Consider the following 270627-nt stretch of genomic DNA (forward strand, 5'->3'; position numbering starts at 1 on the left):
TCATTGTTTTATTCATTTTGTTCAATAGTAATGCATGTATCTCCCGTAAAAATGTAAATTTAAATTTTTTCATTTTTTAAACAAATAATTTAAAAATAATTTGATATATGATATAAAACTGACACTGAATTTCTAAAATTAAAACTCATAAGAGATGGTAAAAGAAAAAACAAAATAAAGTGTTTTATTTAATTTAAATGTATATTATGAGACATTTACGTAACTAGACAAATTAAAATGGAATCTAAAACAAGAGAGGAAATTCTGAAGGGAAATTGAAAAAGGTAAAAATAGTTATAAAATATACAAAATTACACATGCAAATGCACGTGTTGTGTGGCTATAAATGAGCATGAGAGCAGCCTGGCTTTACAAGTTTCAAGCGGAAGCAGCTTAGCTTAAAGTTAAGGGTTCTTTCTTTCAAAACAAGAAGAAGTTCAGTTTTCCTTTCATCAATGGCAACTGGTATGTTGCTGTACTCTCATTTACCAATTTGGTTACTTAACGTGCATTCTACATTACATGCATTCCCTTGTTTATTTTCAATTACACATACAAGTTATAATTCTATAATAATAACATCATGTTGGATGGATCCCTGCTTGTTATGGATTGATTTAGAGGGAAAGAAGCTTACCACAATTCTCAGCATTGATGGTGGGGGAGTGAGAGGCATTATCCCAGCGACAATCCTCGCCTTCCTTGAATCCGAACTCCAGGTTGGAGCTGCTTCAATCTACGTACTGTATAAAAATGCCTACTGAGTCAAAATTGTTTATACAATGTTTTTTGTTCCTAAAACAGAAGCTGGATGGTAAGGAGGCAAGGATTGCAGATTACTTTGATTTCATTGCTGGGACTAGCACTGGAGGCCTTGTTACAGCCATGCTCAGCTCTCCAGATCCAGATGATCCATCAAATCGTCCTTTTTCTGCAGGAAAGATCCTTCAATTTTATTTTGCTGAGAGTCCAAATATCTTTCCCCAAAAGCCAAAACAGCCACGACATATAGATGAAATGTAGGTTGCTAAAGACAATTTTAAGCATATGTCCTCCAAAATTTGGGGATAGTAAAAGCTTGGAGGGTAGTGGTTTTTATAATAATTTGATCCATAAATCTCATATGCCTTGATCAGGTCTAGGTTGGAACACGCTGTAAACCAATTCGTTCAGTCAATGGGCTCAATTCCGGAAGACGAATATGGAAGGGAACGTTTGCGTTTTATGTTTCCCGACTGTCGTTCACTGATAGACCTTGTTGTACGTCTCTGGAAATTCGTATTCGATCCCAAATTCAATGGCGAAAAATTGAAGGAAGTGGTTGAAGAAAAGGTTGGAGATAGAAGGCTTAGTGAGACTCTAACCAATGTGATAATCCCCTCTTTCGATATCAAGCTTCTCCAAACTGTGGTTTTCTCCACCTTAAAGGTTCTTCCATGCATTTTGCTTACTTTATACTAAAACTGGTTATTTTCCTGTTGCTTTCGTATAATTTTCGATTCGATTTAATGAATTATTTCAGGCGGCACGTGATGATTTAGAAGATGCTCCACTACAAGATGTTTGTTTGAGCACTTCTGCAGCACCATATTACCTCCCTCTTCATAAATTTGAAATCAACTCAGTAAACCGCAGCAGAAACTTCAACATGGTCGATGGTGGTGTCGCAGCCAACAATCCTGTATAGCATCTTAATTATCTTCAGAAACAATAATGGCTTAATTACATTTGCCAATGACGCATCTACTATATTTCACCTTGATTCTGACTTTACTGCCTCAATTTGGACACATTTATCAGACTTTGCTGGCATTATCAGAGGTGGCTAAGGAGATGTCATTAGATGGAAAAGCTCAATGCTTGGACAACATGGATTGCAGTAAATTTCTTGTTCTCTCCCTTGGAACTGGATCATCAAAGAGGAATAACAAGCTTGAGATCGTAAATGAAAACTGGGGACCCTTGCGGTGGTTGTGGGGGGATAATGGCATCCCCTTCCTTGATGTTCTAATGAATGCAATAGATGCTATGGTTGACATATATTTGTCTGCTTTCTTTCGAGGCGCTAGTTTTGAGGACAATTATCTACGAATTCAGGTATTCCCTTCTAAATATTGACCACTTTTTTTTCCATTCTTAAGTCTTGCACCCAAAGTCGCTTACTGCTGCTCTACATTGAACCAGACTGATTCCTTGAATGATTCCGAAATTGGCATGGACAACTCAAACCTAGAAAACCTTCAAAATCTTGAGAATATTGGGAACGAACTTCTGGAAAAGCCTGTTTCTGCCATGAACCTGGAAACTGGCTTACTTAAACCAATTAGAGGGGCAGGCACAAATAGGGCAGCAATCATCAAGTAAGACCAAGTTTATACGAATTCTTGCCTCTTTATTAGTATGGTACCATCACAATCTGTTCTGATTTTGATCAAAATGCTCTTGATTATCACTGAACAGGTTGGCCAAACGATTGTCAGAAGAAAGGAAGCGTCGCCTAGCTCAAAGCTCTGCCTAGTAGCATTGTGGCAAGATCCATCTAAATAATCTCCCACTGTCGAAATTTCCCTTTGGTCGTCTCCTTATAGAATGGAGGCAAGCAGTTTCAGTATTTCTAATGAAAATAAATTCTCTAGCTAGCTTATTAGCTAGAGATGCAAGCTCCGTTCAATAATTTAGCGTCCTTGTAATACAAGGAGGCATGCTGTTTCCGTAGTTCTTATGACAATAATATCCCCTGCTAGTAGCTAGTGATGCAAGGTCCAGTCAGTAATTTCATCATTGTTCAAATTCCCTGTTGTTTGTCAGCTTGTAAGGTCTGAATTTGGGAGATAGTTAAGGATCTATAGCCCATACCTGCTTGTAAGTTATCAAGTGCATTAAAACGAGAAGGCTTCTTTAATGATCATAATTTTTGTCAAAGTTTAAATCACCACGCCCCGGAGATTTGGAAAATAGGATTTTAACATGACCATAATGATCTCTTAGAGCTCCTTCCTTACCAGAATCCCCCTAGGAGTCGTTAATAGCTCCATCAACATTAAATTTCAAACTGCCACACGGAGGAAGAGTCCAAACAATAGCAGGTTTAATATTTTTTCTAGCATCAGCAGCTTTAATACAAATAAAATCCTGCACCATATCTAAAATTGTGGGATTATCCAAAGGCTATTTACATACATATATATATATATATATATGATCAAAGTACTCCATAGGTCTCTATATTATAGTGTTTTCGTCAATTTAATCATTGTACTGTTATATTTTATGCAATTGATTCTTTTGGCCTAACTTCGTTCAAATTGACCATTAGTGGCGTTAACGTGGTGTTGACATGTCAGACAATACAGACATGGTGCTGAAATGTCAGACCAAAAAACTTTTTTTAAACACATCAATTTTTTTTGTGCCACATCATATGCATCAAATTATATTAAATTATAGAATATAAGGACTAAATTAAACAAAGCTTTATATTTAACTTAAATTAAATTTTTTCTTCATAATTAGCAAGTACAGACATTCTATATTCTATCAGGTTTTTTATATTTATAAAAATTTGATCATAAAATACCTCTTTAGCCATGCCCAACAAGGCAGCTTCCAATTCACACCCAATGTCCGACATTCTATACCTTTTTACTTCATCATAGTTGTCATTCCCATACTTCGAAGCAAGGATCTCCTTTCATACTCAATGACAACACATTTTGCTCTCACTCTGATTTTGTCATTTTTCTTGTTAAAGAATGCAAAATGCTTCTCTATTGAATACTCACAAAAAACAGCTTTGAAATGTGGATAATCTTTATAAGTCTATCCCACAAAGAATAGAATGATAAGGGATTTGCATGACTAACTGACGCTGGGGCGTTGTAAAACAGCTGGGCATTGTGAAAGACACTAATCGTGAGCAAGTTGAAAACCCCACTAAGGTGAATCATCAATTTTGACAAGGTTAAAAATCTATTAAAGTGAAAAATAGTCAAAATGTAACCCCTCCACACTTGTTTAATGATTTAAAAATGAGAGTATAAATGTTTACCAAACCTGTTCGTATATAGGCGTTGGTTTGTATCAGCTCTTTTGATACCTAATGAAATCCAACTTGATTGAGAGAAAAAAAAAGTTAATATGAAAATGAACGTCGATTAGGGTGTGTGGTTTTTTCTTTTTTTCATCTTTTTAATCTTGTTTTTATTTGGCTTTCCCTTTTCTTCTTTTTACACTTCTCCTTGTACATTCGATCTTTTAACAATGAGAGGGAAACAGCTCAATTTCAAGCTGGGACATCAGCTTAACAAAGATAAGAGAAACGTGTGATACATAACTTTGAAAAAGCCATGCTTCTTTAATAATTGGGTTCCCCTACATGCGAAAAAACGTGGTCATACTAAACATTGTACACATGAGAGAGAGAGTAGGTGTAACTGTACACATGCCTCTTAAATGACCCTTTTATTTTTCACAAACATGCATGGACCATCCACTTTTAAATTGCCGTGATTGACAGTCAACAAATTAACAAGGATTTCAAAGATTATAATAAAAATAATAAATGATGGTAAATAAAAAAAAATTCAAGAGCTTGGTATATCCCAAATTATTGACAAAGATCATTCATTGTTTTATTCATTTTGTTCAATAGTAATGCATATATCTCCCGTAAAAAATTTAAATTTAAATTTTTTCATTTTCTAAACAAATAATTTAAAAATAATTCGATATGAGATATAAAACTGACGTTGAATTTTTAAAATTAAAACTCATAAGAGATGGTGAAAAAAAAATATTTTATTTAATTTAAATGTATATTAACTAGACAAATTAAAATGAAATCTAAAGCAAGAGAGAAATTTCTGAAGGGAAATTGAAAAAGGTAAAAATAGTTATAAAACATACAAAATTACACATGCAAATGCACGTGTTGTGTGGCTATAAATGAGCATGAGAGCAGCCCGGCTTTACAAGTTTCAAGCGGAAGCAGCTTAGCTTAAAGTTAAGTGTTCTTTCTTTCAAAACAAGAAGAAGTTCAGTTTTCCTTTCATCAATGGCAACTGGTATGTCGCTGTTCTCTCATTTACCAATTGGTTACTTAACGTGCATTCTGCATTACATGCATTCCCTTGTTTATTTTCAATTACATATACAAGTTATAATTCTATAATAATAACATCATGTTGGATGGATCCCTGCTTGTTATGGATTGATTTAGAGGGAAAGAAGCTCACCACAATTCTCAGCATTGATGGTGGGGGAGTGAGAGGCATTATCCCAGCGACAATCCTCGCCTTCCTTGAATCCGAACTCCAGGTTGGAGCTGCTTCAATCTACATACTGTATAAAAATACCTACTGAGTCAAAATTTTTTATACATTTGTTCTTAGAACAAAAGCTGGATGGTAAGGAGGCAAGGATTGCAGATTACTTTGATTTCATTGCTGGGACTTGCACTGGAGGCCTTGTCACAGCCATGCTCACCTCACCAAATGATGAGAATCGACCTTTGTTTGCTGCAAAAGAGATCATCGAATTTTACCTTGAACACTGCCCGAAAATCTTTCCTCAAACATCAGATTCAGCACAGCCTGGAAGGCTTAGGTAGCTGATTCTTTAGTATTTTATATATAGTATAGAATCTTGGAGAAACCAATTATATTGATGTATATCTTTACTTCGTTCTGTGCATGGTATAGATGAGTATCATTTCGTTCTTCATGGATTACCGCTGTAAAAGAATGGATTCAGTCAGTGTGGGAGAAGGTGGTAGTGCCAGCGTACCATGACGCGGAGTCCTTTATCCATTGGGCCGAACAAGCAATATTTAGGCCAAAATATGATGGCGTCCATTTGAAGGAAACCATCGAAGAAATGCTTGAGGATAGAAAGCTTTGTCAGACTCTGACCAATGTCATCATCCCGTCTTTCGATATCAGACTTCTGCAGCCAACAGTTTTCTCCAACTTGAAGGTTTTTTTCCGCTTTTGCTAAGCCTACTTACTAGCTAGGAAAACTATAAATCAATCTTCTCTTCTAATGAGTTATTGCAGGCGAGACGTGATAATCTAGAGGATGCTCGACTAGCAGATGTTTGTCGCAGCACTTCCGCAGCACCATATTACATCCCTCCTTGTAAATTTGAGATCAACTCATTCAGCTACACCAGGAGATTCAACATGGTCGATGGTGGAGTTGCAGCCAACAATCCTGTATACTAATTTTGTTTATTTCCAGTTTCAATGTTTAATTAATTACATTTTCCCATCAAACATATATATATATATACTACACCTTGATTTTCTCTGAACTTAGCATTTGACAAATTTATCAGACTTTGCTAGCAATGGCAGAGGCGAGCAAGGAGATGTCTTTAAATGAAGAAGATCATTTCTTGAAGAAAATGGATTGCAGCAAACTTCTTGTTCTCTCCCTTGGAACTGGATCGTCGAAAAGGAATAACAAGCTTGAGGTTGACTATCCCAAATTGTGGGGACTCTTCAAATCGTTTCAGGGGCCTGATGATACCGTCCCCTTCTCTGATGTTCTCCTGACCGCAACAGATGATATGGTTGACATATATTTATCTTCTTTCTTCCAAGGCTCTAGTAATTTCAAGACCAATTATCTACGAATTCAGGTATTCCCTTCTCAACATTGATTTTCTTTCGCTACGCATGCAGCCTTGCATCCGAAGATAACTATGCTTTCAATTTGTAGAATATTTATGCCAGAAACTTGTTTGAATGGTGAGAAACATCCGACTCCATTTGATCAATTCCTTTTATAATCTTCGATCTCCAGTTCTTGGCAAAACTTTTATGTAAGGATCCTTTCCTTCCCTTCTATTACACTTATCCAACTGTAAGTGTGTCAATCTATATGGGGACTGTTTGCTAATTGAATAATTGAATTTTCAATGCTAACCAAACATTCTATGATGATTATTTCTCACAATCAAAACGCTTACTGCTGGTTGACATCGAACTAGACTGATAGCTTGAAACATATTGAAGCCAGCTTGGACAACTCAACCAAAGAAATCTTGAAAATCTTGAGAAGATTGGAAATGAGCTTCTGAAAACGACTGCTTCTAAACTGAACTTCGAAACTGGAACAATTGAACCAATTCCAGAGGCTGGAACAAATGAAGAACGACTCATTTGGTAAGACTAAGATTGCATGATATCTTGCCTCTATGTTGGCATGGTACAATCACAGTCTCTATGTCATGGTTTTACTCATACTGCTCTTGATTGGTATTGCGCAGGTTTACCAAACAATTGTCGGACGAAAAGAGGGGTCGCCAAGCTAAAAGCTGCAACTAGTAGCAAGTGATGCAAGCTCCATCAAATAATATCCCAAAGTTTCAATTTCCTTTTGTCTCGTCTCCTTGTAAAAGGAGGAAAGCAGTTTCAGCTGTTGTGATGACAACAACTGCTCTTAGCTAGTAGCTAGTGATGCAAGGTCCATTCAATAGTTTCCCCTCTTTGTACAAAGAGGCAGGTCAGTAGTTCTTATGACAATCATTGCTCTGGCCTGTGGCTAGTGATGCATGGTCTATTCAGTAATTTCGTGTTGTTCAAATTCTCTTCTGTCTGTCAGTCTGTCTACTTATAAAGGTTAAGGAGCTTAGCTGAATTTGGGAGGTAGCCAGGAATAAGTATGTCTAGGTTCTGTTTTACAATTGCGATCAAGTATAAGAAAGTTATCCTATGCACCGGAAATGCAAATGTGATCAGGCACAATAAAGTTATCAAATGTACTGGAATCCGATTGCCATATAGAATCATCTATCATCCGAGTCATATCATTTAAACTATAAACTACTACGTAGATTTGAGATTTCTATCATTACAATACTGCACTAAAACGGATTGCTTACAGATGAAAGCAATTATGAACTCGCTGCCACCGAGTCCAAACAAATATGTCAGCTTCAAAAATACAGCTAAAATTTGAACTTTACAATAAGTGCAAAACTGCAAATCATGTTTTTCCATTAACCATAATTATTCTAGAACAGTAGTTTATGAAAAGCACAACTTCATTTTTCACTGCTTTTCCGTCAATTCTCTTTTAATTGACCACAGTCTTCGATCACAACTGGTTGCAAAGTCCTCCCACTCTCTGAACCAGCTTTTTCCATCTCCTTAACAACGCTATAACCATCCACTACTTTACCAAAGACAACATGCTTTCCATCAAGCCATGAAGTCTTCTCAGTGCATATAAAGAACTGAGAACCATTGGTGTTTGGTCCAGCATTTGCCATTGACAAACACCCAGGCCCTGTATGTTTGAGCTTGAAGTTCTCATCAGCAAATTTCATGCCATAGATTGATTCTCCACCAGTGCCATTCCCCCTTGTGAAATCTCCACCTTGACACATGAAGCTTGGGATGATTCGGTGAAATGTTGAGCCTTTATAGTGCAATGGCTTCCCGGATATCCCAATACCTTTCTCCCCAGTGCAGAGGGCACGAAAATTTTCAGCAGTTTTTGGGACAACATCAGCAAATAGCTCCATTACAATTCGGCCAGATTTGGCTTTTCCAATCAAGATATCAAAGAAAACTTTGGGGTTTGACATTCCGTTAACTCAGTTAAAAACCTGCGGGCAAAAATCAAAATTTTGAGGGTTCTCTTCAATGTTCAAACTCAAAGATTGTACACAAACATAGAAACTAGCAGCAACAATAAAATCCCCCTTATCATTTGCAAAACACATTCTATACTGTAATCAACAAACATTTATTTAAAGCTACCAAACTCTACTTCCTACATAACTAAAGCAAAATTTCAAGAAAATAGCTAACGTACGTGCTAACATTAAAACAAAAAAAAAAAGCAAATAGAACATTTGCATCAAATTGAAAAAGCCCATAACTTTGAAAGGTACAACTTTCACCATAGAAACCTTAAATCGACCAAATATTTCATCATCACTAGGAAACAAAAACTTATACTTTTGCATCTCCAACAACAGATTAACATAAGAAATTCATTGGTCATTCCAATAACTACAGATTATCAAAAGGGTATTTAGAAAATGTCATCATCCACCATTAAAACCCTGAGGAAAAAAATGGGTATTCATCAAAAGGCCAAACTTTTGAAGGGGATGATTGTTATGATATTGCACAGCTTTTGAGCTCACAGGTTTTTCAATCAAAATCACCTGCAAGCCTTCGATATGTGCTAATATAAACATAAAAATGAAGCAAATAGACTAAGGTAGAATAGAGAAATGATGTACCTTTGGCCGAGATTTGGGGCTTGGAGATGCTGGATAAACGAGATTGCAGAGTTTTGGGGGTTTAGGTGAAGTTATATAGGGGAAAGCTTAGGGTTTTAGTTTTTCGAATTGTTACTTTTTCTGCGAAGTATTTCTTTTTCTCCTCACCTTTAGTTGTAAAAATTGCAATTACATCCCTAATGGGTGTTTTATTTGCTTGTTTATTATTTTATTTTTTAAATGCTAGTTCCATTTAACAAATATCGAAAGGTTTTTGCTAATTTTGGAGAGAGAATTGCAAGTATGAATTGTGATTTTTAAATTTTCTAACTTAATTTTGCATGATTTCTTATCTTATTGAAATAAAAAAAAAACTTAAATATTAAAAAATTCTTGAACCATTTCATTTTATACGGAAAAAATAATTATTCTTTTATTATATTTAAAAGGACCACTATTTATTTATTTTATATAAATAAATCCTCAACTTTAATAAAAAGTAATAATCAATCAAATATACTATTATTGGTGTTTTCTATTCAAGTGACATGTGTTGTGATATAGTAATTACGTGACAGCTTATATGAATGGTCACAATTGTTTCATCTTTTCAGCAATTGAACCATAACTTCCATTGTGTTAACATCTTCAAAACCACACACTCAACAAGTTTACCATCAAAGCCATGGTGCTGGCACAGAGTTGTCATAAAAGAACTGAGAACCATTGGTTTCTTTTCCAGCATTTTAGTCCATTGACAGACAACCAAATGCTGCATGTCTTAAGCTTGAAGTTTTCATCTTGAAGTCTCGAGGCTTTATAATGCAATGGTGGCTTATATCATTGATGAACGAAGAGAAAGAAAAAGAGAAATTTCTCATGCAACCTTTCAGTTTGGGAAATGGACTAAGCTAGGCCTAGGATAATTCTGCTATCTGACCTTGAAGCCCGTTGTAGGTTATGGCTTGCCCCTCATGGGTTGAAAACCAAGCCCAAAGTGCCATGGTGGATGAGGGATTGGCTAGGACGAAGCAAACAAACAGAAAGTCAGAAGTTTCATTACATAACAAAAGAGATATTTTGTGAAGATAACGAACTTTAGTTGCAGATGAACTAAGCTATTCACTTCCAAAGTCTCCAATGGAAGCAACCCAAGTCTAAACACCATGGACCTAACAATAGCTACAACAAAGCAGCCTACACTTTCTCGTTCCCTCTTGGCTTCCACAATCAAAATCATCCAAATTCCGAAAAGTGGAACACTTGAATGCCAACGGCAAAGCCCATTTCAAGTCCTCGCTGAACACCCCACCCTTGAACAAACCAGGCAAATCCATGCTCACATGGTCAAAACCCACTTCAACCACACCAAGTTGAGCCCTTCAGCACAATTAAATTTCCTTATAACATCTTATACTAGAAACAGCCAACCCCACAATACTCTTGCTATCTATGCTTATTTGAGAAGAACGGACTATGAAGTTGATAACTTTATGGTCCCTGCCATCCTGAAAGCTTGCAGTTTTGTTTCAATGACCCAATTGGGCAAAGAAATACATGGTTTTGCACTGAAGAATGGATTGATTGAAGATGTTTTTGTAAGTAATGCTTTGATCCAAATGTATAGCGAGTGTCGGAGTGCGGTATCAGCCAGGTTATTATTTGATAATATGGATGAAAGAGATGTTGTTTCTTGGAGTACTATGATTAGAAGCTATGTCAGAAGCAAATTGTACAGGGAAGCATTGGATATTGTAAGAAAGATGCACATTTTACAAGTAAGGCCTAGTGAGGTTGCCATGATTAGCATGGTTAACTTATTTGCAGAGCTCAAGGATATTGAAATGGGAAGGGCAATGCACGCTTATGTTACAAGGAATCTTGAGAAAATGGGTGTTCATTTGACTACTGCTTTTATTGATATGTATGCCAAAAGTGGGAATTTAGCTTCTGCAGGACTGCTTTTCCATGGATTGAACCAGAAAAGTATTGTTTCATGGACTGCTATGATAGCTGGATACATTCATTGCAATAAATTAGAAGAGGGGGGGAAGCTTTTTGCTAGAATGATTGAAGAAAGGATAAAGCCTAATGAGATTACTTTGCTGAGCTTAGTTGTAGAGTGTGGTTTTGTAGGGGCTTTAGAACTGGGAAAACAAATACATGCTTATATTTTGAGAAATGGTATTTGTGTGTCTTTGGCTCTTGCTACTGCTTTGGTTGATATGTACGGGAAATGTGGGCAGATACGGAATGCTAAAGCAGTCTTTGACACAGTTAAGAACAAAGATGTTATGATCTGGAGTGCTATGATTGCAGCTTATGCACAAGCTCATTGCATTGATCAGGCTTTGGATCTTTTTGTCAAAATGAGGGACAGTGGAGTGAGACCTAACCAAGTAACAATGGTGACCGTGCTTTCACTTTGTGCAGAGGCTGGAGCCCTTGACATGGGCAAATGGGTTCATACTTACATAGACAGGCAAGTTGTTGAAATGGATATGATATTACAAACCGCACTAATTGAAATGTATGCGAAGTGTGGAGATATTGATGGGGCTTGGAGACTGTTCAGGGAATCTAAAGATCAAGACATTGGCATGTGGAATACAATGATGGCAGGATTTGGAATGCATGGTTGTGGTAAGGAGGCTTTGGAGCTATTCTCAGAAATGGAAAGAGTGGGTGCGAGGCCTAATGATATCACATTTATAGGTCTTCTTCATGCTTGTAGTCATGCTGGATTGGTGAAAGAAGGAAGGTTGTTTTTTGAGAAAATGGTTCATGACTTTGGCTTGGTCCCAAAGGTCGAACACTATGGGTGTATGGTGGATCTTCTTGGCCGAGCAGGACTGCTTGATGAGGCATATGAGATGATCAAAAGCATGCCAATAAGGCCAAACACCATAACATGGAGTGCTCTTCTTGCTGCATGCAAGCTTCACAAGAATACCGTGTTAGGGGAAATGGCTGCAAGGCAACTTGTGTACCTGGAACCTCAGAACTGCGGTTATAATGTTTCAATGTCAAATATATATGCAGTGGCAAACAGGTGGAATGATGTTGCGGGGGTAAGAAAAGCAATGAAGAACAAGGGAATGAAGAAAGAACCAGGGCTTAGCTCTATCGAAGTAGATGGATACGTTCATGAGTTCATAATGGGAGATAAGGCACACCCACAAATCGAAAAGATAAATGATATGGTATCTGAGATAGGAAAGAAGTTGAAGGAGGCAGGGTACATGGCAGACACATCTGCTGTCCTAAAAAACATAGACAAGGAAGAGAAAGAAACCGCCCTCAACTATCACAGTGAAAAATTGGCAATGGCTTTTGGCCTCATTAGTACAGCTCCAGGCACACCAATCCGGGTTGTTAAAAATCTCCGAGTTTGTAACGACTGTCATGCTGCAACTAAGCTGCTGTCTAAAATCTATGAGAGAGTAATAATCGTACGTGATCGAAAACGCTTTCACCACTTCAGAGACGGAACCTGTTCCTGTGGAGATTACTGGTAGCGACCCACTTTACTCTGTACGTTCCAAGAATACACTGAAAACATGTACAGATCAAAGAAAAAAAGAAAGAAAGGAAATTACAGTTCTCTCTAGTCTCTTCACTTTTAACCTTAATCATATAAGTAGACATTGAATCAGTGGTTTGTTTCCCTCCTTCAAGATGAGATTACTTTCAATATCAGTAACCACCTTGAATGCGGAGGTGATTAGTTTTAGACCGTAGATCCTTCTTTTAGCCCTTTGGAGAGCATTTCTGCCAGTTGTGGAGTATAGTCTGCCAGGAATTTAGAAGCATAACTAAATGACTAGGGTCTTAAACCCATTCTGGTTTCGAATTCCCAGAATCTCCGGTTAAAGCTATGTTTTGAAGAAGGAAACCAAATGAGAAAAACATGTTGAGTGAAACCAGTTATCCATATGAATTGTATCCTTTACAAATGTTTGACACTAAAAGCATATTACATTTAGATTAACAGATGACCAATCAACAATTGCAATTTGTTTTCCGGGTAAGTTAATATCATCAATGCCTTCCAGACGATATTAAAGAAAAACTGTTAACCGAGCCACTGCTGACAACAACGGTCGCCACTAGCCCCAACAGAATGCCGAATGCTGATCTTCTCAGTAGAATACTTTTGCTGAAGCCATTCAAAAGCATTCACGTCAAGTTTCCCAGTCACTGATTTCCCCTGCTTCCTACGTATTTGCTGCTCCCGAACAGAAGCCCATAGTTTCTCAATGGCATCCCTTTGTCGAGATGTAAACCTTGCTACATTGTCAAATGCAAGCTTTACCAAGATGTCTATAACTGTCTGGCACCTAAGAAGAATAACACATGTTTAATCCCCTAAAACAAAAATCAGCATAAACAACCATATGGAAGCAGAGTTTCCTTTTCTTTCAATTATAAGCAGAAAACAATGAACGCTTACCATGGAGTTTTATAACGGCGGGCAGCAATCTCTAAACAAGTAATCAAGGCTTCTCTCTGTGACTTGAGAAATCTCTTAGTCTCTTCCTCATCCTCTTTCCTGCTCTTGGCTGCCACATCTTTCTTTCCCTTTGTTCTATCATCCTTTTTGCCAGATCTAGGAATCAGAGCATCAAGTCCAAAAGGATCAGACTCATCTTTCTTATTTTCTTCAGCTGGAGCAACTATAGCCTCTTTGTTGTTATCATCATCATTGCCAATTTCAGTCTCATCTTTCAGGGTAGCAGCTTCATCTATGTCATCATCCTCAGTTGCAATTGGAAGACTAGATATTGCATCTTTTAATCTACTAGCTGTTTTAGAAAACTATTACGGTTCACAAAACAACATATAAGCACACAGTCAGAAATGAATTTTGGTTTTGTACGACTAAGAAAAGGGAATCAATTCAAAATAGTATTGTCACAAAACATTTTACTTGTGCAAACAACCTTCTCTAAAATTCAGGCACATTTACAAGAACATCTATGTTTCACTGCAATGCTTAAAAAATACACTCTACAACACCACTTAAACTATTCCAAAATCCCCACTTTTGCATGCTACAAAAAGAAAAAAAAGTACAAAAAAAAAAAACCCACATAAACTAACATCGGCCTGTATAATAGTCTCTATGTTGCCTCTCACAAGGAGTACTCATGCGAAATGATTTTCCAAGAAGAACATATCTTGAATAAGAGCTCTTGAAAAAATATATATATATCTTGAATAAGAGTACAAGCAGTCATGACCTCTGCATGCATCTAAAATTCTTGAAAAGCACAACAAATGGAATTTATAGAATTAGTATGGAATGTAAAACCTTTTGCATATCCTAACACAATTTTGTTACCATGATGTACATAGAAAATCAAATAAGTCATGTCTGACAATGTTGTGGTAACAAAACATATTAAAAAAGTAAAGTACATACCACAAAGCTGTCATCAGTTAATAAGTCATTTGCCACCACTGCCCTAAATGTCCATACAGTCAATTGGTTCTTCTGCTTCTTGTTTAGGTACTGCAAGAAAACAGCATATAAGATAATGCTCAAGGGAGGAAAAACAATTTTAGGGTGTCATACAAACTAAAATCATACTTCAGCTGCATCTTGTGCTGCTGAAAACAGTGAATGATAATCGCCTCCCACTGAAGGATCGGTACAAGAAGTTGTTGATGACATTGCAGCCTCTAGTATAGCAAAAAAGTGATCACTAGTTCCAGCCTTCACACTTCCAGCTTTTATCAACTGTATCACAAGCTTTGAAGCCTTAGCAAACTTGGTGGGGTTCTTGATATGTGATGCAATCTTCTGCATTGCCTCAATAACTTGTGTCTCTGAGGCATCTGTTGTGGTCTTAAATCTCAAGCGCTTTTCTGGTGCAGCAGCTGGGAAGTACACTGCATAACAAATCAGATACTTTCAGAAAGATTTTAGCCAAAAAGAAAAAGAAGCTTCTTTGAAAAGTAGAATAATCAAATAAGAGAATTATTTACAAACAAACAAATAAATAATTTCATACAACATAAAAATCCTTTAAAAACTCTAATCCTGCTTTCATTTCTTCCTAGTCTCTCTCATAAACCAAAGAAGAAAATACTCGTCTAAGTGCATGTTCATAAGACTCCAAGGCCACACTAAATTACCATCCCCAAAGTACTTTTGTCCAAAATGCCAAACTTAGTAACCTCATAAACGATAACAAAATTACTTCCAGAATTCATGCCCCAATAAACCATAACCCAGAGTTTATTTTACCCTATCAACGACAAAAATTTACCAAAACAGAAAAAAAAAAAAAAAAAAAAGGAAACTTTGAACTAAATTATGCTGTAAAATCCCAAAATTACCACCTAAAACCAGCTTCCTAGTCTCCAAAAAGCAGAACCCATTTCAATTTCCACTTCAAAGCAAATAAAAAAAATTGCAACACCCAGAATTAAAAATCAACATAAAAACAAAAAATTCATCAACCCTCAACAAGAAAACCAAATGTAAAAATTGTACAATTTATAGGGTTCACCTTCAGGGTTAGATTCTGTAGGCTTATGTCTCTTAAGAGCACTTTTAAGAACTGGATTTGGAGAAGCTTCCTTGTTGTCGTTGCTGCTACTTGTCTTTAAAGACAAAAGATTTTGATCTCTGCCTTGTTCTTCTTCTTTTTTTTCTTCTAGTTGCTGTTGTTGAGAAGGAGGTGGTAACCCTTCAAACAAGTTGTCACCCATTTTTTCTCAACCTATTCACCAATTGTTTTTTTCTTCTTCTTTTTTATCTGAATGGATTATTAAACTCAGAACTTGCAAGATCTTTCTTTTTGAAATTCTATAGAAAATATGCAGGGGAAAGCTCCCTCTTTTAGTGTTCCTCTCTCTCTCTCTCCTTTCTTTATGGGTTGTATGGGCTTTGGGTTGTGATATGAAAATAAAGTCGGACGCTCCTTTACCGTACTTTGTAGCCCATTTATGTCTTGGGCTGTAGGTGTTGATTCATAAGGAAGACATTGATTTGATTTCTTCAAATTGAGGCTTAATGTTCTTGATTTGAATAATTGAGTTTTTTTTTTTTTTTTTGAAATTGAGAGAAAGGAGGTTTGAACATTATTTTTAAGTAGAGAGACCATGCACTAATTAATGAGTCAAATATTCATATATGAATAATTGAATTTAATTGGTCAACAAATCTAATTGTTTTGGTTAGTAGGTTAATTAAAATAATAGTTCCTAGTGAAGGTTCAACTACTCTGCCTATTAAACTGACTAGTGCCTTAACTTGTGATGTAAACATTATATCTTTATTCTATAGTTAATATATTTATTTTTAGCTCCCTTTTGTCATTACCTTGAGCACCCCTTAATAACTTTTTAATTTTTCTTAATATAATCTACTTTTAGCTCCCTTATGGACACCACTTAATCATGTTTCGGGTTGGGATAAATTTTACATTAAATGAGAAAATATGGTATTATATCTACAATTTACAAGATAACATATCATATTGTATTATAACACATATTTGGAAATACTTTTTTTTTTACGGGTTTTCGATAAAATTTCAATGAAAAACTTTGTCGAAAATGAAAAATTATAACAAAAGACAAAAAAATCGACCTCCTCACATGATTTTGAGTTTGATTGATAATGCCAAATATCAAAATTGATTTTCTCAGGTCAGAGGATATAGAATATTAGAAAATTGACCCAAGCATGACATATTCCTAGTTTACATATAAACCAAAAATCCATGCCATTTCTTAATAATTACACCATCATACTTTGACCATTCTCTCTACAAGAAACTTGATGCAAAAAAACAAGAGCAATCAATTAATCAGTATCCAAGAAGGGACGATGAAGCTTTGAATAAGACATACCGGCCTCATTATTAAATTTCAATAAGAGTAAAATACATCTATGTGCCATCCCATAAGTTTGACCATTTCATACTAATGCAGGATTACATTCGAGTGGAAGGAGGGTACATAAAATACTAAATGAGAATTATAATTATAGATCTTTCCGGTATAATGTTACCGGGTAATGTTTTTGTCATGTGGAGAAGCTACAATTTTATGAAGATGCATTAAATTGAGTTCATAAGAAGACATTTTAACAGTTAAAATTCAGAGACTTCATCTTATAAATTTTATGTTGAAATTTAATATAAACGAGGTGGAGTTTATTAATTGGAAAAGGGAGGCGATCACTTCTCATTATATAACTCGAATTTCTTAAAGAACAAAGACAGGAAATGCATTGGCAGGAGAGAAAGAATGGGGATCCATTGGCAAGGGAAGAAAGATTTGAAGGTAGTCAACAAATGCGGGCATGCAAAGGATAATTGTGTTGAGGTACTTGGTAGAGGTACCTTCAAATGGGGCTGGTAAAAAGGATGCACATGGTCATGCAAAGAGGGCTGGCAACTAGATTTTGCTGAGTAAAGTGTATTTCTCAAACATGCAAGTTTAGCACTGACCTCTACCTGTTCTAGTTGTAATATCAATGAAGTTGAAAGACTTGAAGAAAGTTCATGAACTTAATTGACTGATTACATATCAAAAAAGAAGACAAAAAGTACCCAAAGCGTGTCTGAGCCTGCACAAATGAGTATATATCATTTCCAACATGCAATATGCCAATATTTGACAATGAATATATTACAAAATCTTTGCATCAGCTACATATTATGTCGGGACAAAAGCAAAGGAGTAAGACGTGCACCCCACTTTCTCACGCGCACATGAATGACCCCACTCTCTCCAAAAACAAAACCCTAAATATTTCCCATCACCCCCCACCATGAAATTTCTTTCTCATTTCTTTATTGGGTTAATTGTTCAAAGAGAAAAGAGAGAGAAAGAGGGAGAGAGAGAGAGAGAGAGTTTGTATAGTAAAATACAAAGAAACCCCAGCTCCCTAAGACCTTGACACACCCAAAACCAAGGCCAAAACACGCTTTGAAGAAAAAAATCCAACAAATTCTCGGAAATAGAAAAGAAATTTTTATTTTCTCTAGAAAAACAATCTCTGCAATTAAGTACTCTTTTCTTCATTTTTTTTTTTGGTTCATTTGTTTGGACCTCTGTTAGCCCTTTGCCCTTTACAATTCTTTAGCTTTGATCAGTTTCAGTTTCACTTCTTTCCACTAGCTTCTCTCTCTTTCTCTCTCTGCTAACTTTTCTAGAGAGCCGAAAACTTGAAAATTTTTCCTTGCTTCTTCTGCCTTTCTCTTGTTTTCACCCTTTGATCATTCTTAAGCAAGATCATCAGTCAAAACAAGATCCAAAACCTGTTTTCTATTGCTTTGTGATCTTCTGTTGTTAGTTCAAACTTCAAAAAAACCATGGCTAATCGGTGGTGGGCAGGGCAAGTAGGACTACAGGGAATAGAAACATCAGCTACTTCATCATCTCCAATGAAGAAACCAGATCTGGGGATATCCATGACAAACAATGGAGAAACGGGAAGTGGAGGAACTGGGGAAGAAGAAGAAGAAAAAGAGCATAGCGACGAGCACAGGGAAGGTGCTATAGAAGTCTCCACTCGTCGTCCTCGAGGTCGTCCACCAGGCTCCAAAAACAGGCCCAAACCACCTATTTTTGTCACTAGAGATAGCCCTAATGCACTAAGAAGTCATGTTATGGAAATTGCCAATGGTTCTGATGTAGCTGAAACCCTAGCTCACTTTGCTAGAAGAAGGCAAAGAGGGGTTTGTGTTCTTAGTGGAAGTGGAACTGTCACTAACGTGACACTCCGGCAACCTTCTGCTCCTGGTGCAGTCATGGCTCTTCATGGTAGGTTTGAGATTTTGTCTCTGACTGGTGCTTTTTTGCCTGGACCAGCTCCTCCAGGGTCAACCGGGTTAACAATATACCTTGCTGGTGGGCAAGGGCAGGTGGTTGGAGGTATTGTAGTAGGGTCACTGGTGGCATCAGGGCCTGTTATGATAATAGCGGCAACTTTCTCTAATGCTACTTATGAGAGGTTGCCTTTGGAGGAGGAAGAAGAAGGAGTTAGTGGTGCTCAAGGGCAGCTTGGTGGTGGTGGTGGAAGTGGTGGGTCGCCACCAGGGATTGGCAGTGGCAGTGGAGGGCATCAGCAAGGTGGGATAGGTGGTGCTGATGGTTCAGGATTGCCAGTTTATAATAATTTGCCACCAAATTTGGTTCCCAACGGTGGTCAGCTGAGCCACGAGGCTTATGCTTGGGCTCATGGTGGAAGGCCACCTTATCAGTAAAGAGAAGAGGAAGTAAATTAAATAGAAATGCTTGTGAGAGGGAAGGATTCAGGTATTTAATTTCTATTGAATTGTTCTGATGAGAGATATATATTAAAGAAAAGAAACTAGGCCAATATTTTGTAAATTTTACAACAACTCACATATGCTTTCACTTGCATTTGCAGGTCGAATAAGATGTTTTAATTTCTTGATCTTCCACTTTCTCTTTGTTCTTTTCTTAATTTATCCCATTTTCTTTTATCTGATGATGGTAGTGCAAGTTCGGGGCTAAAACAAGATTAATAGCATAATTAGTGCCTTGATCTTTGAAAAAAAGATTTATAACTTTGGGTTAATATATTAGATTCATCATATTTTTAGCCTTTGATAAATCCAAAGTTAACAAATTAAAGACTAACTTCCTAGCTAAAGTATTAATGGTATAACAATAAAGCAAGAAGATATATTGTTGCTACTTAAGAAGCTTCCATGGCCTTTGCAGCTGCTTCCACTGCAATTCAGCTAGCTTTCCATGATCTTAATCTTCTTTTGTACATTTTTGTCACGTTTGGAAAGGTTTGTTTGCAGAGCTATAATTACGTTAGGAAAGAAGATGCTAGTACGTTCTCAGTACTGATGGAAGTTTTCAATCAAAAACTGTACATATTTCGCAGTTCTTTTTTCTTTTCTTGCGTCATGAAAAATGGCTGAATCCCAACTAGTTACTAAGTTGCAGAAAAAGAGGGAAGGTAGGTGATGTCTGTTAGCTATAAATGACATTTTTGTATTTTTCCACTGAATTATGTTGTTTTCCATTTCCTGTACATATCACATACAGGAGGCGCAGCTGCTGCCAATTGATGCTTATGCTTGATCTTTTATATCTGTTCAAGCAAAGATTTTGACTGCAAATACTACTATTTTAATCTTCTAAAGCTGTTTATGAATGTGTCATGCTACAGAATTAATAACTGATAACAAGCTATAGTAAATCAGCAACAGCAATAGCAATAGAATTGTTCATTTGTCAAAAGAGGGTGCGAGTATCATTTCTAATTCGATGAGCATGTTTCGAATCCATAATCACAAGGATTAATTCAGCTTGAGATGGTAAAATGATTGAGTTGGAGGTGAAAAATGAATAAATTAAATGTTTGGAATTCTATTTTCATCAAACAAAATCTAAATTCAAACAATATCCGTGTTTCACGGGATTACAGAGATACTTGTTTTTTATAATATGACTTTATTAACCTTTCTAATCCGTCAAAAAATTAGAAAATACAAAGAGAATTACAGCGATAATAAGTCAGACTAATGTTACTTATTATAAGTTCATTGTTTTCAATTACATTTACAAAGTTTAGAAAGAAAAAAACAAAAGAACTTTATCTTATATTACCTTCCATGTTTGTGGCTTAAACTAATGCTATAAGCCTAATTAACATGATTGATTTCCCTGAATCATCCGAAGAGAAAACTAGTGTCAGAAAAGAATAATTAGTAAATTAGAAAGCCCTCCCCCCCGTTTTCTCTTTCTTCTGCTTCTATTCCTCCATTAATTTCCACACCACTTCAAAGCCCAACATGAAATGCAACGGAAAAAGGGTGGGTTTCAGTTGGAAAGTGGGAAAGCAGGCATGCTTCATGGCATGCGGTGCTATGCAAATTTTTAAGAAGTGAGAAAGTAAGAAAGCAAAGGGCTCCAAGGGTACCGTAATATATACAAGGAAAACTATTATATGAGAAAAGGGAGCATGCACTTCCATTGATGCAGTCACTGTGTAGCTCTGGTGAAGGTAACAACTAACAACCATATTAAATTTTTTTGTGCATCATCCTCGACTTTTGAGCTCTTTAGAAAATGTGACTATGTTCCCCATTGAATTGTCAACGATTTAGGATTTGGGATAATTTTAAGGTTCAAGTTTCTGGTCTGCTTCTTTGGCATTTTTATCTCAGCAAAAAAACATTCTCAATATACAGCAGTGAAATTGTTGGAGAAATCTTGGGGTAAAAACTTTACAACTAGTTGATTGCTTTTGTTCAATTCAGTCTGCAAAAGGAACATAAATGACAGAAGAGAAAACATGGTGCAATGAGCATTTGAATTTTAGGCACACAGTCTATACCTTCAAAGTAATTACTAGTGCATGTGACTACTGTTCTTTCAATATTTGCATTTGCACAAGTGCATGTCGTGGGATCACTTAATACTACTAGACCAGTGAAAACTCGTTTGTTGGTGGCTATTAAAAGTCATGCTTCTTAAGTTCCCAAATACTCATTGCTGGCATGCTGCACAGAACTTAACAATAAGCTAAAAGCATGATTATGACTCGATAGGAGCAAGTAGAACAATTACAGCTTTCTAATTTCATTTTCCTAGTAAGAAAATTAACTGTGCAAAACCTTTATCATCTAAACATGAGCCAATGTCAAAAGTAATGGTGAAGTCCTTAAGAGTTGCATTCACAGAAATCTTAAACAGCATATGAATGTGAATGATTTCACTATGATGGGGGACAATGCAAAAAGATGTTAGCATATAACAGATAATAAAATGGCATTAGAATCTGGTTTCTTGAAATCAGGTTTTTGAATTTGTCCTCCTCTACCTAATGAAACTTAGAAGAGGGTGTTAACCACGGCTGCACAGTCATCATCCTATGACAATTTGTTAAACTAAAGAAAGGTGATGAATGCATCTTAATGGCAAAAGACCAGCATGATGTCCTCAAAAAGGCTGTTTTCTTAACACTCAAAGGACTCTAAGAGTTTTAGCAAACATCAAGGACCCTCTTCACATGGACTCACATGACATTGTTAATGAACCTTAGTAATATTTTTACCTAGTTACTTGCATACAACATTCCAATGGCAAAGCACTGATGGTGATGGAGCCCACCTCGGATTTAATAATCAAATCTTCTTTATTAAAATGACCTTCAACTGCAGCCAAACAACAATTAGCTTCTCCTTTTCCTGCACTAGTTGTCTTTCTGAGTGTAGTTTTACCAATATCTGCAGCCCGAGCTCCCCTTAAAAGTTGAACAAGCTAATTAACTATAATACTTCGAGGAGGAATCCGGAAAATTGGCATTAAGGAAATGTGGACCACCCAAATAAAGCCTAAGCTGTATAATGAAAAGCAACATGATTAATTTATTTAACATTGATAATGGAGAATCATGCATCAGCAATGGCAATTTGAGAGCATGTTCACTTTCCAAGTCTAAAATGGTGAATTTTTTAATTTGCTGGATGTACCTGCCGTGGGGTACACGTTGTCCTCAGCGAATTAGGTGCCATTTGACCTAACTTTCAAAATCCTCTGCGGCAAGATAATCTCAAATTACTTTGAGTTTCCAATCAAAGAACACCACAATCTTGCCATTGACCACATTTTCATCATCTGCCAAAGCAGGAGTACTTTAGTGCACTCACTTGTTTAATTTCTGGTGAACTATTTGTGACACAATCCTTATCCTTAAATTATAGCACCGGTAACCAGCTCCCAACATTCATCTCCTTGAAGGGCACCTATAAACTAGAAAAGCAAGTTAAACTTAAGAAGAGTCTACTAAAAGAACGAGTCAGATTGACAAAACCCTGCCATTATCCGCAAGTTTTCTTGTTTGTTTCATTGTGTTATCTTAAAATTTTTAATGAATTTGACAATCCTGTTCCTTACAATCTCTATTTCATGCTATACTGTTTTTTCTCTCAATAAAGAAGAAAAAAAATTATGACGCCGTTGCCAGGGATCGAACCCGGGTCACCCGCGTGACAGGCGGGAATACTTACCACTATACTACAACGACCTTGTTTGGATATGACCTCTATTTTATTCTGGTTGCTTATAAAAAACTGAGTTTTATCCCATTTTGCTTAGATGTAAATAAAAAATGACCTTCTTCTCATCTGAATAATAAACATACCTTAGAGATCATATATATAGTTCAAGAGAAAGTAATTAACTACTTAAGATACTTACCATTCCAATTGACAACTCAATGTTTCTTCACAATTTTGGTTCATCTATGCAAATATCTATGTCATTTTGCACTTTTAAGTCAAAGCAAAAGGTTTTTGCAAGTAGTAGATGTATATTGCTTCCTTTTTCTTCATCTCTTTTTATAACAAATTCCTTTTGGCATTGTGTCAGGTTTATAGTAATTATATTAGTTTCAGAGCTTGGATTTAAATATGTAGGATAATTACTATTAGGATATTAGAGTAGGCAAACAAATATTTCCATGCTAGGGCTATGTTTCTCATTTTACACGTTTATCCAACACAATAAAGGAAAGGAAGCTAGTCAATTTGACAACTTTTGCCTAGTAAACAACTAAACGATGCTCATTCAATTTTTCCTTCAACTGTCGGTAGAAAAACCTCTAATAAATGATACATCAACTCCCCATGTATGGAGACTAAAGATTGCTGCACAACGAAATAGAAAAATGAAAGGGGACAGCAGGCTGAAGTTATGGTTTTATCCTGAGGTCTTAATCAATGTAACGAAAGGAGGGGACAGCTATAGTTTTTGTAATTACTAGCATTCTCTATGTTCATGACTATATATAATTAAAATATTTCAGTCATTTATGTTTCCCTCCTAAGTTTTAATTGTAGTTTTAATTAAAGTTCCATGGAAAATCAAAATCCTCCATTGATGGGACCCATATATCTGTTATAATTCAATGATGGGATCATATCATGTTGGGGTATGTGATGTGAGGGTACTTTCAAATTTACTTCCTATAAGATTCTGTTCATCTATGTATGATATGCATGTCTATATAGTCCCAGATATCATATATTGAAGTCATTTAACTATGGAAATTGTTTTCTCCCAGCAGGTTATCAATCATTAGATCCTGATACATGGATAATGATGCATCTCGGGGATCTAATGTTGGATAACATTTAAGATGCATGAGAGGTTTATCATGTTTAATACGGAAAACTAATGTTCTGACAGCCAAGATAATTGACTTGAATCATTGACATATCAATGATAAATAACTGATGTCATGGTTTATATCTAGGAAGAAGTGGGTGGAAGCTCTTTTAATTCAGAGACCAACAACAGTATCAGCATTTATGTAAGGGCACAGAAAGTTTCCTCGAATCCTAATATACAACCCAGCAATTAAGCCAGCCTAATACACAACACTAGAGTTGCTTTAATATGATGTGTTTATACTCCATTTGTCTTAGCTTTCTTCATCTTAACATGACCCTTCACGCATGGAAATAAAAACTTAGCAAGCTAGAAAGTTACATGTAGACTTACTCAGAAACCATCATACTGGGGCAGTAATAATGCCATATAAAATCTTACCACTATTTGCACAAAATAAATAAAGGATGGAATTTCAATCTTCTGCTCTTGCATTCTCCAAATTACTGATGTGTAATAAGCTGGATTTGTGGAGCTCTGCCTAACAAAGATAAAAAGAGATTTAACCATATTATTATCCATAAAGGATGCTGGAAAAAAGCGGGTGGAGGGTACCATTGATAAGTATCAAAATATATTGGGGGATAGTGTGATATTTTTCCCATTGTATCTGCAGCCTACAATTAAAATACAGTGCAGATATGGACAAATGTAGGAGGGGACAAAAGATGGGCTGTTGGGGTACCAATTTCAAGGAAAATGGTCCCACTCAAAAAAAACCGGATCTAGTTGATGACTGATAAAGAATTTACCTACGACATGTGGCATGAAGTGAGCATTCTAGTTCCCAGAACCACCTGAAATTCCGCCTGGATTTTAGGTAGCCTGAACACTACCCAATGCTTTCATGGAGTCATTGCACTGCCAATCTAAAACTTCAGAACATTATTTTGATTGCATTCATTGGTGTGTTTCATGCGTTTCCCTTACAAAAAGTTTTAAACAAAAGATATGCAGAAGCATCCATGGTCAAAACTTGAGAAAACGTTATGCACGCAACACTATGATGAATGCATGGGGTTAAGACTATGGTAATTATCCACCTTCTTCCCCACCGAACAATAAATAAATGGGTCGTTTGTTTTAGGGGGGGAGGGGGCTGTTGGGGCATTCATTTCTTGATTTATGCATGAAACTTTGGTCAACTTCGTTACATTCTTTACATGCATGAATGCCCTTAATATGAGTAGCCTGGAGTAGAGAAAGAGATGGTTGGATGCATTTACTATGTTCTTCATTTTTATTTTGTTTTCTGGATTAAAATTATAGATGATAAGAGTATTGATTATAATGTCAACCTAAAGAATAACTAAATGACAGAATTACTAGGAAGTGGCATACCCTGCTAATCCTATATATAGAGGAAGCCAGGAAAGCCACTATAATGTTTTCAATCTCTAGCTTCCAGCACCTGCTTCCACCATTTCGCAAGAATTTATTCCCACTTGCATGCTATGATGATTCATGCTCGCTAACAAGCTCAACATATATTCTCATGATAATTTTCTGAAAGTCGAATACCACAATTCTTTTCCAATTTATTTGCTAGACATGAAGGAGAATTCTATTTGGTGTGCCTGCTCCGAAAAGTACTTGAGGGACCGCCAAAGGTAGCCGTATTTACTAACCTAATTCTCAATGTTGTGCCAGCATGGCCTGAAGATACGAGTAATTGAAAACAGTGAGACCTTGTGGATTATTGGTCAGGCCTCGAACATAGATGATGACTGAGAAATGAGCTAAAATCAATTCTGCATTCACATAGAAATGTATCTGCATAGCGGAATGATAGCATGTGCCTATGCAGTACACTGCATATGAATGGAAGAAATGCATACACAAGAGAAGAGACCAATGTCCAAAAGCTCAATGAACAACTAAACATAGCATTGACACATCTCTCCTGTATTGACAGAGATTCAAGAGGAATTCTCATATGCTAGGTTGCAGTTATTGATATGACACTCCAGATATAAAAATTCAATTAACAAGTGTCCAAGGCCCTAAAATTGATTTTGGCTTGACTGAGGCCTTGTAATATTTGGCATATGAATTAACTGTTAGAAGTAGTATGAGTTCTATGATACTCTGAAGGTTCAAATAACTTCATCTTGTGTTCTCCACGATCTGATTGAATGTCACCATTTGCAGGGTCAGCTGTGACAAAAGAGATTAAGGATGACTTATGGGAAAAGTGACTGTTGAATCTCAATTTTTATTCATTGTACGATGTCCTCTACATGAAATTGGAAGCCGAAACAGGCACACACAGGGATAAGCAAGGTCCCTCAGCAATTTCCTGCAGCTTGTTCCAAGAATCAAAAGGAATGCAAAACTTGCATAGGTAAGTTAGTTTGTCGATATTCTGATAAGCAAAAAATCTGTCACCATAAGCTATATGGAGAGAAGAAACATGCTCATCTATTCATTCATTATGAATAGTAATAAAAAAAAAAGTCTTTGTATTTCTTCAAACAGTACCTCAAGAAGAGCCTGGCCGATAAATGCATGTGGGCTTCTGGAACTTACCATGTACCCATACTCTTTGCATGCTCTTCCCATTTCGGCGATTCACTGACTTGACGCAACAATATTCAATCTCAAGCTGCAAGTGCATAAATAAGTTAACATTCAAAACAAGCCAGGTTTCTATCTTCAGATATGACCAATTAATTATAAAATTATAATTCCATGCCCTATGAAACTCAATCAAGAAAGTGTGATTTGCTTTTAAAATTACAATGAAGTCAGAGAAAAACTGCACACAAATGCACTAGAGAATCATTCTAGATCAAGATGACGAAAACATTTTTCTCAGTTCCAGTCTATGCAGCAAAAATCAAACTGAGGGTGATGAAGCAGATTATCTCATGCACAAGTCCAAGTAACAATAAGTACAAACTTAAATTTACCTAATAGCTAGAATTTTGTACCTCAATGAAGCCAGCACAAATGAAGAGATTTCTGACATTATCCGGACAGAAAAAGTAAGAACGAGTGCCATCTGATCTCATGTATTCCCTGAATCTAACTCTTTGTTCTGGTTTGAAACGCAGCATTGTCATATCATAGACACCTGGATTCCATCAAATTGAACCTTTGGTAAACTGATTCTGGAAAAAACCCTTTATTTTATTATTCTCTAAAAGAATTAAATTTGGCCAGAAAGAATTAAATTTGGCCAGAAAGAACAAGATCAGATGAGAAAATATGCTATGTAAAACATTTTACAATAACTGAAAACCGCAGCCTAGTTATTTGTTGATCCAATACCATAGTCCCTAAATAAGAGCAGGCCACCAGGTTTTAAGACAGAAAAGCACTCTCTGATGGCTGTTGGCATTGTTTGAAGTGGTACTGCTGATAGTGTGAATATCTGCCACATTATGTAACAAATGAAACATATTAAAATCTATATTTCATAATATTGTGTATCTATTTTTCGATAGTAGAGTGAGCTCAGAATACTGGTTTTATAAGGGGGGAAAAAGATGCAGGTTGCAGCATAAAGGACTTGTACATAAAAAGAAATCAGGAAGTCTATGCAAGTAGCAGATATTAGCTATGCAAGAAGAACTCGTAATATAAGTTGCATTCCACCACCATTGCTCAAGCCATGCATGAATTTGCAGACTAACCATGACTCAATTGTGCACCAATTCATGTCATTCTAGCAACAATTTAAACAACATGAGGTGGAGTCCCAGAAATATGCAAAAAAGCATATACTTAAGGGAAAAGGGAAGAAGAATACTAAACTATCTTCTTTATTTCCAAGAAAATTAAGATGTCTATTAGCATTGACTATTAAAACATTGATGAAATTAAAGAGGCATACCAAGGTAATAAAGTCCACACCACCAACACAACATATATCAGTTTCATGGGTTCTTTTTTCTCTAATATCTGGTAGAGAAAAAAACAGAGAATTTAAGTTCATAATATTAGCAAAGCCAATAATCTGAGGAAGGAACAAATGAAAGAAACAGGAGAGGTAGCTACCTGAAAGGTAATTTTGACCCTTGAGTGCAAACATTTCTCTGCAATAATCACATGCCAACCACTTTGGGAATCCAGTTGTCACAAAATCACAATAGAACGGGTGGAAACGATGCTCAACTGAAATTACATTACTGGCAGCTACAAACTCTTTAGCCCTCTCCAGGGTCTCATTGCTACAGTCACATGCGTATAGAATAATTTTCTCATTGCCCCTGAAAATATATATTGAAGGCATAAGTAGAGGAAAAAAGATACTTCGATGATTCAATATTATCATCCAGCCCCAATTTCTCCATACTGCAAAATTCATCTTCACAATGAAAATTCAAAGAACAGTATCTCAACTTTCCACAATGTCCTCTAAAGTGTGAAATTATGAATTTAAACTTAACATTCAACCAATTTCTTATGGTCTTATCCTGAATAATGAAATAAACTTTTGCAGAATACACAGTTCACCTCTAACTGAATTACAGAACCAAACCAAAGTAATCAATTTAGATTAACCGCTACTCAAGACATAACATTAGCCAACATTCAACCTTTCTGACTACACCCATTCCAATTAACTTCACAAAACTTGAAACTCCATACTTTCAACACAAATAGTAAAACATTAAACTTTCTTTCATTACTATATAAACCAATGCTATTGCAAAGCCATCATCAACAAATTAGGAGCTTTCCGCTAAACTAGTAAGTTTAGTATATAATACAAATTTTGTCCAATGTGCAATTGTTCACCGACCAAAAGACCAACAATTATAGCAACATAAAAACACTAATAAAATTATTTTGAGGTTACCGCAATATAGGAAGGGCAGTACTACCATTTCCACACCCAACCTCCAAAACCTTACAACCATCTTCACAAGAAACCAGCTCCGGAAATTCTTTCAACAAGTACCTTCTTTCCTGTATCCAAAGAGTACCCATTTAAGCTTACACATAAAAAAACTAAAAGCACCAAATACCCAGAAAAATAAGAGGAAGAAAGAATTGGGTTTTTCGTTGTTGTAGGCAAACCTTGAAGAACTTGCCAGAAGAGTGTTGAATGTGAAACTTTTGCCATGCTTTAATTGAATCTCTTGAATGGTGTTCTTCTTGTTGTGGAGAAGGGAAAGGGAGAAGATGGTAGTTAAGAGAAGGGTCGTTTTCTATTTCTTGTCTCAGAGTTTCCCAGTTGAAGTCTTTGGAATGGTACTCCGAAGCTTCTGTTTCTGATGCACTCATCTTCTTGTCTTCAGCCGTGTCTGGTCGGTTCAAAGTTTAGAATCCTTTGAGCTTTTATACAACCAAAATGTTCGGATTTTGGGCTTACATTATTTGTTTGCTGCCACCAGCCCAAACTTGGCCCCAAAATTTTAATTTCATTTTCTTACAAAAATTGAAAATGCTATAAGTATTTTGACTGGATGCTCTCAGCCATTAAGTCTTTATATTAATGTAGAGTTCCTTTGAGATAAATGATTGATGGATTGATGGTACTTAGTGAACAAATTTGGTGTACAGTTTGTAGCATTAGTGAGGAATTTGTGGAATCTACGCGTTGATGGGTTCAATCAATGGTTGCTTCCAGCATCCTGTCCCGAGAATTTGTGCTCCAAAGTTGATGCTTCAGCTTAACAGCTCAGCTGGTAAAGGTTTTGAAATTGACAAGCTGTTGCTAAAACTGAATCATCTTGTAAATGTTCGAGGACATCAGGCATAAATGCCAATTTAAGCTGTCCATGCAGTATGCAACAGTGTAGGCACATAAACTCCGGGCTTGAGACCCTGCATAGATTGCAGTCTGATGGCAGAAAATCAGATAGCACATTGGCCACTGAATAACTATCTCGGGAATCCTCCTTTCAGATTTCCACTCTTGTTTCATGAATGAGATTCAACCATTTCTGGATTATATTCCCTAGATGCTACCACAATAGCTTAGATCACATTAACTGTCGGTCACTTGCACAAATGGGAAACGAAAGGTAGAAATTAAGAACGAATGATAGCAACTTGAGATTCCTGACTCCAAAATTCAGCTTAATGCAGTGAAGTTTTTCGATAATCAATCAATTTATTATCCTGGCTTGGTATTCTGCTGATAATAAGTGCTGAGTTGCGCTCATGTATCAGATAGGAAGAAAAAGAACTTGAAGGTATACATTACTCCTTACATTTTCAATTTTGAAAATATCACACTAAATTTGATTTTGGTATTAAATATAAGTGTACAAGTAACTTTACCTCAAGTCATTCCATAAATTCAATGAGCCAAATGGTTAGCAAAATTTAATGACTACATTTTGGTATACCATGGAATTGCAGAATGCAAATGCTGTGTTAAAATCTCTATGCAGTGACTGATTTGGAAAGTGAACTGACTGACGACACCTAAGGAAAGGAGAAAAGTAATCAATGCCAGAAAACCCTGACGACTACCTCCTCATACCTGCAGGCCAATGATCAAATCAGAGGTCCTGCATACAAAGGGGTATACACCCCATTTACCTAAGCATGAGCAGCTCCTCAAATCCCTTCCCCTGCCCGTTGCAGAACTCTTTGAATCTCATCTGCCATCCCTTGCAATACAACTGGTTTCTGAATAACTGCTTTCATTCCCATTTGTAGGCATCTCTCACGCACATTATCCTCAGCACTAGCTGTCAAGGCTATAATCAATGGCCAATTATGGCTGCGATACTTACGGATTCTCATTGCCACTTCAAATCCATCCATTTCAGGCATGTGAAGATCCAAAACAACAATTCTGAACGAATTTTCAGCATGGCTGACTGCACTAAGACATTCAAATCCAGAAGAAACAGAAGTCACTTCACAACCAAGCTTCTCTAACAGCTTCTTGGTCACAGTCCTGTTTATATCATCATCATCAGCTAGTAATACTCGAAGACCTCTGAACCTGGAGTTGAAATTTGGTTGCTCGGTGGAGTTCACAGATGCAAACGTGGTTCTTTGGATATATGGTTGGATTTGAAACCTGAGAAGAAGGGTCATACTCTGTGCAAACCCAAGAGAGTTTGTGGATACCCAGATATTACCTTGCATCATCTGCAAATACCAGACACACAATATATCATTAATACATGTAATGCAATGGTGATGCATCATACTTCAATAGAAGAAATGACCGGTTAAATGACAAAAGGTAGAGAAATCAAACTTTTTATTCCAGCTGGAAGAGAAAATAAAGAGTTAGAACACAGATTTGAGTGCATCAGCAGGGCTCAAAGAACGATGCCCTTCCAAAATTTCTATAAAATCTACAATTGAAACATTGAATTATCTTCAAACCACAATTGTTCCACGCATCCATTTTCTCTATACGTGGTGTCAATATTCTCAAATAGCTTCCATCCAAGGAATGTATGCTTTAATTCTGTATTTATATTAAGAGTCTGAGTTTTGTCATCAAAAAGGGCTTCAATGCTTGAAACATATCCACAATTGCATCACTCAGACTCCTTCATATGAAAATATTTCTCCCCGAAAGCTTAGAGGCATAAGCAACTGTTTTTTCACTTGCTTTTTGTATCCAAACACCAAAATATGTAAAATTGCCCAAACCAGATTAAAGAAGCCCAATGAAACCGGCAGCTTGCTGCAAATGCCCTGGCCAAATGACACCAGACACTTACAATATAAAGCTCGGGAAATCAATTGCACATATGACATTAGTTTTAAGCAATTAAAGCAGTGTCTTCCAATAGTTCATACAGATAATAGTTTTTCTGCGCATCCAGGAAAAGCTGAAACAGGTTTTTGATATAACAATAGCATGTCCAGAAATAATATACCACTAAAAGTTGGGAGTCAACAATAAAAATGCAATAAATAGCTGGAAATTGTTTCACATGCCTCGAAAGTTTCAACGATCATACACAAATAACAAGGTATAGAATTGACAATAAAAAATAGAAACAGAAATGGGATATTCACCTGCACAAGCTTTTTACACATATTGAAATTCAGGTTCTCCTTAATTTCATCATCGTTATGCCTCCCACCAGAAGAATGTTTGGTTGAGACTGATTCATCTGCCTGAGAACTGCCCCCACGAATACCAATTTCAATCCTTAAGTACAGGTAATTATCTTGTGTGTTTGATCTCCATGCATTTATTTTGTCATTCTTATCCTGGCTACTGACATCTGATAAAACCCGAAATAAGACAGTTCCTCCTCCGTTATTGGCGTCCAGTAGATAGCCAACCATATGCAAAATTACTTGAAAAGTCCTTTTCTCATCACCAATCACTTGGTGAGGCAAAGAGCTCTGAACACCAACTTCAAAACCAAATCCTTTATAGACAGACAAACACTTGGCAAGGCAAGAAGCTTCTTTGATCATGGAATGTAAGCTAAAAGGTCTCATATCTAGCCGGAATCTTCCATTATCTTTTGCTGAAATCTCCATCACATCATTTATCAAAGTTGAGAGAACACTGCTTGTTTTAACCAATGTGTCAATAACAATCTTCTGGTTGAAATTCATTTTTTCTTCTTGAAACACTGAAAGTAAGCCCAAAATTGAGTGCATTGGTCTCTTCATACCATGGCTCATCACTTTCTGAAAAGAGTTCCTTGCTTGGCTGGCCATCATTGCATTCTTTCTTGCCTGCTGTAACACACAATTTTGCTGACTCAGTCTTTCTCTCATTAGCTGAGATTCTTCAAGAACTGCAGCGTGGGACAGAGCTACAGCTACCTGATCAGCAACCACTTCAACAATCTCCATTTCCGGCTCGCTCCAACCCTGGTTCGAACTTGGAAGAACCAAGACCAGAATGGCATAGCAAGTCTCTACTGATTCTGGTGTTCCCCCTTTAAAATTAGAACCGTGAAGCATTGGCATCCTAATTGCTGCAACAGCACCTGCCTCATCTGATCCGCTACCACTTGCAAGCCCAAGTGCTGAGTCTGGCCTCAGGATTCTCACTCCTTCACTCTCTTTTATCTCCATCACATCAGGATCATTAGTTGGGATGGAATGAAAGCTCCTCGAAGAACTTGCTTTCAACTCATGAGTCAAATTCATCAGCGATCCATTCTCATTTGGCATCCACACTGCGCAGTTGTACAAATCCAAAGTCTTCGAAAGCTCAACCAAAGTGGTGTACAATATGGTATGCTTATCCAGGGATTTCCTGATTTCCTGTGTTAACATTCGAACATGTGAACTGGCTTCCTTCTTCTTCTTCATCATCCCAACCTCTTGATCTAACTCCAATACATTTTGCCTCAAGAAAAGCTCCCTGACTTTCACTTTGAGTAAGAGAGGGATCAGAGTTAAAAGTGTTATTGCAGTGGCACATGAAACAAGGGCTGTAAGGAATTTGGCAATGGTGACAGATAGCATCAACTGGAATGAGTGGGGACCATAATAAGTCCATCCGTTGAGAAGATGAGTCAACCCACAAAGCACTATAAAGGCTATAAACTGAAGCAGGACCCATTTGAAGGGGACGCTCGAACAACTAATGAAGTAAAGCAGTTCAATAGGTATCGAAAAATATGCCACAGCAATCAAGAAATCACTCACCTTCTGGCACTCCAAAATGCTATGTATACTCCACAAGCCCTCATCATCACAATTACAATTTGGAAACTCATTATCAGTGGCAGAAACCGAGATCACGAATAAAGAAATCAACAAGCCCTGAGCTAATGCTCTTAACATTGCCACTCTGGTGAGTACTGGTTCAATCCATAAGTGTAAAATGTCAAACTTTCCACACCCCCAATACACAGAAATTTTGTATTCAACTCAACAAAGAAAATGCAACTCCCTCAACTATACTCCCATAGCTGAAAGCTTCAAGCATTCATTTCCTCCAGCCAAGTCCTTTGCAAAGACAATAAAATCCCATCTGCAAGAATTCAAGATCTATAACAGTACCCACCTTCTCCTATTGAAGCAAGCAATATCCTTTCCCTAGATTTCAAGATCTAAAACACCCCATCTGCTCTAAACTCCAAAAACTCCAATCTTTCTATTCATTCCCTGCAATCAACTATTGTTTTATCAAGTCCCCCCAGGACTTCACTCTACACCAACAAGGGAAAAGAAGAAAGAAATTCTTAAAAAAAGAAGACTTTTAATAAAACTTGCAACTTTCTTCAACTGAATGACATAACCTTCAAGGAAACCAACATCAAGACACAAACGTCAACCTTTCTTTCCCAATCTAAAACTCAAAAGAGAAACAAGGAATCGAAGAGGAAAGATAAAAAAAAAATGAACCAACCTTTTGGTAGAAAAAGTACCACTAATCTCAATCAACACCAAATGAAAACAAAAAACTAATATCTTTTTCAACTTCTCAAGTGAAAATAACGACTACCCATTTTACCAAATCTCCACTTTCTTTTTGCAAATCCAATCAAACAACACCACACTTTTTCTTTGCCAACAAGATCAATTAAAAAGCTAATACTATTTACATAAAAAAAGAAGTCTGCTTTAAACAAACCCTTCACAAGATGTTTATAAGAAAGGAGCAGAAGAAAGATTGAAGACAGTTTGAGATTGAAACATCTGTCTCTGCCTCTTTAAGATTGAAAACAATGTTTGACAAAACAGACATGAGGGACAGAGAGAGAAAGAGAGAAGGAGAGAGAGTCCGTGTCCTAAAGTTCGTAGAAAATAGTAACTCCCCAGAAGGACACGACCCCAAAAAGGAAGAAAGAGCTTATTGTGGGACCCAAGTTTCTATGTGAAGAGAACTTGGACACTCTCTTTCCCTTTCTTCCTTTCCCAGTCACACAAAACATTATTTTTTGTTTTGCCCACAATAATATAATAAGTATTTTTTCAATAATTATATACAAGTATTAATAATAATAATAATAACTACTCTGTCTACGTTAAATCGACCATTTTTATATTAATTTTCCCTTCCGCCCGATTTGGTATTGTTCAGGCGGTGTGGATACCCGGACGGATTTGCTGACGTGGCAACATTGACCGTTAATGCCTTGACGGCTGCAGTTATGAGGTGGAAGGTAGAACCTTACCCACGTGGGGCACGTGATTCGGATGTGGTTTCCTGATTTTGGGTTTGGATTTGGATTTTCCATATTTTGTAGGGCAGAGAAGAATATTTTTGGATAATTATAAAAAAATATATTATAATTTTGTGGAGTATCTTAATCTTTACAAAGATTTTTTTTTAAAGCTAAAAATATCTACAACAGTCTATCCGCTTTCCCATCCTTTTTCCATCACAGTTATTTAGATTTTTTTTTGTTTTTACAATATTTATAACAAAAAATCATTTTCTTCCGCTTATTTCAAAATTCGAAACTTAAACTTATATAACATAAAATCTTGACATTTTATTAATTTTGTATTTCATTCGAATTATTTAAATGATTATTTTCTCAAAATAATTAACATTATATTATATTATATTCATTGTTGAGGATGAATGATACATCAAAAACCACCAATGTAATAGCGGCAAATAAATGCCAAGCGTGGCTGACCACGAAGGGTTGGGGCATCATAATTGCTTGCTAGGAATGCAGGTACACTCTTGCTAGCATATTTTAATTCAATAATAAAAGAAGGAAGAAATGGGTTATTGAGGTGACCAAAATTAATTTGAGGAGCCGTCTTCCAGGATTGCCTGGCAGCAATATGCAGTTAAGCCTAGCTAAGCAAACCAGGAAACAAGAAAGACAACAGGTTCTCTTCTCACCATGATTTGTGATTTAATGGAATGGAAAGAAGAGTTCAAGGGGTTGAAGACAACTGTTTAATCCAATATCTGCTGTACATTCTTAAGTCAAAATTTTGGGATTTGTTTGTTTACTTGGAAATAATCCTCGTCAAAGTTTCCCACTTTTACAAGAAAGCACAATTGTTCCATCCACGTATACAAAATAAGGCTCACTTCTGAGGGGAGCGATCAAAATGAGTAGACCGGAGGCCATTGTCTAGATGCACAATGCGTAAGAAAAGAGAAAACGATGGAAACATGATTATTCCGTCAACACCTATTGACTTATGTGCAAAATGATGCCAAAAATTAAAAAGGTACTGAACAATTAGTAATTTCAAGACTAAATGCACAATTGTTATCACTTAAGTTGAGCATGATTAGCTTCCCCCACCCCCCACTCCTCTATACTGGTGAGGATTTGGGTAACCCACAGAAAGCTAGAAAAGTTAACAGCAATAATAGGTAGAAAGCATTTCAACAACTAAGCAAAGGACTGGGATTTTTAAAGGCCATCTCCTTAATTTATGGGGCATACTCTAATCAGTATCAACTAACAAAAGAGTAATGGGCCGACCTGTACAGCTATATCATATTACACTCCGGGAAAGGTGCAAGGAGTTGTACATCTATTTGCTCTGTAAAAAAAAAAAAGTTGGGATATAAACATCTACCACAAAACAGAATTTCATCCATAAAAACCAATATCTAATCTGCGATTTGATCATAGTCCCCATTTTCTGGAGATTGATGAGCTCCATGACCTGTTTTTCCTGCAAAAGACACTTAGCTCAATATTCCTTGCTGTGTGTTCATTATGCATATGTGCATATGCAAGACTCTTACCTGTCAACTCAAAACCAGTTCTATCATCTAGACCACTCCTCCATTCTGAGGGCCGAGGTGCCACATGCATGCCCCGTGGTTGCATCATGAAATGACTTCCTCCGAAACTTTGATGATCATCATTTCCCCCGATTGGATTTCTTCCCGAAGTTTCAAAAGCCGAGCGAAAGCCAACATTAGATACTGAAGTCCCACCAACTGGAGATGGCAACTTGCTGCCAGAGGCATCACCTTTTGCACCAGCACTAACATCCTTCTTGTTATCAATCACAAATGTACCAACTATAACCTGTAGATGAAATAAACTGTTTTGCCTTTGACATAAAATAACCGAAAACTAAACCTACTTAAAGAAAAGAATCTGCTAGCTCTCTTTCTTGTTTGCTCTCATGGTGATATCAATGATGAAATCCCAAGTCATATATGGATTGATTAACCAGAGTTTTCTTCATGTCAATTGCATATTTATTAAAAAATAATACACCTGAGTATTTGGCTCATAGGTAGATGCATGTACCCCATGTTCAAAGAGCTGGGTTCAAATCCCCTCTTCCTAAAATAAAATAAAAATAATACTAGTACCTGAACTGGGCCTGCAGCCTTTAGAGGTCCACCAATTCCTCCTCCAATAATCTGGCCATCTGCACTTGATAGACATACACTGAGCCCACCAGTCCTCCCTCCAGTTTCAGTCCGTACATAGGATCCAGAGAGTGAAATGATCTCAAAGCGGCCCTAACATCATATCACCAGGAAAGAAATTACCAAATCAGCATATTTTAGGCAAGTAACTCACAAGTTTCATCAAGTTCTCTCAGAGATGACAACTCTGACAAAGTGAAAATGGAAACTAACATCAAGGCAAGGATATGAGCCTTTTGGGCATATGGGCATAGCAATGGCATCATAATAAATTGTTTTCATATCTCATAGAACCTGGAAAGATTGATTTGATACTAAGAATAACATAATATAGATAGCTGCCTCTCTGTTTTTTCATAATTCAACAGGCACGGAGTAGCTAAGGTATGTCCCACATTTATAATTGTAAACATACTTTTACAATCAGCTCATTTAAACAACAGAATCTAACCATGAATAACTTGGCAATTTGTTTTTTCCCCAATTGGGAAAATTATTTGTAATGAGCAACCCAACATTACCGGACTAGTGTCCTAAGCAAGCAGAGGAATAAGCTTCCCTTTATGCTTGAATTATATAGCTTTCTTTAAGACCTCTTCTTTAATTTGTATCAAGTAACAAACCCCGCCATCCCTGTTTTCCTAGCAGACTTATTATTTGTCTACAAGAAACATCAATTGTCTAACCTTCTTTTTAAGATAAGACCAAATCCTCTCCCAGCTCTTTGAAGTAATGTGGGTTTCTTCTAACAAAACTCTATTCAATTTTTTATATGTATTTTCTATTCCCTTAAAAATGCAGTTCCAATTTGAAGATTGCAGAACATGGAGTTATCTCATTGATATAAAATAATTATAACAAAAGGGGATGGTTACCTCGTATGTGATGTTACCACCTGATGTTGCTGGCTGGCGGAGAGATGCATTGGAGATCGTACCAGATGCAGACAGAATACATATTTCACGCTTGCTTTGTTGCATGAACATCATTATTTTTTGGCCCACGTCCTATTTGGATCCATATATCACGTTAAGAAGGCAGCAAAACATCTTGATTCACATATTAGAAACAATACTGCATCTTGACCTAGAACAGTTGATATGACACTACAAGACTCAAGACCGTTGTAAATAAAATTCATGAATATTAACATAAAGAAACTACTCTCATGAGATTGTTTATGAGGCACAAAAGAGCTAAATTGAACACCTATAATAGCCAAGAGGGCATAAATAAATAAGAGATTCTTTGACAGAATTGGATGATGGAATATGCACCAATGTCCCATTATCCTCAAGATGATCAAGAAAAAGGAAAACAAATATGGCATAATTCATCTTGCCAAAAACTGACAGCCTAGAACTGAATGAAACCAGAATAAACTGTCTCTTCAGCATTAAATCAGAGGAGTGTAGACACCTATAGCTGCTTTGTGTTCAATCATTCCCTTGAGAGAGAGAAAGGACTGAATTCCTTTTACTCTTTTTGAGATATCTAATGCTATGAATTCCAGTTTTATGAAGGCATGTAGATGAAAAGGCTGATATCTTTTCTAAAATAGAGAATTTGTCCTAGAAACCAATGTAAAAAGATTCACGCATCCTTTTCCAAAGGGTAAAGATTCAGTAAATAGACACAAAAAGTGGAAACAGAAAAAAAGAATGCTGCCAAACAATTGCATATGCTAAATGCCTGACCTCCCATCCCTCATAACCACCCTCAACACCAAACAGGAAAATCAAAAAGAAAAAGAAACCAAATGGAAATATCAGAAATATTCTCATGAAACTTTCCACACGACTATCATGGCCTCAAATTGTTTGTAATGGAAATATCCTAACATTGAAAAATTTAAGGATTTTAAATCAGAAACAGAAAGTACACTCTAAAAAGCTTTCTCATTTAGAGTTTTTAACCATTGATGATTTTCTGATTTCTCTTCTAATTTAACAATTTTGTCGCTACTACAGCATTGATATTCCTAATTTAAAATATATTAGTATCTACAAATAAGGCATAATCAATGGGACATTCTATATGACTAAACTATGCCTCAAAAGCTTACTTTAAGATGTAACAAATGTCAAACTATGCCATTTATTCTTATAGAAAATGGGAGAGCACAACTCTTTGAAACTATTGGAACATTTGGAAATCACATTCTAACAGATTATATAAATGTACAAGGACCAGAATTGGAATGCATGAATATCTGTTTCCCAGAGATATGTATAACTGCTGTCAACACATATCTAAAGTATTAATAATAGCTTCCAAAAGTAATGAGCACCATACCTCTCCTGCAACTACATTGATAACATGTGGAGTAAAACCTTGACCTGCGTTACCTGCATCAATTAGATGGAAGCAAGAGAAAGAATTTAAGTATCTAATTAAGAACGCAAACCAAATAGAAGCAAATGACAACTCGACCTACTTCAGAACGGAACAGCAGACAACTGCATGAAACATGCAATGTGTGCAGGGGTAAAGGGGTACTCATACATGTAACAAATAGATGCTTGATTCATATACCTGATATTCTGATGCAACCAATGATAAGAAGATGAACAAAACATATACACCCATTTGTCCTTATCTTAACATTGTATGCTTCAAGAGGACTACTCCAGCATACTCAGTTGAAGTATTGATGAATTTGATATAACAAGTAACTGAGACAAGGTTGTCATTTAAATTGGAAAAACCAAAAAAGAAAAAAAAGGCTTAATCCCGGTTGCCTACCAAACAAAAAAGGAAAGGCAATTTTCTTTCTCTGTTATTCATGTGACGCAAATAGTTTGAATATATGATTTATATTTTCTTTTATCACTAGTCTACTCAGTCTAGAGCACTGTCTGCCACCACTAAATAGCAATCAGCATGTACAACATGCAACTCAACTGTGTTTGGCTTGGATTTTGGTTATGAAATCAAAGCTAAACAGAACCATGTAGTTATACCATCTTCAAGCTAAAAGTAAACCAGTTGAACTTTGAAAATGAACCAATGCAACCTTTCAAGTTTGTATTGCACTTAAAACAATAAAAGCTCCTTGCACAGGTACAGAAAAAGGAATACTGAGGAATGAACTAACAAAAATTAATATAGAAATTTATAAACAGGTTTGCACAGAATGCAACAATGTCCTCCACATAGATTTAAGTTTAACTAATTGTTTTTTCCCCTCTGCAAATGAAGATTTACACAAAGGGAAGCGAAACCATCACAAATTCAATAATTTCACAACCTAAGCCTCTGAATTCAAAGACCTTCAAGAATACAATAAATCAAAAAATTCATAAAGTCCAAAATTTGACAACAAAAGCAGGAAAAAAATTGGCCAAATAAAATACATGCAACAGATCAGACATTGATTGAGTACATAAAGGTAAAACATAAAACAAAAGTTCCATAAAATTACAATTAAACTACCAAAAACAAACCCTCAAAAGGGGGGGGGGGGGGGGGGGGGGGGGGGTGGATTCATTCAAAACAACCAAACAGAGGCAATGAATCATAATATAGAGCATCAAAAACTTTCTCAGGTTCAATAGATTTGCAACAAGCTCGCCAGAAATCATCAAACTCATAAAAGGATACCAAAAGGTAGGTAAATATTTTCAAAAACACCCACATGGAGCAAACAAAGGCAATGGTCCATACACAATGAACCCTAAACACTCTCAATTTAAATATATTTGCAACAAGACCCTCAAAAAACGAACAAATTCACGAATAGGGTACAAGGAAGAAAGATTCTTTTATCAAAAATAGCCACCCAGAGCAAAAAAGGCAATAGTTTTACACGCAAAGCACCAAAAGCCCTCTCAATTCCAACAAATTTGCAACAACCCCACCCCCCCCCCCCCCCCCCCCCCAACCCAAATAATCAAATTCACAGAAAGGGTACCAAAAATAGAATCTTTTTTTTTTTCAAAAAACACTCACACAGAGAAAACAAAAGACAATGCTTTCCTACACAATGCAGCAAAAACCGTCTCAATTTTCGATAAATTTGCGACATAAGCCCTAAAAACCATCAAATTCACAAAAGGGAACCCAAAAGTAATAAACTTTTATAAAAAAAAACACCAACCTAAAGCAACTAACTGAGACTTCTTAGACAACCCAGAAAGCGAAGCACCGCCGCCACCCAGAGCCAACTGGTGCTGCTGCTGTTGCTGTTCTCTCCGTTCCTTGGAGCTCGACGACGCCGTTTTCTTCGCGGCCAAGGCCTGCTCCGGAGTGCCATACTTCCTAGGCCTCCCTCTCTTCCTCCTAGCTGGCTCCAACGGGGACGTCACAGCCGAAGGCATGGGGTGAGGGTACACCATGTGGTGGGACCCCCCGCTCTCGCTAGGTGGCAGCAGCCCATTGGTCGGTGACGGAGTGGTGGTGACAGTGGTGGTGGTGTTGGTGGTGAAGTAGTGTTGTTGGGTTTCATTGGGTTCCATGGGCGTTTTTTTTCTGTTTTTGTGGTTTTAGAGAAAGAGAGAGAGAGAGAGGCGAAAAACTTTGGAGATTTTTTTTATTATTATTATTATTATAAATTTAATTTTTAAAGTTTACAATTTGTTTTTCGGTTTTAGGCCCTTTTTTAGGGATTTTTTTATTTCGGAGTGGTTGAATATGGGCCGTCGGATGAAGATTTGGGGGTTGAGATGATTGACTTTTGACGTTTGACCGTTGCAGGATAGGATTAGTTTATTTGTTTTAGGGTTTTAGATTTTTTTTTTAATTTTGGTTTTTATTTTTTGGGCTCAGGATTTTTGAGGACTGACAATGTTCAGATTCTGGAATCCGTTTGTTTATGGGTATAAAGTGATTCTCTCCTTCAATTGGACAATTTGAACCCTTTACCTCATATAATCCCCTTCCCTACAAAGTTCAGATTTGGTTCATGTGATGAAAATATAATAAAATTTAAATAAAAATCTTAAATTGGATTTTCGTTGTTTCATTAAATCGGCATTCAACTCTATTTAATATTTAATTTCTTTTTTAAATTTTGATAAAACAACTCAAGTTTGAACATTTTATCTATATAATTAAATCGTCTCATTTTCATCTTTACCATAATTTTATAATTGACTTTATCTCGTTTCATATTACTTTTTAGTAAAATTATTTATTGTTGAGTTATTGATATAAAGAAAGAAATATGTGTTATTTAAAATGTTTGAAGATAATTTGTTAAATGTATTTTATAAAAAGAGTATTTAAAATAAAAATTATAATATTTTCAAAACAAAACCAAAAATGATATATGCAAGGTGAGAGGGAGTGGGGCTGGCCATGGATCACAACGGTCTGTCTCGCCAAAACCCATTGGTGGGTGGTCAGGTCAGGTGGATCCCTAGTTGAAAGGTTTTTATATAATGAAGCACTTATCTTTTAATTAAGTTCAATTGAGTCCTTAACAATAACAAATTTTTAGGATTAAATTGGACTTTTGTTTTGACAAAATTGGGCACACAATGCCGATTAACTTGATGCCAGCGTGGACTTTTTTTTGCCATGTGGCATGAATGTAATATAAAAGTTTGTCAGAATGTCAGAATTTAATTTTTCCTTTTTCCTTTCCCATTTCTTCCTTTCTTCCTCTCTTCACCTTCTCCCTGCCCTTACTTCATTCGCACTGGCCAGTGCCTGGCGCTAGATCCTTTTAACAGTAGGCCATCTCATAAATGTCAGTAGAAGAGTTGGAATCAACAAATGTTTTACTTACATCAACAAAAATAAAGGGCCACAGAGTCAATGAGTCATTAGACCTTATAACATTTACTAACATATAAAGTGTACAACACATAGGGGAACTGGTTCCAATCAACACTATGCAAGGTCCTTGTAGCAGAACATGACTTCTGCTCAGCATATGCTCAGACCTCATCCTTATCCTTCAATGCCTCTCCATCGGTAGTCTCTTTTGCAGACGGCGAAGAATGCAGACTCTTAAGTTCCTCTAACTGCACTGCAGAAACAACTCAGGTAACTTGCTTTAAAGGAATTTGATATGGGGTAAACGAATGAACGATGTGAAGCGATGTGAAGAAAGCTAGACCATCAGGACAAGTTGCAATGTTGTAACTGTGAATATGAAGGGTAACAATGCTTTGCTACAATAGTGATCTAATTAGTAGAACCTGCTCCATCAGCATGAAAGTTTGCAGGAGTAAAGATGAAAACAAAAATTGCTCCGAAGTTCGAAATTCTAATCTCCTAGTAAATATAGCTACCTTCTTGCTTCCATTCAAAGAAGAAGAAACACTAAGGGTGAAAAAGTTAGGTATGATATCATTCAGAAGAGCAGGACAGAGGCTTCCTATGAATTTCAAAGTAGAAGCAGTACAACAAGGATCGGTTAACCGGAATTCCCTGGTGTCAAGAGTGAAACTAATCTAGGTATTTTCTTCTTAAAAGAGGTATGTGACCAACAAGAAATAAGTAGAAGAAACATTATCTTCTGGGATTACAAACTTGACAAGCTACTTGTTTGTAAGGATCACTCAAGGCCTCTACTTTTGTGCTAAGACCTGTTAAAACCAAAGAATTCAATAACATTTCACCTAATTAGTTGAAGATGCTTCCTTACAGACCTTACTCAAATAATTCAAATCATACCTCTTTGCAGGTCTCTTCATGCTTGCCCAAGAGCTCATTGTACTTTGCTAGCAAATCTGATAATTCAGTTTGTAGCTTTTCATACTCAGAAGCAGTTGGACCCCCTAATTTTTGTTGAACAAACCTATCCAAAAAAAAAACAGAAAAAAAGAAGATCATAAAGATTGTAATGAATTATTATATTTCTGGGTTACATAAATGGCAAGATTGTAAGATCTGGGTTACAGAAATTGAGTCCAATTGGATAATTCTGTTTCTGCTAAAACTTAAAAAAAAAAAAAGCCTGACATTCTGTTCAAAGTACCCAAATAATAAAATTTCCTTTCTCACTTGTTCTGAAACTGGATTGAGTGAATTAATCAGTAAATTTGGATTATAGATCTGAACATAAGAGCATAGAATTCATTAACTTACTCAAGGGCTGAGGATGGCTTCTCATTCTGTTCATACAATGCAACCAAAACTGCAGATAAAGAAATTGAAATGAATCAAATTCTTCCCATATCAAGAAATGAAGATTCATGTCAAAACAAGGACAGAGAAAAAAAGAAAAAAGAAAAAACCTTTGGTGAGAGCATCAAGAACTCCGCTGGACTCAAGGTACTTCCTGAATGTTTCTTTCTTTGCTTCTTTTTCCTAAATCCAAAAACTGGGTAGTTGGTGTTTCTGACAAAAAATGTTTATACAGCAATGTATTCCATGTGAAAAACAGACATGCAACTGTATTCAACTAGAAGTCTAAGATTATCTTATAGATGACATTAAAATGGACAAACTGTACCTCTTTATATCGCATCATTATCGTCTGCAGCTGCCTCTACTCCCTTTGCCTGGAGCCCCTGGTAGTTGGCTTTGGTTGGTGTTTCCTGGTGGAGTGTATGGGGCATCTAAAGATTTAAATGAATATATGTTAAAGTTTTAAAGCAGTTGAAGGAAGGTATAGGTAAAGATACAGGACGGGCTTCTTCAGTTGCAACTGGCTTAGTTGTGTTCTGTCGGTTTCCAAGTTCGCTCCAACATAGACATTTGACAACCATGGGTGCCCTACAAATTTGGATCCTCTTTTCGAGAATGGTTCGTAGGAGTTTTGGGCTCAGATCAGCCCATCTTCAGTCTAACGAAATTAAACTATTTACATGTTTAACATATGCTGCAAAACCAGGTGAAGCTTCAAAAGATTACCAACCAATCCAGTTGTCATTGTGAAAAAGATATTATATTTGGCAAGTTCACCCGAAATGGTCACAAAAGAAAATATTATACTACTCTCAGGCTCAGTGTTTATTATGTTAAAAGGAAAAGCACTACTACTAATGCTAAACTGCATCCACTTGTAAATAAAAATTGACTTAGACATTTAGGGGTCAATTCATGTCAATCAAACGAAGTCTCTCCGTCCCAATTATTTATCTTTAGAAGTGGTGAAGCACTCTTCTGGTGTGAACTCCATCATCTTCTAAAGCAGAAATCATAGTTTTTTGCCAAGCAATGGCAGTCGCGACGAACGGCAAAGAACCTTCATTGGGCGAGAAACCAGTGGAAGTAAGTTCTTTATTGTAATCTTTTCTTTCCTTCTTTGTTTCTTTAGTTTTCTGTTTGAAGCAAGTAGCAAGTAACAAACGACATATTCATACCATGCCTAGTACACCAGAGAGAATGGTAATGGATCCGAGCAGAGGGTTGAAGGAAAGCTGATTGGGTATAAATGGTTTTTTAATTTAAAAAAAATAATAGAATGAGTTGCCAGTGGGCAGTGACAGAATTTGGTCGCTAGTGTGCCGGTGTTCTTTATCTGGCGTTCACCGGTAGCCAAACATGATCATCGGCTCCTTCATCTAGGCCTCTAACACTACAAGCAACCACATATATTTTGTTATCGAGGGTGCCAAAGATTGTGCCAGTATGTGCCGGTATTCATTTTCTCCCCTGATCCTTAGATTAATGCGTGGTAGAAGGGAGATGGAGAAGGAAAGAACTATTAATTTTATGTTTGATCAAAATGGAGATACATTGTCCATATACATGTATTCTGTAATATTTATTTTCATGAATTGAACTTGCCCCCATTTTAAAAGAGCAGCAATTTCATATTGTGCAGGGTATGGCCGATGAAAAAGACGAGATTTGCATACCCATGGCAATGCTTCATAGGAAATTTTCAAGGTCTCCGGATGCCTTCATTTTCAGAGTCCCTTATCAACTACGCCAGGTAAATGAAAGAGCATATGAGCCTCGAGTAATTTCGATTGGCCCTTACCACCGTGGTAAAGCTCATTTGAGGGCAATGGAAATCCACAAATGGAGTTATTTGAAAATGCTTCTTCAACGAAGAAAAGAAGATAGTCCGGTTAGATATGTAGAGGCCATGAGAAACGAAGAAAAAGCTGCTCGGAGTTGCTATGCAGAAACTGTGTATATGAGCACCCAAGAATTTGTGGAGATGTTGGTCCTTGATGGTTGCTTTATCATTGAGCTAATCCGCAAATTTGCCTGCGATGAACTCAAAGACGAGCACGACGATCTTTTCAAGCGCAATTTTAATCTATCCATCGTAGGACAAGAGTTGCTGCTGGTTGAAAATCAACTACCTTTCTTTGTGCTTGACCAGTTGTTTAAAATGACCAAGACAGAAAATGAAGAAGAAGCTTTCAACCACATGGCTCTTCGTTTCTTCTCTGGAATAGTTCCGGGGCCAGGGATTCGAGTTGGAAATTACCGTCGTTCTGTCCGAAAGAAGAGAAAATGTATCCTGCATCTACTCGGGTTAGTGCAAGCCAATTGGCTTCCCTCACCCGAAGGAATAAAGCGTTCGGAGCAGCCTGTGACAGATCGCAAGTGGAATTTCATACGTTCTGCCAAAGAGCTCCTAGATGTAGGAATCAAGTTCAAAAAGGCTAGCGGAGAGAATAGCTTGTTTGATATCAAGTTTGAAAAGGGTCGATTTCAGATTCCCACCCTGACGATTTACCATGATTCAGAGCGTATCTTCCGGAACTTCATTGCCTATGAACAATTCAACGAAGGTCCTACGTATGTCATGGATTACACAAGATTCATGGACTGCCTCATCAACTATGGCGACGATGTGGCATTGCTATCTCACAGTGGAATCATTGTTAACTGGTTAGGAAGCAATGAAGAGGTTGCCCACATGTTCAACAAACTGAATGACTTTGTATACTTGTCCACCTCCAACTTCTATTACTCGGAGTTATTTAATGATGTAAACAAGTATTGCCGGGGTCGATGGACGCTGTGGAAGATCAAGCTGAGGAATAAATATTTCGACACTCCATGGGATTGGGTCCTTACTTCTATTATAGCCGGAGCTATCTTGCTCCTGCTAACCTTGGTGCAAACTGTTTTTGCAGTTCTTTCTTATTTTAAGCAGGGCAATTGATTGCTCTTCCAGGTAGGAATCCGGTTCAAGAAAGGTAAGGGGAACAGCCTGTTTGATAGCAAGCTTGAAATGGCGAAAATGCAGATGTTGAATGACTGTTCATAACATGGTGTATTGCAATTGATTGTTCTTCATGCACTCGTGTGTTTATGTTGAAAGATTGTCTTTAACATGGTGTATTGCAATTCTTGGGGTTTTTACACCCTTTGCTTCAAATAATTAATTTCCAAATTTTGTTATTTCACTTTAGAATCAAACCAATTAATTATGTGTCAAAGAAAAGGAATCAAAATTACTTATATCTTATACTATGACAAAAAATGAGCAAATATAGTTTAGAGAAACATCCTTTGCTAGAAATGTCTAATGATAGAGATCATTGAAACAGCCAGGAGGAAACCCCCAACAAAGGAAGCATGGCTACCAAGCCGTAGTTCACTAAGGAATCAACATTTTCACCCTTCCGCAGCTTCTCATAGAAACTAGTGAATGGACATGTAGATGCACCCTGTTGATCCTGCAACAGTTGTGTGCTTCCCTATTGTAAGCCATGGTTATCCATAAATCAAAGCAAAAAGATAACTACAGAAGGGAAGGTAAAAACAAACCACCTCTGCTTTTGTGTTGAGAATTTCATCCTGATCATTTACATTTATCAATGTTCTTCTCTCGTGGTGGTGAACTGACTGGTCCAAAGACATTTGGGCTTTAAACCTGCCAGAATCTTTCCTTGAAAGGGCTTTGTAGGCTGCATCAGTATGTATTGTTTCCATGACCGAGCCAAAGAAGTTTGTGACAGGTACCTAGAGAGAAAGAGAGAGAAGGAACTTGGTTACAGGATGCTTCAATGTCAGGTATTACAAATAGCGGTTCATCGTGATAAGAGATACTAAGAAGATCCAATCGTTAGAAAACAATTAATATCAATAATATAGTTAAAAACGCAGACTTGATGCGAGGAAGTTTGAGATTTTGGGCACTGCTCCCACAACTCAACACTAGATCTCATGAACAAAAGCATATAGCTGATAATGAAAAGCTAGTTACCAGCTATAGGCACTTAGAGCCTCTCATTTAAGAGAAGCACAGAGTACAAGCATCTAAAGATATATAGAGCAAGAAGATCAACATTAAAAGCAAAATTGGGGCCTCCATACCTCCTCCAGACGCCGTTGGTATAGATCTCTCCGGCAATATGCAGTTGACATCAACATACTTGGATTGTAAGAACTAAAAAGACTGCAAAATAACCACAAAAGTCCAAGGTTCAGAGCTTAGTTTTAAGAGATAAATTGCTTTGAGGAAGTGGCAAAAATGACAAAGGAATAGCCAACGTAAATGGATGAGGGATGCAAATTTAAATTGACAAAAGAACAATATGATCTGAGAGGATTTTTGTATGATAAATAAAATAAAATAACAAATAATTGACAGGAAAAGCTCAATAAGGATTCAAAGACAATTCACTGCAAAAGCAGAAATAGCCACCTTGTTACCATAAATTCCTATGCTGGCATACCTGCTCAATGAGGCATTGTCATATATATTTAGCCTCTCAAAAAAAGCAAGAGTATAATACGTGAAACGATCAACGACTGATACACCGACCTGAATCAAATGAACAATTTAATAAGACTTAGAACCAGTGTCTACATGTGGTGCCTATAACCAGGAAGCCAACTACTTCCAAAAACCTGATACTGAAATCATAACAACTTAGGTAATAGACATGTACAAGCATGACACTTGCTATTTACAGGGTGCTAAACTGCCCAAAAATGATAAACAATTTCCTGTCATCACTTACATCAGAGTCCAAGTGATGTGAGTATGAGTTCTCTCCTCTCATGCTACTTCCAACAGCCAAAACACCAGGGGATTGCAGCTGCAAATATAAGACAGAAAAAGATTTTCAATTTAGTACCAGAGATCAATTATCAAATAAAGCACATTTTTATGCCAAAGAACATAGTTAGAAGTTTCAGAATGTCACATCTGTAAGTAAACAAAAACAGTCAGAATTGCACCAAAATGCACCAAAACAAGAATATCAGTGACCAGATGAAACAGGAAAAGTGGCATGCTCTCAAGGCATACGTTCGGATAGATTAGACATAATGCTCACAAATTTTAAAGAGATGTGTATTAGCCATGTAAATGCATATGACAGTATTGATCAAGAGGGGGACAAAAATGTGATTCAATCGAGTAAAATGATGATGATAATCAATTGCACCAATGATGTGGCAATAGTGCAGTGAATCTATTTGAAGTTCCCCAGAAAAAAATTAAATCTTTTGACTAATATGCACTGTTTCCACATAAATAAACGTTCAAGGGCAATACTCCTATCAGAAATGTATAAATTTATGGCTAGGAATTGAATATTGTAATATTTGGAGAAGTAAAGCTCTATTTGAAGTAGATTAAAAAACCTGATTGAAGAGAGTGGCTGCTTGACAAGTGTCCACCATTATCAGCAACTCCTTGAATCTACACTTGTAGCATTATCAACAGCACATGAATCAATTGTTACATAACAATTACAACTATAGATCATCAGCAAGGTGCATATAAGCAAAACATGATAAGGTTACTACTTACAAGGAAATGTAAAAAGATAGATCTCACAGGAAAAATCAAATTCTTGTACTTTTCTACCAACCACTTTAAAATTCAAGTTAAGTGAGAATTTGTTACAGAGTTCCAACAAAAATGGGAGGAATACATTTCACCATAACTTCCAAATGCCATACCACTTCCACTTCTATGGCTTTATTCCGAAATAAGTCAAAGGCAGGAGTTATAAGAGTAAAATGTTCTCACCTAAGCTTTTCTTTCATCTGTTTCACAGCATCAGCTAAATCATGACTCTGTAGTTCCTCTGAGTCTTGAAACTTTAAAAATTCATCTCCTCCATGCCCTGTCATGTATAGAAGAATGTGGCTTCCTTCATCACTCAAGAGACGCTTTGATCTTGGAACAGAAGTCTCATGACGTCCAGTTAAAACACGCAAAAAGTTTTCCACTGTTACTTCATAACCTCGGTAATCTACCTGAGAGATGGCAATTCAGATAAATCGACACTTAATGAAAAATCCCTTCAAGCACAATTTAGTGCAAGCAACAGCATGCACCTAAGGAACACCTAACAAGATCAAAGTCGGGTACCATAATTCATGGTTTGTAATTACGACATAAGTAGATATCAAAAAGGCTTCAATCTCCTCATTCAGCACACTAGATGTCAAGCATTGGCATACTACTTAGATGAAATGTTTCAGGTAATATAATATCTCAATTGGGTTAGACCAGACAATTAAGCTTCCCACCACCACCACCACACACCACCCCCCCCCCCCCCAAATAAAAAAAAAACAAAGAAGAGGCAAACTTGTTAGTGGTGACAGAATACTAACCTCAACATTATCTCCATAGAGGTTAAGTCTATGGTTCTCATTGTTAAAAACTTGAGCAGGGTACTTGTTTCTAGTGTTGCAAGCCATGTCATCTGCAAGCATGAGTATTATCCGCTCATCAGGTATTCCTAGCCGCTTAACTGTCCTGGAAATCCAAGTTAAGGAAAAAATCAACCAGAAAAATTGAAAATTATAGCAGAAGAAAAACAAAAATAAGGTGGCTGCTTGGTTACCTGTACAATGATAAGGTGTTGGCCATATGTCGATAATTAAACCTGAAGGAGAAAGTTGAAAAATTTAATTCAATTGACAATGTAACTTTACATTGTGAAGTGGACATACTCAAGTTTGACATCAAATAAAAACAAGATTAGCACATTTCACATTGTGGCAGATGAAGCACAATAACAAAATGGACAGCTAGACTGGTGTTGTGGGACTAAATAATGGTAAGTGACAGTAACTATTGAGATAGCATGTGTCTCATATAAACATCTGCAAAGTTCTTTACTGCAGAAGATCCAAAGCTAAGAAAAGACAAAAATCATGTATGATACCACCATTACCACATTTGGAACTTAAATTTGCATTTCTAAGGCTTGGTTTTAACATTTCAATTATATCAATGAACTAGAAGTAAAAAGCATTCAATGAAGTCTCCGTCATCCCTAAAACTTTTTGCAGATCATCAAATGCGAGATACTTCCCCAGCACACATAAGCAGAACCAAAGAAGAAAGCTGGTACCTGATAGCATCTAATTAAGAAAATCGGAAAGCTGATTGACAGTTGATTCAGCATTACCATCTTGTGAGAGACGTCAAAAGAATAAGCAAAGAAACTAAGCTAATGCCAAAAGACAAAGCAGTTTCTCTATGAGTCAAAGCGAGGCAGAATCTCATAATATCAAACTTATCAATGTCGTAATAAAACTACAAAGCCACTGAGCTCAAATATTCAAATGAATAAATATCCAATTAGCATCTTAAAAAAAAATTCCAGTCTTTCTCTCTAATTCAGAATAATGTCAAACAAATGTAGCAATCAAATCAAACAAAAAATTTAAGAAAAAACAAAATGTGGGTAATCTAAATTATCCCAAAAAACAACATGGGTATTATTCATTTGATCCTAAAGCTCAGTAAAAAAACAAATCAGAGAAATATAGAAAAAAAATAAGTGAGAAAAATGATGTGCTTGTTTGATTCATTACCAGAACCGAGAGGTGCAAACTAAGACAGCCCAGTTGTTAGTATGCATAGTGGCATCGACAGAAGAAGAATTGTGTGCAATCGAACTGTAGAGAAGCAAACATGGTAATACCAGTAACCGGAAAATTGTCTTGGAATTGATGAAAGTTGCCATCTTGAATTCCAAGCGATTTGCTTTCAAGTTTCCCTTTTCCAATTTCAGGAGTTTCGAGCAAAGTTTGGAGAAGCAGCAGAGAAAGAGGACAACCCAAACGACGGCGTAACGACATTGGGAAAGAGAAGTTATTTAGACATCCGACATCGTTTTGTGAAGGTTATTAATTTTCTATTAAATCCAATATTTGCTTTTCTTGGCAACGACATGTCGTTTTTGGCAGCCCATGGTGTAAGTCAAAACCCGTTTATACTATTCTCGGATTCGACTGCACGGTAACAATTTCACCTGTTTGCCTCAAAAATGAAAAATCTTTCTCAAATTCTTTCCCAATTATCTTGAGGAAGCTCTTTCTCTTGGGTCGTCCTCTAATCAAGCCATCTCAGTTACTCTCTCTCTCTCTCTCTCTCTCTCTCTCTCTCTCTAACCAAACAAGATAGACAAGAAAAGCTTGTTTTTTTTTTTTGGTTGGGTTTTTTTTTCTGTCTTGTTAAGTTATGCATTTTTTTGGGTTGTTAATCTCATTTTAACATCTGGGTTGTTCCAGTTTAAGCATTTCATGTTCTGTCGAGTGCTTGTAAGATAACCCCATTTGGTTGCCACTTGAGACTGTGGAAACTGCCTTCTTTTTGTTCTTTTAGTTGCATTCTGATAAAAAATGTTGATCTTTTTGAATGATTTTTATAGTTGTTTCATGAATATGTGATGACTATTAGTAGTTCGATCATGGAAAGTGTACATAAGTCTAGCTCGGAATGTTACCACTTTCTAAGTAAATTTTTCGTTTTCGTGGTGTTAATGAAGGAATATGCGTTAGTTATGAGGAAATTCGCATATTTAGCTCCTTAAGAGCCTAATTCATTGCTTTACCAGATAATCTTCCATCAGCAGAAATTACAAGTATGAAAGGAAATTTTTATGTAATTATAGATAGGTCATTTAACACAATGTTTCATTGATTTGTCTGAAGATTTTTTATGACTTCTTGGTTGAGAAATTTATTTCATTCTTTTTTGTGTTTGTAGGTGTTAGGCTGGTGCCTCTTTCTTTTCATTGGAAGTGAAAAGTTTGCTAGGTTTATTGTCAAGGTAATTTACTTTGGTGTCAATTTAGTAGCCTGTCTTTTTTGAACCATCATTGTGATGCAACTTGAACAAACGATTGATTTCATACTCTACCTACATCTCCAAGGATTTGATTATCTACATGAAGAGTAGAAGGATGAGTCATGACAATTTCGTTCATACTGCATTGAGTTGTGATGACATCATGTGCAATATCCTCCTGCGGTTACCACCAGAATCTATTTCCAAGCTCATTATTGTATCAAAGAGGTGGCTTCACTTGATATGCAGCTCTTCTTTTCATCACAGTTACTTGAGTCGATGGAAAGTGGGTTTTAACCTATTAGGATTTTTCGTTTGCAATTCCTTGTACCTTGGAAGACCTCAAGGTGGTGCTCGTCGCCCTCGTTCAGAACCTGCTCTTCCATTGCTGTCTACTAGTAGAGAGGGTGATGATATAAAGTTTTCTGGGATCCTCAAACAGCTTGGTTACTTCATTGACTCTTCCAATGGCCTTCTTCTTTGTGGTCGCCACCCAAAGGCCTATTATGTATGGGATCCTGTCACCAAGCAACAAAATAAATTACCTCGTCCTCGGGTGTACTTTGAGGAGTTGTGCATGGCCTTAATTGTTGAAGACTCCCCCGACAATGATATCTGCTACAGGGTTATTCGAGCAAAATGTGAAAGCAGATTTGATGAAATCAACATTGTTACTATTGAAACTTTCTCATCAAAGACCAGTACATGGAGTTATTCCAAGCTTACATGTTCTTCAACTATATCCCTATCTCCTTGGACTTCGGCTACTGTGATTGGAGGCGTCATCCATTGGTATGCAGCCCAGGGGAATGTAGCCATTTATGACCCAGATCATGAAGAGAAGCGTATTGCTTTGGTTAAACTCCCAGGGACATATGATTTTGATGAGCAAGTTCTTGGGGAGTCGTCAGATGGGTGTCTACAGTATGGTTGGAGCTGTAAAGCAGGCCTGGAGATATGGGTTCTTGAAAAGGATGTAGGTGGTTATACATCCTTATTCTCAAGTAACAAACAGTCAAATGTTAATTGGACCAAGAGATATAAGTTGAATTTCAAAATAATGTGGAAGAAGAATCCAACAGTTGCAACAAAACTTATTACAAGGTCCAAAGAAACTGAAATATTGTCGTTTCTTCCTCAAAATTCAGAATCAGTCTTCATTAGATCTGGATCAAACATATTTCTCTATCACTTCAAGACTGAAAGGGTGGAAGTGGTTCAGTACCAAGGTCGTGGATCTTCTATCTTATGGGATTTTTCCAAAGTAGTACCCTACTTTAAACGAGCTTGGCCCCATTCTGCCTTGTGTGGCATTGGAAACAGCAGAACATGAATTGTACGCTATGTGCTCTATCCATTGAAGTTTGGAACTATTTGTTACGTGATATTTTGCAGGCATCCTTTTTTGTAGTTGACCTATGGGATTCAAGACGTGTAGTTAGATTATACCAGGATAATTCTCTCTTTTTTACTGTTCATGGTGTATATATTTGATCAATTGAGTGGCAGTGTTTAACCTTTTACTTGTATCTGGAAGCCATATGACAGCATAGGTTGAGAACAGCTCTGTCTTCCATGCCTCTGTCTGTCTATGGCTTTGTGTCTCCTCTGGATAAAACTCTGTTCCTAGTAGTTTTTATGCTGGTCTTTGCTCTGTCTTTTACAGTAACAACTAGAAAAGAAATAGGGATCACTAAACCCAAGTGTTTATTCTGATTTTCATCTGCTAGATTACACATATGCAGATGCAAGAAAATCTTTTCAAAACAACTGCATTTTTGTTTAATTAGATTATAGCGTCTGGAATATTATGACTATATGTCATGCCATGAGTTCTTGATATCCAGTGATGGTATATGGTGTTTACTTGAAGTCCGGCATTGATAACCACTAATACAGTGTTCATACTAAAAAAATTGGAGAAAATGATTACAGAAACTGAGAATTAGATTTGGACGGGAAACACTGCAAAATTTGGAAAATCTTAATTATTTTCCATCGATGAAAAGGTCAGCTAATTGTACAACATAAGCGAAATTTTGAGAGCTATGCTAAGTAGGGAGCAAAGACATTCCTATTTCAATCAATGGCAGCCTATATGTAGAAAGAAAATATTGGACAAATATTTCTAATGTAAAGCAAACTTAATGAACATCATATGGAAATTCACAGTTAACAAGGTTGGAAGGTGAATCTACATCTTGGAGAGAAACCGGAGAGTATCACATAGAGACATAGAGAACCAATCCATTGGCATAAATCATATTCTATTAATCTGAACGTGGCAACAAGAAACTAAAGCCTGAGTTCTCACGAATAAGTGGTGGTGGTTCAATGTCAGCAATGTCAATTTGTTCCATTGACTTTGATAGGTCATCAACTGAAAATGGAATGCTGCAAAAATGACAGAAGTTGTTGGAAGTCAGTGTAAGAACAAGGTCAGATTGTTCCTGGTAATGTTTTCAATTAGCTTTCAGAGCAATGCATCCCAAATTGAAATGCCAAGAAGGAAGACCATGGCAAAAACTTAGAGGGTCAAATTAATCATCACATAGTGGAATGTAACTGCTAACCTTGAATCATCATCCAGCAGGAAGGAATTACTAACTGCATTGTTGGAATCTTCTGTCATTAACACTCTCATATTGGCTATTACCTAGATGGAGATAGAGGAGCAGAGCTCATTAAAAATCAGCTTTTTAATCCAAACTGTTTCAATTGTGGAGATGTCTTTATTCTAGTTTGAGAAACTGCATCTCTTAGAACTTACATCTGTGGACACACTATGCGTGCCATACTTGTCGTCCCAATACATTGTACTGATACGATACAGCTGCTGTATGCTGAGGACCTGCAAATGGAAAATGAAGTTGGTTGAGACTTGAGATCCAGGGAAGATATGAAAAGTAGTAATAATTTTATCTCATTTTATGTTAGGTTTGTATTACTCACAGGGCAGAGATCATGGCTTATTTCATCCAATGTTTTCTTAGGCTTTTGATGTATTACCTAAATCAGAAACAAAGTACCATTGATATTAATTCAACACTTCTTTTATTTCCTGATTGTCATTACAAGTAATGGAAGGACAGATAGAAAGTGTTACAAGAATGGAAACATACTAGAAAACCAATGGCCTGCCTAATATGCTTGAGCTCATCCCAAGCTGAACCTGCATACTGCATTTATATATCTTTTAAATTGTGTAAGTGCAAATCCTAGAACCAGAAAGTGAACTGGGAGGTAGTTAAAGGTACCTCATCGGTTGCCTTGTAACACCAGTGTTCCAGTTCAGCCAATCCAGCTTTAACATATTCACCATTACTGAATGAACAGCATTCTCTCCTCAACAAAAGGCTGCAACAGAATATTCTAATCAAATGCCATATGAAAAATTTTCTTCAGACAGCAGAGAATAGCAGCATGGACTGTTACCTGTTGAATAGTTGAACATTGATGAATGAGAATATTTGTGTGAACACCTTACGGACTAAGAATGGAGGTACCTGTAAAGGAATCAAACAACATTAGTCCTTAATTAAAAGGCATCAAAACATGCATAGAGAATGCTAGCACTGGTACTCATTCCCTCCTTTCTAACTTATGAAACCAAACTTGAAGACGCGGCAGAACTAGAGTTTGATTTGGAACATGAGAGTCAAAACTAGATCCGGGAATTGCTTTCATTTTCATGTAAACCTTATGCAGAAAACATAGAAACTATAGATATGAACAAAAGGGGAAAAGAGAGATGTGCAACTAACATAATTTGCTTTCAACGTGTTCAAGAAGTTTCCAAGGCTCTTCACAATCCCTTGCCAGTGAGCAATCAAAGCCTGCTGCGCCACAGTGTTAGCAACTGACCGTGATCCCTTGACTAAGCTTGCTCTGGATGTTCTTGGTGCCTATATCATTGTATCCATATAAGAGTCATAAAAGTAGCTTAATAATAAAATATAATTAAACAAAAACTCCACTGTTTCTTTTCATAGTTCTAGGATCTGCCTTCACTCTGCTATTGAAGATATATACCTGGATGCACAATCCAAGCAATGGAGAAATTTCTTTTTTCAGATTGTCTCTGATCATTCCATATATCTTCTCCACATATGCTGTAAGCTGCTGCTTGAAAAGCAAAGCCGGGTACTTGGCTTCAACTTGCCGTAAAGTCTCCAGCCCACTATTGATGCCACCATTAATTAAGGAAAGATTGACACCTTGTGGAGTTCCACGGAAACTCTTTAAGAAAATAACAGCAACACATGTATTAAATTACAGAAATGAAATTTTCTGAATGGTATTACTTAACTTTAGTGAGAAAGTTTTACTTGAGTCATTCTCCCAAACAAAGTAGCTGATGATGATCTACGGCGCTGTGGAGTCATTCCAGCTGCACCACTAGCTTTCAATGTGCGCTGGAGTAGCAAGAGAAGTGTGGAGGCATTGGATAACCAATAGGCCAAGATATCATTGTTATCCTGGGTCTGAAATTCATATGGCAACATTCAGTTCAAGAATCTTTGGGGTTTCTGCTAAGAACTTTTAAAAACATCAGTTTGTAAAGTTTGATATTTCAACCTCAATAGCATGGCCTATAGTCTGAATGATCCGATCAAAGACACTAGTTCGCTCAACTTCAAACGATCTCCACTGCAAAAGGCATTTATATATGATACAGGCTGCAATAGGTCTGTTCCCTGCAAAGCCCAAATGTTGTGCAATACATCGAATGAGCAACTCCTGGTTTTCCTGTTGTTTCTCATTTAGTGATTTTTGTGGTTTCTCCTCCACTTCAGAAAGGTCCCTATGGTTTATTGAGGGGCTGTGCAGATCCTGTTGAAAGAAATTGATCAACAAAAGAATTTGGACAACAAAGAACACATGTGTAATGTAGACTGAGGATTTTTTACTTTTTTTTTTGACTCCTTGTCATGGTGATAATAGTGTAAACTTATAAGCACTTTACTCACCAGGGGTGCCCTTACTTCTAGATGACCACTCTCAGTCCCTCTCTGCCCATCATTAGACAGCAGGTTAATCTCCTCAATCCTATGAGACAATAGAAGTTTAAGTACATTTTCACATGTCCATTATTCAAATTACCTGCAAAATTGACCTGGATCGTCCTGAAAGGAACTTATTGGGAGCCATAGATACAGACTGTTGCCGTAGAACTTGATTCTCAGACTCTAGGTTAGTAAGCTTCTCTTCTAAACTGATTTCAATTAACCACATCAGAAAGAGTTTAATGTGGATGTGAACAGTATAAAACTCATGCATTATTGTTCTTGACATAAAACATGACCATCTATAATAAACTAGTAAGGCAAATTATCCTTCATACACTACCCTCTTAATGTTTCCTGGAGTTGTTGAACTTTTTTTTCTGTTTCTTCCAGTTTTTTTCGTCTTTCTTCACTTGACTCTTGGAGTTCATTGTATTTTCCTTCTGCATCATCAGCTCTTTGTTTTTCTGAGTCCAGTGAGGCCTGTGGGAAAAAACAGCAAGGTCAAGTCAAGCTAATCATGTTCAACTGCCAACATATACAAAGATGATAAAAACCATGGATGGTACTAATATGCTTGTGATTGGCTAGTAGATGATTTACAAACTTAAGGCGGTTCAACCACATCTTAGATTTTTTTCTGACAATTTCATTCATAAAGCAAAGTACATTTCTGACGTGACCCCTTTCACTTAGATATTTTCTGAAGACATTGATGATCAGTCTAAGTATCTCTTTACTATCCAACTGTTGTTTTAAACTGTTGTCTTTTTAACCATAAAGCAATATCAAGAATGCTGAGGAGGACTCTTGCAGTGTTATGTAAAGATATATTCTGTTTCGGAGGAAATTGTTTATGACCTATTACTTGCTTGTTTCAACAAAAGAAAGCAAACGTTAGTTGTAGCTGAAACTTTTATACCTTTAGGCTCTCCACTTCTGCTGTTAGAGATTCAACTTTCTCTGTATCTTCAACTAAAACTTCTTTCTCTTGAATAACAGGAGGAGCTTCTGCAATGGCTTTCTTTGCCTCCTCTCGTTCTTTAACAAGCAATGCATTGGTTTCATCAATTTTTTTCTGCATTTCTTGCAATGAATTTTGCAGTTTACCTATCTCCTGAGCTTTTGCTTCTTCTAAGTCAGTCTGCAGACATGGTTCCAACGCTTTCCATGAGCATATATCCAAAAAGCAGCATAGAGTACATTTAATCTCTGCATAAAAGACTTAAAAACAAACATAATCCAAGTATGTTGATGTTGAACACATTTACGAGATACGTTTTGGCTTTCTATTACAAAGGGTGTGCATGCATTAGCATAATGCTGTTCTACGGTGTGACACAGTCTGTCAACTTCCAATAGAACAATCATGTTTCATGTTTTAGCAGTTCTCTACCAAATATTATCTACCTACAGAATAAAACTATTACCCTTAAACGTTTCTCCAACTGCAAACGCCATGTAAGTTCCTCGACATTCTTTTCAAGCTTATCCTTTGCTTCTTTTAGTGCACCAGTTTCCCTTGCAGCCTGCATAAAAAAGGAAAAATGGGAAGCATAAAAATGAGAAATCAAATATTTTGTTAGAGGAAACACCATGCATGACTTTTTTTTTATACTAATAATTGCAATGCCTATTAGCTTATTGAGTTAAATCCTGGTAAGGGCATTGAACAAAACGCAGATCTCAGAAGTGAAAGCTTTTGCTGAACCCCGATGCACAAAGTGCAGAAGAAGGTATTATTTGAGTCTCTACTTCATCAAAGTAAGAGAAGTGCTTTTGCATACACTTTCTTATGAGATTTAAGGCTACTGATAAATTCTTCAAAACTTACTACTAAGGATGTTAGTGAAGAGGAAATGTTGTCACTGAACAATTTGTAAAACGAAAGCACCCAAATCAAATATCAGAGTGTGCAAATGCTTCAAAGTCTAGGTTTCCACAGTTTTATGTTTCAAATAAGGTGCTCATGACTCTCAAAAAATTAAATTACAGTGAAACTAATCATTTTACCAGGACATTTATCAAATGACATATAAAGGCCTTGATTTGGCCAATCCCACTTGTCAATATATATTATTACAGACTTAAATACTCAGTGATTGAAGTTTGCTCATTTTCTTAGACCAATGACATGCAAAGAAAGTGAATGCCTTGATGTTGCTTCAGACACCATCAGTTCAAAGACAGCAATATGCAACATGGGTTTATGGACACAGTGCAGCACACAACAAGGTTAAAAACTACCAGATAAGACTGGATTTATGTTTTGAAGAAATATATTATATAAGACTTTTGAAGAAAGACTATCTGACACAGACCATTTTTAGCTTTCTAAGCTCTTTTCTTGCAACTCTTCCTCTCCACCTGGTTTGCGTCACTATACAACCTCTCTTGAGCTTCTTATAATATGTGGCATCTCTACAACAGCGCCATCGAGCCTGCAATTTTTTTTTTTTCAAATTTAAGACATGGACTAGTCTCATATCGATAGAAAAGGAGGAAATTTTAAAGCAACAAAATATGATTTAAAATATAACCTGAACCAAGGTTGCAGCTTTGTTTAGCTTCCTGAATCTGAATTCTTTACGTGCAGCCATTGTCCTCAAACCTGTCTGTAGGATAAGGGCGGATATGTGAAGTTTCTTATAGGCTTCTCTAGCTTGGTACCTTCTTGTGTTCTTCTGAATTTTCAAAGCAGCTGCCTGCCTTCTTATGTTATCATAAATTTTGCAAGCCAATCTTCCTACAGATTATACATGTAGGTGTGAAAGTTAGCTCAAGAGGAAGTTGATTAACAAGTCAGATGCCTTAGTTCCACTCTTTCCAGTCCCCATTCCCCTACCCTTATCTCCCAAACAAAAGAAGTAGAAAAGTAACCTAATATAAAGGACAATATACTACTATAAATACAGCAATGCATTCACTTACAACTCAACTCATGCGAGTACATTTCTTTTTAATGCTCACCTCTACAAACAGACTGAAGATCTATAGCAGCCTTTCGCAATGCAAGGAATCTTTTACGAGATATATGAGTACGAATGCGCCGCTGTATAGTTTTGGCTGCATTACTGAGTACTTCTGCCCTCAGTGCATCTAATTCTGCCATCTGACCAGCTCTCAAAAAGATCTTTGTTTTACCTATCTGCGAAAACCGTTTTGAAGTCAATGAAAGATGCTTCCTCACCAACATGATGCACATTTTCCTTTCATTAATGGATGGGATTTTCAATTTCTAAAGCATATAAATGAGAAGATGCTATGAACGTATCTCAAATGATGGAACAGTTCCTATAAGCTATATGAAAGTTGCTGCATTACCTGAAATCCTTTAAGTCCTGCCTTTTCCAAAATCTTTTTGCATGCAGCCTTTTCGTCATAGCTGCTTATGGATGAAATCCAGGAGAAGAGCATTTACATTAATTCAAGTATAACAAGCAGAGTGCAACACCAAGTCAAAACTCCAATCTATGTAGTCAAACAGAATTACACCATTTCTGCCACAGTTAATTGCAGTTTTAATCTAAAAGAGCAGTTAATTGCAGTTTTAATCTAAAAGAGCTTACTTCTAAAAGAGCTTACTTACTTTCCTTCCAAAGCCTCAGGATTAAGAAGTCCAAATCGGTTAGTGAATTCAAAGAAAGGTTTGCGAGTTGGATATCCAGCCATACTGATTCTGATTGCCTCTAGAACACCCTACAAGACCAACTTTTAGTGAAAGAAGAACGCCTAAAAGTAACAAAATAAGAATACTTTTGCAAAACTAGTTCAAAATTGAAGAATAAACAAATGATGAATTTAGAAATCTGTACTCACACCACAACGCAACTGTTGCATGATATTGACATTCTCAAATACAGCAGGCTTAAGTAGGTTGTTTGGCTTTACACATCTGATGTAGTGAGGTTCCGTAGAATTTAATGTCTCCATTAACTGCTGTAATTGCAGCTGCATCATTTATAAAGAAACTGTTACTCCTTCAGTTCTTGCAGTATATGACAAGTTATATGAGGCAGTGCAACACATGAATTCCATTGATAGTGTAAACTCAACCAAATCATGAAGAAAAACATAAGCAAAACTACCTTAAAACGAGAACCAATAGATGAAAACTTGGAGGATTTAGATGTTTCCTCTGGAAGTGGGGGAAAAAGGCCTGCTACAAATGAACATTTGGAAGCATTCAACAAATCTTGATGTTCAGGAACCACATAATCCTTGTTTTTGTCCAAAAACTGATCAGATTGATATAGGACCTGCAAAAGAAGTGTCATGAGTAGATAGAAAATCTAAAAATGAATAGCAGCTTCAATTATGCACTCATAAACATTGCTATAGAACTCACTTCTCCAGCATAATGAGCGATGGTGAAATCAGTGCGAGACAGTTTTGGCTTGATGAATCGCTTGTGGGCCTTAAACGTTTGATAAAGCTTGTTGGCAAAAGTTTCATGAGTTGATTTTGGGAACATGCTGAAAAATAAAGAAGGTAGAGTTAACAAGGCATAGAAATTTATGCTAGTCATCAACTAGGAGCTCCAACCTAAGTTTCTGTGCATTAAACAACACCTAAGTAGTACCAAAACTCTTCTAATCGAAAAGAAGAAAAACTTCTTATTGAAGTTATGTAGTCAATTGCAGATAAATTCTTTGAGAAGAAGTATGAAAATTATCAAAGCAAAATCATAAAAGAACAATATTATACCAAGCTTCATCTAGAAGAGCAATGATTCCTCCGGGTTTCTGCCATAAAAATAAGAAGGAAAGAAATATCATCATTAAAGTAAAATAATGAAGAAACTATAATTACTTGAGTTCAAAAGTGCAAAGTTAATGGATAGTTTGAAGTGGAAATGTCAAGAGTTAAGCCATGTGAGGAGTGTGACACATACAAACACAACAAAACCTAACACCCAATGGGAACCATGCTCTTGTAAGAATATGATATCTTCCATATTTGGTTAAGATAAGACATAATGGTCAATATGATGTGTAGGGGAATTACCTTTTCAATAAGGTCAAGGACATCCTGGTTATCAACAAATTCAATGTAGCTCCAGTCAATCTGCTCTTTTGTGTACTCTTCTTGCTCCATCTTGAACACATGCTGAAGAATATACCCAAAACACTTAATTTTTTATAGTTACTGATTGTAAATAGCTGAAATGGTCAACATAGTGTGATATATTACCTGATTGAAATGCTGTTGCAACTTCTCATTTGTGAAATTTATACAAAACTGCTCAAAGCTGCAGAGAGAAAATGGTGAAATGAAGTGATAAAACTGCCTAACCAATAAAGGGTAGTCTTCTGGAATATCTTCTACAGAATGTTCTATCTACTTAAAAGTTCTTATAAGCATGAAGCATACCTATTAGCCTTAAAGCTTTCAAAACCGTAGATGTCGAGGACCCCTATTAGAGATTTTGAATTAGGATCTTGTCCAATTGACTTATTAATTTTATTCACCAGCCTGCATACAAGCAGATGTGCGCGCTTAGAATTTTGTCAGTATCATAAATATTTTCTGGTTTACCTTTATCATCAGTAACTTGATCATTCAGTTGATCATATGAAGATTGTCTGATGTACAATTGTCTCACCAGTCAAACAATCGTGAATAAATTGTTTTCGCCAAACCATCCCTGCTAACTGCGGCGCTTTGAGGATCGAGGCTTCTCTTTATGACTTCCTCAGGGGTGATCATAACACGCTTACATAATGCATCTTCTAAGGCCTTAGCATCACACCTGAAATGAAGTATAAATTCAATGATTACACAAAAATGATAGCAGAAAATGGCCTGGTGACAAGAAGAAAAAGCACATACATGAGAAGCTCTGCTGTTGTTTTCAGGTGGAACTTGGCCTGCTCATTTTTGGGAACTGATGAATCAACTTCCTTTCCTTTAGCGAAATCAATGTTCCCAAGATGAAGAATTGAAGCAACAACTCTGAAAATTGCTTCCTGAGAGAGAGAGGTTGGTCATTCCTGGTTTTATATCATAAAGCAGCTCAATACTTGCACCTGTGAGAGTTATACCTGCTCCTTCTCACTAATTCCGACAATATCCATTGCTCTCCTTGTAGCAAGGTAATCATGGGCATCACTTACACCAACCAGTTCATAGCAACGTGACTGGTTAAGATAGTGAAACGTTTTGGGGTTTCCCAACTTGTACCTCTCGATTTCCTGTTAACAGTAGTATCTTAAGCCACATGAAATTAAAATGGCTAATATTCACCAAGAGTCAGATAATCTCGCAAGAAGTCAACAAAATACCTCCTGTGGTGCAGCACAAAGAAGATAAAAACAGTGATAGTTGCGCTCAGGGTCAGAAATTTGGCAAACACGGGATCTCTCTAGAAGGTAAGTTCTGATGGCAGCTCCTGATATTCTTCCATGCTTATCAAACTGGATCTCAACAAATTTACCAAAGCGGCTGCACCAGTATTAATTTTAGGAAAGATCAATGTCAAACCACAAAAACCATTATAGGAGTACAACTGGATTGTTATATATAGATATTAAATGCAATTCATGTCATGAGCTAAATAATTTCTTTTGCAGCAAGAAAATTTTGATAAAATAGATTGCCTGGACTTGCTAGTATGTTTAGTGCATGACATTCTCATAAGTTGTATCTTTTTTCCATCATTAATAGATCAATTCATATGATTCGATTTTGTTTAATCATCAGTTGGATACAAAGAATCAAACCAATATCCTTCTTTGGTATCTTTTACAGGATTGTCTTACCTGGAGTTGTTATTTCGAACAGTTTTAGCATTGCCAAATGCTTCAAGGACTGGATTAGACTGCATTCAGATATTATAATGCTCTTATCAGATATCATGCAAGAAATCAGAGGGAGACATATGAAAGATAATTTGAAATCAATCAAACTTCATCAAAGCAACATGAGTTAAAGTTATCAATCATACTTCAAGAACTTGTTGTTCAACTGTCCGTCCTTCAGTGGCAACTCGACCACCTAGGAAGGCAAGGTATCGCATAAGCATTTTCGTGGTCTCAGTTTTACCTGCTCCACTTTCACCACTAACCAGAATAGAATTGCTTTTCCCTTCATTTATCATTGCCCTGATTATAGTTAAAAAAAATTTCTTTAAAAACTTTGTTCATCAACTAGAAAGAGGAACTAATTGAATGCAAAAGGTGAAAAAGAATAGCAATAACCTGTATGCAACATCAGCAACTGCAAAAACATGAGGACTTAATTCTCCAAATGGTGCTCCCTTGTATTGTTGCATCATATGAGCATCATAGATATGGGGCAGTCTTTGGAATGGATTAATAGCAATTAGTATATTTCCTGTGTAAGTCTGCCATCACCAGTACATCAACATTAATAGAAATGTATACGACAAAGACCCTAATCAGATTTGATTAAATAAAGGGGAAGGGAAGCTTACATAAATTTCATTCAGTTCATATCTAATTTTTAAATTCTGCAAAACTCCAGGCTCGTGCAGATAAGATAGCTTTGTCATGTCATCAACTCCACCAGCAGGAGCTTCCACATCTTTTGGATATATTTTGGATAAGTTTGCAGTGACCTTAAAGTTAACAAAAATACCAAACGACATGGGTAGTGAATGTCAAGTAGGAAAGTGTAATATCTTACTAGTCATTAGCAATTGATTTTCTGATCAAAAGCTATCTGAAATTAAGATTAACTCAAATGAATTAAAGACAGTTGCTTGTAGGTAATCCATGCACATACCTTTTTTCCATCACTAGTCTCGATCTCAGCATTATTTCCATTAATTTTTGAAACCTGCCCATCAATCCAAGCTTCATCTGCGTCTTCAACCCAGATATGAGAACCTACAATAATATTCACAGGAGTTCCCTGCAATAGAGATATCAAAGCATTATGCAAAGGAATTTTTCCATCAAAATACATAGAACATTCAAACGGATCAACAGCTTTGCTTCATATATAGCCACATTGAAGCAATCCATTTAGCACCTTGCACTCGCTTACAACTACAAATTTATAGAAACTTAATTCTGAGCTTGGCCAAAACCTAATGTTTCCTAGTCTTTGATGATGGCTTGATCACAGAAGACACTGCACATTAAACAACAACTCCCTCCCCTTCACAATTTTCCCATAAATCTAATGTTCTTCAAAGTGTTTCCTAATTAAATCAACATGATTTTACAGTCATAGTTCAACCTATCTTACAGAAAAAAAAATTTCTTGGTACATATATGTTCAAGTCTTATCAATTATGTATATTTGATTTATAAAACTGAATGAATCATAACAATTAATCAGGTCAAACAAACACAGAAACTATATACAATGTTAAAAAATATATCATCTCTACATTAAATCAACCAAGTTACTGTAGATCTGAAGTTCACATTACCATTGTTAAGCTCTCAATCCGAAGCCTGGCCACGCATAGTTTCTTCCTTCATGTAGACCATCTAACCCCAAAAATCTAAACCTTTCAAGTTCCTACCTTGGATTTAACCATGACTCTTGCAGAAACCATCGAGACTCAAACCTTAAAAAACTAATCAAAAGAATGATAAAAGAATGCAAAAGAGAGCTAGAAACCCGAATCCAACAAAAGAACAAAGCACCCCAGTTTTCTGGAAAAGAAAATGCATGCAAACTTTCTATGGGAAACAGAGACAGAGAGAGAAATGGAAAGAGAAAAGAAGAGAGAAAAGATGGGTGAGTTATTTGTGTGGCATGGAAGTGAAATGTTGGGTTATTGAGGGAGTGACATTCTCCAAGAGGACCGTTAAGTTCGGTTTTGTATGCCTTTGGTTTCGCGCCAATTCGTGGCTGCTAACCAAGTCTTCTCTCTCTCTCCTACCGAAATGTCTCGGTCTGTTGTCTTGTCACTTGCATGTCCCACGAGCAACGTAATGTATCTGGTTGTACTGTAATTTGGTGTAACTCACAACCATGGCCTTTGGATTGCTGTGATTATCAATGGGTTTTCATTATGTAATGATCCCACCGATCATATCAAATTTAATAATTTTTCGAATCTAAATCACACTAAATTAACTAGTTTAGTTGATTAAAATTAAAAGTTTAAAATTAATTATGATTATGAATTGTTTCATGTTTCACCTGTTTTATATATAATTTTATTTCTCTTTTTATAACTAGAATTTGTATGCTTTGGTTGGTTTTGAAATCATGGTGGTAAAGAGCTACTTTGGTTGCACTAATCATTTCATTGATTGTGTTAATTTCTTCTCTTAATTTGGCCCTAGTTCTTCAACATCTAAGTCAGGTTCCAGGAATGTTCAAGTAGCTACATGGAGTCAAGTCAATGACCAATTCAGTCTGAGGAAAACTGATACCAAATGCCCAGAAAAGGGCTTGTGGAAAAAGCCAAAAAGAAATGCAAATTAGGCAACGTGTTGCTCAGAGTCCTTCATTTCTAGAATGGGTTGTGAGATTGCAGGGATGAACCTTGACCTCCTTTGCAGCGTTAATCACCACGTGATTCTAACTGGGGAAACTACCCCCCATTGACTCTTGACTTATCATTTATTAAAAGCTTGATCATTACAACTTCGTGGAGGACACTTAAACCACTCCGCAGTGACGTTATCACCTGGACTGGACTCACAGGCCTTAAGTTTCGAGATAAAAAAAAATCATCATAAAATAAAACAACAGACTTCATCAAACACTTACAGATAATATAAAATAATTAATTTTATAAAAAAATCCACGAATAAATATATTTCTATATAAACATACACGAAAGTAACATTCACTGTAATTTTATTTAACCCATTAATTTATTAAAAACCCACCATTTATCTCACGATTTTAAATCCGTATTACAGCTAAATTTATGAATGGGTACGTGAGCATGCCATAAATAACCTTTTTAATATATATATATATCCATGCACGTGGCTCTAAAGATTTGAATATACAATATTTGGTCATCAATGGCAACATGTATTTCTTATTATATACAGTACAAATAAAAAAGTTTCTTCTTTGTTGAATAAGGTATCTTTTACTTCTAGTCAAACAAACCAACTGAGTCTGAGGCTGCTTCATTTTATTTTTGTAAATTTTTGATAAAATATTTTTATTTTTTAAATTTTAATTAAAATTATATAAAAATTTATTAATTTTTTTAAAAAAAATTTTGTTAGACATCCAATCATTAATATTTTTATCAACTTACTAACGTGATAAAGATAAAAAAATAATTTTATTTTTAATTAATTTTTAAAATTATCATTATATAATTTTATTAATTTTTATTTATTAAAAAAAAAACTCTCAACATGGGGAGCCCGATCAGTGCTTTTTTTAAAAATTTTTTAAATTAATAAAAAAACATTTTAATTTTTTTAATCTCCATTAACCGTATTTAATTTTTTAAATAAAATATTTATTTTTAAAATTAATAGACTCATACAAAATTTCGTTTAACCTCGTAAGCCTTCCTTTTCCAGGCAGGAAAAGGATCCTGGCAAACGAGAGTTTGCTAACTAGAATAATTGAGCAGACAATTTGGAATGACAAGATTTTCACTACGACCAAACATGGACGCTGTCTTTTTCTAGTCTTTTGACCCAATTTCCTCGTCACGTTCCCCTGCTAGTCCTTCTTGATGGGAAGAAAATGGGTCTGATCTCTTACACCACCATAGCTTATAAAAAGGAAGGCATTGCTAGTGATGAAAAGCAAACCAGCTATACTTCTCCCTCTCTTTTCTCTTATTAACACAAAGTATGGGGAAGCTTAGGGATCACCGTTGTCATGAGAGCAAAAATCCCACCAAAGCTAAGAAAATTCCCATTAAGATCAAATATATTTCTAGTCCGAAGATGGTTAATGCTAGCAATGCTGATGAGTTTCGCGCAATCGTTCAAGAACTCACAGGCCGAAATTCTGGTGTTGGAGAGCCTAGCAATGTTCCTACAACACTCGCTGAGGAAGCAAATCAAGTTGATTCACCGCCTGCAAAGGTTTATGATAAAAGTTTGTTGGATACATTTCGAGATTCTGATGTCGGAGAGCCTAGCAATGTTCCGACAACACTCCCTGAGGAAGCAAATCATGTTCATTCTCCTTTTCAAGTTGATTCACCGCCTGCAAAGGTTGTTGATAAAAATTTGTTGGATACATTTCAAGATGATATGTCCTCGCTAGAGTTTGATGAAGGGTTTCTGTGGAGAGGTGTCCCTGAGAACTTGTTTGGATTTCAATCTCCTTTCATTTTTGTATGACTACAAGTTACACCAGTATTAGCTAGAATTTTCTTGCTTAAGCTTATTTACTTTTTAATGTTCATGAATGAATGCAGGAAGCTAGCTAGAGTTAAAATGGTTCACGAATGTATATGTAGATTAATGTCGAGTTGCCTGGAAATATGAAATTCCAGCTTAAGGGGATGAAAAACCAAGCCAAATTATTGTTATGATGCTGAACATGTAGACTTTTACAAAGTCCTGTCATCTTCTCTTTGAATGATACCTCAATCTGAATACACCAATGCGAAACGCAAGTGAAAAATCATAACAGTTGGCTGCAAAAGGGAAAGCAAGGCAGTTTGACATTTTTCATTTCCAATCTCTGTAAATGACCATCAAAATTCATCTACTGAAACATGGTCCAAACAGAGAGTCATAATGAAACTGATACCACACTCAAGTGAAACACAAATAAGGCAAGTAGAACCATGATACCCTACAAATTTACATGTTAAATTACCATAGGATGCACTTGTCGCACACTAGAAAACACAAAGCCGAAAGGTCTGTGGCTAGGTCCTAACATTGTTTTTTGCACCAGGAACAAGTTCCATGAGCAAAAAATTTTCTTTACTATTTAGTCTTTTTTTCTCCCTAAATTGATCTCCCTAGCTAACTCTCCTAAAGACGGTCCACCATTCTTACCTCTCAATTCCCATCATCAGCTGCTTTTAAGTAAAGGGTTTCACCCCCATCACCACCCTGACCTCCGGAGCTCCCTCCACGACCTTCAGCTGACCCTGAACTCCCAATATCTTGCTTGCTTCCACCTGCCATTGCCCTGCCAGCATGCATGCCTTCTCCAGAAGAGCCACGTCCAAAATCAGGAAACCCTCCTGCCCCAAGTGCTCCACTGCCACCTGCAGTGCTAGCCTCACTTTGCAGCATATGAAGGCCCGTGTTTCCACCAGAGCTCATGCCAAGCTGACTGTGCAAAGCTTGTTGTTGTTGCAGGGCTGAAAATGGCTGCTGAGCATACAACATGGAGGACCGTGCAGCCATAAGTGATTGTGGTGTCATCTGTTGAGCTTGTTGGTGCTGCATATAGTGTCCTCCTGGCTGCATAATACCGCTGGAAGGAAACTACAAGCAATTGGCAAAGACAATCAGGAAATCTACTACTTGAAAGAGATCTGGTTACATTTTAATGTAAAAGCTGTTTAAAATTAAAGATCTGCCTAGCAAGTTTACAATATAATTTCTGGGCAGATAGAAATTAAAAGGTATTACTTTGATTTTGGGGAAAAACCAAAGCCCTAAAACGTATTAAAGTGGTGGAAATTGGAAAAGCCATGCCTACTATAGCAGAAGAGACATATGATCCCTCAAAACTCACCTAGAGTAGGAAAAAAATTGCAAGAAATAATAAAGGCAACAAAAATACATATTAAAAGTCTTTCTGTTTTGATTTTTATCCTCTTTGGGAATGCATGATATTTTAAGGGAAGACTTTTTAACAGCATAATCAAAGTAGTGGGACTTGGCTTAATTAGCACAGATCACAATTTAACATGGTGGAATAGGAATCAACTCTCTCTCTCTCTCTCTCTCTCTCTCTGCATGCCCACCCGTCAACACCCCCCAAAATTTTTGGTTTTGTATATCTGATCAAAATACTCTTCAGGAGTCAAGCCTGAGACTTTCCCCTAGACAGCCTTAGTATCGATTAATTTTATTTTCCAGCCACCAGAGCCAAGTTCAGGTGCTGATTGGCAAGAGAGGAGCATAGTATAGAGATCCTAATTTCAAGATGTAATGGTCTCTTAAATCCAATAAAATAAAAGCTGGGGGTAGGAATTTGAGCAACGGGATTTGCACCTGGGCATGCATGTTTGGTGGTTGGGGTTGAGAATCTGCAATTGCAGCCAGGTACATGAGGTTTCGCTGCAGCCTTGCTTGGTTCCTGCAACAATGGAAACTAGTTAGTGAACCTTCTAAGACCTCAACCACCAATACCTTTTCAAGTACTTTACAGTGGCTCATATTAGTTATTGTATCATTTGTTGCAATCGCTTGTGCTCATCTGCATTGTCCCAAATAAAAGAGTTGAGTTTAAGGGTGATGCAGAATCTTAATATGCACTGATTATTAAGATTTATTATATGTCAAATATTTCTTTCAGTTACAATTTACCAAATTTTCCGTTTTCTGCCAGTACCTTAGCAAATTCTGGTGGCTTAGGAACCATAAGTACTCAATTGTTCCCGTGTACATGTAGCCCCAGTTACTTCATAAATAATTTCAGTCCTTCTAACATAGATGCAAGAATGGAAAGAAATTTGCATTAACAAGAAGCTTCCCCCAGATATAGTTGATATTCCCAGTAAAGCCAGCCTAATCCATTCAAATGAATCCTATCTAACCAAATAGGAACTTCTTGAACCTGAGACATTCACTCGGTACTGCTAAATTTAGCAAACTAAACTCCAAAAAATCTCATTGTCCAAACACCAAAACATATAGAACAAACAGCTAATATGCAAACTAACTAAACCCATATTTGAGAAGCAGAAATAATGTTCATAACCCCCAATACAGCAACTCAAGCAGAATACTAATGCAGCAGCAAGCATGAAGACAAAAATGAAGATTTATGACTATTTTCTAGCACATGACACTTTTGAGGCATTGTAGGAAGACATAGTTCTAAACCCTTGTAAGGAAAAAAAAGATAGCAGAAGTAGATTTTGAAGACTTTTTGGAACATGCTAGACTGGTAGTTATTGAATGTTTGCATATATATATATATATATATAGAGAGAGAGAGAGAGAGAGAGAGTAGTACGGAGCATATTTTGTTTCAGATCACTCAAGAACCTTGGCTTTTAACCCCATCTTTTGCTATTTATGAAAAAGTGACAGAAAAACTTGAATCTCTTTATAAAAACTCGGGGTAATTGAAATTAAAAGATCCTTCAGTAAGACCTCAGATATAAATAACACTAATTTGCCACACCTCTTGCTCAAAGAGTACAAATTCAAAAACAACTTAGTGATGCAGTTATAACAAGCCCTTGAGCATCAGATATTGGAAGCCAAGGGAACAATAATTATCCAAAAGCCAAAAACGATAGATATTAGAGAGTGATAATTAGCACTTACTCAGCACATTCACTCAATTTCCCTGAATTCTGGCTCTCAACAATCTTTAAGATCAATGACTTGTTCTCATCCAGATACTGCATATATAAAAATTCAAGTCATTGAACAAATTAAGCAACATGTAACGATGAATTGGAAAGAAGATGAGAGACATCCAGTCATCTGTCAACAACCACTTTGATTCATAACTAGTCTTAGAAATTCAATCAGCACCGCCAGCGTGACAATTAGAGGGAAAAGAGTGCAAAATCATCTGTAACTGGGATCCAACAAAAACAAACAAGGAACCAATGATTTCCCCAAAGAGGAAACTAAATCTAGGTATCATAGAATTTACCTTAATCCAAAAGCCAGATTTGAAAAGTCCAACTTATATAAGAACATATTTTTGTACATTAATAAGATTCCACTTCACATACTTCACGCAAACTACTAATAGGATGCTATATTAATCTCAGAAAAAACAGGTTTAGGTGATAAAGGGTGTAGGATTTTAAGGAAACACATCAGGACACCATGAAAACATAAAAGGATTATCAAGAAAGGACCACATAAACAAGTAAAGGGCATGTCAAATGTTACGTGTCAAATGGAACTGCTGGAGGACCACTGCCATAAAAGCATTTAGAATTAAACTCATGGGCCCAAGAGAAGTGCAGTAACAAAAGAATTCAAAATTTTTGCATGGAGAACAATCCTGATCTGAACAAGTTCATTACTATCAACAGCGCCTACAGTTTAATAATAGAAACACATTTACTATACAATCCAAGTACAGATCAAAATCTTGCTACATTAACCAGTTCTGGCCAACTCAGTGTGTATGTTAGGTGCATGAAAATGGCTTTTTGGCTCGACTTTCATATTTACTCTAAAAAGTCACAATATTGCAATGCTGTTTTCATCCATAATATGACTAAATATGCCGACAGCCCCAAGAAGAGAATCATCTCATTTCTTCTGCTATTTTTTCTAGTTCCTAGCTAATCATTTGAGCTTTTCTATAGAGTAGTTCAAACCCAATGGTCATGAAGGTTGTAAACCAGCATCTCATGATTAGCTTGACTGATGATTGCAAGAAAAAGGGAAATTTTAACAAATGAACATGTGCTCTACATAGTTAATAAAATGATGCATCCAAGAAGGGAAGTAAGTTGGTTTAGTCCTTCAGGCATTAAGCTAAGTTTCTTCCAGGGTAAATTGAAATGCTAGAAGTGGCATCTTCTTGCAGTAACAAATTCATTCATTACATGAAGGTAAGAATTTTAAAAAAAGAATGGAATAAGAACAACTAATTCCAAGTTAACAATTTACTACACTTTTCATTATTTATGTAAAGAATCTTGGAAAACACCCAGTCTTTTGTGGGAGATAGCTATAAGCCACACCAATAGTTCTTTCTAGCTAAAACTTAGGAAAGAACAAAAAGAGAAAGGGCACAAAAGAGTAAAATATGAAGAAGTTATTCAATATAGGGACCAATATATATAAACAATAAATATAACAACTATAATGTAGGATGAAGCACCACTTGCTGCTAAATTGCTAATCAGGAATCACTGGCTTTACCAAAAGAAACATCTAAAAAAATTATAGAAATAGGACATATTTGAACCCTAGCAACGGAAAATTGAAAACAAGTCCCAAAAACCAAACCCATAGAAAGATAACTAGTAAATCTTAAAATGACAAATACCCATCTACCAGATGCCTTCAAATTTTAAGATGAAAAGCATCAAAACTATACAAAACCTACTTGCCATTTAAATTTCTCCTTAGCAGCATGAAAACCAAATAATATTATATATAATAAAACAATTAATACCCACTTACCAACAGTCATCAAAACCAAAGGAGAAAGACAATAGCTTTGACAAGCAACACAAAGAAGATAACAGCTTCCATTAATCCTTGACTTATCAAAGAAAAAGCAGAAAGAATGACTCTTAAGAAAATAAAGATACGCTAGGACATACATACTGATCAAGAACAGATGAAAGAAAGAGAAAGACAAAGGGAGAAAGAAAGAGAAAGGTAAGGGGAGGGAAGGACCTGTTGAATATGATCAGTAGTGACGTTGTTGGGATAATAAGCTGCCATCATGGGCTGCATCTGCATCAGGTGCTGCTGCATTTCTTTCTTTATATCCACACACACTCTCTCAAAAAGAACAGAAAAAGAAAAAGAAAAAACTTTATAAGTATATATTTTCTCTCTCTCTCTCTCTCTTTCTATGCAAAAAAAAAAAAAAAAAGAAAACTATCTCACTCCAAAACACACTGAGCTGAAAGAGTAGAATCACTGCAAAATGCAAAGAAAGAGAGAGACAAATACAGAGATACCCTTTGGCTTTTTTCTATGAATTTTCACTTTCTTTCTCAGTTTTTTTCCTTAGTTTCAATGTCACAGAGAGAAAACAAAGACAGAAGAGAGACAATGAAGGGTGAGCTTCTCACTCAGCTCTTTGAAAGCTCTCTCTCTCTCTCTCTCTCTCTAATGCTTAATAAGTAGTAAGAAAAGGCTTTGCCTTTTTGGGTTTTTGTTGCTGCTTGCTCCCCCTTTCTCTTTCTTTCTCTGTCTATAAGAGAATTGGAAGAGGTCACGTGATGGAGGATACAGAGAGTTGAGAGAGACAGGGCAGGAAAGGAACAGTAGGAAAGAGAAACGGGGGCAGGGCAGGCAGTAAATTTGGAGTAAGAAATGAGAGAGAGAAAGAGAGAGAGAGAGATCGGTTTTCATTACATTACATTTGGACATGACTCTGTCTGTCGGTCTTAGACCACCTTGGTCCAAACTCCAAACCAAAACACCTTTCCATTACCAATATATTTTCTAACTTGCTTATATGACGTCTGGAACTTGTAAGGAGATTCCATGTCTTCTCACTTCTCTACACCACCACTCGCCTTTTCCCCACTTCCCTGCGCGTGCGCTTCTTCTCCAATAATTCATATATAAATACTAAATAGAATATCACGAATTCTTTTTCACATGATTTTGGTCTTATACCAAATTTTAAACAAAACTCCCACATTCTTAATCCCTTTGCCTCTTAGGTCATGCCTATATGCACTTCGTATATATTTTGGATATGATTGCTTGCTCCATATATAGTTCATACACACATGGATTGAGGGCTACAATTGCATAGTTCAACTCTTCAAGTTAAGTTTTTTTGTTTTTGTTTTTATTTTTATTTTTAGTCAAACCCATAATCCAAAAATAAATTGTGGGCATTAATGAGTGCAAATCAAAATAATGAACTTAAACCAATTAAATTCAATTAATTTAAGTTAATTTTTTATTTAAGTATTTATCGATTAGGGGAGTTATTTTATTAGAATATTACCATCAATTTTTAATATCTAAAATTTAAAATTAAATCAATCAATACATTGACTGTTAATAATATATTTTTTAAATATATTTTATATAAAAATTATTAATACTTTTGAAATAAACTTTAAAAATACATTCCCAAATCCCCTTTTGAAAAAACTCTAATCTCTAAAATATGTCAATCTACAACCTAACGCATATAATGTTGTATATACTTTTATTAGAACGCTGACATGAGTAATTTTATTTGTTTTTTTTTTAATTATTGACGTAAATATTGTTAAAAATAGTTAAAAACTGATTAAAATAAGTTGATTTCGATTACTTTTTATATTTTTTTTATAATTTGACTGGTTTTGATAATTTTTTTTTTTCAAAATTCGATTAATTTTTGGTATTAAACTCAAATCTTGTTGTTGGTGCTTTTGCAATCCAAGGTAAAGTAGGTAAATTAGTAATAGATTCCCTTGGATGTAAGAAAAGCACAAGTCCTAGGAGAACTTGACATAGGGAAATATCATCATTTCTATAGACATTATGTGTTGTTGTTGCCCCAAATTTGCACATTGCCTGAAACATATAAAAGCCTAAAATTGAAACAACATAATAAATCAATCTATGGATTTTTTTTTCTTTCTTTCATGATAATAAATCTTTTTATGCAGAGTAAATGTTTGGATTCTTATACAGACAAGCATAGTTTATATATATTTATAAGTGTAGGGACACGTAACATAGCATTATGAAATAGAAAATTAAATTCCAAACTATCTTTGGTTGAAAGAGATAAACTATGGTACGATTTTGTTGTAAATTGCTAACCATAAAAACGTAGCTATCCATCAAATATAATCAGTTAATGAAAAAACTAATTGTGAAAATGGTAAAATCCTAGATGACCCTATTAATTGAATTGATCATAACTAGAAATCAGAGTCTGGGAATTGGGACCCCAGGGTTCACATGCCCTTCTGCTAGTGTTGTCCAGTTGATTTCCAACTGGCCTAAACAGGACCTTTGGTGTCCATTATAAGGTCAAAGAGAGCCCCAATCTTACCATCAAAACCACACTTGGTAGTACTGTTGAATTTTCTGTGGTGGGGTGACCTTGTACCAGTTTAGCTTTCACAACCTGGTAGGGCTGTGGGTCACCAAATCACTGAAGAACCCATGGCTCTCTCTCTAACATTAAGCAATAACCCCCAGCTTTTGTTCGTGGGTTGGGTGTCTTAGCCTTTTTGGGAGGGGTCCTTCTGGAGAGATTCCAAATAGTTTTTTCTTAGGGTTATTTTATTGGAAAACAAGGAAGAAAAACATAAAAACGGGGTCAACAAAATAGTGGAAATGAAAATCATGAAAGGTAGGCGATGCTCCCATCTCCCCTAACATGATGGGTGGTTAGGGTGTCTCATTGATTTGTGTACTCAAATTCCAATCCTGTCTTTTCCTTTTCCTCCTTTCTTTTCATTGCCTTGCTACCTTTGTGTAGATGCTGGTTGGTGCCTGCTGCCTGTCTGTCCCTGGTTGCGTACATTTATCTGCTCCTCTCTCCTCCCACGCGCTTTTCTCCTCCTTCACAAGTCGCCCTCGGTTTCTTTCTCTTTCTTCTTTGGCTTTGCTGTTGTCTTAAGTTGAGTTATTACTTCTGGTTTTTCTGCAGCCAAGGAAAGAAAAAAAAAAAAAAAAGCTGGAAAAGAACGACCCTTTCAATTATGGGTTTTCACTCTTGCTACACTAACTGTTGATCTAACTCGTATAATAAGCTTGCCATTCGAGTGAGGTCTGTGTACAACATGCACGACTCAAGTTGCAGTGGCACCATTGTCTTAGTACATTTGGTTTCATAACTTTTATATATATATATATATATATATATGTTTTATAAAAAAAATAAAAAATAAATAAAATTATTATTACGTAATTTAATTTTATGATTTATTGAAGCTTATGACCTTTGATTTGTAGAATAAAATAGAATAAAATAAAATACCTATTTTATGAGAATAAAATATAATAATTATTATATAGTTTAGTTTATAAACTAAAATAAGATAAAAATTTTTATTATGATATATTTAATGTTTATTTAATATGAATAGTTTTAAAATAATTAAAAAATAAATGATAAAATAATAAAATTACTTTTTTCTTTAAAATGGAGTTTATTTTCATCAAAAGTAAAAATACCTTTTATTATAATTTAGTAAAATTCATGTAAAGGTTAAAATTACTCATTACTATAATTTAATAATAGTTTTCCTTTTTTAATCTTTTAATTTCTATTTTTATTAATATTTTAACATTTTAATAATTTATTATTAAATTATTAATATGATTTTTATTTTAATTTGTTTTTATATTTTCTATTTGTATTTTTTCGTTTTTTAATCTTTTAATTTCTATTTTCATTAAAATTTTAAACATTAATAATTTATTAAAAATTAAATGTTAATTGTAATTTCTTTTTATTTTTTTCTTTTTTTTCATTTTTTCATTTTTTCCTCATTTTCTTTTCTTTTCTCATATGTCAGCGAAGAAATTGCCGACGTTGGACTGCCGATCTGATGCTAGTCGAACTTGGCGGTGACAACAGAGGATAGCGATGACCTTGAAAGAGGACGATTGCAAGCTTGCTTAGAGAGAAATTAAGTGTTTGGGTTTTTCCACTCTCTCGAAAGATTCAAATCCTATTTGAGACACGTCTCTTCTCAATCCTTAGGTTGCATTTTTCGTTTTTTCCAACACAACTCATTTAGGATTCAATTGTAAATAATTTTTAATTCAAATTAAGTATTTAAATACTTAATATCTAATTATTTTTTAATTAATTTAATAGTTTATGTTCATAATTGTAATTAAGTTAATAAAAAATAATATTACATGTCAAATAATATATTAAAATTATAAATCTTTCTTTTCTTGATTTATTTTGTAGATATATTATTTAATTATTTGATTTTTATATTTAACTTTAAATAATTTATAAATATTTATATTTAATTTTGATCAATAAATAGAAAATCGTTATATCGTTAGTAGTTGAACCTAATAATTTACTGCGTAAAATCATATTTTAGTTATGACATTACTCAGAAAAATTTCTAAATCTGCCCCTAGGTGAGAGGCAAATCAAGAAAAGAAGGAAAATGAAGAAAATGGTTAGGATTGTAATTGTTTCTAATAAATAGAGATACTTTCGTTCAAAAAACTTTTCACACTATTCCATCAATCAATTAATGGCTAATAAAAGAGGGTGAGAGGAATGGCTAAGCCTATTTTTTGGGAATAGTCATTCTACTATTTGCAACAGTAAAAAATAACGACAAAATTATTCTGAAAGAATAATGGAGAAATGGTAACGTGCCATTAATTATATAGATATATTATTATATTGGATTTATATTATAAGTAAAAGATTCCTTTCCATTTACGGGCAGTAGACAATTTTTGAAGGGCATTTAATGTCTACCTCTCACTCATCGTCCCACTTCATCAATTAGCATTACTGAACTGTCAATTTGAACACGCGATTGAACAAAAGTTTTTGGGTTAATTTACATCTAAGTTCCTAATCTTTGGTCATGATATCACACTTCGCCCATAACTCTTTAAAATATACAGTCCACCCCAAATTAATATATGTAAATTTTTAGTAGAATTTTCTAGTTAAATTCTCAACGTTCAATTCGTATAAATACACAATTAATCTTGTTTAAAACCTTTTTTTTTATTCTTTTTTTCTCGTGACATTGTTTGAATTAGATCGATTAGATGTTATAATCGAGATTTTAATTTATGAATCTAAATGTAATTTACCCAATTTTTTTTTTAAATTGGGTTTTGCAATTTAAACATACAAAAGATCATAGGTAATAAAATATTCATTGCTTGGAATGTAATTTGCCTTTTTATTTCCTAATTCCTAAACAAAGGTAGAATAATTGATCCCTAGCCAAGTGCCCAAGGTAGCAAATATGGGGTATGAGATTGAGATATTTTAGCCTCAAAAGCCAGATTCTCCTCCCATAATTTCCTTCTCAAACATATTGTAGCCTGCCTCTTTATTTATTTTATTTGAGGGTGTACCTTTCCTTTGAAAGGTATAGGGCAAGTATTTGAGGAGGGATCAATTATTGACAAAGGTGCATTGTTTTGACAACTTTTACTGTGACCTTGACATATGAAATGTCCCGAATTCGAATAATCGATAAAATTTTACGGAATTAGGAAGTAGCTATACATCATATACCCAGTGAGTCATGACTAAGATTGAACTAGTTTAATTTTTTTTTTCATTTTATGCAATATTTAACTTCTTCTATATATGCATTTTAACAACAATCTAAATCGGTTCAATTTGAATCTAAATTAATTTAAATTTAAATAATCTTAAAAATTAATTTAAAACAATCCAAATTAAAATCGATTTCATTTTAAAAATAAACCACTTAAATTTAAAACAATATGAACTCATATGATTCTATGAAATAATTTATATTCGAAGTAATCAGAACTTAAAATAACACAAACTCCAAACAATGTAAACTCCAAATAACTCGAATTTCTTTTCTATCAAAATAAACTAATTCGAAATGATGTTATCCCACCTCGACCTTAGTCATCCAATTACCTTCTTTATGTGTTAATAGAAAGGAAACTCATAGGAAAGAGTGCCAAAACTTGTGCCTAGGTTTTGCAGTCAAAAAAACCTTGACAGCTAAGGGGGAAGGGCAATGGATGATTTGGTGTTGATGACAAGCTTCACATGTTGCTGCTGTTCTTTGGGTTTGTAATGTCCACACCACCAAACTATTTTTTTTTTTTTCCATTTTTCATATCATTTCCTTGAAATCATATGGTGCTGGTGCCTTCTTCTTAATTAGGATGTTTTTGGATTTGCTTTGCCTTGCTCTGCCCACTCACCATGTGACTGCCAAGAAAAGGGTTTACAGTGAAGTTACTATTCTGGGCTTTATGACCCATTTTCTTTTTCTGGACAACCCTAGGTTCACACCCTTCCATGGCTAAAAGATAGATACAAGATAAATTTATCTTCTCTTCACATTTCTTGCAGAGCATGGACCAAAGGACCTCATATTTGGCTACTCTTTAATGTATTGGGAATCTTAATATTTTTTGAGAAATTTATTTTATAAAATTTATTCATTATATATATATCAGTTACGAAATTTTTGAATTTATGAATGAGATAATTTATTCACTTATTATTTTTGACATAATGCTTAAATAAGCTTCTAAACTATTTAAGAATATACAAATAAGCTTTTATTCTTTTATTACATTTAATTAAGTTTTTATATTTTTATTTTAAGTCAAAAAAGTTTTTATAATTAATAATTGACTAGCTATTAATAATATAAATATCACTTGCCATTTTATATCCATATGATACTGATATAGTATTAATGTGAAAAGTGAAAAATATCACATGATTATATTATCACATGTTATATCATTATCAATTATGATATGTCAGCATGCCATATCATAATCAATTATGATATGTCAGAATAACATGTCAATGTCACGTGATATAGAATAATAAATGACATTTTGATTAAATCAATAATTAGTTATAGTGGTTTATTTGACTCAAAATAAAAAGTATAAAGACTTATTTAATTTAAAATAAAAATATTAAGATTTAATTAAACGTAATAAAAGTATAAAAACTTATTTAAATTTTTTTAAATAATTTAAAAACTTTTTTGTATATTATGCCAATAATTTTTGTAAATGTAATTTAATGAGACACTTATCAACTCTTTTAACTTTGTTTGTAAAATTTAAAAACTCTATCACCGGGAAAACAAATATAGGACCATTCATCATTTTATTACTTTAAATTTAAATTTCTCCTTCCAATCAATAATCTTATTTAAACCGCACCCAAACATTTAGTTCATTAATTGATGCATGATTTTCCTTTCTTCAGTTATAAAAAAAATATTCCTATTTACACCCAAATAACATGTATTTGCAAAAAAATTATGAATAAATATGGATTTGAGAAATTAATTACTTTGAACAGAATAAACATTTGAAATTATTTTTTAGTAGTATTAAATTTTGAGAACTATATGGAAACATGATAGGTACTTTCACTGGTCCCCGATTGATTTTAAACTTTTTGGTCCAAATTGAAGCCAAGGTGGAACTTTGTGGATAGAAATATAGAGTAGAAATGATTTGTAATGTCAAATATTATTAAAATTTATGTGTATAATTTTAAAAAAAATTAAATAAATTTAAATAATTTTTTATTATTTAATTAAATTTTTATATTTTTATTTTAAATCAAATAAGTTGTTATGAATAATAATTTATTAATAAATATTATTCAAAATACTATTGTTATTTTTATGCTTATGTGATTTTGACGTAGATGGTAAAAGTGTCATGCAGTTGTATTATTATGTTAGGTTACCATTTATTATTTTATATCAATATATTCTATCAACACCATGTGATATAAAATACGTGATATTTTGACAAATGATTAATGATGAAAGTACATAAAATTAATTAAAAACGATACAAAAATAATTTTTTAAAAAAATTTTCTTGAATAGTTCAGCAATCTTTTTAAGTACTTTACCGAATTTATATTTTTCATTTATGAAATTTGTCTTCTCTTATTAAATCTTTGACAAGAATCATGCAGAGTAAAATTTGGGTTCTGAAAACTTCAGACATTGCTTGCTGTAAAAGCAACTTTAGAGCATTGACAAAATATTAGGTAGGTGTTGAATTTGATTGGGTCAATGAAACTAATTCTGCTGAAAATGGAAAGCAGCATACCCATTCAAATGTTCACAAGTGACTGCAAGCGTTACACCATGTAAAGGAAAATGGAAGTAAAATTTATAAAATTCATCAAAATAAAAACAATAAAATGGGATAATGAAAAGAAAAAAAAAAAAAGAAAGAAAGAATAAAACAATTACAATTCATGTGTTGTTTTAACATCGGTTTGATGGGTTTCAGAACCAGTAGACTTCTTCTTCTGCCTTTGAATGGTTGCACCCCAGCAAGAAACAAAAAAAGTGTATACAAACTATTTATTTTTGATCAGTCTCGTTACTACCAGCGGATGCTGCACCAAAGTCCAAGACCAAGTCAGGAAAACGCCGGTGGTGGATGAGCAACCATGCCTCCGCCGCCGCCAGCCACGTTCATTTCGGACAACGTGCAGCGGCCGCGGCTGCGTCCGGGTATGTTAGTGCATGGATTTCCACCTGAGGGTGGCACCGGACCCCTTTGAAGCGATTGAACTATTAGACCTTCCTCGAATGGGACTTCATCTAGAGGCCTGGTGGCCAAAACATGTTGATCAAAGCCGAATAGCAAAACAACAGCTGCAATGAACGTAACAGTAAACTTCACAACTTTACGACAGGAAGCCATTATGGGGATGGTTCGAAGAGTTTGACGAATGGTTTTTGATATGAAAATCTGTGAGTTGGTAGAGTTATATATATATAGGTAAAAGGCTTGGGTGAAATTAGTGTTGACTCTTGAAACGAAAGCCGCGGTGGAAGACCGAGGAGGTTTGAATATGACGAAGAGGAGGTCTAAATCTAATACACGGTCCTTGAACGCCAAAACAAAAACAAAAGTCGATATATGTATCTGTGTACTTTTATTTAAGTCTGTGAATCAAAGTTTGAAGTAGTCCTAATGTCATGTGATTTTGTTACTCATATTTGTGTTGCCTTCAAGGTACGTTGCTTGATTTGATAAGAAAACCCTCTCAGGTTGAGGGTTCAAAGTCTTGATTTTATTACAATTCAGGTTTGACACCATTTAGTTGGTGCAACTTTTCCTTCATATGAATCCCAGGAAGTAATTTGACTTTGTCGGAGGAAGTTCAAATGCAATTCTTCTGCTTCACGTAGGCTCCATTTGGTACGTAACCTAAGTGTTTGTTGTTTTTTTCGTTTGTAGAATTATGAAAACACTAATAAAAAAAATATGTTTGGTAATTCTGTTTGTTTTTTGAAAATAATCTTGAAATTGGTGAAAAAAACATAAATGCAAAAAGGGCGTTTTATATTTTTTGTTTTTATTTTCAAAATTAAAAAAATATACTGAACTGTTCATCACTAATTAGATCAACACCAAACTGCCTCTCTTTTTTTTTCTTTGTTTCTCTCTTCCAATGACGATATCCTAAATCCTTTTTGATTTTTGCTTTTCCATCTTAGGTGAGTTTCTTTAGATCAAATCCACCTCCAGGGAGTTTCTTTTTTTTGTGTTTTTATTTTATTTTATTTTATCTTTTGGATTTGATTTATTGTTTTTAGAGACTCTGCGCGCTTAAATAAAACAATATTTCTTTTTTTTTCATGTCATTTTCTTTGTGAGTTATGATAATTATGTTCATGTTTCTCTATTGGGTCTAATCATTTAAATATAAGAATGATATTTCGCAAATTAGAGGATTTATATGACTTTATGTTTTTTTTAGTATATAACAAAAACAAATATATGATATTACCAAACATGTTTTTATGTTTTTATTTTTAAAAGTTTCTTGTAACAAAAATATTATCATATTTCTGTTTTTTAAAGAAAAATAGAAATAATGTTTTTTGTTTTTACTCAAAAAAAAAAAAAACAAAACAAATTAAATTACCAAACGCTACCTTAATGTTTTTTTTTTCATAATTTTACGTAATATATTCAATCTTATACTATTAATTAAAAACCTTAACTTTTAAGCATTAAATTTTAAACCATGAAATATTTACTAAATATGTGACAAAATTATAAAATAAAAACCCAAACGGGACACCAAATGGAAATATAAAATTTTTGTTTTTTTTGTAAGGTTTTGTTAATTTGTATTTGTTTTCAATGGATATAGGAATTTTAATGCTATAAATATAGTACTAATGGAGTCAGATATTTTATTAAATAGAACTAGTTTCTACTAGTATTTAGATTAGGAATATGATGCATGCATACACATACATACATGCATGTAAATGTGAAATCTAGAATTAATGAAAATGATAAATGAAATGAACACATGCATGCTCTTACATACATACATTGCACAATAAAACATATAACCTACTTTTGAGATAATAACAAGTGTTGGGAGAAGATCAACTGTTTGTATTACTCTCTTGAGCACGCAAAAGATAGATTAGTCTCCATAACAAGTCACTGAATTAAACAGATGGATTCAATTGATTAACTGACAAAAAAAGGGAAAAAAAAAAAGAATGATCTTAGAACAACACAAGGGTACAAGGTTTGTTCTTGGTCCCCTTCACCTGTTTTTCTCATCAGTTCTCCCCTTTCTTTTTACTTTTTGTTATTTCCAAATGATACAATGCCGCTACTATTCATTAGCACTCAAGTTTGATCAGATTGTAGCCGTGGTGTCTCAATCCAAATCTAGATGCCGAAATCATGACAGGGTTGGTATTTGGTATTTGAGGTGAACATGTGTTCTTCTCAGCTTGTGGTGAATTTTAGAAAGGAATGGCAAAAATAGGAGTGAGTCGTTACTCAGTGATTTAAATAAGCTTCCCAACCATTGTTTTGTAGCCTTTGGGCTTTTGTCAAGACATCGTCCCTTGTGTCTTCTTGATACTGACTCATTCTGCCAACAAGTGTGGCACATCAATAAATCCGTGTAAACATGGCAAAATTAGAATTCACTATGTTTCAAGCCTCAGCACATTGAGGACCCTACCTTGCCAATAAATCAGCATCACCAACTCCCAACATCCGTACTGCCAGCAATCCTGCATTAGTAGCATTGTTTACTGCAACTGTCGCAACTGGGACACCCCTTGGCATCTGCATCATTAAAAGATAAATAAACATCCAGCATTCAGAAAATGTAATGCCAAGGACAAGTTTGAGAATTGAGAGTACCTGCACTATTGACAGGAGTGAATCTATTCCATCCAATGTAGAAGCCCGGACTGGGACACCAATAACAGGTAACGGTGTGAGTGCAGCTACCATACCTATAATGCAGATAACAGACCTTATTTAGGTCATTGAGACCACTGATGCATATTGGAGAATGATATTAAACCATAGTTTTTATATATAACTAGCCTGGTAAGTGAGCTGCACCACCAGCGCCAGCAATGATAACCTGAATTCCTCGCTCCTGAGCAGAGGAGGCATAAGAAAACATCAGTTCAGGGGTTCGGTGCGCTGAGACTATTCTAACCTGCAAATAATTAATCAAATGAAATCAAAGTGGAAATACAGCATTTAAAATGAGAATTCTAAGCTATAAAAAGGCTACCTCACAAGACACACCAAACATATCTAAGATTCTTGCAGCATCCTTCATAACTGGAAGATCTGAATCAGATCCCATTATAATCCCAACACGTGGTGAAACTGCATTTAGCAAAAAAGAGAGCAACGTGTAGTATATGTCAATAAAACCAACCTACAACATTTTGAAATCTCCATGCATTTCAGTTTCAATTATGTCTTGTGGATACTTACTGACTGGACCTTCCATTAGATTTGCATTCCATAACAATAACAAAAACAGAAAACTAACAACAAAGGGCAACCATCAGCTCTAGGCCAACTCACCTTCATTCTGATTTTCAGACACTTCTTCCTTCAGCATTGAATTCAGTCGTGCTTCCACAACACCCATAGAAGGGCCAACAAGAGTTATATGACCCATCTTTCTTTGCTTTCGCATTTCTGGCAAAATCATCATGACAGCCAATTAATATGACAATATGTATATGAGAGAGAGACAGACAGAGACAGAGGGAAGAATGACCCTGAAAAACTTGAAGCAGAACTAACCTGGCTTATCATACCAATGAACAGTAGCCCCTGGAATCTCCAGTGCCCTTGCTATCAGTTGATGAGCCATTTTGAAACCAGGTTCCCCCTGAAAACATAAAATTTTTCATATAACAAAGAATTTAATTAACTATTCCACTACCCACAAGCACAAGGAAAACAGCAAAACTTGATGAATCACACTCATGTATAAAGTTCTTTAAATTTATCACAAGAAAGGAAATCACCTCATCCTCACCCAGAAGATTGTACATGATAGCAGCTGGGGTTTTCATGGATGGATCACCAAGAGGAAGACCAACAACAGCCCGTAAATGTTGTTCAAATTGTGATGTATAGCAGGACTCAATTGTGTGATGACCACTATTATGAGGTCTGGGAGCTACTTCATTTAGAAGAATCTAGTTGAAATAAAGAATAGGTCAGTCAAAGGCAGAAATTGCTGAATAGTTGGCCATCTACAAGTGGAATAAGAAAAAGTTAATGAAGATAGCAGATCCGCACCTGGCCATCCTTCGTCAAAAACAACTCCACTGCAAAGACACCAGCACCTTCTAATGAACTAATAGCTTTATATGCAACATCATTTGCAAGTTTCCTGATCTTCCATGGCACATCAGCACGTGCCTTAACGATGTGACATATGTTTTCCCTATAAGAACCCAAAAATCCCCAATCACATTTAAGGACTTGTGGAGCTACTCGTATGTTAATAACATTTACATAGCAAATTTATCATAAATGGAATTCAGATGAAGAGAAAAAGAAAGGCCTATGACTACTGACAACTAAGAACTGAATGTCTTACTTGTGAATAGTTTCAACAACTGGATAGCACAAGATAGAGTTGTCTCTTCCTCTAGCTACAATAACTGCCAACTCCTAAAATAATTATCAGGTTAATTCAGAAACATATCTATTTAAAATCAATAATAATCATCTATATGTATCATAATCAGGCAGTTTGGAATATATAACACTGTCACAGTGCAAACAAAGGCATGAAGCTGACAAAAATAAATAAATGGAAAGATCATGAAGTAAAATATATTATAAAAAAATCAATAGTATATTCTAGACATCTACCTTTACAAAAGGAGCCCATTTCTCAACATACAAACCACGACCAAATCCACCAAGAGCTGCAGTAAAAATGAAAAAAATCTTCAAAATGAAACAATGAAAGTAAGCATTTACGCTCCAAGTTACAAAATGGACTTCAAGTAATTAAATTTCAAACACAGAAAGAAGAACAAGGAACTGGATTTAGGTTAAATTAGATATTTTTAAACAGAAGAAAAGAAAACATGACAACTTCTCCAGTCTGAAAGTGATCACCACCACATGATCATCTACATCAAACTAAAAGGACACTTCTTTTAAAGATTGATACAGTCAAATATATATATATATATTGCAGCTGAGATTAGGTGAAAGAGGTTTGGAATGGTCAGGGAAACTAAGCAGCCACAGCCAACATCTTTTACACATATTTAGAGAAACCTTATGATTTCAAAAAAAAGAAAAGGAAGCCACTATGAATATAAGGAAGGGCTAAAAAGCTATAATAATATCCTTTTTAATACCAACTCCCTTACCAGATACGGCAGAAGGAAGCTCCTCTTCACTCTTCGCAACAGCATTTCCACGCCCATCATAAGCTAACCTCTTGCTCTTTATCATAAGAGGATAGCCAAATAGGTCACCTGCTCTCTTGGCTCCTTCAAGATCATCAATCTGTTTTATCCATACATAGAAACCAATAAATCCAAATAATTTTAAACAAGTTTGGACTTTCAAAACAATAATGTAAACTAAATAGCTAGCCTTAAAATCCTTAAAAAAAGTAGACTACCTCCATAAACTCAGGAAGTGGAATGGCATGCTGAGAAAAATGAACTTTCTGGAGATATTTATCCTGTAAGATAGAAAGAATGCTTCCAGCTTGATAAATTCATCATGTAAGGTATAAATATGTGCTATATAGAACAAACAATAAGAATAACTTAACATCCATTCAAGTGTCAAAAGAAGATGAAAATGATGCAATTTATTATAGACATTTTTAAAGCTTCATGAGAAAACAATTCCAAATAAACAAGCCTATTTAGGATATTACTTGGATAATTCGAATGGTAGAAGCTCTAGGTTCGCAATCCACTCCTTGTTGCTCAAGCCTCTCTAGAGTGGCAACATCCACATGCTCAATTTCAACCGTCAAAACTCCACATCTAACTACCAAGAAACAGATTACGAATGTAAATAATTCATTATCAACAAACAAAGACAACAAAAGTTCAGTATCAAATTTGGACCTTTTTGCAAATTCTTGAACAGTAGCGCTGTCATCGAAGCTCCCAACCATATGATCATAAGCGAGGGCACTAGCTGGGCAATTCTCTGAAGGGTCCAAAACCATGACTTTAATGGCCATTTTTGAAGCTGCTTGGCATAGCATACGACCCAATTGGCCTCCTCCTAACACGCCAACAATCGTTTCGGATAGTCCATGAACTGGGGAGCCATCATCATTCCTACATAAAAAAAAAAAATAGTAACAAGCTCTTGGCCAAAGAAGTCGAATTTAGTCCTTTATAAGTTAAAAAATAAGAACACCATTTGGACATAAATAATACAGCAACTTGAAACTTCACCGAAAAGGATTCATTTTTGGTACACGAATATCAATTAAACTTTCTGTCAACCTAAGTTCCTTCTATTTTACAGTGAAACAAAGAAAGATAAGAAAAAAGGTGTGATATTAAATCATAGATTGCAAAAAAGAAAAAGACCTGAGAGAGGAGCTGGTCTGGTGAGAGTCAGGTGAGGCGCCGCAAGCGAGGACGGGATTGAGGAGCTTGAAAGAAGAAGTAGAAGAGTGGCGGAGGTGAAGCTTGCGGTGGTGGGGGTGGTCATCGTCGGCGGCCATGGAGAAAAAGCGGAGTGAGAGAGGTGTAGGCGGCGGTAAAAGAGAGTGAGATGGTCTGAAAGCAAAGAATGAGGAGGATTCAGAGGAGCTCGAAAACACTGCGTTGGAGCTCTTTTGAAGCATCTCTTTAACTTTTTTCTGGCACTTTCTCTGGACAATTGAAGGGATGGAAAATTGAAGAGAGAGAAAGAATGAGTTTTGGCTCCGGCGAGCCTTGTCACCAATCTTGGCGGTGAAAAATAATTAAAATCCTCCTTTAGTTGGTCAGGTTAAAAGATACTAGACCTTTTACTCTTCAAAAGTGATTAGAAAAATAAATATTTTTATTTTAAAAAATATTATTTATTAACTCTCAATTCAATTTAAATATTAATAATAACTAAGCTTAAAGATTTATTTATAGTATTATAATCCCATATCTTAATAAAATTTTACTTTTAATTAACTAATATAATTAAAATAATTAATAAAAAATTTAAATAAAATAAGTATTTTATAAAATAAAAATAAAAAAATCTTAATTTAAATAAAATAAAAAAAATAAATCTTAAATCAATTAAAATTAATAAAAACTAAATTTAATAAAATATAAATCTAGACACTCCGCGTAAATTTCAATTTCAACCTAATACTATCTTTAAAAGACTTTATTTTTAAATTTATATTTGATGAAATATTACTCGTCAATTAAATATTATTATCTTATTAATAAATAAATTTTAATGTTAAAAATTTTTCAAAAATAAATTTTGATAATTTTAAATCAAATTTTTATTTTTACACATGTAAAGTTACCTTTCATGATTAATAATATTATCAATATTTTATATTAAGAATATATCATATATAAATATTTTATTTTTAATCATATTTTCATTAAATTTTTATTTCATTTATTTTTAAAGAAGTTTTTCAACTTTTTTCATTTATTCGAAATACATTAACAAAAAAAAAAAAATTTAATCTTCGCAAAATATCTTCCATCCAGATGTAATATATTTTTCATCGATCTCTTTTCCTCTTTGAGATGGATTTTATCTCATTAATCTTAAATTTCATTGAAAAAATATTACAATTTTCTTCTTATGACATTGATCTCACAAAACAATAAAGTAATAAATAAATTAATTTTATTTCATATTAATTCATAATTTTTTTAAATATATACTATCTGTGTATAGGATAATAATCCAAAAAGAAAAAGAAAAAGAAAAAATACCAAAAGAACATTCACATTGAGGTATAGAATGGGGACCAAATTCTGTGTATTCAAGCAATCAATCAATGGCAAACTTGGGAAGCAGACAGAATTCACTAGCAGGAACTGCTATCTGTTCTAATATACATACAACATTTAGCTTTACACTCAACAGCACACCTTGTACAAATGCAATCACTCAACCACTACTTATACCTTCAAACTGAAAAAATTCAAGAGAGGAAAAAGAAAAAATGGGGAAAAAACTCTCACCAACTCAATGTTTTTGATGGTATGCAAAAGCCTGTAGATACCTATAGAACCCCTGGCAAAAAAAAGTGGGGGCAAAATAAAGGAAAGCACACTGTAAAAATCATGTCCTATATTAGGTTCTGCCGAAGGAGAAAACAAACTCTGCAATACTGTACAATTGATGGCCAGTCTTCATCACCAGGTTATTCAAGGTTTGTATACTCAAGCTTCTTCTTGGAGCATCAGCGCGTCATCTCTTGCGGGCATCTGTTAGAGTAACAATATAAGTGAGCAAGAGCTGCTGATTGAGCTTGCTACTAAGCATGTAATAATCACATCTTTCAGGCACTGCATTTTCACCTGTAAAGCAAACATTTTGGAAGGAAAATAAGAGTACTTCCTCATTTACCCGAGTTTATGAACTAATACAATTCTTTACTAATATCTTTTATAAATTGCTACTAAGATCAACCTAGCTACTTCCAGAGTCCAGACAGTCATGACATAAACATATCACAATAGATTATTTGCAAATATTTCTGCTTTCAAATGTATCTCTCTATCAGCAAAATTTCAAAATTAAGGAAATGAAAAACATACTACAAAAATGAAAATTGAAAGTACTCACGCTGTAGTGTTTGTACAAAATGCCTCAAGCAATGAATTCTTCATGTGACCCTCATTCATCTCCTGACAATGGATTCTTCATGGTGCCCTTGTTTGTGTCTCTGAATGACAGATCTGTTTCTTCAACTGCGCAGCAGACATTAGGTTTTTCGATAACTGGCTCTGTAGGCACGCCTACCATTTCTTCAATTCCGTTAGCTTCTGAATGATCCACTGTGACCTGTCTTGCTTTCAAATCATAGCCCGACTTCACTATGTCCTCCAGCATTGATTCATTGGGGAACTTCATCCTGTAAAATTCAAGCTCTGCTTCTATATCTTGAATCTCTTTGTCCTTCTCTGCAAGGAGGTCATTTGTTTTTTGAAGTGCTTCCATATCATACTCAGCTTGTTCTTCCATCATTCTCAGGCTCTGCAAGGCTTCCATGTGGAGTGTTGCCTTCTCCTCCTGCAGTCGAGTAATCATGGCCATTGCTTGATTCACAGCAATTGTAGAGGCATTTCTTTCTTCTTCCAATTCCTTATACAAAGCATTCAATAATTTCCTGTCATGCTCAACCTGCCGTTTCAGCCGATCAACCAGACTTTCACCTTCGATTTCACTAACAATGCTACCATCTATAGACAAACCAGACTCATTTCTCTCTAGTGAGATCCTCTTTTGAAGTATTTGCATTCCATTAAGTGTAGAAGAATCTGAAGCCTTTAATTCATCACTATTTATAGATATCCTAGGACTTACTGAGATCCTAGGACTTACATCATTTATTGATTGCTCAATCCCTCGAGTGGCAGATAACTGTGACAATAAGACCTTCAGATCCTCACTAAGTCTAGAAGAATCTTTTCCAATCCATTGTTCAAATTTGCCAGACAATTGTCTCCCTCTACTACCTACTGCTAGCTTATAAGCATCGCTTAGATCCAATGAATTGGGTACTTGGACGCTAGTGTCGCTTGCAACATGGTTTGTTTCTACTGGTGATTCAGGTACTGGAAATGGCTGTTCTCTAGACTTGCAGATTTCCTCACACTCTGTCACAGATTTCTTCTCAACTTCAAGAGTTCTCATAACACCTAGTGACAGAAATATTAGATGAATAAAATATGCCACAGAGATTAACCATATCATGTAAGTTATATGGGGTGTCACAGCAGCTGATAGAAATGAAACAATGAAATACAAGTAGGATGGGTATTTCTACAAATTAAAGTAGCCAATTTAATGGATATTTGAGAATTTATAATTCCAAAACTTCTCAGGGACTTCCCTTTTGTTTTAACTAAAATCTCTTAAAAGCATGTTCACAATTTGGAAATTATGTCCTTAATTTTGGAAATGCATCTGACACATCTTGGACCTTAGAGCATTTATTGATTGCACCTCAAAGTATTAGGTCATATATGAGTTTTTTTCATACCAAAAATCAAGGAGAATGTGTTGAAGGAGGCCTAATAGACTCATAGTATCTACAAGCTATGAGATTATAGTGATACAATCACTTTTCAAATTGTTAAAATAAAAATATTGGACAGTTTCTGGTTTTCTCTTCATATGTAAAACTGAACCACAAAGAAAGAGCAAGCAAAATGTGAGGAAGTTCAACTTACTGCTCTCTTTTGATTCTTCAACAGAAGGCGCAACAACATTTGATGGAGAAACATCAACTTCCCCACTGCTCTCTTTTAATCCTTCAACAGAAGGTGCGACAACATTTGATGGAGAAACATCATCAATGGAAATAGGCTTGCTCTCCTTTGACACTTCAACAGGGGTTTCATTGCCAAATGATAATGAAGACACATGATCGAGGGAAATAAGCTTACCGTCTTCTAACCCTTGAATAGGAATTTCACCGGCATCTGATGATGGAGGAACCTTATCAAGGGAATTAAGATTCATTTTTGTTGACACATCAATATAAGCTTCCCCACCATTTGGTGATAAAGGGACATCATCAAGAGAAATAAGCTCAGCAAATGCAGAGGGTTTAGTTTTGCTACTGGCTTGCTTCCAATTAAGTTCCTCCAAGTCACGGCCACTTGAATCAGTAGATTCCACAGATTTAATGCCATGAGGCTCGATGATATCTTGTTGTGACTGTGAGATGAAAATTGAAGGCTTAGTTTCAGAAACAGGATCTATCAATTTTTCGGAAGCAAAATCTTCTGACACAGTAATAGTACAAGACTCTGGCTGCACATGTTGGTCAGCAATATCACTTTTTACATGATCAGTTTCAAGAATTAGAGCATCTTCCTCATCACCAGCATCACTAGACAATTCAGATTCAGAATCAGAAGTAATCTTAAGCTCCGAATATGCTACATGAGATAAAGGATCAGCCCTACTTTTTCTCTGTTGTGTAGCTCTATCTGAAATCAGTGCATTGTCACTTCTGTTCTGCTCATCTTTCCCATGTTCTACAGCAACTGGTAAAGGTAAATCAAATTCAGCAGCCTGAGACACAGTCGATTGTGTCTGTATCAATGTTTTGACATACCCTTTGGGCATCCATGGCTCATTGCAACAAGAACAGTGCCTCATAGTTGAATGTCCATGTTTATGATCCTCAAGTGATGGATCCTCCACAAGACCACAGTCAGAATCTTCCCCCAATTTACCCACCAATAATCTATAGGTTTCAGCATTAGACTTATTTATTGTAGCAAATGAGAAAAGGCAACTTTCACACATTCCATGAACATCAACAAGCTTGTTGTGAGAATGACAGTAAACTAAGGATGATATCTCCAACTTATGATCACCACACACCAAATCCCAATAAAATTTTTGTTTTTCTTTGCCTAAAACATGATCAAGCCTTGAGCATAGCAAGCATGGTGTTTGCAATTTGCATTTATGAGCAAATTTTGTGATCAAGTATGAGACAATAGCATCAATAAAAAGCATAAAAATCAGCAGCCATTCAAGAAAGGCTGATGATAAAGCTCTAGTAAACCGATGGGAAATTTTCTGTGAGTTAACAGATGAAATCCCCCCACTAGCCATGCCCCAGAAGATTACGTAATTTTGGAACAAAATACCGATTGCTTGAAATAAAGCAAATTCCAATCCTCCCACAATGTAACAGTAATCCAAGGCAAGTTTCAATACTGCAACCATCAATAAAAGAAGATCCTCAGAGCTAAGTAAAAGGAGAGTTTAGGGCTAAAAATGAAGTTCTAAAACCCTGTCTTCCTAACATAAAGAAGAAAAAGAAACACCTGCCCAAGCAACCAAAATTTAGCAGCAATGAAGAAAACTAATAAATGCAGCCATTACTTATAAAAGAGCAATTTCCATGAACACTAAATTAGTCCAAAGCAACTAATTACAGAACAGTTCAAAATAACTTTTTCCAGGGTAACAACCAACAGAGGCACAAGTTTTCGTAATTAACGAATACCTATAGAATCCAAACATAGACACAACATCAACTGCTACCAAGCAAAACTTTCAGCTTAAGTAAAATAAGATAATTGCAACTCAGATGCTAAAGGATATGCCAGTGAAATGTATCTCTGATAGATAAAGTCTGATATAAAATTCTTCACCAGCAACAACATGCATGACTATCTCGATGTTTTTCTTAACAAGTCGAGATACCATTTCTTATAGAAGATCTATGAATGCAAGAGAAAGTGGATAACAGAACAATTAACTAAGTTCGAATAATGTACTCCAATAAATGATCAATGGCCATAATTGTGAAACATATATCTCAGTTACCAAAGTAATGAACCAAATCCTTGTATTAAAACACACTCAAGCACAAGAAAAGTATTTCCCAAAGAGGATTAACACACTAAATAAAAGATCCCAACAGACATACATCCTGCATCTAAAGCTATAAAATAAGACAATCATTTCTTACTCAAGGAAAATCCAATATCTACAAAGCTATAAAATGCATCCAAATCAAAAACTAATGAGATAAATTCCAGATAAAAATAAAAATTCAGCTGTCGTACAAGATCCATACAAACCAAATACATTCACAAAAGAAAGATATAAAGCATCATTGAAAAAGAAAAAGGAAAAGGAAAATCATTTTGGACTTATGCAATATTTCAACTAATAAAAACACAAAAAAAAAAAAAAAAAACAAAGCCTGAACAAGAAACTACCAACAAAATTTATAGCATAAGACAACGAACTCGATTTTTCTGAAGGATCAACATGGACCATAGATAGAGAACTTCACAAAACCAAATTATCAACGACAACAGAAAAAAAAAATCCATCAGCATCAAGCCTAAATCAGAACCAAACACAAAATTATAAACTTTCAGCCAATACTCAGACACATGGCCTAATCAAAATCCATCAAAAAATCAAACTTTCTACAAAACCAACTGAATAAAACTTAATCATATTAGCATCATTCAAAAACTAAATTGAATTATATATACAAGTCAAACTATGATATTTCCAAGGGAAAAAAAAAGAAACTTTGATAAGTTGCAAGAAGAGAAACCTGACCTGTTCATATGAGAAACTAGAGAGGAAGACAACCAGAAAAAACCACTGAGAATTAGAGGAAAAAGCGTCTAATCAAAGTGACCCATCTTCAAATTCATGTCAAAAAACAACACCCATGTAACAGTTATTCAAGAACGAGAGATTGAAACAAAAGAAAACAAAAAAAAAGTAGTTTTTATATAAGAATAAACAAAGACAGATAACAACAAAGAGTGCAACGTTGCTTTCACGTATTTTTTGCATTATTTTATAAAAGGAAAATTTCTACTTTTATTAAAAAAAAGGTGGAAATAAAAAGATGATAGAACAGCCGACAAATACCAAAAAGTCGGCTGCTGATTAGAAAATACTAAAAACCGAAAGTAAAAGAAAGACAAAAATAAAGCAAAGGTTCCAGAGAAAATTCACTGTCAAAAACCCAAAATAGTTTCATTTTTGTTATTAAAAAACCCTCCTTTTTTAAACTTTATTTCTCTTCTTTCTTAAGAAAGAAATAGTAATGGAGGATCAATGGAAAATGGGTTATATTTATTTTTTGGAAAAAAGATGCCATTTTTTTATTATCTAAATGATTGGAGTGACTTGTCGGTGAAGAAATTATGCAACCGACCAATGGTGGAAAATTTTCCAGGAGAACCGACCAATGAGGATAATTGTAAGTTACGAAGACATGTGACTGTCGGGAAATTCAGAGGTTAGCTCTGATTTGACCGTTAAACTAACTGAAATATGAAAATAGTTGGGGTGTTTTTTTACCAGAATTGACCGCTATGTTTCCTGGCTATGGCATGGAGGTCCTTAAAATAAAAAAAAAAAAAAAGAGAAAGAAAATGGCAAAACCGTGTTGACTAGGTCCATCGACAGGAGCAAACATTCCCATGGGGTTTTTCCAACTTGGCCAGTTGTTCTATTTTGACTTCATTTAATGGGATATTTGAGCTTTATAATTTTGGTTAGGAATTCACATCCAAGCCAATATTAATATATTTTAGGAGTTTTCCATAAGAAGAAATATGATTCTAATTTTTCAATAAGTGACATTATTTGATAAGTGGACAATATATAAAAATTATCATATACTGTCAGTTCATCAAATATGAATAAAAAAAATTAAAATGGATGGAAATTGGAATTGAGGTTTGTTATTCTATATAAGCCATTTCAAGAAGTTGAAGGCCTGCCCAAAATAATATTATGAACATATAAATCCTTTTGTATTAAATATGATATCAGGATCTTCTTTTCTTTCATTTTGTCTAGGCAGCTGCAAACAGAGTAACAGTATGATCTTTTTTGGCTCAGAAAAGAACACATTTGGGACAATGTAGTATCAACAAGCAGAGAAAATACAGATAAGCAAATCGGATTAAGCAGAGCTACAATCATGAGAGCAATCCTCAATAATTATATATTATTATTGAAGCGAACATTCATATAGAACAAGTGGATAACTGGTACTGGGGAGTAATTCACATAAATGCCACAAATCGAACAAAGCATTTACTTGCAAATCTAAAGCCTTATAAATACTAAATTAAAAAAAGAAGCAAGAAACCTTTTGCACAGATGGGATATACCCAAATTTTATAGCAGCGAATCAACTTTCTAGAAAATCAGAACTTAAATAGGCGCTGCACATGTTGTTCTAAAATGGCCTGTCTGATTGCAACGGCTACAATGCACAACCCGCTTCACACGCCCACGATCTTCTGCTCGAACTCGCTTCTTTCGTGGTCGACCGGGTGGCTTAAGAGATTTGGGTGGGTGGATGACAATTTCGACAGCTTTGCTCGCATTTGGATCCCCCTCAGACAACTCTTTCCACAGGCTTTTATCTGGAATTGGATGAATGGTTTGAGAATATGTCTTCCGATATGTGGCTACAGTGAAACAACTCTCGGTAAATCGATGAACATTCTGCCTGCAAGAAAGAAGTGCCGCCACAGCATGTGCACAGGGCAAACCATACAACTGCCAGCCACGACAAAGACAACAGCGATTGCGAATGTCAACAATATTTGTCCCTTCATGAGATATAACTTCAAATTCAGCTTCATTAGCACGAAGCACCTGATATGTGCGTGCACGTTCAAGGGCCTCTGCAACACGCCGTTCAGCAGAAGGCACAAGTATTGATGTCCACTGCATACTTGTCTCTCGCCGTTCATTGAACCAAGTCATAAGCTGTCTCCTAATGCATTCCATCATCTGAATTATTGGAAGTCCTGAAGCTTCTAAAATCCAAGAATTCAGTGATTCAACTATGTTTGCTGTTAAATGCCCAAACCGTGTGCCTTCAAAATAAGCTGTTGCCCACAAACGAGGTGGGATCCGTCGAATCCAATATGCAGCATCTTGTGATATCTCTTCAATCTCAAGAATCTTTGCTTCAAATTCAATTACAGTCAGGGCATGAGCAGCTTCCCATAGAAGGTTCACAAGCATGGTGTTATTGAACTCCTTTCGAAAGCTTTCACTCAAGTGACGCATGCAAAATCCATGAAAAGCAGTAGGAAAATTTGCTTCAACACCATCCACAATGCCCTTCTGTCTGTCAGACAAAATTGTAAGCCTTGGCATGTTTTCTGTATTAATTTCGAGCAGGTTATGAAGTTCAGAAAGAAACCACATCCAGTTGTCATCATTCTCCTCATCAACAACACCAAATGCCAGAGGAAACAGAGCACCATCACCATCAAAACCAGTAGCAAGAAGCAAAGTACCAAGATACTTACTCTTCAAAAATGTCCTATCTAGCCCAAGGAGTGGTCGACAAGCATTCAGAAAACCATAAATTGAGGCCTGAAATGATATGAAGAGACGCTGGAAACAGTTATCTGTTGGGTTTCCATAGACAGATGCAATACTCCCTGGATTTGTCCGCTTAACCTGTTCACAATACTGAGGGAGTAAGCGATACCCTTCTTCAAAAGATCCACGCATAGCTGCCATGATGCGTTCCTTGCCTCGCCAGGCTTGCTTGTAAGATAAGGTGATACCATGAACCCGGTGAATCTCTTCCAGTATCTCCTTTGGCTTGTAGTTAGGGTTCTCCCTTAATCGTTGCTCCACAGAGTTTGCCACCCACTGAACAGAGGCTTGTTGATGGCCAAGATGAGCAATCCCTCCACATGTATGGGTCTCATGGATGGTTCTGATAGTGAAAGTTGGAACACCAGGGAGCTTTGCAGCATGTATACGCCAGGGACATCCCTCACTCGCACATCTGGCAGTGAAACGAGTCTTGTCAGATTTTATGGTCTGCATTTCAAAGTGAAGGGCAATAGCTGTATCCCTCAATGCCCTACGGCAGCTTTTGACATCCGGAAACTCTTGCCCAACTGCAACTTCAAAATTCGGATTTACATTACGAGCCTGAAGGACATGAGGAAGACAAACCAAAATCTGGGACTGCTGCAAATCTCGGGCAGGGTCAATTCCCATCTCCTGGTTGTCATCCACAGCCAATTCCAAATTATCATCAAGCTCTTGGTTTTCTGAAACAGCCAATTCATTATTCTCTGATAAAGCCAACTGATGGTCACTTTGGTCAGGTTTTCGATCGGTAGCTAACTCATTACTGTGCCCATAAGTGTGATCAACATTCCCTTCTTGGTCATGGCTCTGTCCTAAATCCAATTCATGGTCATGAGAATGCCCTAAACCTAGGTCATGATCATGGGCCTGTCCCAAGCCTAAATGACGCTCATGGCCTTGTCCTAATTCCAAATCATGGTTCTGGGTGAGGCCCAAATTATGATTATGGCCTAGCACCAATGGCTGATTCTGCCCCAAGGCTAAATTGTGGCTTTGTCCAAGTATCAAATCATGGTTAGCCATTTAATAAATCAATCACAGTATATTACCAACACAACACACAGCCCCAGAACACACCCTCAAATTTACAAACTGATAGTCAGGCAGGCAGATTTTCCATCTATTTCAAAACATACCTGCCAAATGAAATGCAACCATTACTATAAGAAGAAAAGGGATGACCATATGAACACATAGAAAGCATAACAAACAGGCTAATCTCTGACAAGTGATAAAAAAAGGTGAGAAGACATAAACAAAAGCATACAACAAGCCTTCTTTTGTGAAATGTAAACCAAAAGAAACACAATTAAAAAGGTAACTTTTGTTTTATCAACACTATCATCTCAATGATGAAAAAAATAAAGTATACCAACCATTACAAATATATGCACATAAGGAACTGGAGCAATCCACTCTAAGCAGCTAACTTTTTACTTCTTGAATGGTGAACAGTGAAACCAGGCAGGACACATCCATGTCGCCCAAGAAAACATGTAGTTTCGAAAACTCCAGCTACATAAACCAATATAGTAAACAATATGCACAAGGAATAGCAAGAAAAGCCAAATATTAAAGAAAAGAACAACAAAACAAAACACATAAACTTACCACCCACTTGAATTCTTAAAACCAAACCAATTAAACTTAGTGCAAGTATTTCTTAACCAAACAGAAGTTCAACTTCCTCCAAATATACACAACTTTCCTTCTCCCTCAGTTCCAAGAAACCAAGTAGAAGTTTCCATTTCATAGACCCTTCCCAAAAAATGGGAGAAAAACCAGCAAAGAGAAAATTCTTAAGCAGCTACAACTTGGAAACTCATAATAGATATTAAGTTTAACACTCTGAAACTAAGCTAAACTAAGCTAACTGAATAAAATAGAAAATTTAACACAAAATAAGAAATACCCATCAATCAGAACAACATAAAAATCACTTCAAAAAAAAAAAAATCTAAAACAGAAACCAACAAAGAAAAGAGAAAGCTTTAAGCATCCTGCTTGAAAATCTTTTAAGTTACTAGCTTCAAAACAGTTCAAACTAAACTAACTACATCAAAATCACCAAATTTGACAAAAATAAAGAATACCCATCAAATGAAAACATTCAAAAAACAAAAACCATAAAAGGAAATCCGCAAAAATGAATGTCAAAATACCTGGACAAAAAAAGTTGAACCGTACTTGAAACCCTAGCTCCAAAACCCAAACGTCCAAAAACACAATCAATAAAGCTTCAAGAAGCCAAAGAACGGTGTGGGTATCGACGGAAACGACAATAAATGAAGCGTCCAATCGAGTAAACCCCCCCCACGATTGATGAAGAAACTAGGGTTTCGTCTGGCAAACCAAACCAAACCAATCGGCGTGGAGCTTGCAAAGAAGAGACTAGGAAATTTGAAAAGTTGGGAGCTTATTTGTTTTGGCGGGTAAAAACTTGTAAGGGAGAGGGGGGTTTGTTCCGGGAGAAAATCGGGAATTAAGGAGAAAGGGGCTGAGGGAAGGGCAAAGGCGAGATTGGGGAATTACAGGGGCAGAAGAGGGAGAGTGTTGAAGGGTATGGGAAAGAGAGAGTTGGGATCTGGGGCTGTTTTGAGAGGGGTTGAGGGTATTTAGGTCAAACTAGGTTGGACATGGTGTGGTTCTTTTTTTTTTTTGGGGTTTTTGGAATTACTGTTTTGGCCCCCCTTTTTTGTTTTTGATGTCATCCAAGGGCAATAACTACATTAAAAAGCTTCATTTTGGCTGGCTTTTAACCTTGACTCACCTCATCCAAATTTCCCACAAAAATAAATTCCATATTATATCACTTGGATAAATTTCTTAATTTTTACGATTTTTTATCGAATTAAAAAAAGATATTTAATACAATAAATTTAAAGAGTGTTCTACGATACATTTTTTGTTGAAAGATTGGAATTTTTAACATTAATGCAAAAACTCAGTTGATATGCAAAACAAACCTTCCAAGGTCTCAAATTCATAATATCTCTAGGGATTCCAGCAGCAAAAGATAACACGAAATTTGAACATAAACTGACTATTAATCCCAACAACTACTTTCACTCCATACATAAACACTAATAGAAAGTAAATATCTTCTCAAAAGATCCTGTTTGAAGGACCCATGGTACTCTTCAGGTACAGGCACCTCACATTTTGCCAGTTTTTCTTCAACAATGAGACAAGGAAATTGACACTCATTTGCACATTATGGAAGATCTGCTTCTCCTCCAGAGCTACATTCCCAACAGCAACTCCCACATGCAAAGAACCTTCTTCAGTCGGAACTTCACACCTTGGACTCTAGGGATTCCTGGTGAGTAACAAGGGTTGGGAATTTCCCTGCTTTGTTGAGGCCAGGACCCAAGGGACGAGGGGTCTGCTTGATGATAGCTTCAGATGACAGAAAGGCCTGATATATACTTCTCGGACCAACTTCTTGTTGTTGTTTAGCTTCTTCAGTGCTTCAACATCCATATAATCCAAGCCTATCTTCTCTGTATCTTCAACATGTTGAGCATCTCCAAGCATGCAGATCTTCATCTTAGGGCGAGGAATGTATGGCAGCTTCACAGATCCACTGAAACGCTTGCCCTTTTGGGGATCATAGTTTTTCAGCCCAATCTGGAGTTCAATGGTCTTAGTGAACTTACGGGTTTTTTCCTTGGACTGAGCCCCAATGGTGGAAATAGCTTCTCTAAGGGCATCACTCTGAAGCTTACTCATCTCTGATATTTCCGCGAATAAAACTATAATATTCACCAGAGAAGAGAAAAACCCTAGCCGCGTTTTACGATACATGTTAATCAAATTCCAAATTGTTTTGTGTATAATAGTAATGTTTAGGGTATAATTAGAAATTATATTTTTATCCTGATAATGAGGGGGAAGGAATTGATTGATGACATATGATTACTTTTGTGCTATGATTTAATTTAATGATTATTCTTGTGAGTTTATATCAGCGATTATTAAGTTCTAAGGATTATGGTATGTCTCTATAGCAAGTAAATAAGAAATTATCAATTATTAGTTTTTACATTGGATTAACAAAAAGTCTTTACTTTCTGTTTTTTTTTTCTTTCTTTTTTTTTTTTTTGTTTTGGCTAAACTAAAAGTCTTCCCTTAAACCTAGAGAAAAAAATGGGAGTCAAATTAGATGGGCTTGGGCTAGTGTTTAAGCATTAATGTCAAACCCAAGCTGGCCTTTGAGATTTGCCAAGCTCAGCTCAATCAATCAGACTCTTTGGGAGAAATTCAGTGGGTTAGTACTTATAGCTGAAAAATTAAAGTGATAGTAATAATAGGGATGTTAATAAGTAGGGTAATCATTAATTTGAATATTTTAATTCGAATCTTATTAAGAAGTAAGGTACTTGAACCCTACAACTATCCAAATACTTTTAAAATTTACTATTGAAATCCAACCTTTATTTTTTTATCTTTTATTTTCATTCTCCCTATAATTTATTACCACCCAAAACCATTCACTTAAGACTTTATAATAAATAGAAAGTCCTCATGGCATGCATATATATATATATAATTCAAGCACTCGACTCTTTTATTACGGGAAATAAAAAATTCTTTCACTTTTTTGAATTAATCATAATGATTTCACTAAAATTCTATATATGTATAGATCATAATACATGATAGCTATATATAGAGATACTTTTAAAGATTTTTACACACACATAAAATCATACAAGTAGCTTAATAATAATAAACTAATGAGTTACTGATATCTCTCACTGCTTAAGCAAAACCTAAGTGGTTGGCATATCTCTCACTACTTGAACAAAACCTAAGTGATTGAAGATATTTTAACATGAAGCAAGTCACACATATATTTTACCATACAAGATTCAAATCTCTATGGATTATCAAGATAACTCTGCGACAACTTCACATTCTATTATTCTGTATTTTATTTAAACAGGTTGCCGATCACGTTTTCAATCTCCTCGACCACACCCACTGCCTCGTCCTCATTCTCTTCCTCGCCCTCCCCATGAGCTTCCGATGCAAAGTGTAACGGTTTTTGTGGATGTTTTGACTTTCTTGTTGTAAACACAGAAATGTCCTGCTCTTTTCTATGGATGGTGCATTCCAAACTTGATAAGCTACCTTTCCTTGCAGCACTCAATCCCATCCAACACTGCAATTTTCATTTCTCAAATAAGTTAAACAATATGTTAGTTTCACTCATTCACTCTCTCGTAATTCAAATTGTTCTTTTGTCATATTTAAGCAAGTTCACCTAATTTATTTTTCACCCTTTTTTAAAATGAAATGTAAATTGAATTTTAAATATTAAGATGTGGGTTTCGAGTTTGAAATTTATTTTAAAGAATAACAAAGAGAGACTTGCGATCGTTAAACAGAGTATTGAAGCTTATGACGACTCAAACCTTTTCATTGATGGTAAGATCCTCATGCAACCGAATCATGTCCAGAATCCCAAGACCTTTCTTGTTGCAAATTGCCTTGTCGACCCTTTTATCCCTTTTGAACAATTCGAATATTGATTGAAATCCTTGGATGGCGGCTAGATGCATAGGGGTGTTTCCTTCATAATCTTGCTCATTTACAAGACCATTCGAAAGCTTTCTTGTCTTAATTAGAATGAACTTGACTGCTCGAACCTCGCCATTGTCAGCAGCCAAGTGAAGAGCTGTCCGGCCTTTGTTATCTTGCATATCCCAAATATCAGGGCACAGTTTTGCCAGTATTTTCAATGCTTTCACTCTACCTGCTTTGGCAGCAACATGGAGGATCGTCATGCCTTCTCTGTCCCTAATTCTAGCAACTGAATCAACTGAGACTGCTTTGTTTTCATCATCGGACTCATACGTCAAGAACAGATTGAGAATGTTGGATTTGCCTAAGAATGCTGCATAATGAAGGGGAGTCCATCCGTAGTCATCGCATTTCTCGATTGCTGATGGGTGTTTTTTCAGCAAGGCTTTGATGAAGGCTATAAGCAAGAAAAACAATGATACGAAAAGGATTATTTTCATGTGCAAATGCTAGTGTAAACATAATTGGAAAGGATCAGAGAAGCATTTACGTACCTTTACTTATGCGGGTAGGCAAGACCCAATTTATCAAGATATAAGGAATATTGAAGATATTCCTGAAGCAATTTAAATCGGCATAAGCTTTCAGGTCGGCTATTGCTTTGGGAGGATGTTCCATCAAAAGCATTGCCAAATATGGAAACAATTTGCGAACTACAAAACAAAAAACAAGTAACAAAAGTAGGATGATCTAATAACATTTTCAATGCAATAGACATTGCAATTAAGTGAAGGAAGACTCTTATTTATAAATTTAAGATTCATCCTATTTTTTATTGATATGACATTCTACCAAAGATTGCACTCATAAGGATATCATGATACTACCTATCACAGGTCCATATTTTCAATCAAAAAATATATGTGGAAAAAGAATTTTACTTATAAATCCAATACCTGTTTCATCTCTTACTAATACGAGATGCGTGACATGTGTACCTATATCTAATATGAAGCTACTAAGAAAAAAAAACACAATAATAAAGAAAAATAAGTTATAGCAATTCATGATTTCTTGAATAATTAAGGAATGTATAGTTAATTTGATATATAGATATATCTAGCTAGCTTGCTTTTGATAAAAGGATGGAAAGTTTTGTAAAAGGTATACCTTCACTTTTTGAACGAACAACAGCTGCATGCAAAGCGTTCATGTTGTTTCTTCCATCAAAAGAGCATTCATCAACTTGTAAGATTAGTTTAGCAATATACTTAAGTTTTCTATCCACAGCCAGGAAGAGTGGGGATTCCCCAGCATCGTTTGTAAAGCCAGTTAATCCCGGGTCTTCCTTGATTAGCATGTTCACAACTCTATAACGGTCGTTTTTCACAGCTTCGTGCAGCGCTGTTTCTTTCTCCAAATTCACCATCCTTCGCAGCAGCTTTTCTTCTACTTCTGCTCCTCCTTCAACTCCTCGGCTCGCCGATGATATATTCGAAAAATCTATGAAGAATTTTACCATTTCTTCGCTGCCTAACCTTGCTGCAACGTGCAGTGCAGTGTTACCTTTTGAATTCCTTTGATGAACAAGTGATGGCTGCGTTTTGAGGATCTCTTCAGCCATTTTTTTCTGATTGAATTTGGCCGCAACATGAAGAACCGTGTCTTCTTGGGTTGTTACCTTGAGAAGAATACTTGGATCCAATTCGATTAACTCACTGAAGGAAGTTCGATCACCAGACATAACAGCTTTGTATAGTTTAGAATCCATTTCTATCAGCTTAGGGAGGGTTGCTGTTTGCATTCTGTTTCTGTCTCTCTATTTAATATTGAGAAAGAGTGCTAGGTGAATGAAGGGGCAAGGATTGCTAGCTAGTGGGAATTCTATTGATTGGAAATAGAATTTAGGTTGGGATATAATGATTAGCCACTGGGGACTAAGGACCAAGGAGTCTAACATTATTTATTTAAGTGTAGAGAGGATCCTAGCAAAAGTTCTTTATAATTTGCTCACCAACATGCTCCAATATTAAGCAAGTTTTAATGTATTCTCTCTTTGATTCCTCCCACTCAAAGTGTCAATTTTATTTTATTTTTTAAATTATTCAATTCAAAATGACATTTTGTATAAACAAAATACACCCTCTATTTTATTTTGTACCTCTTAATTTGATTTTGATGGGCTTTAAGATTTTGTTTTGATTTTGATATATTTTATAATACAATTGATATTTCTTGATCTTTAATGTCAAACAATATAAAAAAATCATAAAAAATCAATTTAAAATATAAAAGGATAAAAATATTAGGTATCTAAAAAAAGAACATTATTTGAGATATCGACAAAAATTTAAAAAGAGATATTATATTAGAAGAAAAAAAAACTGATATTTCAACTTAAAAACAATGTCATCTCTATATTAAGCTAAATTTATCATTATATTGAAGTTCAATATTAAATTTTAGCATTATATTTAATTTTTTTGAATTTGCTGTTATACTTTTGATTTCATTAATGTGCTTTTTTTTTTTCTAAAATATAATGAAATAGAAATATTTAACAAAATAATCTATTAAGCTAAATGATGAATGCCATGGGAGTCTTTGGCCAACTAGGCGAGAGACTCGAAATGGCATCCCGGGGTTGAGGAGTAATAAAATCAATTTTCAAAAACAAAAAAAAAAAAAAACGTAAATGATGAATTTTGTTGATTTCTGTTAGTTCCATTATCCCACTAAGGGCCAAATTCCTACCACCCCCAACCTTCAACTCATAAAAGGCTAAGATCACATTAATGTTGACCATTAGGTGAAACTTTTATAACTAAAATCAAGGTCCTTGTGTTAAAATGCCAAATAACGGGAACTATCATCTAGATTCTTTTAAGATACTACATCCCCTTCCTCATAAACGTCACTATATCGCCTTCCGTTTTCCAACTACCAGGAAAAGGTGCAGGCCGCCTTTGTTGGGGCACGATTGTTCACTTTATGCTTGTAGCTACCGGAAGAATTCAGAGCATTGAGAGAATATGGGGGGAAGTGGTGTGCCCCCCATTCGCCACCGTGTACTTCATATATCCATCGCTAATTTCTGGGGGTTTCCTTTTGCTCATGATTTCTTTTGACAAAGGGGGTCTAGCCCCGCTGGTCTGTCTCCTTCCTCCCTTAACCATTCAGTGGGAAAATTAAATATTGATCTTCATCATTTCAATTCAGCAATCAGGACTCATTAGAACCTGGTGGAGGTGGTGATGCTGATTGATGGTGGTGTTGTTGGTTGGTGCACTTAAATTTTTTGATGGTGCATTTGGAAATAGTGGAGAAATGCAATGGAAAAAGTGCGGTTATAATTTGCCAGAGAGGGTTGGATGTTGGTTCCCGTTTACCCTGAATTCATTGGCAACCAGCCAAGAGCACGCCATGGAGAATTGACGCAGGGTTGTATATCATGGGTCCCCACCACGTCCTGAAAGCCTGGTTTGGGGCTAGCTTGCTGTCAGCTAGTGAGATGGAAATCCTCACTTTTCTTTTGGGAATGTTAGACGATCATAATGGTGGAAGATAAGCAGGCGTGCAATCAATTTACCAGGTGGACACTGGAGATTGGTAATGAAGTTTACCTTCTTTATAATGACAAATTCTAGTTGCAGGAAACCAAATGCACTACCCCAAGAGTAACATGTTGATTTAATAAGTCTATCAGGGGAAAATATTGTAGTTTTCACATTGATTGGTATATAATTTTCCTGTTTAAAAAGTAAGGACTGAATCTTCTTTTCTCTAATTAAATATATATATATATATATATATATATATATATATATATATTGTGACTTTCAAGCAGCTTCTGAGTTGAATATTATCTGTAAAACCCAAGTGAGCAGGACAACACCCTGCCATGGTCGCCTTGAATTGAAAGGAAATTGTCCTGCAAAGTGGTTTTCTCCAGAATTGACAAGAAATGGTTGAAGTGACATATAATCTTGAATGGCAGACCATGTACACATTGGAGCAAGTTATAATTTTTCCAACCATATCATCTAATAAATTGACGAAGTTCATAAATATTGACTATATATATGTGTATCCAATGGAAAAGAACAATAAAAATTCACAAGGGTTCGAATGATTTGGCTCCTTTGAAATTGTGCACATTAATGGACAGTTTTGAAGAACTTTTCACAATTATAAGACTGTTTTAACTTGTAATGAGTCTAATAATGAGTTGATGATTATATCTTTCAAAAACAAATCCCATAATTGGTAACCATTCGTTGCTAAATAAATATGGAAATTGGCAAACATGGAAAGTGGCAGATATTTGAGTATCTTGGTCTAGACATGGATTTAGGTTAGGTAGATGAAGGGAAATTCTTTTGGACACTGTCAGGCTTTGGGTATGCATATATTGGGAGTGTGCTAGGTGACTGAAGGGGAAAGGGTTGATTGGTAGAAGTTTTGAAGTGGATGGAATTTATGTTGCCGAGGGGAATATTAGCCAAGATCTTTGATTCTTAGTTGGAAACAGTGGAGAGATTGGTGCACTGGACTTTTGGTTGTGCAACAAGAAGATTTTTCCTTATCAAAGGAAAAGGACTGAGTTTTTCAGAATCTTTATAATTAATGTGGGTTATCTTTCTTAACAAAAATCTGAACCTCATGCACAAGTTTAATGGTTAGAAACATAGTCCCCTACATTTCACTGGCCTGTCTTACCTACTTTCAATAGCATCGTGAAGAGCTGCTGTGCTTTTTGTTTCTGCAAATCCCAAATATATGGACAAATTTCGCATAGCATTTTCAACATTTGAACTCAACTTTTTTTGGCAGCAAATGGTGGACAGATATGCTTTTGGAGAATGCATCAAAGACTGTTGAGCTTATATATCAAAGACTGTTGGAGAATGAAGAATAACCCATTTACCAAACTGTGCTGCATAGTCAAGAGGAGAGTCATGAAAACAATTTTCAAGACTGTTGAGCTTATTGTTGTAGAAAACATATGGTACATGAATGCATGAACTTAATATCCTTAATGCTACTGAGACTTAGTGTGTCAAAGTGAATAAACTGAAGTACCTTTAAATGTTCCATTCTTTGTAGTCTAGTGATTAAGAGTTTTTAAGTCCAGGCTAAGTGCCTGACTTAAAAAGTCAACACAAAAGCACAATCACACTGCATTTATTCACAAAATGAAAACAAAAAAGTACAAAATCACACAAATAAGTTCATGTTACATAGTTTTGACATTTATTTGAGATAAACAAGAAGCTGGAGCCCAAAGAAGGAACATCCGATGGAAAGAACTGCTTTAGCCAGCCCGGAAGAATCAGCTAATGCTGCATAGGTGCCTGAAACAAAAGCTATGACCATTGCAGTAATACCATAACTTGTTAATGATGCGGTGATATATGTGTAGAATGCGACGGCATCAAGCTTTTCCACAAATGACTTGCAATAATGGACAAACATTGATGTGGTGGAGAAGCAAAAGGCTAAGGCATTTGCTATCACAAATACCCTGAAAGCAGTTTTCCTGCTTAGAATTGCCATGCCCTCGTCTGGGCCATCACTTTTGTAGCCACCAGGCATGGTGAAACCTGCTGCAAAGGAGACAGTGGCGATGAGTGTTGTTACCAGCAAGTTGATGCTGGATATATGCCGGAGTTGGTCATAAGTAGGCTTTCTTATTCCTGCAGGCCCCGGTTTCCTATTTGCAACTTGTCGTTGGCCTTCAACTTGTCTGTCCCTTGCAGGGTCTCTTCCCTCTGATTGTTGTGGCTGCTCTAGTTTTCTTGCCTCAATTGATTTTACTTTTCGACCGTTCTTGTTTATTGTTTGTTCCAAACTTTCAAGACCACCATTCTTTGCAACACTCAATGTAATCCAAGTCTGTAAGTATCTCAAATACATTGGAGTCACATTTCAAGTTTAGAAATACCTTTACTGTTTATCATTTATTCTGGTTCATATGTAGCTAACTCATGATCTCCACATATTTTTCCACAAAGTTTAACATACCGTACTAATCTCTTTCATTTCCATCAATCTATCCGGCAACTATATCAAAAAATTATTTTCTCCGTTATCTCAATTTTTTCATGTAAATAGAAAGTAAAAGGGCAATCATGAGGTCATACCTTTTCGTAGTAGCCGAACTCCTTATTCAACAGGAGAATGTCGATAACAGTGAGGCCCTCCATGTTTGTGGCTGTCTTGTCTACCCTACTATCTTTCATCAGCAATTCAAAGATTTTGTGATTATGTCTTTGGATTGTTGCGAGATGCAAAGCTGTGTTACCTTCATTATCTTGCTGATTTATAAGGCCATCATGAGAAAGAACGAAGTCAAGAATAAACTTGACAGAATCAAGTTTTCCTTTAGCAACAGCAAGGTGAAGAGCTGTTTGGCCGTTATTATCTTGTAAATCCCAAATTTCGGGAAAACGGTATGCAAGCATTTCCAATATGACTACTTCACCTTCTCTGGCAGCAATGTGAATGACAGACATGCCTTCATTATCTGTAATATAAGCAGTTGAAGAATCAATCAAAAACAGCTGGAAAATGTCCACTGCACCAAAGTGTACTGCATAGTGCAGAGGAGTCCATCCGTACTCATCGGTTTCAGAGAGTGCAGACTGACATTTTCCCGTCAAGAATTCAATGAAATCTAGGCCAAAAGGAAAGGTTAATTAAACATGCTAAGTTAGAGCAGGAATTTTTAGGAGAAAAATGAAAATGGATTGATAAGTATTTAATCAGAACATTAATGGGCGTGCTATGTTGAGATTTGCGATGCATTTACCTTTGTACTTGGATTTAGCTATGGCAGCCTGAAAGATGGTGGAGGGTCCAAAGGAAGAGAACTTGGCATAATGCTTGAATGACATATTTGTAATGTAATTCATAGGACTCTGAAGCGTCACCAAATAGGAGGATAATCTGACAACTGCAAGGTTAATAAGGTAACAACAATAAGCTTGGCTACCAAAAACTTTCCAACGGCTTACATTCCGCTGGTTAGAAACAGATAAAGAAGAATAAATCAATTGCTTAACTATGTTATTCAACTCTATTTTATTGGATATTTCCTTTTCCAATTCAGTTTGAAGCAAGTGAGCACTAGGGGGTTTTTTCACTTAGGAAGGAAGGTGTCTTGAATTTTTATTTATTATTATTATTATTTTTTTAGTGTTTCTTTCTGTTAGTTCTTTTTTGATTGGGGTGTAATTTTTCTGATTGCTTGGATGTTTTTTTAAAAGATTCTTCTTGTTTAAGTGACGGATTTTGTCATGGACGTTTTGGGATGGGTGGATTTTCGAGGAGGGGGGATTTTTCTTTTTTAGGGTTGGGGGCCTTGTTTTCTTTGGGTGGTTCTTTTGCTAGTCTTTCGCAGATTTTTTCTACGAGTTGATGGGTTCTTGTGTCCTCCTTTTGGATGGTGCGTTGACTCTCCCTTGCTTCAGCTTTACGGAGGACTTTTTTGCTTGGATCATGTTCTTTAGGGTGTGTTGGTATGGCGGGGAGTGGGGATGTGTTTCTGAAGCTCTTGCACTGAACCTGTGATGAATTCGATGTTGTCTAGGTTGGCTTGTCTAAGATACTGTGGTTAATGCTACTAGGAAGGGTTTTTGTTGATGATACGATCCCTTGGGGTTTTTGTTTCTGTTTTGCGAATTGCCAAGTTGCTTTTGGATCAAGGGTCTCTTGGATTCGATTGTTTGGAGTTTACTGTCCGTTGGACCTTCTTTCTAGTCCTCTTGCTGTTTGTTATCACTAAGTCTCTGTTTTAAGGCTTTTCAGTCTGATGATTGGTGTTACTTTTGTTTTGAATGGTCTTCTCCCATGTTTCCTAAGTGATTCTTTTACTGTGTAACTTCTAGTGGCACGAGTAAGGTTGACTTCACATGATAAGATCCTTGCTGTGAGAGTGTTGTCTTGTTTGTTGGGTTGGGGGGTTTTGTTATTTGCAATCGAATAGATTAGGGCGATTTTTGTATTCTGGCACCTTTTCTTGTTCATGGTGCTATGCTGCCAATTTCTCTTTGGGCAGATTCTTTTTGGTACAGGTGTACAGGTTTCATCTAGCCTAGGCAACTATTATGCCATCAAGAGTCTTTTAGGCAATTAAGACTAAAGACTTGAAGTGGCAGGTTGAAGGCTGGCTCAATAAAACTTCACCTTTAAAAAAAAATGAATAAGGTGAGAAAAATAACCTTCATCTTGTGACCGAACAACAGCTGCGTGTAAGACATTCATGTTGTTCCTACCCCCAAAAGAGCAATCTGGAGCAACTTCCAAGATAAGTTTAGCAACATCGACGTGTTTTTTATCCACAACAATAAAGAGTGGGGACTCCCCAACATTATTTGTAAGAAGTGCCAAATCTGGAGCTTCTTTAATTAGCAATTCCATAATCTGATAATGACCATTTCTTGCAGCATCATGGAGTGCAGTGTCTTGCTCCATATTCACCATCCTTATAAGGCTCACGTCTGCTTCAATTTCCCGACTCATGTTATTTGCACAATTTATGAGGACTTTAGCTGTCCGTAAACTCCCCAGCCTTGCTGCAATATGTAGTGCAGTATCACCTTTTGAATTCTTTTGACACACAAGCAACACCAATTGTGGATATTTCATGATCTCTTCTGCCACTTGCTCCAGATTATACTTGGCTGCAACATGAAGAATGTTGTCTTCCTGTGCTGTCACCTGGAGAAAAACTGTTAAATCCGAGCTTGCTAATTCCTGTAGGGAAGCAATATTAGTGGTTATTACAACTTTATATAGTTTAGGATCCATTTCTTTGGATTCTTTTCAGTGGTCTCGGTAATGATTGCTGATCTCCTCAAAGTAATGCGTATTTATAGGAAACTCTCATTGAACCTTACAGTATTAAGGTGAATAAAATACGTAGGAGATGAAAACAATTTACGCATTTTAGCTTTCGATCATATGGCATTGGCATAGAACCAAAACTTCCATGAATTTTCTGTTTGTTATCATATTCGAAAGGGTTCTACAGGCAACTCCAAACCTGCCGGCCGGAATCCAATAAAGACAACAGGCAAAGTCTCTTTAACTTTTCTTATCCGTTTAGTCTGATTGGGGCTTGTAGGAGCCACACACAAATAGTAGATAAGAACTGTATTGGAACTGCAATTTCTTGCGAAAGATCGCCTGACGCGTTTCTTGTAGTACTAGAGCCAAAGTGCCAATATTTCTTTTGTCACGAACTCACGAATTTGCTGCTACAATGCATCCCATAAGTATAACAAATGTAAAGAAGGATGGAGTTCTGCATTGGTTTTCACTCATCGGCTGTCATTTCCACAACATTTCATATGCATATGAATTCTTGGTTTTGGCAAACAACATTGACACCCTTCATCAAGAAAGAGTTGTTTTTGGGTGTTTTCTCTTTTTAATAATTAAGCTGAGAAATATGTCATTGTCACAAAAATTCCATAGTCTCAAAAGGGCCAGACCAAGACTATAATCCCAGCATCAAAAACCCCCCATACTCAATCATAATAGAAGAAAAAAGAAAATCCCCTATTTGGAAACCTGTCCTCATCATAGAATCATAAAATCAAACACCAATTAGGTAAAGTTGAAAAAAAGACATAATTGCTCTAGACATATGTAGACTTCCATATTCTAATATGAAATATTAGAATTCCAAGTTGTAACGTTTGTGCCGAAGAGCAACATTTTTATTGTTTAGATATTATTGTTATTATTATTTGAAAAAAGATATTATTATTATTAGTATATTATTATTGATTTGGTGCAAGAAAGGATTTGGATTTTGTTTAACGAAACTATATGAATTTACTATTGAGCTAAAGGTGTGGATGTTATTATACAATTAGTCAAGTGTAATCTATGTACAATAATTTGTAAAAATTGAGTTTTTACACTTTGTAAAATGGACAATGTTAATTCAATAATTAATGATGTTAAAAATTTTCTATTATCTATATTATTATGTATTATATTTGACTATAATGACATGATATTGAATTTGATGATATGATAATTATAACGTGAAATCTAGAAAAAATGTAATGATTATGTTGATGCGACGTTAACTTTTGAACCTAATTTACAATTTCTAAAATCAACTCGGGTGAGTTATCCCTAATCACAATACCATATTTTTTATTTTGAATTTTCGTTTCTATTTTCTTTTTAATTTTCAAGTCTGATTATAATTTAGGGTGATTTCAGAAAGAGATAATTGATATTTCATTCCAATTACAACATTGGTTTGAAGGATAATCGATAGAGAATCAAGAAAAGGGAAAAATCGAGAATAATCAAACAAATTGTCCAAAAAAATATTTGGATTTTTTATTCATGTCCACAAGGTTAGACAAAAAAACTTCATTGCATAATTATTGCATCATTCTTGGTTGCCCATGCTATTAGATTCAATGTCATATTAGTACAATCAAATAATATATCAGCATAGATAATGAAAATTTTTTTTACACTATTAATGATTTAACTGATATTATCTATTTCAAAAAAATACTAAGACTCAATTTTTATAAATTTTTGTACAAGTATTAAATTCACCACTTTAACAAAATATAAGGAGTAAGTGTATAATTTGATCTTATAATTTAGATCGTAGAGTTTCTACTTTATTATATATGTAATTCATTTTTTATTTTAAATTTAAGAAAAAAATAAATATCAGGTATAATAATAATATAAAATAGATTTTACTTCAATGTTAATATTTGAATTTATGCACTTAAACATTTAACTGAATTGTTGATGCATGCTTTTATCAAAGAGTAATGTTAGAATTCCCTCCTTTCTTAATGTCAAAAATTTCAAGCCGATGAGTGGACTTACTCTCGAAGCTCTCAACCTAATTCTGTTTGACCTAGCCGACTGAAACTCCTTCTTTTAAGTGGCCAGTTAGGAGACCTTGCCATTGCAAATTAATTATCCCAGGTATTTCAAATCAATTTCCAGGTTGAATTTGTGCAGGTAAAGAGATTTTTCAATGAAACCCCCCCATCAACATATAATCTTATAATACCCACACAAACTCACTCATGTTCACACCATGTGAGAGATACACAGTTGAGCAGATTATTATACTATGTAATTATCTTTGAATTAAGGTTGTTTAGTCATAAAATAATCATATTATTATAAAGACAAATCTGGCCAATAGGAGACAAAATTTCTGCATGACGAATTGTTTAGAAATTTCCCTGGGCGTCACCAATAGGGGAGACAAGACAAGTTGAATGCTGAGTATTGCTTTATTCGAAAGAAATAGTCAACAATGTCTAATTCTGACCAATAGTTGATAATTTCCCATTAATAGAATAAAATGCCATAGGCATCTATCAAGTGTGGAGCAGTTCTTTAATTCTGCAACGAGGAATCCTACTAGTTATCATCTAATACAGGTTTTGAACTCAATTTATATTTAGGGTGGTGGCAGGTTCATATAGTTATCATCAACTCTTGCACCAAAATAAAAAATGGAGGATTGAATTTGCTGATCCTCAATCAAACAATGGAATGATCAGCTACCATCTAGAAACCATGTTAATTTAGATAATCCCATAACGAAATAGCAAGTCCCTGAGGTATTTCCTAGGCTGCTGAAGTCCTGGAATTTGCATGCTTATTGGATCAAGAAACCAGCAGGCATAGTAAACTAACAAGAAGCAGCCCACCACTATATAACCCATCAGGCGCAGGCCATTGGAGTTGGCAAGCTCCACATACATGCCAGACGCAAATGCCAGTAGCATCCCGAGAACAGCTATGAAAATCATCACCTCTGCTAGACTTGCGTATCTTGAACGCAGGTAGTAGCTGAATTTAGAAGTAGCGAATTGAATGTAAACTGTGGCAATTGAGAAAATAAATGCAATGGTGTTGAATATTAAAAATGCTTTGAAAGGCGCTTTTTGAATGGATTGCGCCGTGCCTTTGTCAGGACCATCTTCATTGTAACCGCCAGGCACCATGAAGGCTGCCTGAAATGTGACAGTGGCAATGAGCATTGCTATCAAGAGATGGATTTCAAGTCTACTTCTCTTCACTGTTTCATCAGAAGCCTCATTTGTAGTGTTTGAGATACTCGTGTCGTCATGTTTCCCCCTGGCAAACAAGATGTTTGTGTCCTTCTCCTCCGTTTCTCCAATCATCTCTCTCTTCAGATTTGTGTTAACCCATTTTTGCAAGGCTGGTAGTCCATGGGTTCCCCGCAGCCAGTAATGTGTCTTTGCAGTTAATAAAGAAAGCTAACAAATGCAAATTGAATGGTGTCAGTTAATAGGACTATAGTTAGCATTGCAAGAATCAAATTGAACTTAATCCATGCTTTCAATTCCATGCCATGTTCTCATAAGAACTTGAACCTCTAAGTTCAGTACTTAAACCATATCTGTGTGCAACATGTCTTACCTTTCTTGGTTGAAGAGAGAAAATGTCATAAGCAGTTAAGAGATTGTTATTCACCGCAGCCCTCTCCATTCCTCTGTTCCGCGCAAGAATTGTAATGATATTATCTCTCTTGTAAATGACAGCCAGATGCAGAGCCGTGTTTCCTTCGTTATCCTTTTCATTTATAATGCCTTGAAGCCTTGGCATCTCTAGAATGCGTCTGACCATTTTTTCCTGTCCACTTATGACTGCAACATGAAGTACAGTCCGGCCCTTCTTATCGGTAACCTCATGAACATCAGGACAGCATTGAACTATTAGTTCAACTACGTTGGTGTGGCCTCTAAATGCTGCAACATGGAGTGCAGATGTCCCATCTTGGTCCACAATATAAGCAGTGGAGCTATTACCCTGTAAAAGAAGTTGAGTTGACTTAAGGTCACCAAATAAAGCTGCATAATGCAGAGGACTCCACCCAATTTGGTCAGTTTCGTTCCTTGAGTTTGGTACATTCTCCAATAGTATTTTCACAATATCTGGCATTGTTCAAGGAATCAGATTTTTCAGTTACACAATAAGAGACAGGGGGTGGGGAATAATAATCTATTTCAAAAGCAAAAAATTAATAATAATAATAATAAGGAAAATCTTTGAAAGGATATATAAAAACTCCTTCAGATTATGGCCCATTTGTAGAGATTGTCTTAGGTGGTTTGCTGGATAGGAGGTTTATGTTGATGAAATTCATTGATGTTTCCTAACCATGCCATAAAAATCATATCCATAAAATTGGGCCATATCTCCAATTTTATAGTTTTAAGTAACCTGGCAGTTTGGCGGATAAGAGAGGTTTATACTGTTGAATTTGTTTGAATGTTCCTAACTCTGACAAAATCATATAAATTTGGGCCATTTGAAAAAAAAAAGTATCTATCTGAAAACAATAGTCTGCTAGAATTTCAACTTCATAGCAGATTTCTTCTATCATAAGTTCAACAATTGATGTTAAGTTAGTTGAAGTAATTACCATGCTGAGAATGAAAAACTGCGGAACGCAACGCAGTCTTCATGTTGATATCTCCATTGAGAGATTTTGGAAATGTTCCCAGGATTAAACTTGCAATCCTAGCGAATCCACCCCCTATAGCCAGGCAAAGTGGTGAAGCATTCGCGGCGTTGACCAAACCCAGCAATCCTTGATCAGCTTCCATTAGGCACTTTGCCACTGCAAAGTGACCATTTCTGACTGCAACATGCAGAGCTGTATCTTCTTCCAGATTCACCATCCTCAACTGCTTCCTCAGAGCACTGACGCCCGAGCTCTCGACATCCCTTTGTAGCTGTTTGGCGCAATCTACCAGAAGTTCAGCAATTTCTAAACACCCTATCTTGGCTGCAACATGTAAAGGAGACTCGCCTTTGGAATTGCACTTTAGGAGAAGGGAGGAACTGGAGTTAAGAATTTGCTGACAAGATTCAACTTGTTTAAACTTGACTGCAATGTGAAGAACAGTATTCTGCTGCTGTTTTGTTACTTGGAAGACATGGAGGTTTGGATCCATTCTCTTGAGGAAATTTAAGTTACCTGATGCTGCAGCTTCATACAGCTCCGGATCCATTGCTGAGGCAACACTCTTCTTCTTGCAAAGTATTGGCAGTTTGCAAGGCTCCTTACAAAGTAACAACGGGTTCTTTTTTTATTGCAAATTGTTTTCTCTGAATGCGCAGTCACATGCAGAGCAGTCCAAAACGGCAGGCAGTCAATTAAAACAAAAAAATAAAAAATAAATGCCCTCCATCATAGAATCATAAAATCAAACACCCATACGCAAAGTTGAAAAAGATATTCTGATAATTTTCCATCAGACATAGACTTGCAAATGTGATTATTCACATCAAGAAGAAAAGAATATAAATTGGAATAAACAGGAATTCAACTTGCTTACACTAGTCTAAAGTATCAAATTCCCGTAGTAACGTTTGTGCTTAGAGCAGCATTTTAATGTTTAATTAAATATTATAATAATTATTATTATTATTGATTTGAGAAAAGAAAGGATTTAAAGTTTACTTTCTAAATGAAGATACATGCATAAATTATTAAATTAAATGTTTCGATGCTATTATTATTAATTATTATTTATAATTAAATTCACATGTTTAATGCTTCAGCCGTAGGTCACTTTCAAAAATATTTTAATTTTAAATTCGCACTATATTACAATAACCACGGATAGCTATTTTGGTGGATGCTTATGTGCTTAACTTTTTGAATTAATAAATTTTCACATTTGGTTGAGAAAAAAATATTAATTATTATTTATAATTTGGATTGTAGAGTTTCTATAAGTCGCCCAGGCAGCCTATGAAAGCTTGCAAATCCAATCCTTTTGGGGCTTGGCTTGGGCTATGATTGAGATTTGGACTCAACTGGATCCAATTTGAATATTTTGATACTAAACTTTCAAGTTCTATTCACCTAACTATTCAATTTAAATATGATTCATATTTTTCTTAAGTTAAAGACGTAGAGTTCCAATCTCTTGTTTTTATTTTTATATAGAAAATTTTAAATCTATGAGTGCACTTGCTCTTCAAGCTGTGTACCTAATTGTGTTTGATCTAACCGACTCAAGCTTGAGCCACATACATCTCTAAGTAAGAATAGGTGGACTTTATTTTGAAATCGTCTAGTCGTTATCAAAATTGCCGAAGAAACAATAAAAATAAAATTTAGAGAAATCAAATAAATAAATAAATAAAGGAATTTACGTAATTTGACCATTTACCTATGTCCATGGAGTTAAATAGAATTCTACTATTATAAAAAAATTAAAGCACAATAAATTAATTTCTATAGTTTCCCAAACCAATCCAAAATTCCTTGTATACCCTCTTAAGAACATTTACCCATATCACTCATATCACTCTAGTTTCACCTAAACCAAAAAACAAAGTTATAAGGTGTTTCTCTCTCTAGGGCTCTTAAAGCATTACTATAGAGATTCATTTTTATAATATAAAAGTATAAAATAGAATGAGAATAGAATTCAAGATGGAACAAAAAGTTTACAACCATACAACTACTTAATGTCGTACACAAACAAAAATCCTAATAAAATAAGATTTACAATTCCAATCAACCTTAAAAGCAACAAATCTCCTCTTTTAATTTGAATTGAAACTTCTTAAACCTCTTCTACCAAGGAGGCACTCAAATATTGCAACTCACCAACTCCACTACTTTCCAACACCTTGAACAACTCTCCAATGTCAAGACTTTCCAACCCATTAGCCTTCAAAATTACCCCGACTAGACATAATTGAATCAAGTATCATCCAATACTTGATTCCATAAACGACCAATATACTTGTGTAGTTGTGAAGCCCATGACACTAATTGATTTCGGAAAGGGACAGATAGCATTTTCAACATTTGAACACAACTTTTTTTGGCAGCAAATGGAGGACAGGTATGCTTTTGGTTGATCAATATTGACTTTATATATCGAAGACTGTTGGAGAATAAAGAATGTCCCATTTACGAAACTGTGCTGCATTGTCAAGAGGAGAGTCATGAAACAATTTCAAGATTGGAGATGGACATTTTGCTTTTCAAGGCTACATCGCTAAATAATTTTCTACTAAAATGATTGTTGATTGATTGAAGCACTCTTACTGTTGCAGAGAACAAATGGTATCTGAATGCATGAAATTAATATCTTTAATGCTACTGAGACCTAGTGTGTCAAAGTGAATGAAGTGAAGTACCTTTAAGTGTTTCATTCTTTGTAGTCTAGTGCTTAAGAGTTTTTAAGTCAATTTTAAGTACCTTACTTGAATAGTCAACACAAAAACAGAATCACACTGCATTTATTCACAAAATGAAAAAAAAAGGCACAAAATCACACAAATAAGTTCATGTTACATAGTTTTGACATTTATTTGAGATAAACAAGAAGCTGGAGCCCAAAGAAGGAACATCCGATGGAAAGAACTGCTTTAGCCAGCCCGAAAGAATCAGCTAATGCTGCATAGGTGCCTGAAACAAAAGCTATGACCATTGCAGTAATACCATAACTTGTTAATGATGCGGTGATATATGTGTAGAATGCGACGGCATCAAGCTTTTCCACAAATGACTTGCAATAATGGACAAACATTGATGTGGTGGAGAAGCAAAAGGCTTAAGGCATTTGCTATCACAAATACCCTGAATGCAGTTTTCCTGCTTAGCATTGCCGTACCCTCGTCTGGGCCATCACTTTTGTGGCCACCAGGCATGGTGAAACCTGCTGCAAAGGAGACAGTGGCGATGAGTGTTGTTACCAGCAAGTTGTGCTGGATATATGCCGGAGTTGGTCATAAGTAGGCTTTCTTATTCCTGCAGGCTCCGGTTTCCTATTTGCAACTTGTCGTTGGCCTTCTACTCGTCTGTCCCTTGCAGAATCTTTTCCCTCTGATTGTTGTGGCTGTTCTAGTATTCTTGCCTCAATTGATTTTACTTTTCTACTGTTCTTGTTTATTGTTTGTTCCAAACTTTCAAGACCACCATTTTTTGCAACACTCAATGTAATCCAAGTCTGTAAGTATCTCAAATACATTGAAGTCACATTTCAAGTTTAGAAATACCTTTCCTGTTTGTCATTTATTCTGGTTCATATGTAGCTAACTCATGATCTCCACATATGTTTCCACAAAGTTTAACATGCCGTACTAATCTCGTTCATTTCCATCAATCTATCCGGCAACTACATCGAAAAATTATTTTCTCCGTTATCTCAATTTTTTCATGTAAATAGAAAGTAAAAGGGCAATCATGAGGTCATACCTTTTCGTAGTAGCCGAACTCCTTATTCAACAGGAGAATGTCGATAACAGTGAGACCCTCCATGTTTGTGGCCGTCTTGTCTACCCTACTATCTTTCATCAGCAATTCAAAGATTTTGTGATCATGTCTTTGAATTGTTTTGAGATGCAAAGCTGTGTTACCTTCATTATCTTGCTGATTTATAAGGCCATCATGAGAAAGAACGAAGTCAAGAATAAACTTGACAGAATCAAGCTTTCCTCTAGCAACAGCAAGGTGAAGAGCTGTTTGGCCGTTATTATCTTGTAAATCCCAAATTTCGGGAAAACGGTATGCAAGCATTTCCAGTATGACTACTTCACCTTCTCTGGCAGCAATGTGAATGACAGACATGCCTTCATTATCTCTAATATAAGCAGTTGAAGAATCAATCAAAAACAGCTGGAAAATGTCCACTGCACCAAAGTGTACTGCATAGTGCAGAGGAGTCCATCCGTACTCGTCGATTTCAGAGAGTGTAGAGTGACATTTTCCCATCAAGAATTCAATGAAATCTGGGCCGAGAGGAAAGGTTAATTAAACATGCTAAGTTAGAGCAGGAATTTTTAGGGGAAAAATGAAAATGGATTGACAAGTACTTAATCAGAACATTAACGGGCGTGCTATGTTGAGATTTTCGATGCATTTACCTTTGTACTTGGATTTAGCTATGGCAGCCTGAAAGATGGTGGAGGGTCAAAAGGAAGAGAACTTGGCATAATGCTTGAATGACATATTTGTAATGTAATTCATAGGACTCTGAAGCGTCACCAAATAGGAGGATAATCTGACAACTGCAAGGTTAATAGGGTAACAACAATAAGCTTGGCTAACAAAATCTTTCCAACGGCTTACATTCCGCTGGTTAGAAACAGATAAAGAAGAATAAATCAATTGCTTAACTATGTTATTCAACTCTATTTTATTGGATATTTATTCCAATTCAGTTTGAAGCATGTGAGCATCTGATGTATATGATTCTTTTATAGCTTTTCCATGGATTAATGAATAAGGTGAGAAAAATTACTTTCATCCTGTGACCGAACAACAGCTGTGTGTAAGACATTCATGTTGTTCCTACCCCCAAAAGAGCAATTTGGAGCAACTTCCAAGATAAGTTTAGCAACATCGACGTGTTTTTTATCCACAGCAATAAAGAGTGGGGACTCCCCAACATCATTTGAATGAAGTGCCAAATCTGGAGCTTCTTTAATTAGCAATTCCGCAATCTGATAATGACCATTTCTTGCAGCATCATGGAGTGCAGTGTCTTGCTCCATATTCACCATCCTTATAAGACGTCTGCTTCAATTTCCCGGCTCATGTTATTTGCACAATTTATGAGGACTTTAGCTGTCCGTAAACTTCCCAGCCTTGCTGCAATATGTAGTGCAGTATCACCTTTGGAATTCTTTTGACACACAACCAACACCAATGGTTGATATTTCATGATCTCTTCTGCCACTTGCTCCAGATTATACTTGGCTGCAACATGAAGAATGTTGTCTTCCTGTGCTGTCACTTGGAGAAAAACTGTTAAATCCGAGCTTGCCAATTCCTGTAGGGAAGCAATATTAGTGGTTATTGCTGCTTTATATAGTTTAGGAAGCATTTCTTTGGATTGATATGAAAGTAGAAAAAATGATAAAAACAAAGCTGGGAGCTGTAAAAGAAAGAAAACAGGGCAGTGGATGAAGAGAAAGTTGCTTCATTAGTCAGCAGACTTACGCATATATACAAGTATCAATCAGCTGACACTTGTTTATACTAAAGGACAGGTGTTAAACCTTTAACATGCACACAGACACCTCATGTCAGCTGATAAGTTTTACCTCAAAACCAGTACAACGAAGCAAAGTGCAACAAAAGATAATATAAATGCAAGTTGAGTCAATGCAAGCTTTATCTCTAACACTCCTCCTTAAAGTCTGCATTGACAACATTCAGTTTAGTTCTTAACATTTCAAATCTGGACATAGGCAGGGTCTTGGTCATAATGTCTACTAACTGGTTCAGAGAAGAACAATATTCAAGAGCAATTTCTCCACTTCTTTTAGCTTCTCGGATTGCATGGAACTTAACCTTTATGTGTTCAGTTTTTGTTAGGATAGTCTTGAATTGTGATTTAATTAGGATTGTTTAATTCTAATTAAATTAGTATACCTTATAAAATAGTCTTTAAATCTAGTTAGATTAGAATAACAATTCCTAATTCTATTAGGATAAGATTCCTAATTATATTAGGATAAGGTTATTGTATTTGATACTATAAAAGGACCCTATGGGTTAAAGAATAATAATCACCTAGATTTAGAGAGAGTGATTTAGGTGTACGTGGGATAAGGGTTATGAGTTTGAGACTGTTTCTTGTAATCTCCTGATTTTTCTCTTAGTGAATTTTTCTCTGTTGTTGTGCCCGTGGACGTAGGTCATCAAAAGACCGAACCACGTAAATTCTTGTGTTCTTGTGGGTGTGCTTGATTTCTTTCTTTCTTTATTCTATTGATTGGGTTAGATCTTGGGCAATTCTTTAGAGACAATTCCGCAATTTCCCAACAAACTGGTATCAGAGCTTCAAGGTCTTGGGTCAATCTGAATCTCGCTATGGCAACTTCGTCAACCAAGTATGAGATTGAAAAGTTTAATGGAAGAAACGATTTCAGCCTGTGGCGTGTTAAGATGCGCGCATTGCTAGTGCAACAAGGACTGTTGAAGGCACTGAAGGGAAAAGAACATCTTCCCTCGAATTTATCTGATGGTGAGAAAGATGACCTTATGGAAAAAGCACATAGTGCTATTCTCCTTGCTTTGTCTGATGAGGTGCTAAGAGAAGTCACGGATGAAGAATCTGCTGCTGCAGTGTGGTTTAAACTCGAAAGTATTTATATGACCAAGTCCCTGACGAATCGGCTTTATATGAAGCAACGATTGTATACTCTCAAGATGAGTGAAGGTACGTCCGTTAATACCCACATTGATGAATTTAATAGAGTTATTCTTGATTTAAAGAATATCGATGTTAAAATTGAGGATGAAGACCTAGCCTTAATTCTTTTATGTTCTTTGCCTCCATCGTATGAAAATTTCGTGGATACTATGCTATACGGCCGAGACACTCTCACTTTCGAGGATGTAAGGGCATCTTTAAATTCCAAGGAATTAAAGAAGAAAGTTGGTGGTATTCGGAATGAAAATCAAGCAGAAGGTTTGGTTGTAAATAGAGGTAGAGGTAAAGAGAAAGGCTTAGACAGAAAAGGTAAATCTAGAGCAAAAGGGAAAACTTGCTGGAATTGTGGTCAGAAAGGGCATTTTCGTCAAGACTGTATCAAATTCAAGGATGATGAAAAGTTTAATAAGTCTGAGAATACTGCAAACGTGGTTGAAGATGACTTTGATACTTTTGAGGAAACTGATAATGTTCTTGCAATTACTAATTGTAACCTGATGGATACATGGATCTTGGATTCGGCTTGTTGCTTTCATATATGTCCTAGGCGTGATTGGTTTACAACTTATCAATCTGTTAATATGGGCACTGTACAATTAGGAGATGATTTCTCTCTCTCAGTTGTTGGAATTGGCACAATTCGAATCAAGATGTTTGATGGTATGGTAAGAACACTTGAGGTAAAACATGTCCCTGACATGAAAAAGAATTTAATATCCTTGAGTTTGTTAGATAAGAAGGGTTACAAATATAGTGGCCAAGATGGTGTTTTGAATGTATCTAAAGGAGCCTTAACTATCATGAAGGGCAAGTTATCCGGTGACCTTTATTGTCTAGTGGGAAACACGGTCATTGAAACTGTTTCTGTGGTCTCATCTAATGATCCTGAAGATGATGTAACACGTTTATGGAATATGATATTTGGTCATATGAGCGAGAGAGGGATTAGAAAACTAAGTAAGCGTAGTTTGCTGTGTGGTCAAAAGAGTGGAAAGCTAGATTTCTGTGAGCAACATAGAGTGAAATTTAGCACTAAAACTCATCAAACCAGGAGTACAGTAAACTACATCTATTTAGATTTGTGGGATCCTTCTCCGGTGGCATCAGAAGGTGGATCATTATACATGTGGATCTTTATTGATGATTTTTCAAGAAAGGTGTGGACGTATCTTCTAAAGGCTATGAGTGAAGTGTTAACCACCTTTTTGCATTGGAAGGTATTGATCGAGAAGCAGACTAAGAAAAGGATCGAGAGCTTTCGAACAAACAAAGGTTTGAAATTTTGCAAAGGTGAAGTTGGTCTATTCTACAAGAATGAGAAAATCGTTAGACATCGCACTGTCGACAAAACACCATATCAAAACGATATTGTAGAATGGATGAAGAAAACACTTTTGGAGAGAGCAAAATACGTGTTCTCAAATGTTGGCCTAACCAAAGTATTTTGGACAGAAATTATCAACATGGCTTGCTACTTGGTAAATCGGTCTCCATCAACTGCAATTGAATTTAAGACTCCCAATGAAGGTTGGTCTGGTAAGCCCGCTGATTACTCTATATTGAGAGTGTTTGGTTGTCCTGTTCATGCTCATGTGAGTGATGGTAAACTTGAGTTGAGGGCGACAGAATGCATATTCCTAGGCTATGCATATGGGGTGAAGGGTTATTGGTTGTGGTGTACTGATTGTAAGTTCCCCAAGTTTATGGTGAGTCGGGATGTTACCTTTGACAAGTCTGCATTACTTTGTGGGATAAAGTCTAGAATTGCAAACACATCAGACCAAGAAGTTGGCAAGCAGGTGGAGCTTGAAATCAATGCTCTTGTGACAGTGCGAGATGATAGTGAAATCCAGAAAGAATTGCAAGAGGTACAAGAATTGGTATCTCAACGAAGCATTACTTGTATTGATGGTGATTTTGATTCTTATGTTTTATTTGTGGAAGTAGAGATTGATGAGCCTTACTTTTATCATGAGAAAATTACATGTGTCGAGTCTTCTAAGAAGATTGAGTCTCTACACTGGGATCAAACATGGGAGCTTGTGAAAACACCTAAAGTTACTATTGAAGTTGGCTTAGTGTGTGAAGGAGGTGCAAACATTAGTCGTACTGTGGTTGGCTTCTCCAAATCAGATTTTGCTGGTGATCTAGATAGTAAAAGATCTCAAACGGGGTATGTGTTCACTCTCTCAGGATCTGCAATCAGTTGGAAAGCAGTTCTTCAATCAACTGTTGCTTTGTCTACAACTGAAGCTAAATATATGGCTGTGACCGAGGCAGTGAAGGAGGCTTTGTGGCTTAAAGGCTTGGTTAGTGATCTTGGTTTTGAACAAACACAAACAGTTGTGTATTGTGATAGTCAAAGTGCTATACATTTGACTAAAAATCAGATGTTTCATGAAAGAACCAAACACATCCAAGTCAAGTGTAACTTCGTTCGAGAGATTATTTCTAAAGGTGAGATTGTAGTAAAGAAAATAGCTACAGATGAAAATCCGGCAAATATGCTAACTAAGTCAGTTTCTGGGATAAAGTTCAAGCATTGCTTGGACTTGATCGGTGTTCGTAGTGCTTGAGGCTCATTGGGGCAGTGGCGGTGTCGACAGAGATTGGTTCGTAAGGTGGAGCTTGGTGAATTCAAGCCTAAGGTGGAGATTTGTTAGGATAGTCTTGAATTGTGATTTAATTAGGATTGTTTAATTCTAATTAAATTAGTATACCTTATAAAATAGTCTTTAAATCTAGTTAGATTAGAATAACAATTCCTAATTCTATTAGGATAAGATTCCTAATTATATTAGGATAAGGTTATTGTATTTGATACTATAAAAGGACCCTATGGGTTAAAGAATAATAATCACCTAGATTTAGAGAGAGTGATTTAGGTGTACGTGGGATAAGGGTTATGAGTTTGAGACTGTTTCTTGTAATCTCCTGATTTTTCTCTTAGTGAATTTTTCTCTGTTGTTGTGCCCGTGGACGTAGGTCATCAAAAGACCGAACCACGTAAATTCTTGTGTTCTTGTGGGTGTGCTTGATTTCTTTCTTTCTTTATTCTATTGATTGGGTTAGATCTTGGGCAATTCTTTAGAGACAATTCCGCAATTTCCCAACAGTTTTACCATGAAACACAGGGTTTTTTGTGATAGCTATTGCAAATTTGCTATCAACAAAAATGTTTGTAGGAGTATTCTGTATAAAGGTAAAGTCTTTCAGAATCTTCCTCAACCAAACAGCTTGGTTGGTAGCAGCATTGGCTGCTATATACTCTGCCTCAGCTGATGATTGAGCAATCACAGCTTGCTTGTGTGAATTCCAGATGATTGCACCATTGCCTAAGGAGAAAATGTAACCTGATGTGCTCTTAAAGTCATAAGCACTGCTTGCCCAATCGCTGTCTGAATAACCAGTCAGATTGATTTCTTTTGCTCTTGCAAAAAAAAGACCATGATGCATACTGCCATTCAAACATTTGAGAATGCGTTTGGCTGCAGCAAAATGAATGTCAGTGGGCTCTCTCATGAATCTGGATAGAAGGCTCACTGAATACATTAACTCTGGTCGAGTTAAAAAAATGTAGAGTAAGCTTCCAATGAGACTCCTATAACAAGCAAGATCTTTGAGTTTACATCCATCATTCACGGACAACTTTTGATTTACTACAAGTGGAGTAGAAACAGGCTTACAGTTGCTTATATGGAACTTGTTCAAGATATCTTTTATATAATTTCCTTGTAAGACAAAAATGCCTTTGGTTGATTGGCATATTTGCATTCCAAGAAAGTAGTTCATCAGGCCTAAGTCAGACATGCTGAAATTCATCTCCATATCAGATTTAAACTTATTAATTTCAGCTGTATTGCATCCAGTAATCAACAAATCATCAACATACAATGAAATGATTACCTGAGCTTGGCCTTTTGAATGAAGTACATATAGAATAGCTTCATTAAAACTCTTCTCAAATCCAAGGCTTAATAAATAAGCATCAATCTTGTTGTTCCAAGTGCGAGGTGCCTGCTTCAGCCCATACAAAGCCTTATGCAGCCTATAAACTTTATCTGGTTCAGATTTGATCTTGAATCCTTCTAGCTGCTCAACATATACCTCCTCCTGCAATGTACCATTCAGGAAGGCTGACTTAACATCAAAGTGATATACTTTCCAACCATATGCAGCTGAAATGGCCAACAATAGTTGAATAGTTTCATATCGAGCTACTGGAGCAAAAGTATGCAGAAAGTCAACACCTGGTAACTACGAATAGCCCTTGGCAACAAGTCTTGCCTTGCACTTGTTCAAAGAACCATCAGAGTTAAGTTTCTTTCTGAAAATCCACTTTACTCCGATCAGATGTTGTTTTTCAGGTCTATCAACTAGTGTCGAGGTATTGTTTTGATTAATCATTTTGATTTCTTCTTGCATTGCAGCTTTCCATTCATCTGATTTTGTAGTAGCTTGATAAGAATCCGGTTCTGTTAAAAACATCAAACTTCTGTGATAAACATCATCAAGGCTTCGAGTACCTCTCATAGCATAATGCTCATCATCATCATCTGCATTTGGCATCTAATTTCCAGCTTCAGTTTCAGTTTCACCAGCTTCATGAACTCCAATTATGATGGAGACCTCATTGCTTCTGATTCACTTGTCCTTCAATTCCATCTTGTAGTTTCATCAAAGATTACATTCCTGGATACAACGACTTTATTTGATTTTACAAGATAGAGTCTGTACCCTTTGGACTGCTCACTATAGCCAATGAATATTTCTGTTTCTGATCTGGAATCAAGCTTGGTTCTATACATTTCAGGAATTTGATGATAACAGAGGCTTCCAAATATCCTGAGGTGTTCAACTGAAGGCTTGCTGTTGTACCAAGCTTCATATGGAGTCATTTTTGATAAGGCCTTTGTAGGTAATCTGTTGAGCAAATAAACAGCTGTGCTGCAAGTTTCTGCCTAGAATTTCTTTGGAAGGTCTTTCTCAAACAACAGACATCTCCCCATATCTAGTATTGACCTGTTCTTTCTTTCACTTACTCCATTTTGCTGAGGTGAGTAAGGGACTATGAGCTGATGATGTATCCCTTCAGCTTCAAGATACTTCTCAAACTGTGATAAGGTAAACTCCCCACCATTGTCTGTTTTTAAACACTTCAGCTTCAAACCTGTCTCATTTTCAACCTTAGCCTTAAATTTGATGAACACTTCAAAGGCTTCATGCTTAAATTTAAAGAAGTATATCCAAGTCATCCTGCTGAAATCATCAACAAAGATTATGAAATACTTACTGCCACTAAGAGATTCTTGGCTCATGGGTCCTATAATATCTGAATGGACCAACTCGAGCCTACTCTTTGATCTTGTCAGGCTAGCAGAGGGATATGGCTTATTGGTCTGCTTGTTAGACTTACAGACACTACAAACTGATGACAGTGTGCTTAGCTTAGGTAGTTTCTCTACTAACTTTAAAGAACATAGCTGAGTTAAGTAATTATAGCTACAATGGCCAAATCTCTTGTGCCAAAGTGAAGATATTTCAGTGTTGCTAGAGTTGACTTGCATGGATGCATCAGTCAAATTAACATGAAAACACCTATTTCTCATTGGCACATTCATTAACAGATCACCAGCAGGATCATAAATAGTGCAGAAACTACCTTCAAACACAAGTATATATTGTTTTTCCATCATCTGTCCTACACTAAGCAAATTCTGTGCTATATCAGGAACTAAAAGAACATCATCAATATACCTCTATCTAGATGGAGTTTGTATGCCCACTGTTCCTCTGCCAACAGAATCCAAATACATTCCATTTCCAATTTTCACTTTGGAATGATAATATGTATCAAGTTGAGTAAACAACAATGAGTTTGGTGTGACATGATTCGAGCTGCCATTGTCCAGTAGCCATTGTGCATCATCAGTCATGTTACTACAAGTAGCCATGAAGAGCTGCTTTTCTGAAGATTCAACATTCTCAGCTACATTTGTGATCTTCTCATTTGCATCAGGTTTGTTCTTACAAACCCTTTCTACATGACCTAATTGTTTGCACGTATGGCACTTTACATCTGGCCTGAACTAACAATATGCCTCTATACGACTTTTCTTTTTGCAATGAGGACAAACAGGGAATTTGGTCCTTCTGTGTTGACCTTTTTGACCTTGAATACTTCCTTTCTCCCTATCCTTGACATCATTCACATTTTTCTTTACTAAGGAATCTGCATGTGCCTTGCCTTTCATTCTAGCTGTGAAAGCCAGGTCAGTTTTTTCACTTTTTCTAGCAGCCTTCTTTTGTTCATCAACTTCTAAAATATTCACCAAATCTGATATGGTGAGCTATGAGACGTCTTTTACTTGTTCAAGGGAAGATACAGTTACATCAAATCTCTCAAGCAGGCTTATAAGGATTTTCTCCACAACCTTAGCATCAGACAAAGTCTCTCCCAACAATCGAATTTGATTGACGATCTTCATCACAACATCAATGAACTCTTGCACAGTTTGACTGTCTTTCATCCTCAACAATTCATATTGCCTTCTGAGGTTTTGAAGTCGAATTTGCTTGTTTCTGCCAGATCCTAAAAATTCTTCTTCAAGCTTATCCCAAGTTTGCTTAGCAGTTTCACATCTCATAATTCGACTGAAAATAGATTCAGTAATAGCAGACTGTATGAAGGATAAAGCTCTATATTTCTTTGCTATATCCTCTTCATATTGCTTCACCTGTGCAGGTGTAGCATTGTCTCTCAATGCTGGTACTGGTGTCTTGATTTCAACTACATTCCACAGATATACTCCTCTAAGAAAAGCTTTCATTCTAATGGCCCACACAGGATAATTGAAACCATCAAAAATGGGTGCTGTCTGCTGTGTGACAGTTGAGGCTGACATATTGCTAAAGAAATAAGCTTTTGATGGATGAAAAGAGGTCTTTTATCTGGTACAAGGATCAGTTATAGCTCTGATACCATGATATGAAAGTAGAACAAATGATAAAAACAAAGTTGGGAGCTGTTAAAGAAAGAAAACAGGGCATTGGATGAAGAGAAAGTTGCTTCATTAGTCAGCAAACTTACAATATATACAAGCATCAATCAACTAATACTTGTTTATACTAAAGGACAGGTGTTAAACCTTTAACATGCACACAGACACCTCATGTCAACTGATAAGTTTTATCTCAAAACCAGTACAACGAAGCAAAGTACAACAAAAGATAATATAAATGCAAGTTGAGTCAATGCAAGCTTTATCTCTAACATGGATTCTTTTCAGTGGTCTTGGTAATGATTGCTGATCTCCTCAGAGCAATGCGTATTTATAAAAAACTCTCATTGAACCTTACAGTATTAAGGTGAATAAAATACATAGGAGATGAAAACAATTTACGCGTTTTAGCTTTGGATCGTATGGCATTGGCATAGAACCAAAACTTCCATGAATTTTCTGTTTGTTATCATATTCGAAAGGGCTCTACAGGCAACTCCAAACCTGCCGGCCGGAATCCAATAAAGACAACAGGCAAAGTCTCTTTAACTTTTCTTATCCGTTTAGTCTGACTGGGGCTTGCAGGAGCCACACACAAATAGCAAATAAGAACAGTATTGGAACTGCAATTTCCTACGAAAGATCGCCTGACGCGTTTCTTGTAGTACTAGAGCCAAAGTGTCAATATTTCTTTTGTCACAAACTCACGAATTTGCTGCTACAATGCATCCCATAAGTATAACAAATGTGAAGAAGGATGGAGTTCTGCATTGGTTTTCACTCATCGACTGTCATTTCCACAAAATTTCATATGCATATGAATTCTTGGTTTTGGCAAACAACATTGACACCCTTCATCAAGAAAGAGTTGTTTTTGGGTGTTTTCTCCTTTTAATAATTAAGCTGAGAAATATGTCATTGTCACAAAAATTCCATGGTCTCAAAAGGGCCAGACCAAGACTATAATCCCAACATCAAAAACCCCCAATACTCAATCATAACATAAGAAAAATGAAAATCCCTTATTCGGAAACCTGTCCTCATCATAGAATCATAAAATCAAACACCTAAAAGGTAAAGTTGAAAAAAAGACATAATTACTCTAGACATATATAGACTTCCATATTCTAATCTGAAATATTAGAATTCCAGGTTATAACATTTGTGCCAAAGAGCAACATTTTTATTGTTTAGATATTATTATTATTATTATTATTATTATTATTATTATTTGAAAAAAGATATTATTATTATTAGTATATTATTTTTGATTTGGTGCAAGAAAGGATTTGGATTTTGTTTAACGAAACTATATGAATTTATGATTGAACTAAAGGTGTGGATGTTATTATACAATTAATCAAATGAAACCTATGTAAAATAATTGGTAAAAATTGAATTTCTACACTTTGTAAAATTGACAATGTTAATTCTATCATTAATGATGTTAAAAATTTTCTATTATCTATATTATTATATATTATATTCAACTATAATGACATGACATTGAATTTGATGATATGATAATTATAACGTGAAATCCAAAAAAATGTAATGCTTATGTTGATGTGACGTTAACTTTTGAACCTAGTTTACAATTTCTAAAATCAACTTGGGTGAGTTATCCCTAATCACAATACCATATTTTTTATTTTGAATTTTCGTTTCCATTTTCTTTTCGATTTTCAATTTTGATTATAATTTAGGGTGATTTCAGAAAGAGATAATTGATTTTTCATTCCGATTACAACATTGGTTTGAAGGATAATCGAGAGAGAATCAAGAAAAGGGAAAAATTGAGAACAATCAAACAAATTGTCCATCAATTAATCTGGATTTTTGATTCATGTCCACGGGTTAGTCAAAAAAACTTCATTGCATAATTATTGCATCGTTCTTGGATGCCCATGCTTTAGATTCAATGTCATATTAGTACAATCAAATATTATATCAATAAAGATAATGAAAATTTTTTTCACACTATCAATGATTTAACTGATATTATCTATTTCAAAAAATAGTAAGACTCAATTTTTATAAATTTTTGTACAAGTATTAAATTCACCACTTTAACAAAATATAAGGAGTAAGTGTATAATTTGATCTTATAATTTTGATAGTAAAGTTTCTACTTTATTATATAAGTAATTCATTTTTTATTTTAAATTTAAGAAAAAAATAAATATCAGATATAATAATAATATAAAATAGATTTTACTTTAATGTTAAAATTTGAATTTATGCACTTAAACATTTAACTGAATTGTTGATGCATGCTTTTATCAAAGAGTAAGGTTAGAACTCTCTCCTTTCTTAATATAAAAAATTTCAAGCCGATGAGTGGACTTACTCTTGAAGCTCTCAACCTAATTCTGTTTGACCTAGCCGACTGAAGCTCTTTCTTTTAAATGACCAGTTAGGAGACCTTGCCATTGCAAATCAAGTATCCCAGGTATCTCAAATCAATTTCCAGGTTGAATTTGTGCAGGTAAAGAGATTTTTCAATGAAACCCCCAATCAACATATAATCTTATAATACCCACACAAACTCACTTACGTTCACACCATGTGATAAACACACGGTTGAACAGATTATTATACTATGTAATTATCTTTTAATTAAGACTGTTTTAGTCAAAAAATAATTATATTATTATAAAGACAATCTGGCCAATAGGAGACAAAATTACTACATGACGAATTGTTTAGAAATTTCCCTGGGGATCACCAATAGGAGAGACAAGACAAGGTGAATACTGAGTATTTCTTTATTCGAAAGAAACAGTCAACGGTGTCTAATTCTGACCAATAGTTGATAATTCCCATTAATAGAATAAAATGCCATAGGCATCTATCAAGTGTGGAGCAGTTCTTTAATTCTGCAACGAGGAATCCTACTAGTTTCTTCAGCTTCAATTTTGCTTTTTATAGTTAAAGTTAGGGAGGATGATTTAGGCTTGGAATTTTTTATTGATACCCATTGGACTTGAAACCTTAATATTCTAGAAATTAGTGTTTTTCTAGAAAAAAAAAAGGAGACCATACCCATACCCATACCAAATCACCAATTCTTGAGGTCTTTGCAACATTTTCCTGTTGCCTTTTAAGAAATTGTTGTGTACACGAGGACCTGGCATTGGTTTGATTGATATTTAGTCTTTCCGGTCTTATCCATTTTTAATAAGAGATTGTTCATGATCCAGCATATTTTTCTAATACAGGTTTTGAACTCAATTTCTCTTTAGGGTGGTGACAGGTTCATATAGTTATCATCAACTCTTGCACCAAAATAAAAAATGGATGATTAAATTTACTGATCATCAATCAAACAATGGAATGATCAGCTACCATCTAGAAACCATGTTAATTTAGATAATCCCATAACGAAATAGCAAGTCCCTGAGGTATTTCCTAGGCTGCTGAAGTCCTGGAATTTGCATGCTTATTGGATCAAGAAACCAGCAGGCATAGTAAACTAACAAGAAGCAGCCCACCAATATATAACCCATCAGGCGCAGGCCATTGGAGTTGGCAAGCTCCACATACACGCCAGAAGCAAATGCCAGTAACATCCCGAGAACAGCTATGAAAATCATCACCTCTGCTAGACTTGCGTATCTTGAACGCAGGTAGTAGCTGAATTTAGAAGTAGCGAATTGAATGTAAACTGTGGCAATTGAGAAAATAAATGCAATGGTGTTGAATATTAAAAATGCTTTGAAAGGCGCTTTTTGAATGGATTGCGCCATGCCTTTGTCAGGACCATCTTCTTTATAGCCGCCAGGCACCGTGAAGGCTGCCTGAAATGTAACAGTGGCAATGAGCGTTGCTATCAAGAGATGGATTTCAAGTCTACTTCTCTTCACTGTTTCATCAGAAGCCTCATTTGTAGTGTTTGAGATACTCGTTTCGTCATGTTTCCCCCTGGCAAACAAGATGTTTGTGTCCTCCCCCGTTTCTCCAATCATCTCTCTCTTTAGATTTGTGTTCACCCATTTTTGCAAGGCTGGTAGTCCATGGGTTCCCCGCAGCCAGTAATGTATCTTTGCAGTTAATAAAGAAAGCTAACAAATTTAAATTGAATGGGGTCAGTTCATAGGACTATAGTTAGCATTGCAAGAATCAAATTGAACTTAATCCATGCTTTCAATCCCATGCCATGTTCTCATAAGAACTTGAACTTCTAAGTTCAGTACTTAAACCATATCTGTGTGGAACATGGCTTACCTTTCTTGGTTGAAGAGAGAAAATGTCATAAGCAGTTAAGAGATTGTTATTCACCGCAGCCCTCTCCATTCCTCTGTTCCGCGCAAGAATTGTGACGATATTATCTCTCTTGTAAATGACGGCCAGATGCAGAGCTGTGTTTCCCTCGTTATCCTTTTCATTTATAATGCCACAAAGCCTTGGCATCTCTAGAATGTGTCTGACCATTTTTTCCTGTCCACTTATGACTGCAACATGAAGTACAGTCCGGCCCTTCTTATCGGTAACCTCATGAACATCAGGACAGCATTGAACTATTAGTTCAACTACGTTGGTGTGGCCTCTAAATGCTGCAACATGGAGTGCAGATGTCCCATCTTGGTCCACAATATAAGCAGTGGAGCTATTACCCTGTAAAAGAAGTTGAGTTGACTTAAGGTCACCATATAAAGCTGCATAATGCAGAGGACTCCACCCAATTTGGTCAGTTTCGTTCCTTGAGTTTGGTACATTCTTCAATAGTATTTTCACAATATCTGGCATCGTTCAAGGAATCAGATTTTTCAGTTACACAATAAGAGACAGGGGGTGGGGAATAAAAATCTATTTCAAAAGCAAATAATAATAATAATAATAATAATAAGGAAAATCTTTGATAGGATATATAAAAACTCCTTCAGATTATGGCCCATTTGTAAAGATTGTCTTAGGTGGTTTTCTGGATAGGAGGTTTATGTTGTTGAAATTCACTGATGTTTCCTAACCATGCCATAAAAATCATATCCATAAAATTGGGCCATATCTCCAATTTTATAGTTTTAAGTAACCTGGCAGTTTGGCAGATGAGAGAGGTGTCTACTGTTGAATTTGTTTGAATGTTCCTAACTCCGACAAAATCATATTAATTTGGGCCATTTGAAAAAAAAAAAAAGGGTATCTATCTGAAAACAATAGTATGCTAGAATTTCAACCTCATAGCAGATTTCTTCTATCATAAGTTCAACAATTGATGTTAAGTTAGTTGAAGTAATTACCATGCTGAGAATGAAAAACTGCCGAACGCAACGCAGTCTTCATGTTGATATCTCCATTGAGAGATTTTGGAAATGTTTCCAGGATCAAACTTGCAATCCTGGAGAATCCACCCTCAATAGCCAGGCAAAGTGGTGAAGCATTCGCGGCGTTGACCAAACCCAGCAATCCTTGATCAGCTTCCATTAGGCACTTTGCAACCGCAAAGTGACCATTTCTGACTGCAGCATGCAGAGCTGTATCCTTTTCCAGATTCACCATCCTCAACGGCTTCCTCAGAGCACTGACGCCCGAGCTCTCGACATCCCTTTGTAGCTGTTTGGCGCAATCTACCAGAAGTTCAGCAATTTCTAAACACCCTATCTTGGCTGCAACATGTAAAGGAGACTCGCCTTTGGAATTGCACTTTAGGAGAAGTGAAGAACTGGAGATGAGAATGTGCTGACAAAATTCAACTTGTTTAAACTTGACTGCAATGTGAAGAACAGTATTCTGCTGCTGTTTTGTTACTTGGAAGACATGGAGGTTTGGATCCATTCTCTTGAGGAAATTTAAGTTACCTGATGCTGCAGCTTCATACAGCTCCGGATCCATTGCCCAGGCAATGCTCTTCTTCTTGCAAAGTATTGGCAGTTTGCAAGGCCCCTTATAAAATAACAACAGGTTTTTTTTTTTATTGCCAATTGTTTTCTTTGAATGCGCAGTCACATGTAGAGAAGTCAAAAATGGCAGGCAGTCCTACTGGCCAATTACATCATAAATATTAGATCTGAAAGATGTGGTTAATATTAAACGTGATGAGACATTTGTATTAAGTAATAAATACGTTTACAACTTTCATATTAGTACAATTCAAGGGTAGGAGTTTTTGGATTCGACTCTTTAAGTAAATGAAATTGAATTATAAGATGAAAATTTGAATTTTTTAACAGAAAATAAATTTCGAATTTGGCATATTTTACCAACCATAATACTTGACCATCTGAATTATAAGATGAAATTGCAACCATAGATCAAAAGTTAATATTAACACTTAAACACATTCAAATGGTTTTAAGAAAAAAATTAAAAAAAAATAAATTAGTTTTGATAAGAGAGTTGATCGGAGAGAGGACTCTCCCGACTGAGGGAGTTCCCTTCCAAATGGTCGAGGTTTTTTTTCTAATTTTTGTGTGAATTTCCCAGCCTAGATTATTATCTTTCACCTTCAATTAGGGGAAATTTTGTTGTACCATGGTTATGATAGCAAGGCCATCCCAATCGAAGAGTTTCCAGGACAAGCAGGCGGCGCTCAACGACCCACTCTCAAGATTCATATTGCTAAGTAGACTCACTCTACCAAGGCCTACGTACTTCTAAGGCAATGTCTACAAGTATGATATAATCCCCTCTCTTTCTCTCTCTCTCCGAGCAAGAAAAGAACAAGAAAAAGAAGGTGGTTCGGGGCTAAAGCTTTTGATATCAATAGGTAATTTTTAGAGAAAATTAATTTTTCTTTGCATCAATAAATTAATTAAAAAAAATGTATATATTTTGGGTGGTTTTTGAGTATTTGTTAAATTTGGGGTTTTGCAGGTTTTTTTTAGATACTTTTAGACGGTTAAAAGAGAGGAAGTCTGCACGGTATACACTGTCGCGGGATGTTTGGCTTTGCTGCACCGTTAGTCGATATTGGGCCTAACACTTCATATATATTTTAGGACATAAATATTTTTTTATATTATTTTTTAATTTAAACATATTTTTTTGGTATAATATTCAAAAAAATCTCTAAATTATTTAAAAAATATTTAAATAAGTCTTTATATTTTTATTGTATTTAATTAAATCTCTGTACTTTTATTTTAAATCAAATAAACTCTTATACTTTTATTTTAAGTAAAACAAATATTTATAACTAATGATTGACTTAATTAAAATGTAATTTGTTATTTTATATAACGTGACACTGATGTGTTATGTTGACATATTATAATTGATTGTGATGACGTATCGTAATTGATTATGATGTGACATATTAATTTGGTATGATAATATAATCTTGAGGTATGTTTCACATTTCACATCATTGTCATATCAATGTTATGTGAATATAAAATGACAAAGGGTATTTTTGATTAATGACAATTAGTCAATTATTAATTATAAGTGCTTATTTGATTCAAAATAAAAATACAGAGGCTTAATTGAACGTAGTAAAAAAATAAAGACTTATTTGAATTTTCTTAAATAGTTTAAGGCCTTATTTGAGTATTATATTATTTTTTTAAAAAAAAAATCTACTCATCTCTCTCAAAAACCTTAATAAGGAAAAAAAATTTAAAAATTTTGATCTATAAGCTTGGAAATTTGAAACTGTATCTACCTTAAAAACCGTAAACTTATTTATTGAGGTAAAGTCCATTGTCATCATATTTTTTATTTCTCCAATAGTTTGAGAATTTTTTTCATTGAAAAGAATATATTAAAATTAAATATTTTGTTCAATGATTAACATTTCAAATTTGATGATGTCGAGTTAAGAAATTAATTTCTTACTTGTGATTACTAATTTTGTTGAAATTTTTTTACCCATATTTTGGGACTAGAATTTAGGGTGATATAAAAAGATATTGACTTAATTATTATATATAAAAGTTTTAAGTTTTTCTTCTCTATTAAATATTGAATTTTATTAAGTATTAAAGTGATGGAAATTACCACATCCACAAATCCTCTTCTAGAATTTTATTAAGTTTTAAGTTTTTCTCTTTTTTTTTTCAAATATTGAATTTTATCAAGTATCAAAGTGAATTTTATTAAATTTTGGAATGAAAGATGAGCAAATTTTTTATAAGAGGGCATTTTTAATGTCCTAAAAATATTTACGTAGTCTTGGATATAATTTTTTTTAACTGTTGACTAACGTTGTTAACAGTTGAGGGATCAAAAATATCGTTTTGAAATAAAAGGGACCAAAGTGTCCTTTTGAAGTATTTTAAGGGGGTTTTTTGGATTTTATTCTATTTGTAATTGTATCATTTTTTAAGCTATTTATATATATTTTTTAATTATATGTGTGCTTAATGAATAATTCAATGTTCGCCATAAATAAATTGTTTAATTTATAAATATTTCTAGTGAAAGTTTACTTGTGTGCTAGATTTTGGAGTTGTTTGAAACTTGTTTAGATTATGTAGTTGTTTTCTTTAAAAAAAAATCTTTATAAATAATGATAGATATTTTGATATAGTCATATACAAAAAATTAGATATATTTTGGTATTCTAAATTTCTATTATGATAGATTTTGAATTATTATAAATTAATTATACATAAAACTCAACATTTTCATATTTAATTGCAAGATACATAACTTGTGCATGTTTTAACTTATAACGGGGATGAGCTGATGATCCATGAACAGCTCCAATAAAATATACACCAGTGAAATATGTACTTTATTTAATTCCAATATCATAAAAATAGATTTGTAAATATTAAATATGAACTTAAACTATTTTTATTATTTTAATAAATAAATTTGAAGTCCTTAAAGGGATGTTTGGTATTTTCTTGAAAATATGATTATTGAAAAAATAATTTTACAATATTTGATATAACATGAAGAAGTTACGATTATAAAAAATATGATTGTTGATAAACAATACGTAAGACCTCAACTTCAAAAAAAAGATAAACAATCAAATCTTATATCTGAAGATCTAAAAATATGAACTATAGACCAACTAGCATCTTTCATCTTGAACCACAAACAATAGTGAATTTGTTATAGGTGAGCGGCTAGAGCAAGAAGAAGAAGAAGACGGTTGGGCTATGGGAGGAGAATTTGGAAAAAAAAAATGTAACTTTTTCTTTATAAAGCGAAAGTTACTTTACATAGTGATGGAAGGTGATCACATACCTTTTGTATATTATAATGCCATTTGGATGAGAAGTCTTTCCAGTGGGTTTTAGTTTAATGTTATTAGACAACACAACATTGAATAAGCTCGAAGTAATTGTAAAGAGTTCTGTGAAGAAGACTTGAGCAGAAGGAAGAAACAGGAAGTTTGGAAATAAAGGAACAGAGCTGTGTGCACCGTTTTGAAGAAAGAAAGAGGAAGAACTTGAAATAAAATGAAATGCTGCGTTTTATTTCATTAGTTTTAAATTTATGTTATGTTAGTTAAATATTGTAATTATTAGTTATTTTCTCTGTTTTTAACTCTTAAAACACTATATATAAACAACCTTTCTTTAGGTATTCTTTGAATGGAAAATACCTGGGATGACTTTTCTTCCCAAAAGGATGAGCCGCCTACTGCTTTTTTCCTTCCTGTAGCTTTCTGACATAGTATCAGAGCAGGTCAGAATCCAACTGGAAATTAGCTTTTTTCTACAGTAATGGTGGACCTCACATCATCGGTTGGGTATTCTCTATCCTCTTTGGCTGTTTTTATTTCTTTACCAGGAATTTATTCCTAGTCTTCTGCTGCTATATCATCTATCAGATTCATTTAATCTGTCATCTGGTCATTTTTTTTAGTTGATTAACTATGGCTGAATCAACCCATGTTAATACACAAAACAACTCTCAAACCACTCAAATCACTTAGATCTCCCCAATAGCAGACCCTCAATCTCCTTTTTTCCTGTATCACACTGATAGCCCAGGGTCAGTAGTTATAAATCCTAAACTTAACAGTAGCAACGATGTAGCATGCAGTAGGTCTTTTCTACTTGCAATGTCCATTAGGAACAAAGTAGGCTTCCTCAATGGTACAATACCTAAACCTCAAATTACAGACCCTCTCTTCTTATCATGGACCCGATGTAACAACCTACTGGTGGCCTGGTTACTTGACTCAATATCTCAGCCAATAGCCTCAACCATATTTTTCATGGACATAGCATCTGAAATATGGCTATTTAAAACAAAACTTTGCACAACCTAATGATACCAGGGTGTGCAATCTTCAGTATACGTTGGGAAATATCAGTCAAGGGAGTAGGACAGTTGATTCATATTTGATTGAGCTCAAGGGGATTTGGGAAGAGCTGAGGAGTTATAGGCCATTGCCTCACTGCAAATGTGGAAACTGCAATTCTAATTGCTTTAAGGCATATTCGAACCAATACCAAAAGGACATGGTCTTTAGATTTTTGAATGGATTGAATGATTCTTCTTCTGCTATCAAATCACAGATCATAATGATGGATCCTATTCCAATTCTAGACAAAGTTTATAGTCTGGTACAAAGAGAGAAAACACAGAGAAGTCTGCTCATTCAAGGCCAAGTAGTTTTTGAATCCTCTACAATGATGACTACTGTTGCAACAAGGAAGAAAGGTACTAGGAAAGATATTAGCTGTGACCATTGTGGAAAGAAGGGACATACTAAGGATAAGTGCTACAAACTTATCGGGTTTCCAGAAGATTTCAAATTCAGCAAGTCAAAACCAAACTTCAAGAAGGCAAAAGCAGTGGCATACAATGCAACAAGCATACATGAAGGACCAGAATCTGATGGCTGCAAGATTGAACAGCTGGATGAGGGAACTGGGACTGGCTCTATGTCACAGTTGTCAGCCATAAAGCAACAAATCAGTAAATTAATGAAGCTCTTAAATGAGAATAACATAAGCAGCAATGATGGTAAAACCAGCACACAAATCACTCAGCAAGGAAGCGATTCACTTGTTAATTCAGCTTTTGCAGGTATAACTTCAGGCCATCTTTGCTTTCATACTTCAAATAATTTCCTCCTAACCTTAAAAATGTGAATGTTCAAATGATAAAACAAAACCATTAGATTATTGATTCTGGTGCTACTGATCATATATGCTATAGTCTGGATAGTTTTGAATTTGCTAAAACAGTGAGTACTTGCTATGTTGAACTACCAAATGAAAAAAAACCACTGTTTCTCACATAGGAACAGTAAAGTTGTCTCCCACTTTGACCTTGGAAAATGTCCTACATGTACCAAGTTTCAAGTTTAACCTTCTTCCTATAGGTAAGCTTACCCAAAATACGAAAACCTATGTTCTCTTTACTGTATTGTCCAAGATGTGATCTCTCGGACAGTGATTGGGGTTGCTAGGGCATACACAGGACTATACTTGATGCAAGAAAAACATGTTGAAAAAGATACTTCAATGTCATGTTTTGACAAACTCAAATTTCCTTTTATTTCTTCTGTTAATGGTTGTGATTCAGCAGACATATGTTTTGATCTTTGGCATTTTAGGCTTGGACATGTGCCTTTAGAGAGGATAAATGTCATTCAAAAACAATTTCCTACTATTAAATGTTCAAATGCTTTACTTTGTGAAATTTGCCCATTAGCTAAGCAAAAGAAACTGCCATTCCCAATTCATATCCAAAGCACAAAAATTCCATTTGAACTAATTCATGTTGACATCTGGGGTCCCTATGAGACTCCCACTTTATCTAATCAAAGATATTTTTTGACTGTAATTGATGACTACACACGTTTTACTTGGATTTTTCTCATGAGGTGTAAGTTAGATGTTTTATCAGTGATACCAACATTTAACAATTATGTGGAAAAATAGTTTGAACACTCAATAAAATGCATCAAGTCAAATAATGGATTAGAATTCAAACTAAAAGATTTTTTTGACAAAACAGGCATCGTTCATCAACTTTCATGTGTTGAGACCCCTCAACAAAATGGGGTTGTTGAGCGGAAGTATCAACATATTTTGGTTGTAGCAAGGGTGTCACGACCTGGAACTCCCGTCGAGCCCGTAACAACCGCCGCGACGTCCCGATAGGCACTCATTATCCCGAATGTCGATCGGAACCTCGCAAGGCTTAGCATCAGCTTTCGCATCTCCCCGGTGAGCAACAATTATTCAATCTCGCATTTCAAGAAATCATAAGTCATTTCCAAATTAAAACAATAAAATATTATTTTCTGGCTCACATGGGCATTTTCGTCATTTTTCGTCGAAAATCTCAAAACTTACTAAAAATGTAGTAGGTAAGCAGAAAATATATATTTAGTGATTTAAAAACAAATTAAGTATCTAAAACATTCATTTGAAGTGAAAATTTGACCATTTGAATATAATCAAAATATTCAATAAAATAAACTATTTTCTTGTAAAATAATTTTTTATAAAGCTATCGATAAATAATTCTTATAGCGTAAAAGTTAATTATATTCATATATACTATAAAACAAATAACCAAAGCATAAAATTACTTTTACAGTGACACGTGGGCTCCCAACTGACCAAGAAGGTGTAGGGCTACGAACCCTTACTTTCTAGGATGCAACTCCGAGATTAATTCTTATCTTAATCAACTATCAACAAATTGTCCTAAGCTTGAAAAAAATGGATAGGAAGAGGGGTGAGATTATATAATCCCAACGAGTAAACAATTACTATCAAAAGCATCTAAAGCCGAGTAGATAGAGACAATATAAAAACGTTATATTTCAATAATGTTCATAACACAAAATTCGTTTCAATCTATACCAACGATTTCTTTTCATCAAAATTTCCCTGGCTTATGAGTTTCTTAAACTTGGCCCTTGCCAGAATCATTATCGCGGGTACCTTCGTCAAGGTATCCCACTGAGACCGCCAAGGCTGTTAAATGTTCCATACCCATAAACATGTTTTCGCATCTGACACACAGTCGTTCCTTGGAGTTGGCTGAGTCTCACTCTCACGTGGTGGCCTGAACGTGAGGTGCACTCAAATTTTACCTCAGGAGATATTTCACCCAACATCTCCCCCCGGAGGTAAATATATAATTGGGTTACTGTACCCCTCTTATAGGCAGTCCACAGAAACCCCCACCACTGCAGTGACCGTTTAATATACCACCAGACCCATAAAATTTCTAGTAGCATAATATGACGAATAAAATTTAATCCAGTCTACCGAGACCAATCCAAAACTGTTCATATATTTCATGCCAACCCCAAAAATTTAGCCAATGTCATAAGCCACAATTTCAATAACATATAAAATCATAAATTCAACACAGTCTCCATATACTCAATTTTTCCAAAACAATATTTGATTTCAAAATCAGTATAAATATCATTTTTTATAAAAAAAAAATATTTTAATTGAAAAACATAATATTTTATAATTTAAACTCACAATTCAAGAAAAGCATCAAACAAGTATAATTACTCTAGATATTTAAGACGGTAAATTATCCACTCACAGTATTAAGAGTAAAAATACTCCTATTTTTAGTCTGCGGGTACAGTTCTTTACCTGTATCCAATGGCTCACCACCTAGCCATAATCCATGACACATATTCTAATTAAATTGTGTTTAACAGTCATAAGTTATTTTAGGCTCGATATATATGCATGATATGAAATGAAAAATGCACAAGTAGTCATCTAGACCGGGTATTGGCTTAAGTTGATTTTTCATATGATGAATTGGCTAATGCGTCCAATTTCACTCCAACTTGCTCTATTTCTTTTTCAATCCCTCAATTCACCAAGCACAACTAATTAATACACAATTAGGCAAAATTTATCTTCACTTTTCTTCTTAGAACTTTCAGCCAACAATGGCACACTAACTTTGTGATTTTTCCTACTTAATTTTCTCTCCATAATTCATTAATTCCTACACCAAAAACTATTATTTCTTAATCAAATCACCTAGAATAACATCCCATTCTTCCTCATTATTCACTTAGAGAATTCAGCTATTGATGGGCACCAAACCTTTGGTGGTTTTCTTCACTTGTTTTCATGCTACACATCATTAATCACCTAAAAACACTAACATACCTAAAAATCAAACCAATCCAAAATCATTCTCTCCCCATACCCATTTTGACTAGCCATGAATTCACCATGAAAGCATGCTTTTCAACTATGGAAATTAAGAAAAAATGCATAGGGAAAATAGTTCATAAACTAAAATCAAGAAATTTTACTTTTTTTCACTTGATTTCCTTGAAAATCCACACTTTTCTCTTGAATTTCTTTTCACCTTGGGTTTGTTCTTCCTTTCCCCTTTGTTTTCTTGCTATGGTCGGCCATAATGAAGAGAAAATGGTGGTGTGGGCTGACTTTTATAGTTAAATAATATAATAATTTAAACTTGCCACATGGCATTCCATGATTGGTCTATTTTTTAAATTCTTATCTTTTAAGCTTTAAATCTCCACCACACATTATTCAAGGGTCAAAAATAATGATGGGTGAAGACCTTGTGCTGGAAAAATGTTCTGGGGGTGCAAAATTACCGTTTTGCCCTCAAATGGTAAAATTACCATTTCGCCCATATACTTCAAATTATACTGGGATTAAAATTTTTCACTTTTAAACCTCAAATCATACTCCAATAAGTCAAATGGGGCCAAAAAAAACCTTTTCTAAAAATTTTCATTTTGTCCCCAGGTGGCAAATGATGATTTTACCTTTAGATAGTGAAAATTTCGGTTTGACTCCAAATTGATCCTCAAACTCCGAATTACCATTTTGAGTCATCCTTGGACTGTGAAACTCTTAATTTCACCTTACAATTCCTATTTAAATTAGTTCGAGGCTTAATCGACTTAATGGTACCATTAGGGGCAATATCGTCTTTTAACAATTGCTCGAACTTCCTAAATATGCAAACATTCTGTTAAACATGTAAATGATGTCGTAATTATGTTATAGAACAGGGTTTGACAAAGGGCCTTACTGTTTCAATCTAGTCTGCCTACTTACTTCTAGGGTGATGTTGTAATGACACTTGTACATATCATTAATAGAGTACCAACAAGGTTACTCAAGAACAAATCCCCATTTGAATTGTTATATAAGAGACAACCTTCATATGAGCATTTGAGAGTGTTTGGTAGCCTATGTTTTGTATATACTTTATCATAGCACAGAAAGAAATTAGACCAAAGAGCCACAAAATGCATTTTTTTAGGTTATCCAAATAACACAAAAGGTTATAGGGTATATGATCTCAATGCAAACAGAATCATAATTTCAAGGAATATTGTTTTTCATGAAGGAACATTCCCTTTTCAGTCAAAACAGCACACTACATGGCCTGAACCATTTTGTCAAACACCTGGTATGCATACCAAATATTCACCTTAAATTGACTCAGACGTACCAAATTTTCATTACCAAGATTACATACCTATTAAAACATATAGTTCTGAACCTAATGCAAGTGCTCAAACACCATCAACATCACAGATAAATGACTTTGAGCCAAATTCCCTTGATACAGTTAGTATGCCTACTGCAAGTAATAGTGAAAATGTAACCAGCAGCAATGAACATGATCCAAATGAAAATTTACCAGTTAGAAGAATCACAAGATATAAACATGCTTGTAAATATCTGGATGCTTATCATGTTGACATGCCTTCAAAATCTCACAATGTCACTGCTCACCCAATCACTAAATTCCTGTCCACAAAGAACCTGTCACCTACATACAAAACATTCACTACATCTCTGTCACACACATTTGAACCTTCCACTTATCATCAAGCTACTAGTTATTCTCATTGGAGAGATGCCATGAGTGCTGAATTGAAAGCTTTACAAGATAGTGAAACATGGAGCATAGTACCAAGACCTTCAAATTCTCATGTAATTTGGTGCAAGTGGGTGTACAAAGTGAAGTTGAATGCAGATGGACAAATTGAAAGATATATAGCTCGCTTGGTTGCAAAAAAGGTATAACCAAATTGCAAGTTTTGACTACAATGAGACTTTTAGTCCTGTAGCTAAGCAAACAACAGTAAGAGTATTCTTTGCCATAACAGCAACTTTCAATTAGCATCTAACACAGTTGGATGTGAACAATGCATTATTGAATGGAGATTTAAAGGAGGAGGTGTACATGGACATACCGCCAGGATATGAGATCTAGGGGGAGTATCCAGAGAAAGTGAAATTGGTCTGCAAACTTCATAAGTCACTATATGACTTAAAGTAGGCATCCAAGGAGTGGAATGCCAAAATCATATCTTTAATTATACAATATGGTTTTATTCAGTCCAATGCAGATCACTCACTATTTACTATGAAGACAAACAATGGTGAGTTCATTGCACTTTTATTGTATGTAGATGACATACTAGTAAGGAGTTCTTCAAAACAAGCTACAGATGATGTGAAATTGTTCCTAAGTTCACATTTTAAGCTCAAGGATTTAGGAACAGTCAAATATTTTCTCGGGTTAGAAATAGCAAGATCTCCTTAAGGTATTTCCATATCACAAAGAAAATACACTTTGGATCTCTTAGAAGAACATGGGTTGTTAGGTGCAAAACCAATCTCCACTCCCATTGACTATAATCAGAAGTTAGTCAAGGCTCAAGATGAAGAGAAGCTTATCAATTCAACAGACTATAGACAATTAGTTGGGAAATTACTATACCTCACATTCAACAAACCAGACATAGCATATGCAGTTCAAGTATTGTCACAGTTTATGGACAAGCCTAGTCTTGAACATATGAATGCAGCTCATAGGGTGCTGAAATATCTGAAAAGGTCACCTGGTCAAGGTATCTTGATGACGTCAGAATCAAATTTAATGATTGTGGGATACTATGACAGTGATTGGGCAGGTTGTCCTGATTCTAAGAAGTCAATCACAAGATACAATATGTTCATTGGAAATTCTTTGGTGACATGGAAATCTAAGAAATAATCAGTGGTGTCTCGAAGCTCGGTAGAAGGTGAGTACAGGGCAATGGCATTAGCTAGTTATGAAATTATCTGGTTGAAACATCTTTTAGCAGACTTTGGAATTGAGCATAAAGTTGCAGTGGTACTCTATCAGACAGTCAGTCATCCATTCACATAAGCAAGAACCCGATCTTCCATTAGAGGACCAAACATATAGAGATGGATTGCCACTTCATTATGGAGAAAGTGATTGAAGGTACAATCAAACCAATATATATTTCAACTAATTTACAGCTAGTTGATCTATTCACTAAAGCTTTACAACCAAGGCAATTCCACAATCTTTTGAATAAGATGAATGTTCACAACATTCACATATCATTTTGAAGGGGAGTATTAGACAACGCAGCATTGAATAAGCTCGAAGCAGTTATAAAGAGTTTTGTGAAGAAGACTTGAGCAGAAGGAAAAAACAAGAAGTTTGAAAATAAAAGAATAGAGCTGTGCGCATCGTTTTAAAGAAAGCAAGAGGAAGAACTTGAAATAAAATGAAACGTTACGTTTTATTTCATTAATTTTAAATTTTTATTATGTTAGTTAAATATTGTAATTATTAGTTATTTTTTTTATTTTTAACTGTTAAAATACTGTATATAAATAATTTTTCTTTAAATATTTTTAATAGAAAATACCCAAAATGGCTTTTCTTCCCGAAAAGATGAGCCGCCACTGCTTTCTTCCTTCTTGCAGCTTTCTGACAAATGTGAATATATATATTTCAAATACAAAAAATGATTCCGCATGCATACAGCATACCGAACGCCCACTTAGACAGCTAGAGCTCACGTTCTGGCTCATTGACTCATTGAAATTCTGAGCAAGTCTGTCTGATGCACGTTTCCATACTTTCAGTGCACGGCCTCCAAGAAATGTGTCTTGTTCTTTCTCCAACTTGAAGTTTGGCGTTTTTAGTATATAATTTATCTTCTTTCCACTGCCATTGTGCAATTCTTTATGTCAATCGGAAGCTTCCAACCTCGAACCCGTAGCTTACTTTGACCGATTCAACATGCAGTTTTAAGTCATTACTGCAGGACGCAAGTTGCAGTTGTACTAAGCTATCTCTTTTGCTGATGTGATGACTAAGTCCTCTGTACGGTATAGCTCCCATATTTTTCACCCAAACAGATACATGAAATTGTACCCCAAAGAAAAGTCTCTATAACAGGAAACTTACAATGAAGCTTCTCAGAATCAAGGTTCCGAGGTCTATTTAAGGCTGCGATATGAAGTAAGCAGAGAACAAGACAGAGAGAGGGAGAGAGGAAGATTTATTCAGAGATGGAGAAAATAAAGGAAAAAATTGAAAAGGGGAAGCGACTGTTCACCCACAGAATCGACAGCTGCAGATTCAAACCTGGAGATCATATATATGGCTACAGGGGATTTGGTTCATACAGCCATCATGGTCTGTTTTCTTTTCCGTTTCTTTTCCTTTTAATGTATATGCACATTGATTTTCCTGGAGACACTCATACGCTTTAATTAATGAAAATTCCAGGAATATATGTTGGTGAAGATTGTGCGATTCATTTCATCCCGACAGAAAGTGACGGTCTCTCCAAGCAAGACCCTCCTTGTCCAAAATGTGGATATCAGCACAACGTTCACCTCGGAGTGGTGAAGACCTGCCTGGATTGCTTCCTATCCAACGGTGCCCTTTCAAGCGATTCCCTCTGTCTTTACCAATACGAAGAATCGGAGTTGGTTAAGATGTTGAAAAGATCTGGCAGCTGCAGTAGCTCCAAATGTTTACCACCCCAAACCGTTGTGAACATTGCCAACGAGCTCCACAAGGAAAATTGTTTCGGCCGCTATGACCTTGTTGGGAACAACTGTGAAGACTTCAGTACATTTTGTAAGACTGGCATTCGCAGAAGTGAACAGGTCCTTAGTGTTATGAATTTACCTATGATGCCATTCCTGGCGAAGGTATTGGAGAGCTTAAAGCTCTCTCTACCTAAATAATGCTTTAGAAAGAAAATCCAAAAAATTGTGTGTAATTTCAATAAGATTTAGGAGGATTTCTGAGTACCAAATTTCTAAGATTTCCTAATGATGAAGATATATCAAGTGTTAACATTGTTGACTTTAGTATTAATTCCATCAAATACTTGTTATTTGTGCTCTTATTTTTTTAAAGAAAATTATGAGCAATTACTATATGCTTGTCTATTTAGTTAAATGGTATGTTGAAGAGCTTGATTTTTTTTTTTTAATTCTTTCTTCAAGTTTAATGCTCTCACTATAAGTGACAATCATAGAGTGAGATGATTGAACCTAGAACCTAATTTATTAATCAGGTTTAAGACCCAATGTATTAATTATTTTTGGATCTTAATGGGTTAATTGGGTCTTGGAACTTGATAGTCTAAATTGAATTAAAAAACAAAAACAAAAACAAAAAATAATAATAGTAATAGAAAGCACAACAAAATAAAATAAAAATCTGAAATGGAGGGGATGGATTGCCGAATCCCAATTCCCAAATTCACAAGGCTCAATGTCTTTCTTATAACGATCCTTCCCGGTCGCTATCAGAGTTCGAGACTTTCGGGAGATCTCGTTAAGTCCCGAATAAGCCTTCATGAAATTTTTGGATATCTCTTGATACACATTTACTAAAAAATATTAATGCTCAAAACATATATATTTATTCCATGAATTTAACAATAAGTATAGTAATTCGATTTGGATCTTTAAGTCATAATATCATGATTAAATACATCGAGTTTAATACCCCAAAATTTTCATTTATATCAAAACTAAAATCTGTTTACATAATGATGCCAAATTGCTAAAACTTGACCTCTAACAGCGGAGCGACTCGGAATGAAAGGCTAAAAGATGCCTTTACCTATCTACGATGGATCGTACACACCGATGATTACACGCTAGGCCGATTCCTGTTTACAAAAGGAGAAATGAGAGGGGTGTGAGTCTCACAGACTCAGTGATCATCGATTCCGTGAGTAGGGCGTAAATGAGAAACAAGCAATAAGGTAGAGATTTTGAATAATAAAAATTGCAAGAGTAGATAAAAATATTTAATTCAAATGGAGATTTGTGCCTTATATATATAAAAGAAAATATCGAAAATCTCTTATAAGTCATAATCAACCATAATGTATATCAAATCAAGTAAGTAAACTTTTGTGCAGCGAGAAGGTTAATAACCATTTTCAAACTAAATCAGTAAGATATCGTTTTAAACCTCGTGTTCATAAAAGATCTTTGCAGTCGAAATTATCTCATGTAATACTCAAATCAAATCAATAAAGTTGGGCAAGCTCCCGCGAAACCAAATAGTAACCAAGGTTATACACAATTCACAAATCACCTCACACGCGAGGGTAAAATTCATATAACAATAAATCCAGGGGGGAAGCTGCAGGAAACCGTATAATTTTGTTTTCACCATGTAAGAAATAAAAGTCTAAAAACCCAAAGAGATTTTTGTCTCGAGTAGGAAATCAAATAAAATCTGTGGTCCCGCTACCACATAATAACCTCCAGGAGTCTCGCTCCACCGGATTCCACATGCCATGGTAGTCTCAACGATGTTAGCCGACATCGGAGAATCAAGCGGTTGCAACTGCGTAATCATCTAGTGGCCTAGCCACGCATACATATATCACAGGTCGTGGTCCCCACCACGTCTAACCACCCGTCGGCGATCTAAAAGTCCTCTAACTAGAGCTCACTCGTGCACGAGGGTCACACTTAACCCAAGTGACAGTTGGCCTACTCTCGAATCTCTCGGTTTATAAAACCATTTTAGAAATCACTTTATGTCCTTAAAATCTCGTTTCAAAATTATTTCCAAAGCATTCAACATAAGGTATGATAAAATCTATCATTTTCTCAAAATGAATTTATGCATGAACTTCAAAACAATAATTTGCATGGTGGATAAGCAATATAACCATGACTGCACACTGCACAAATATAAGGCACATATTTTGAGGTAAAACAGTGCGAAGGGCTTGTTTCTTGATTTTTAAAACTCTTTACATATAATTGATACATATATATATTCAAAACGATTTCTAAACATAATTTGCAACCACAATTTTCTAAGATTGCTACCAGCACATGCTATCTGCAATTTTCGCATTTAAAATAGATCTTATGTATAGGTATATATTTACGGAAATTTTAAAATTGACATTCCCTACTGACCTCACAATAGCGGGATATTACATCGCTATTGATTCTTACGTGTCTATAATTATTCCTACTTGCCGATCACATCTCACTTTGTTTTAGCAGTGATACCAACATTTAACAATTATGCGGAAAAACAGTTTGAACACTCAATAAAATGCATCAGGTCAGATAATGGATTAGAATTCAGACTAAAAGATTTTTTTGACAAAACAGGCATAGTTCATCAGCTTTCATGTGTTGAGACCCCTCAACAAAATGGGGTTGTTGAGCGGAAGCATCAACATATTTTGGTTGTAGCAAGGGTGTCATGACCCAGAACTCCCATCGGGCCCATAACAATCGCCGCAATGTCCCAATAGGCACTCATTACCCCGAATGTCAATCGAAACCTCGCAAGGCTTAGCATCAGCTTCCGCATCTCCCCGGTGAGCAACAGTTATTACATCTCACATTTCAAGAAATCATAAGTCATTTTCAAATCAAAATAATAAAATATTATTTTCTGGCTCATAGAGGCATTTTCGTCATTTTTCGTCAAAAATCTCAAAACTTACTAAAAATGTAGTAGGTAAGCAGAAAGAATATATTTAGTAATTTAAAAACAAATTAAGTATCTAAAACATTCATTTGAAGTGAAAATTTGACCATTTGAATATAATAAAAATATTCAATAAAATAAACTATTTTATTGTAAAATAATTTTTTATAAAGCTATCGATAAATAATTTTTATAGCGTAAAAGTTAATTATATTCATATATACTATAAAGCAAATAACCAAAGCATAAAATTACTTTTACAGCGACATGTGGGCCCCTAACTGACCAAGAAGGTGTAGAGCTACGAACCTTTACTTTCTAGGATGCAACTCCAAGATTAATTCTTGTCTTAATCAACTATCAGCAAACTGTCCTGAGCCTAAAAAAAATGAATAGGAAGAGGGGTGAGATTATCTAATCTCAGTGAGTAAACAATTACCATCAAAAGCATCTAAAACCGAGTAGATGGAGACAATATAAAAATGTTATATTTCAATAATGTTCATAACGCAAAATTCATTTCAATCTATACCAACGATTTCTTTTCATCAAAATTTTCCTAGCTTATAAGTTTCTTAAACTTGGCCCCTGCCAGAATCATTCTTGCGGGTACCTTCGTCAAAGTATCCCACTGAGACCGCCAAGGCTATTAAATGTTTCATACCCATAAACATGTTTTCGTATTTGACACATAGCCGTTCCTTGGCGTTGGCTGAGTCTCACTCTCACGTGGTGGCCCGAACGTGAGGTGCACTCAAATTTTACCTCAGGAGATACTTCACCCAACATCTCCCCCTGGAGGTAAATATATAATTGGGTTGTTGTACCCCTCTCATAGGCATTCCACGGAAACCCCCACTACTGCAGTGATCGTTTAATATACCACCAGACCCATAAATTTTTCAGTAGCATAATATGGCGAATAAAATTTAATCCAGTCTACCGAGACCAATCCAAAACTATTCATATATTTCATGCCGACCCCAAAAATTTAGCTAGTGTCATAAGCTACAATTTCAATAACATATAAAATCATAAATTCAACACAGTCTCCATATACTCAATTTTTCTAAAATAATATTTGATTTCAAAACCAGTATAAATCTCATTTTTTATAAAAGAAATATTTTAATTGGAAAATATAATATTTTATAATTTAAACTCACCATTCAATAAAAGCTTCAAACAAGTATAATTACTCTAGATATTTAAGACGATAAATTATCCACTCACAGTATTAGGAGTAGAAATACTCCTATTTTCAGTCCGCGGATACAGTCCTTTACCCTATCCAATGGCCCATCACCTAACCATAATCCATGACACATATTCTAATTAAATTGTGTCTAACAGTCATAAGCTATTTCAAGCTCGATATATATGCATGATATGAAATGAAAAATGCACGGGTAGCCATTTAGACCCGGTATTGGCCTAAGTCGATTTTTCATCCGATAAATTGGCCAATGCGTCCAATTTCACTCCAACTTGCTCCATTGCTTTTCCAATCCCTCAATTCACCAAGCACAACTAATTAACACACAATTAGGCAAAATTTATCTTCACTTTTTTTCTTGAAACTTTCAGCCAACAATGGTACACTAACTCTGTGATTTTTCCTACTTAATTTTCTCTCAATAATTCATTAATTCCTACACCAAAAACTATTATTTCTTAATCAAATCACCTAGAATAACATCTCATTCTTCCTCATTATTCACTTAGAGAATTCGGTTATTGATGGGCACCAAACCTTTGGTGGTTTTCTTCACTTGTTTTCATACTACACATCATTAATCACCTAAAAATACTAACATACCTAAAAATCAAACCAATCCAAGATCATTCTCTCTCCATACCCATTTTGACCAGCCATGAATTCACCATGAAAGCATACTTTTCAAACATGGAAATTAAGGGAAAATGCATAGGGAAAATAGTTCATAAACTAAAATCAAGAAATTTTACCTTTTTTCACTTGATTTCCTTGAAAATCCACACTTTTCTCTTGAATTTCTTTCCACCTTGGGTTTGTTCTTCCTTTCCCCTTTGTTTTCTTGCTATGGCCGGCCATAATGAAGAGAAAATGGTGGTGTGGGCTGATTTTTATAGTTAAATAATATAATAATTTAAACTTACCACATGGCATTCCATGATTGGTCTATTTTTTAAATTCTTATCTTTTAAGCTTTAAATCTCCACCATACATTATTCAAGGGTCAAAAATGATGATGGGTGAAGACCTTGTGCTGAAAAAGTGTTATGGGGGTGCAAAATTACCGTTTTGCCCTCGAGTGGTAAAATTATCATTTCGCCCCTGTACTCCAAATTATACCGAAATTAAAATTTTTCACTTCTAAACCTCAACCCATACTCCAATAAGTCAAATGGGGCCAAAAAAAATCTTTTCTAAAAATTTCCATTTTGTCTCCATGTGGCAAATGATCATTTTACCCCTGGATAGTGAAAATTCCGGTTTGACTCCAAATTGATCCTCGAGCTCTGAATTATCATTTTGAGTCATTCCTGGACCGTGAAACTCTTAATTTCACCTTAAAATTCCTATTTGAACTAGTTCGAGGCTTAATCGACTTAATGGTACCATTAGGGGTAATATCATCTTTTAACGATTCCTCAAACTTCCTAAATATGCAAACATTTTATTGAGCATGTAAATGACGTCGTAATTATGTTATAGAACAGGGTTTGACAAAGGGCCTTACTATTTCAATCTAGTCTGCCTACTCACTTTTGGGGTGATGTTGTAATGACAGCTGTGCATATCATTAATAGAGTACCAACAAGGTTACTCAAGAACAAATCCCCATTTGAATTGTTATATAAGAGACAACCTTCATATGAGCATTTGAGAGTGTTTGGTAGCCTATGTTTTGCATCTACTTTGTCATAGCACAGAAAGAAATTAGACCAAAGAGCCGCAAAATGCATTTTTTTAGGCTATCCAAATAACACAAAAGGTTATAGGGTATATGATCTCAATGCAAACAGAATCATAATTTCAAGGAATATTGTTTTTCATGAAGGAACATTCTCTTTTCAGTCAAAACAGCACACTACATGGCCTGAACCATTTTGTCAAACACCCGGTATGCATACCAAATATTCACCTCAAATTGACTCAGACTTACCAAATTTTCATTACCAAGATTACATACCTGTTGAAACATATAGTTTTGAACCTAATGCAAGTGCTCAAACACCATCAACATCACAGATAAATGACTTTGAGCCAAATTCCCTTGATACAGTTAGTATGCCTATTGCAACTAACAGTGAAAATGTAACCAGCAGCAATGAACATGATTCAAATGAAAATTTACCAGTTAGAAGAAGCACAAGACATAAATATGCTCCTAAATATCTGGATGCTTATCATGTTGACATGCCTTCAAAATCTCATACTGTCACTGCTCACCCAATCACTAAATTCTTGTCTACAAAGAACCTGTCACCTACATACAAAACATTCACTACATCTCTGTCACACACATTTGAACCTTCCACTTATCATCAAGCTACTACTTATTCTCATTGGAGAGATGCCATGAATGCTGAATTGAAAGCTTTACAAGACAGGGAAACGTGGAGCGCAGTACCAAGACCTCCAAATTCTCATGTAATTGGGTGTAAGTGGGCGTACAAAGTGAAGTTGAATGCAGATGGACAAATTGAAAGATATAAAGCTCGCTTGGTTGCAAAAAGGTATAACCAAATTGCAGGTTTTGACTACAAGGAGACTTTCAGTCCTGTAGCTAAGCAAACAACAGTAAGAGTATTCTTTGCCATAGCAGCAGCTTTCAATTGGCATATAATACAGTTGGATGTGAACAATGCATTCTTGAATGGAGATTTAAAGGAGGAGGTGTACATGGACATATCGCCAGGATATGAGATCCAGGGGGTGTATCCAGAAAAAGTGAAATTGGTCTGCAAACTTCATAAGTCACTATATGGCTTAAAGCAGGCATCTAGGGAGAGGAATGCCAAAATCACATCTTTAATTATATTTATTCAGTCCAATGCAGATCACTCATTGTTTACTATGAAAACAAACAATGATGAGTTCATTGCACTCTTATTGTATGTAGATGACATACTAGTAAGGAGTTCTTCAAAACAAGCTACAGATGATGTGAAATTGTTCCTAAGTTCACATTTTAAGCTCAAGGATTTAGGAATAGTCAAATATTTTCTCGGGTTAGAAATAGCAAGATCTCCTGAAGGTATCTCCATATCACAAAGAAAATACACTTTGGATCTCTTAGAAAAACATAGGTTGTTAGGTGCAAAACCAATCTCCACTCCTATTGACTATAATCAGAAGTTAGTCAAGGCTCAAGATGAAGAGAAGCTTATCAATTCAACAGACTATAGACAATTAGTTGGGAAATTACTATACCTCACATTCAGCAGACCAGACATAGCATATGCAGTTCAAGTATTGTCACAGTTTATGGACAAGCCTAGTCTTGAACATATGAATGCAGCTCACAGGGTGCCGAAATATCTGAAGGGGTCAGCTGGTCAAGGTATCCTGATGAAGTCAGAATCAAATTTAATGATTGTGGGATACTGTGACAGTGATTGGGCAGGTTGTCCTGATTCTAAGAAGTCAATAACAGGATACAATATATTCATTGGAAATTCTTTGGTGACATGGAAATCTAAGAAACAATCAGTGGTTCTCAAAGCTCAGTAAAAGCTGAGTACAGGGCAATGGCATTAGCTAGTTATGAAATTATCTGGTTGAAACATCTTTTAGCAGACTTTGGAATTGAGCATAAAGTTGCAATGGTACTCTATTCAGACAGTTAGTCAGCCATTCACATAAGCAAGAACCCGGTCTTCCATGAGAGGACCAAACATATAGAGATGGATTGCCACTTCATTATGGAGAAAGTGATTGAAGGTACAATCAAACCAATAAATATTTCAACTAATTTGCAGCTAGTTGATCTATTCACTAAAGCCTTACAACCAAGGCAATTCCACAATCTTTTGAGTAAGATGAATGTTCACAACATTCACATATCATCTTGAGGGGGAGTATTAGATAACACAGTATTGAATAAGCTCGAAGCAATTGTAAAGAGTTTTGTGAAGAAGACTCGAGCAGAAGGAAGAAACAGGAAGTTTGGAAATAAAGGAACAGAGCTGTGCGCACCATTTTGAAGAAAGCAAGAGGAAAAACTTGAAATAAAATGAAACGTTGTGTTTTATTTTATTAGTTTTAAATTTATATTATGTTAGTTAAATATTATAATTATTAATTATTTTTTTTATTTTTAACTCCTAAAACATTGTATATAAACAATTTTTTTTTAGATATTTTTTGAATAGAAAATACTTAAAATGACTTTTCTTTCTAAAAGGATGAGCCGGCACTGCTTTCTTACTTCCTGCAGCTTTCTGACAAATGTGAATATATTTATTTCAAATACAAAAAATGATTCCGCATGCATACAGCATACCGAACGCCCCCTTAGACAGCTAGAGCTCACGTTCTGGCTCATTGACTCATTGAAATTCTGAGCAAGTCTGTCTGATGTACGTTTCCATACTTTCAGTGCACGGCCTCCAAGAAATGTGTCTTGTTCTTTCTCCAACTTGAAGTTTGGCGTTTTTAGGATATAATTTATCTTCTTTCCACTGCCATTGTGCAATCTTTATGTCAATCGGAAGCTTCCAACCTCGAACCCGTTGCTTACTTTGACAGATTCAACAAGCAGTTTTAAGTCATTGATGGAGGACGCAAGTTGCAGTTGTACTAAGCTATCTCTTTTGCTGAGGTGATGACTAAGTCCTATGTATAGGTCCCATATTTTTCACCCAAACCGATACAGGAAATTGTACCCCAAAGAAAAGTCTCCATGACAGGAAACTTACAATGAAGCTTCTCAGAATCAAGGTTCCGAGGTCTATTTAAGGCTGCGATATGAAGTAAGCAGAGAACAAGACAGAGAGAGGGAGAGAGGAAGATTTATTCAGAGATGGAGAAAATAAAGGAAAAAATTGAAAAGGGGAAGCGACTGTTCACCCACAGAATCGACAGCTGCAGATTCAAACCTGGAGATCATATATATGGCTACAGGGGATTTGGTTCATACAGCCATCATGGTCTGTTTTCTTTTCCGTTTCTTTTCCTTTTAATGTATATGCACATTGATTTTCCTGGAGACACTCATACGCTTTAATTAATGAAAATTCCAGGAATATATGTTGGTGAAGATTGTGCGATTCATTTCATCCCGACAGAAGGTGACGGTCTCTCCAAGCAAGACCCTCCTTGTCCAAAATGTGGATATCAGCACAACGTTCACCTCGGAGTGGTGAAGACCTGCCTGGATTGCTTCCTATCCAACGGTGCCCTTTCAAGCGATTCCCTCTGTCTTTACCAATACGAAGAATCGGAGTTGGTTAAGATGTTGAAAAGATCTGGCAGCTGCAGCAGCTCCAAATGTTTACCACCCCAAACCGTTGTGAACATTGCCAACGAGCTCCACAAGGAAAATTGTTTCGGCCGCTATGACCTTGTTGGGAACAACTGTGAAGACTTCAGTACATTTTGTAAGACTGGCATTCGCAGAAGTGAACAGGTCCTGAGTGTTATGAATTTACCTATGATGCCATTCCTGGCGAAGGTATTGGAGAGCTTAAAGCTCTCTCTACCTAAATAATGCTTTAGAAAGAAAATCCAAAAAATTGTGTGTAATTTCAATAAGATTTAGGAGGATTTCTGAGTACCAAATTTCTTAGATTTCCTAATGATGAAGATATATCAAGTGTTAACATTGTTGACTTTAGTATTAATTCCATCAAATACTTGTTATTTGTGCTCTTATTTTTTTAAGAAAATTATGAGCAATTACTATATGCTTGTCTATTTAGTTAAATGGTATGTTGAAGAGCTTGATTTTTTTTTTTAATTCTTTCTTCAAGTTTAATGCTCTCACTATAAGTGACAATCATAGAGTGAGATGATTGAACCTAGAACCTAATTTATTAATCAGGTTTAAGACCCAATGTATTAATTATTTTTGGATCTTAATGGGTTAATTGGGTCTTGGAACTTGATAGTCTAAATTGAATTAAAAAACAAAAACAAAAACAAAAAATAATAATAGTAATAGAAAGTGCAACAAAATAAAACAAAAATCTGAAATGGAGGGGATGGATCGAGGAATCCCAATTCCTAAATCCACAAGGCTCAATGTCTTTCTTGTAACGACCCTTCCCCGGTCGCTATCGACGTTCGAGACTTCCGGAAGATCCCGTTAAGTCTCGAACAAGCCTTCATGAAATTTTTGGATATCTCTTTATACATATTTACTAAACATTATTAATGCTCAAAACATATATATTTATTCCATGAATTTAACAATAAGCATAGTAATTTGATTGGGATCTTTAAGTCACAATATCATGATTAAATACATCGAGTTTAATACCCCAAAATTTTCATTTATATCAAAACTAAAATCTATTTACATAATGATGCCAAATTGCTAAAACTTGACCTTTAACAGTGGAGCGACTTGGAATGAAAGGCTAAGAGATGTTTTTACCTATCTACGATGGATCGTATGCACCGATGATTGCACGCTAGGCCGATCTCTGTTTACAAAAGAGAAAATGAGAGGGGTGTGAGTCTCACAGACTCAGTGATCATCGACTCTGTGAGTAAGGCGTAGATGAAAAACAAGTAATAAGATAAAGATTTTGAATAATAAAAATTGCAAGAGTAGATAAAAATATTTAATTCAAATGGAGATTTGTACCTTATATATATAAAAGAAAATATCGAGAATCTCTTATAAGTCATAATCAACCATAATGTATATCAAATCAAGTAAGTAAACTTTTGTGCAGCGAGAAGGTTAATAACTATTTTCAAACTAAATCAGTAAGATATCGTTTTAAACCTCGTGTTCATAAAAGATCTTTGCAGTCGAAATTATCTCATGTAATACTCAAATCAAATCAATAAAGTTGGGCAAGCTCCCGCGAAACCAAATAGTAACCAGGGTTATACACAGTTCGCAAATCACCTCACACGTGAGGGTAAAATTCATATAACAATAAATCCAGGGGGGAAGCTGCAGTAAACCGTATAATTTTGTTTTCACCATGTAAGAAATAAAAGTCTAAAAACCCAAAGAGATTTTTGTGTCGAGTAGGAAATCAAATAAAATCCGTGGTCCCACTACTACATAATAACCTCCGGGAGTCTCGCTCCACCGGATTCCACATGCCATGGAAGTCTCAACGATGTTAGCTGACATCGAAGAATCAAGCGGTTGCAACTGCGTAATCATCTGGTGGCCTAGCCACGCATACATATATCATAGGCCGTGGTCCCCACCACGTCTAACCACCCGTTGGCGATCCAAAAGTCCTCTAGCTAGAGCTCACTCGTGCACGAGGGTCACACTTAACCCAAGTGACAGTTGGCCTACTCTCGAATCTCTCGGTTTATAAAACCATTTTAGAAATCACTTTATGTCATTAAAATCTCGTTTCAAAATTATTTCCAAAGCATTCAACATAAGGTATGATAAAATTTATCATTTTCTCAAAATGAATTTATGCATGAACTTCAAAACAATAATTTGCATGGTGGATAAGCAATATAACCATGACTGCACACTACACAAATATAAGACACAGATTTTGAGGCAAAACAGTGCGAAAGGCTTGTTTCTCGATTTTTAAAACTCTTTACATATAATTTATACATATATATATATATTCAAAACGATTTCTAAACATAATTTGCAATCACAATTTTCTAAGATTGCTACCAGCACATGCTATCCACAATTTTCGCGTTTAAAATAGATCTTACGTATTGATATATATTTACAAAAATTTTAAAATTGACACTTTCTACTCACCTCACAATAACGGGATATTACATCGCTATTGATTCTTACGTGTCTATAATTATTCCTACTTGCCGATCACATCTCACTTTGTTCGGCACGCCATCAATACAAGCTTTCCTAACAACAATTCAAACTCAATATATTTAGTGCCCACTTTAACCTTTCGAAGTAACTTCCGCCCAAACCCATCTTAATATTTTTATAATATTAACCATATTTACGGCAACAACAATCATTTCAAATCTACTCAATCATTTTCCAATTTCATCCACATTATTCTCCCTTATTTCTTCCAATTAATATAACATGTAACTTAACACTTTTAACTAATTTATGTAAATAAATTCTCCCGACAACAAAATTCCTCACAATGAATCATTTCAAAATTTTTTAACTATATTTAAAACACTATTCATTCATCTCATATTTTCTTTTTTACTTTAATCCTATGAAAATCATAAAATAATTTTTAAATATTATATTAAAGCAACTTAATTTAATTCATATCATCAATAATCTAAATTTAGCTAAACAAGATGGACTAGCCTCCAAATAATCTAATTTCATAACAAGTCCAAAAAAAAGAGCAAGACAATTTTTACCAATTTGGGCTGGGTGGTCCAAATCTCCACCTTTATTCTCTTTCCCTTTCTATTCCACCTTGTTCCAGCCGGCCTTCTCATGAACCAGCACCCATGGACAGCACAAGCTCTCTCTCTCCCTCACATCATTGGCAGCTTAAAGTCCCCTCCCTACTTCCACCGTTGGTTAGCTCTCTCTTTTTCCGCCAGCCACCACAACCCAAATCTTTCTCTTTTCCTTCCTCCAAATTCCAGCAATTAACACCCTTGTTTTCCCCTATCAAAATCAGCTGCACAGCTCTTTCTTTCCTCTATAAAAAATCAGCTTCTTCCTCCCTTTTATTTTTGTTCAATAAATGGCTTCCTCTTTTCCTTTTTTCACCGCCGGTCACCTTTCTTTCCTTCTTCTTCTTTCTTTTCTTCTTTCTTTGGCCGGCTACTCTCTAGATTTTTTTTCCTTCTTTTATCTCTCTCTTTTTCATCTATTTTATTTCTCTTTCCTTTCCTTCTTTTTCTCATCCTTTGCTAACATCATCATCATCATCATTTCTTCTCTTCCTTTTTCCTTCACTCCATGTGGCCGGCTCCTACTAACTCAATTCATCACTTCAAAAAATATATTTTCTTAACTAATTTATTTACCACATGGACGACTGCCACTCGACCCTTGTTCCATTTATTTTATTTTTTTTTCTTTTTTTCTCATGTGATCAAAGTAAAGTAAAAAAGTCATGCTTAATTTTCCACCCATCCTACCCTTTCATTATTCATCTTTTCTTTATTCATTTCATTTTATTTTTTTATTCATTTATTGTTATTATTATTAATAATATTTTAATATTATTTTATTAAATAAAATATTATTTTATTTCAAAAATTTCTACTTGTCTTCTTTGGTCCCGAAACGTATTATTATATCCCACTTCACTTCCAAATTACTTTTTAACGCGTTAATTCATCCTCGACGAAGATATTATTATTTAATTATTATTTTTATGTGTGTGAAATATATTACTTTGGAGTATTCCTTTACTCCTTTATCACTCTTTAGCACATAAACTAGCACCAATTATTCCTTCGTCTTACCGGAACTGTTATGTTAACTACCATACGAGGCTACGGGATGTTACATTTCTCTTACACCCAAAGGTCACGTTTGGTTTGTAGAATCGACCATGATAGAATTAAATAGTTATTATGTACGAATAAAATAAGATAAAAATATAATAAAATAATTATTACGTAATTTGGTACGACGAATGAAATAAAGCAAGTGTAATTATTATAATTTATTGTAATGTTTTGTTAGTAAGGATAATTTTGAAACTAGAAAGGAATAGAAGATAAAAAACAAAAATATACTTTATTATATATATGATTATTTATTTTTATTTTATTTTTAAAAATTAATTATTTATAATTTATTTAAAATATTAATAATTGGTAATTTAAATGTTAATATTTATTTATAATTTAATCATTAGTATTATAAAATATTAATATTTTATTATAATTTAATTGTTATTATGATTATTTATTTTTATTTTATTTTATTTTTAAAATATTTATAATTTATAATTTATTTAAAATATTAATAATTGATAATTTAAATGTTAATGTTTTATTTATAATTTAAATATTAGTATGATTATTTATTTTTAAATATTAATAACTTATAATTTATTTAAAATATTAATAATTGATAATTTAAATATTAATGTTTTATTTATAATTTAAATATTAGTATGATTATTTATTTTTAAATATTAATAACTTATAATTTATTTAAAATATTAATAATTGATAATTAAAATATTAATACTTTATTATATTAAATATAAATATTTTTAAAATATTAATATTTTATTTATAAGTTAAATATTATTATGATTATTAATATTTAAATATTAATAATTTATTTAGAGTTATTAATAATTGATCATTTAAATATTAATATTTTATTTATAATTTAATCATTAATATTTGAGGATTCTAAATTTCATCAAAACGTTGAGAGAATTAAGAAAAGATTTCAGTTTGAAGGTTTTCAGTTGCTCTTTAATAAAATTGGAAAATCACTCTATTTATTTCATGTTTGCATCATGTTAATTAAGAATACTAATTAGGCTAATAAATGAAACTTTTGATGATAAGATTGTTCATGAAAATTGTAGAAACATAGTTCTTGAAAATTCTCTAGGTAAGGAAATATTTTAAATTTCACTAAAGCGTTAGGTGAATTTTGAAAAGTTTTTATATGCTGATTTTCATTTATTTAATGAAATTAATAAAATTAATTTTAAGATAATAATAATAATAAGTTAAAATCAACCTTTTCATAATACATTTAATGAATTTTTTAAAAAAGTAATATACCTAGTGAACCTATCAACAAAGCTTTTTCAAGAAAATAAGTGTGTTTTCTTGAATACTCTCGGAGTGAGAAAAATTTTCTTAAGTTTTAGTAGGATGTTAAGAAGATAGAGAAATTTTTTTTAATATTTATTAATGAGTAAGAAAAATGAAAGAAACAGACAAAAAAATAAATAAAGAAATAAATAGTAATTAAGTCCAAAAAAGAATTAGTTTCGTGATAAATGTGGACAAATGTATACCCTGAATATTGGAGAGCAAATTAAAAACCATTTGTGTAATTCATTGTTAAGCCAAGCCAATTTAATGAGCTATTGAGCTTGATTTGTTAAATGGGCTCAGAACCCAATTTACAAATTGGGCTGATATCTTAGCTTATTTATTGGGCATAATGGGCCTGGACCTGACAAGCCCAATAATCCTAACAGTTTTTTTTAGTTCAAGTATTTCTTTCAACTGCAGGTACCAGGTGATAAATAGTCTATTAGCTTGTGATGTTGTTCCACCTTTGGTTGGTATTGCATTTACAACAAAACTCTGTAGTGCATTGTCTTCTAAACCGGAAAAAGTATAAGATTATTATTTTAATTTTTAATTTTTAAGTTATTTCATTAGAATCATTAATTTTTTCATCAAATTATGTTATTAAAATTACCGTACCGATCACATTATAAATTACATTGCATATTACATGTCTTTAGTATATTTTGTGTGGATATTTTTCTCTGACTTTTAAGAAAATAATGTAATGAAAAATATTCGAAATTAAATCACTTTAAAACATTAAGAAGTCAAATGAAACTCTATTATTGATGAAGAATTAAAGTAAAATCTGATGAATAAAATGCTAGGAAGCATGACCACAGCTTAATCATTCCAGAATATGACTTTTCTTAGTGGGATTGATCCATTACCCACGCTAACTTTGGAAATTTTCCCATAGAAATAATTGCAGGGCAGTTTTTCCATTGCTTTTTCCTTCTATGTTTCCACTCTGGGTTCAAACTTGTTGACCTTGAGCATTTTTTTCCGTTTACTTCAAGGTCTCCCTTCCATGTATCATTTCTCCTTATGATCAATTCCAAGAAATTGATATAATAACAGTTTCAAGTTCTAGTCTTGTGTCCACATTTCAAGGGTAAAATTCCACCTCTAATGTTTAATATTCCACAAATAAAATAATTTTTTTTGTGCTCAACGTTCTCTGACTGAGGATGAGAATATGTCTAAATGAATTTGCTGGAGAGTGGCTTTCCTTCAAGACTTTCTTTTTCAATTTCCACCAAGAAATTACAAGGCAACTTACCCTTGTTTTCACGTTTGGAATTTAACAGACAGTGTGGGTTCCATTATAGTGACCCTGCTGAGCAAATCCTCCATAGAATCCAACTTTTCCTCTTAACGTTTACTTTTAAGTCTCCCTTCTATCATTATTAACTTGTCTGATGGTTGCAACAATTCGAGTAGCACATTGCTCTGGACTTAATTTGGATGAGTCAATCTTTTTCTTAATCTTGTTCACTGCATATAAAGACTCTGATTTCCTCCATTTAATATTCTGGTTCTCAATTTTTCTGACAGTTATGTAGGTAATTTATCTGATAAAGTTGTTCCATCTCTCCAACTTCTCTATAGGTTGATGTATAGAATTCGTTTCAAAGCCTAAATATAGTTTTTATTGCTTGGTCATTCATTTCAATATAGGTGTCAAGCAAGGTATTAAGATGTTTAAAAAAAAAAATCCTTCTTAGAGTAATTAAACTAGCAGCAGATTGTAAATAATTATATTATCCTTTTTTGAAATTAGTGAGAATTAATAAAGCATTAAGATATTAAGATGGGAAAAAAAAATAAAGATGAATAGGTGTACTTTCTGAGATTAATAAAAGTAAAATATAGAAGTGGTGGAAATATATATCAATTATGCTCAATTATTCCAGCGACGATATGGTGATCAAAATCCAGTATGAATGCAGACCCATATAGATTTTTCCAATTAAGTCTAGTCCTACAACTTCAGCTCTGACTTGAAATATTTGCCTGGAAGTAACGCAAGGGGCAATGACCAACAGCCGTCAGCTTCTGCTCCACCAGACAAAGCTAAATGGTTTTCATGGCCGTATTTTCGCTGGCAACATGACTAAGTCAAGTATTTAGCGAGCCCAAGACATCATTTAGGAGAGGAGATAAAACCAGAGTCCTAAAAGTCTTACATTGCTCTTTTTATTTTTGCTCAGCCTTGCGTTGCACTTAGTTCTTGTTGATGAACTAAGCACTCTCAACTCAAGCACAAACTAATCTCAGTTCAGAAACTTATATCTGGCTTGATGATGAAGCTATCGAGCAAGCATTTGAAACCGTCCCGCTCCCTTTTCCTTGTTTTCCTTGCCGTTATTCTCCTTACTTTCTTTAACCTGCAAGGTCCTAACTTGCTTGGTTCAGCAACCCTTGTGGTTACTGGCAATGAGACAGATCAACGAGCTTTACTCGAGTTCAAGAGAAAGATAATTGAAGATAATTTCGGATTTATGCACTCCTGGAACAATACTGTCCACTTCTGCCAGTGGTATGGTGTTAAATGCAGTCGCAGACATGAGAGAGTCACCATGTTAGACTTGGGATCCCTAAAGCTCGTGGGGTCTATATCACCATCTATTGGAAATTTGAGCTTTCTTAGGGTGTTAAACCTTCGAAACAACAGTTTCAATCAAGCAATCCCTCAAGAAATTGGCCGTTTGCGAAGATTGCGAGAACTAATGCTGCAAAACAACCACCTAAGAGGTGCAATTCCTTCCAATTTGTCCAGTTGTACTCGACTTGCAGCAATTAATTTTTCAAGCAACTTGCTAACTGGAGAAATACCAGGTGCGCTTGGTCTCTTGTCAAACCTAATACGATTTAGTCTTGGGGAAAATGATTTAAGAGGGGGTATCCCGCCTTCCTTGGGTAATTTATCCTCTCTGCAGTATATTTATCTACATAGCAATAGATTGAGTGGAGTTATGCCTGAAGCTCTTGGCAGATTGAAAAATCTTGTAGCTTTGGCTGTGAGAGAAAATGAAATTTCTGGTGTCATCCCTGCTTCAATTTTCAATCTCTCCAATATTAAACGCCTTTACATAGCCACAAACCAAATACAAGGTCGTCTTCCGCCGGACCTAGGAATCACTATGCCGCAGATTGAAATCCTTGCGGTCGAGGATAATCAATTCATTGGATCATTCCCCGATTCAATATCCAATGCCTCAAATCTTGTACACCTTACTGCTGGGGAAAACAAACTTAGTGGACCCTTGCCTTCATTCGAAAAGTTGGATAAACTATCACGATTTATAATCATGGGCAACCTTCTTGGAAGTATGACAGCAACTGACCTGAACTTTCTCTGCACTTTAAACAATGCTTCCAGACTAGAGCTCCTAGAGATAGGCGAAAACAACTTTGGAGGGGAATTACCGGATTGCATAGGCAATCTATCCAGGAATCTCAAAGTTTTAAATATCCAACGCTGTAGAATATGGGGAAGAATTCCATCCGGAATTGCAAATCTCATCAACTTGGAGGTACTAGCGGCATCATACAATCAATTATCAGGTTCTATTCCCCTTGGCATTGGAAGGCTTCAAAAGCTAAGTATCGTTTTTGCAGCTGGCAATTCTCTCTCAGGGGCCATTCCCCCCAATTTTGGAAATTTGACAATGTTAACCAAATTGGGTTTAAGTGATAACAATCTTCAGGGCAACATTCCTTCAAGTATAGGCAAGTGTGAGATTTTGGTTGGATTGTCTCTTGCTAAAAACAATCTAAGTGGTTCTATACCTCCTGAAGTAATTGGGCTCTCATCCTTGTCCATCGTCCTAAACTTATCTTCAAACTCTTTAACTGGTGTGCTTCCCGTCGAAGTAGAAAATATGAAAAACCTAGGTGAATTATCTGTGTCTCAAAACAGATTATCAGGTGTGCTTCCAGATAGTCTTGGTAGCTGTGTAAGACTGGAGAGACTGCTCTTGGATGGCAATTTTTTTGAAGGCCCCATTCCTTCATCTTTGAGTTCATTGAGAGGTCTTGAAGCATTAGATATATCTGACAATAATCTTTCGGGTGAGATTCCAAAATTTCTGGTGAGCTTGGAGTCATTACAGTATTTAAATCTTTCTTTTAATGATTTCGAGGGTATGGTACCAATTGAAGGTGTTTTTAAAAATGCCAGTGCTACATTCGTTGAGGGAAACAATAAGCTTTGTGGAGGCACTCTTGAGTTACACTTGCCCAGTTGTAACTTGAAAACATCCAACAGAAGATGGAACAATTCTCTTAAATTAAAAATTGTGGTTGTTTTTGTAGTTTTAGGAGTGATTTTGGTATCCACATTTCTCCTCATTTTGTGGTTTAGACCGAAAAAGGAGAAGTCCACGGCAACAACGTTTGCAGAAAACTCACTTTTAAACTTATCATACCAAAGCCTCCTAAAGGCTACTGAAGGATTCTCCTCAATGAATTTGGTTGGTTCAGGTAGTTTTGGTTCCGTATACAAAGGAATTCTTGAAGACAGTGGAGTAGTTGTTGCCGTTAAGGTGCTTAACCTTATATGTCGTGGAGCTTCAAGAAGTTTTATGGCTGAATGTGAGGTATTGAAAAACATCAGACATCGGAATCTTGTCAAGGTCTTAACAGCAGTTTCAGGTATCGATTATCAAGGGAATGATTTTAAAGCGTTGATTTATGAGTTCATGCAAAATGGGAGCTTGGAGGATTGGTTGCATCCATCTGTTGGGATGAATGAGGCAAATGAGGTAGCAAGAAACTTAAATCTTCTTCAGAGATTGAATGTGGCAATTGATGTTGGTTGTGCCTTGGAGTATCTTCATCATTATTGTGAAACACCAATTGTTCACTGTGACCTAAAACCAAGCAATATTCTCCTTGATGATGAAATGGTTAGCCATGTGGGTGACTTTGGGCTAGCAAAATTCATTATATCAGACATGCAAAATAACACTTCAAGCTTGTCAAGCTCCCTTGGGTTAAGAGGAACATTTGGTTACGCACCACCAGGTAAGTAGATTACTATACATTTTTTTATCTATAATCTATAATTTCATATTAAATTTCAAGTATATATGTCCATAGTTTTCATTCGATATGATAAAAGTAGAGTGCATTCATGTGAGAAAGGCATTTGCATCTGTTTTGAAAACGTTTCTCTTATTTGTGACAAATGAATTACAGAATATGGCTTGGGAAGTGTTGTGACAAGTTATGGTGATGTGTACAGTTATGGCATTCTTTTGCTGAAGATGTTCACTGGGAAGAAGCCCACTGATGAAATGTTTAAAGAGAACTTGAATCTTCATAACTTTGTTAGAACAGCTTTACCAGATCAAGTGGCTGAGATTACAGATCCCATTCTTCTTCAAGAAAGTTTTCGTGGAGAAAGAATGACTAGCAATACTCGCAACCAGAGCAATCAAAGAGATAATAGACTTCTCCAGTGCTTAAATTCAATACTTGAAATCGGAGTTGCTTGTTCTATTGATTTGCCTACTGAACGAATGGATATGACACATGTTGTTGCAGAACTTTGTTCTATAAGAGACAAGCTACTCCCAACTCGATCATTAAGATCAACAGGTATATGAATACTGTTTTAAATCCAAGTAACAATAACATATGATTCTTATAATTTTTTTTTTAATTACGTCTTTTGAAAATATTAAACCCATGATACGTCTTTATCTAAGTGCTATTTTAATTTAAATCTTGACAAATTTTAAGATTAAATATTTTCTTCAGCTGCAGGTACTAGGTGATACTACATATATTGGCTTGTGATGTTGCTGCACTTTTGATTGGTATTGCATTTACAAGAAAGCTCCCAGGTGCATTATGTCTACTAAACGGGAAAAAAGAAAACATTGTTATTACCTCACCATAAGATTTAACCATTCCCTTCCTTTGTTTTCTGAAAGATCAACTATGGAAGAATGTATGTGTCTACCAATTCATGAATAAAATTTCAATTTTAAGGTTTTAATGTTTCATAAATGGAATACTTATTCATGTGATTAAGGATGAGGTTAAGGTAGGTTGATCTACTTTTAATTTATAGATTGATAAATTTTAAGAAGCTTCTATAGCTTAATCTGCTAAATTTCATTTATGATCTGCTTTTAACTTTTTATTTCGATAATTCGATCCTATTTTAATTTTTAATTTCTATATTGCTTCATTTATATCACTAATTTTTTAAAATTATTTTATTTTTAATTTTTCATCAAATTATTTAATTAAAATTAATGTAATGTTCACGTTATAAATTACATTGCATGTTACATGCCCACAGTATCTTGTGTGGATATTTTTTCAATTTTTTAAAAAATAATGCAATGAAAGATCGAATATGAAACAATTTAAAGATGAAGAATTAAACTAGAATCTGAATAAAATGTTTAGGAAGCATGATGCTTAACCATTTCAGAATATGACTTTTCTTAGTGGGATTGATCCAACTTTGGAGAGTAGAATTCTCCATTTTTTTCCATAGAAATAATTAAAGGGCAGTTTTTCATTGCCTTTTCTTTCTATGTTTTTTCTATGGGTTCAAACTTATTGACCTTGAGGAGTCTTTTGCGTTTGCTTCAAGGTCTTCCTTCCATACATCATTTCTCATTATTATCAATTCCAAGAAATTGATAATAATACCAAATATGGACAAACCGCACTTCATCAATATACCATGAATATTAGAGATCAAATTAAAGACCTTTTTCTGTACTTCCATTGTCTTCATCAAAGACACAGCAATAGTCGAGCCACTTTGAATGCTGGGTTGTGGCACCTCTTCTTATTATTCGGAAGTAAAATGAAATTTCTTAAACAATGGTCTCTCACTTTAGCTGCTAAGAGATTGTGAAGTCAATTACTTAAGTTACATTGTTTGAAAAAAATTTTAAATTATTTAAAAAAATTTAAAAAATTTTTTATTCTTTAATTGCGTTTAATAAGTATATATATTTTTATTTCGATTCAAATATGCCTTTATGTTTAATGATGGACTAATTGTAATTAATCAAAATACTATTGATCATTTTATATATATGTGGTGTTGATGTAAAGTGTAAAAATATCACATGACCATATAATCATGCTGTATCATTATTTATTATGACATGTCAGTAAATGCTTCGTGATATAAAATAACAAGTGATATTTTTAACTAATTACAATTAGTCAATCATTACAAAGTTTTTTTTTTCTTTTACAAAGCATTTTTATTTGCCTCATCAACTAGCATGCCATTGTAAGTCTTTAGCTTGAATAATAAAAAACTTCCCATGGCATTAAACATCCTATATGGGCAAGAAGTGGCTGTACAATTACAAAAGAAGAGAATTGCTGAAAAAGCTATTGACCGCTATCCATGCTCTTAGCTTATGTTACAATGTATACAAATTAAACGTAATAAAATAATAAAAACTTATTTAAATTATTTTAAATAATTCAAAATTTTTTTAAAGTATTATGCCATTACTTAATTAACACTTTTTATGTAACCGGGTTGTTTGACTCAAAATAGAAGTATAAAACTTTATTTGGTTTAAAATAAAAGTACAATGGTTTAATTAAACATAACAAAAACATAAGGGTTTATTTGAATTTTCTTAAATAGTTTAAGAGCTTTTTTGGATATTATGCCTATAAAATAATAACAAATGAAGTACAAAAAATGAAAGAAAAATATGCTCACCATTGAGATATTGATTGGATTAAACTTTATGAATTAGAAAAGTGATGTGGCAGTTGCCATTCAAAAAATAGACATAGATGTAGCTATGAACGTAGATAAACTTGTACAACATAGTATCGGAAGTTTTGGGAAAGATAAAAAGCCTAAGGCATGAGAGGGATCTAATAAATTTTGGTCAGTTTATTATAAGAGGTCAATTCTTGTACATTTATAAAGTGGACTTCCTTATTCTACTAAAACAAAAAATAGTTCTTGACTGTAGTAACATAGAGGTATATACTGTCATCAATTACTAAAAATGGTACTTTTCTTAAAAGACTTTATTCCATGAGTTATAATGGGATAAAAAGAGTTAGAAATACATCATTAAAATAGTCCACAAAATCTATCATTCCTAAAAAATTCAAGATAAAAGAAAAAAATCTGGTCAATTTGTTATTGTAAGGGATCCTAAAATTGTCATCAAGAAAGAATATAAATATTTCTCTTGCAAGAAAAAAAGACATAAGAAACATGATTGTCTCGCTAAAGGTAAATCACTATAAAATTATTCTGGGTGCCGCTTACAAAAAGAATGCAGCACCTCCATATTCCTGTAACAAACAAATAAATAATTAAATGGGGCATATTACTATTATTATTATTTTTTCTATTCTTGCTTTTTTTAATTCAATTTAGACTGTTCCAAGATCCAATTAACCCATTCGGATCCAAACATAATTAATACATTGGGTCTTAAGCCTGATTAATAAAGTAGGTTCTAGGTTCAATCATCTCACTTGAAGAAAGAATAGGAAAATACAAGTTGCAATGATTGTCACTTATAGTGAGAGCATTAAACTTGAAGAAAGAATTAAAAGAAAAAAATGCAGCCCTTGAACATATATACCACTTTAAGTAAACAGACAAGCATATAGTAATTGCTCATAATTAAAAAAAAAAAAAAAGAGCACAAATAACAAGTATTTGATGGAATTGATACTAAAGTCAACAATATTAACACTTGACATATATCTCTTCATCATCAGGAAATCTAAGAACTTTGGTACAAGGAAATCCTCCTAAATCTTATTGAAATTATACACGATTTTTTGGATCTTTTTTTCTAAAGCATTATCTGGGTAGAGAGAGCTTTATGCTCTTCAATACTTTGGCCAGGAATGGCATCATAGGTAAATTCAAAACTCTAAGGACCTGTTCACTTCTGCGAAGGCCAATCTTACAAAATGTACTAAAGTCTTCACAGTTGTGACTTTTCTTTTTTGGTTAAATTTCTCGCATTATATTGACATGTCATAATGATTTGATTTGATATATTGACATGATATAATAACATGTCATAATGAATAGTAATATAATATGATAATATGATCACGTGATAATTTTTACCTTTCATATTAACGTCATATGGATATAAAAAATGACAACTAATGTTCACTAATAATAGTTAATTAATTATTAATTATAAATATTTATTTGATTAAATATAAAATTACAAAAATTTATTGAGCACATGAAAAATAAAAATTTATTTAAAATTTCATTGAATAATCCAAAGATTATTTAAAATATTATACTAAACAAAATATAGTGAAAAAATTTATCAGGCTAAGAGAAACAAAAATGGAAATTAGAAACTTCGTTCTCAAAAAAAAAAAAAAGTGACGCACTACAAGTGACGTGTAAACATTTGCATATGCAACTTCTCGAAGCGAAAGGTAAGGGCAGCTTGCGTTCATATGAGTCCAAGAATCTCTTGGAAATTTCACGTTATCTTTAAAAAAGGAAAGGCTTTGAACACTAAAAAGTTATAAATGGGAGATGGTTTGAGAGAGCATAAAGAAATCCAAGTTGAAATGGAGAATCTGATAAAGCAAAACACACACTACATTATCCCTATGGTCGAATTTATAAAAAGAAGAGGTTCTTAGCTTTTAGCCATGAGCTGCCTGCACATGGCATTTAGATGCTAGTAGAGTTCTGACTTAGCCATAATTTTCCAGGGCCAATTATTGATCAAATATCACCATAAGTTCCAAGTCTCTAATGTAGTCAATATGCCCAATATTCTTTCTTGGAAACATGATGATAACAGAGTAGACTAGTAACAACAATCAAGCTGCAAGCGTAATGATAACAGAACCAGCTATATACATGTTGCAGCTTCTAAGTAACAAAACCAGCAGAAGGCACCAAAATTAATACCAAGCAATATAGTACACACACATACACAGAGACATCCCTAATGATATAATGAAAACAGAACAATTTTAAGAAAACAGAGCCTCACCAGCAGCAGCTAATTCATATGGACATGATGCATTCAGATCACCAAACCTCCGCCTCAAATCCCAGCCACAAATAAATCAGTCCTATCCACTCCCATTTGGCCAAGGTAAAAGTCTGCGTAATGGTTAGCTTCTCTAAATATATTTTAAAAGAAAACATAAGCAATAACTTCTCGAAACATATCAATTTGTTGGAAGAGTTTTCAATACTTCCATGGCCATTTCCATGAGTTGAGAACCCAAAGAACAGCAACCTTTTGAGTCTGATTCAATGATCAATGGCATCTTTCCAAGCCATGGTGAATTATAAAAAAATTTTAAGGGTCACTTTTATAACATACAATTATGCATCGTTAGAGTTGGAAACACCAATAGTTTCGGAGAATAGTGCAAAAATAAGAAAGAAAAAATTGACAGAAATAGCCAATTTGATAAGCTAATTTCAAAAATATCTTTCAATACAAAATTAATTATTTTTACTTAACTTTTACCATAACTTAATAAAAATACTCTTAAAATCATTTCAGACAAATTAAATGCTCTAAATTAAATGCTCTAAATTTATGTTTCATTACAATATAAACTCTTGAAGTTAAAGTGTGTAACAACTTTTTTTTTTCAACTGTAACAACATTTTTTGAATATGACCTATAACAATAACATTTTTTAAATCACAAATGCACTTGCCAAATATGGAGGCGACAAAGCGTATATTTTCAACATGGCGATAGTCATAATTTATTTTCATATTCTAAGGTTTTCGTTTGTGGTTTTTACTTAAGCTCCTATGTTTACATTGTCTTAGCCTCTTTTCTAGGATTGTTGCATTATCAGTTTTATGTAATACAGCTAGCTACCTTGTAAGCTAGCTGATGCTTAGGCACTCTTTGGTGTTTGCAATCCTCTTAGACAGCTTCGGCTGATTTTCACTGCTTTGCAGTAAATTAATGAAATTTCATTTTTTGGCTGAGTAAAAGAAAAAATATTTTTTAAACATAACGTATAACTTAGTCTCTATATTTATATTTCATTACGATATAAATTCTTGAAATTAAACATTTTCACGACAGAGATCAAGTTTAAAATAAAAAAGGAATTGACATGGAACATAAATGTATTGAAAAGTTATTCAACGTTAACATTACTGCTGAGATGAAATGGATTTGGACAAAAACATATTATATATAATCTTCAAATTTAAATAGTTAGCTTTTGGGGTTATTTTATTTTTTATATTTTCTTTAATAATTAAAAAAAACATGGTTTAACAATTTTTTTTTCAACATAGAGTGCAACAACATTTTTTTAACACGTGTATTTGAATAAAAGAAGGTTTCATTAAGGGTAATTTTATCCAAAAATATTTTCTTGACTAAAAATAGTTAAAATCTAAAAGAAAGTTATTTTTAGAAATACTTTATTTTTGAGAGTTAAAAAAATCGTCCCAAAATGAAATCTTAAGAAGAATATATGAAACTATCTATATTTTGGCAAACCAACCAAGTTTTGGGTATTATTTTTTTTCATTCTTTTTAATTTGCAGTTTTGTGATTTTTTGGGATAGAAACAATTAATTCTTCGGTTTTCTTGTTGAGTAGGTGTATAATCCTATATTGTCATGCTCAACAAGGATAGGATTCATGTTACCTGCAATTTTACAATTATTCAATCCAACCATTTTAATATGCAATTTACATTAAATTTATGCAAAATCCACGTGTACGTTATATTTTTGAAATAGATAATTAAGATTTATAATTACATTCAATTAATTGTAGGCGATTTCAACTTGTTCGAACTGGGTTTCAATATTTGGGAAGTCATGGATTTGTTACTTAATTATGCCTTTTTGTATAAAATTTACTTTGAAATCAGCAATGAAGTCCATTATGTTGTTTGGGGCAAAGAAGTAGAGAGAAGAATTTGCAAGCCTTTTTCACACCATTAATTATTGTAGATACGCCAAGTTTGATTGGCTGTTTAAATTTATTTACTACTATTGTAAAGCCTAAAGGAACCCATTTCCAGAGAGTAGATATACACCACTAACAATAAAGTTTGGTTCCTTAAATTTCCCAGTTAATTTCCTTGAGCCTTTCACTATCATAAAATATGCAGAGCTCCATGTTCATGTTCAATCAGCCACGGCCTCGTATACCCCTTTTGCAGCTGCATAGCCAACGACACCAAGCAAGTTGAACCCAAATAACCCTGCTGTTTGATTGCTCATTGCCACACCCGTTTTGCAATACACTGCAAAGTCCTCGCAATTGTTGAGGAAAAAATTGTAGTTTCCGAAGCGGTTGCTTTGAAGCAGACGATGGGCTGTTTCGACGACTTCATCTGCCGGTTTGCAGTCCCAAGTGCTGCAAGAGCCACGGCGTTTGAAAACCAACTTCAAGTAGGAGACATCGTATTCATAGCGGTAGAGGGAGTGACCTTCCAGGAAGCAATCGAGGCAGGTTTTGAAGATCCCGGCCTGAGGCTTGAACCCACATTTTTTGCATGGAGGTTTGTTGTAAATTTTGCTTGGTCCCATGAGGTGAATCACCATGTCGTCGCCCACGTATATGCCTGCCGACAAATGATCTCTTTGTCTCAGAAATGAAGAAATATGTTTCATGATTTGAGAACCTTGTTGTCCAAAAGCATGACAAAAAGAATACATATATATATATATATAAAACTTGGATTTATTTTCTATAAAACTTGGATTTATTTTCTAATTTTTGTATGAAATTTAATAAGAATACATAGACATAGGATAGCTGTTTTCGTCTCACTTCTCTTCTTCTTATTCCCTGTCGGTCCAAATATATAGTTGAAAATTGGTTGTTCTTAATTAAAAATTTACAGCCATAATTCTTCAATTTTCAAGCCAAAATCTCTAAAGCCAACCCCTAGCACACCCTAACCTTTGCTGAATTGCAAGTGAAGAGCACAAATAATATATATATATATATATATATATATATATATATATCTGTGTATGTGTGTGTACATAGAGAGAGAGATATAAAATTAAGGAAATTATAATTTTTTTTAAATTTGAAAAAAGAAAAGAAAAGAGAAAGAGAGTATACCATGATGAAAGTAGAGACGTAACTTCCTATCAGAATAGATGTGATCACCCGGTTTGAGGGCATCCCTTCTCACGGTTCTCATCTTTCTTCTCTATACTTTTGAGCTTAAGTTGATCTGCAGCCTCTTGTAATGAACCCCCACAAATTTATAGATGGAAAGAAAGATTGTTGGGAACCCAAAACAGTAAGGAAAAGTGAATCTCTATGCTATTGATAAAGAGAATCATACGTAAAGTAAAAAATTTATTATCAATTCTTATCTACATATTATTTCAACGAATTGATATGTTACGTCATAATCCAAAATAACGAATTGATATGTTACGTCATAATTAATATTGATTGTACTCTTTTTCAGATGAAATATTTTTGGAAAATTTAATTATTGTATTAATTCACTTGTAAAAATTAATTAACGTGGATAGAAAAAAGAATGTTTGTGGTTTGGTGATATTTTTTGTAGCTGTTTGTATTAATTTTTTTTGTATTTTTTTCTGTATATATTGGTTATTTTTCTCTGTATATATTGGTGATATTTTAGTTTATTTTAGTATTTCGTTGCTGCATTCTTTTGTGGCTTGACTACTTTTTATTAGTCTAACTTTTATATTGTCCACCATATTATAATATAGTATTTTGGTTTATAAAAAAAAAGACAAACATACATGATATGAAGAATCATTACCCTATTGAAACATATAAGAAAGAGAATGAAAGAGATTCGAGGGGATTTTATTTTATTTTTGGGTAGAAGAGGGAATGAAACAAGGCTGGTATTCAGTATTTCTAGCCAAAGTTCTCACTTGCCATCCCTTTTTAGACTCAATTAAATTCAAGGCTCTTTTACTAATATTAATCTTCACGTGCAAGGGTTTAGACAAGCAGTAAAGATTCTTAGAAACCTCTAATTACAAGAAACAGAAGAGATATAATCCAAGCTGAGAATGTAATAAAGTAAGAAGAAAAGGTTCTGTGCGCAAAGCCAAACTGGAAGATTCACCTCACCTGGCACCTTCTACTTGGGGTTTGGGGAATAACGTTGTAGAATCAAACTTTGATGCCATTGATGAATCAAATTCCTCTCTTTATATAAAGCCAACCGAACGATTATTGCCTCATCAAGGGACGCAAGGTCATATGCCAACAAATAAAAGAGGAAATAAAGAGCAGAGCAACAAGGAAAAAGAGGCCAGACCATCAAATTGGCTAGGCAACTCATACCCTATCATGGAGAATTAAAAGTTGTAGACCAGTTTTTTTTTTTTTTTTTTGCTCAGCCAATGAAGAAATTTCATTAAAGTCAGAAATAGTTACAAAAGGTTGGCCTAAGGCCGTAGGTACAGCAACTGTTAGCAACAGATGAAGAGATTAATCTGTTGCAAGGAGGAAGTTGTAGAGCAGTTAATAGAGACTCAAACACATGCAAAACCTGAGGAAAACAATTTTCAAATATTCTTTTATTCTTTGACCTTTTGTTTTATGGTAGCTCTCTTTGGCCCATGTAGGATGCCTGTTGTCTATTTACTGCTTTAATTGACTGCCACAGCGCTCAACCTTTTTGCCAATCTTTGCTTTGTTCAGCGCCGTGGTGCTCCCTTTGAGGGCCGCGGCGCTGAAATATTCTGTTTCATGCACCATTCCTTGAATATTTTAAGGCCGCGACTCTGACTTTTTTTTTTTGAATTTTTTTTAAACTAATTACCTGCAAAAGGAAAAAAAATAACAAATCAAAAGAAATAAATTCTAACTAAACTAAAAAAAAAATTAAATAAAAGAAAGGCTAAAATAAGTAAAGTTTAGAAACTTGGGTTGCCTCCCAATAAGCGCTCGTTTATAGTCACTAGCTTGACTATAGCGTCCCCTTTTTCAATTTTTCATCCTCAGAATATGGTCTAAGGCTCATCCCATTAACCATGGTTGTTCCTGTATCCTCACTATAAATCTCAATTATTCCACAAGAATAAGCCTTTACTACTTTGAAAGGACCCCACCATCTTGCTTTACGTTTCCATGGGAAAAGCTTGAAGTATGATCTAGAAAGCAGCATTACTTGTTGTCCAATCTCGAAAGGACAATTAGATGGTGGTGGAGGATGCTCCGTTGCTGATTGCTCGGGTCTCACAGGCGGAGGTGGTGGCTTAAACTCAAAGATTGGTGCTTGCTCACTTATAGGTGGAGAATTAGGTTCACCTTTGCCTTCATCAATTAACTCCACTCTATAGCAATAATTTGTAGAGTTAGGATTTTTATTTGCATTGAAAATATTAAACTCAACTACCTCTTCTCCAACTTTGAAAGTTATATTGCCTTCCCTCACATCAATGATTGAGCCTGCGGTAGCCAAGAATGGTCGTCCCAAGATTAAAGGAATTTCTTGATCTTCTTCCATCCAAGCACAATGAAGTCCACCGGAATGTAAAGATGCCCAACTTTAACCAATACATCCTCAATAATCCCAACAGGATACCTGATTGTTCTATATGCTAATTACAAAGAAACTGTGGTAGGTTGTATCTCATTAAGTCTAATTTTCTTAGCAATTGATAAAGGCATGATTGAAACACCTGCACCTAAATCACATAAAGCTTTAGTAAATTCAAATCTATCAATAGCACAAGGTATAGAAAAACTCCCTGGATCTTTAAGTTTTGGTGGAAGCTTGTTCTGAATTATTGCGCTGCACTCCTCAGTAAGTGCCACTGTTTCAAAATCTTCCAATTTCCTCTTCTTAGTTAAGATGTCTTTCAGGAATTTGACATAACTTGGCATGTTTTCCAAAGCTTCAGCAAAAGGAATGTTTATGTGGAGTTTCTTGAAGACATTGAGGAATTTCTCAAACTGTTTATCAAGCTTTCGTTTTTTCAACCTTTGTGGGAATGGTGGTGGAGGATAATTTGCTTCAGAATTCCCTTGATTTTTAGCTTGCCCATTATCTGTCTTTTCCACTTCAACTTCTTTCTCAACAATTGCATTGTCATCATCTAGATGCTCATTTGAAGATTCAATTGATTTTTCATTCACCCCTCCAACTTCTTTTCCACTCCTAAATGTAATTGCATTACAATGTTCCTTACCTTTGGGATTGACTTGTGTATCACTTGGTAAGGCACCTTGGGGTCTACTGTTGATGAAGTTTGCAAGCTATCCCATTTGGGTCTCAAGATTTCTCAAGGAGGCTTCATAGCTCTAAATTATGGCATCAGTCTTAGACATATATTGCAAGATAAGTTCTTCCACTTGGGACTTTTTTTCAGGAATTGGTGGTCTAGATTGTTGTTGAAAACCAGGAGGCACGTTGGGGTTTGAATTGGAAGGCCCTGCATTGTTGTTCCATGAAAAGTTGGGGTGGTTTCTCCAACCAGGATTGTATGTGTTAGAGTATGGGTTATTTTGTTGTTTGTTGAAGTTCCCCACAAATTGGATTGATGTAGAATTGTATGAACATTGATCACTTGAATGGCCATCTCCACACATCTCACCAATTGAATTTTGAACTGCATGAACTCCCATTGTGTCAATCTTCTTGGACAGTGCAGCCACTTGCGCAGCTAAGTTGCTCATTGCATCAATCTCATAGGCTCCAACAGCTTTTCTCGAACCCGACCTTTTTGAAGGCCATTGATAATTGTTTGAAGCCATCTCTTCCAACAAATTATAAGCATCTGCCGCATTCTTACTCATCAATGCCCCACTAGCAGCATCATCAATTGTGGTTTTAATTGATCCATCCAACCCATTGTAGAATGTCTGAACTTGCAACCAATCAGGAATCCCATGATGTGGGCATCTTCGCAGTAGTTCTTTAAATCTTTCCCAAGCCTCATACAAGGACTCACCATCAAATTGTGTGAATGAGGTGATATCGTTCCTCAACTTTGCAGTCTTTGTAGGCGAAAAGAACTTTGCGAGAAACTTTTGAGCCAATTCCTCCCATGTAGTGATAGACCCATTGGGCAGTGAATTAAGCAAGTGAATTAAGCCAGCTCTTTGCTTTATCCCTCAGAGAAAACGGAAACAGTCTCAATCTAATAGCATCATCAGTTACTCCATTGTATTTAAAGGTATCGCAAATCTCCAAGAAATTTACCAAATGAGCATCAGAATCATCATTGGGTAACCCACCAAATTGGACCAAAGACTGGATCATTTGAATGTAAGCTGGTTTAATTTCGAAATTATTTGCATTCATGGAGGGTCTCCTAATGCTTTGGTGCAAACCTTGCAACAGAGGAACTGCATAGTCTCGCAATGCTCTATTTGCTTCAGGAACCACATTAATGGCATTATTACCATTATTAATGTTATCCTCAGCCATTGTCTGATTTAAAGCTGCAACTTGTAAATTCTCCCTTCGACGTCTTCTGAAAGTTCTTTCTATCTCAGGATCAAAAGGAACAAGATTCAAGTTGTCTCTTCTTTGCATACAATGACCAAAGATATCTGCAAGAAAACAAAAGCTAAAATTAAAACAAGGAAAATAAAATTTGAAGTAAGACTAAATTGCTTGGTATTAGTATTAGTAATAAATCTAGAAAAATTCCTCGGTAACGGCACCAAAAACTTGTCAATTAAAATCTTACTATGCAAGTATACGTATCGAATAGATAGTATATTAACAAGCAGGGTATCGATCCCACAGGGAATTAATCTAAAACTTTACTAAGTACTAAAATTAGAACAATTCAATCTTATTCAAACAATCAAAATTAATTAATTAACTAAAACTAATTAACTAAAATTAAAATCAACAAGAAAATCAAAATAATAATAACTTTAAAAAAATATCAAATCAAACAAGCCTAGGATCATAATATCCCTCACACTTCATCTAAATCTTACCTTTCTTCCTTAACTTATTTCAACAGGTTGAATTGCTAACCTAGAGTCCTCAATTATTTATAAGGGTCTCCCGACTCGTCCTATAAAAATATCTATTTTAATCAAAACACTATATCCCTATGTGAATTGAAATTAAAACAGACTCATTAAGTTCAGGCTCTAATCTGACTACATATGGCTTATAAGTATATCCCTATACTATACGCAAATCAATTAATATGATCATACGCTATCCCAATTTTAGTCTACTCTAAATTCCCTTTCCCAAGTTTGTTTAGGTTCCTAAATCAATTTAATTGGTAGCCAAGCAATTAAAAGCATTAAGAACAAATTGGAATAAACAATTCAAATCCTATTAAAAATAAGTAAAACAGAGATTAAAAACTTAGACTACATGTGAGTTCAATTGTAATCATAGAAAAAGAAATTTAGCTACTCATAATCACAAAATAAAATAACATTATATAAAATTCAACCATTGAAAGTATTAAGAACGATAAAAGCTAAGGAATAAAACAAAACAATATTTGTGGTCTTGATCTCCAAGTTTTAGCCTCAACTTCTAATTTCTTGAATCTCCCAAAAGGTTGTCCCCTCTAATATTGTTAAACATATCCTATTTATGCTAATAAGCTTAACCTAAAGTTCCTTAAGCTGACATAGGGTTTAATTGGGCTTAAAAGTATAATAATAGGCCCAAAATTCAATTGTCAATCTTTACAAATTTCCATTCCCGGTACAGTACATCTGGTTATATTCTGATGCGATTTTCTCTATCTTTAAAGTAGAACTGGGCAAAGTGATCTTCATAAAAGTTGTAGCTCTGTCTCTTAGCTTTCCACTGGTCTAAGAATCGCATTATTTGGAGTTCTGTACCTCGAGATATAGCCAAAATACTGAAGCATATGCAAGCAGATTCTGGGTCTTTTAACATCTTACTTTTCAAAATTAAGCCCAATCACTTTTAATCCTACAAAATAAATATAAAAACTAATAAATCATAACCAAATCAAAAGGAATAATATATAATTAAAATAACTAACTTAAAAGTAACCTAATTATAAAAACAACTAAAAATAAGTAAATTATAATTGAAAATTGAGGACTTAGCTAATATTTAATAACACAATTAGAGTAAAATAATTCTATAAAATAGAATTATCATATATCTAATAAAATTACAAAAGTATCCTTAAATATAAACTAATAGACTAAATTTTAATTGAGAATATTTTGATAATTTTGTTAATAGGGAGAACAGAAATTATCTACCTGATGTTATTTTTTAGAAACATATTTATTAGTCTTGAAAACCAGTGTGCTCTGTGCCTGTTTGGCCTAACCTTTTTTTTTTAACTTATCTACTTTTTAAAAGTAGAAGTCAAACCAAATAAGGATTTTGAGAAGTTCTTAAAAAAAATAATATTTTAAAAAATTTTGTTCTTTAAAAAAAGTTGCTTTTTAAAAAAACTAAAAAAAAAAAGCTTCAGGGAGGAGCTTCTCTTCTCTTCTTTTAAAAACACGTCAACTTTTAAAAAAAATACACTATCTTAATCGATCTCCCTCTCCTCTTCTTTCTTTTGCAAATCACCCTTCTCCAACACAAATCACGATCTCCCTCTCTTTTTTTTCTCTCTACAAAAATTATTAGAAAATAATGAAAAAAAAGAAGATTCAGCAACAAAATGGCAAAATCTGAGATTTTTTGTTTTTACAAAGATTAAGAAAAAAGAAGATTCAAAATTTAAAACTGTATTCAGGTACTATTTAAAGGTTTTTTTTTTCACCAAAAAAGATTTTAATGTCAAACACATCGTTTCTTTTTTTCTCTTCTTTATTGAGAAATTGAAGTATCATAGTCCAATTGCTTACTAGATCAACAAAGAACTGATACCATTACTACTTTATAAAGTTTGAAAGCTATTCCGTTTTTGTATAGATTTTTTTATTTTAACATCTTAAATCGTATATGAGCTCAAAGTAGACTTGTTCCGCTTTGGTTTATTAAGTGATTGAAGATGATATGAATACTCTTTATGGTAATTTTAACCAAAATTAAAGCTTATATAATTTATTTTACTAAACAGTTTTAACTTAATTTTAAAAGCTATTATTTTTTATAAGAGTTTCATAATAACTTTAAGTCTCTTGCTTAATTGATAAGTGATTTTCCATTGCATAAGGATTGGTTTGGGTCAAGGAAACCTCCATAAATACAAAAGACAATTACGGCTCAAAAAGCTATTAACAGTTAATTTGATGTTAATTGAGAAAAATGATAACCATAGGATGCTTATTAAAAAGAAAGAAATCATATGATATTACATGAAAAAAGTTAAAATCGCAAGAGGTATAGATGGAGCTTCTTATTTTTCTAAAAAAATAAATAATAACTAGTAAAAATATTAACAGAACAAAATCTTGAATAGTTAATGATAACAAAATTTAACCTGATCAAGTTAGTGCGGTTGAAAAGGAGAATATTGACAAACTCCACCAACTAATGCACAAGGAATCCTAAATAATCATCCTTGACAAGCAAAGGCAGGACAGGACTCCAATTGAGGCTTAAATTAATTTCTTCTTTTGAACCTTTGAGTTAAAGTTCTCTACTTTATAAAGCTAAGAACGAATAAGAATATCACCAAAAAAAGCGTAAAAAAGGATTAAAAATGATCATCTATATAATTGTTAATAAGAGGAATATTCATTTTTAAAAAAATAATAATAATACTTTGTTTAACTTATTCATAAAGTTTACTATGGCAAAATAATAAAGAAATATAGCATCATTTTTCGCTACTGTTTAATGGGAAAATGGACTATCGGTTTCATATTTTTTTCTCAGCACTATCGGTCTCATTTGGATATTGGGCTGAAAGAAGAGAAGAAAAGAAAAGAAAAGCGAACTACAGTACATGGCTCAAGTATAGTATTTTTATCTAAGTTCTCATCCCTCAACATAAGTAATTATCTAAATTCATGCCTTGTAATATATGAAAAGTCTAATTAAATTAGACAATTATCATTTTTTCTCTGATGAAGTAAAATTAGTTGATAAAAGATATCTTATTTTATAAGCGACTTCTTAATAATATCCAGAAACTTGGGGTAAATTCGACTTTTAATATACTTATTTTGAAAGTATCTAACTCATCCTCCCTTAAAGATTTTTGCCAATCAGAGTGGTTAATTCATTTACAAGATTTTTGGTAAAGTTATTAGCTAACAAGTGAAGAAGGACATTAATAAGTTTGTTAGTGACACTCAAGATGTTTTTATTAGCGGGAGATAAATTATGGATGAAATTTTTTGGACGAATGAAATTATCCATAAAATAAGAAAAAAGTTAGGGAATGAAGGTGATATTATTCTCAAATTAGGTTTCGAAAAGGTCTATAAATTGTTGATTGGGTTTGTTATTATTCGTGATGGCAAACATGGGTTTTCACTTGATTGCACTGAATGCATTTCAAAGGTGTCATTAAAATTGCCTTGGAATTATTTTATAAGTCACCATGGGTTGGCCAAAAAACACTTGAGTGTAGAATCTGATTCCATGACTGCAATCTCATGGGTTCAAAACCATTCTAAGAGGTCATGGAACTGCAGGAAACTGTTCCAGCATATTGATTTACTTTGCGAAGCTATAGGACATGTCACATTCGATCATGTTTTCCTAAGAAGGCAACCATTGACCATTGTGTTAATCAACTCGCGCAGCAGGGGTAAAACGTTGCACTCTGTTTATCGCTTGGCTTTAATTTTGGTTCAGCTTAAAGGAACGATCCTGTTGCCATGCTGTTATGTATAATGTATGACTTTAAATCTCTGGATGTTTTGGGATTTTATGTCTTCGGATGCTAGGTGCTTTAATGATGTTGTGTTAGGTACTTTATTAATTGAGATTTTATTTATCTGGTTCGGCTTAAAAGAAAGATCCAACTGCTATGTGCTATAATGTTTGTGATTTTATTAGTGAGGCATTATCTGCTGTGCGCTATAATGCATGTGGTTTTACCAGTGAGGCGGTTTGTCATGAGTAGAGAATTTTTGTAACTAAACTGATTTGACAGGAGCCTATGCCTCTACCTTGTCAACCAGTTGCTTGTCCTTTTCAAGTCTATCAATGAAAACTCATAAATGATCTAAAAAAAACGGTGGGAGTAGCCTTACTTGTTAATGGGTCGCCCACATCAAAATTTCTTATGACGCATGGGCTTCAACAGGGACTGAGAGACCACTCTCACCTTTCTTATTTATCTTGTTGGTGGAAGCTCTCCATCTTCTACTCCTACAGGTGAAAAATCTCAACTTATCATTTCAAAGGAGAACACACCCAATGACATGATGCAACTTATCATTCTGTTGATAAAATCTCCACAACTTCCAATGTCTCTTATAACTATTTAATGATTAGAGTATATATAGCAACACTTAATATGATTCAATGATTAGCGATTTTTTCCCAAACCACACAAAATTGTAAAATAATTCTAAATCCACTTTCATGGCATAGACTTTAGCCAGTTAAAATCAAACACACTAATAAAGACAAAAACCATAGCAATAAAAGTACCATCAGAGTTTCTTAAAATACCTTTGCGTCTCACAGGGGTAGGCTTACCTCTAGTATAATCATCCACATTGGGCTAGTACTACCACTCGAGTCATGAAAATTAATTCTCAAAAATTGAAAAAGATATATATATGGAAAACTAACCCCAATCTTTGAGTTAACTCCCAAACCTCCTCGGCCTCACTCCTAATTACCGAATCTCTAAGTCGAAAGTCGAATATGAGATTGAGCCCTCGTCATTATTTTCCTGTTCCACATCTCTAGCACCATTGTCCTCCTCAAGGTATTCTTTGATCCGTCTCCTTCTTCTACTAGACTTACTCGACTTTTGTGAGGTTGTACTGACCTTACGTAGAGCATTGCCTTTCCTTGTTTTAGTACTGCCTTTATGAGAATCTCCTCATAGAGCACTTGCCTCTCTTGCTCCTTATCACCTTTGCCCTTGCCCATATTTCCTCCTTCCTCCGAGCTATCAACTCAAGCTGTGTCCTTACCCACATTACCTTTCTCATCACAACTTCTACGCCGAGTGCTCTTTCCATCCTCGGGGAGTGGCCATAGATTCAACCTTACCACTTGAAAGCCTTTCATTTGTTCCCAATACTTGCGACGAGTCGCTCACTAGTGTACTGGGCAAACCACCACCACACTGAACTGCCTATGTACTGGACACACCGCCTGACTTCTCCCTATCTGGCATTCCTGGTGGCGTCTCTTGGAGAAATGATTTTAATGTCTTGCAACACTCTTGCAGCCCGCGAATCTCTAACCCCCTTTCTTCATGGGAGTGGGCTTTGTCAACACCCTTTGGAGCGGGAAAAGGAACTGGATTTTTCATGGTCTTCAACAAAATTGCCCAAGTCTGTTCCTAACTGGTCTTGGGCTTTCAACCAAATCTCCCTTGCCTGAAAAGCTTCCATCCACACGTTCCCTTCCCTTTTGATCTTGGGCTTTCGAGCAAGTGTCTTGGGCTGGAGATTTCAACGTCCAAGGGAGAGTCCACCTTTGCCTCGGCTTCCTCTACTTTCTCACCGTCCCTATTTTTCTGACCCTATCTTCTTGTTTGATTTACTGATCATCTCTTCACTATTATCAATGTCACCCGTCTTTCCACCCCGACTCCTTTCACTGTTATGCTTACACAAAACAAAGGGCTCTTCTCTTTTATCTCCCCGCTTATTCCCATTTTGAAGCCTCTTGTCCTTGTCAGCAGATCCTTTTTGTCCCAAATTATGCCATCTCTCCTCTTAACTTTGCAAAAGTCTGCCCACTTAGGTTAGCTTTTAATTCAAAATTCTCTGACAATTCATTAGGGTCCGTACCTTTGTTCCTCGATCCGTTGACACCCATAGAAGCACATGGCCGGAACGATGGTTCCGCCTCCACCTCCTTGTCGCTTCCAGAGAGCTCCTTCAAAATGTCCGGTCCACTAGGTTGAACTGCTTCCATTTCCAAAATTTTCTTGCCGGTTGTGTAGACCTCCAAATCTTCATTAAGTCCCCACTCACAACAGTAACACATACAAGATGGATCTGACCTTCACCCTCCAACATAGCCTTCGAAGGAATTGCAAGGCGACTCTTGACTTTCACTTGAATAAATGCCTGGTCGAAGTGTTCCCTTCTGAACATACTCTTGTCCATCCCTAAGAATTCACCCCAGCACTCAGCCATAGCCTTGAAGGTGTTTATGTGCCACAACTTCCCCGGGATTTCCTTGAGCTTAACCCAAAGGCGCACCTCCCTATCCACGCCTGCAATATCGATTGGCAGTAGTGTCTAAAATCATTGGCCAAAGACTTCCTAATAGTTTTTGATAACTCAATTTCATAAAATTATTTTATCACATTTTGAGTATTAATTTGGTTAAGTTCTTGAGAGTTAGGTTAGGAATTAGGTATTTTCGTTGTTTATCTTAGTTTAGTTTAAATCATGTTGGTTGATTTAATTTAAGTTGTTTTATTTTAGTGTTATGTTAATTTGCTTTTAGTTCATTTAGTATTGAGTTAAGTTTATTGCTTTCATTGTGCTTGTAGGTACGTAAATGAAAAAGGCTTCAATTGGTGAAAAAGGTGCAAGAATGGCTAATGTTTCTCCTACACATCTTTCAGTATTTTGAGCGTAACTTGCATTCTAGAATTTCAATTCACATGATTCCTAGATCATTGAAAAGGTAAAAGAGAGGGCTATAGCTTTTATGTTTACCATTTTGTCCAATTCAACCTAGACAAAGGTGAAAATTGCATCACAAGATGAAGTAGTGCAGCAAAGACAACATAAGAGAGGAGCACCATACAGTGACTCAAGAGCAAGGAGGAGCAACGTCACAGTGCCCCCAATATCCCAGCATTCAGTTTTAGTGGACTTTTAAAATACTAGGGTTGTGAAGGTTTATTTAAGGGAGCTTTTAAGAACAACTTTAGAAGCAATTAAGCTAGGGTTTTCTATAGAGAAAAAAGCTGTCAAACACACAAGAAAGGAAAATCCAAGAAGATTGAAGATTCAAAGAATTGACAACTCTTTGTTTCTCTCTCAACTCTTGTTTTTTTTTCACTTTCTTAGACTTGTTTTGATAGATAATTTTCTTTGGATAATGTTTTTAATAGTAGTTATAAACTAATTTTCTTTATTTAGAATTGTAATTGAACTCAATATGTAGTTTGAATTTTTTGTCTCTTTTTTGCATATTTTCAATGAAATATGAGTTGTTTATATTCCAATTTTGTGTTTAATGCTTCTACTTGCTTGATTATCAATTAGATTGATTTGGAAACCTAAATTTAACGTGACAAAAGGAGTTTAGTATAGGTCATGAATGGAATAACGTATGTTCAAATCCACTTAATTGATTAGGTGATTTGATTTGCATACAGGATAGACATATACCTATGTGTTATATGTAGCTAAGATTAGAGCTTGAACTTAATAAGTCTTTTTTTAATTTAATTTGCATAATCATATAGTAAATTAATTGAGAAAGATATTTTTATATGAACCTTGACAAAGACTTATAAATAACTTTGGACTCCGAGTTAGCAATTTAATCCATTGGAGTTAGTTTGGGGAGAGAAACAAGATTCAGATGAAGTGTTGAAGGATATTGTAATCCTAAGCTTTTATTTATTGAATTCTTCTAGTAAAGTTTTGCTAATTAGCTTTTAGATTTAATTTAGTTATTAATTAGTTTTAGTTTGTTTTTAATTAATCAATTTAATTCGATTATTTGAATAAAATTAGATTGTGTTAATTTTAATATTTAGTAAAAGTTAAAACAATTCTCTATAGGATTCGACAATTATTTGTTGTTATATTATTTGTTATGATACGTAAACTTATGTAATAAAAATCAACAACAGTTTTCTATCAGCACCACTTTTTTATTGTAATCTTCGAAGGTAACAATAGTGGACAATCCTTCGACCACTCTAACTTTGGCTGGCCGAGATCCCTGCATCCCATAGTTTTGACTGTACTAGCTTGCAACAACTTTCGATCGAAGTCTCACCACAGCGTTGTGCTTCGTCCATTCCAGTTCCTCATCCGAAATGGTGGTGATGACAAAAACGTGCTTACAGCCTTTCAGTTCACCTCTTTCCGTCACCAGTTTCTCATTCCTTAATCTCACGCCATGGGGTGTCTCCTTCCTAGATGGTAATTCGTTATGTTTCGCTACCCTTTTTTCCTGTTGAGATGCCACTGGCTTGCGAACCTCAATTCCCCTTCCCATAACATTTTTACACGTCCTTCCTTCTGGCTTGTGTTTGCTCTGTTCCAGGTTTCATTAGACCAGAAGTTAACTTACCCTTACAGCCCTCGACCAAGCTCCTTCTCCAGCGTTCCACTTTCTTAACTGTAACTCTCCTTCCATCGATTGACTGATGACCACCCCATCTCAGAGGGCTTCCATTTCTCTCCTGTCTCGATACCTGATAAATGTGAAGTTGGTATCTATGGTTTTGTCTTGCAAGACCTTCTTCGAGATGTGGACGTCCACCACTCTCCCATACTCCTCAAAGGTTCCTCTGATGGCCTCCCGTGTCAATCTCTTACTTAGGTTATTTGCAAAAACCGACTGAAGCGAGTCAAGCCACCGTCTGCTTCCCTGCTTCTATTTCCACTCTCCCATCTGTTGCGTGATCATCGGCTTTTTTCCGCAAAAACACTATAATAGTAATACTAATAACAAAAACAAAATAAAAATTATATGAACTAATGATAATGGTTGAAATCAATATTATTTAAGGTTAAAATATAATTATTCAATCATAAATTTCAATTTATTTTCAAAAATGTTTTATTAATTGAATTGAATTATTATTTTTAATAATTTTAATCAAATAAATAAATTAAATAAAGTATGAGCTATATCGTATAGTCCATAATTTATAATATTCTAACAATCCATATGTCAAATTAGTTGCGACTTTTATTTTCCTTCAATCATATATCTAGTTGAAGTAAAAATTCAGATATATTCTAGATGTTTATAGATAAAAATTCCACATAACTCGAGTGCGTGTGTAAATATAATAGCCGAGTGGAAGAAGTTTTAGTCAAACTGTTAATTTTTCTTTTGGAGGAATAGAAGATATTATGAATTTAAAAATAAGTCAGAGAACTCGCTTGAAATTTGAAATATGATGTTAATAATTAATTAATGAATTTAAGACTTGGAATATTCATAGAAGGAAAAGTTCAACTATTTAGTATAACCAATCGATTGGTTTATTTCCTTTTATTTTATTGTCTTTAAAAAAAAATTTCCTTGAATCTTCAAAAGAAAACAAATACCTAGAACCTAGCGCGTGCAGTAAAGGAGTAAATAACAGGTGGCTAATACTCCCACTTGAGTCATGAAAATTAATTCCCAAAAATTGAAAATGACATATATGTATATATATTTAATCGGAATATAATTAAATGGATCACTTGCTTTAATTATTACTATTAATGGGATTGAAACGGTAATACCGAGTGATCATCCGAATAAGACTTGACCATCAATCTTTTGGGTTGTACAATATAAAAAAATAACACTCTTCCATTCTTCTAGTAAAAAATGACAGTTTGCCCCACTTGAGTCATGAAAACTAATTCCAAAAATTGGAAAGTATATAGGTCAAATTGAAACAAATTTGGCCTGTTAATTAAATAGATCACTTACTTTAATTATTCTATTAATTGGACTGAAATTAATGGTACAATGTAGATTGATCATCACCAGATTCAAATATCAAAACCTTTGACTTTGAAGGTAGCTCAAGTTCTCATTAGGTATAAAGCTGCGTCTTGTAACTTGCCTCAATTAATTACCAATGCATAGATTGATATATGTATATATAATCAGTTTAAGGAATTAAATATAGTGTACGGTCTAAATATTAGCTATTTGCTGACTGTTTTCGCCCTTTAGTATGATTAGTTGTGAAGTACATAATATCAATATTAATTAGTATTATATATCTTATATATTGACTAATCAAGCTGGGAACATGAATATCACCATCACTGAATTAATATATTTGACTAACCAACTCACTGACGCAGATGCAATATATAAATTAGTATACATATATATAATCAGTTTAAGGAGTTAAATATAGTGTAAGGTCTAAATATTAGCAATTTGCTGACAGTTTTCACACTTTATTATGGTTAGTTGTGAATTGCAAAATGTCAATATTGATTAGTATTATATATTTTATATTGACTAATCAGGCTGGGAACATGAATATCACTATCATTGAATTGATATATTTAATTAACCAAGTCACAGACGCAGATGCGATACATATATTAATATATGTATATGTAATCAGTTTAAGGAATTAAATATAGTGTAAGGTCTAAATATTAGCAATTTCAACATATCAATATATTCAATTAAAATTTGATGTCATAAATTTCATCTATTACACTACAAGTATTGAAACTGTTAGTTGCTTGTTGGTTCAAAACATATACCATGGCAAGAGGATGGTCGGCGACGGTTACCAGTAGTAAGCGGATGTAGGGTTTTCAAGGACTAAAATATGGTGAACATTTTAAACAGTGGAAGAAGAAATTTTTCTCAATTTACGTGGGTAATTTAAACCCTAAGATGACTTGGGGTCAGCTAACTGAGCTTTTCAATGAATTTGGAGTGGTTGTGGATGCTTTCTTACGAAAACGCCGCCCCTCCCAAGGAACACCTAATCGACCAACCTTTGCTTTTGTTAGATAGAGAACTACTGAGGAAATGAGGACCGCAATTCTCAACGGTAATGACAAGATTATAGAGGGTAGGAGGATTATTACTAACTGGGCTATCTCAGCTAAGCCTGGTAAGAAAAGTAGTCACTCCAAGGTGGTGGAAGGGGAGCAAGTTAGGAAAACTATCAAAGATGCCCTTCTTTATGGTCACCAACAAAGCAACTCCAAATAGAGTGGGACTTTGACTGAAAAATCAAGCGACTCCATTAACCTTACGGTGGATATTGTGGACAGTGATATTGAATGGGTTCGAAGAAGCGCTGTCGCTTGCATGAGGGAAACCTCTTCCCTTAGATTGATCCAATCTCGCCTCATTGAATAGGGCATTCCCTGTCGCTGTTCGGCCCCCTTAAAGCACTCATCATCTTTAATGATGCGAAAGAGATGAAAGTTGCTCTTGAAAGTTTCCCTCATGTTTGCATTATCTGGTTTAACTCTATTACCCCTTATACTACGGTTGTGGAACAAGGACTTAGCCTACTTGCATTTCAATTGAAAATCTTCCTCTTCACCTTTAGTGTGAGAATACCTTCAACAGGATTGGTAGTCTGTGGGGAAAGGTCATCAAAGTGGGTAGTGAAGTTGTATATTTGCGAAAGTTCGATATAGCCAGAGTGCTTGTCATGGTGGAGGAAGGGCAGTGCATTCCCAGTTGGTAAGAAGTATCCATCAATAGGTGTCGGGTTGTGTTGAGACTTTCTATAGAGAACCAGACACTTAACTTTCATGAAGACATCGTTGATGCATCTACCAATAATACCTGCCACTCAATCATGCATATTGCCAGCCCTGCCATTCAAGGTGGCAAAATGGGGGAGGGCCCGTTACTCAAGACACCAAGTGCTAACTTGGCTATTGAGCGGGCAACTTTAAATTTCAAAATTCAAAAGGACACCAAAAAGATGTGGGCTACGGTGTAATCCCATTCTGATGAACAAGATTTACAAAAGCCTTTCCCTTCCCAAAAAGGCTCAGGTCGTGATCTTTCATCTTTCCTAAATGAACAGAAATAGGCAAGATAAAGATAGCCCATACTTTCTTTGCACAATGTGGAGTCTGGATTTCTTAGCAATAAGGGAAATGGGGTGGCCTTGGGAGGTAGTTCTTGTGAAGCAACAGTGGAATATGCCATCGACAGCCTCTTAGAATGCCTTACCCGAAAAACAAGAAAAACACCACCCAATCAAGCGGTCGTAGGGTTTGACCCATCGCTGGAAAACTTTATGGTTTTATTTAAACCTGAAGCAAGGGGACTGTTGGTTGAGTTCGAAAATAGTGAGCCTGAACCTAGACTAATTCGAAGAACAAGAGGGAGGGGATCCCGAAAGGTGGCTAGCAGAGGCAAGAGGGGAGAAGATTAACTGTAAATCCTCGTCAATTAGTGATGTCCCCTCAACCTGAAATGCCTCAAGAACCAATCTTTGATAGTGACATAATCAGGCGTAACGCCGCCAACCTTGTATAGGACCATGATAGGGTAAAATTTCCTAAGAGTTTAAGTCTTTTGAGTTTCTAAGGGAGATGTTCTCATTTTCAAATATTGTAATGGCACTTGGTGACATTTATACAAATTCTTTCTAGTTATTTGGAAAAAAGAGTTAATTCCTCGTTTATTATTCATGTTCTTAAATATCAATCACTTATTGCTCTTAATGATTGTCAATCAATCAGCCTTGTGAACTGCCTTTACAAAATCATCTCTAAAGCCCTTGTAATGAGATCAAGGAAGGTGATTGATGATATTGTGCAAATTAATCAATTTGCCTTCATCCGAGATAGGTAACTTCTTGACTATTCTTTGATCATTAATGAAATTGTTGATTGGATGAGAAAGAATAAGCAAGGGGTTCTTCTCTTTAAAGTTGACTTTGAGAAAGCATTTAAGAGTGTGTCTTGGGAATATCTAGACTTCGTTATGACTTATGGGTTTCAGAGTTAAATGGCGCTCTTGGATTTCTGCATGTATTTCAACAGCCTTCATCTTTATTCTTGTCAATGGCTCCCCCACAAAAGAAATTCACATAAGTAAAGGCCTTAAATAGGGTTATCGGTTGTCGCCACTTTTTTTCAATCTAGTGGTGGAATCCTTTAGCACTCTAATGCACAAAGCTGTTGAACGGTAGTTAGCTAGAGGTATAGCTCTAGGCGATATAGAAATCCATGTCTTGCACTTGCAGTATGCAAACAACACTGTAATTCTCTATGAGCCCAATCTTTTTTTTTTTTTGTTAAATATGAAACAGTTATTGAGGTGTTTTCAGATGGTCTCTAGCTTCAAGATTAACTTCCATAAAAGCCACCTCTTTGGAATTGGTATTGATCATGACTTGGTTTCTACTTGGGTGGAGATGATCAACTACAGAGTCGGAAGCCTTCCAACCACTTACTTTGGCCTTCCACTGGGTGCAGCAACGTAACTAGTTTATGGCAACCGCTAATCAAAAAACTTGAGGTCAAGTTATCGTCTTGGAAAGCTAGAACTCTCTCTATGGGGGGTCATGTCACCTTGGTAAAGCCAGTGTTGTCTAGCCTTCCCATCTTCAATATGTCTCTTGTCCAAATGCCTGTCAAGATTAAAATGGTAATTGAAAAAATTTTACAACGATTCTTCTAGGGCGGCCCCAACCTGGTCCACAAACTCCACCATGAAAGCTGGAATTTCATGTGCAATTTTCAAGATCTTGGTGGCCTTAGCCTGGTTGATCTTGGTTTGAAAAATAGAGCTCTTCTTAACAGATGGCTGTGGCGATACAGTAACAAACCGGGCAACTTATGGAGGAAAATTGTTTGTGAAAAATCTAGTCTTAGCCATAATGGACTGTTCCCACGCACTAGAAATCTCAGTAAGTCATCTAGTTTATGGAAAAACATAACTAGACCACTCTCATCTTCTTGCGAATTCAGCTCATTTGTTATTGAAGGCATGGGTTTGGCTTTGGGGAATGGCCATCACATAAAATTTTGGGATGACAAGTGGATTACTGGCTTGTTCTCAAGCAACCTTTTCCCTGATTTTTGCTCTAGCAACCAAAAAAGAAGGCTACGTTAGGGAGTTTGGCAACTGGGCGGACAATGTTTGGGTATGGAGAGTCGACTTTAGAAGAAATGTCCTCGCTTGCGAAAACGAATAACGAGAGAACGTTTTATTCCTCATTAATGAGCAAACCATCAATGAAGACTTCCAGGATAAACTTGTTTGGAAGGGTAGTGTTAGTGGTAACTACACTTCCATTTCCTTCTGTCGACAAGTCTGTCTCTCCAACTCAGCCCAAGCAAACCGCTGGAAGCTTATTTGGGCAAGCGTAGCCCCCTTAAAACCAAGGTCCTATGCTGCCAGATTATTAGGAAGAGGCTAGCAGTCCAGGACACTCTTGTCAGCAGGGGTATCATTAATGCTGACGCAGCTACCTATCTCTTATGTCACCGTGTCACTAAATTGATAAGTCACTTGTTTTTTATATGTGACAAATCCTGGCAACTATGGCAAAAATGGTCAACTTTCTGGAATGTTCATTAGGTGATTCATGAAGACTTGGTTATCTGTTTTTTGCCTTGGCTTGATATTGCTAATTCACTGCATAACGGTGTGATCTGGCAATTAGCTTGGTATGCTTTGATTTGGATCATTTGGGCATCACGTAATGATATTGTCTTTAAAGGTAAAATTTGGGACATTCAGCAGAACTTTGAGCTCTTGAAATTCAGAGTTGCTTGGTGGATCAAAGCCAAATAGCAAGAGACCAGCAACTCTATTAGTGACCTTGCAAGACTGCCTCACGAAGGGACTGTGGCCATCCCAAGCAAAGTCATGACGTGTAAGAGAGCGGAGAACTGGCCCAGGCCAGAGGTTGGGTATCTTAAATTCAACACGGATGGTTCCGCTGGTGGCTGTCCAGGTGACTCCAGCATAGGTGGCATCTTAAGAAATGAGTGTGGAGATGTGCTCATCTTATTCTCTAAGTCCTTTGGCATTTCTGATACCGATCAGACTGAACTTTTGGCCATTAAAGAAGCTACCATCATATTTGCAGCTTCAAGATGGTGCTCCAGTCATAAACTACTTTTGGAACGCGATAACTCTAATGTATAAACTACTCTTAGAATGCGATAACTCTAATGTTGTTAAATGGGTCACCACTCCCTCTAGCGTACTGCTGCGCTTTAGTACTATGATAACGCAAGTTCATAATACCCTTGCCAGAATTAATAGTTGGCACATTAATCATATCCCCAGATCGGCAAACGGTGAAGCTGACTCTCTTGTCAAAGATGGTGTATTAAGACCTTCAGCTTTTCTTTGGATTAACCATTCGTTTGATGTTCAAGACATGGGCGCTGCTCACACAACTAGTACCTCTTCTTGCCAAGAAGGACTCTTCATACTCCCTGTTTCTAATTGTTTGGTATTGAGTCCTGCTGATTCCACTTTCTCTAAGTTCTTGTTCTGGTCACTTTCGTATAGATTATTATGTACAGACCCTGCTGTATAGGATATGACAGCAATTATACATGTCCTCCTCTGTGGTTGATTTTTTTTGACTGCAGAGTTTTTGTACTGGTGGCTGGGGGACCCTTTCTACCTCATTTTGAGTGATACACATAGCTGCATTTCAAAAGAAAAATATTAGCAATTTGCTGACTGTTTTCACACTTTATTGTAATTAGTTGTGAATTGTATAACATCAATATTAATTAGTATTATATATCTTATATTGACTAATCAGGCTGGGAACCTGAATATCACTATCACTGAATTAATATATTTGGTTAACAAAGTCACTGACGCAGATGCAATAGACGTGTGACAAGTCATCCATAGAGGATGCATGCAATATTTTCCACGCGATTTCTTTTGCTTGTTTGGCCAAGTCTATCCTTAATGTTTTCCACTCAAATGAATTTCCATCTCAGAAGTTGAAGGTCAGATTTCAGAGGTCTTACATAAATGAGACAGAGAGAGATAAGAAATTTTCAGAAATGGAGAGAATCGAGCGACTGTTTACTCGTAGAATAGACAGCTCTAGACTCAAACCAGGAGATCATATATACGCCTATAGGTTCATTCATCTTTACAGCCATCATGGTCCGTTTTCTTTCTTTTTGATTTTATTAATTATACATTCTCTTTGTGGTTGAAGTATTATATGAGAAAAGTTGAAACCATAAAGGTTGTTTCTAAACCTATCAAATTCACCGGATGCTTGCTCCCAATGCATGCAGGAATATATGTAGGTGAAGATCGTGTCATTCATTTCATCCAAACTAAAAGCGACAAGGGAGCCTCCAAGGACAAACCTCCTTGTGAAAGATGTGGATATCAGAAGAACGTGCACCCGCCTTGATTGCTTCCTATCACGCCGTCTCTTTTCCAGTAAGTCGGTTCGTCTTTACCAGTATGAAGAACACCAGTTTGACAAACTGGTGAAAATAGCTGGCACCTGCACCACTTCCACTCCTAATTTTCCACGTGAAATTATTGTGGAGATTGCCGAGGCGTTCCATAAAAACAATTGTTTCGGCGGCCATGACCTTTTCGGTAACAACTGTGAAGGTTTTGCAACATCCTGCAGAACCGGTCATCCCTTCAGTGAACAGATTCATAGCATTAAGAGTATCCCTATAATTGGAATCATAGCACCAATCCTAGCTAAAGGATTTGCTAAATTAAAGTTGTCTTCTTGAGGATGCTTTAATTTAGGGGAAAACAAAAAAGAAAAGGGAAAAGAAAAGTCTTATGGTTGAATTGGCCTTAGCTCGATGATCAGTTGAATTAAGTGAATAAGATTTTAGGTTAATGCACTACTGAAGTGTAAAGAAGCTGCTGATCAACGGATGAGCGCTGGTTGGTTTTTGATTCTATATTCTGGTTTTCTTGCTTTGTGATGCCGATAAGGCAGTTGTGTTGCAGTGTTGGTTTCTTTTGTAAAAGGTTTTTAGTGAATAAATTATATGTTGTTATTTTATTCGCAAGTAATTGTATACCATATGCAATCAATTAAAGATAAGTACTACCTTATCAATTAATCTTGTAATATATATTATAAGATAATTTTGTCACACACTCAAGGCAACAAAGCTAAGTGTTGGAAGAGAAGCCAATCCTTTAGCCCATTGAGAGCACATCAAAAGCATCCACACATGCATGTACATGTTGGACATCACCTGAATCGAAATATCTAAGCTAACCGATCGGCTTCTCTTGAGTTCTCAATTTATTTCTGTATATGCTATTTTTCACATTCCACTTTGGTTGATGTGAACCTCACTCATTAAGCTTTCGCCTTTACTTTCCTGCATTAATTCTTGGGCCATAACATATCATATTATCACTCCTTGTTCTTATTTATAACAGTTTGTCTCGTGAATCAGTTATACAACTGACCACGAGCGAGCTACGTTGTTAACTTCTTATGGGCGTCTTTGGGCGCCAGTGATCGCTTTTGCAACAACACATACTGCGGGAACAGCGAAGATTGCACCAGTGCAAAGGAGACCTTTACCCAAAGGTTCTGCTATATCTTTAATAGCGTCGCCTGCCGCTTGTACCTGCTGACTGTAGGCCAAGCCTGTTTTGCAGTACACAGCAAAGTGCTCGCAATTGTTTGCAATAAGATTGTACTCCCCAAAGCCTTTCCTTTCCAGGAGATCAGTGGCTCTCTCAACTACTTCATGGTCTGGCTTGGAAGGGGATACACTACACGTGCCACGTGGCTTATTATTAAAATAAGATGTAGGGACTCCATATTCATAAAACTCAAATGATGAGCGACCATCAAGGAAACAATCAAGGCAGGTCTTGATGATTCCACCTTGGCAGTACTGTGGCTTGTATCCACATTTTTGGCATGGAGGAGAAGACTCAATTTCCTCGGAAGAGGACCCACTTCCCATGAAAGAAGACGCACTTCCCATGAAAGAAGACCCACTTCCCATGAAAGAAGACGCACTTCCCATGAAAGAAGACCCACTTCCCATGAAAGAAGACCCACTTCCCTTGAAAGGTGCCTGGAGGTGAATGACCATGTCATTGCCCACATATATTCCTGGCGTGAGTCAAAAAAAGAGCAAAATTTATGATATTTGGGATTAAAAAATAACATGCAACTAATCATTCCTAATTTTTGTGTTTTTTTTATTTTCATTTGTGAATTTTAAAATTTACTTTTTAAATTATTATCTTTGAAAATTTTCTAAATCCATCTATACCTTCAATTACGGTTAAAAACTAATTAAATTTACTATCTTATACCATACGGATGTCCACCCCATATGAAATCTAGTCGAAAAAGTTAAAAAGTCTACATATTTTTGACACGTAGACATCCATGTCATTGTGCCCATCTTCGATTGCCACATAAACATCTATATGGTTGGGATTTATATCACGTTGATATCAATTTGGTGTTAAAGTGATAGATTTTGTAAAGAATTTTTTTTAAAATGTCTTATATTTAAAAATTGAGTTCTAATAATCATAGATGAAAAATATTAAATATCACATAAAGGTGTGATAAAGTCTTTTATATTTAAAAAAGAAAGAGAAAAACAAGCAAAATAGGATAAAAAAAGAGAAACAAGATAATAAAAAGGAAGAAGAAGAAGCATATGTACCATGGTGAGCGTAGAGCCCTCCGGCCCTTGTGGTATAGATGTGATCGCCAGGTTGCGGCTTCCGAACAGGTGTAAGCGTGGTTTGTGGCTGTCCCATTTTAATTCTTTTTTTTCTATTTCAAATCCTTGAGTTTTAAGTTGCCCTCTTTGCAATAAACTCCATAAATTTATAGAGATGTGATCAGAGGCAGAGAACCCAAGCAAACATAAAATCGAGAATCAAATAAAGAAAAATACCTATGCCCTAAAGCTAAAAACAGATTGGTTCTTATGCTAGACAGCATACATTGCTCAAAGGAATCAGTCTATCCATGTGAACGCTTGAAATGCTTGGTTGCTTTGGCATAAATTCTAAATCCAACTAAAAATATTTTTTAATTTATATGTATTACATTACGAGTTTTCTATTAATATCTTCTTAAATATTTTTATTTTACCTTCAAATTTTCTAAGTTGTATATGCCTTAGCTCATCACGGAGATGAGCCGATTATGTGGTCCATGAACAGCTCTAATTAAGAATGCTTCTTAAATATATGCTTTACTTAAATCTAATATCTTAAAAATAAATTTCAAATTTAGAAATATTAAATTTAAATTTGAACTACGAGAGGTGGGAAAGCGGTTGATATAATATAATTAGACTTTGACATACTCCTCATGATACAAAGTATTCGAAATAGATACCATTTCAGGCTCATGTAATTGGTTAAGTATAAAACATTTCCAGAGTTGGACGTAGGAGAGTGATTTGTCTCACAAAAATTGGCATCTGTACCGCTATTATCTCTCTAGCTAGGTACCTTTTCTTTTATAGTTAAGCTGACATTAATAAGGTGAGGGGTGAAATGATGTTTTTCCATATGCTGGATGTATTTCTGCTGCTACAGTTAGCGGTTAAGTTGATAAGGTCCATGTTGTATTTCTCCACAAACTATTATGTTCAGACCCAAACCTCCACACCCATTTATTCAAAAGAGCTCTATTTTTGAGTTCTAAGTTCACAATGCCAATCTCATTTTTTAGTTCTAATTATGTCATAATTGATGTTATATCTTCAGTATTTTTCCATTTTAGATCAATTATAACACTATTTTTTTTCTCAGCACTATAACACTGTTTTTCACCTTTTACTTTTTTTATAGTAATTTTTTAAAGCTGAAATCCACTTATATATCTTGTAGTTTCAATTTTTTTAAATGGCATCACGTGGTTTTTTTTTTTTTTTTTGCCGATTAGCATCTTGTGGATATCTTGTATGCTAATTAGCACTTTTGTAGATAACTTGTATTCACATAAGTGATTAGGCTATTAATTATATCTAATAAAATTACAAAAATATCTTTAAGTATAAATAAATTCGTTAAATTTGAATTGAGGATATTTTGATAATTTTATTAGTAGGGAGAAAGGAAATTATCTACATGAATTTTCTTTTAAAAACATATTTATTAACCTCGAGAATCAGTGTGCCATTTTAAATCTTTTGCTTATTTGATAAAAGACTTTTCATAGTGTAAGGATTTAGTTTGGGAAAAGAAACTTGTATAGACAATTACGGCTCAAAAAGTTATTGACGGTTAATTAATGTTAATTGAGAAAAATGATAACCATAGGATGCTAATTAAAAAGAAAGAAATCACATGGTATTACATGAAAAATGTTAAAAACGCAAGAGGTGTAGGTGGAGCTTATCATTTTTAAGAAAATAGATAATAAATAATAAAAATTAAATAGTAAAAATATTAATGGAACCGAATCTTAAATAGTTAACGATAACGAAATTTAACCTGATCAAATTAATGCTGTTCAAAAGGAGAATATTAACAAACTCGACCAAATAATGCACAAGGAATTCTAAACAATCATCCTTAACAAGCAAAGACAGGACAGGACTCTAATTGAGGCTCCAATTAATTTCTTCTTTCGAACCTTTGAGTTCAAGTTCTCTACTTTCTGAAGCTAAGAACGAATAAGAATATCACAAAAAAAAAAAAGTAAAAATAGATTGTCATGTTTTGATCAGCTAAATAATTGTTTTTTGTTTAATTTCAAAAGACTGTAAGTTAGCAAGTTAAATAAGCTAAACAACATCCTCGTATTCCCACGGTACACAAAGACAGAGAAAGTCAACCAAACATTCATATAAATGTAATGAGGCAACTTAAAGTCACTTTGCATTTTCACAAAATAACACAAACAGTGTGCTTGACCAACAATCTAAGACATCAATGTGGATGAAATTCCTCAACTTGAAAAGGAGTATACAGATGCTATGAGTCTAGAACACGACAGTGTCAAGCATAGTTCCCAAAGTCTGAACTATGTTTGAGGACATCAAGTTTGAGACATGTTCCTCTAAATGCTTCTTGGCGTCTTGTCGCCCAACATTTGCAATTGCGAGCTTCTCTGGAGGTAATTCATCTTCCTCTTCACTGCCTTATTGTATTTTATAGCTAAATTGAGCCTTATTTTATATAACTGTTAATAAGAGGAATATGCATTTTAAAAAAAAAAAATTGTAATACTTTGTTTAACTTATTAATACAGTTTACTATGGCAAAATAATAAAGAAATATAGCATCATTTTCGCTACTGTTTAATGGGAAAATGGACTATCGGTTTCATTTTTTTTCTCAGCACAATTGGTTTCATTAATTTGGGTATTGGGTCGAAAGAAGAGAAGAAAAGAAAAGTGAACTACAGTACATGGCTCAAGTATAGTATTTTTATCCAAGTTCTCATCCCTCAACATAAGTAATTATCTAAATTCATGCCTTGTAATATATGAAAAGACTTATCAAATTAGACAATTATTATTTTTTCTGATCAAGTAAATTAGTTGATAAAAGATATCTTATTTTATAAGTGACTTCTTAATAATATCCAGAAACTTAGCATAAATTCGACTTTTATTACACTTATTCTGAAAGTATCTTAAAGATTTTTGCCAATCAGAGTTGCTAATTCATTTACAAGATTTTTGGTGAAGTTATTAGCTAACAGAGTGAAGAAGGTCATTAATAAGGTTGTTAGTGACGCTTAAGATGCTGTAATTAGCGGGAGGTAAATTATGGATGGAATTTTTTTGACCGATGAAATTATCCACAGTATAAGAAAGAAGCTAGGGAATGAAAGCGGTATTATTCTCAAATTAGACTTTGAGAAGGTCTATAATTTGTTGATTGGGTTTGCTATTATTCATGATGGAAAACATGGGTTTTCGCTTGATTGCATTGAATGCATCTCAAAGGTGTCATTAAAATTGTCTTGGAATCATTTTATAAATCACCATAGGTTGGCCCAAAACACTTGATTATAGAATCTGATTCCATGACTGCAATCTCATGGTTCAAAACCATTCCAACAGGTCATGGAAGTCGTGGAAACTGTTCCATCACATTGATTTACTTTCTGAATCTATAGGACATGTCACATTCAATCATGTCTTTTAAGAAGGCAACCATTGACCATTGTGCTAATCAACTGGCGGAGCAGGAGGTAACACGTAGCACTCTGTTCATCGCTTGACTTTAATTTTGGTTTGCCTTGAAGGAAAGATCCTACTGCCAATCTGTTATCTATGATGTGTGACTTTAAATCTCTGGATGTTTTGGGATTTTATGTCTTCGGATGTTAGGTGCCTTAACGATGTTGTGTTAGGTGCTATATTAATTGGGATTTTATTTGTCTGCTTTGATTTAAAGGAAAGATCCAACTGCTATGTGTTACAATGTTTGTGATTTTACTAGTGAGGCATTGTTTGCTATGTGTTATAATGTTTGTGATTTTACCAGTGAGGCGTTGTCAGCAATTCAGAATTTTTGTAATTAAACTGATTTCACAGGAGCCTTTGCTTCCACCTTATCAACAAATTGCTTGTCCTTTTCAAGTCTATCGGTGAAAACTCACAAATGATCTAAAATAAAAAAACGGTGAGAGTAGCCTTACTTGTTTTTTTGTTTTTGAAAGGTAGAGTAGCTTACTTGTCAATGGCTCGCCCACATCAAAATTTCCTAGGACGCATGGGCTTCAACAGGGACTAGGAGACCACTTTCACCTTTCTTGTTTATCTTGTCGGTGGAAGCACTCCATCTTCTACTCCTACAGGTGGAAAATCTCAACTTACCATTTCAAAAAAGAACACACCCAACGACATGACGCAACTTGTCATTCTCTTGAAACAATCTCCACAACTTTCAATGTCTCTTATAACTATTTAGCACCCAGTGTATCTATAGCAACACTTGAATATGATTCAATGATTAGCAATTTTTTCCCAAACCACACAGAATTGTAAAATAATTCCAAAACCACCTTGTCAACCAATTGCTTGTCCTTTTCAAGTCTATCAATGAAAACTCACAAATGATCTAAAACAATGGTGAGTGTGGCTCGCCCACATCAAAATTTCCTATGACGCATGGGCTTCAACAGGCACAGGGAGACCACTCTCACCTATCTTATTTATCCTGTTGGTGAAAGATCTCCATCTTCCACTCCTACAGGTGGAAAATCTCAACTTATCATTTCAAAAGGGAACACACCCAATGACATGACGCAACTTGTCATTCTGTTGAAACAATCTCCACAACTTCCAATGTCTCTTATAACTATTTAGCACCCAGAGTATACATAGCAACACTTGAATAGGATTCAATGATTAGCAATTTTTTCCCAAACCACACAGAAGTGTAAAATAATTCTAATACCACCTTTTTAACCAATTGTTTGTCCTTTTCAAGTCTATCAATGAAAACTCACAAATGATCCAAAAAAAAACGGTGAGTGTAGCCTTACTTGTTAATGACTCGCCCACATCAAAATTTCTTGTAGATCTGATAATTTTAGACACGACATGAGAAGATAGAGATTAAACAGATTTGAGTTTAATCTTAATGTGTTTCTTATATAATTGTATCTGATACGTTTATGATACGAAAACTTTTATATTTTAACATGTTCGACACGAGTAACTCGTTTAATTAATCATGTTAATCGTGTTATCGTGTTTAAACGTATAAACGTATTTAATCATGTTTAAACATGTATATATGACACGTTTATCAACTTGTTAAAAATTAATAATCAAATATCGTTTTAACCTTACTTAAATAATATTAAAAAATTATTTTAATAAGATTTTTATATTTTATAAAGATAATAATGTAATTATGCCATGCCTAAACTTTAATTTTAATTTTTTTTGTTATATTAGATGTTATTATTATTTTATTTCATTATAATTGTTTTTATAATTATTGATTTTAAATTTAAATAATAAAATTATATTTAATTGTAAATATTTTTATTTAATCGTGTTAAACGTGTTATTAATCGTGTCGTGTCGTATATCGACACGTTTAACAAGTGTATTAATCGTGCTGTGTTACACTGTTATTAAACGTGTACATGTATGTATTTCAGATTTAAGACATGAATATTATACGTGTCGTGTTCGTATTTAACCCTAACATGTTTCTTATCTAATCATATCTAGCATGTTTAAGACACGTAAACACGAATTATTAGATTTAATTTCCCATTATGCATGGGTTTCAACAGGGATTGGGAGACCACTCTCACCTTTCTTATTTATCTTGTTGTTGGAAGCTCTCCATCTTCTAATCCTACAGGTGGAAAATTTAAACTTATCATTTCTAAAGAAAACACATCCAATGAAATGACGCAACTTGTCATTCTATTGAAACAATCTCCACAACTTTCAATGTCTCTTCTAATTATTTAGCACCCAGACTATCTATAGTAACACTTGGATATGATTCAACGATTAGCAATTTTTTCCCAAACCACGCAGAATTGTAATATAATTCTAAACCACTTTAATGGAATAGACTTTAGCCAGTTAGAATCAAACCCACTAATAAAGTCAAAAACCGTAGCAATAGAAGTACCATCAGAGTTTCTTAAAACACCTTTGCGTCTCGCAGGGTTAGTCTTACCTCTAGTTTAATCATCCACATTGAACTTTGATTAAGAAGTTTGCTCGAGGTGACTTCCTTCCTTTATCTTCTGAAATATTAACCCTATTCCTGATCCTATTCTACTCATCAGCAGATACTTCTGCCTAAAGACCGAACACTATATGTATAATAGTAATAATAATAGTAAAAAAACAAAAAAAAAATATATGAACTGATGATAATGGTTGAAATCGATATCATTTAACATTAAAATATATTTCAATATATTTTCAAAAATGTTTTATTTATTTAATAGAATTGTTATTTTTAATAATCTTAATCAAATTTCAAATAAATTAAAGAAAGTCCATAATTTAGTAATATTTTTAACAATTCAGATGTCAGATTCGTCATCGATATTATTTTCCTGCAATTGTATATCTAGTTGAAGTAAAAATTCAAATAAATTTCAGATATTTACAGATAAAAATTTTACATTATTCGAGTGTGTGTATGTAATAGACAAGTGGACGAAGTTCTAATCAAACCATTAATTTTTCCTTTTGAGGAATAGAAGATACCATGAAACTAAAAATAAGTTAGAAAAACTTGCTTGAAAATTGAAATATTATGTTAATAATTAATTAACGAATTTAAGTCTTGGAATATTCAAAAGTTCAACTACTTAGTATAAGCCATCGATTAGTTTATTTCTTTTTCTTTTATTATCTTTAAAAAATAAATTTCCTTGAATCTTCAGGAGAAAACAAAAATCTAGAACCTAGCACGTGCAGTAAAGGAGTGAATAACAGGTAGCTAGTACTCCCACTAGAGTCATGAAAATTAATTTCCAAAAATTGAATATGACAAATATATATAATTGAAATATAATTAAATAGCTCACTTGCTTTAATTATTGCTATTAATTAGATTGAAATGGTAATGCCCAGGGATCATTCGAGTAAGACTTGACCATTAATCTATTAGGTTTTTTTTTTTTTAAAAAAAAGTGGCTTTTATTGATCACAACACCAACATGCCATTTCAAGTTTAAACTTAGCTGCAAAAAACTTTTAATGGCATAAATAGGTGAGACCGAGGGCATCTGTACAATTTCCAAAAAAGGTTTGCTACTGAAGAGGGATGGTAGCATTACTAGAAACAGGAGCTGAAAAACTTTAAATCTACACAAACCATTGCATCTTGCTTATCATCAAAACCATTGGTAGCCTACACAAAAACATCTCTGCTGCTACTCAGAAACTAAGGACTCAAAAAGGAAGCAGCCTAAGGTAGCCAGTAAGAAAGAAGAGGACTCCCAAAAACACTCCGACAAGACCAAGGCAGCAGGTATAAATCTATTAGCTTATACGATACAGAAAAAAACACTCTTCCATTCTTCTAGTAAAAAATGACAGTTTGTCCCACTTTGAGTCACAAAAACTAATTCCAAAAATTGAAAAGTATATAGGTCAAATTGAAACAAATTTGACCTGTTACTTTAATAGATCACTTGCTCTTTCTTTTTTTTTAAAAAGCAAGATGTATATATATCATTAAAAAAAAGGGAGAAGTGGTTAACAAAAAATACCACTTATCTCGGCTCTATATACAGCCTCACTTGCCGTAGGAGAAAGTGAAGAGTTTGAATACTCTGTCACATAATTTTATTGACAAGGCATGTTGTGCTTAAATACAAGTTGTGATGGTAATACAAAGGAAAGAAATATTCACAATAAGTTGCTGCTTAAAGTAAGGTATTAGTTATGTCGTAGATTAAGAAATTAGGAGTTAATTGTAGCAATTAGTCAATAATCATAGTCTATAATTAAGGAGAATAAGATCTCAAGTCAAATCTCCTTCATCAGAAAGCAAGCAAAAAATGGCCAAAAAAAAGGCACCTGTACAAATCCACAGCCTGCTTTGCATTCCACACAAGTCAAAAAGTGACACACAACCAAAAATCATAACAGCTGTGGGCAGAAAAGAAACAACAGGAAAAAACAAGAGTAAAAAATAAGAGCAGAAATAGAAGATATTAGTCATTCTTAAGAATCCAGAGTATAATGCCTGTGGGCGGGACACACCTTCTTTAGCCAAGATATCTGCCTTGTCAATAGCTGATCGAGGAATGTGAGAAATGACACTGCTGTCAAGTGTTAAAAGGTTTGCATGAGTAGAGGCCTTAGCTTCTATGGAACTTCCAAGGGTTTTTTATCCAGTAGACAACATTTTTTACATAAGATTCGATTCGAAATTGATGAGAAGTGCACCACCTAGAGGCTGCATAAATCAGAGCTGCTTCTTTAATCGCAAGGAGATCCGCTCTACTGGCATACGTGACTATAGTAGACCTAGAAAAAATAGCGAGATTATCCCATTTTCATTACGTAAGATGCCCCCAATTCTGGAATCTCCTGGACAGCCTCTTGAGGTACCATCGGTGTTGAATTTAAGGGCTCCAAGTTGTGGTCGTATCCATGATTCAGCACTATTGACCTGCCTAGTCTTGTTATGGGTGCAACCTACATTTAGGGATCATACAAGGTCACCAATGGAGAGGTTGAGGTGGGGTCCTTTAGTGATGATCCAGCAAACAACTCTCATTTTGGTAAGTTTAAAATGAAAACCATCTCATTCCTTACACCCAAAAATCATATCATTTCTAACAATCCAAATAGCCCAACTAATGGCATACCATCGCATTTTCCAAATGGCACCATTGATGAAGTTACTAGCAAAATTAAACCAACCCAAAAAATAGTGAAGGGGATTGTGAAGGGAGACCCAATCAACGTTCCACAAAAAGCATCATGACTGCCAGATCAACCAAGTTTTTTAGAAGAAAAGAAAAGATGATGTACTATTTCAAGGTCTCTTCTGCATAGGAGGCAAGTGGCAGCGTTTGGACTGATATTGCCTTCCTTTGCAAGTGTATCTTTAACAGTTAAGCGGCCTCTCACGAGTTGCCAACAACAAGGCCCGATGTTGTGAGGCACAAGACCAGACCATATCATCTTCCAATAATCTGCATGAGGGTTGTTAGTAAACATAACTTGATGACAAAAAGAATTAGAGGAATAATCACCACGAGAGGACCATTTCCAAATGAGCTTGTCAGGGAAATCCTTGTCAATTGACGGAGCAAGAAAGGAGTTAAAGCTGTCCTACTGTTCGCATTTCCAACCGAAAATATCTCTTCGAAGATTGATCTTCCAAGCCCAACTAGTCTCCGTCCATTCACCAAAATCACAAGCTTTCCCTTCTTTTTGTAAGTGCTAAGGCAAAGACTCTAGGAAAAGTCGTTTTGAGGATGCAACCTTCGATCCACTCTTCTTCCCAAAAATTAATTTTTCCGTTGTCATCCACAAAGAGATACATGCCCTCACACACAAAATTGCTGTACTCATAATTACTATGGAGCAATTTGACAATGTTCTTCCACATAGTGGAAGCTTTGATTCTGCCACTTAGCACCGGGGTCAAGTTGTTGTGGTCCAACCCCAACTTGCCATCAATAACAATCCTCCAAAAGCTTTCCAGTTCATTGTCATATCTCCATAACTATTTATTAAAGCGAGCTCTATTTTTGAGCCAAAACTCCACTATCCCGATACTGCCTAATTCTCTGTAATTACACACATTTGACCATTTGACATGATGCAGTCTGCGGACCAAATGAAGGCCACCCCATAAGAATCTCTTTGGAATGCTTTCAATAGTTCTTCTAACCTTTGCTAGCATCTGGAAGAGGGACATGAAAAAAAGAGGCATGCTGTTCATGACGGATCTTAACAAGGTGACACGTCCACCCATAGACAACGCCTTAGCTTTCCACATGGCTAACTTGCTCTCTAACTTCTGGATGAGTGGCTACCAAATAGTAATGGAGCCATTCAGGGCACCAAGAGGAAGGTCGAGATATGAAATAAGAAAAAAACCAAGTTGGTAACCAATTAAATTAGCCCACTAACCTACAGTGTGTTGGTCAATTCCCACACCATACAGCAAACTCTTTTGAAAATTGATCTTAAGACCGGAAACAACCTAAAAACATCTGAGCGATCGTTTAGTATTCATAAGGAAAAAAAGGTCTGGTTCAGAGATGATTATTGTGTAATTGGCATATTGAAGGTGAATGACACTGCCTTCTAACTAACTAACTTCAACCAATTTTATGCGATTTCGATCAGCAATCTTGTACATCAAAGCACTAAAGAGCTCCACCACAATGTTAAAAAGGAAGGGAGAGAGAGGACAACCTTGCCTTAGTCCCCTCTCCATGTGCACCTTCCAACCATTGACTTGCATAGACACAATGACAGTGGTGATGCATGATCTAACCCACATATACCATTTGTCACCAAACCTCATGAATTCCATAATAAAATCCAAAAATTCCCATGAGACTCCATCATAGGCCTTTTCAAAATCAATTTTAAGGAAAATCCCACATTGGTCATTTCATTGGCTATAAAAAGACAATCGAGGAGTTGTCTTCCTTGGATGAAAGCAAATTGATTAGTGCCCACCCTTTCGTCAATAACTTTTCTTAACTACAAGGGAAAAGCTTTGGAGATAATCTTATAGATGTTGCCAAGTAAGCCAATAGGTCAATAGTCATTAAAGGAGTCCAGGTTATCTTTCTTAGGAACCAAAGTTATAAAAGAAGCGTTAATCCCTTTCTCTTTAAGCCTTGAGTTTTGAAAGTCAACCACAAAATCCACCACATTATCTTCAATGACCCTTCACTATTTTTTGATAAAACACAAATTAAAGCCATCTGGGCCTGGGACCTTGTTACCTTCACAGTTGTCAATGTTGTCTTAAATTTCCTGTTCTAGGAAGGGGGAATCAAGGAAGGGAGCAGATTGCTCCGAAAGCTTGGGCATGCGGCAATTGAGCTTCCTCAGTTTAACCACTATTCTTCACTTGTACAATTCTTTAAAATGATTGGTAGCTGCTTCTCTAATTTCGATCGGGTTTGTAATCTTTTTGTTAATGAGTAAGAGATTGCCCATAAAATTAATCCTACACCTGGCAGATGCTACATTGTGAAAGTAACGTGTATTACGATCACCTTCCAAATACCATTTGACTCTAGATTTCTAGTGCCAAGCCCTCTCCTCCATTCATTAAAGTTTCCATAGCTCACTTTTTTGCCTAGTTAAATTTTTTTCTCACCTCATCATCAGTAGAACCCTACTGTATGTCGATTTCGATTTTATGAATATTAGCTTCCAACATACTGATTTTATTGCTCATATTACCGAATACTTTTTGCTACAATTGCTTCATATGTTGCTTAGTGCCACGAAGTCTGGGCCACATAGCTACCAGCCTGCCTTTGAGTTGTTCTGTCTTGTGCCATGCTTCAAAGAACATATCATTCAAAGAGTTTTCTTCTAGCTGATCACTTGCTTTAATTATTACTATTCATTAGACTGAAATGGTTTAATGTAGATCGATCATCACTAGATTCAAATTTTGAAGTTAGGGAGTTGTGAAGACACTAATCGTGGCGAGGTTAGAAACCCCACTAAGGTAAGCACCAATCTTGGCAAAGTTGGAAACCCCACTAAGGTGAATAATGGTCAAAATCCCACTTTGATTGGCCAAATCAAATATACTAAAATCTCTTACTCTTCTTAAAAGAGCTTAGAGAAAACAAGCACTCCTGTTTACTAAAGAAAATATTTTTTATTAATTTTTAACTTGAATATATCTAACGATAAAGCCAATAGGGCTTTATATAACTATTCCTAAGGAGAGAGTTTTCTAACTTTTCCACATGAGATTATTACAATTCCTAAGTAACTAAATAAATAAGGAAATAACCTAACCTAAACTTCTTTTGAGTATAAGTAAAGTAAAAGATAACATAGTCTAAGCTAACTTAATGCGCAAGTAACCTAAGTAATATATACCTGTATCATTCTCCCTAGATTGGAGAAAAATCGCCTTCAAGATCCATGTCTTCTTCATTTTCCCCATAGTAAGGAGAGAGATCAACTACATTAAAGGTAAAAAAAACTTCATAATCTCCAAGAAGTTTGATCTTGTCAGTATTCTCATTGATACGTTTCAAGACTCGAAATGGTCCATCAGCTTAAGGAGATAATTTTGTACGAGATTTAAGAAAACGTTCTTTTCTTAAGTGAATCCACACTAAGTCTCATTCTTTAAAACTAGCTGGCTTTTTGTGCTTGTTGGCTTACTTTTGAAATTTGACAGTTTGACAAAAAATCTTCTCTAAAACTTCTTCATGAAGCTTCTTTATTTGCTTAGCACATTCTTCAGCATCAACACTAAATTCACAAGTAATTGGTAACACAGAAAGGTCTACGGGACTAAGAGGGCGCTTTCCATACACTACTTTGAATGAACATCTTCTAGTGGTTTGGGTCACAGAATTATTGTAAGAAAATTCTACTTGCGCTAACACAAGATCCCATTAGCAAATGTGTTTACTCACAAAGCTTCTTAATAAGTTTCATAAACTTTTGTTGTCCCTTTCTGTTTGACCATCCATTTGCGGGTGAGTTGCTTAACTAAATTACAAGTGAGACCCCATTTTTCTCCAAAGAGTTCTCTAGAAATGACTCATGAACTTCACATCTCGGTCTGAAGTTATGGTTTTTGGAATTCCATGGAGATGTACAATTTCTTTGAAATACAAATCAGCTATGTGAGAAGCATCATCTGTTTTATGGCATGGCACAAAATAAGCCATTTTAGAAAATTTGTCGATGACCACCATTACAGAGTCTTTTTCTCTTTGGGTCATTGACAAACCCAAAACAAAATCCATATTCACATCTACCCAAAGAACTTCAGGAATGGATAATGGTTTATACGTACTAGTGTTTTGATTTCCAAGCTTGGCAATGTGGTGAATACAACACTTTTGAATATGTCGAAAGACATCTTGTTCCACCATAGGCCAATAAATTTTTCTTTCATAAGAGCCGATGTTTTGTCTCTCCCAAAGTATCCAGCTAATCCTCCATTATGAGCTTCCTAAATAATGGATTGGCATAGAGAACATTAAGGAATGCACAGTTGGTTATCTTTGAAAAGATATCCTCGTTGTTGGTGAAATTGTCGATAAGGATGTTGAGAATTGGATTTTCATATCTCTCTAAATTCAAGATTTTTCTCATACAATTCTTTCACAATTTCAAAACTGACAACCTTAAATTGTAAGGTAGAGATAAGAGTAAGGTGACGGCTTAAAGCATCAGCTACCTTGTTTTGCACACCTGGCTTGTGCTTGAGGAGAATTGGAAAGGCTTGAAGAAACTTACTCCAAGCTACATGTCGGTGATTAAGCTTGTGTTGTGAGTTGAGATGTTTGAGGGCTTTGTGGTCAGAAAATAAAATGAATTCCTTCGGCAACAAATAGTGGCTCTAATGGTCCAGGGCTCGAATAACGACATAAAACTCTTTATCATACGTTGAGTATTTCAACTTTGCATCATTGAGTTTCTCACTAAAAAAGACAATTGGTCGTCCTTCTTGAGATAGAACAGCATCGATACCTACATTGGAGGCATCACAATTAACTTCAAACACCAAATCAAAATTCGAAAGTGTAAGCAAGGGAGCCTTAGTAATCCTTTATTTCAATTCCTCAAAGCTATGTTGTGCCTTGATACTCCATATAAAACTATGTCGCTTGAGGCATTTAATAAGTGGGGCAGCAATAGAATCAAAATTTTTGATGAAATGTCGGTAAAAAGAGGTCAATCCACGAAAGCTTCGAACGTCATAAAGTGACTTCGAAACTGGCCAATTGATAATAGCATCAACTTTGCTTTGGTCCACTTCAATTCCTTGGCTTGACACAACATATCCTGAAAAGATAACTTTATTTGTCATAAATTCGCACTTCTTCAACTTAGCAAAAAGCTTTTGCTCTCGAAGTATTTCAAAGATCTACCATAAATGTTCCAAATACTCCTTTTGACTTTTATTATATACCAAAATATCATTAAAATAAACCACAACAAACTTCCTAATAAAAAGGTGGAATACTAGGTTCATTAGGAGCATAAAGGTGTTGGGTGCATTAAAAAGGCCAAATGGCATAACTGTCCATTCATATTACCCATCACAAGTTTTAGATGCAGTTTTCCATTCATTTCCAAGTCACATTCGGATTTAATGATATCCATTCTTCAAATTGATCTTTGAAAATGCACTAGAACCAACTAATTGATCAAGCATCTCATCCAATTGAGGAATAGGAAAATGATACTTGATTGTAATCTATTTATGCTACAACTATCCACAAATATCCTTAATGAACCATCTTTCTTTAACAAAGTTGGGCAAACACAAAGACTTTTACTTTTCACGTACTAGACCTTTCTGTAACAATTCCTTAACTTGTCTTTGTACCATCAAGGACTTATTTTATGCATAATGAACATCAATTTCCTCTATCTCCTTATCATATACCTCATAAACTAGTTCTAATTCTTTCCAATCCAAATAACCTCCACATGTAACTTCCAATGAGAATCGAGTACGTCAATTTTGACTTCTCCACCATTTAAATCAAGGGAGTGTAGTAACCGATCCTCCAATCCAACTCTTATTACGTGATTTACAGGTCCATCTTCATCACTGGGATTATTGTTGTTGATTTGAGCAGCATTACGTCTTATGAGTTGCTCTTATAATTCTTGAATTTGACAACGTAATTCCTCAACACAATCTCATGATTAATTATATGATGATTTTGGTGTCTGACTGCATTTTGTTGGTTAAACAAGGAATGGCAATTGTCGTAGTGATAAAGTGGTGATGACAATGTGGTGATGCAGAAAAAAATGATGACAGAACTATAAAACAATAAACAAACAAAATTACCCAAACAAAAAGAGTCGAAACCCTTATAGCAAACCCGAACTACACAGCGAACAATAATATTCCCGCTCTGATACCAAACTGAAGTCGAGGTATTGTGAAAACACCAATTGTGATAAGGTTAGAAACCCTTCTACAATGAACACCAATCTTTGCGAGGTTAGAAAACCTTACTAAGGTGAATAATGGCCAAAATCTCACTTTGGTTGGTCAAACTAAAGATACTAAAATCTCTTAGTCTTTAGAAAATAGCCTAGAGAAAATAAGCACTCCTACTTATTAAAGAAAATATTCTTTGTTAATTCTTAACTTCTATTATGTTTAACAATTAATCTAAGAGGGCTTTATATAACTATTCCTAAGGAAGAGAGTTTCTTACTTTTCCTATGTGGGATTATTACAATTTCTAAATAAAAATAAATAAGGAAATAATCCAATCTAAACTTTTTTTGAGTGCAAGTAAAAAATAATTAAATCTAATCTAACTTGATGCACAAATAACCTAAATAATATACTCGTGTATCAATATCAATATTAATTAGTATTATATATCTTATATTGACTAATCAGGATGGGATTGGTTCATTATCATTATCACAGAATTAATATATTTGATTAACCAAGTCACTGACACGGATGCAATAGACATGTGACAAAGGATATAACCAAGTCATCCATAGAGGATGCATGCAATATTTTCCACACTATTTCTTTTGCTTGTTTGGCCAAGTCTAATAACTCTATTATATAGAGTTATCATATGGTACTTTTTGGAGTATGAACTGTACTTATTTTTTTAATTTTTAGCATAGTCCTTAGCAAATTTTCATGTTTTTCAGGATAAGTTAACTCCTAGGATGTCTAGTGTCCTTTAGATAAATTTTAGCTTCATTTCTTTTCAAAAATCTCTTAAATCAACTTTTGACTATTAGACCTCTTGATGTTGAAGAAATCTTGGAGCCGAAAAAGAAGCTGAAAGTGAGAATCATAACAACTCTACGCGAGGCAGCTTGAAGGAGGAGAACATAGTAGCAGAAAGCTCAAAGTGCAGCAGCAAAGATGTCCAGGCAGAGAGTTTCTCGCTACAGTGAGAACAGGGCACAATGAGGTAGAAAGATCTTCGCTGCAGCGAGAATCCAATCTCACTGCAGCGAAAATGAAGAACAGTGCAATGCCAAGTCAGCTTTTAGTTCGCTGCAGTGAGATTCTAAACTCGCTGCAGCAAGAACATGTTAGAAAAGAGGAATATTCTGGGCTCGAGATCCTAGGTCAAGGCTGAATAAAGAGGGGACTATAAATAGAATTTTTGCACAAAAAAAGAGGTAGATCTGGGGGAGACACTTTGGGCAAGAAGAAGATGAAGCAAAAACGGGAAAAAAAAGAAGATTCAAGGGCTGGAGCTTGTAAAGCTACAACAAAACATCTCTCTCTCTCTAGATTTGAATCTTTCTCTCTCTATCTCATTTTGTAAAACAATGCTCTTGTTTGCTATATTGTGTTCTCTTCTTTGTAAAATGTTGAGCTAAACTCATTAATCTAGGATTATGGTTAATTCTATTATGTAGTTTGGATATTGTTTGGTTGGTTGCTTAGTCTTAATGCAAATCTTGATGTTTACTCAAAGTTTGAATTGATTGTCCATATAATTGGTTGATCACTGATTAAATGTGCTTAAGTATTTAGATGACACTTGAAAAAGTAATCTAAATTAGACCTAGACTTGAGTAAGGTGTGTTCAAAACACTTAAAAATGAATTTTAGTGCTTTGATGTGCAATTAGGGTAGAAATACAACTAATTGCCACACTTAGTTAATTTGGAATTCTTTAGCTTAAAGAGCTTAAATTATTTGTCTCCTATAGACATATAGGGATGCAAATAGATTAAGCAAGTGTGTAATACCTCGATGGAGGATTACACATAACTTAAGATCCTAAACTAACATCAAATTCCATTGAGATTAAGTAACTAACCAAGCCCAAGTCCAAATGAAGTATTAGAAGACACCACAATCCTAGAACATTAGACCATTGATTTTATTTCAATTTATCAATTACATCACTTAGAGTAGACTTAGTTAATTAGATTACATTTTTTTAATCATAGTCAAAATTTATTGCTTGGATAAGATTAGTTTGTGTTAATTTTGGTAGTTAACATCAAATATTAGATCAACTCCTTGAGGATCGACAACTCACTCATCACTTACTACTTGTAGCAACAGTGTACACTTACACGAAATCTTTGATTGCAATTTGCATTAAATTTGAGCATATTCATATTGCATAAGCAAAAGATATAGATTTCTATAAAAGTCAACAAAGTCTATAGTTGCTGCTCTCATATAATGTTTTCCACTCAAATGAATCTTCCATCTTAGAAGTTATAAATGCAATAGACATGTGACAAAGGATATAACCAAGTCATCTATAAAGGATGCATGCAATATTTTCCATGTGATTTCTTTTGCTTGTTTGGCCAAGTTTGTAGTTGCTGCTCCTATATAATGTTTTCCACTAAAATGAATCTTCCATCTTAGAAGTTATAGGTTAGATTTCAGAGGTCTTACATAAATCAAGCAGAGAGACGACAATTTGTCAGAAATAGAGAGGATTGAGTGACTATTTACTCATAGAATAGACGCTCTAAACTCAAACTAGGAGATCATATATAAGCCTATAGGTTCATTCGTCTTTACAGCCATCATGGTCGATTTTCTTTCTTTTTGATTTTATTAATTGTACATTCTCTTTGTGGTTCAAGTATTATATGAGAAAAGTTACACCATAAAGGTTCTTTCTAAACCTATCAAATTCACCGGATGCTTGTTCCAATGCATGTAGGAATATATGTAGGTCAAGATCGTGTCATTCATTTCATCCAAACTAAAAGTAACAAGGGAGCCTCCAAGCAAACACCTCCTTATGAAAGATGTGGATATCAGAAAAATGTGCACCTTGGAGTCATCAAAACCTACGTTGATTGCTTCCTATCACATCGTCTTTTTCAAGTAAGTCGGTTCATCTTTACTAGTATGAAGAACACAAGTTTGACAAACTGGTGAAATTACCTGGCACCGGCAGCACTGTCACTTTTTTTTTGCTTGAAAATGTTGTGGAGATTGCCAAGAAGTTCCATGAAAACAATAATTTCGATGGCTATGACCTTTTCGGTAACAATTGTGAAGGTTTTGCAACATCCTGCAAAACCAGTCATCCTTTCAGTGAACTGATTAAAAGTATTAAGAATACCCCTATAATTCAAGTCGTAGCACCAATCCTAGCTAAAGAGTTTGATAACTTAAAGTTGTCTTCTTGAGGATTCTTTTATTAAGGGGAAAACAAAGAAAAAAAGTGTTTGACATTTTCAAATAAAATATATGATTTCATATCAAAATAGAAGGAAAAATTGTAACTATTGGAAATTAAAAATTAAAAGAAGGGATATGTCTGTTAGAAATAAAAAGAAGAATAAGGAAAAGAGTCACATCTGTTGGAAAAGACCAACAAGAGCAACTCTTTTAAATAGACACAAACAGTGTCTATTGGGAACAGGCATCTAAGCCTATAAAAGAAGACCCTCTTTATCTAACAAAACATACATCATAAAACAAAAAACTTTCCTTCTTTTCTCAAAATTTCTCAAGTTTTCTTCTATACTATTTTCCTGCAGAAAAATATTATAGAAGTTTGATAATCTTGTTATATTCCAGTGAGTGCTCAGCGGATTGATTTCGTCAGTGCAAAACGCCATCAATCACTAGGCTTCATTGTATCTTCGAGGTTTATATGCTGATAACTCTTTTGCACACTACAACTAAGGGCGAATAAAACCTTAAGGATAGTGGCATTGATACACGTCTTGAAGCCAATTTCTAAGTTTTTCAGTTAAGTGTTCTAACAATCTTAAGGTTTTATTCCATTCCAATAATAACTACTGCAAGTGGAACACTAAGTGAATTGGCTTCTGACTTTATAAAATTGGACCGATTTGATGGTGGCAACTTTCTAAGATGGCAAAAAAAGATGCATTTCCTACTATCAACCTTGAAAGTTGTCTATGTTTTGACTACACCTAGACTAAAAGAAGGAGAAAATGAGTTTGGTGCTACAACGAGAGAGAGGCAAAAATGGGACAATGTCGATTATATGTGCAAAGGTCACAGCTTGAATGGTTTGGTTGATGGCTTATTTGACACATACTAGAACGAGGCTACTGCAAAAGAATTGTGGGACAAATTGGAAGTCAGGTATATGACAGAAGATGCAACAAGAAAGAAATTTCTAGTTAGTCACTTTATTAATTATCAAATGGTTATGGGTGTTCTATTATAGAACAACTTCGAGAATTGAAAGAATGCTTAATCAGTTTAAACAATATAAAATGAAAATGGATGAAACTATCCTCCATTATAGACAAACTTCCTCCGTCATGGAAAGACTTTAAAAAAAGTCTGAAACACAAAAGGGAAGAAATAACTCTTGAGGCTTTGGTAAATCATCTTCGAATTGAAAAGGAATATAGGAAACAAGAACAAGTTGTTGTTTTTGATGAAGCCAAAGTACATGTTGTGGAGGAAGGACAGACCACTAAACCTGCTAAAAAGAAGTTCAAGCATATTGCTAATGGTAAGAAATTCAAAAGACAAAACAAAAGCACATGTTTCTATTGCGAAAAACCAGGGCATTTCAAGAATGAATGTCGATTATTGAAGAAGAAAAATAATTCTTCAAAAAGAAAAGCTTTTAACAATTTTATAGCCATGATTTCTGAAATCAATGTGCTTGAAGAAAATGATGCCTGGTGGATTGATTTAGGAGCAACAAAACATGTGTGCAATGACAAGAGTCTTTTCAAGAATTTCGTACCAAGTGAGTGTGGAAATTTTCTATACATGGAAAATTCTTCTACAGCAATGATTAAAGGCAAAGGGACTATTGAACTTGAACTCACTTTTGGAAAAACTTTAACATTGAAAGATGTATACTATGCTCCAGAAGTTAGGAAAAATTTAGTGTTTGGAAGTCTATTAAATAAGTTTGGCTTCAAGCTTGTATTTGAGGCAGAAAAATTCATTTTGTCCAAAAGGGGAATTTTTGTTGGGAAAGGTTACATGTATGATGGAATGTTCAAATTAAATATTGTTAATAATAATAAGAATAAAATAGTTGTTTCTGCTTATATGGTTGAATCTTCTTATTTATGGCATTATAGATTAGGACATTTAAATTATAGAAGATTGGATGACATGTATAAAATGGACTTAATTCCAAAATTTAATCCAAATATTGATAAATGCAATACATGCATGCAACAGAAATATTTTGTCACATTCATTGATGATTTCTCTAGACATTGCTATGTATATTTGTTGCATTCTAAAGATGAAATGCTTGATAAATTTAAGGTTTATAAATCAGAAGTTGAATTACAATGTGAATCTTTTATCAAGTGTTTAAGATCGGATAGAGGTGGAGAATATTATAGTCCAAGTTATTTTGCCCCCACTAGAATAATCCATCATATTTCAGCACTTTACACACCGCAACATAATGGTGTAGCAGAAAGGAAGAATAGGGTCTTGATCGAAATGGTAAATGCTATGTTATCATATTCAAGTCTTGAAAAAAGTTTTTGGGGAGAAGCTTTGTTAACAGCTTGTCACATATTAAATAGAGTTCCTAAAAAGGAAACTAAAATGACCCTATATGAGCAATGGAAGAAAAGGAAACCAAACCTTAGTTATATGAAGGTTTGGGGATGTAAAGCTATAGTTAAAGTTTCAAAACCCAAAAGGAAGAAATTGGATGAAAAAGGAATAGAATGCATATTCATAGGATATGCACAACATAGTAAAGCATATGGGTTCATGGTAATTAAACCAAATGATTCAATTTCAGTCAATACTATTATTGAATCAAGAGATGCAATATTTGATCAAAATAGATTCAAATCTATTTTAAGACAACTACAGCCACTACAATCAATTCAATCAAATGTCATTCCATTGGAACAAAATGAAAATAATGATGAATCTAAACCAGAAATAAGGAAACGCAAAAGGGCTAGAAAGGTAAAAGATTTTGGTCCAGACTTTTATATGTTCCTTATAGAAGGAACATGAGAAAATATTAACAATAAGATTCCTTCTTGTTTTAATTTAGAATCGAACCCTGTTACATATGACGAGGCAATGAAGTCTCAAGATTTTGCATTTTGGAAGGAAGCAATCAATGATAAGCTAGACTCAATAATGGGAAATAATACTTGGATTTTGGTTATTCTGCATTTCTCACAATTTCCTTATTGTTTTAATTTTTCTTTCCTTCTTTCTTTTTTTCTTTTTTTCTTCTCTCTTTCCTTGGCCGACGTTTCTTCTTCCCTCTCTCTCTTTTTCTTCTCCTCTTTTTCCCTTCCTTCTCGACTTTCCTTTTTCTCCTTCTTTCCTTTTTTTCTTTTCCTTTTCCTTCCTTCTCTTTCCCTTACTAGTCGAACCCACTGGCTTTCTCCCTTTTTTTATTATGCCTTTTTGTTGTGATTTTTTGATTGATTTTTTTTATTGTGGCTAGGGTAGTTGGCTAATAGAATTTTGGATTTTTTTTTATTTGCTAGTTTCTACCATTTGAAGAAAATGTGATTTTTTTTGTTGTTGATGGATCTAGTTTTTTTTTTTTTGTTTCAAAAATCCTCCCCCCCCCCCTCATGTATGAATTTCCCAATTTTTAAGAACCGGATTGTCCAAATTCTTGGACAATCTCAAGAGTGAAATCATGCTCAGCATTTGGACAATCTCAGGAGTGAAATCATGTTCTTCTGAGCATGATTTCACAAGACTCCTGGCAACAAGAGTCTTGGGGGTGGCAGCTGGAGGTGACTGGAGAGGGAGGCTGAGCAAATGTTCAGTCTTTTCCTTTCTCTGTTCCCTCTTTTTTTTTCTTTTTTTTTATTATATTATTTAATTATTTTATTTATTTTTTTGGTTAATTTTTATTATATATTTTTATTTGGGGGATAGGTGTCTACACTAAGCTACCATGCCATCCAAAATCTTTAAATGTTTACTAAAGATTTCAATTGACATGAAACATCAAGCTTGTGCAAAAAGTAGAAAAATAGGAAATTGTGAGAAATGGTCCTCCTCGTAAGTCCATTTCAGAAATAGCCTTCAATATAAAGTTAACTATTTTTACCCAATTTTAGTTATTAGATGACAAAAATACCCTTAAAAAATTTCAAACAAATTAAATGCTTTCAATTTTTCTGTCCCGCCATTCGTCTATTGTGCTTCAGCTTTCCCTAATTTTATCACCATCACCATCTCTTTTTGTTTATCTCTCGTCATTTTGCTAATACATAGATTAAAATATGCATATATAATCAGTTTAAGGAATTAAATATAGTGTAAGGTCTGAACATTAGCAATTTGCTGATCATTTTCGCACTTTATTGTGATTAGTTGTGAATTATATAATATCAATATTGATTGCTATTATATCTTATATTGACTAATCAGGCTGGGACATGAATATATGGTTCACTATCACTATCACTGAATTAATATATTTGATCAACCAAGTCACTGATGCAGATGCACAGGACGTGTGACAAAGGATATAACCAAGTCATTGGTACAGGATGCATGCAATATTTTCCACGCGATTTCTTTTCCTTGTTTGCTGCTCCTATATAATGTTTTCCACTCAAACGAATCTTCCATTAACAAATAGTCTCAAAAGTTAAAGGTCAGATTTAGAGGTCTTACATAAATCAGAGAGAAGAGAGAGATAAGAATTTGTAAGCTTCAGAAATGGAGATAATCGAGCAACTGTTTACTCATGGAACAGACGGCTCTAGACTCAAACCAGAAGATCATATATACGCTTATAGGTTCATTCGTCTTTACCACCATCATGGTCCATTTTCTTTCTTTTTGATTTTATTAATTATACATTTTCTTTGTGGTTGAAGTATTATATGAAAGAAGTTGAAACCATAAAGGTTCTTTCTAAACCTATCAAATTCAGGATTTATATGGTTGTCACATAAATATTCATATGGTTGGGATTTATGTCATGTTGATATCAATTTCGCGTTGAAGTAGTAGATTTTGTAAAATTTTAATAAAAATTTATTGAAATAGCTGGATTTATAATTTTTTTTAAATAGTCGTATATTCAAAAATTGAGCTCTAATAATCATAAATGAAAAATATTAAACATCACATAAAGGTGTGATAAAGTCTTTTATATTTAAAAAAGAAAGAGAAAAACAAGAAAAATAGGATAAAAAAAGAGAAACAAGATAATAAAAAGGAAGAAGAGGAAGCATATGTACCATGGTGAGCTTAGAGCCCTCCGGCCCTTGTGGTATAGATGTGATCGCCAGGTTGGGGCTTCCGAACAGGTGTAAGCGTGGTTTGTGGCTGTCCCATTTTAATTCTTTTTTTTCTATTTCAAATCCTTGAGTTTTAAGTTGTCCTCTTTGCAATAAACTCCATAAATTTATAGAGATGTGATCAGAGGCAGAGAACCCAAGCAAACATAAAATCGAGAATCAAATAAAGAAAAATACCTATGCCCTAAAGCTAAAAACAGATTGGTTCTTATGCTAGACAGCATACATTGCTCAAAGGAATCAGTCTATCCATGTGAACGCTTGAAATGCTTAGTTGCTTTGGCATAAATTCTAAATCCAACTAAAAATATTTTTTAATTTATATGTATTACATTACGAGTTTTCTATTAATATCTTCTTAAATATTTTTATTTTACCTTCAAATTTTCTAAGTTGTATATGCCTTAGCTCATCACGGAGATGAGCCGATTATGTGGTCCATGAATAGCTCTAATTAAGAACGCTTCTTAAATATATGCTTTACTTAAATCTAATATCTTAAAAATAGATTTCAAATTTAGAAATATTAAACTTAAATTTGAACTACGAGAGGTGGGAAAGCGGTTGATATAATATAATTAGACTTTGACATACTCGTCATGATACAAAGTATTCGAAATAGATACCATTTTAGGCTCATGTAATTGGTTAAGTATAAAACATTTCCAGAGTCGGACGTAGGAGAGTGATTTGTCTCACAAAAATTGGCATCTTTATCTCTATTATCACTCTAGCTAGGTACCTTTTCTTTTATAGTTAAGCTGACATTGATAAGGTAAGAGGGGTGAAATGATGTTTTTCCATATGCTGTATGTATTTCTGCTGCTACAGTTAGCGGTTAAGTTGATAAGGTCCATGTTGTATTTCTCCAAAAGGACATTTCTCCTCAAACTATTATCTTCAGACCCAAACCTCCACACCCATTTATTCAAAAGAGTTCTATTTTTGAGTTCTAAGTTCACAATGCCAATCTCATTTTTTAGTTCTAATTATGTCATAATTGATGTTATATCTTCAGTATATTTCCATTTTAGATCAATTATAACACTATTTTTTTTTTTTTTTGCTCAGCACTATAACACTGTTTTGTACCTTTTACTTTTTTTATAGTAATTTTTTAAAGCTAAAATCCACTTATATATCTTGTAGTTTCAATTTTTTTAAATGGCATCACATGGTTTTTTTTTTCCGATTAGCATCTTGTGGATATCTTGTATGCTAATTAGCACTTTTGTAGATAACTTGTATTCACACAAGTGATTAGGCTATTAATTATATCTAATAAAATTACAAAAATATCTTTAAGTATAAACAAATTCACTAAATTTTAATTGAAGATATTTTGATAATTTTATTAGTAGGGAGAAAGGAAATTATCTACATGAATTTTCTTTTAAAAACATATTTATTAACCTCGAGAATCAGTGTGTCATTTTAAATCTCTTGCTTAATTGATAAAAGACTTTTCATAGTGTAAGGATTTAGTTTGGGAAAAGAAACTTGTATAGACAATTACAGCTCAAAAAGTTATTGATGGTTAATTAATGTTAATTGAGAAAAATGATAACCATAGGATGCTAATTAAAAAGAAAGAAATCACATGATATTACATGAAAAATGTTAAAAACGCAAGAGGTGTAGGTGGAGCTTATCATTTTTAAGCAAATAGATAATAAATAATAAAAATTAAATAGTAAAAATATTAATGGAACAGAATCTTAAATAGTTAACGATTACGAAATTTAACCTGATCAAATTATTGCTGTTCAAAAGGAGAATATTAACAAACTCGACCAAATAATGCACAAGGAATTCTAAACAATCATCCTTAACAAGCAAAGACAGGACAGGACTCTAATTGAGGCTCCAATTAATTTCTTCTTTCGAACCTTTGAGTTCAAGTTCTCTACTTTCTGAAGCTAAGAACGAATAAGAATATCACACATAAAAAAGTAAAAACAGATTGCCATGTTCTGATCAGCTAAATAATTTTTTTTTGTTTCAATTTCGAAAGACTGTAAGTTAGCAAGTTAAATAAGCTAAACAACATCCTCGTATTCCCACGGTACACAAAGACAGAGAAAGTCAACCAAACATTCATATAAATGTAATGAGGCAACTTAAAGTCACTTTGCATTTTCACAAAAAAACACAAACAGTGTGCTTGACCAACAATCTAAGGCATCAATGTGGATGGAATTCCTCAACTTGAAAAGGAGTATACAGATGCTATGAGTCTAGAACACGACAGTGTCAAGCATAGTTACCAAAGTCTGAACTATGTTTGAGGACATCAAGTTTGAGAAATGTTCCTCTAAGTGCTTCTTGGCATCTTGTCGCCCAACATTTGCAATTGCGATCTTCTCTGGATGTAATTCATATTCCTCTTCACTGCCTTATTGTATTTTATAGCTAAATTGAATCTTATCGTATATAACTTTTAAGAGGAGGAATATGCATTTTTTAAAAAATAATAATAATACTTTGTTTAACTTATTCATAAAGTTTACTATGGCAAAATAATAAAGAACTATAGCATCATTTTCGCTATTGTTTAATGGGAAAATGGACTATCGGTTTCATTTGGGTATTGGGTTGAAGGAAGAGAAGAAAAGAAAAGTGAACTACAGTACATGGCTCAAGTGTAGTATTTTTATCCAAGTTCTCGTTCCTCAACTCAAGTAATTATCTAAATTCACGCCTTGTAATATTTGAAAAGACCTATTAAATTAGACCATTATTATTTTTTTCTGATCAAGTAAATTAGTTGATAAAAGATATCTTATTGTATAAGTGACTTATTAACTAATAATATCCAGAAACTTGGGTTAAATTCGACTTTCATTACACTTATTCTCAAAGTAAAGGTTTTTGCCAATCATAGCTGTTAATTCATTTACAAGATTTTTGGTAAAAGTTACTAGCTAACATAGTAAAGAAGGTCATTCATAAGGTTGTTAGTGACACTCAAGATGTTTTTGTTAGTGGGAGACAAATTAGGGATGAAATTTTTTTGAGGAATGAAATTATTCACAGTATGAAAAAGAAGCTAAGAAATGAAGGTGGTATTAATCTTAAATTAGACTTCGAGAAGATTTATAATTTGTTGATTGGATTTTTTATTATTCGTGATGGAAAACATGGGTTTTCGCTGGATTGCATTGAACGCATCTCAAAAGTGTCATTAAAATTGCCTTGGAATCATTTTATAAATCATCATGGGTTGGCCAAAAACACTTGATTATAGAATCTGATTCCATGACAGCAATCTCATGGGTTCAAAACCATTCCAAGAGGTCATGGAAGTGCTGGAAACGATTCCATGCATTGATTTACTTTGTCAAGCTATAGGACATGTCGCATTCAATCATGTTTTCCTAAGAAGGCAACCATTGACCATTGTGCTAATAAACTCGCGAAGCAGGGGTGACACGTATCACTCTGTTCATCGCTTGGCTTTAATTTTGATTCGGCTTAAAGGAACAATCCTGTTGCCATGCTGTTATGTATAATGTATGACTTTTAATCTCTGGGTGTTATGGGATTTTATGTCTTCGGATGCTAGGTGCTTTAATGATGTTGCGTTAAGTACTATATTAATTGAGATTTTATTTATCTGGTTCGGCTTAAAGGAAAGATTCAACTGCCATGTGTTACAATGTTTGTGATTTTACCAGTGAGTCATTGTCTGCTATGTGCTATAATGTCTGTGATTTTACTAGAAAAGCATTGTCAGCAGTTCGGAATTTTTGTATTGACAGGAGCCTTTGCCTCCACCTTGTCAACCAATTGTTTGTCCTTTTCAAGTCCATCGATGAAAACCCACAAAATGATCTTGAAAAAAAAAAAACGGTGGGCTTATGACGCATCAAAATTTTACTTGTTAATGGCTCGCCCACATCAAAATTTCTTATGACGCATGGGCTTCAACAAGGACTGAGAGACCACTCTTACCTTTCTTATTTGTCTTGTTGGTGGAAGCTCTCCATCTTCTACTCCCACAAGTGGAAAATCTCAACTTATCATTTCAAAAGAGAACACACCCAATGACATGACGCAACTTAGCATTCTGTTGAAAATATCTCCACAACTTCCAATGTCACTCATAACTATTCAATGATTAGAGTATATATAGCAACACTTGAACATGATAAAGTAAAATTAAAAAATAAAAATATATTATTTGGGTTATACCGGTAATACAATATTCGTCTGGGACTTGAAAAGTCGCACTCTTTGATTGATTTTTTTAGACAAGATGTTTAGCTAAAGCTCCACCAGTATGATGGGAGGACTTTAGTTTTTTTTTCAAATTTCAATAATTCTCATAATAATATTTTAAATCATTATTGACTTGAAATAGAAATATAAATATTTATAATTAAAAAATGAAGAAAGGAAAATATAAAATGTTTATGCGTTTAAAAACAAAAAACCTAATAATATAAAACATGTTTTTTAGGATCAATGCCAATGATGTGATGTTCATTCAGAACGTGAAAAGTCACAATTTCGAATGAATTTCTTTAAGTTAGGAATTTTAATTAAAACTCCACCAGCATGATGGAAGGATCTTAATTTTAAATTCCAATATTCTTAATTCTAAATAAATAAAAATTATATATACTTAATTACCAATTAATCAAAATATACAAACAAAAGAAATAAGGAATTAATGGTAACAATAAACTAGGTAATCATAATAATAAAACAAAAAGGGTATGGATAAAATACATATATATAAATAATAATTATGAAATAAAAAAATATATTGGTCTAAAAATATGATTTTGAAAATTTTCATATAGTGAAATAAATAAGTACTTACATACCAAAAATACATGATGAAATAGAAATGGTTATACAAAAACAATAAATAAATATAAAATATTTGTTCATGATAAATATGGACACAAAGAAAAATAGTAAATTTTTTATAGATAAGAAACAAATATTAGAATTTATGGGTACATCGCACCTCATTATTGCATTGTTAGATGTCATGGCATATAGACATATTCTGTATCCGAGTATAAGCCCCGATGATGGAACTTTCCGAAGAAGCTTGCGAATGTGAGTTTTTTCAAAAAACTCCTTAAGTAAAAAGGTATCTCCGAGTCCCACCAGTACGATGGGAGGGTTCGGAGAAATATCTTTAATAAAAAGCTTTTGCTCGTATTAGGATTTGCATTCATGAAAATACTATTTTTACTTACAAACGATTATCCCAATGATGGGATTTATTTAGTAAACATGCGAAGGCGAGTTTTTCATGTATTTTCCTAGGTGAGAGAATACCCTGGATCCCATTAGTATGATGGGTAGATTTGAAAAATACGCTCAATAAAATGTTTTCGTTTGGCATTATCTTAATTTTATGCCATGCATTTCACAATTGTATCACGGACACATCAAACCCGTAAAACCAAATAAAAATATTTTAATTTGTTAATAGAATAAAAGATAAAAAATAATAATAATTAAAGAAACATTAAAAAAAATCAATGGGTTAAGATAATATATGATTAAATGGTATCATTCGTGGAATGGGCGTCATAGGGGTGCTTATCCTTCTCTGTAAGTAACCGTACTCTTGAACCCAACTCTAAACAAAAATATATAGACCAATTGTTGTTCTTTAGACGGACCTAAAATCAATTTAGAATTCCATCGAATAGAACAAATTTAGTAAGTGACCAATCGCACTTAGGTAAAAAAGATTGGTGGCAACTCCCTAAGTCCTCCATGTCGAGCGGTCAGGTTCTCAAACCTGCGCGTTACGACAATAGTGATCTTCTAAAACCTTGTTAACAAAGATTTTGGAATTGAAGGAGCCATTGTGATGATAAAAGGAAGCGATCAATTCGACTGCGTTTAGCTTTCGGGCCATACCAAGTGAATTTCATGCCAACCAGAGGTAAATTAGTGAGTTCACATCTATCAATAAAGTTGTTGAAATCACCAATACCAACACTAAACTGTGCACAACCATGTTGTTCCTCTAAGCATTTGACTGTGTTAAAGCCCCCTGCACAGCACCAACTCCTTAGGAATTCAGAGAAGGAAGAGCTGAGATCTACCCATAACGATAGTTTGTCGTTAGCATCACAAGGGGCATAAACGATAATCATCACACAATCAAAATTTTCAACAGTCCATGTGCCCGTAATAAGAATAAATCTGTCTTTGACAATAGTGGTCCTTGGAGTAAAAGAATTGTTATCCCAAATTGAGAGAATACCCCCAGATTTCTCAAAAGATGGACTGAAAGCCCACTCCAAATTATTAGACCGCCACAAATTCCTAATAACTCTATCGGAGATGGATTCCATTTTTGTTTCTTGAAGAAATATCATGTCAACCCTATTGTCAAAAATTGCCTTACAAACCATGCTGGTTTTTAAGGGACTCCCAAGACCACAAACATTCCAAGAAAGAACACGCATGGCGTTCTGCTAAATCAACCAAAGAGAAAACCAAGCAAGTCTGAGAAGAAGAGAATTTGGAGGATGAAGCAGTAGATGAAAGCAAAAGAGAACCAAGAGTTCTAGAAAAATTTACCAAAAAAAGCAGAGTCTAAAGTAGAATTCTCAAAAAGCCATGAGCAGATATTGGTCAAAAGAGTCAAAAATTGAGTTAGTATGTAGATACAAAAGTACAAGTCCAAGTGAAAATGAGAAACACCTGGGTAGAAATCATTTCTGTACAAGAGCCTTCATGATTACCTGAAGATTATCAAGCATCAATTGGTCTGGAAAATGCGGTTGGGGAGCAAGGCCTAATTGTTTACAAAGAGCCTAAGTGGATTCAGCTTCATCAATTTCAATCCAAGAGGAACTTCTGGCTAAATTTCAAGAGCCTTTTTTCTTTAATTTCTTGAGATTTTTTGTGCCTTTGGAACAATCTCGCATAAAAGCAGGGAAGTCATCCCTTGAGGTTGACTGAGATTCATTGGACAGGGACCAAGAATCAGTCACCGGTTCAAGATTTGTCCCACTAGCAAGGAGTCAATGGCTTGTGTTGAGGAAGAAGAATAAGATGTTGATTAGGGAAGCATCTGAATTGGAGTTGGAGATCGGAGATGAGCAATGTTAAAATGGGGGAGATCAAATTTGCATGGGTTGTACTCCAAGTCAACAATAAGGTTCAAGCCTTTTGATTCAGAAGCTGACTAAATTACGACATTTTGACATGATATGGGTTGATTTTGATAAGAACTACTAGGTTGGTCTGTGGGTTGAGACACTTGGTGATGAGTGATAACTCTGTTATATAGAGTTATTTTTAACACATTTTAAGGACTTTAGTGGCTAGACCCTTGAGTTTAAAATCAGATTTTAACCTTTTAAGCTGTTATTCTAGTGTAAGTTTTATTTTTTATAAAATAGTTAAATTTCTTGGTGTTAGTTTAATTTCATTTTATTTTGTCTCAATTTACTTTAAAAAAAGTTATTGTCGATTTCTCTCATGGTTTTGTGCAGAATATGATGAGTAAGGTGAAAGAAAGATATGATAGTATAAGTGAGGTAAAAGTGTCACTCGTACATGCTACAGAAATTTGAAGATAACTTGAGATGCAGAAATCCAATTGATGTGAGTTTTAACTCATTGCAAAGCTAAGAGAATTAGCTACAACTTTCATGTTTACTAATTTGCCCAATTTGGACCAGATCGAGATGAAAATCACATTCAAAATTGATGGACAGATGCAGTTTGCACTTAGAGCAGCATGGCTAGGGTCCCCGATGCTGCAAGTGAGATTGCCGCAGCGTCAGAGAACTAAGGCTGCTGTGTTGAGCATCTTGGGAGAATCATACATAAACCCAAGAGCATGGTGCTGAGGCACTGAAGAAGTAGAATTGTGATGCTACCAAGGAAAACCACAGTGCTGCGTTGCCAGAAAAACATGGCCACGGTGCCACCCCAATTTTCAAAAATATACTTTCAAAATAAAATTGGAAAGTAAGGCACCTTGCACATATTTAAGAGCCTTTTTGGAGAGCATTGAGAAATGAGGATGCCAATAGCTTTCTAAAGAATTGGAACTTAGAATCAATTAAGAATTCAAGAGTAATCGAGAGAGATTTGCGATCAATCAAGCTTCAACATTAGTTTAATTCTCTCCTTTTATGTTATTCTTAATTCTTGTTTTGAACTCATGGTTAAAATTCTTTAGATAGTATTTTATTTTGATATTATCAACTAATTTGTTTATTTAGGATTGTGGTGGATTTCAACATGAAATCTAAATATTTGTTTTCTGTTATTTATCATGAATGGGTATCATTTTACTTAATTAAATCCGTTCGTGATGCTTTTAATTGCTTGATCAATAATTAATTAATTTATGAACCTAATTGAAACTCAACAGAGAGAGATATTAGGTTGAACTAAAATTTGATTAGTATATGTTCACTTCATTTAGGTGATTTGATTCGTAATTTAGGTAGACATACGCCAATTGTCATTCATAGCCACATTAGGACACTTGTTTAATGAACTTAATTTAATTAATTCCTATAAACATATAATGAATTAATTACGTTAGGTATTTATACAAGCATCTCAACGGAGACTTGTCCATAGCTTTGGATTCTAGATTAGTAAAACTATCCAGAAAGGATAAATAACAAAAAAAATTGGTATCAGATGAAATGTTGAATAAACCCATAATCCTTGATCTTTAATACATTGCTTTCTTTGACTTATTTAGTTTATTAGTTTATTTTGTGTTGATTTTTAAACTGTCTTTGGTTAATTTTTCAACATTTAGTTAGCTTAAATAAGATTAATTTGTTTTATAATTTTACTATTTAGTGAAACTTAATTACATATACAATTTCGACAACAGTGAGTGCTAGTAAGATTTTGAAGGGCAACGGGTTCAAGAGGTGCTGTTTCATTTGATTCGTTGGCGGGTGTCTTAGTTGATGGCCCATCATGGGCATTAGATTGAGCTTGAGAAGTTGGGTTAGGAAGCAAAGGTGCGCTTTCAATTAGAGTTAGGCAATTTTGGTTTTGGCTTGCGTGGGGAGAGTCCATGGCCAAGACAGATGGGTCTCCCCTAACTATCACTGCACTACCGGTGGTGGCGCTGCCCCCCTTACTATCACCAACGTTGTCGTCGTTTGTGGAGGTAGAATAGTCTGTACAATCATCATCTTTCCATGGAGTCATACTTGGGCAGTCCAATAAACAGTCGGGTAAAAATTCACTAACATATATCGAGTAAATTTGATTACCAACAGCAAAATTGATGAACTCATCAATTTTAGACATGAAGTTTGTAGTGATGAGAATGGTTGCCCTTTCAAAAGTTTGGATGGATGTGGTTTCATTGCCAATATCAATGAAAGAGCCCCAGATGCTGTCGATTCTGAAAAAAGTAGTACGATTCCATGCGTTGAGAGGAATACCTGAGACCGACAGCCAGCATCTCCTCAAATTTTTCGCAGTATTTGGAGACCATTCCTCTAATTCCAATAACCATCTAGAAGCCAGTCCCATCCCTGTGTTTTTGCCTCCTCAAAAGAAGATCTGTCATGAAAGGATATAAGAAATTGGAAGCTTGTGATTCGCTTGATAGACAAAGACAGAGTTGGTTTCACACTTGCTCTAATTTCTTTGATGATGGCTTCAAGCTCCTGTTGAAATCTACTTGTTCCCACAACACAACTTTCCAGCTCATGGAGCATTTCATTTTCAATATGACCCATGCACAGTCTGAATGATTCTTCAAGTTGGGGGGAGGTGGTAGGTTAGCTTGTGAGGCATCATTTTGGTTTCTAGTGAGAGCCCTCAAGTATGACCTATTTGTCTGGGTTTGTGAAGTTGAAGGGAAGGGTAGTGGGGTGGTCATCGATAAATTTTTTGTGTTGTGGGTTTGTTGATTAAAATTGGGGCTTTGGGAACTGGGATTGGGATTTTTGATTCTGGTGTACAAGAAAGGGTCTCCTTGTTGTACGATTAGGGAAATGTCCTTGAGAGTGAGCATTTCTCCTATTTCGATTTGGGTATGGCCGAGTTGCTACATTTTGGGGTTGTCAACGATCAGGATTTTGGGGTTGGGGGAGAAGTGGTCTGTTGTTAGATCTGCGGTTATGCTTTGCTAAAGCAACTTCAAGCCTTTTGTCAAAGAACCATACACCGTCGAGGCCCTTGATTGTGCTCAGAGCATCACCCATGGAGAGAAAACAGACAAATCTATACTTTTTACCTCTAGATGGTTGGGTGGGGGGAATGAAGGCATTGAGCACCCGACTGTAGTGCTTGCAAATGTCTGTGAGCCACTGGGTTGTGATTCGTTGTGGCAGATTACTAATGTAAACGGCAACAGGGGTTTGGGATCATCGGGGATGGAGATGTTCTCTTCTCATTGTGGTATCATGCGGATGTCCACCTCACATGAAACTTAGTCCAAAAAGTCAAATAAGTCCACATATTTTTGACACGTAAACATCCATGTTTATGTGCCCAACTCCGTTTGCCACGGAAACATCCACGTGGTTGGGATTTATGTTACGTTAATATCAATTTGGCATTGAATTGGTAGATTTTGTAAGATTTTAATAAAAATTTATTGAAATAGATGGATTTAGAATATATGAAACTATCTATATTTTGGCTAACCAACCAAGTTTTGGGTATTTTCTTTTTTAATTTGCAGTTTTGTGATTTTTTGGGATGGAAACAATTAATTCTTTGGTTTTCTTGTTGAGTAGATGTATAATCCTATATTGTCATGCTCAACTAGGATAGAATTCATGTTACCTACAATTTTACAATTATTCAATCCAACCATTTAATATGGAATTTACATGAAATTTAATATGCAAAATCAACATGTACGTTATATTTTTTAAACGAATAATTAAGATTTTATAATTACATACAATTAATTGTATGGGATTTCAACTTGTTCGAACTGCGTTTCAATATTTGGGATGTCATAGATTTGTTACTTAATTATACCTTTTTTTAATCAAATTTACTTTCAAATCAGCAATGAAGTCCATTATGTTATTTGGGGCAAATAAGTAGAGAGAAGAATTTGCAAGCCTTTTTCACACCATTAATTATAGCAGATAAGTCAAGTTTAATTGGCTGTTTTAATTTATTTACTGATATTGCAAAGCCTAAAGGAAACCATTTCCAGAGAATACTACTAATAACAAAGTTTGGTTCCTTAAATTTCCCCAGTTAATTTCCTTGAGCCTTTCACTATCATTAATATGCAGAGTTCCATGTTCATGTTCAATCAGCCACGGCCTCGTAGATCCCTTTTGTAGCTGCATAGCCAACGACACCAAGCAAGTTGAACCCAAATAACCCTGCTGTTTGATTGCTCATTGCCACACCCGTTTTGCAATACACTGCAAAGTCCTCGCAATTGTTGAGGAAAAAATTGTAGTTTCCGAAGCTCTTGCTTTCGAGCAGACGATGGGCTGTTTCGACAACTTCATCTTCCGGTTTGCAGTCCCAAGTGCTGCAAGAGCCACGGCGTTTGAAAACCAACTTCAAGTAGGAGACATCGTATTCATAGCGGTAGAGGGAGTGACCTTCCAGGAAGCAATCGAGGCAGGTTTTGAAGATCCCGGCCTGAGGCTTGAACCCACATTTTTTGCATGGAGGCTTGTTGTAAATCTTGCTTGGTCCCATGAGGTGAATCACCATGTCGTCGCCCACGTATATGCCTGCCGTTAAATGATCTCTTTTTCTCAGAAATGGAGAAATACGTTTCATGATTTGAGAACCTTTTAGTCCAAAAGCATGACATATTGTCTATAAAACTTGGATTTATATTCGAATTTTCGTATGAAATTTAAATAAGAACACATAGGAGGGTTATCTTCATCTCACTTCTCTTCTTCTCACTCCCTGTCAGTAAAATTATATGGTTGAAAATTGGTTGTTGTTGTTCTTCTTCTTCTTCTTAATTAAAAATTTACAGCCAAAACTCTTCAATTTTCGAGCCACAATCTCTAAACAAGCCAACCCCTAACACACCCTGACCGTATGAACCTTTGTTAAAGTGCAAGTGAAGTGCACAAAAAGGTATAAAATTAGGGAAATTATAATCTTTTCTCTCCTTTTTTTTTATATAAAAAGGAAAGAAAAGAAAAGAGAAAGAGGGTTTACCATGGTGAAAGTAGAGACGTAACTTCCTATCAGAATAGATGTGATCACCCGGTCTGAGGGCATCCCTTCTCACGGTTCTCATCTTTCTTCTTTACACTTTTAAGTTTAAGTTGATCTGCAGCCTCTTGTAATAAACCCCACAAATTTATAGATGGAAAGAAAGACTGCTGCGAACCCAAAACAGTAAGGAAAAGCGAATCTCTCTGCTATTGATAAAGAGAATCAGACGTAAGGTAAAAAATTTATTATCAATTCTTATTTACATATTATTTCAATCAATTGATATGTTATGTCATAATCTAAAATAATGAATTGATATGTTACGTCATAATTAATATTGATTGTACTCTTTTTAGATGAAATATTTTTGGAAAATTTAATTATTGTATTAATTCACTTGTAAAAATTAATTAACGTGGATAGAAAAAAAAATGTTTGTGGTTTGGTAATATTTTTTGTAGCTGTTTTGTTTTAATATTTTTTTTGTATTTTTCTCTGTATATATTGGTTATTTGTACACGATATGTTTTAGTTTATTTTAATATTTCGTTGCTGCATTCTTTTGTAGCATGACTAGTTTTTATTAGTCTAACTTTTATATTGTCCACGATATGTTATTTAGCATGACTGGTTTTTCACTTTTTCGCTGGGAGTTGATGTGCCTTTGTGTTCTCTTTCTGGATGGGGTTTTGCTTTTCCCTTGCTTCAGCTTTTTCGAGGACTGTCTTGCTTGAGTTGTGTGCTTGATGCTGATTCTTCTCCAAGGTCATGATCACCAGGTCGAAGCAGCCATGCTCCTTTGCCTGCGGTGTGTTTTGATTTGAATTTGCTGACCCTTTCTAGCTTGGATTTGTCAATGTGCTGTCAACTTCCCCGACTATGATTGGATCTTGGCTTTGATGATCAAGTGTTTCAAGGGACGTTGAAGGCTCTACTCTGTTTTGGATCATTTTTGTTTTGTTGTCTTACGGTATTGCTGTTGCTGTATGAGGCTGATTTTAGAAATTATGTCTTGGCCGTTTAGCCTCTTTGTTTCCTGCTGTTTGTTTTTGATCTTAAGCAGGATTCAGTCTAGTTTTGTGAAGTTGCTGATTGATGAGGGTATATTGCTAGTTTATGTTTGTAATGGTGAACCTTTTTGTTCTGACTTTTCTTGCCAAGCCGGGTTTCATTTCATACCAATGAGAGTCTCTGCAGCAGTTCGAGACTATCAATGGTATACCGGTTAATGGCTAACAAACTTCACTTTTCAAAAAAATATATATAATATTTTGATTTTTTTTAAAAAAATAGATAAACATACATGATATGAAGAATCCTTACCCTATTAAAACATAAAAAAGAGAATGAAAGAGAATCGAAGGGATTTCCTTTTTTTGGGTATAAGAGGGAATGAAACATGGCTGGTATTCAGGATTTCTAGCCAAAGTTCTCACTTGCCATCCCTTGTTAGACTCAATTAAATTCAAGGCTCTTTTAATTTACTAATATTAATCTTCAGGTCCAAGGGTAATTTAGACAAGCAGTAAAGATTCTTAGAAACATCTAATTACTTGAAACAGAAGATACATATATAGTCCAAGCAGAGAATGTAATAAAGTAAGAAGAAAAGGTTCTTTATGCAGAGAATGTAATAAAGTAAGAAGAAAAGGTTCTTTATGCAGAGAATGTAATAAAGTAAGAAGAAAAGGTTCTTTATGCAAAGCCAAATTGGAAGAATCACCTCACCTGGCCCCTTCAATCTGGGGCTTGGGGCATGACGTTGTAGAAATGTCGTGTGAAATGCTTGCGTAATGCTACTTTTGGGTTTCTGGCATGACTTCTTTAGCCAAAGTTGAAGTATATGTTTTGTCTGTCAGGTAGAGCTGATTTCAACTGTATCTGTATTCCAAATTTTGATGCGATTGATGAATCAAATTCCTCTCTTTATATAAAACCCACCGGATGATTATTGCCTCGTCAGGGGACGAAAGGTCATAAACACAGAGTGCCACGCACAAAATAAACACAGCAGGCACCAAGAATAAACTCAAAAAATCAGGAAAGAAGAACAGAAGGCACATGGGAGATTCATACAGCAGGGTGCCCAGATTAATCAAGTATCTAATTTGTCAAAAGCTACGGTGCAACTTGGTTTGAAAATTTTGGTAGATTAGCACTAATATTGGAGATGGCATCTTCTCTATCCTTTATTTCATCATTTCATTTGATTAAGATTCTCATATATCCATAATCCTATGCATTCAACATTCTGATTTTAAAAAAGATAATTGTAACTTAGGTTTTGTTTGATTGATATTTTTATTGAAAATAAAAAATAAAAAAACACGTTTTAATAAAAAATAAATAATTTTGTAAGATTATATACAAAATATATAATTTTTTTGACGACAAAATGCATTATTTTACTCCAATACAACTTAACTATGTCATAATTGATGTTATATTTTCAGTATTCTTCCATTTCAAATCAATTATAACAGTGTTTTTTACCTTTTATTTTTTATAGTAATTTTTTAAAGGTAAACTCTACTTATACTTTTTGTCGTTTCAATTTTTTTAAATGGCATCATGAGATTTCTTTTTTTTTCAATTAGTATCTTGTGGATATCTTCTATTCTAATTAGCACTTTTGTAGATAACTTATATTCGCACAAGTGATTAAGCTATTAATTATATCTAATAAAATTACAAAAATATCCTTAAGTATAAACAAATACATTAAATTTTAATTGAGGATATTTTGATAATTTTATTAGTAGGGAAAACAGAAATTATCTACATGATTTTTTTTTAAAGCATATTTATTAGCCTCGCCATTCTAAGTCTCTTCCTTAATTGATAATAGACTTTCCATGGTATAAGGATTTGGTTTGGGCGAAAAAATACTAAACAATTACAAAAGACAATTACGGCTCAAAAATCTATTGGCGGTTAATTTGATGTTAATTGGAAAAAATGATAACCATAGGATGCTGAATAAAAAAAAAAAAGAAATCACATCGTGTTACATGAAAAAAAGTTAAAACCGCAAGAGGTGTAAGTGTAAATGGAGTTTATCAAATTTTTAAAAAATAATAATAAATAACAAAAAGAGAATATTGACAAATTCAACCAAATAATGCACAAGGAGTCCTAAATAATCATCCTTGACAAGCAAAGACAGGACAGGACTCTAATTAAGGCTCAAATTAATTTCTTCTTTTGATCCTTTGAGTTCAAGTTCTCTACTACTTTCTACAGCTAAGAACGAATAAGAATATCACCAAAAAAAAATACAAAGTAAAAATGGATTACCATATTCTGATCATCTATATAATTGTCAATAAGAGTAATATGCATTTTGTTTAAGAAAATAATAATACTTTGTTTAACTTATTAATGAAGTTTACTTTGGCAAAATAATAAAGAATATGGAATCATTTTCGGTACTGTTTAATGGGAAAATGGACTGTCGGTTTTATTTGGGTATTGGGTTGAAAGAAGAGAAGAAAAGAAAAGTGAACAACAGTACATGGCTCAAGTATAGTTCATAGACTTCAGCCAGTTAGAATGAAACACACTAATAAAGTCAAAAACCGTAGCAATAAAAGCACCATCAGTGTTTCTTAAAATACCTTTGCGTCTCGCAGGGTTAGGCCAGCCTCTAGTTAATTTAGCCATCCACATTGAACTTTAAGAAGTTTGCTCGAGGTGACTTGCTTCCTCTCTCTTTTGAAATATTAGCCTTAATCCTAATCTTGTTCTGCTCATCAGTAGACAGTTCCACCTAAAGACTGGACACTATATAGATAATAGTATAATAATCAAAAAACCATAATAAAAATTATATGAACTAATGGTAATGGTTGAAATCAATATTATTTAACATTAAAATATAATAAGTCAATCATATATTTCAATTTTATTTTAAAAAATGTTTTATTAATTTAATTGAATTATTATTTTTAATCATCTTAATCAAATTTCAAATAAATTAAATGAAGTATGAGCTATATCATGTGGTTCATAATTTATAATATTTTTAACCATTCAGATGTCAAATTCGTCATCACTTTTATTTTTGTGATATCTAGTTGAAGTAAAAATTCAGATAAATTTCAAATATTTACAAACAAAAATTCCACATGATTCGAGTGCGTGTGTATATATAATAGATGAGGGGACGAAGTTCTAGTCAAGTTGCTTGAAATTTGAAATATTATTTTTCTGAAAGGCAGTAAGAAGTTCAATTCATGTCAATTCGGTAATCTGTACATTTGCAGAATAGGCAAACAACCATTGCCTGTACAAAACAGGAGGGGTTGGGAAGACCACCCTTTCCCAAAAACAAAAACTCCCCCTTCTTTGTATAATCCTAGAAAAAAACTAGAGGTCCAGCAACGACAATGCCACATCACACTAAAACAACATCGGTATTGCCCTTTACATTTAATCCAAAAGAGAAGAGAAAAATGGTGGGAGTCAAATCTGGATGACCGTGCCAGAACAAAGAAGCCACAAAAAGCATGAAAAAAAGGGACCAATTCTCTATTGTGGGTTCTGGCAGTGATAGAGTCAGGATTTCACGTTTGGAGGGCCGAAAAGTCGTAGATAATGTTTATTAAACAGTTATACTAGAAGTTTAATGTTTGCAAAAATATAAAGCAACTTAGATGAAAAAGTTCACATGAAAATTATACAAATAAATCCTGAAAATTATTCAAAATAATCAATCTTAATAATTTACTTAAAAGAATTAACGAGTATAATCATAAATAATTTAATAATGACAATAATTTCAATTTCTAGATAAACTTAACAACAAACAAAAATTAACAAATATAATAACAAGCACTGTTCATTATCCCACACCTTACCTTTGAATACCGCCTCGTTTCTCAGTAGTCAAATGGACCATGAAATGGCGAAAAATGCCAATCTCCACAGCCTCTTATTCCCCTAGTGCACTAACTCATTCCAATCCATAAAGAAATCAACAGTTTTGGCCTGAGCTGCGTATCTAAGTCCCACTAGCTAATCTAACCCAACCAGACCTTCCAACTTTCAGTACATCCAAAGAAGAAATGATCCATCATTTCCTCTCTTTTCCTACACAAAACACACACCGCCATATCAACTCGAAGTAAGCCTCTCTTAACCAATTCTATCTTAACCACAACTTTACCCATGAGAATCCTTCAACAAAACAATTGCACTTTCATCAAGGTTATGCCTTGCCACAATTTCTTTCAGTGTTTACTCATAACCCCATTGTCGTGACGTGCGGGTCCGGGAACCCGTCCGCCAGACGCGGGCAAAAATTAAAATCGTGTGGGTGTGGGAGTCGCCACCAATCTTTTTTATCTAAGGTGTGATTGGTCACCTATTAACCCGATTCTTAATCGACGAAGTCCTAAATTAATTTCAGGTCCGTCGAAAGAACGAGAACTGGTCCACGTTTTTTAGAGATGGGTTCGGGAGTGCGGTTACGCACGGAGAAGGGTTAGCACCTCCGTGACGCCCGTTTTACGAACGGTACCATTTAATCTTAAGTTATCTTAATATAACCCTTTCTTAGTTTAATCCCTATTTTATTAATTAAATTTTTATTGAATTGCCAGACTGAGTTTTTCACTTGGTCTTACGTATGCATATGATGCAAGCGTAGAATGATGTCGTGACTTGTTTATTTTAAATGATGGAGTCGGTAATCTTTTATTGAAAAATTATTCGAAGACCATCCCAACGCTTTGGTGAAGTCTCGAAATTCTCCTCACCTAGAGATATCCCCGGAAGAACTCGTCTCTACAAGCTCTTCGGGGAAATCCCATCATCGGGATTCCCACGCCATTTGCAAAATAAGAGTGGCATGCAATGACAGTATAAAATGATGGTATCTACATGCACGCGTTTATTGTTTTTAGGTGTTTAAAAAAATTTGGATTATTTAGTAATATTTATTTAAATTAATTTGAATGTAACAAAATTTTCTTACATATATTATTTTTTAACAATAACTATTTGACTTAACGAGTATTGGAGTTTAGAGTTCGGATTTATCCCGACGCTTCGGTGAAAATCCGTCTCTAACTTCGCACCCGAAAATATCCACCGGAAAGAGGCAACTCTTTGCCCCTTTTTGGTGGTAATACTCAAATATTATATTATTTATTATTATTATTTATTTATTTTTCATTTTATTAGTATCATTATTTTTTATATTTTTATATTTTTATATTTTTTATTTTTAAAAAATAATATGATATATATATATATATTTGCATCATTAATTATTATTAATATTATTTTATTTTTTTGCAAGCCTCCAAATATATTTATGATATTAACATTTTTTATTATTTGTCATTGTTATTATTTATATATTTTTTAATTTTTATTTTTATAAATTTTTTTATTTATTTACTTATTTGATATGTTCTTTTAGATTATGCATTTTTACCATTATTTTTTATTACTATCATTATTTTTTATTTTATTTTTTTGATTTTTAATATTAAATATAAGTGCCCATATTATATAAATATTTATTTCCTAAAAAAGAATATATTTTAATTAAAATGGGCTAGACCCAACACTAAGAACCCAAAAAAAAACAAAACAAAAAAAGGTTATACCTTGTTGGGCTACGATTGGCCCAACTCGGCGGCCCGCGAGAGCCCAAGTCTAACACCCCGGCCTGTTTCTGGAAGCCCACGAGGTAGGGCCCAAACGCACCGTTTGATGCCTTCAAAGCCACTCAAAACGACGCCGTTTGGCCTGGACCTTCCAGCTTCTGCTTGCCTCTCTGAAACGACGTCGTTTTGCCCTCCTTCCTCTGAAACGACACCGTTTTGCCCTCTTTCCTCTGGGTATAAAAGTTCTTTTTTAGCTTTTTTTATTCATTTTCTCCTTTCTGTTTCTCTCTCTAGCCGCACCCTCTCCCTTCTCTCTAAAAAGTTTTCTTCCTTTTCTTCGCCGGCGCCGGCGTCCTCCCCTCTCTTCCCGTCGGCTTCTCTTTCTCTTCTCTCTCTCCCGGCGGATCTCTTCGCCTTCTGTCGGACGATCCTTCCCTTCCCGTCGGCCTCTCTCTCTCTCCTCTCAGATCTCACCCTTCCGTCGGCCTCTCTCTCTCTCCTCTCAGATCTCACCCTTTTCTCCTTGTTTTTCTTTGTTTTGTTTCTTTCTTTTGTTTTTCTTTTTCTGTGGCTAACCGCTGTCGATCTCTCTTTTTTGCAGGGTTTTTAAAGAGCCGGGTTGTCCAAAAAATTGGACAACCCGGCGAGGGGGTTCTGGCACCCCCTGGAGTTGGTGGCCAGAACCCCCATCACGCGTAGTGGGTGGGGGATGGGATGGCGAAGGGATGGCTGGGCGTATGCCCAGCCATCCCCATTTTTTTTTAATTTAATTTTTTTTAATTATTATTTATTTTATTTATTTATTTATTTTAATTTAATTTAATTTTAATTAATTTTTTTATTTAGGTGTCTACAGTTGCCCCTCTTTGTACATTCTTGAGAATCAAGGATAGTGCAAAGACGTAGACACCACATTTGGCTTATCTCGAAGCCAGTTGGTTTAATCAAATCGATCTAGAATCGACTTATCTCAAAATAAGTTCGATTTTAAACAAAAATGAAATTTCTAGACTTGATCTGGGCTTGACCCATGTTAGAACCAAATCAATTAAAATTCTTAGACTTAATCTTGGCTCGACCTATCTCACAACAGGTTCGATTTGAACAAAATTAAAATTCCTAGACTTAATCTAGGCTCGACCCATCTCACAGCAGGTTCGATTTAAACAAAAATTAAAATTCTTAGACTTAATCTAGGCTCGACCTATCTCACAACAGGTTCGATTTAAACAAAATTAAAATTCCTAGACTTAATCTAGGCTCGACCTATCTCACAACAGGTTCGATCTAAAAATTAAAATTCCTAGACTTAATCTAGGCTCGACCTATCTCACAACAGGTTCGATTTAAACGAAATTAAAATTCCTAGACTTAAACTAGGCTCGACCCATCTCACAGCAGGTTCGATTTAAACAAAATTAAAAATTCTTAGACTTAATCTAGGCTCGACCTATCTCACAACAGGTTCGATTTAAACCAAATTAAAATTCCTAGACTTAATCTAGGCTCGACCTATCTCACAACAGGTTCGATCTAAAAATTGAAATTCCTTTAATGCTAACTTAATTGGAATAACATGAAATGAAAAGACTCAAATCCTTCCATTGAAGTTTTACAATCTCAACCCTTTAGGTCGAGTGACCTTCTACTTTCGACGCTTGGGACATGAATTAATTTTGATTATTGTCGAGTGCATGGCTAGGCATGTATGCATGATTGACATGATAGAATGTTTTTCATGTTTATGATTAAGGTTCCAAGACCTTCTCGCTTCATTCGATTTTTCACTGTAACTTTCGATCTTCTTTGCCTGTTTTCTTTCCTTCTGTAGAATTCAGGCAACTCCAGACTTTCCCTTAAGTACCCTCTCCTTTGACATTTGACTTTGCCTTAGGTTCAGGGCTCTGCCATTCCTTTTTCATCCTTAAGTCTTTTGCTGAACAGTGAGTGTAATTTCTTGCTTAATTAGTTTATTTCTTTTACCAATCATCATTCATTTCCATGACAATCATTATGTGAATCATGGGATGGTAAATAACGAAAGAGTTGAAATAAAGAGGCGAAGAAAAACTTCATATATGAGGAATCAAATAGTTCAAGGTAAACAGAATTTACAGGGCAGACATTAAATCTTTTAAATAATGAACACCCAGACCACTAAGAGAAAACAATCTGATATTCGACTTCAAGAATTGTCCTTGATTGATGCTTTGATCAAATCTGTAGGTTGCAGATTCCTTAGCTTCCCCTTCTTTGTGAAATTGTGGAGCTCCGTCCATGGTGTATTTCTACCTCAATCTTTAGGCTGACATCCCCAAATTCCATTCTATCTTCCTGTTTTTTGGCCTCAAGCCGCCCTTTTTCGGGTTTTCGGCATGAGCCTCCTCCCTTAGGTATGAGCTGCCCTTTTCGGGTTTTCAGCACGAACCCCCTCCTTTAGGTACGAGCCGCCCTTTTCGGGTTTTCAGCAAGAACCCCTTCCGTTTTTTTTTTTTTTTTAATAGTTTTTTTTTTTGTTAGGCATAGTACTTCTTCACCGCATCCGCATTTATTGGATTAGGCAGATCTCCCCCATCCATGTTAGCCAAAATCAAAGCTCCTCTTGAGAAAGCCTTCTTTACTACGTATGGCCCTTCCCAATTCGGCATCCATTTTCCCTGAAAATTAGTTTGATTAGGGAGTATTCTCTTGAGAACCAACTCCCCTTCTCGGAACTGCCTGGGATGAACTTTTTTCTCGTATGCTCGCATCATCCTTCGTTGGTACATCTGACCATGACAAAGAGCCGCAAGCCTTTTTTCCTCAATCAGATTCAACTGTTCGTAGCGGGAGCGGACCCACTCAGCATCTTCCAATTCTGTCTCCATCAACACCCTCAACGATGGGATTTCTACTTCAACAGGTAGAACTGCTTCTGCACCGTATACTAATGAGTACGGAGTTGCCCCGGTGGAGGTACGCACTGAAGTTCGATATGCATGTAAGGCAAAAGGAAGTTTCTCATGCCAGTCTTTATAAACTTCAGTCATCTTTTCGACAATCTTTTTGATGTTTTTGTTGGCCGCCTCTACTGCTCCATTCATCTTCGGACGGTAAGTTGTCGAGTTATGATTCTTGATCTTGAATTTAGCACAAACATCATTCACCATCGCACCATTCAAATTGCTTGCGTTATCCGTAATGATCCTTTCTGGAAGCCCATACCGACATATGATTTCCTTTTGGATGAACCTGCACACCACCTTTTGTGTCACATTGGCATAGGAAGTTGCTTCTACCCATTTCGTGAAATAATCAATGGCCACTAATATGAATCGATGTCCATTAGAGGCTTTTGGCGTAATAAGTCCAATCACGTCCATTCTCCACATTGAAAATGGCCAAGGTGCCGTGAAAACGTGCAATGGGGCTGGTGGAGCATGGATTCTATCGGCGTATACTTGACACTTGTGGCATTTTTGAGCAAAGTTTATGCAGTCTGATTCCAATGTCAACCAATAATAACCAGCTCTCATAATTTGTCTAGCCAACATATGTTCATTAGCATGAGCTCCACAAGTTCCTTCATGGACTTCTTACATTATTTTGTTGGCTTCCGCAACATCCACACATCTCAAGAGTACTTGATCTCGACTCCTTTTGTAGAGCACTTCTCCGCTAAGGAAGAAACCCATTGCTAATCTTCGAAGAGTTCGCTTGTCATTATCCGTGACATTCTCAGGATATGCCTGATGCTTGATGTATTGCATGATATCATGATACCACGGCTTACCGTCAACCTCTTCTTCAACATTCAAGCAGTGTGCGGAGACTTCACGAACTTTTAAATCAAAAGGGCGTACATCGGCCGCCTCTTTTATTTTGAACATCGCTGCGAGGGTGGCCAAAGCATCAGCAATCTGATTCTCTTCTCGAGGCAAATGGTTGAAGCTGATTTCTTTGAACTGTTTGCTTAATTCTGTAACCAGCTTTTTATATGGAACTAGTTTAGGATCTCTAGTTTCCCATTCACCTTTCATTTGACATATCACTAAAGCCGAATCTCCGCAAACATCTATCGCGTCAGCCTTCATATCAATTGCTGCTTGTAATCCCATTACCAACGCCTCATACTCCGCCATATTGTTAGTACAATTGAAATTCAATCTTGCCGTGGCCGGATAGTACTTTCCATTTGGAGAAATCAACACTGCCCCAATTTCGTGCCCCAAAGCATTGGATTCCCCATCAAAATACACCTTCCATGGATTAAGTTTATTGGGACCAACTTTTTCTACATGCAAGACGGCCATCAAATCTTCATCTGGGAAATCAAAACTTACAGATTCATAATCTTCATTAGCTCGATCTGCAAGGAAATCGGCGATGGCGCTCCCTTTGATTGATTTTTGGGACACATACACAATGTCATACTCAGACAATAGTACTTGCCATCGAGCTATTCTTCCGGACAGGCAGGATTTTTCAAAAATATACTTGATGGGATCTAATTTCGCCACCAACCATGTTGTGCGATACAACATATACTGTCGGAGCCTCTGGGCGGTCCATGCTAGCGCACAACACATCTTTTCGAGCGCAGAATATTTGGACTCATACTCCATGAATTTCTTGCTCAAGTAATATACGGCTCGTTCTTTCTTCCCAGTTTCATCATGTTGTCCCAATACACATCCCATAGAATTCTTGTTCACAGTCAAATACAGAATGAGAGGTTTTTCGACCGTCGGTGGCATCAACACTGGTGGATTTGTGAGATATTCTTTGATTTTATCAAAGGCTATTTGACATTCTTCATTCCACTCTCCTGGGTCTCGTTTCCGAAGCAGCTTGAAGATTGGATCACATTTGCAGGTGAGCTGGGATATAAATCGAGCAATGTAATTCAGCCTCCCTAAAAATCCTCTCACTTCTTTTTGCGTTTTGGGAGGTGGTAGCTCTTGAATAGCTCGTATTTTATCCGGGTCCACTTCAATTCCTTTTTCACTGACTATGAACCCCAACAATTTCCCAGAGGTTACACCGAAAGTGCACTTTGCAGGATTCAACTTGAGCTGGAACTTTCGCAATCTCTCGAACAGTTTCTTGAGATTGACAGTATGATCCCTTTCTATATGAGATTTTGCAATCATGTCATCCACGTATACCTCTATCTCTTTATGCATCATATCGTGGAACAAAGCTACCATTGCCCTTTGGTAAGTGGCGCCTGCATTCTTCAATCCAAATGGCATTACTTTGTAACAAAACGTTCCCCACATGGTCACGAACGTTGTTTTTTCCATATCTTCGGGTGCCATCTTAATCTGATTGTAACCAGAAAAGCCATCCATGAATGAGAACAAAGCATGTTTTGCTGTGTTGTCCACAAGAGTATCAATATGTGGCAAAGAGAAGCTATCCTTCGGACTCGCTCTGTTCAAATCCCTATAATCGACGTACATTCGAACTTTTCCATCCTTCTTAGGAACTGGAACTATATTAGCTACCCATTCAGGGTACTTAGCCACCTCCAAAAATCCAGCATCAAATTGCCTTTTTACTTCCTCTTTAATCTTCAGCAACATCTCTGGCTTCATCCTTCTCAACTTCTGTTTAATAGGCTTGCAATCTGGTTCCAAAGGTAACTTGTGAACAACCATGTCAGTATTAAGACCTGGCATGTCCTGATATGACCAAGCAAACACGTCCACATATTCACGAAGCAATTCTTCCAACTTCTGCCGTTCATCGGATGACAGCGAGGTGCCAATCTTAACCTCTTTCTTCTCTTCCCCATTTTCGAGGTTAATCATTTCTGTGAGTTCCTGATGAGGTAAAATCTCCTTTTCTTCCTGTTCCAACATTCTCGACAAATCAGGGGGTAAGTTGTAGTCATCCACCTCCTCTTCATTTTTCAATTCATCAATGTTCGAAATTATCTCAAAATCGATATTCAAATCGTTGTCTAGATTGTCTTCGTGTTCATTATTTAAAGACCTGCAAACAGGTAAAGTTGGACGGGTGTATGGGCAAGTATTTATGAAAAGAAATATGCAAAAAGATTGATGAATTATGAAACACATTATGCATTGTCATTTATTCAAATGATGAAGGTAACAGAAAGCCCTACTTAAACAGGAAATTAATCTTAACACCCTTGGGCATAGGCATTTAGATAAAATTGTTCATTACATTTTGGAAGACTTAAAGATGATGGGCAGTTCTGTGGCTGTCCAATTGCTTAGCTCCTCTCCTGGCAGTACTGGATACACCACAGGGATCTTCCCATCAGGTTCTTCATTTCTGATCATATGGATTGATAGCTCATCAAATATCCGTAGAACCTGATTGACATTTGGTGGCGCTTCGGGATGAATGAAACCTGCAGAGCGAAAAGTCTCATATAGGTGTGGGATTGTCCGTTCCCCGAATTCTTCTTCATTTCCCTCAAGTTGAGCCATCCTTTTAATCCTCTTTTGAGCTGTCAGTTTCCTTCTCTCTTCTTTGGTAGGCTTGTACCCCAAACCAAACCTTTCTTCGTTCTTCATTGGAGTCAGAGGACGGTTAATTCCTTGTAAATTCTTTCCTAACCCCAAATCAGCACGGCATCCTTTACCCACAGTCTGCTTAACTCCCATTTTAGTGGCTACTGACAAACGAGGGGTCGGTATCACTTTTCTTTCCCCCACATAAGTAGCATTAACAAATTCAAAAGATCTGAAAGAGCATTCTGGGACTTCTTCTGTCGCCTCTACATAGGGAGCAGATGATGGTTGAATAGCCATTATGTCTTCCTCCACACATACATTTATGAGTTGGCCTTCAGCTATGAATTTAACTTTTTGATGGAGGGAAGATGGTATGGCTCCAGCCATATGAATCCATGGACGCCCTAACAAGCAATTGTATGACGGGGCAATGTCCATGACTTGAAATTGGACCTCAAAAATGCAAGGGCCAATTTTTATCGGTAGTTCAATGTCTCCTACCACCTCCCTTGTGGTCCCGTCGAAGGCCCTTACAACCATGCGGCTGGTTCTCATATACAACACATCTACTGACAACTTGGTTAAAGTAGAGCGAGGCATGACATTTAAAGCTGAACCATTATCGACCAATACCCTAGGTACGGCATGGTCCTTGCATTTGATGGTAATGTGCAGCGCTTTGTTACTTCCTCGACCACCCGATGGTATTTCTTCATCATTAAAGGCAATGAAGTTTCCCACTGTAATGTTCCCCACGATGTGGTCTAACTTTTCCACTGATATATCTTGCGCCACATAAGCTTGGTTCAAGACTTTGAGCAGTGCGTTCCTGTGTGCTTCCGAATTCAACAGTAAAGACAACAACGAGATGCGAGCGGGCATCTTGGTTAATTGTTCTACCACGCTGTATTCACTGTGTTTGATAAACTTGAGAAATTCACCCGCTTCTTTCTCGGTGACAGGATTTTTGACCTCATTGTTCGGGGTAACTACGGATTCGTCAACTTGGTCCTTGGAAAAGGTATCTGCTTTCTTTAGACCTCCCTCTCCCTGTGCTGGTTTCCCTTTTCCAACTCTTTCTGCTACCTCAGGGGAATAACATCGCCTGCTTCGCGTTATACCCCCCACACCAGTTAGGTCTTCAAAAGATGCTTGGGGGGCGGATGAAGCTGTGCCCAAAATATTACACTCATAATTCCATGGGACAGCCTTATCGCTCTTGTAAGGGAATGGGCTGGGGACTTCGATGGTGATACCATTTCTGATCATAATTGGGGATGTATCATTCATCGGGCTTCTATTTTCTTCATAGAAGATGGTGAGAGGTTTAGGTTTGTTTGGCCCGAATGAGCTTGATGCCACTTTAGCTGGGGTGTCTCCATTTATGGTTCCGACCAAATTCTCTTCAGCTCCTTCATAAAACTCTATTTCCGATGAATCCATCAATTCTTGCAACTTACGACGAAAGCCATCACAATTTTGAATAGAATGCCCAATTGCCCCCATATGAAATTGGCAAGAATGAGCGAGATCATGCCCCAATTCCTTCGTGTCGATGGGTTCTGGAGTGATGGCATTTATCTTGGACAACGCCTCAAACACTTTATCCATTGGCGTTTGAATCTCATCAATACCCTTTTTCACCCTTCGAATCATCCCTTCATGTATGGCATTCACAGTCGGTCTTCCATTATTAGGTAACGGGTTCCCATCAACACTCGAACTGTCTTTTTTGGCAAAATTTAAAAGCCCTGCCTTAATGAGCGCTTGGACCTTATGTTTTAAAGCAGTGCAATTCTCGGTGGAGTGCCCTTGGATTCCAAAATGGTAATCACAATGCGCATTCGGATCATACCATTTCGGGAAAGGTGGTCGGAGTGGTTCTAAAGGGGTTCGAGCAAGGAGTCGATTTTCTATGAGTTGTGGTAGCAATGTAGTGTAAGGGACTGAAATAGGATCAAACTTTGGTCTTTCTGGGGTAGTTTTAGGTCCTCTTTGACCATGGCCAGGATTATTGGTTGAAGCTACCGGTCTTGGTGGTGGAGTTTGTGGAAGAACATTGGTTTGAAATGTTGGTTGCGGGACGGGTTGGTACACATATGGGTTTTGTGTGATGTTGCCTATGTTTGGATAGAAGGGTTGGTATGGGGGGTACGGGTAATATGGGTTAAAGTTGTGGGCTTGTTGGCTATCATGAGCGACTGCTTGCACATCCCCTTCTTTCTTCCTGGGCGTACTCCCTTTCTTTGAGCTGGCAACTTCATGCCCTTCAATTTTTCCACTTTTGATAGCTCATTCTATTATTTCTCCCGATAAGACCAAATCTGCAAAGTTCTTCGTAGCATTGCCGATCAAGCGCTCATAGAATGGAGCTCGGAGGGTATTTATGAACAAAACAGTCATCTCCTTATCAGTGAGAGGTGGCTGAACTTGCGCTGCTGTATCTCTCCACCTTTGGGCATATTCCTTGAAGTTCTCGCTTTGCTTCTTCTCCATAGTTTGTAATGACAACCGATCAGGGGCTAATTCAGCCACATGCTTGTACTGAGCTATGAAGGCTCTTGCTAAGTCTTTCCAAGTCTTAATACGGTTTCGATCTAGCTGTACGTACCACCGAGCAGCTGACCCAGTCAAGCTGTCTTGGAAAAAATGGATCAGTAACTTATCATCGTGAGACTGTGCAGCCATCTTCCGACAATACATGGTAATATGTGCCATGGGACATTTTGTTCCGTCATATTTTTCAAATTTCGGAACCTTGAACTTGGCAGGGATCAATACATCAAGCACTAAGCATAGCTCAGTTGCGTCCATGGTACCAAACCTATCAACTCCTTCGATAGCACGAAGACGCTCTTCCAACAGATCGTACTTCTTCTGATCTTTTTCATTTTCTCCCGTTTGTGACGAGTCCTTTCTTAGTTTCTCTTGCTCTTTTGGATCGTCTAAATCTGAAACGTGTATTGGTTCAATAGGATTTATCCCAGGATATGACCCAAATTGCCCATGAGTCGGTTGATGGCCCATCGGAGGTGGTGCATTGTAATAAACAGATGGCATCACTTGAGGGTGGACCCTTTGAGAGGTTTGGGCATGTGGTGGAGTGAACCCTAGGGGATAGGGTGGATCTTCCTTTTGGTTTCCACTGTCTTGTGCTGGTGGGTTTTCTGACGGAGCTGGCTCTTTGATCGCTCTTTTTCCTTTACTGAGACTCATCATCAATTCCATCATCTTTGCTAACTGTTCTCTCATTTCTTCCTGAGCTCTTTCCATTCTGTCCATTCGCTCTCTTTGTTCTTCTTCCATGATCCTTGCTCGTTGACACGTATTATGAACACGTTGATCACTTGGCTTAGGTGGTCGAGCTATTTTGGAACCTTATTATTGATCATAAACATGAATTAGATGCGTATTTGATGCATGAGTGAACCCATTATCTTTATTTTTAAATGAAAATACTTATTGCCATGAAATGATGATTTATGCATGTATGAATGATTATGTACTAAAAGTATTCATCACATGACACCCAACAACAAAAGTCATCCATTGCATAAGATATTTGTCTTAGATTACAACTAAAAGGCCATCTAGAAATATTCGCCAATCTTATTATAATGGCTATACACCTCATCTAAATACTTGATCAACTGTTGCTCTTGTTTTCCAACTGGAAAGATCTGGCTCCTTAATATGTCCGTTTTCCAAGCCATGCTTCTTGCCTTGTAAGCCACCTCCCTCATTTGCCAAACCAAGTAATCCATCTGGTCGTATTTCTCTGTATAAGCTTGTCTGTAAGATTCACCCCATTCTTGGATTCTGGTGCTCTGTTGCTTGAGGCGTTCATATTCCTGTTGATAAGTCGTCATGACCCCTTCGAGCTCTTCATACTCCTGTCTTAGTAATTGGATGGACTCTTGTTGGAATCGCACTTGTCTTCTTAACCCATCATTGTGCGTTTGCAGTTCATTGCCTCGATTTTCTCTCACCTGTATTTCCCTTTGAAGTTCACTGGTTGTGGCAGAAAACTTATCATTCAGGCTCTCATACTTCCCTTCCATTTTTCGGACTTTCTTTCTTTGCTCACTTACTTCTCTTTTCATTTTCTCACACTCTTTTTGGAGGTCTTCATACCGTTGCTTCCAACTGGCATTTTCAGCTTCGGACTTCTTTGGAGCCAACTCACTTTCGAGCAAAGTGTCTCGTGGTTCTAGATCAACTGGGCCACGTAGTGCATCTTCTTTCGGATATACCACATCCTTAACTCGTTGGTCATGCCATATCTGATATCCGGTAGTCACTTCATCGGTGTACCTCCCTTGATCAACTCGGCTAGTTTTCTTCCAAGCTTGCGCAATTTCCTCGATCCTTTTCAGAAAACCCGGTTCTCCATAAGCAAACTCTAAAGTATTAAGTCGGTGTGTCATCGGTACAAACTGTTCTAACCCAAATTGTCTTCTCACCATAATTGGGGAGTAACTGATTGCTCCCCATGGCCCCATTAACGGTACCCAAGGTTCATTTCCACATTTGTACAAGACCGGGTGATGCGACATCCACGGAGCTCTCCATGTCACTTCCACACTCATGAGTTCCCGAAATCTAGAGATCCATTGCTCCTTAGTCCTATTTTCTGGCCATTCACTCTCACAAAATTCTCTGATAGGGGCGGTTTGCGGATGAAATGGCTTTCTGAACTTATCGACCTTGCATTCAAAGTGACTCACTATCCAGATGGAAATAAGCTGTGCGCATCCCACAAATCGTCCCTCACTTTTTCTTCGACAGTAATTCAGTGATCTGAGAGTTTTCGCTAGAATAGAAGGCGAAGGATTGGCCTTGTTGACGACTTGCTCGAAAAAGTCTATAATTCCGACTTCTATATGTCCCAAAACTTTGGGGAAGATCACTAGCCCATAAATTTCCAAGGCCATCACAAGCTGTCCTTGCTCGGTGTCCCGTTGCTTCATGATATAACTACGTAGAAAACTCCACGGGATACATTCATTGTCCCCTTTTTTCCTTAGGTTCTGATCAACTTCCGCCGAAGTAATACCCATCATCTTGGCTAACTTTCGCCTGTGTCCGGTCTTCTGTCCTCTCCAATATATCTTGTCCGGATTATCGAGATCGATTTGTAGGAGAGCCGAGTACTCTTCGATTGTGGGGACCATATCCACCTTATTGAACACGAAGCATCTATATGACGGATCCCAAAACTGCACAATGGCCTTCAACAACTGTTCATCTATCTGGACCTTAAGGAGTCGAGCAATGTGACCATATTTCCTATCGAAATTTGCCCGAGTGGTAGCCCCTCACTTATCCCATATGTTGAGCAAATCGGTGAAGTCGTTCTGTTTGAGATCAAGGTGGACCTATCAGGTAGTGATGAGAAGTGATCCATTGACAAGCAATCTCCTTCACTTTGTTAGGCACTTTTCATATGCTGAGTCACTTGATAAATTCCATCGTAACTTGATAAATTCCATCGTAACTTGAGGATGGCCATGATGACTCCATGTATGCAACTGGATCTACTCTGTTAATGGTCGTCAGGTGACAAATACTTTTCCTATTATGATGCAAATATGCATATGACAGAAAATTCAAGTTAGCACTATAAACAAAAATTCCAAAAGATGAATGAAAGTAATTAATAACCTGATACTTTTATTATTCGCGGAGAAGAATTTAGAACAGGGGATTATGAAAATTCCTTCATGTGTACCTAGTCAAAAGGTATATACTCACTGGTGAAGCTCTACCTAAGCAAAGGTGACTCTCGGTATTCTACATGCTGAGTTTGGGTTGAAAAACGGAGCTAAAGGTTCCCAAATCGCTCCTCACTGTCGTCCACACGGACTAGTAAGGCACCCCGGTCCTCACCCATTACAGGCTTCAAACGGACTGGGTTCGATTTGAGTGGGAGTTTTCACTAGCCCATGCGGAGGTTATCACCTCACGAGAGCGTAGCTACTTAACTCCCTCCTAATTAAGGATAAAGCCCGGGTGGAAGGCTTATGCATGAATGCAAGATGTGTAGTGTGTGAGAAGGAATATACCGACCTTGGACCAATAATTTCACATTCCCCTTATCCTAAATTTCCCGCAATTATTAAAATAGTGAAGTAATAATAACAAAATAAATAAATGCACTAAACAAAAATATGCAAAATTAATGCTAGGGAAAACAACAAATTATTCAAGGCTAAAGATAACTTATGATTAATTAATGGCTTGACTCTCGTTATCCCCAGTGGAGTCGCCATCTGTCGTGACGTGCGGGTCCGGGAACCCGTCCGCCAAACGCGGGCAAAAATTAAAATCGTGTGGGTGTGGGAGTCGCCACCAATCTTTTTTATCTAAGGTGTGATTGGTCACCTATTAACCCGATTCTTAATCGACGAAGTCCTAAATTAATTTCAGGTCCGTCGAAAGAACGAGAACTGGTCCACGTTTTTTAGAGATGGGTTCGGGAGTGCGGTTACGCACGGAGAAGGGTTAGCACCTCCGTGACGCCCGTTTTACGAACGGTACCATTTAATCTTAAGTTATCTTAATATAACCCTTTCTTAGTTTAATCCATATTTTATTAATTAAATTTTTATTGAATTGCCAGACTGAGTTTTTCACTTGGTCTTACGTATGCATATGATGCAAGCGTAGAATGATGTCGTGACTTGTTTATTTTAAATGATGGAGTCGATAATCTTTTATTGGAAAATTATTCGAAGACCATCCCAACGCTTTAGTGAAGTCTCGAAATTCCCCTCACCTAGAGATATCCCCGGAAGAACTCGTCTCTACAAGCTCTTCGGGGAAATCCCATCATCGGGATTCCCACGCCATTTGCAAAATAAGAGTGGCATGCAATGACAGTATAAAATGATGGTATCTACATGCACGCGTTTATTGTTTTTAGGTGTTTAAAAAAATTTGGATTATTTAGTAATATTTATTTAAATTAATTTGAATGTAACAAAATTTTCTTACATATATTATTTTTTAACAATAACTATTTGACTTAACGGGTATTGGAGTTTAGAGTTCGGATTTATCCCGACGCTTCGGTGAAAATCCGTCTCTAACTTCGCACCCGAAAATATCCACCGGAAAGAGGCAACTCTTTGCCCCTTTTTGGTGGTAATACTCAAATATTATATTATTTATTAGTATTATTTATTTATTTTTCATTTTATTATTATCATTATTTTTTATATTTTTATATTTTTATATTTTTTATTTTTAAAAAATAATATGATATATATATATATATTTGCATCATGAATTATTATTAATATTATTTTATTTTTTTGCAAGCCTCCAAATATATTTATGATATTAACATTTTTTATTATTTGTCATTGTTATTATTTATATATATTTTTATTTTTATTTTTATGAATTTTTTTATTTATTTACTTATTTGATATGTTCTTTTAGATTATGCATTTTTACCATTATTTTTTATTACTATCATTATTTTTTATTTTATTTTTTTGATTTTTAATATTAAATATAAGTGCCCATATTATATAAATATTTATTTCCTAAAAAAGAATATATTTTAATTAAAATGGGCTAGACCCAACACTAAAAACCCAAAAAAAACAAAACAAAAAAAGGTTATACCTTGTTGGGCTGCGATTGGCCCAACTCGGCGGCCCGCGAGAGCCTAAGTCTAACACCCCGACCTGTTTCTGGAAGCCCACGAGGTAGGGCCCAAACGCACCGTTTGATGCCTTCAAAGCCACTCAAAACGACGCTGTTTGGCCTGGACCTTCCAACTTCTGCTTGCCTCTCTGAAACGACGTCGTTTTGCCCTCCTTCCTCTGAAACGACATCGTTTTGCCCTCTTTCCTCTGGGTATAAAAGTTCTTTTTTAGCTTTTTTTATTCATTTTCTCCTTTCTGTTTCTCTCTCTAGCCGCACCCTCTCCCTTCTCTCTAAAAAGTTTTCTTCCTTTTCTTCGCCGGCGCCGGCGTCCTCCCCTCTCTTCCCGTCGGCTTCTCTTTCTCTTCTCTCTCTCCCGGTGGATCTCTTCGCCTTCTGTCGGACGATCCTTCCCTTCCCGTCGGCCTCTCTCTCTCTCCTCTCAGATCTCACCCTTCTGTCGGCCTCTCTCTCTCTCCTCTCAGATCTCACCCTTTTCTCCTTGTTTTTCTTTGTTTTGTTTCTTTCTTTTGTTTTTCTTTTTCTGTGGCTAACCGCTGTCGATCTCTCTTTTTTGCAGGGTTTTTAAAGAGCCGGGTTGTCCAAAAAATTGGACAACCCGACGAGGGGGTTCTGGCACCCCCTAGAGTTGGTGGCCAGAACCCCCATCACGCGTAGTGGGTGGGGGATGGGATGGCGAAGGGATGGCTAGGCGTACGCCCAGCCATCCCCATTTTTTTTTTAATTTAATTTTTTTAATTATTATTTATTTTATTTATTTATTTAATTTAATTTAATTTAATTTTAATTAATTTTTTTATTTAGGTGTCTACACCCATTTCTCACTGCTACAGATCTACAATAAGAGCTTACTGAGTACTCTTCATTTGGTCTCCATTTCCAAATAACCTTATCCTCATAGTCTCTCAACACTGGATTTTCACTGATGGTTTTAATCATATTTTCCCACTGTTCTTCTTCCCAACCAAACAGATTATGTCTCAACTATACTCTCCATTGCCACTTTCCTCCAACCCATTGACCATACTCCTTAACTTTACCTACCATGTTGATTGCTAGACAGCAGATTCTAGGGAAAGCTTGAGTCAAAACTAACCCTTCTATCCATTCATCCTTCTAGAAATCAAGCCATTCCCCTTTTCCTAACATGAAGCTTAAACCTTCCTTAACAACCATGTTTCCCTCTCCATCATCAGTGATAGGTTTAGCGATGTTCTTCCAGATGGAGGATTAATTATTTTACATTCTTAAACCTAGCAGTAAAGCTTTCAGGTCACTCTAGTCTTTTTCCACCAGAATCTTCCTCCACAGACTGTTTCTCTCATTCTCAAACCCCAAATCCATTTATTAAGTAATGCTAAATTTTTGGTTTGCATATCAACCCAACCAAGCCCTCCAAATGTTGGTATTCAACCTCATGCTCAAACATGAAAATAATCAATAAATTAAAATAATATAACGTAGCTGAATAATAAACTAGCATTTAATCAGAGAAATAGCCAAATCCTATAGGACCAATGTTTGTGTTTTTTATGTAACTTTCAAATTAATTATGAACACTCATAAGTTTAAGAGTTATATACCTTGCTTTAGATATCGTAATCAAGAGCCAATTAAATTAAAATCTTTGCTCTTTCACTTTTAGGATTTGTCAAATCTTCAGTCATCCAAGTGTTTGGCCTCAAACAGTAATTCACACAGTGATCCAATTAAATTAAAAGGTAGGCTTTTTTTACTTGTGCTAGCAAGTTTTTGTTTCTAAAACAAAAAAAAATAAAAAATTCTTACCGAATCTTATTTTTGTCAAACAAAGAAAACTATTTTTTTTATTTTATGAAACAACTTAGAAGTGGTTGACGGCTTAGAGTTTTAGTTTGCTAATATAACATATTTATATAGTCAAACTAATTTGTAACCCTAAATGCAACAGTTGTATTTTAATTTAATTAAGTCTCTGAGAACTTAATTAATTTCTCACTTTATTTTGGTCTCTTTTAATTAAGTCCAACTTAATTAATTATCCTTATTTAATCCCAATCATGTCACTTAATGTGTGTGGCCCATTAGGCTTCTAACATGTTAGCAATAAATATAAATTTTAATCAAATATCAATTTGATAATTAATTTATATTTATAGATCATGAGCGGCATCTAGCAATACATCATGACCACCCAAATGCTAGAGAGTCAATTCAAGAATTTGACAAAGCTCTTCAGTGATAAACCTCTCAGTGCAATACGATCCTTTCTTCAAATATCTCGGATTTGTCATAAAGCATGGCTCAGTGTCTACTTATAATATTTCATTTTAGTTCTCATAATTCATGACTAACCTTATGAATTTAGAAAATTAACTTTCCCAAATTCGTCATGCTTAGGCCAAAGACTTTATACAAGTTAATCAAAAATTGAGAACAGATGAGATGCATCCCCTTATATCACTTAGGGTGATGAATCCTCTCTTGACCACTCATTCACCTTCGCATACTTCATGGCATACCCACAAATACCCTATTTAAGCATCTGGTCGCTTCCAAACTCATAAGAGTGAAATCAAAGTATGTCATTCCCTATACAAAATGACCTAATGTCTCAAGTCTGAGGACTAATTGCACAACTATCACATGAGAATATTTTCCATAGATACTTGAGTGAAATACCAAATGGAGTTCTCATAGCAAGTCATGTTCAGTGAACTTGTCCTTTAACAAGCACGTACATGTTATCCTCAAGTATCTCATATACTTTAATCTATGAAATCGATTGCTTACTTCCCAAGTAAAGAGGCTTAACATGTACCAATCTTTCAACATTGTCAATGCCCTGTCTTGACAATACAATTATCAGGAACAATTTTAGGAATATGACTTTAATACATAGTAATCTCATAATTGTAACAACTTTACAATTCTCTTAGAAGGCCTTTATGTTCTATGGGCTTCATCCAATTAGTACTTAACAACTCTTTATTATTGCACTAGCATGAAGGAAAACCTCTATCACATGTAATTATGCGATTAAATATGCATTAAATGACAATATATATTCCTTGACCAATCTAATTGGCTCAAGAGCATATACCAACACCAAATTCCTCATACATACAGATTGACCTTCAATCCACATAATGAATTTTCATCTCATCAGACGTCCCACTCCATAGGAATCTCCGCTGAATCCGTTCCAATTATTGACTTACCCCTACTCGTAATCTAAAGAGAGACATGTAGAAAACTGGTAGGCTAGAAAGAATTGAATTGATAAGAGTAACTCCACCTCCTAATGACAGCAACTTCCCTTTCCACCTTGCTAACCTATTTTTGAACCTTTCCACAACAAGTCTCCAAATTTCTTTAGAATTGGACTTGACACCTAATGGTAGCCCTAGATACCTAAAAGGAAACTTCTCCACAACAACTCCTCCATTACCTTCCAAACCCCATCTTCCCTAACACAAATTCGAGAAAGTCCCAACTAACTATGTTGTAAGCTTTCTCGAAATTGACCTTAAAAAACAGCCCCCCATTCTTATCCTTCCTCATAACATTAACAACCTCATTTGCAATAAGAGCACAATCAACGAGTTGTCTTCTTTTGATAAAGGTAATTGTTGATTGCTAATTACCTCCCCAATGACCGACCTTACCCTATTAGCGAGCATCTTGGCAATAATCTTATAAATACTACCCACTAGGCTTATAGCTGATAGTTTCCAATGCTCTTCAGAGCATTACACTTGGGGATCAAGGTGATAAATGTGGTATTAACATAACCATCTATGTTCCCAATCTCAAAGAATTTAGCTATAAAGCACATGAGCTCACTTTTGATCACCTGCCACTGTCTCTTAAAGAAACTTAGGTTAAAACCATCAGACCTCAAGGCTTTGTTTCCATCACAAGAGTCACTGGCCTCCCAAACATGTAGGTTAAAGCAAATTGCTTTCTTTGAATGCGCAGTCACATGTAGAGGAGTCAAAAATGGCAACTAGTCCTACTGGCCATTTACATCATACATGTTAAATCCGAAAGATATGGTTAATATTAAACGTGAAGAGACATTCGTTTTAAGTTAAAAATAAGTTTACCACTTTCGTAAAAGTAGAATTCAAGGGTAGGAATATTTGGATTCGACTCTTTAAGTAAATGATACATGCACATACTTATAAACCACATGCTAATCTAACAAGCTAAGCTTTATTCTCTCCCTCATTTTTCTCTGGGCCTTACCATATCCTTATTGTTCTTACAGATATTGTGGTGTGTCTCTATTTAGCAGTATTGGCATCGTGGATCACTTTTGCAAGACTATAAACTCCTACAGCTCCTAAGTTTACTCCCATACCAAAGAGACTTCCTGTTCCAAAGATGTTAGATGCAGCTTCAACCCCTCCCACTGCCTGCATACTTACGGCCATACCTGTTTTGCAGTACACCGCAAAGTCTTCGCAATTGTTTGCAAAGAAATTATAGTCCTTAAATTTAGAGCCATTCCCTTGGAGGAGATCATTGGCTGTCTTAACTACTTCATCGGCTGGCTTTGTATGGAATATAGTACAAGAGCCTCGTTTTTTAATATTAAACTCAAAAATTGAGGATCCATATTCATAAAACTCAAGTGATGAGCGACCATCAAGGAAACAATCAAGGCAAGTCTTGATGATTCCACCTTGGCAGTCTCGCTTGTATCCACATTTTTGGCATGGAGAAGACGACCCACTTCCCTTGGGAGGTGCCTGGAGGTGAATGACCATGTCATTGCCCACATATATTCCTGGTGTGAGTAAAAAAAGAGCAAAATTTATGATATTTGGGATTAAGAAGTAAAATGCAATCAATCATTCTTAATTTGTGTGTTACATTTCTTATTTTCATTTGTGAATTTTAAATTTAATTTTAAATTCATGTCTTTGAAAATATTTTAAATTCATCTATTCCTTCAATTACCATTCAAAACTAATTAAACTTACTATCTAGTATCATGCAGATGTCCGCCTTGCATGAAATCTAGTCCAAAAAAATCAAATAAGTCCACATATTTTTGACACGTGGACATCCGTATCTCTATGCCCATCTACTTTTTGCCACGCAAACATCCATATGCTTGGCATTTATGTTATGTTGATATCAATTTGACATCAAAGTGGTATACTTTGTAAGATTTTAATAGAAATTTATTGAAATAGATGGATTTAGAATTTATTTTAAAAGGTCGCATATTCAAAAATTGAGTTCTAGTAATCATAGATGAAAAATATTTAATATCACATAAAGGTGTGATAAAGTCTTTTATATTTAAAAAAGAAAGAGAAAAATAAGAAAAATAGGATAATAAAAAAAGAGAAACTAGATAAAAAAAAAAAAAACGAAGAAACATATGTACCATGGTGAGCGTAGAGGCCTCCGGCCCTTGTGCTATAGATGTGATCGCCAGGTTGGGGCTTTCGCTCATGAGGTATAAGCATGCTTTGTGGCTGTCCCATTTTTTTTTCTATTTCAAATCCTTGAGTTTTAAGTTGTCCTCTTTGCAATAAACTCCATAAATTTATAGAGATGTGATCAGAGGCAGAGAACCCAAGCAAACATCAAATCGAGAATCAAATAAAGAAAAATACCTATGCCCTAAAGCTAAAAAAAGATTGGTTCTTATGCTAGACAGTATGCATTGTTCAAAGGAATCGCCCTATCTATGTGAACGATTGAAATGCTTAGTTGCTTTGGCATAAATTCTAAATCCAAATAAAAATATCTTTTAATTTATATGTACTACAATACGAGTCTCTTATTAAACATATCTTCTTAAATATTTTTATTTTACCTACAAAATTTCTAAGTTGTATATGCCTTAGCTCATCACGGAGATGAGCCGATCATTTGGTCCATAAACAGCTCTAATTAAGAATGCTTCTTAAATCCAAACAAAAATATCTTTTAATTTATATGTACTTCCGACTCACCCATGTTTCTTACGAAAAATCCGAAGAGTACTGAAATTTTTCACGTACGTGGCTCACCATTCGTAATATTCAAGTGGTTCAACGTCTATAAACAGTTTAGAAGCTCATAGCTGACCAATCCAATGGTAAAATCATTTGTCAAAATTTATTTTGAGCCAAACCAATAATCAAAACAAGAGAAAAATGCTTCAATCTTGAAACTTATTCTTTAAATAAGAACACTTTACTTATTAAATATGTATATGTAATTTTGTACAAGATAAAAGAGAGTAGTAAACTTAAATGTTGGACCTCTACAAACATCCCCACCCCACCCTAACTGAGCCAAGCCTAGTGACCAAATACTTATTGACATTGCATAGCCTTAAATAAAATAGCAATGGGGCACTTTTCCCTCACTTTCTTGAGTCTTTCCATCAGTTTCTTCTTTCTCAATTCCTGTAGAAGATGCCTTTAAAAACATTATAACCGATAATACCAGGCACGCCAAACCCAAATAAGACCCCAGCTGTCTGATTGCTTGTGGCCACACCCGTTTTGCAGTAGGTTGCAAAGTCCTCGCAGTTGTTCCCAAAAAAGTTGTAGTTCCCGAAGGAATTTTTCTCCAGGAGAGAAAATGCTGTCTGAATAACCTCATCCGCCGGCTTGGAAGACCAAACAGTGCAAGTTCCACTCCTCTTGAGACACAACTTCAAATAAGGGACATTATACTTGTAGACATAGATCGAGTGATCTTCGAGGAAGCAGTCAAGGCAGGTTATTACAACCCCAATTCTTCGGGAGCTGTGGCCACATCTTTCGCAGGGACTTTCACTTCTGGATTTGCCGATTCCCAGGAAGTGAATAACTGCATCGTCTATTTCTTCTTTTTCATTATTCGACTTGGTCACCGTCCCTTTCCCCACATATATGCCTTAGCATGAATTTGTGTTAATTGTTAGAAAGTAAGACAACTTGGGCTGCCAACTTTGATTTAGATTCTATCCTTTTGCTTACACAAAATTTAGAAACGAGAACTTACCCAAAAAAAAACAATAATTATTATGCAATTTGATTACAATTTATTAGTTGTTGAAAATAAAATTAAGCTTAGGGGCTAGCTGTCCAAAGGTTGAATTTCCACAAGGCAAAATTTTATTAATGAAAGAGAGATAATACATGATAAATACTTGAAATCTCGTACTAAGGCCTAGTTTGGCATTTCAATAGCGGTTGAAAAAAGTTGGGATCAAGAAAAGTGCGTTAATTGTGAAAAAAAATGTAGTTTGAGATTTTTGAGTGTTCGGTATTACTGTGAAAAAATGCTATGGTGAGTCGAATGTCTAAAAGGAACATGTTATTGAGAAAGTAGAGAATGAGTTATTTTTCATATTTTTAAGTAATTACATTCATAATGCATCCCAAAAAACAAAATATTATGGAAATTTTACTTTAAAAACATTCCCAAAAAAATAATTTTTGGATTTTCAAAGCTTCATATGAGAAATAAAATAATTACATCCTCACTATATATATATATATATATATATATTAAAATAAGTACTAAACTAAAAATAAAACTTCTCTTCTTCTCACCCCACTCTCAGTCCAAATATATGGTTGAATAATAGTTGTTGCTGTTGTTTTTAATTAAAAATCCACCGCCATAATTCTTCAAATTTCAAGCCAAAATTGTTGAAAAAGGAAACTATAGAAGATTAAGTTCTCATCTCTTATAAATTATAAGTTGCAATGGGTAGTAATTAAAAGCAAGTCCAAGATTAAAAGTCCCTCATGTTGTCCCCAAACTAAGAACCAAAACATTTGGGAGATTATAATCTTTTCTTCTTCTTCTTCTTCTTCTTTTCTTTTAGAAAAAAAAAAAGGGGATGGGGGGAGAGAGAGAGAGAGAGAGAGAAGAAAAGACAAGAGAAAGAGAGTATACCATGGTGAAAGTAGAGATGTAACATCCTACCAGAAAAGATGTGATCACCCGGTCTGAGGGCACCCCTACTTACACTTCTCATCTTTCCTCTTCACACTCTTGAGTGTAAGTCGATCTGCGGCCTCTTGTAAGGAACACTACAAATTTATAGATGGAAAGAAAGATTGTTGGGAACCCAAAACAGTAAGGAAAAAGAGAATCCATCTAGTTGTGATCATGAGAATCATACATAAAGTATAAAATAGTATCAATTCTTATCTACATTATCTTTCAAAAAAAATCCTTATCTACATTATTTTTTAAAAAACAATTAGGAATATAGAAACCAATACATGTTATGAAAAATCATTAAAAAGAAAAAAACAGAAAGAGAAGAAGAAACATGGCTCATATTCAGGATTTCTAGCCAAGTTCTCACTTCCCATATCCCTTGTTAGACTTAATTAAATTCAAGGCTCTTTTTATATTATTATTATTTTGAAAAGTGAATTTATTAATCTCAATTACCAGTTTGCCATTTCAAGTCCCTTGCTTGTTTAGCAAGAGACTTTCCATGACATAATAACCTGGTTCAGGCATGAGAAATCTGGACAATTACCACACTAAAAGCAATTGGCTGTAAAGTTCAAAATGTTCCCTACCTAGAACAAAAATTGGGCTCTTTTTCTATTGTTAATCTTCAAGTCCAAGTAAAGATTCTTACACAGACACATTCAATTACTAGCAATCGAAGATATATAATCCAAGCTGAGAATCGAAAAAGGTAAGTAGAAAAGTTTCTTTATGCAAAGCCAAATTTGAAGAATCACCTCACCTGGCCCTACTGGTTTGGGGTTGGGGCATGACGTCGTGCAAATGTATATAAAAGTGAATTATATAAGTTTCTTTTATTATTTGTTTTTTACTGTTGAAGTAAAAAAATACAAAAATATAAGTTTGGATATAAAAGTGAATTATTTCGAAAGATTATATATACTATATATGTAATTTTTTTTCAGATGAAACAAAGCATGATTGTACTTCAATATAAACTAATTATCTTATAATTGATGCTATATTTTAATTATTTTTTCATTTTAAATCAATTATAATATTATTTTTTAATTTTTATAAAGTAATAAAAGTATTAGCCAAACAGAGTTTTAATCTGTTTTTTTAACTTGGCCAAGAAAAAGATTTCATTACATTAATAAACTGCATAAAGCAGTGGGATTACAAGTAGCCTACTTGCCCAAAACCATCAAGCCAACAGGAAATAGCAATGCCACAAAAAGAGATGGCTTAAGCATGAAAAAAGCAGGCAAAAAAAAAAGCCACAAACAAGGCAAAGCAATGAACTAAAGGTTAAAAATATCATGAATCTGAAAACTTTAATGCCATTGGGTCTGAAACATTGGCCAAATTCTTTCCTAAAGGACCCAGAAATAGCTTCAAGTCAGAGTTCTTTCAGTTTCAGCACAACAGCAATGTTAATGATCTTGGTTGCTTGTTTTCCATGCTTGAAATCCTCCACCAAAATCAGCGTGGCCTTGTCGTAAAGCTTGTCCATCATCTCCTCTCCGAAATCGTGTGACAAAATAGGCTCCGAAAAGCATCTGTAGCCTTTGATTCTTGATTCAGGGCTCATCCAATGTCCATTTTGACCCCCAATAACCACTGCAATTGTGTCAATGAACTCAGTTGTCAAAGAACCTTCCTTATCAACCAAGAACTGAACATCATCAAGGGAGGGATTGAAGAAGGGAACATTGAAGCAATCTAATTTTCCTTCATCAATCAGTCCTGCTTAAAGCCGTGGGCAGTGCAACCAATCAATCAGCAACACAGCAAAAAGTTGAAACAAAAGGGCCGAAAAACATATAAAAGACAAAAAGCAAGGAATGCTAAGAGCATGGAATCCAAAGACAGGCCCTATCCCGCAACAGCAGACCACAATCGAGCATAAGTGATAATCTAAGCAAAAACAGTGAGCAACAGAGTGAAGCAAGGCGGCAAAGCCATAGAGCAATCAGGAGAAAACCCCGGAAAATCCAAAGACAGGCCTGTTGAGTGTGGTTCCTGCCTTAGCTTTGAAGTCGTTCACAGCGTTGAGAGTGGTTCCTGCCTCAGCTTTGAAGTCGTTCACAGCATCAACAGTGGAGCTTTGCTTATTGTTAAGTGGTTACTTTACTGTTAATGTTAGAAGTTGGTTCTGGTGCTTGGCCACGTTTCATGTAATGGGTGGTTATCCCATACTAGGTACCAGACTTAGAATGTGCCCATCACGGTACTAACTTTTTTATTTTTCTTTGTTGACTAAGCTAGATATTTTCCTTGAATTTTGGTTTTGTATTTGTAGTTTTTTGACTGATGCATTGTAAGACAAGTGTGAGATGTTATTATCATCATCTTCTCTAGTTTCCAGTAACTAGTTTTCGATATCTTTGGTTTTTCTCCGTAAAACTCTTTTTACTTCATTTATGAGTTTTTTTTTCATAACCATCAGCTAAATATGTTTCTTAATAAGGTATGAGAACAATAAAAAGGATCTTGAGGGACTTGATTTTTTTTTCCTTCAAATGCGAAAACCAGTATCATCTTAGTATTCTTTTCTGTCTGCATCTCATTGTGTTTTAATGGCTTCTGCAAGTTATAATGCCTCCGCTCCACCTGTTTTTTCTGGAGATAATTACCCTATATGGGTTGTTAAGATAACAGCTTATATCCGAGCCTTTGATTTATGGGAGGTTGTAGAAGTTGGGGGAGAACCCTCGGTTATGATCCTACCATCACTCAAATAAAGCAACACAGCGAGGAGGTGGCTAAGCGTTATAAGGCTCTCTCTTGTATTCAGTCTGACGTGACTAACTCAACCTTCACAAGAATTATGGCTTGTGAATCTCCAAAAGAAGCTTGGGACAAGCTTAAAGAGGAAATTCATGGTAGTGATGAAACGAGACAAATTCAAGTACTCAATTTACTGAGGGAGTTTGAGGTACTAAAGACGAGAGGAGATGAGACCATAAAAGACTACCCTGAAAAAGCCTTGAAGATTGTCAATCAACTGAGGTTATTGGGTGAAGAGCTCTCTGACAGAAGGATTGTGCATAAATTTCTAATTAGCTTACTAGAAAATTTTAAAGCAAAAATCTAATCGTTGGAAGACTCAAAGGATATGTCTAAACTTTTAGTGATTGAACTGATAAATGCGTTACAAGTGCAAGAACAAAGGAAAACCATTCGTCGAGAAGAGAGCATTGAGAGTGCTCATACAGCAAAGACGAAAGATCTCAGACTTGGCAACCACAGTGCTAAGAAACATGACAACACTAAGCTAGATAAAGAAAAGAAGAATGGTGATGGCAAGCAAAACAAACAGGGAAATAAGTTTCCTCCCTATCAACAGTGTAGAAAAAGGAACCAAACTCCTAAACATTGTTAGTACAGGCCTAACATTAAGTGTAGGTCTTGTAACCAATTCGGTCATGTTGAAAAGGCATGTAAAGCCAAGAATGGTCACACAGATGAAAAGGCAGCAATTGCAGAACAAGTAGATGCAATGGAGGAGTTGCTCTTTATGGCTCAAATTGCTGATGATAAGGAAAAGAACACATGGCTTATAGATAATGAGTGCTCTAATCACATGACATGGAATGACCAACTCTTTACCAAGCTTGACATAAACTTCAAGGCAAGAGTTAGAATTGGGAACGGGCTTTATTTGAAGACTACAGGAATAGGAATAGTAGCTGTGGAAACAATGAATTGCATCAAATACACACACTGCAACAATCTTAATATTGAACTTGGATGATTACTCATACATTTGAAAAAAAAATTGACCAAAAAGTGTTAAAATGGCATGAAACTCAGAGTTAACAATTATCATACACAGCGAAAAATAAAAATTTAAATGTACCATGCCATGCCGAAACCCATAGATCACTTTGGTGATTTTAATACAAACAAAACTATAAGAAAAGTAATCAGAGAAATAACATTACATTTACCAAGTGATGTGACTATCATGATGGTACCTCTTCCTTGTCTAACCCATGAACACCACAAAAAGAGCAAAGAACCTGAGCTATTCAAATTCTTGGCCTCCAACGGTTGCACACACGGTTGCACTTGAACCTTCACAAGAAAGGAGCTTTCTCAACTATATCTTTGTGGTAGCAAGGTGGACAACAACTTGTCTACTCCATACAATCACACCTCCTAGCCAAATCACAAAGTTGATAAACTATTTTTCAAGCCACTCAAGAAAGTGTGCGGCTAGGCTTTCTTGTTAGTTTTTTAACTACTCAAAACCTAACTTTTGTATTTCACTTGTTTTATGAAGAGTAGCTGAAAAGTGATATTTATATCTAGGTTCATTAACTTCTTAAATTGCAAATAAGGTCTCGATATTATGACCCCTTATAATATTGGTCCAACACTTAATTCAACATTTTTAATTAAGTCATTGTAAATTAAAATTTAATTTAATTGACTTTAATTATTTACAATTAAGGCTTTAATATTATAACTAATTATAATATTGGTCTTATACTTAATTAAACTATTTTAATTAAATCCTTA

At 35.2% G+C, this 270627-nt stretch overlaps 26 protein-coding genes, 3 long non-coding RNA genes, 2 other non-coding genes and 5 pseudogenes across 49 annotated transcripts; 11 read left to right on the forward strand and 25 right to left on the reverse strand.

Moving 5' to 3' along the window:
* The first annotated feature begins 339 nt into the window (after positions 1 to 339).
* On the forward strand, positions 340 to 2911 carry LOC18600115 (patatin-like protein 2). Its single transcript, XM_007030411.3, has 8 exons — positions 340 to 465; positions 622 to 719; positions 805 to 1019; positions 1137 to 1428; positions 1523 to 1681; positions 1801 to 2097; positions 2185 to 2360; positions 2461 to 2911. The coding sequence occupies exons 1-8, from the start codon at positions 456 to 458 to the stop codon at positions 2516 to 2518; spliced, it is 1305 nt and encodes a 434-aa protein (XP_007030473.3). The 5' UTR covers positions 340 to 455; the 3' UTR covers positions 2519 to 2911.
* Positions 2912 to 4976: 2065 nt separating this feature from the next.
* On the forward strand, positions 4977 to 7826 carry LOC18600116 (patatin-like protein 2; annotated as a pseudogene). The gene is made up of 8 exons (XR_016026565.1): positions 4977 to 5063; positions 5219 to 5316; positions 5399 to 5619; positions 5832 to 5973; positions 6054 to 6212; positions 6335 to 6640; positions 7021 to 7166; positions 7271 to 7826. The product of XR_016026565.1 is annotated as a patatin-like protein 2 (transcript).
* On the reverse strand, positions 7777 to 9417 carry ROC2 (rotamase cyclophilin 2). Its single transcript, XM_007030413.3, has 2 exons — positions 9260 to 9417; positions 7777 to 8614 (listed from the first exon to the last, which is right to left on the reverse strand). The coding sequence occupies exon 2, from the start codon at positions 8591 to 8593 to the stop codon at positions 8069 to 8071; it is 525 nt and encodes a 174-aa protein (XP_007030475.1). The 5' UTR covers positions 8594 to 8614; positions 9260 to 9417; the 3' UTR covers positions 7777 to 8068.
* Positions 9418 to 9968: 551 nt separating this feature from the next.
* Positions 9969 to 12842, forward strand: LOC18600118 (pentatricopeptide repeat-containing protein At3g12770 pseudogene; annotated as a pseudogene).
* Positions 12843 to 13151: 309 nt separating this feature from the next.
* On the reverse strand, positions 13152 to 16115 carry LOC18600119 (nucleolar/coiled-body phosphoprotein). Its single transcript, XM_007030415.3, has 5 exons — positions 15757 to 16115; positions 14832 to 15133; positions 14664 to 14753; positions 13692 to 14056; positions 13152 to 13578 (listed from the first exon to the last, which is right to left on the reverse strand). Exons 1-5 carry the CDS (start codon positions 15956 to 15958, stop codon positions 13314 to 13316), a joined length of 1224 nt encoding a protein of 407 aa, XP_007030477.3. The 5' UTR covers positions 15959 to 16115; the 3' UTR covers positions 13152 to 13313.
* Positions 16116 to 18076: 1961 nt separating this feature from the next.
* AHL19 (AT-hook motif nuclear-localized protein 19) lies at positions 18077 to 19668 on the forward strand. The gene has a single exon (XM_007030418.3). It carries the CDS (start codon positions 18574 to 18576, stop codon positions 19465 to 19467), a length of 894 nt encoding a protein of 297 aa, XP_007030480.1. The 5' UTR covers positions 18077 to 18573; the 3' UTR covers positions 19468 to 19668.
* A 3533-nt stretch (positions 19669 to 23201) lies between these two features.
* Positions 23202 to 23273, reverse strand: TRNAD-GUC (transfer RNA aspartic acid (anticodon GUC)). The gene has a single exon. It is a non-coding gene; the product is annotated as a tRNA-Asp (tRNA).
* A 3063-nt stretch (positions 23274 to 26336) lies between these two features.
* On the reverse strand, positions 26337 to 29701 carry LOC18600121 (Methyltransferase family protein). Of its 5 annotated transcripts, none has more exons than XM_007030422.3 (8): positions 29447 to 29701; positions 29226 to 29335; positions 28421 to 28632; positions 28257 to 28324; positions 27692 to 27794; positions 27352 to 27494; positions 26948 to 27023; positions 26337 to 26723 (listed from the first exon to the last, which is right to left on the reverse strand). In XM_007030422.3, the coding sequence occupies exons 1-8, from the start codon at positions 29651 to 29653 to the stop codon at positions 26707 to 26709; spliced, it is 936 nt and encodes a 311-aa protein (XP_007030484.3). In that variant the 5' UTR covers positions 29654 to 29701; the 3' UTR covers positions 26337 to 26706. The 5 variants fall into 5 exon arrangements, with proteins under 5 accessions (XP_007030484.3, XP_088662279.1, XP_007030483.3 ...); XM_088806153.1 differs by having other exon boundaries at positions 26337 to 26783; XM_007030421.3 differs by having other exon boundaries at positions 26337 to 26717; positions 26900 to 27023.
* An 885-nt stretch (positions 29702 to 30586) lies between these two features.
* On the reverse strand, positions 30587 to 35060 carry EIN4 (Signal transduction histidine kinase, hybrid-type, ethylene sensor). Its single transcript, XM_007030423.3, has 2 exons — positions 32369 to 35060; positions 30587 to 31480 (listed from the first exon to the last, which is right to left on the reverse strand). Exons 1-2 carry the CDS (start codon positions 34106 to 34108, stop codon positions 30938 to 30940), a joined length of 2283 nt encoding a protein of 760 aa, XP_007030485.3. The 5' UTR covers positions 34109 to 35060; the 3' UTR covers positions 30587 to 30937.
* A 1589-nt stretch (positions 35061 to 36649) lies between these two features.
* Positions 36650 to 42186, reverse strand: LOC18600123 (AT hook motif DNA-binding family protein). The gene is made up of 6 exons (XM_007030425.3): positions 41740 to 42186; positions 39936 to 39988; positions 38516 to 38647; positions 37581 to 37733; positions 36999 to 37287; positions 36650 to 36925 (listed from the first exon to the last, which is right to left on the reverse strand). Exons 1-6 carry the CDS (start codon positions 42095 to 42097, stop codon positions 36861 to 36863), a joined length of 1050 nt encoding a protein of 349 aa, XP_007030487.1. The 5' UTR covers positions 42098 to 42186; the 3' UTR covers positions 36650 to 36860.
* A 1117-nt stretch (positions 42187 to 43303) lies between these two features.
* Positions 43304 to 45232, reverse strand: LOC18600124 (c-Myc-binding protein). Of its 3 annotated transcripts, none has more exons than XM_088806090.1 (5): positions 45046 to 45231; positions 44828 to 44900; positions 44679 to 44727; positions 44265 to 44388; positions 43304 to 43614 (listed from the first exon to the last, which is right to left on the reverse strand). In XM_088806090.1, the coding sequence occupies exons 1-5, from the start codon at positions 45061 to 45063 to the stop codon at positions 43606 to 43608; spliced, it is 273 nt and encodes a 90-aa protein (XP_088662216.1). In that variant the 5' UTR covers positions 45064 to 45231; the 3' UTR covers positions 43304 to 43605. The 3 variants fall into 3 exon arrangements, with proteins under 3 accessions (XP_088662216.1, XP_007030489.3, XP_017976987.2); XM_007030427.3 differs by having other exon boundaries at positions 43304 to 43609; positions 45046 to 45221; XM_018121498.2 differs by having other exon boundaries at positions 43547 to 44176; positions 45046 to 45232.
* A 347-nt stretch (positions 45233 to 45579) lies between these two features.
* Positions 45580 to 47903, forward strand: LOC18600125 (UPF0481 protein At3g47200-like). Its single transcript, XM_007030428.3, has 2 exons — positions 45580 to 45806; positions 46363 to 47903. The coding sequence occupies exons 1-2, from the start codon at positions 45753 to 45755 to the stop codon at positions 47662 to 47664; spliced, it is 1356 nt and encodes a 451-aa protein (XP_007030490.3). The 5' UTR covers positions 45580 to 45752; the 3' UTR covers positions 47665 to 47903.
* Positions 47904 to 47947: 44 nt separating this feature from the next.
* LOC18600126 (Peptidase C13 family) lies at positions 47948 to 52539 on the reverse strand. The gene is made up of 10 exons (XM_088806089.1): positions 52296 to 52539; positions 51317 to 51358; positions 51084 to 51228; positions 50491 to 50720; positions 50100 to 50157; positions 49472 to 49549; positions 49184 to 49272; positions 48822 to 48903; positions 48276 to 48467; positions 47948 to 48181 (listed from the first exon to the last, which is right to left on the reverse strand). The coding sequence occupies exons 1-10, from the start codon at positions 52445 to 52447 to the stop codon at positions 48041 to 48043; spliced, it is 1209 nt and encodes a 402-aa protein (XP_088662215.1). The 5' UTR covers positions 52448 to 52539; the 3' UTR covers positions 47948 to 48040.
* A 140-nt stretch (positions 52540 to 52679) lies between these two features.
* LOC18600127 (F-box associated ubiquitination effector family protein) lies at positions 52680 to 55192 on the forward strand. 2 transcript variants are annotated; one of them, XM_007030430.3, is made up of 3 exons: positions 52680 to 52832; positions 53473 to 53535; positions 53639 to 55192. In XM_007030430.3, exon 3 carries the CDS (start codon positions 53654 to 53656, stop codon positions 54884 to 54886), a length of 1233 nt encoding a protein of 410 aa, XP_007030492.2. In that variant the 5' UTR covers positions 52680 to 52832; positions 53473 to 53535; positions 53639 to 53653; the 3' UTR covers positions 54887 to 55192. The 2 variants fall into 2 exon arrangements, with proteins under 2 accessions (XP_007030492.2, XP_088662214.1); XM_088806088.1 differs by having other exon boundaries at positions 53473 to 55192.
* A 364-nt stretch (positions 55193 to 55556) lies between these two features.
* LOC18600128 (myosin-9) lies at positions 55557 to 66138 on the reverse strand. 3 transcript variants are annotated; one of them, XM_088806062.1, is made up of 37 exons: positions 65995 to 66138; positions 65759 to 65904; positions 65506 to 65662; positions 65321 to 65379; positions 64844 to 65003; positions 64604 to 64753; positions 64392 to 64528; positions 64165 to 64311; positions 63933 to 64034; positions 63753 to 63810; positions 63567 to 63668; positions 63267 to 63304; positions 62908 to 63034; positions 62648 to 62818; positions 62379 to 62510; positions 62149 to 62258; positions 61884 to 61944; positions 61530 to 61707; positions 61100 to 61305; positions 60881 to 61000; positions 59990 to 60088; positions 59482 to 59703; positions 58903 to 59042; positions 58657 to 58768; positions 58539 to 58565; positions 58450 to 58478; positions 58132 to 58357; positions 57882 to 58037; positions 57586 to 57792; positions 57318 to 57458; positions 56989 to 57059; positions 56811 to 56910; positions 56676 to 56732; positions 56506 to 56562; positions 56324 to 56404; positions 56127 to 56209; positions 55557 to 55947 (listed from the first exon to the last, which is right to left on the reverse strand). In XM_088806062.1, exons 1-37 carry the CDS (start codon positions 66070 to 66072, stop codon positions 55824 to 55826), a joined length of 4371 nt encoding a protein of 1456 aa, XP_088662188.1. In that variant the 5' UTR covers positions 66073 to 66138; the 3' UTR covers positions 55557 to 55823. The 3 variants fall into 3 exon arrangements, with proteins under 3 accessions (XP_088662188.1, XP_088662187.1, XP_017977285.2); XM_088806061.1 differs by having other exon boundaries at positions 58132 to 58343; positions 58433 to 58478; XM_018121796.2 differs by lacking the exon at positions 58450 to 58478 and having other exon boundaries at positions 58132 to 58386; positions 58524 to 58565.
* A 3987-nt stretch (positions 66139 to 70125) lies between these two features.
* AN3 (SSXT family protein) lies at positions 70126 to 75515 on the reverse strand. Of its 2 annotated transcripts, none has more exons than XM_007030433.3 (4): positions 74996 to 75515; positions 72944 to 73020; positions 71660 to 71744; positions 70126 to 70924 (listed from the first exon to the last, which is right to left on the reverse strand). In XM_007030433.3, the coding sequence occupies exons 1-4, from the start codon at positions 75074 to 75076 to the stop codon at positions 70490 to 70492; spliced, it is 678 nt and encodes a 225-aa protein (XP_007030495.1). In that variant the 5' UTR covers positions 75077 to 75515; the 3' UTR covers positions 70126 to 70489. The 2 variants fall into 2 exon arrangements, with proteins under 2 accessions (XP_007030495.1, XP_088662181.1); XM_088806055.1 differs by lacking the exon at positions 74996 to 75515 and adding an exon at positions 73281 to 73420.
* A 9890-nt stretch (positions 75516 to 85405) lies between these two features.
* LOC18600133 (phosphoribosylaminoimidazole carboxylase, putative / AIR carboxylase) lies at positions 85406 to 90287 on the reverse strand. Of its 2 annotated transcripts, none has more exons than XM_088807004.1 (16): positions 89902 to 90287; positions 89425 to 89643; positions 89229 to 89340; positions 88965 to 89027; positions 88708 to 88846; positions 88196 to 88251; positions 87918 to 87991; positions 87614 to 87761; positions 87337 to 87510; positions 87110 to 87197; positions 86885 to 87001; positions 86583 to 86680; positions 86387 to 86441; positions 86198 to 86292; positions 86013 to 86119; positions 85406 to 85919 (listed from the first exon to the last, which is right to left on the reverse strand). In XM_088807004.1, the coding sequence occupies exons 1-16, from the start codon at positions 90159 to 90161 to the stop codon at positions 85826 to 85828; spliced, it is 1899 nt and encodes a 632-aa protein (XP_088663130.1). In that variant the 5' UTR covers positions 90162 to 90287; the 3' UTR covers positions 85406 to 85825. The 2 variants fall into 2 exon arrangements, with proteins under 2 accessions (XP_088663130.1, XP_007030499.3); XM_007030437.3 differs by having other exon boundaries at positions 86387 to 86504; positions 89902 to 90286.
* A 986-nt stretch (positions 90288 to 91273) lies between these two features.
* LOC18600134 (myosin-binding protein (Protein of unknown function, DUF593)) lies at positions 91274 to 96844 on the reverse strand. 2 transcript variants are annotated; one of them, XM_018122175.2, is made up of 4 exons: positions 96602 to 96844; positions 93727 to 95232; positions 92117 to 93192; positions 91274 to 91755 (listed from the first exon to the last, which is right to left on the reverse strand). In XM_018122175.2, the coding sequence occupies exons 2-3, from the start codon at positions 95126 to 95128 to the stop codon at positions 92168 to 92170; spliced, it is 2427 nt and encodes an 808-aa protein (XP_017977664.2). In that variant the 5' UTR covers positions 95129 to 95232; positions 96602 to 96844; the 3' UTR covers positions 91274 to 91755; positions 92117 to 92167. The 2 variants fall into 2 exon arrangements, with proteins under 2 accessions (XP_017977664.2, XP_017977665.2); XM_018122176.2 differs by having other exon boundaries at positions 91274 to 91848; positions 96602 to 96838.
* Positions 96845 to 97986: 1142 nt separating this feature from the next.
* LOC18600135 (uncharacterized) lies at positions 97987 to 101999 on the reverse strand. 2 transcript variants are annotated; one of them, XM_007030444.3, is made up of 3 exons: positions 101581 to 101999; positions 100795 to 100933; positions 97987 to 100554 (listed from the first exon to the last, which is right to left on the reverse strand). In XM_007030444.3, the coding sequence occupies exon 3, from the start codon at positions 100439 to 100441 to the stop codon at positions 98222 to 98224; it is 2220 nt and encodes a 739-aa protein (XP_007030506.3). In that variant the 5' UTR covers positions 100442 to 100554; positions 100795 to 100933; positions 101581 to 101999; the 3' UTR covers positions 97987 to 98221. The 2 variants fall into 2 exon arrangements, with proteins under 2 accessions (XP_007030506.3, XP_007030505.3); XM_007030443.3 differs by lacking the exon at positions 100795 to 100933.
* A 341-nt stretch (positions 102000 to 102340) lies between these two features.
* LOC18600136 (large ribosomal subunit protein uL1 pseudogene) lies at positions 102341 to 103231 on the reverse strand (annotated as a pseudogene).
* A 1045-nt stretch (positions 103232 to 104276) lies between these two features.
* LOC18600137 (uncharacterized) lies at positions 104277 to 106899 on the reverse strand. The gene is made up of 4 exons (XM_007030446.3): positions 106118 to 106899; positions 105502 to 105660; positions 104839 to 105404; positions 104277 to 104585 (listed from the first exon to the last, which is right to left on the reverse strand). The coding sequence occupies exons 1-4, from the start codon at positions 106749 to 106751 to the stop codon at positions 104355 to 104357; spliced, it is 1590 nt and encodes a 529-aa protein (XP_007030508.2). The 5' UTR covers positions 106752 to 106899; the 3' UTR covers positions 104277 to 104354.
* A 3233-nt stretch (positions 106900 to 110132) lies between these two features.
* LOC18600138 (protein ACCELERATED CELL DEATH 6-like) lies at positions 110133 to 113758 on the reverse strand. Its single transcript, XM_018121080.2, has 4 exons — positions 113170 to 113758; positions 111759 to 111902; positions 111091 to 111623; positions 110133 to 110842 (listed from the first exon to the last, which is right to left on the reverse strand). The coding sequence occupies exons 1-4, from the start codon at positions 113756 to 113758 to the stop codon at positions 110201 to 110203; spliced, it is 1908 nt and encodes a 635-aa protein (XP_017976569.2). The 3' UTR covers positions 110133 to 110200.
* A 2580-nt stretch (positions 113759 to 116338) lies between these two features.
* LOC18600139 (protein ACCELERATED CELL DEATH 6-like) lies at positions 116339 to 119064 on the reverse strand. Its single transcript, XM_007030448.3, has 3 exons — positions 118410 to 119064; positions 117404 to 117918; positions 116339 to 117240 (listed from the first exon to the last, which is right to left on the reverse strand). The coding sequence occupies exons 1-3, from the start codon at positions 118999 to 119001 to the stop codon at positions 116542 to 116544; spliced, it is 1806 nt and encodes a 601-aa protein (XP_007030510.3). The 5' UTR covers positions 119002 to 119064; the 3' UTR covers positions 116339 to 116541.
* A 2205-nt stretch (positions 119065 to 121269) lies between these two features.
* On the reverse strand, positions 121270 to 123843 carry LOC18600140 (protein ACCELERATED CELL DEATH 6-like; annotated as a pseudogene). The gene is made up of 4 exons (XR_016026382.1): positions 123526 to 123843; positions 123259 to 123460; positions 122214 to 122746; positions 121270 to 121965 (listed from the first exon to the last, which is right to left on the reverse strand). The product of XR_016026382.1 is annotated as a protein ACCELERATED CELL DEATH 6-like (transcript).
* An 11623-nt stretch (positions 123844 to 135466) lies between these two features.
* LOC18600141 (protein ACCELERATED CELL DEATH 6-like) lies at positions 135467 to 138114 on the reverse strand. Of its 2 annotated transcripts, XM_088806189.1 has the most exons (4): positions 137978 to 138094; positions 137420 to 137858; positions 136407 to 136921; positions 135467 to 136243 (listed from the first exon to the last, which is right to left on the reverse strand). In XM_088806189.1, exons 1-4 carry the CDS (start codon positions 137993 to 137995, stop codon positions 135548 to 135550), a joined length of 1668 nt encoding a protein of 555 aa, XP_088662315.1. In that variant the 5' UTR covers positions 137996 to 138094; the 3' UTR covers positions 135467 to 135547. The 2 variants fall into 2 exon arrangements, with proteins under 2 accessions (XP_088662315.1, XP_017976351.1); XM_018120862.2 differs by having other exon boundaries at positions 137420 to 138114.
* A 12292-nt stretch (positions 138115 to 150406) lies between these two features.
* Positions 150407 to 151093, forward strand: LOC18600142 (protein LEAD-SENSITIVE 1-like). The gene is made up of 2 exons (XM_018120720.2): positions 150407 to 150533; positions 150627 to 151093. The coding sequence occupies exons 1-2, from the start codon at positions 150407 to 150409 to the stop codon at positions 151091 to 151093; spliced, it is 594 nt and encodes a 197-aa protein (XP_017976209.2).
* Positions 151094 to 159807: 8714 nt separating this feature from the next.
* LOC148762987 (uncharacterized) lies at positions 159808 to 160365 on the forward strand. Its single transcript, XR_016026394.1, has 2 exons — positions 159808 to 159971; positions 160065 to 160365. It is a non-coding gene; the product is annotated as an uncharacterized LOC148762987 (long non-coding RNA).
* An 840-nt stretch (positions 160366 to 161205) lies between these two features.
* Positions 161206 to 163917, reverse strand: LOC148762988 (uncharacterized). Its single transcript, XR_016026408.1, has 3 exons — positions 163342 to 163917; positions 162749 to 162856; positions 161206 to 161468 (listed from the first exon to the last, which is right to left on the reverse strand). It is a non-coding gene; the product is annotated as an uncharacterized LOC148762988 (long non-coding RNA).
* A 3831-nt stretch (positions 163918 to 167748) lies between these two features.
* Positions 167749 to 171382, forward strand: LOC18600144 (putative receptor-like protein kinase At3g47110; annotated as a pseudogene). The gene is made up of 2 exons (XR_016026184.1): positions 167749 to 170748; positions 170923 to 171382. The product of XR_016026184.1 is annotated as a putative receptor-like protein kinase At3g47110 (transcript).
* Positions 171383 to 177641: 6259 nt separating this feature from the next.
* Positions 177642 to 178962, reverse strand: LOC18600145 (protein LEAD-SENSITIVE 1-like). Its single transcript, XM_018121254.2, has 2 exons — positions 178812 to 178962; positions 177642 to 178302 (listed from the first exon to the last, which is right to left on the reverse strand). Exons 1-2 carry the CDS (start codon positions 178891 to 178893, stop codon positions 177863 to 177865), a joined length of 522 nt encoding a protein of 173 aa, XP_017976743.2. The 5' UTR covers positions 178894 to 178962; the 3' UTR covers positions 177642 to 177862.
* A 3618-nt stretch (positions 178963 to 182580) lies between these two features.
* Positions 182581 to 182687, forward strand: LOC148762989 (small nucleolar RNA R71). Its single transcript, XR_016026790.1, has one exon. It is a non-coding gene; the product is annotated as a small nucleolar RNA R71 (small nucleolar RNA).
* Positions 182688 to 199461: 16774 nt separating this feature from the next.
* Positions 199462 to 200438, forward strand: LOC148762990 (uncharacterized). Its single transcript, XR_016026230.1, has 2 exons — positions 199462 to 199563; positions 199701 to 200438. It is a non-coding gene; the product is annotated as an uncharacterized LOC148762990 (long non-coding RNA).
* Positions 200439 to 200493: 55 nt separating this feature from the next.
* Positions 200494 to 202247, reverse strand: LOC18600148 (protein LEAD-SENSITIVE 1-like). 2 transcript variants are annotated; one of them, XM_088806174.1, is made up of 3 exons: positions 202092 to 202247; positions 201446 to 201523; positions 200494 to 201382 (listed from the first exon to the last, which is right to left on the reverse strand). In XM_088806174.1, exons 1-3 carry the CDS (start codon positions 202186 to 202188, stop codon positions 200889 to 200891), a joined length of 669 nt encoding a protein of 222 aa, XP_088662300.1. In that variant the 5' UTR covers positions 202189 to 202247; the 3' UTR covers positions 200494 to 200888. The 2 variants fall into 2 exon arrangements, with proteins under 2 accessions (XP_088662300.1, XP_007030520.3); XM_007030458.3 differs by having other exon boundaries at positions 200494 to 201523.
* A 34108-nt stretch (positions 202248 to 236355) lies between these two features.
* Positions 236356 to 237529, reverse strand: LOC18600151 (protein LEAD-SENSITIVE 1-like). The gene is made up of 2 exons (XM_007030461.3): positions 237420 to 237529; positions 236356 to 236974 (listed from the first exon to the last, which is right to left on the reverse strand). The coding sequence occupies exons 1-2, from the start codon at positions 237499 to 237501 to the stop codon at positions 236535 to 236537; spliced, it is 522 nt and encodes a 173-aa protein (XP_007030523.1). The 5' UTR covers positions 237502 to 237529; the 3' UTR covers positions 236356 to 236534.
* Positions 237530 to 262300: 24771 nt separating this feature from the next.
* Positions 262301 to 263711, reverse strand: LOC18600152 (protein LEAD-SENSITIVE 1-like). The gene is made up of 2 exons (XM_007030462.3): positions 263567 to 263711; positions 262301 to 262957 (listed from the first exon to the last, which is right to left on the reverse strand). The coding sequence occupies exons 1-2, from the start codon at positions 263664 to 263666 to the stop codon at positions 262452 to 262454; spliced, it is 606 nt and encodes a 201-aa protein (XP_007030524.3). The 5' UTR covers positions 263667 to 263711; the 3' UTR covers positions 262301 to 262451.
* Positions 263712 to 264362: 651 nt separating this feature from the next.
* On the reverse strand, positions 264363 to 266183 carry LOC148762991 (protein LEAD-SENSITIVE 1-like). Its single transcript, XM_007030463.3, has 2 exons — positions 266065 to 266183; positions 264363 to 265053 (listed from the first exon to the last, which is right to left on the reverse strand). Exons 1-2 carry the CDS (start codon positions 266144 to 266146, stop codon positions 264572 to 264574), a joined length of 564 nt encoding a protein of 187 aa, XP_007030525.3. The 5' UTR covers positions 266147 to 266183; the 3' UTR covers positions 264363 to 264571.
* Positions 266184 to 270627: the final 4444 nt, after the last annotated feature.

Source organism: Theobroma cacao, chromosome 5 (genome assembly GCF_053813885.1).
Source record: "Theobroma cacao isolate CCN51 chromosome 5, ASM5381388v1, whole genome shotgun sequence".
In the NCBI taxonomy this organism is placed as follows: domain Eukaryota; kingdom Viridiplantae; phylum Streptophyta; class Magnoliopsida; order Malvales; family Malvaceae; genus Theobroma; species Theobroma cacao.

What these genes read in the sequence shown, in the direction of transcription:
- AN3 (XM_007030433.3), bottom strand. Translation starts at nt 75,076, where the DNA reads ATGCAGCAGCACCTGATGCAGATGCAGCCCATGATGGCAGCTTATTAT. An exon ending in CTACTGATCATATTCAACAG is followed by an intron (nt 73,021 to 74,995) that starts GTCCTTCCCTCC and finishes TTATATATGCAG; the next exon opens with TATCTGGATGAGAACAAGTC. An exon ending in AAATTGAGTGAATGTGCTGA is followed by an intron (nt 71,745 to 72,943) that starts GTAAGTGCTAAT and finishes CCATTGTTGCAG; the next exon opens with GAACCAAGCAAGGCTGCAGC.
- AHL19 (XM_007030418.3), top strand. Translation starts at nt 18,574, where the DNA reads ATGGCTAATCGGTGGTGGGCAGGGCAAGTAGGACTACAGGGAATAGAA.
- ROC2 (XM_007030413.3), bottom strand. Translation starts at nt 8,593, where the DNA reads ATGTCAAACCCCAAAGTTTTCTTTGATATCTTGATTGGAAAAGCCAAA.
- LOC18600145 (XM_018121254.2), bottom strand. Translation starts at nt 178,893, where the DNA reads ATGAGAACCGTGAGAAGGGATGCCCTCAAACCGGGTGATCACATCTAT. An exon ending in ACGTCTCTACTTTCATCATG is followed by an intron (nt 178,303 to 178,811) that starts GTATACTCTCTT and finishes ATTTGTCGGCAG; the next exon opens with GCATATACGTGGGCGACGAC.
- LOC18600152 (XM_007030462.3), bottom strand. Translation starts at nt 263,666, where the DNA reads ATGGGACAGCCACAAAGCATGCTTATACCTCATGAGCGAAAGCCCCAA. An exon ending in AGGCCTCTACGCTCACCATG is followed by an intron (nt 262,958 to 263,566) that starts GTACATATGTTT and finishes TACTCACACCAG; the next exon opens with GAATATATGTGGGCAATGAC.
- LOC18600127 (XM_088806088.1), top strand. Translation starts at nt 53,654, where the DNA reads ATGAAGAGTAGAAGGATGAGTCATGACAATTTCGTTCATACTGCATTG.
- LOC18600125 (XM_007030428.3), top strand. Translation starts at nt 45,753, where the DNA reads ATGGCAGTCGCGACGAACGGCAAAGAACCTTCATTGGGCGAGAAACCA. An exon ending in TGGGCGAGAAACCAGTGGAA is followed by an intron (nt 45,807 to 46,362) that starts GTAAGTTCTTTA and finishes CATATTGTGCAG; the next exon opens with GGTATGGCCGATGAAAAAGA.
- LOC18600133 (XM_007030437.3), bottom strand. Translation starts at nt 90,161, where the DNA reads ATGCTTCAAAAGAGCTCCAACGCAGTGTTTTCGAGCTCCTCTGAATCC. An exon ending in CAGACCAGCTCCTCTCTCAG is followed by an intron (nt 89,644 to 89,901) that starts GTCTTTTTCTTT and finishes TTTTTTATGTAG; the next exon opens with GAATGATGATGGCTCCCCAG. An exon ending in CTACCATTCGAATTATCCAA is followed by an intron (nt 89,028 to 89,228) that starts GTAATATCCTAA and finishes TCTATCTTACAG; the next exon opens with GATAAATATCTCCAGAAAGT.
- LOC18600151 (XM_007030461.3), bottom strand. Translation starts at nt 237,501, where the DNA reads ATGAGAACCGTGAGAAGGGATGCCCTCAGACCGGGTGATCACATCTAT. An exon ending in ACGTCTCTACTTTCACCATG is followed by an intron (nt 236,975 to 237,419) that starts GTAAACCCTCTT and finishes ATTTAACGGCAG; the next exon opens with GCATATACGTGGGCGACGAC.
- LOC18600123 (XM_007030425.3), bottom strand. Translation starts at nt 42,097, where the DNA reads ATGGAACCCAATGAAACCCAACAACACTACTTCACCACCAACACCACC. An exon ending in GTCTCAGTTAGTTGCTTTAG is followed by an intron (nt 39,989 to 41,739) that starts GTTGGTGTTTTT and finishes TAATTGATGCAG; the next exon opens with GTAACGCAGGTCAAGGTTTT. An exon ending in GTGGTAACATCACATACGAG is followed by an intron (nt 37,734 to 38,515) that starts GTAACCATCCCC and finishes ATATGATGTTAG; the next exon opens with GGCCGCTTTGAGATCATTTC.
- LOC18600148 (XM_007030458.3), bottom strand. Translation starts at nt 202,188, where the DNA reads ATGGGACAGCCACAAACCACGCTTACACCTGTTCGGAAGCCGCAACCT. An exon ending in AGGGCTCTACGCTCACCATG is followed by an intron (nt 201,524 to 202,091) that starts GTACATATGCTT and finishes GACTCACGCCAG; the next exon opens with GAATATATGTGGGCAATGAC.
- EIN4 (XM_007030423.3), bottom strand. Translation starts at nt 34,108, where the DNA reads ATGTTAAGAGCATTAGCTCAGGGCTTGTTGATTTCTTTATTCGTGATC. An exon ending in TGTGTAAAAAGCTTGTGCAG is followed by an intron (nt 31,481 to 32,368) that starts GTGAATATCCCA and finishes TGGTATTTGCAG; the next exon opens with ATGATGCAAGGTAATATCTG.
- LOC18600119 (XM_007030415.3), bottom strand. Translation starts at nt 15,958, where the DNA reads ATGGGTGACAACTTGTTTGAAGGGTTACCACCTCCTTCTCAACAACAG. An exon ending in CAGCACAAGATGCAGCTGAA is followed by an intron (nt 14,754 to 14,831) that starts GTATGATTTTAG and finishes GTTTTCTTGCAG; the next exon opens with TACCTAAACAAGAAGCAGAA. An exon ending in CGCCGTTATAAAACTCCATG is followed by an intron (nt 13,579 to 13,691) that starts GTAAGCGTTCAT and finishes TATTCTTCTTAG; the next exon opens with GTGCCAGACAGTTATAGACA.
- LOC18600126 (XM_088806089.1), bottom strand. Translation starts at nt 52,447, where the DNA reads ATGGCAACTTTCATCAATTCCAAGACAATTTTCCGGTTACTGGTATTA. An exon ending in GACAATGCCTCATTGAGCAG is followed by an intron (nt 48,904 to 49,183) that starts GTATGCCAGCAT and finishes GTTATTTTGCAG; the next exon opens with TCTTTTTAGTTCTTACAATC. An exon ending in TTCTCAACACAAAAGCAGAG is followed by an intron (nt 48,182 to 48,275) that starts GTGGTTTGTTTT and finishes CAACTGTTGCAG; the next exon opens with GATCAACAGGGTGCATCTAC.
- LOC18600115 (XM_007030411.3), top strand. An exon ending in CCACGACATATAGATGAAAT is followed by an intron (nt 1,020 to 1,136) that starts GTAGGTTGCTAA and finishes TGCCTTGATCAG; the next exon opens with GTCTAGGTTGGAACACGCTG. An exon ending in AATAGGGCAGCAATCATCAA is followed by an intron (nt 2,361 to 2,460) that starts GTAAGACCAAGT and finishes ATCACTGAACAG; the next exon opens with GTTGGCCAAACGATTGTCAG.
- LOC18600141 (XM_018120862.2), bottom strand. Translation starts at nt 138,011, where the DNA reads ATGGATCCGGAGCTGTATGAAGCTGCAGCATCAGGTAACTTAAATTTC. An exon ending in AGTTTTTCATTCTCAGCATG is followed by an intron (nt 136,922 to 137,419) that starts GTAATTACTTCA and finishes GAACGATGCCAG; the next exon opens with ATATTGTGAAAATACTATTG. An exon ending in TCTCTCTTCAACCAAGAAAG is followed by an intron (nt 136,244 to 136,406) that starts GTAAGCCATGTT and finishes TAAATTTGTTAG; the next exon opens with CTTTCTTTATTAACTGCAAA.
- LOC18600134 (XM_018122175.2), bottom strand. Translation starts at nt 95,128, where the DNA reads ATGGCTAGTGGGGGGATTTCATCTGTTAACTCACAGAAAATTTCCCAT. An exon ending in TGAAGAATCAAAAGAGAGCA is followed by an intron (nt 93,193 to 93,726) that starts GTAAGTTGAACT and finishes TTCTGTCACTAG; the next exon opens with GTGTTATGAGAACTCTTGAA.
- LOC18600139 (XM_007030448.3), bottom strand. Translation starts at nt 119,001, where the DNA reads ATGGATCCGGAGCTGTATGAAGCTGCAGCATCAGGTAACTTAAATTTC. An exon ending in AGTTTTTCATTCTCAGCATG is followed by an intron (nt 117,919 to 118,409) that starts GTAATTACTTCA and finishes GAACAATGCCAG; the next exon opens with ATATTGTGAAAATACTATTG. An exon ending in TCTCTCTTCAACCAAGAAAG is followed by an intron (nt 117,241 to 117,403) that starts GTAAGACATGTT and finishes TGCATTTGTTAG; the next exon opens with CTTTCTTTATTAACTGCAAA.
- LOC18600138 (XM_018121080.2), bottom strand. Translation starts at nt 113,758, where the DNA reads ATGGATCCTAAACTATATAAAGTTGTAATAACCACTAATATTGCTTCC. An exon ending in AGCTAAATCCAAGTACAAAG is followed by an intron (nt 111,624 to 111,758) that starts GTAAATGCATCG and finishes CTTTTGGCCTAG; the next exon opens with ATTTCATTGAATTCTTGACG. An exon ending in AGTTCGGCTACTACGAAAAG is followed by an intron (nt 110,843 to 111,090) that starts GTATGACCTCAT and finishes AGATACTTACAG; the next exon opens with ACTTGGATTACATTGAGTGT.
- LOC18600142 (XM_018120720.2), top strand. Translation starts at nt 150,407, where the DNA reads ATGGAGAAAATAAAGGAAAAAATTGAAAAGGGGAAGCGACTGTTCACC. An exon ending in TGGTTCATACAGCCATCATG is followed by an intron (nt 150,534 to 150,626) that starts GTCTGTTTTCTT and finishes TGAAAATTCCAG; the next exon opens with GAATATATGTTGGTGAAGAT.
- LOC18600135 (XM_007030443.3), bottom strand. Translation starts at nt 100,441, where the DNA reads ATGGCTAACCATGATTTGATACTTGGACAAAGCCACAATTTAGCCTTG.
- LOC148762991 (XM_007030463.3), bottom strand. Translation starts at nt 266,146, where the DNA reads ATGAGAAGTGTAAGTAGGGGTGCCCTCAGACCGGGTGATCACATCTTT. An exon ending in ACATCTCTACTTTCACCATG is followed by an intron (nt 265,054 to 266,064) that starts GTATACTCTCTT and finishes ATTCATGCTAAG; the next exon opens with GCATATATGTGGGGAAAGGG.
- LOC18600124 (XM_007030427.3), bottom strand. An exon ending in TCTTGATGCTCTCACCAAAG is followed by an intron (nt 44,728 to 44,827) that starts GTTTTTTCTTTT and finishes CTTTATCTGCAG; the next exon opens with TTTTGGTTGCATTGTATGAA. An exon ending in ATGAAGAGACCTGCAAAGAG is followed by an intron (nt 43,610 to 44,264) that starts GTATGATTTGAA and finishes TCTGCAGTGCAG; the next exon opens with TTAGAGGAACTTAAGAGTCT.
- LOC18600137 (XM_007030446.3), bottom strand. Translation starts at nt 106,751, where the DNA reads ATGCAAACAGCAACCCTCCCTAAGCTGATAGAAATGGATTCTAAACTA. An exon ending in TGTTCGTTCAAAAAGTGAAG is followed by an intron (nt 105,661 to 106,117) that starts GTATACCTTTTA and finishes TTTGTTTTGTAG; the next exon opens with TTCGCAAATTGTTTCCATAT. An exon ending in GCCTACCCGCATAAGTAAAG is followed by an intron (nt 105,405 to 105,501) that starts GTACGTAAATGC and finishes TCTTGCTTATAG; the next exon opens with CCTTCATCAAAGCCTTGCTG.
- LOC18600128 (XM_018121796.2), bottom strand. Translation starts at nt 66,072, where the DNA reads ATGACAAAGCTATCTTATCTGCACGAGCCTGGAGTTTTGCAGAATTTA. An exon ending in TCTTCAGTCTGTTTGTAGAG is followed by an intron (nt 61,306 to 61,529) that starts GTGAGCATTAAA and finishes TATAATCTGTAG; the next exon opens with GAAGATTGGCTTGCAAAATT. An exon ending in AGTTGGAGAAACGTTTAAGG is followed by an intron (nt 59,704 to 59,989) that starts GTAATAGTTTTA and finishes CCATGTCTGCAG; the next exon opens with ACTGACTTAGAAGAAGCAAA.
- LOC18600121 (XM_088806153.1), bottom strand. Translation starts at nt 29,653, where the DNA reads ATGAGTGCATCAGAAACAGAAGCTTCGGAGTACCATTCCAAAGACTTC. An exon ending in CTTCTGGCAAGTTCTTCAAG is followed by an intron (nt 29,336 to 29,446) that starts GTTTGCCTACAA and finishes CTTTGGATACAG; the next exon opens with GAAAGAAGGTACTTGTTGAA. An exon ending in GGGTCAAAATTACCTTTCAG is followed by an intron (nt 28,325 to 28,420) that starts GTAGCTACCTCT and finishes TTTCTCTACCAG; the next exon opens with ATATTAGAGAAAAAAGAACC.